At 43.0% G+C, this 288,358-nt stretch overlaps 5 protein-coding genes across 13 annotated transcripts in view; 3 read left to right on the top strand and 2 right to left on the bottom strand.

The window, feature by feature from the left end:
- Window positions 1-27,412: 27,412 nt before the first annotated feature.
- LOC147632429 (cytochrome P450 709B2-like) lies at window positions 27,413-29,417 on the top strand. The gene is made up of 5 exons (XM_086806859.1): window positions 27,413-27,700; window positions 27,787-28,013; window positions 28,109-28,359; window positions 28,485-28,872; window positions 28,952-29,417. Exons 1-5 carry the CDS (start codon window positions 27,418-27,420, stop codon window positions 29,408-29,410), a joined length of 1,608 nt encoding a protein of 535 aa, XP_086662985.1. The 5' UTR covers window positions 27,413-27,417; the 3' UTR covers window positions 29,411-29,417.
- Window positions 29,418-78,046: 48,629 nt separating this feature from the next.
- LOC147632427 (uncharacterized) lies at window positions 78,047-187,983 on the top strand. 7 transcript variants are annotated; one of them, XR_015267195.1, is made up of 6 exons: window positions 78,047-78,270; window positions 78,362-78,471; window positions 116,691-116,825; window positions 117,471-117,580; window positions 146,422-146,476; window positions 146,609-146,925. XR_015267195.1 is itself a non-coding variant. In XM_086807252.1 (4 exons), exons 1-4 carry the CDS (start codon window positions 78,147-78,149, stop codon window positions 146,620-146,622), a joined length of 303 nt encoding a protein of 100 aa, XP_086663378.1. In that variant the 5' UTR covers window positions 78,047-78,146; the 3' UTR covers window positions 146,623-146,925. The 7 variants fall into 7 exon arrangements, 2 of the variants coding, with proteins under 2 accessions (XP_086663378.1, XP_086663376.1); XR_015267197.1 differs by lacking the exons at window positions 146,422-146,476; window positions 146,609-146,925 and adding an exon at window positions 187,055-187,983; XR_015267199.1 differs by lacking the exon at window positions 116,691-116,825 and having other exon boundaries at window positions 78,047-78,232.
- On the bottom strand, window positions 78,551-199,213 carry LOC147632426 (urea-proton symporter DUR3-like). 2 transcript variants are annotated; one of them, XM_086807248.1, is made up of 15 exons: window positions 198,795-199,213; window positions 186,525-186,703; window positions 182,529-182,591; window positions 182,308-182,437; window positions 181,555-181,642; window positions 180,570-180,712; window positions 180,382-180,469; window positions 180,102-180,214; window positions 142,791-142,983; window positions 117,455-117,558; window positions 117,229-117,336; window positions 79,775-79,945; window positions 79,541-79,686; window positions 79,281-79,449; window positions 78,551-78,887 (listed from the first exon to the last, which is right to left on the bottom strand). In XM_086807248.1, the coding sequence occupies exons 1-15, from the start codon at window positions 198,879-198,881 to the stop codon at window positions 78,738-78,740; spliced, it is 1,932 nt and encodes a 643-aa protein (XP_086663374.1). In that variant the 5' UTR covers window positions 198,882-199,213; the 3' UTR covers window positions 78,551-78,737. The 2 variants fall into 2 exon arrangements, with proteins under 2 accessions (XP_086663374.1, XP_086663373.1); XM_086807247.1 differs by lacking the exon at window positions 198,795-199,213 and adding an exon at window positions 196,308-196,473.
- Window positions 107,016-107,714, top strand: LOC147632428 (uncharacterized). Its single transcript, XM_086807249.1, has 2 exons — window positions 107,016-107,321; window positions 107,415-107,714. The coding sequence occupies exons 1-2, from the start codon at window positions 107,019-107,021 to the stop codon at window positions 107,685-107,687; spliced, it is 576 nt and encodes a 191-aa protein (XP_086663375.1). The 5' UTR covers window positions 107,016-107,018; the 3' UTR covers window positions 107,688-107,714.
- Window positions 199,214-287,287: 88,074 nt separating the features above from the next.
- LOC147632425 (Protein kinase superfamily protein) overlaps window positions 287,288-288,358 on the bottom strand; it is a 12,725-nt gene continuing 11,654 nt past the window's right edge. For both annotated transcript variants that reach the window (XM_086807245.1, XM_086807246.1), the window contains exon 8: window positions 287,288-288,083. In XM_086807245.1, coding sequence (XP_086663371.1) covers window positions 287,628-288,083 — 456 coding nt within the window. In that variant the 3' untranslated portion in view covers window positions 287,288-287,627. The remainder of the gene's footprint in view (window positions 288,084-288,358) is intronic.

The following is a 288,358-nucleotide window of genomic DNA, read 5'->3' as shown; positions in this document are numbered from 1 at the left end:
TTGGTCTCCTCCAAAAGTAGGGGGCAACTAGGCTTGTCTCCCTTATTACTACATTTGTGGGGCTCAAAAAGTAGGGAGTGGCCATAAATTAGGGAGGTGGAGTGCAAAAAGTAGGAGGGTGCCATAAAGCAAGGGGGTAGATTCTAAAAAGTAGAGGGCTCCACCAAAACCCTAAAAAATAGGATTTTTCAAGAAAATTCAAAAGCGCATTTTCCCTCTAAAACCCAACCCAAACCATATTATATCAAAAAACTTCTTTTTTCACCTCAGATTTCTCTCCCTACACATTATTCTTCTCTCCAACATCATCCTCTTCACCCCAAACCTCAAATCTTCATAGCTCATTCTCTCTCTCTCTCTCTCTCTCTCTCTATATATATATATATATATATATATATATATTCATAGCTCATTCTCTCTCTACTGTGCAACCTTCTCTCTCTCTCTCTCTCTCTCTCTATATATATATATATATATATATGTATGTATGTATTATGAGTAGATCTTCAACAAATCTCTCTACTGTGAAACCCTCTCTCTCTCTCTCCCTTCCTTCTCTCTATTGTGCTCAGATTTGCAACGTTCTTTATCTCTATCATGTGCGTGTGCACACATTCGAATCTCCTCACACCCACATCTACCTCCCTCTCTCCAACAACCTCTAATCTATACTATGCAATCTTCTTTCTTTCTCTCTCTCTCCCCCCCTAGCAGAACACACTATGGAGGGTAGTGTATCTTTGTTAAGGAGAAGGCCAAGGGACGAGGTTGGGGCTTTGCTCATGCACAATACCAGGGATGAACACAGTGCTTGGGTTGAAAAATAATTTCAAAAGGGAGATTGGGTGTATTTGCAGCCCAGTACCATTGGACCGCCGCCGTCGAGATGTGGTTGAACACCATTGGAAGGGACGTGTACTAGGATTCAAGGAAACAAAGCATGATGGATTGGTGGCCCTAGTGCAACATGTGTACTCGGCATCGGAAATTTCTTTGAGCCCACATCGTCATAGTCCTCGTTCCCTTGCAAATGTATGCTTTCACTTTAGTATGTTAGTGTACATGGTATTTGAATTGTTCTTTTCAACTTTATTTGATAGTTTCCTCATTTCCAGATATTTTTCCGTCCAACATCATTGAGGAGTAGCCTAACAGGAACATTTTATGCCGTACATGCGTATATTGGGGATGGTGTATTCTCTGACAATGCCCCTTCTGGCCTTGTTAGTTAAAAGATTTTCTTCTACACCACCCACAAATGTGTAGTCCCGACACAGGTCAACGGGTTTGATAAGCCTGAAGAAGTCCCCTCTCCTTCCCTCTCTAGTGCTGAATGGCCAATGCCTGATGTTTAGAATATTGTTGCTCTTAAAACAAAGATGGCCAATGATATACATTCTTCTTTGAAGTACACAAAGGCCTTAAGATTGGTTGGTCTTAGCTGGGCATGTCATATGTATGTGTTTGCCCACATGTTTCATGCCATTACTTGCACACAAATGCCAACAATGTACATGTGCAAGGTGGTAGGCTATGAAAAGATTGTCAATTTGCTTGGGAAAGGGTGGGACATTGTGGAGGGGGAAAAGGAGAGAGTTTCAGGTGCAATGTGGTGCATTCCAGTGTCTTCTTTTCGATTCTTGCGAGCTCGTACCACTTTGTATACTCATTTCTATTATGAGCAGTGGATGAGGAAGAAGGGTGCATGGATACCCTTACAAGCTCAAGAGAGGAGGTTGTAGAGCCTATATATCTCTCTATAGGCCTACCTAATGTGGGGGTTGTCAAAGCAATTAAACCTCTGTATTTGCTCACCCCTTTCTAGAGTCACTTATTGTGTTGGGTGTTTGGATAGGTTGGAAGGAGGATGGAAGAAAACACCAAGGTGTCCCCTCGGATTGGGGGCCAGATGATGTCACCTTGGTTCAAAGAATCTAAGCTATGAGTATCCACTGGAACAATTTTGTAATATCCATCCGTCGGGAGTTTTGTATAAAAAAATATTTTCTGAGATACTTCGGTATTTAAAATATGTTGTCTGGTTTCTTGAAGAGGTGGTTTCCTCTTTTTAAAAAATCAATAAATTTTTTTTGGTCCAATGTGAAATGGCCGCTATCTTGTGTAAATAGTACTTTGCAGGCCTTATGTGTCATTTTTTCACTCATTCTCAACAGCATAAGCCACCTCCACTCTCGAGCTTCATAGCACATGAAGTATTCCTCTCTCCAGCTTTTAAGGTGTAAAGATGTAATAACCTCCGCCTCTGTTCTTGAAATTATTCCCCTCTCTGAAATAGAAGAAAGATCTTGTTTTACCCTATCTTGGCATAGAGATAGAAAATTTCTAGAGAGAGATAATCCAAAATTGAGATATCTTTGGATATAAAAATCCTCCTTGTGTCTAAAATGGATTCCCCTGAAACAGAAGTTCAAAATGAACTTTCCAAGGTGCATTAGGAATTAATTGAAAATGTGTATAAGGGACCTTAGCCTAGGGTCTACATTTTCAAAAAAATTAGATTATGGTCCAATTAAGGTTCCAATGGGCCAATTGGATTAATCCAAGTGTTGGGATGAGATAAATCTAAAAGAATAAAAGAAAATACCCAAAAATGAGTAAATGCTTACATAAGATGAAGAGTTGACTAAGTACAAGGTTTATTAGTTAAAAATTATGAGATATTTTGGAATAATGATGCATTTTTGACACCTTAGTAAATAAGGAGAGGAGGAATCTTGAGGTAGGCACCTTTTTCACATGTGTGGAAGGGTTTTTAATTCAAAAAAAATTGTGATATTTTTATCTCTCCTCTCTCCTGGATCAAACCAAATCAAAGAGGGAGCCAAACTGGTCCAAATTGAGTCAAACTGAACTTGGAAAATTATAGAACCCACTTGGACTTAGTTAGTGGCCTCCCTCACCTATAAATAGACCCTTATACTTTTGTAAAAAAATATTGGAGCTATACTATGCCATTATTATATTAAAATAATCATATTTTCTATTATCCCTTAAATGTTTCTCTCTCTTGGGTGGAGCTCTCTCTGTCTTGGGAGCTTGGAGCTCTCTCTCTCTACAACAACTCTTGGAGTTGCTCTTCTCCTCTTGGTGGACCAATTGATTAGTTGGGGGCTTCATTGCTAATAGAGAATCAAGCCAAACTTGGAGGTAAAATCAAATTTTATGGTTTTTTCCAATTTATCTCCTTGACTTTCTTCTTCTCAATCCCTCTCAAGCTCGAGAAGATTTCTAAATAATTGTTTTAATTCAAATCAAGATTTCCCTTAAAGACTTAATGCTTAATTAAGAGAAAGTTAATCTTTATGCTTATTTGTAATGCTTTCTTTAAGTAAATCTCTCTCTCTCTCTCTGAAAGAATAGCCATCTTTATGTCCCTTGAAAAAGGATGATTATTTATAAGTAGTTAAAAACTACTTTGATTGATTCTAAATGAGAAATAGATGATCTTATCAATTTGAAAAAAGAGAAATAATAGAATTAGCTTAATCTAGTGGGATAATCATAATTAAGTTTATGATTATGATTAAAATTATGATTTAAATTCATAGTTTGATTTTAAGCATCAAAGAGGAGCTACTATCATATTTTCATTTACAAGCTTTTATTCTTTAGAAAAAATTGAGAATTATAGTAATAGCAGCTATGGTAAAATTTTTAGAAAATAAGACATATCTTATTTTTATGCATAATGCTAAAAGAGGACTTCTTACCATATTCTAGGATTGGACATCCTATGCAAAAAGAATGATTTTCATCATATTCATGAGAAATAATTTTTTTGTAATTATGCATAATTAATTGATTATGAGAAAATAGTAAATTTTGGTAAATTTATTTTTATACAAAAAGAGGAATTCCCATGATAATTGAGATCCAAGTAATTAATTGGTAAAAGAGAATTTTTTGGTAAATTTATTTTTATGCAAAAAGAGGAATTCCCATGATATTTGAGATCCAAGTAATTAAATGGTAAAAGAGAAATTTTTGGCATAATTCAAATTATGAGTATTTATCAAAAGTAAAAATTTGAGTATTTTTTATTTTTATTGGAAAATATGGGTAGAATTGATTTTTGTAAATCCCATGAATCTTTTATTCAAAAAGAAGAATATTGAAAATATCCATCGAGAAAACTTGGATAATTCTTATTCAAAAAAAAGAGAATCTAGAATCTCTCGAAGGATCGAGGATCCAATGAGTAAACAAAAATTTAGAATTAGTTCTCATTAATGAAGCTTAAGGAATGTAAATGAATGGATATGAATGTGATGTGAGGAGATGTGAGTGGATGAGATGTGATGCGATGTAAATGTGAGTGGATGTGATGAGATGTGATGCGATGTAAATGTGATGAGATGTGGATGGATGTGATGAGATGTGAATGAGATGTGGATGAATGTGATGAGATGTGAATGGATGTGATGAGATGTGAATGGATGTGATGAGATATGGATAGATGTGGATGGAATGAATGTGATGTGATGTGGATAGATGTGGACGTGATGTAATGTGGATGGAATGAATGTGATGTGATAAGGATAGATGTGGATGGAATGTATGTGATGTGATGTGGATGCAATGAATGTGATGGATGTGAATGGGTGTGATGAGATGTGAATGGGTGTGATGAGATGTGAGTGGATGTGAATGGGTGTGATGAGATATTAATGGATGTGATGAGATGTGAGTGGATGTGATGAGATGTGAATGGATGCGATGAGATGTGAATGTGATGTGATGATATCTGAATGGATGCGATGAGATGTGAATGTGATGTGATGATATCTGAATGGATGTGATGTAGGGTGAATATGATATGATGAGATGTAAATGGATGTGAATATGATGTGATAAGACGAAAATGGATGAGATGTGATGTGATGATATCTGAATGGATGTGATGTAGTGTGAATATGATATGATGAGATGTAAATGGATGTGAATATGATGTGATAAGATGAAAATGGATGAGATGTGATGTGAACGGATGTGATAAGCTGTGATGTGAATTGGGGTAGATGTGAATGGATGAGATGTGATGTGAATGGATGTGATGTGGATCGGGGTAGATGTGAATAGATGAGATGTGATGTGGATCGGGGTAGATGTGAATAGATGAGATGTGATGTGAATGGATGTGAATGGATGTGATGTGATGTGATGTGGATCGGGATAGATGTGAATGGATGAGATGTGATGTGAATGGATGTGATGTGATGTGGATATGGGTAGATGTGAATGGATGAGATGTCATGGGAAGTGACGTGATGTGATGAGGATCTGAATAGATATAATTAGATGTGATGAGATGTGATGTGGATGAATGTGAAGTGATGTGGATAGATGTGATGAGATGTAATATGATATGATTGGATGAGAATGGATGAAGGATGATGGGATTAGATATGACTGGATGTGGAATAAGCAAAGTGAATTGATTTAGAAGAATGTGGAATAACGAGAAAGTGAATTGATTTAGAAGAATGTGGAATAACGAGAAATGATGTGGAATAATGTGGAAAGATGAGAGTTTGTTAGAAATTGTATTTATGACCTATTTTTAAATGACTGTTTTATGTCAAGAATGCTGGGGAAGCATTTTGACCATCTTGTGAATGAGGTCATGGTGGAGACCTACGTGATAAAAAGTTGCAACAGCTGACGGAGAGTCAATGGAGGACGTCTCGCATAGCAAGGTCGGCCAAGGTCTTGACCAGCCTTGGTTCGATTTAAATGGTGAGCTTCTGGTATGGTGGATGAGGGGCCAAGAAAGCGACCTATGAGTGAAGCGCTAGGTGACCTGTGAAGAAGGAGCCTAGAGAGTGTTGACCATACGGTGCTTGGCTCTGGGTCGCCCGAAGATACCCAGGAAGATGAAAACAGGAGTTAGAGTTGTTTTCTTAACTCGGGCATGGATTTGGTTGATTGGCCTTGCTGGTCCTCAACGGATGAGTCCATGGCTCTTTTATATGGATCTGTTGGTTGATCTTGCTGATCTTCAAATGAGAGTCCATCTGGATTTTCTTATGTGATTATAATTCAAGCTAGATGTTTTGGAGAATTATGATTAGTGATACTATGGTTTCATTAAAAATTTGTTTACATCTGAATCTGTGAAAAAGGCAATTTCATATTGGGTATGTAAGTGGTGTGACTATCTTGAAGTTTGCTTGAAGCGCCGGCTAGGGGGCCTAAGAACTCTTTTCCCTAGTACCCGAGGCAAAACGTAACCAAATTCCTAAATGGATCCTATCACTACAGTGGTTGGGTGGTTGGCTAACCCATGGGATTGGATGGGGTTAGGCTGGACTGATGGATCCCAAAAAAGAGACTCAATTCTGTTATGTTACGATAGATAAAGTAAATCTTGGATAGTCTTTGTTCTATGGAAAAGAATCAACGGCTGTGCCTCTTGATGAGGAAAAAAGCGTTGGTCTCTATAATCCAAGTGCAAGTCTCTTCCTTGATCTGACCATGTGACTTATGGGTTCGGTCGGATCAGTTTGGTTAGTTAAGGCTCTTGACTACGTTAGAATAAAAATATCATGGAGGAATCGCCTATTTCTATTGGGCGAGGAAAGTTTTTTCGGGTTCAGTTTTGGAAGAACCAAGGGATTAGTCTCTTGTCCGGATATCCATGGGCGAGGCCCCGAGTGAGAGGTTCTGCCTTGTGCAAGAAGTGCTACTTCCGCTGCTGCTAGCACCCCGAAATTTTTTGCGCGAAGGGGACATGGATCTTTCAGCTCTGGTATCAGAGCGAATTGGCTAGCGAATTGGCTAAAGTGGAACAACCAAGAAGCCAGAAATGTCAAAAATTTGTAATTGTGTGATGAAATTCATACAAATTGATATTCAGAATGAAGATTCATAAATTGGAAATCGGGTCTTCAGATGGAAGTATCACAATTGTATGGAATCCCTGACTTGCTCAAGGCCTAGATATGATGGTATTTACCTTATAGCTCCAAGGACCGTGACTACCTGTATATATCGTGGATATATCTATATCTCTTTACTGACAATATATACAAGTAAATCTAAGACCTTGAAATTATAAGCAAGGCCTAGATATGATGGTATTTACCTTATAGCTCCAAGGACCATGACTACTTGTATATATCGTGGGTATATCTATAGCTCTTTACTGACAATATATACAAGTAAATCTAAGACCTTGAAATTATAAGCAAAAATGCTATCCTCCAGAGGATGAATTTGAATGCTGGTTGATATGATTTTTTGAATTCTGGTTGAGAATTGATGAATTGATTTGGATTTTGATTGAAAGATGATGATTTCTGAATTAGAATGGGACGAATCCCAGTGATGATGGTAGTAACTGGAAGATGATCAGCAGATGCATGGATGAGTGCTTGAGCATGCTCAAGGTGAAGGTGGAGTTCCCTTTTGATGACTCTAACATAGGTAACATGGAGGAGAACCTCCTCCCACTCACAAACTTGGTGGAGAAGATAGTGGTGATTACTTTGGAGAAGATAGTGGTGATTACTTTGGAGACAGCCAGGAATGCAGAGCAGGAAAATGTCATCGAGGAGGAGTTCCAAGCGGCTGCAACAAAGTGTATCCCGTGCAATTGTGCCTTGAACACAACTCCAACACATGATATCGACAAGTCCAAGTCCAACATTGACTTGGAGAGTGAAAGGCTGATGCAAACAAAGATGATAAGCAAGAGAGGCTGCTAGAGATGGACAGTTTTGCTATGTGGGGTGGGGGAACACGATCTACTATAGATCTATATCTAGCTCTTGCCCACTACATATCGGACACCTCCCACCCAATGACTTTTGGATTATTCATAAAGAATTCACACCCAATGCCAACTTCCCTCTTTTTGCATTAAAGACCTTCGCAAAGCACCTCTGTGTGGCCACTATTGGCCGGTCGGTCAGTTTTGTAATCCTAGTTAAAAGGTCTCATGACCACTTTTGGGAGTGACTATAGAGGCAAGGTACTTGCCCAATTAGGAATTGACAAGTCACTTGGCCATGACTCACCTCGAGAAATTGCCACTACTATTCTAACCGGTGAAGCGATGAACCTCACTTGTAATAAAGAGTATTCCCAAATCCCACATGTAAATTTTTATCAATACAATGTAGAAAGATGTTATTAAGTATATGTGTTTGATTTGTAAGGTGAAAATATTTGTCATTTAATTTTAGTTGGTTTTCAAGTGAAATAAACGTGTTTTCCCTTGACAACATGGGTAGAAATAAACGTTCAATTTTTAGGGAAAAAACTACAAAAATTTTTAGGAGGGCCAGAGGGGTGCAAAAATGGCCTGCACGAGGCCCCCGTACACAGCATTTTCACACCCCTCTCGCCATCATGATTTTGATAGCTTTATGCCCTCCACTAGAATGAGAATAAATTCTTTAGCCCCTAATTAATCATATAAAATGGTGGACATTTAGTAATATATATTTTCTTTATTTTGGAAGAAGTGGCCAAGGCCACCTTTGGTTTGGTAATCAGTGAGCATTGAAAAAGATATTGAGAACCAAATGAAGATGTATTGCAATCTACAAGAGCAATGCCATCCCTTTTGATCTCTAATTTACCTTAATTTTATAAAGGAAATCAAAGAATTATATGCATTTTGATTTTGAAGTTTTAAAAGTAATCATGTCTTATATTTACATCATATCCCTTCCGTTGCATTCTTCACTTTCAAAAAAGATCACTTAAGGAGACCAACTTCATAATGTATTGAGTTGTCAATAGAGCATCTCAATTCCATGATATTTAAATTAGGGATTTCAAACCTCCTTTGAAAATGGTGATATTTAAATAAGGGATTTCAAGTGAAATAAACTTGTTTTCCCTTGACTACATGGCCAGAAATAAACGTTTAAATTTTAGGGAAGAAACTACAAAAAATTTAGAAGGGCGAGAGGGGTGCGAAAATGGCCTGTACGAGCCCCCATACATAGCATTTTCGCAACCCTCTGGGCATCATGATTTTGATAGCTTTACACCCTCCAGTAGAATGAGAATAACTTATTTAGCCCCTAATTAATCACATAAAATAGTGGACATTAAAAAAATACATTGAACAATATATATTTACTTTATTTTGGAAAAAGTGTGGCCAAGGCCACCTTTGGTTTGGTAATTAGTGAGCATGCAAAAAGATATTGATAACCACATGAAGATGTACTGCAATCTACAAGAGCAAGGCCATCCCTTTTTATCTCTAATTTACCTTAATTTTACAAAAGAAATCAAAAATCAATCATGTCTTGTACTTACATCATCTTTCTTCCCTTGCATTCTTCACTTTGGGAAAAGACCATTTAAGGAGACAAACTTCATGATGTATTGGGTTGTATATAGAGCATCTTAACTCCATGATATTTAGATGAGGGATTCTAAACATCCTTTGAAAATAGTGGTAAAGGTGATACCTTGAATTAGCACACTCAACACATGCTGGAAGAGGAAATCACAATTTTGATAGCTTTACGCCCTCCACTAGAATGAGAATAACTTCTTTCTTGCTTATTTATTTTAAGATTTTTTATGTATGCATAGCTTGGCTCCATATCTATCCATCTCAAGTGATGCACAATGAAAATGTTACAAATTTCCATCCTAATGGCAATTTTGATCTACATCCGATTTTAAGGGATTTGAGTTTTAATATGATAAAACCCTTCAAATTTTAGGAAAAAAACTACAAAATTTTTAGGAGGGCCAGAGGGGTGCAAAAATGGCCTGTACGATGCCCCTGTACACAGCATTTTTGCACCCCTTTGGCCATCACGATTTTCCTACTCTTAACCCCATTTGAGCCACCCCATGCCCTTCGCAATGATAGTTTATCCTGAATTGATACATCTTACAAGAAAAACCATGTGGGCCATAAGGGTGCAAAAATGGCCATTGCACGAGGCCTATAGAGGGGCCTTTTTTGCACCCTTTTGGCCCTTTATTATTGAAACGTGATGGAAGATATATTACATGATTAAATCAAATAGACAATAGGAAGATATAATACACATCGAAAATTCATTAATATCAAAAGTTAAGATACATCAAAAATTGAGATGCATCATTGACCACTCCTCATTTTTTGTTCCCCTTTTCTCTGCGAATACGACGGGCCAATTGCATATCCTTTACCATTATGGTGACCCAGTTTGCAGGGATGGTGCACAATTTGGTGTCCTCAAATATATTAACAAGATATGATTCAACGGCTTCTTGCGAGGCCTCAAGGGCAACCAACTACATTCGACATTCCATCTTGTATTCCCATAAAATTTCTTTGCACGTTCATGAGAAAGGTGCCCTCTGGATGAGAAGCTCTACAAACTTCTGGTAGTGCCGTATCTCCAAAGCCCTGTACCCTAAGCGTCTCTTGCAGGTGGGGCCACGAGGAAGACGATCGGCACAGGACATGGTATTGTAGTGGGCGAGGCCTGTAATAGGTCGACTTCCTTCTGTTTATTTTTGGGGCCGGTGCTTCTTCCTCTTGCTCCCCTTGCTGCTCTTGTTGTTGCTCTTGCTCTTGGTATTATGTGTTGACACGTGTGGCAAGATCTTTGCCCCTGTACGGTTGGGTGGTTGGGAATCTCCATGTGTGCCCATGTAGGCTCCTCGTGCTCGATGTCGGTGTCTATTGTGCTGCTATCTTCCATGCCGTAATCCACCAACTTTACCTATTTGCTTGCCCGGGATGAGCTGGCTTGCTCTGTCAATTTTTTCTTGAGATTGCAGTTGTAATGCTCCAAATTCTTGTTTGCGCTGTCCTTCAATCAGGCGTGTCGTTCTTCGGTCATCTTCTTCACTGTTTGCTTTGTCCGCGCCATGGTGAGAAGAGTTGAGGGTAAGGATGGGAATTCTCTCGTTTGGTGTAAGAAATGGGCAAAAATAGAGGTCGACCTTTATTTATACAAGAAAATGCCATCATTGCAATAACCCTAATTTTAAGAGGTCACTCACGCATGCAAACAAATTGTACGCATGCTAAATGCATGGGGCATCATTTGAATAAGCGTTCACTGGAGACTATTGATAAAACCGAGGAAATATTTTATTGGTTTGGAAGGGTGCAAAATTAGCCCCTTTTCAGCAAAATTGCATAGTGAATTTTCGCACCCTTCTGGACACTTATCACAAAGCATCAAAACAGACGAATATGTGGAATACAAAGCATGTCATATTTAAAAAATCAACATCTTGAGACTAGCAAACCCCAACGCCCTCGTGCAGTCGACTTATGGTATGGAGGGGTCATTACATGGCCTCCCGCTCGTCAGCATGGAAAACTGAGCCCTGCTGATGCTACATGCAAAAACAAAATTGTCAATCTGGACGAAAAAGGTTGTGCAAATCCCTAACTTCTAGCTCTTGGGCGCTGAGAGGGCATCCTCATCAGGTTGGATGGGGACCTCGATAGAGAATAAGTACCATGCGAGTTCAGAAGTAGTGATTGTGCCCATGAGGAGTTGAGTGCCTGTGTGCTCTCAAAGTGCTTATACAAAATGGACAAAAAGAGAGAGGGTGCTCATTTATAATGGCCAACATAATCATTACACAAAACCCTAGTTTTTAGAGAAATGTTATGCACCAGAGAAACGGCAACATGAAAGATAACATGGTTCCATATTAGGCAAAAAGAACCATTTACATTCTCAATTATAACACCTAATTGCATTCAATAGATAATATCCCCATAGATTAGCTACACATCAACCCTAGGCCTTATTTAAGTCTATAGGGACCCATACTTTACCAACTCTCCTACGTGTAACCCTCCATGCCGCATGACATGCAGGTCCTCTCCCTGCCCTCCACCTTGCTGTTTTCTGACCCTTACTTTTCATTTTGGCAATTTAGGCCAATTTAGACATTCGAGCCCTCTCCCTTGAAAGGTTTCTTCCAAAGGTATAACGCAATCAAACATTTCTTTGAGATAGTTTGATCGAGTTCTACCACCTCCACGTCTTGTGTTCTTGAAATAAACTCCCCTTTCATAGTAATGGCTTTTCTCCATTCCTTGGGTGCTCCACACGAGATATAGGAATTCATGAAATATGCACCATGAGGGTACAAGATGTGCAGTAGATACCAAACAAAACCACCATTCAGGAAAAGTGCATTAGAAGAATAAATTTGTTTTGCAAAACCTTTAAAAGCATTATATTACCATGTAATGCACAATATTCAATTCACCCCATGTGTGGACCATGGCTTTAATGAACTTTGCAACTCTGCTTGAAATTGTTTGCAATTTTCGTCTATTGTGCTGCTTTGACTCATCAACTGTACTACCTTATTGAAATTTTCTCACTTGCTCACACAAAACAACAATGTTTACATCCAAGCAGTCTGAAGTAGTACAAGCACAAAGGTCTTTCCACAGCTCCCATCTCTTCACAGTAACATTTTCACCTTCCTTGACATGTTGCATGTCTGCATTTCTCTGAATCTTGTCTCGTTTGTTGAAAGGCTTCTGGAGAAACCTTCTCGCCTTACTTCCACTCATACCTTTTGAGCAACCATATGTGAAACTCTAGAGGTCTTTTGGTTAACTCATATCTCCACGTTGCCCCCATGGCAACCAATGTTATTTAAAATCTTCTCGACTCTAGCAATTGGCTTATCCTGTCGAGTTTTACCAGGCATAGTGAACGCATAGTCTATGTGACACTTTAAGAGGCGGTCAAAGATACGCATGAAAGCATGAAAAGTACAAAAGTGAACATTACTAAGAGGGAAAGGAATTATGGGATGCAAAGTACAAAAGTGAACATTACTAAGAGGGAAAGGAATTATGGGGTTCCAACTATTATCCCTTAAGTCCCTATTTGGAGGAGCCAACATAGGTGATGGAAGGACACCACTGTCCCACTCTCCCTTGCAATTTCCTGTTTCCTTGCATTCCTCTTTACCATTGGCTGTCCCCCTGTGTTTCTTCTTGGTTTTTTGTTTCAATCCATGCATGCACCAAGGGCATGGGTGAGTTGTATTTGCACCTTGAGTGCAACCCAACATACACTTTATTGTCTTCAGATCCTTTTGCCAAGATGCCAATCAATGTCAAAGCTCCCTAAACCATCAACATCCACAGCTTCTCACCCCCTATTTGTGACTTTATCACATCACTAACCCAAGGAAACCTCTCAAAGACCCATGACAGCACCTCGTGTGTCTCCTTTTGGGAACCTCAAATGCTCCTAACCACCATGTATCTTTCTTTTATCGAACACTGAACGATGGTTTAGTGTGTGAAATATTGTCATTCCCTTGCTCTTGAAAATCAACTGTGCTCTCTCCCTCATCATCAAGCCCTTCTCCATCTGCAATAGTGGTAGTAGCAGATGGAGACTTAAAGGCTGCTGCCATAGCGTAGTTCATGAGTGTGACACTCATTCTCTCTAGCCTTCTTCCCTTCACAATCTGGCACTCATCCAACTTTAGCACACAAAAGAGACCTTGGAACCTACAAAGCACGGAAATAAAAAAAAATGTTAAGTTGTTCCCTGTAAATGAGCACAGACCTAATGCGTATAAGGTTACTTGTGTTACTTACATCCAGAAGGCAACCCATAGAGCAATATCATTGCCTTTTGTAGCTTTCGCATTTCAACAAAAATGTTGTTGAACTCATTGAATTCGAATGAAACATTACCATATGTAGTCTTCTTCTTTCCCCATGCTACAATGGTAAGTGTATCGTTAATGTGGTAGTAATCCCCAATCCTGCATTTTACATCTTCATTGCTCACTCCCTCTGCTAGACGAACCCTCTTTGGTGGCGGGAAAAGGTTGTGCGTGATACCTTTCTTTTACGAAGGGTGTCTTCTAGAAATTGATGAAGAGCTTTGTAGCCCTTCGTGCTAATGCCTACCTCATCGCATGCATTAACAACATCAACACTGTGCTGATGCTTTGGGAAACCTCTTGTATGATTTCATTGGAAACAGCCATACGTATCTTCTTGCAAAATGGGGATCCCTAATCATTTTAAGAATATGCTCCCTCGTTTGTGAAAGAGCGCAAGAGCTCATTACAATCCCCGATTTGATCAAAACCTGTGGCATCTTGATGAAGGAATACTCTAAAAACCAGCAAAAATACATTGACATTACACAAGTGCACACATGATTTACATTGGAATTTTGAATTGGAAGTTCTAACGAATAAGAAAAAGGAGGCATACCGCACTGCTTTTAAATTCTCCGCTTTTACGAGCCCCCCCCAACAACGACAAGTGTTTCGATGTGTGGTTGAGTGGCCTCTTACACTCTCTAGCTCCAATAGGAGTGCTTTTCATGTGGGAGATGGTCTGTGTAAGCTTTTCCACACACACTGCTCTCTCTTTATTTACACCCTCAAGCTCCTTGATTTACACTTGAGCATGAAGTAGGCCTTGGTGTACACTAGCAAGGTTAACCTGGAGCGTATGCAACTATGATGACAAGTAGAAGACTCTACCAGCGTCAGTTGTTACTAATCTCTTACAGTAGCTGAGCATCCCATTCTCACCATCTCCCACATACTGAATAAATGATGGTAAGTCTTTGAAAATGGCTTTTGACTACGTTAGGGAAAAGTTATCCTGGTGGAATCGCCCGTGCTTTCCGGGCAAAGGAAGTTTTTCTGGGTTCGATTTTGGAAAAACCGATGGATTAGTCTCTTGTCCGGATATCCGTGGGCGAGGCCCCGAGTGTAGGACCCTACCCCGCGCAAGAAGTGCTACTTCCGCTATTAGCACGAAGCGCGGTGGGGACAGGGAGAAACAGACTTTTTGCAACTCCCATATGGCTTCAGAAATAAATTTACTCGGTTAATTTATTATTCGTATACACAAAGTCCTTTTTCCTTGTTGAAGAAATTGTCATCGATTCAAGTTAGGCTTCTTGTACAAAAAAGCCCTTTTTGTAACTTCCATAAACATGAATGCATTTTCTTCAGTTCAAGTTAGGCGTCTTGTACAAAAAGCCCTTTTTCTAATTTCAATCATATATTTAACACATTCTTATGAACAAATTATATGTATTATAGTTTCTTAAATATGTGTGTGTGTGTTTGCAGCTGCATGCTCGTGTATATAAAAAAGGGTATGGTATAGAAACTCACCCTTTTTATTATGAACAAATTATATGCATTATAGTTTCTTTAATATGTGTGTGTGAGTGTGCAGGTGCATGCTCGCATATATTAAAAATGGTATGGTATAGAAGCTCACCCATTTTATTATCTTAGTGTACAAGCTCGCATGTGGTCAGGAGTGCTCGCCTCAATAAGCTCGCCACCAATAAGCTCACCCATTTTATTATCTTAGTGTACAAGCTCGCATATATTAAAAAGGGTATGGTATAGAAGCTCACCCATTTTATTATCTTAGTGTACAAGCTCGCATGTGGTCAGGAGTGCTCGCCTCAATAAGCTCGCCACCACCAAAAACCTTCGTCCCATTTTGGCTCTGTAAGTCTTTTGCAGGCACTTTGTGAAAGTGTTGATTTTGACTTTGTATGCCCAATTTCTAGTTTAAAGTTACGACGATAAAAATTTGGTTGCACAATAGTCTGTGTAAGAGAATATTATATTTTTAGGTTGTTAGTGGATGTATGATCTATATTCAGTTGTTTTTACAGTCTAATAGTCTGTGCAAAGAGCTCGAGATTTATAGGCTATTAGTAGATGTATGTTTTTATAACTATTCCATGTACAATTGCAATATAATAGGAGTATGGTCCCTCTCTATGAGATTGCAAGTTTACTATAAGTTTATAAGTATTAGGAAACACTATTGGTAAGTTGCTAGGTAATCATGTTTGCAATCATGGTGTGAGTGGTTTAGAGATATACAAAAAATCAAAAAGCTAGGGTATATAAAAACACGTGATGATATTATGCACCTCATTATGCATATGGGTAAAGTGTCATTATCTTTGCAAGATGATAAAATGAAGTGCATGGTAGATGTACTTCATGTTCCTAATATTACATACAACCTAGAGATGGTTGAGTAGGGTCTATAAAGTGAGGTTCAATCCCCAAGGTTCTTTATGGAAGACTTAAAAAATCAATGGTGCTTAGTTTGCAAGGGGTAACAAAAATGGCAAGATGTTCACTTTGGATGTTACATGCCTAAGGTGAAGGCAGTTTGTGCATATGGGATAAGTGTCATCGTCTCGTAGATATTAGCATATGGCACAAGCACATTGGTTATGTGAATGTACAGTACATGCCTAAGATGAAGGTTATTTTTGTGCATATGAGACATGTGTCATTGTAGATATTAACATATGGCACAAGTGCATTGGTCATGTGAATATACAACAACAACTGAAATCTATGTAGCCCCAAAATATTGTTACAAGTTTACTAAAGTTTAAGGTCCATGGTATTAAAAAATGTTGACCTATTGAGCTTGACTAGTGTGGACATTGATGACCTGCATTAAGCTTATTTTGGACTCAATTTCGGGCCCTATAATAAATGCCAACTCAGCTTAGAGAGAGATAATCCAAAAACTTTAAAAATTAAGGTGAAATTAATTTTAACATATTTTCTCTCCATTTTCTTAAGATATGACATTTTCATATTCTTAAATACACATAAAATTATAAAATTCTGACAAATCTCAAAGTTTTCAATCCCTTTTTCTGTTCACGTATGTGAAGAATGAGGGGCATTAATGATTTGGCCAATTTTTGATGGCTCTTGTCTTAAAATCTCTCGAAAATGAACTAAGTACATTTCAATAGTATTTTGACCCGCACGTTTTTGCATTTTGCTATTTTGGCGCCTTTCCATTTTTTGCTACTTGGATAAGCAATAAAGAAACCATTTTAAATCTTGAAAAATAAAGAGATGAGTGGAGATTGAAGAAGACCTCCTTATGTATCCATGTAGGTGACAAAAAAAACTCAGAGATATTCAGGAGATGAAGCTAGGAAGTGCTGGCATTAAAAAAAAAGGAATACATGCAATTAAGCAAGCTCTTTTCCATATATTGATAGTTGTTTACTGTAATAATTTTATGAACTTTCATTAGTATTACAAATCATCATGTATATCAATTTTTGCATTTCAATTTGATGTGAGATCACTATTGCACCCTGACAAAGAATCAATGACATAACCTTTTGACACACATATAAGTCTTCTTTTAGATCACCAATGTGCAAAAGCAATGATGAAGAAGATGAAGTATAAGAAGATCTCACAAAGATAGATAGAAGATTTCATCAAAGAGAATCAACACAATCCAGAGGATATCCAAGAAATACTTGATGAGGCGAGTATATCACACAAAGGGTACCGAGTCATCTATAAGACTTTGCAAGAAAAGATGAAGCATTCTCATATGAAGACATCATTACTGCAAAACCCTACTTGAGTAATCAGGATGCGTAAACAAGTAAATGAAGAGGTGTTGTAGGCATTGGGAACCCCATTTCATATTGAAGACACATATGCTGCACCAAAAGGAGATGTGGTCTTCAACAGATACAATAATATTTTCTACGACTTGGAGGCCATACAATCATATGGTGTTCAATTGTTTAAAGTTACTCCTGAAGAGTGTGAGGGTGTCGTCAAATTTGTGATAAAGCTTGATGAGTGTCAAATAATGAAGGATAAAATTTTAGAAAGGGTTACCACCATCACATTGATGAACATGGCACTTGATCCATCTATTAAAAAGGATGATCCCAGATGGTTTAGTGTTCAATCCAAAAATAATATATTCTCTTTGGGATCCTTAGAGGTAAAATTTATTAGAGATCAGTTTGTGTAAATGAATTAGCTAATGCAAGCACTACATGTGGCATACTGATGTTTTTTTTATGTGTTGTAGGTGGACTCAGAGGATTTTGATATTCTAGATTGGGTCTTTCATAAGACATCTATACCCAAGATCATCAACGAGAAATGACAAAATCTTGAATGTGGAAGGCTTGGGAAAATATAAGGTGGAGTGGAATATGGGAGGTGATCTCAAAACTTTGAAATGTATGTACAATGTGTCAAAGGGTGCCAATTCAAAAATATATTGTAGGTGTAGTGAAAAAGTGTTAAATAAAAGGTATTAGAAGAAGGAACCAAATAGGCACTTGAAAGACCCAAACTTCAAGCAAGTTCTCGATATTCCATTGTCGAGAGTCCACATTTGTATAATGCATGCTCTCTGTAGAATCATTGAAAAAATCTTGTTTTTGTATAAATATTTTGCAAAGGTTGAATCAAAAAGCATTAGAGAAAGTTCTATCAGACATTGGTTTTCATGTCGGACATGTAAAGATTGAACAAGATGAAAAAAAGTCTAAGGATAGGGAGGATGTACCTAAGAAACCTTCCATTGTAGGTGTTAAAAGAAATAATGTTTTTATCTCCACAAACACCAGAGGATAACCTTCCATTGGAGGTGTTAAAGCTTGGTCGTAGAAGAAGAAGACTCCGATATTGTAAACCATAAAATACCCACAATGGAAGTGTGTTCACAATGTAGTAGTAGACCATGCAGAAAATGGTCAAGCAAGAACACGTAAATCCAACGGGTGGGCATGTTTAGACATTATGTTTAAATTTTGTGACAAGAAAGTGTGGATGAAGAACCATGAGACCTTTCAAACAACGCTAAATGAGTTCAAGACATCCATGATTGATGCATGGATGGATTAACACATCCATGATTGATGCATGGATGGATCAACACATCATTCACTACATAATATCAGATTGATTATGCATTTAACTTGTTTTTAAAATGTACGTCAAGCAATATGATAAGCTATACATATTTTTCATTTTGCAACACATTGTCTACAATCATAGTCTTTGATTTGCAAAGCAATATGGTAGTTTATCAATATGGTCAACCCAAGGAATGGAGAAAACACATTATCAATGCTTGGATGTTTCAAACATACAAGACATGGTGGAGGAAGAGAAAAAGCTAATAGTTTAGAGGAACTACATTAGTGGACATACAGGAAACTTGTACACTGAGTGAAAAAGAAGGAGCAATTCAAAGTATCCAAAATTAGTCAAGCAGTGAGACTATTGAATAAAGAAAGAAAGAAAGATATATGGAGGAGATCTAATACAAGTCTTAAGCATGCAAAATGGTGAGGCACAAAACAAAGACATGGAAAGATTTGGATACCAATAGATCCTTGATTAACATTTCAGCCTTTAGAAGCGATTTGAAAGAGTACATTATTATAGAGATATGATTTTACTGATTCTGTAGAATACCATCCTCAGGTGCATGAAGCCTTGACCTTTTTGCATATGGCTCTGCAACTACAAAATTGGAGGAACCCTTGGTCTTCTAAATTTGAGAAGCTCCCTTTTTCCATAATCACTAGGATCCCTAATCTCGCATGTCAATCCATATGTAGTATAGGCTAGGTAATAATTACTTCTAGTGCAAACACTCCGAGGCCTTGGCCAAAGATCCACACTGCTTTTCCAAAAGCATCATTTTGTCTTAATTCCATCTGATTGGCTCATCAAAATCACCAAAAACAAATAATTTAGTTTATTTTTTACAAGAAATAATGCCATGTAAAACACCTTAAAGCCTATGAAACAAGCCTTTAAAAAAAGCAACCTCTCTTGAATGCCCATGTAGAGTTGTTCATTCATGATGAGGGGAGGATCCTAGGATTGACAAATGTTAATAATTTTAACTAATAACACTTCACATTTTCAAAACAGTCCATGGTTATGGACCATGTAGCACCTTTGATTGCGCATGGTTTTAATTTTGAAGCTTATTAGGGTCAGCAATGTGCTTGATCCAGTCCACATGATATGTCCACAACAAACAACTTTATGAAATAATATTTCTATGACTAGGCAAAGAAGATGACCATTTTGCTACTTGTGTGAAGATGCATTTAGTGGTGGATAGCACATTGCACAAATATTGATCTACACTATGCCTAAAGTGTGCGAGAATTGTTTTGTGATGATAGTTCTAATACTAAAATTGAGAATTTCTGTAGTAATTCAGGGTGTAGCAAGAAGGCCTCAAACCCAAGCTAAGCAAATAGCCTAACCACTCCACTTAAATGCCCATGGTTGAGTCAGGAATAAATTTTAGGGTCATACTTGAAGCAATTTGTTTGTATGTTGCCACATGGAATCACACTCCCATGTCTAGGAAAGTGTGCAATTTTTTTTTCTTGCAACTAGTGAGAGTGTGCAATAGATTATAAGGTACATGTGGTGTGTAAATGGGCTAGAGTGCGCTTATATAAATAACCATTATAGTATGTGCTCCATTATGGCTTAAATGTGCACCCCCTATTGACAACTCTACATTTTGTGCTTAGGTGAGAGCATCCAAAATAAGTCTTAGATCTCATCTTGCATGTAATCCCATGGATTACTAGACTATGGCTAGGAGGTGATTCCATATATCTGAAAAAAAAGTGTTTTGAAAAAAAGTTTTCCCAAGCACCCTAGGGTGCAATAGCAAAGAGCATGGTGGTGGAGATCTCTTATTGCAAATGAAGAGAGCTCGAGGACGATCATAAAAACCTAGAAAAACAAAATACATAAGAGGATACATAAGTAATACATGCATACATGGTTACATTTTAGAAATCATTGATATAAAATTATAGATTCGTAGTATAAGACTATGAAAAAGAGTTATGCATAGAGTCTTCTATGTAAGACTCTTACGCATAATGATGTCGCGAGTGGAGAGTGCACGGGAGAGTAGGAGACGAGAGTCAACAATGTGTGGGTGTGAAGAATGGATGATGGGCACACCACAACCCATGAGTTTTATTCATGTGTTAGAGTTAGGGTGGAACCGGTTCAACGAACCGGGGTTTCACATTGTATACAAACTACAAATGTTACATAGGGCCTTTACACCCCAACAACCTCCCACTTAAAGGCAATATGCCCGTAGGAGAGTGAGAAAAAAAAATACAGTAAGTATACAATGATATACAAGACCAACACAAATCTGTAAATGGCCTCATCCAACACCCATGAGTGATCTGCAGTGTGCAAACCGCTCGGCATGTAAACTCTTCGTCTCAGAAGATCTGCAGGATTATCATCCGTGTAAATCTTGACAAGCTGAAGCAACTTGTTATCAATCACCTCACAGATAAAGTGGTACTTCACATCAATATGCTTCGTCTTTGCATGGAAAACAGGATTTCGTGCCAGTTGGATGGCACTCTGACTGTCACAATGCAAGAACGGAACATCACCAGGGAATCCCAAATCTGCCCACAAGCCGAGCAAGCCATAAGGCCTCCTTGCAAGCCTCAGCAGCTGCAACATACTCTGCCTCAGTGTAGTAGACAAGGCAATGCATCCCTGTGCACGAGATATCCATGAAATTGCACCACCTGTAAACGTGAAAACATAACCGGTAGTAGACTTCCGGTTATCTGGATGACCTGCATAGTCTGAGTCTGTGTACCCATGAACAATGGCATCATGCTTACCAAAGCAAATGCACATCTCCTTCGTACCCTTCAGGTATCTCATGACACCTTTCACTGCATCCCAATGTTTCTTCCCAGGGTTTGCCATATATCTGCTAATGACTCCCACTGCAAAGGCAATGTCGGGCCGTGTAGCAACCATGGCATACATGAGACTACCGCAAGCTGAAGCATAAGGTATCTTGGCCATCTCTGCCCTCTCAGAATCACTCTGCGGGCTGTCCTTAGCACTGAGTTTCACGTGTGGAGGCAACGGAGTAGAAATAGTCTTTCCCCCCTCCATATGAAACCTATGTAAGACCTTGCCAATGTATTCCTCTTGAGACAAATAAAGCAAATGCTGATTTCTGTCCCGAGTAATACACATACCTAAAATGTGGCTGGCATGTCCCAAATCCTTCATGTCGAAGGTCTGATGCAAAACCTTTTTTAAGACATCCATCTCCTTGAGAGATTTACCGGCAACAATAAGCATATCATCAACATATAAAATGAGAATTAGCAAACTACCATCTGATACCCTCTTGGTGTACAAGCAGTGATCTGTGTCACTTCGCCTGAAGCCTTGGGATTTCATGAAAGCATCAAATTTATGATACCATTCCCTTGGTGCCTGTTTCAAACCATAAAGGCTCTTCTTGAGCTTACACACAAGATCCTCTTTCCCCTTTACTGCAAAACCCTCAGGCTGCTGCATGTATATCTCCTCATGGAGATCACCGTGAAGAAAAGCAGTCTTCACGTCCATCTGGACCAATTCCATGTTCTCATGTGCAACCAAGGCTAAGACAGTCCTCAAGGTAGTCATCTTAACCACAGGAGAAAAGATCTCATCAAAGTCAACACCATATTCCTGCTTAAAGCCTTTGGCAACCAGTCTGGCTTTATATCTCGGCCTAGCATTTGGTATCTCTTTGAGCCTGTAAACCCATTTGCATGGCAATACTTTTTTACCATTAGGCATTGGCACCAAATCCCAAGTTCCATTTTTCTTCAGAGAATCCATCTCTGACTTCATGGCAAGCTCCCACTTGAGCTTATCATGCCTCTGCATTGCTTCCTTGAAGCATGTAGGTTCACCACTATCCGTAAGCATGACATAATCAGCCCCTGGGACAAACCTATCAGGTGGTCTTGTGATCCTAGTGGACCTCCGAACCCTATGTTCTTGACCTCCTGCTGGCTGTTCAGCCTGCATATCATCATCATTTGGCATGTGTCCTTCAAGGTACGGTTGTAAGATAATGTCAGGAAGCTCCTCAAGCAGTGGCATAACATTTGGGAAATCGTTTCCCTCTTCCTGCTGGTCATCAAGACCATCATTTGCAGTATGATTTCCTGATTTTGGGGCTGTTCTTGCTGCGGTACAGCCCTCTCATTTTGCTGTCCAGGATGTGCATCTTCATCATATACAACCCTTCTGCCTTCTGGAGCATTCATGGGCTGTTTGTGCATGTTATTTTCATCAAAGATCACATCATTGCTGCGTATGACTTTCCTTTGTGCGGGATCCCAAAGTCTATATCCCATCTCCCCATCATCACCATATCCTAGGAATACACACTTATGAGACTTAGGCTCGAGTTTGTTGCGCAAATCCTTGCGGATATGTACGTACGCTATGCAACCAAAGACTCGCAGATGCTTATAAGAAGGAGGCTTTCCACTCCATATCTCTTCTGGCACCTTATTATATTAGGCGATCTGTTGATGAGGTGAATGGCCGTTTGCATGGCCTCTGCCCAAAATCCATGGGATAGTGCAGCATGTGACAACATTGACCGAACCTTTTCCTGAATGGTTCGATTCATACGCTCTGCAGTTCCATTTTGAGGTGGGTTATAAGGAGCAGTGATCTCTCTTTTAATACCCTTGGAGTCACAAAATGCATCAAACTCCTTCGACACGTACTCCCCTCCATTGTCAGAATGCAGGCATTTGAGTGTCTTACCCGTTTGGTTCTCAACCAAGGCAAGCCACTTCTTAAATTTCGTGAAGGTATCACTCTTTGAACGAAGAGGACTGGCCCACACTTTACGTGTGGCATCATCAATGAATATAACAAAATACTTTGCTCCCCCAAGTGATAGATTTGGCATTTCACATGTGTCTGTATGCACAAGCTCTAACTGTGAGCTTTTCTTACCCAAACCCCTCTTATGAGGACACATATTCTGTTTACCATAAATGCAGTGCTCACAATTTTTCAAATCTGAAAATTTAAGAGACGGGATGTAACCAAGACGAGACAACTCTTCCATTCCTTTGACACTCATGTGTCCAAGCTGGCTATGCCACAATGAAACCTTTGGCAGCTCGGCAACAGAAGCATTACTAGATACAACAATTTTTCCAGCAACTAATGGATAGAGAGTGTCCATCTTAGGACCCCTAGCAACAACCATGGAGCCCTTTACTATCTTCCACTTCTGAGCACCAAAGGTGGTGTGATATCCCATATCATCAAGCTGTCCCGTACTAATGAGATTCTTCTTAAGTTCAGGGACGTAGCGAACATCATGAAGCATGAAAGCTGAACCATCACAGAGTTGCAATTTAACATCACCCATTCCCTCTATGAGGCATGCATGATTATCTCCCAAATACACATATTGAGGCTTCCGAACACGGTACTTGCTGAAGCTGTCCTTAAAAGGAGTAACATGGAAAGAAGCCCCTGAATCAATCAGCCATGTGTTAAGATCTGAGAGACATCCCGCATGTAGAGAGTGTGCACTGATAGTAGAGGTAAAAAGAAGATCTGAAGAGCAGTGGCTGCCATCAGACACATAATTCAGCTCCTCTATCTTGACACAAGACTTTTTAGAATGAGGCACAATGGCCTTCGAATCATCACTTGCATCTGCCTTTTGCTTGCCCTCTTTCTTTTCTGCTTTCAACTTCCAACATTGTTTTTTAAGATGTCCCTTTTTGCCACAATGATTGCATTCAACATCCTTTTTGGAGCGGGACTTGATCCTACCATTTCTGTCCTGACTCTTGCCTCTATTCTTGGTTCGGCCACGTGCTTGCAATGCATTCCCTTTCCCATTTGAGTTGTTCTTTCGATTCATATCTTCCTGCAGGATGGCACCCTCCACATCTGCCACATTTAAGAGAGGATTGGAGTTGCTTGTGGCTGTCCTGAAAGTGTCCCAAGATTCTGGCAATGAACCTAAGAGAATTACAGCCTGTACCTCCTCATCTAGTTTCAGCCCTTGTGCAAGCACTTGGCTGAAGATGCTTTTAAACTCATTTATGTGTGCACTGACTGATGTTCCCTCTTTCATCTCGAGGCTTCTAAGCTTCTTGAGCCAATAAACCTTGCCTGTGGCACTCTTTTGAGAGTAAGTGTTCTCTAACCGCTGCTACATTGCCCATGCATTGGGCATATCTTGTATCCCAGGAAGAAGAGAATCCACAACTGATAGCATGAGTGTGGAACGCGTAAGCTCATCACCGTTGAGCCACTGCTCATCACTAATGGCAGAGGGCTTGACACCCTTTTCCCTTAGGGAGATGCTGACTCTTCTGCAACAAAACATTGTACACCTGGGTCCTCCAGATGTCGTAGTTCTTAGCACCCCTCAAGCTTCCGAATGTGGAGCAAAGATGAGCTCTCTCCTGGTGAAGCCATATCAGCAAATAGAACCAAGAAATAAAGTGTATGACTCCCTGCAAAGCACTTAGAAGTGCTCAGCAAAGTATCTCCAAAGCGCGAAAACACTCCCAGATAAACAACACCTCCCACTTGCTGCAAAAACGGTACAGCAAACTTTAATGACACTTATAGCACTCGAAATGCGGTACAGCAGTAGGAAAGCTCCACCAAAACTGTTCAGAAACAGTAAATGTCTGTTTTACTCAGAAAATGGCACGATTTCCCCAACTTAAAGTGCTCAATTAGTGACCAAAAGGCATGTAACAGTCCCCCAAACTGTGGCAAACAATTCAGAACTGCAAATAGGCAAAAGCCCCTTGATTTGAACACTTTTGACGAGGATTTATGGCATGTACTTCCTGCTGCAGTTTGTCCAATGCACAATAACACCTCTGTCTTCAAAAGCCCCTTGATTAGAGCTCAATTTCTGAACATGTGAGGCATGTATGGCATCCAATAGCTTCCTCCTAAATGCATATGCATCCAAGAGAGTATGCCACACATAAAGCTCAATACGCACTTGTCATATCTAAACAAGTGCACCACATATACCATACATGCTAATCAGTGTTCTCTGCAAGAACGTGATGCAAACCAAGAGCTTATCAACACTTGCACTACCGCAAGGACATCACAAATGGCATACATACATCAATTGCATCATAACCGCGCACATACATGGCATTCAATTACATCCCCAAAAGCATGCATCCTGTGAGGATTTGACTTGTGAGCGAAAATTTGCAGATCTGTAATTTTGAAATATCTCCCAAACTGTTCAGAACTTGCAGATGCGCGTGAGAAACAAAAATGTGCAGAACGACGTTTCCAGTAACTCTACGTGGACAGAATTCTGAAAAATTTGCTAATAAGGACTAAAAACGTGCTGAATCGTAGCTCCTGCACATACACTTTCTTTTTCCTGTACTCTTGCTATGGTCTGAGAATCAACACACAAAGTGTGGGCAATCCTGCAAGCAAATAATGGGCAGATCTGGGCTCCAAAAATCTTGCTAAACATGCCCTCGAAACATACTGCAAGAAGTACCTGCTGCAATGTAGATATGTTGCCAAATGCCCTCCAATCTCAACCACAAAGGGAGCAATGAGAGGGAAATCGAGGGGCAACCAAGGAGCACACAAAAGCTCCAAAAATCTCCTGCAAAATAGCTCCGAATCAGCCCCAATAGGCTGTCCACAAAAAAAACCACACACTGCCGCAACAAAACCTGTTGAAATCTCTACTGTGTGCACTCCAATGAAGCACAAAACCAAGTGCAATGGAGAAGCAAAGCTCCGCTGAATATCCTCCTCAAATCACGGCGGCTGAAAATCAGCCCACAACACTCATGAAGAAGGCCTCTTCACCGTCGGCAACCGCTAGCTCTGACACCAGTTGATGTCGCGAGTGGAGAGTGGACGGGAGAGTAGGAGATGAGAGTCAACAATGTGTGGGTGTGAAGAATGGATGATGGGCACACCACAACCCATGAGTTTTATTCATGTGTTAGAGTTAGGGTAGAACCGGTTCAACGAACCGGTTTCACATTGTATACAAACTACAAATGTTACATAGGGCCTTTACACCCCAACACATAAGACTATAGAAAAGACTATGCATAGAATCTATGCATAAACTCTTATACTCTTATCCATAGGCTCTATGCATAAGCTCATATACTCTTATGCATAAGATTATGCATAATCTCTGACACTCTTATGCATAAGATTATGTATAAACTCTTATGCACAAGGTTATGCGATAGTATTATGCATAGACTCTTCGAGGAGACCAATGCAATGATCAACATATGGACATATGAATTACTTGTTAATGAATGAAAATTAGAAGGTATGTTTATAATAATAATCATTAATCGTGTTGTATAACTCAATGCATTTGTTTTATTATCTTATGTGGCACATTGCATACAGCATCCTTTTATAGCTGGTGGTGTTTGAGGATGATTTTCATGGGCGTGTTATTGGCAAACAAGCGAGAGGGCTTGGAAAGGACTCAGGACTAGGAGAATACATGGACCGATTAAGATTTCGAAAGGTTGTTATATTCCACAAAAAATTCTAAAAGGACAATGTATAATTTCCTTTGTTTGCCATCAAAACATTATCTAGATACAAAATTACGTGAATTTCTAAATAACTCGTGGTGGGTAGCATGTGAAGCGCGGGTAGGTTGTTGGTCAATTGAGGTGAGGAGTCGGTATAAAACCTCGTCGCATTCGATGAACGCAACACAAAGGCAGCATGGATCTCAACTCCGCTTCGATTTCGTGGACGCTGTGCGCTTTGAGCGTCTCCTCCCTCCTCCTCTCCCTCTTCAAGCACTTCTTCTGGGACCCCTCCGCCCTCTCGCGGAGGCTCCGAGGCGGCCGCCTCGCCGTCCTCCCCTTCCGCCCGCTCGTGGGCAGTGTCCCCCAGCTCAAGCGCCTCCGCGACCAAGCCTCCTCCCTTATCCTCGACTCCCCATCCAACCATGACATCGCTCCCCTCGTTCTACCCTTCTACACACACGTCTCCTCCCAAATCGGTACCTTACATCGCTGCTTGCTTTGTGCCCTTTGGCTTAAGCTGATATTTGATTTTTTGACGGCTTAGCTGCTTGTTTTACGCTAGGTTTGCCTTTCGTGTATTGGTGGGGAACCCAGCCCAGACTCGTGCTCTCTAATCCGGACGACATTAAACAAATCCTATCGAGCCGATTCAAGGATTATAAGAGATCAAAATTCACACTTAAGTTCCTTAGCAGACTACTTGGCGTTGGTTTGCTCACTTCGGAGGGCGAGGATTGGCACAACCAGCGGAGCATTCTTCGCCATGCCTTCTTCCCTGAAAAGCTCAAGGTTTTGTTTTCCATAGAAGTGCGTTTTGGGAACAATTAGAGCTGTATTGCTGAGGAATGATGGAATTAAGTGCGTTAAAATGATGATATTGGCAGGGGATGGTCGAGGCGATGTCCGCAAGCGCCATGGAGATGACGCGTTCTTGGGAGAGGATTGTGAGAGAGGAGAAGGGGCAGGCAGAGGTGGACGTCGCCCACGACATCAAGGATACCATGGCGGACATAATTGCCCGGACGTCGTTTGGAAGCAGCTACGAGGAGGGCAAGGCCGTGTTCGAGAAGCAGGTGCAGCTGGTGCAGCTAACTGTGAAGGACGTGGTGGCCAATACGACGGTTCCAGGCTACAAGTAGGTTCCCAGCTCAATTCATCGCTAATGGCAAGCTGCAGCTTTCCGCGCTCAACAGACCGGCAATGGCGCCGCGAGCCTTCCCAGGTAAATTCATCTCTAATGGCGAGCTTCCGCCGTTGCAGGTACATTCCCACGCCGACGAATCTGCAGTGCTGGAGGCTGGAGAGGAGCATAGAGAGGGACCTCCGACAGATCGTGGAGGCCAGGCGAGCGTTGTGGTCCGCCAAGGGCGGGCTCAACAACTTCTACGGTGAGGATTTGCTGGGGCTCATTTTGGCCAGCGAGGAGCAGATCGATGCCAGAAGAATGCGGCTCACCACCACGCAGGTGGTGGACGAGTGCAAGACCTTCTTCTTTGCAGGCCACGAGACTACTTCTCACCTGCTGGCGTGGACGATGGTGCTACTGGGCCACTACATGGAGTGGCAGGAGCGAGCGCGCGTGGAAGTGCTAGAGCAGCTGGGCGGTGGCAAGCCGCCAAACGCCGAAGATCTGGCCAAGCTCAAAATCGTAAGAAAAATCCTAGCTGCTGTGATCCTTTTTTCAAATTTTTGCTCGACGTGTTAACTGTGTCGTGATTTTCGTGCAGCTGGGCATGATTTTGCACGAGTCCCTGCGCCTCTACCCGCCCGTCCCCGAGCTGGGCCCCCGCGTTGCGGCCTCGCGCGAGCGCGTGAGCTTGCAGCTCGCCAGCCTCAATGGCCTGCCCGTGCCCCAAGGCATGTCGTTTGCCATTCCGGTGCTGCTTTTGCACCGGGACAAGGCGCTGTGGGGCGATGATGCCGATGAGTTCCGGCCGGAGCGTTTCAGCGAGGGCGCCACCAGGGCTTGCAAGCATCCCTGCGCCTATCTCCCCTTCGCTTTCGGGCCGCGCACCTGCATTGGGCAGAACTTCGCCTTGATGGAGGCCAAGGTTGTGATGGCCACCATTCTCAAGCGCTTCCGCTTCCGCCTGTCGCCAAACTACAAGCACGCCCCATTAACAGCCCTTACAGTGAGGCCTAGATATGGAGTGCCTGTGATCTTGGAAGCTCTCGACATCATTTGACCTGGCTACGATGACAGATGACTTTTAGTGTTAATGAATGTTATGGAACCATAAGGAGAGCACTCCACTTTGCATTTCCTTATCTATTTATTGGAAACGATTCTTGGTTTTGTGGGGTCATAACGTGTGTGATTGTCATGAAACAATTGAACACAATAAAACGAGCCTCATGAAATATGCAGACAAAGAAGGATGACGAGTAGAGAGACAGAAACTTGGTGATCTCTGGTCGTGTTCTGGGTCCGAGTTCCCGCTCGGGACTAGGAAAATCCAGTACAAAACTGAAAACAGAGAATACATGCTGAATGTTGCACACAAAGACCTGTAGCTCGTGTCGAAGAGGACGACGAGCCAGTCGTTTTGAGTACTAGAACTTCGAAAACGGACACCGTATGAAGGAGATATGACAAAAAACATACAAGCTGTAGTAGAAAACGGTATCACCCAAATGGCGCCTACCCAAAAACTTGTATTAATTCAATGGCGACACGCGACGGGATTACAATGGGGATCACAAGAGTGATGAGAGAAAAGACTTATGGGTATCCGAGGCGCAGGATCCCTTGCCTGGACAAGCCGTCTTGTATCTAAATGAAGGTAGGAGAGGTCGGGCTAGGCCACATTACTCCACCTCAAGGTACTCCCATAGGTTCGGGGTATGAAAGGTCCACTCGACCTTGCCTTGCTTTTACTTGTCCCAGAGGTCTCTCCTCGAGTTTCATTAGAAGAGTTATCATTCTTGTTCTCAGGCTTGGCACCATTCCATCCTCCTGTTCCTGTTGCACTATTTTTGCTTTGCCACTTCCTGCTCTCAGTGTCAGATAGCCGTTCCGCCATTGTGAGTGCCGCCTCATAATTTTTAGGCTCCTGCTTCTCGATCTCTCTATGGGTCCAGTCACGCAATCCAAACAGGAACCCATGTAATCTATCTGGAGAATGCATATCTATGATCTGCAGCATAAGTTGCCTATATTTGTTGATATATTCCCGCAGTTTTCCATCTGCATGTTTGAGGTTACGCCATTCATCGCGTACCCTGAAAACTTCATTCCGTGGTACAAAATACTCGACCATGTCCTTGGTAAAGTCACCCCATCTTGTCCACAGCCTTTTTGCCTCACCTGCCAAAAACCATATGTATGCATCCCCTGATGGCAGTCGCGCGACGCCACACGGATCCAGTGTTTATGAGCCACTTTGTTCAAGGTGAGATAATCCTCTGTCTCTCGAATCCACCTTGTCACCACCAGTGAATCTCTTTGCCGAGTATACTTCTCCGGGGGTAACGGTTTGTACTTTCCGTACCCCTCATGTGATGACTCTGAGTCCCCCCTGTCGTTCCATCTCCTGTGGTGACATCTGGGAGGGGACCTCGACCTCATTTGTCTTGGCGAAGATCGGCTGCCATCCTTCTTGTGTAGTTGTTCGACTAAGGAGGCCAATATGTCTTCCAGCCGATTCAGTCTATCGTCTTGGTGATCTTGCCAACTCGGGCCTGGATCCCTTGGGTCATCCATTTGGTATTGTTGAGTATCAAGTGCTCTTGACTCGAGACGTGTGTTGTGCCGTTCACGTCGAATCCACGCTGTTACTTCGGTATCAAGCCCTGTCTCTCTTTCTTGCCTTGCTTCTTCCTCAAATCTCGCGGCTTCTTCCGCGTCCAAGTGGCCACCTTCCGTGGTCTTCCCCTTTGGCATATGTATTGATCAAACTCACCGCGATGCGGCATTTCCTGCTCAAAGCTTTATATGAAAAAGGTCTAAATTTCAATTTGAAGCAATTGTGAGTAAGCACTTTTCTTATTATAAGGACCACTTGGAAATCTCCAACTTCTTTTGGTCGTGCCCTTCCAAGGGGGTATCATTCAAGGCAATCACTATTACAGGCGGGCCGAATTTCGATGTCTTTTTTGACAGAAATGAACAGGAAAAAAAAACCCGAAAACGTCAAAATGCACATGCAAATAACCATTGGTATAGAATCATCGAAATATTTGTCAAAAAAATTGTCCAAAAATCTATCCAAAAAAGCGTTACAAAAGACGTCAAAAGTAAACGTTATCAACGATGATTGTATTACAAAATATTGATGAATGTTTCGACGCTTTTTTCGATAGGTATTTTGACTGCTATATCAATGGATGTAGGTATAAAATTTTTTTGGCATAATGGTGCATCCAATTGTAGACCTACTGGATCCACCACTATGGCAGCAATGAAGAGTACCCACATCAATTGTGCTCAGATTTCACAAAACATGTATTTTTATTACTTAAACCAATTTACATAGTGTCTTTTATTTAAGATTACAATATATGCTCACACAATTAAAGTTGACAAAAATTCAAGTACTTAAAGCTTTTGCTCCTATACATAGTGCCTTGCGAGCAAGGTCGAATGCAATCGGTGGACTTGGGGTTTAGCATTGATTCTTGCGAACACAAAAAATGGGAAATGGCAAGTGATGAAAAGTTTAGGATGGGTGTAAAGTATAGAGTGCTTACCATATTGACCACATCTGTCCAGTTGACGTTGACACCTGACACCCTCTCACTCAAGTTGCTCGAGGAGGGCATATGTGATGTGCTTTAAGGCATTCCTCTCATGTGTATCATTTGTTGTTGCGCATCCCACCACTCTTTGTTGGAAGCTAATCATAAATACTTGCTTGCACAAAAAATGTACATTATGCCAACAAAAGAGAGAAAGATTACTATTAATACTATTAATAGTAATCATAAATACTCTTTGTTGGAAGCTAATCATAAATACTTGCTTGCACAAAAAATGTACATTATGCCAACAAAAGAGAGAAAGATTACTATTAATACTTACAAAGGACATGTGGAAAGCATCCCAACCACCACTCCCAAGATGGGAGCTCTCCATCTGCTTCACTAATGCATGCTCCTACTACTTATATATGTGGGGGTTTGCGTTGTATCCCAAATCTCTTGGTGATAATACCAAGGCTTTTCCCCCCTAACTTCACCCTGCATGTAACGTCACTGTACGAGTGCGTTGAGTCCCAAATCTCTTGGTGATAATACCAAGGCTTTTCTCCCCCTACCTTCACCTTGTATGGAACGTCACTGCACCAAGTGCTTCATGATATCCACCATGTGGTCTTTGATCAACCTGGGATGGACCTCTTCTCACTGCCTCTGTTGGGGCTGGCCTATAGTCACTCCTAATTTGGTTGACAATGTGGTTCTTCTTTGCTTGTTCTAGTTTATGTCATGTATTCATAAAGTTGTGGGCGAAAACTATATGGAATAAATCATGAATGCGAGTCTTCATCTCGTTGAGGACTACATTTCCCTCCACTCCTCGGTATTGGTTACAAGCCAGATTGGGGGTAGAGGGGTTAGTGTCGAAGCATCAGAATGAGTGTGAGCATGGTATCCCCTCACAACTAAAAATGGGTGGGTGCTCGCACACAGAGGGATAGAAGCGTCTATGTGCGACCACCATTGCAATAACTCAATGAGTGATCCCATTTTCTACTACGACTGGAATTAGTCAAGTGAGTCATGGGCGGGGTTCCTATGACGAGGGGCAAAGATCTTGCCATGCATCAACACATAATAGCAAGAGCAGCAAGGGGAGTAGCAGGAGCAAGAGCAAGAGCAACAACAAGAGTAGCAAGGGGAGCAAGAGGGAGAAGCACCGGCCCCAAAAATAAACAGAAGGAAGTTGACCTATTACAGGCCTTGCCCGCTACAACCATGTCCTGTCGATCGTCTTCCTCGTGGCCCCACCTGCAAGAGACGCTTAGGGTACAAGGCTTTCCAGGAGATGTGCCACTACCAGAAGTTCGTAGAGCTTCTCATCTGGAGGGCACCTTTCTCATGAACGTGCAAAGAAATTTTATGGGAATACAAGATGGAACGTTGAATTCAATCGGTTGCCCTTGAGGCCTTGCAGGAAGCCGTTGAAGCATATCTTGTTAATATATTTGAGGACACCAAATTGCGCACCATCCATGCAAAGCGGGTCACCATAATGGTAAAGCATATGCAATTGGCCCACCGTATTCGCGGCGGAGAAAAAGGGAACGAAAAATGAGGAGTGGTCAATGATGTATCTCAATTTTTGATGTATCTCAATTTTTGATGTATCTTAACTTTTGATATTAATGAATTTTCGATGTGTATTATATCTTCCTATTGTCTATTTGATTTAATCATGTAATATATCTTCCATCACGTTTCAATAAAGGGCCAGAAGGGTGCAAAACAGGCCCCTCCGGGCCCCGTGCAATGGCCATTTTTGCACCCTTATGGCCCACATGGTTTTTCTTGTAAGATGTATCAATTCATGATAAACTATCATTGCGAAGGGCATGGGGTGGCTCAAATAGGGTTAAGAGTAGGAAAATTGTGATGGCCAGAGGGGTGCAAAAATGCTATGTACATGGGCATCGTACAGGCCATTTTCGCACCACTCGCCCTCCTAAAAATTTTGTAGTTTTTTTCCTAAAATTTGAAGGTTTTTATCAATATTAAAACTCAAATCCCTTAAAATCAGACATAGCTCATAGTACCCGGTAATATAATCACATAAGAAAATTGAGATGGACTCTCATTTGAAGATTAGTAAGATCAACCAACACATCCGTATAAAAGAGCCATGGACTCATCCGTTGAGGACTAGCAAGGCCAATCAACCAGATCCATGCCCGAGTTCAGAAAACAACTCTAACTCCTGGTTCCATTTTCTTCCCCGATGTATGGTGGGTATCTTCGGCGACCCAGAGCCCGGCACCGTATGGTCAGCACCCTCTAGGCTCCTTCGCACGTCACCTAGCGCTTCACTCATAGGCCACTTCCTTGGTCCCTCATCCACTACTGTACTACCGGAAGCTCACCATTTAAATCGAACCAAGGCTGATCAAGACCTTGGCCACGACCTTGCTACGCGAGACGTCCTCCGTTGACTCTCTCCGTCAAGTAGAGCAGCTATTGTAACTTTATCACTTAAGTCTCCACGACCTCATTCACAAGATGGTCAAAATGCTTCCCTAGCATTCTTGACATAAAACAGTCATTTAAAAATAGGTCATAAATACAGTTTCTAACGAACTCTCATCTTTCCACATTGTTCCACATCATTCCTCGTTATTCCACATTCTTCTAAATCAATTCACTTTGCTTATTCCACATCCAGTCATATATATTCCATCATTCTTCATCCATTCTCATCCAATCATATCATATTACATCTCATCACATCTATCCACATCACTTCACATTCATCCACATCACATCTCATCACATCTACATCTATTCAGATCCTCATCACATCACGTCACATCTCATCCATTCACATCTACCCATATCCACATCACATCTCATCCATTCATATCTACCCATATCCACATCACATCTCATCCATTCACATCTACCCCGATCCACATCACATCCATTCACATCACATCTCATATATTCACATCTACCCCGATCCACATCACATCCATTCACATCTACCCCGATTCACATCATAGCTCATCACATCCGTCCACATCACATCTTATCCATTCACGTCTCATCACATCATATTCACATCCATTTACATCTCATCGTATCATATTCACATCACATCACATCCATTCAGATATCATCACATCACATTCACATCTCATCACATCCATTCACATCTCATCACATCCACTCACATCTCATCACATCCATTAATATCTCATCACACCCATTCACATCCATCACACCTATTCACATCCATCACATTCATTGCATCCACATCACATCACATACATTCCATCCACATCTATCCTTATCACATCACATTCATTCCATCCACATTATAGCACGTCCACATCTATCCACATCACATCTCATTCATTCCATCCACATTACATAACATCCACAAATTTCCATATCTCATCACATCCATTCACATCTCATCACATTCATTCACATCCATCCATTGATTCACATTCACATCTATCCACATCCATTCATTCATTCATATTCACATTTATTCACATCCATCCATTCATTCACATGCACATCTATCCACATCCATCCATTCATTCACATTCACATCTATCCACATCCATCCATTCATTCACATGCACATCTATCACTTCACATCTCATTCTCATCCATTTACATCACATCACACCCATTCACATCTCATCACATCCACATCCATTCACATCTCATCACATCCACATCCATTTACATCGCATCACATCTCATCCACATCTCATCACATCCACTCACATCTCCTCACATCAAATTCACGTCCATTCATTTACATTCCTTAAGCTTCATTAATGAGAACTAATTCTAAATTTTTGTTTACTCATTGGATCCTCGATCCTTCCAAGGATTCTAGATTCTCTTTTTCTGAATAAGAATTATCCAAGTTTTCTCGATGGATATTTTCATATTCTTTCTCAAATTTCTCAAGTAAGATATATTTAATATTCTTCTTCTTGAATAAAAGATTCATGGGATTTACAAAAATCAATTCTACCCATATTTTCCAATAAAAATAAAAATACTCAAAATTCCACTTTTGATAAATGCTCATAATTTGAATTATGCCAAAAATTCCTCTTTATCCAGACAAGAGACTAATCCCTTGGTTCTTCCAAAACTGAACCCGAAAAAACTTCCCTCGCTCAGCAGACATAGGTGATTCCTCCAGGATATTTTTATTCTAACGTAGTCAAGAGCCTTAACTAACCAAACTGATCCGATCGAACCCGTAAGTCACATGGTCAGATCAAGGAAGAGACTTGCACTTGGATCATAGAGACCAACGCTTTCTTCCTCATCAAGAGGCACAGCCGTTGATTCTTTTCCATAGAACAAAGACTATCCAAGATTTACTTCATTTATCGTAACATAACAGAATTGAGTCTCTTTTTTGGGATCCATCAGTCCAGCCTAACCCCATCCAAATTTCCAATCCCATGGGTTAGCCAACCGCCCAACCACTGTAGTGATAGGATCCATTTAGGAATTTGGTTATGTTTTGCCCCGGGTACCAGGGAAAAGAGTTCTCAGGCCCCCCTAGCCGGCGCTTCAAGCAAACTTCAAGATAGTCACACCACTTACACGCCTAATATGAAATTGCCTTTTTCACAGATTCAGATGTCTTAAAACAATCTTTTAATGAAACTATAGTATCACTGATCATAATCCTCCAAAATATCCAGCCTGAATTCTAATTTCCAAACAATCATTCCTTCATCGGTGTACCTATGGCATCATTGGCAACCAGAACGCTCACCACCTGTTCACTCAGAGGCCTTTTCAATAGTTCCTAGCTCATAGTACCTGGCAATATAATCACATAAGAAAATCCACACGGACTCTCCTTTGAAGATCAGCAAGATCAGCCAATAGATCCATATAAAAGAGCCATGGACTCATCCGTTGAGGACCAGCAAGGCCAATCAACCAGATCCATGCCCGAGTTCAGAAAATAACTCTAACTCTTGGTTCCATTTTCTTCCTCGACGCACGCGTGGGTATCTTCGGGCGACATGCCTTCGTCCAATAGCTAGTGATGTAGCATCACCAAGTTGATATCATTGTTGTAGCATCGTATGGTCATCAGCACCCTCTAGGCTCCTTCCTCACAGGTCACCTAGCGCTTCACTCATAAGTCGCTTCCTTGGCCTCTCATCCACCGTACCGGAAGCTCACCATTTAAATGGAACCGAGGCTGGTCAAGACCTCGGCCGACGACCTTGCTACATGAGACGTCCTCCGTTGACTCTCCGTCAGCTATTGCAACTTTATCACTTAGGTCTCTACGACTTCATTCACAAGGTGGTCAAAATGCTTTCCTAGCATTCTTGACATAAAACACTAATTTAAAAATAAGTCATAAATACAATTTCTAATGAACTCTCATCTTTCCACATTGTTCCACATCATTTCTCGTTATTCCACATTCTTCTAAATAAATTCACTTTGCTTATTCCACATCCAGTCATATCTATTCCCATCATCCTTCATCCATTCTCATCCAATCATATCATATTACATCTCATCACATCTATCCACATCACTTCACATTCATCCACATCACATCTCATCACATCTAATTACATCTATTAAGATCCTCATCACATCACGTCACTTCCCATCACATCTCATCCATTCACATCTACCCATATCCACATCACATCACATCACATCCATTCACATCACATCTCATCCATTCACATCTACCCCGATCCACATCACATCACATCAAATCCCATCTACCCCGATCCACATCACATCTCATCCATTCACATCTACCTCGATTCACATCATAGCTCATCACATCTGTTCACATCACATCTCATCCATTCACATCTTATCACATCATATTCACATCCACTTATACCTCATTATATCATATTCACACCACATCACATCCATTCAGATATCATCACATCACATTCACATCTCATCGCATCCATTCAGATATCATCACATCACATTCACATCCATTCAAATATCACATCACATTCACATCCATTCACATCTCATCACATCCATTCACATCTCATCACATCCATTAATATCTCATCACACCCATTCACATCTCATCACATCCATTAATATCTTATCACACCCATTCACATCTCATCACACCCATTCACATCCATCACACCCATTCACATCCATCACATTCATTGCATCCACATCACATCACATACATTCCATCCACATCTATCCTCATCACATCACATTCATTCCATCCACATTACATCACGTCCACATCTATCCACATCACATCTCATTCATTCCATCCACATTACATCACATCTACATCTATCCATATCTCATCACATCCATCCATTGATTCACATTCACATCTATCCATTCACATCTTGTCACATTCATCCACATCCATCCATTGATTCACATTCACATCTATCCACATACATCCCTTCATTCATATTCACATCTATTCACATCCATCCATTCATTCACGTGCACATCCATCCATTCATTCACATTCACATCTATCCACATCCATCCATTCATTCACATCAATGCACATATATCACTTCACATCTTATTCTCATCCATTTACATCACATCACACCCATTCACATCTCATCACATTCACATCTCATCCATTCACATCTCATTCTCATCCATTTACATCTCATCACATTCACACCTCATTCTCTTCCATTTACATCACATCACACCCATTCACATCTCATCCATTCACATCTCATCACATTCACATTCACATCCACATCCATTTACATCGCATCATATCCACATCCACATCCATTTATATCGCATCATATCCACATCCACATCCATTTATATCGCATCACATCTCATCACATCCACTCACATATCCTCACATCCATTCATTTACATTCCTCCTTAAGCTTCATTAATGAGAACTGATTGGATCCTCGATCCTTTGAGGGATTCTAGATTCTCTTTTTCTGAATAAGAATTATCCAAGTTTTCTCGATGGATATTTTCATATTCTTTCTTAAATTTCTCAAGTAAGATATATTCAATATTCTTCTTTTTGAATAAAAGATTCATGGGATTTACAAAAATCAATTCTACCCATATTTTCTAATAAAAATAAAAAATACTCAAAATTTCACTTTTGATAAATACTCATAATTTGGCAAAGATTTATCTTTTACCATTTAATTACTTGGATCTCAAATATCATGGGAATTCCTCTTTTTGCATAAAAATAAATTTACCAAAAATTTCTCTTTTACCAATTAATTATCATGGGAATTCCTCTTTTTGTATAAAAATCAATTTACCAAAATTTACTATTTTCTCATTATCAATTAATTATGCATAATTACAAAAAAAATTGTTTCTCATGAATATGATGAAAATCATTCTTTTTGCATAGGATGTCCAATCCTAGCATATGGTAAGAAGTCCTCTTTTAACATTATGCATAAAAATAAGATATGTATTATTTTCTAAAAATTTTGCCATAGCTTCGCTTCTGCTATCACTATAATTCTCAATTTTTCTAAAGAATAAAAGCTTGTAATGAAAATATGATAGTAGCTCCTCTTTGATACTTAAAATCAAACTATGAATTTAAATCATAATTTTAACCATAATCATAAACTTAATTATGATTATCCCACTAGATTAAGCTAATTCTATTATTTCTCTTTTTCCAAATTGATAAGATAATCTATTTCTCATTTAGAATCAATCAAAGTAGTTTTTAACTACTTATAAATAATCATCCTTTTTCAAGGGATTTAGCCATAAATATGGCTATTCTTTTAGAGAGAGAAATTTACTTAAAGAAAGCATTACAAATAAGTATAAAGATTAACTTTCTCTTAATTAAGCATTAAGACTTTAAGAAAAATCTTGATTTTAATTAAAACAATTATTTAAAAATCTTCTCGAGCTTGAGAGAGGTTGAGAAGAAGAAAGTCATTGAGATAAATTGGAAAAAACCATAAAATTTGATTTTACCTCCAAGTTTGGCTTGATTCTCTATTAGCAGTGAAGCCCCCGACCAATCAATTGGTCCACCAAGAGGAGAAGAGCAACTCCAAGAGTTGTTGTAGAGAGAGAGAGCTCCAAGCTCCCAAGAGAGAGAAACATTTAAGGAATAATAGAAAATATGATTATTTTAATATAATAATGGCATAGTATAGCTCCAATATTTTTTTACAAAAGTCTAAGGGTCTATTTATAGGTGAGGGAGGCCACTAACCAAGTCCAACTGGGTTCTATAATTTTTTAAGTTCAGTTTGACTCAATTTGGACCAGTTTGGCTCCCTCTTTGATTTGGTTTGATCTAGGAGAGAGGAGAGATAAAAATATCACAATTTTTTTGAATTGAAAACCCTTCCACACATGTGAAAAAAGAACCTACCTCAAGATTCTCCCTCTCCTTTACCAAGGTGTCAAAAATGCATCATTATTCCAAAATATCTCATTTTTTTAGTAATATCTCATAATTTTTAACTAATAAACCTTGTACTCAGTCAACTCTTCATCTTATGTGAGCATTTACTCATTTTTGGGTATTTTCTTTTATTCTTTTGGATTTATCTCATCCCAACACTTGGATTAATCCAATTGGCCCATTGGAACCTTAATTGGACCATAATCTAAAAATTTCTGAAAATGTAGACCCTTAGGCTAAGGTCCCTTATACACATTTTTAATTAATTCCTAATGCACCTTGGAAAGTTTATTTTGAACTTTTGTTTCAGGGGAATCCATTTTAGACACTAGGAGGATTTTTATATCCAAAGATATCTCAATTTTGGATTATCTCTCTCTAGACATTTTCTGTCTCTAGGCCAAAATAGGGTAAAACAAGATCTTTCTTCTATTTCAGAGAGGGGAATAATTTCAAGAATAGAAGCGGAGGTTCTTACATCTTTACACATTAAAAACTGGAGGGAGGAATACTTCATGTGCTATGAAGCTCGAGAGTGGAGGTGGCTTGTGCTGTTGAGAATGAGTGAAAAAAATGACACATAAGGCCTGCAAAGTACTATTTACACAAGATAGCGACCATTTCACACTGGACCAAAAAAAAATTATTGATTTCTTAAAAGACGAAACCACCTCTTCAAGAAACCGGACAACATATTTTAAATACCGAAGTATCTCAGAAAATATTTTTTTATACAAAACTCCGGTGGAGGGATATTACAAAATTGTTCCAGTGGATACTCATAGCTTAGATCTTTGAACCAAGGTGACGTCGTCTGGCCCCCAATCCAAGGACCCCTTGGTGTTTGCTTCCATCCTCCTTCCAACCTATCCAAACACCCAACACAATAAGTGACTCTAGAAAGGGGTGAGCAAATACATAGGTTTAAATGTCAAACAATCCTTACCTTCCTAGCTTGCACATTGAAGCAAGCATTATTGATTCCCTCGAATCCCAAAATACGTAGGTGATCATAGACGTTCAAAAGGCACCAATTCTTACTTTATCTGACAATCTCTACCCCCACATTAGGAGGCCTATAGAGAGATATATAGGCTCTACAACCTCCTCTTGAGCTTGTAAGGGTATCCATGCACCCTTTTTCCTCATCCACCCACTGCTCATAACACAAACGAGTACACAAAGTGGTACGAGCTCGCAAGAATCGAAAGAAGACACTGGAATGCACTACATTGCAGTGAAATTCTCTCCTTTGTGCTCCCCCTCCACAATGTCCCACCCTTGCCCAAGCAAATTAACAATCTCTTCATAGCCTACCACCTTGCACATGTACATTGTTGGCATTCGTGTGCAAGTAATGGCATGAAACATGTAGGCAAACACATGCACATGGCATGCCCAGCTAAGACCAACCAATCTTAAGGCCTTTGTGTACTTCAAAGAAGAATGTATATCATTGGACATCTTTGTTTTAAGAGTAACAATATTCTAAACATCAAGTATTGGCCATTCAGCACTAGAGAGGGAAGGAGAGGGGACTTCTTCAAGCTTATCAGACCCGTTGACCTGTGTCGGGACTACACATTTGTGGGTGTAGAAGAAAATCTTTCGACTAGCAAGGTCAGAAGGGGCATTGTCAGAGAATACACCATTCCCCAACGTACGCATGTACGGCATAGAATGTTCCTGTTAGGCTCCTTATTATGGGCTACTCATCAATGATTTTGTATGGAAAAATATCTGGAAATGAGGAAACTATCAAATAAAGTTGAAAAGAACAGTTCGAATACCATGTACACTAACATACCAAAGTGAAAGAATACATTTGTAAGGGAACTATCAAATAAAGTTGAAAAGAACAGTTCAAATACCATGTACACTAACATACCAAAGTGAAAGCATACATTTACAAGGGAACGAGGACTATGATGATGTGGGCTCAAAGAAATTTCCGATGCCAAGTACACATGTTGCACTAGGGCCACCAATCCCCATCATGCCTTGTCTCCTTGAATCCTAGTAGACGTCCCTTCCAATGGTGCTCAACCACATCTCGATGACGGGAGCAAACTCGTGCGGTCCAGTGGTACTAGGCTCCCTTTTGAAATTATTTTTCAACCCAAGCACCGTGTTCATCCTTGGTATTGTGCATGAGCAAAGCCCCAACCTCGTCCCTTGGCCTTCTCCTCAACAAGGATACACTACCCTCCATAGTGTGTTCTGCTAGAAAGGTTTTAGGGGGGGGGGGGGGAGAGAGAGAGAGAGAGAGAGAGAGAGAGAGAGAGAGAGAGAGAGGGTCTTGAAATTGAATGACTTAGATTAAATAGACCTTAAAATTGGTTTCAGGCATGGAGTTTATCCCAATTTTGACTCCTTACATGGAGAAATTGGATTAAAAATAATTATTTGGGGTAGAATTTGCAAACCATATTAATTTTTATGTTTTATAGGTTTTTGGCATTTTTGTATTAATGCTAATAACATGGATTAACTTGGTTTAATCCTCCTATAATTTGGGCAATTACTTGTTAGCTTTTTGTCTAGCTGCATTTAATGCATGCAAGCTTTTAGGCCCCAAGTCAAAGAGGGAATCTTGGAAAAATCCAAAAAATCATAACCACTCTGAGAGACTGAAATCGAGTAGGCACTATCTCTAAGCTAGTGTAAAAAATCTGGCAAACAATTTTGCCAATGATGATATCAAAGCATACATTCTCCATGTTAAATACAAGAACCCAATGAATCTCAACTTCACCATCAAGAAAGCATCAAAAAATATCATCATAGAAGCAACTTTTTATAACTCCATATTAGCCAGAGATTCATTGCTAGAAATAAAAATCCCCTGTTGTGGAACACCTTAACACCCACTACATTTGTCCTCAGTACACTCTATGCATAAATAGTCTACGAGGTTTTTAAAGGACCAATTCACGGACAAACAACCAAAAACCAAAACTTGCATCCTGACAGCACTTGGAATAGCTCCATCTTAGCCTTAGAGTAGCCTGATGCATGAAGGAATGAGTCCATGCATCTAAATTTAGCACCTGTAGAAACACAAAGTACATGTGTTTACAAGGTACATAAGTAAGGTGTTTGCTCTCTTGCTTTTGAAGGTCCTCATAAGTGCAATGAGGGAGCTCTGAAATCATGACTGAATAGTTCACACCCTTGCTTCGTAACCCCTCTATGCTAAAATAAAATATGTGTGATTCATTACACAAGATGATTGCTTCCCGAACCACTTCACTCGATAGATTTTTACCCTTTTCAAATTTTCCATTGAACTCCTTTGTCAGCTTCCCCCTCCATCGAACTATCTTGTTGTTTGTATATTTAGGATGTACACTTATGACTAACCTTGGAGTGGTGTGGTGATCTCTCTGTTGATTAGAGGTTGAGCTTCCTCTCTCCAAAACAAAACCACTTGCATGGAGATGTTCAATCTCAATGATAATGAGGTTTGTCCCGGTGGCAACTGGCCAAACGCCAAGAGCCAGACCATGAGTCCCCAAGACCTTGGACGTATCCACAACTCATGTGCTAGTGGACTTGTAGAACCATATAAAAGTCTCAACTGCACCACCAGCTACAAGAACACCCTCATCTATGGATTTCCCACTAGAAGGATTGATCAATTTCCCATACCTCATTTTGCTCACTGGCAATAATCCAAAAAACGTGACCATGCTATGTGGTTCAGTTCTTCAAATAGTCCACATGGTCTTGTTGACTTCTGCCTCCACAACATCCATATTGAATGGTATTTGTGGAACATGTGGTCATTGTCAAGAACAATACTTGGAGTATTTAACACTTGCCGCTTACCTCGCACACTACATTGTTCCCTATGAACATGCTGTATCTCAGGAGAATTAAGGCCCACCTCTTCGATTGTTGAATTATCAAAATCAGCAAGCTTTTTACCGAAATATGTGGCAGCCTCCCTACATCAAAACTTGTCTCATATGCCCTCCAGTTTGCGGACCAATTCCCAAGTGCCTTCCTGTAAAAGGACTGCATCATAGTTCGCTTTGTGCAAAATTGCCAAGGACAAGTCTGCACCAGCAGCTTCATTACAAGGAAATGTGATTCTTGAATCCCACACTTTCTCTCATGCTAGAGTGCTTTGCCTCAGCCAAATTTGTTGTTGCCGTAATCATTTTGCATAAGAAACCATGACCCCTAATGGAAGGCCCTAACATCCCACCATGCTAGCCAAGTTTCTAAGCTAGGAATCTCTCCCTTCACAACATGATTATTTCGCCAAAACTTTTGCAATTCTTGCTTGCAGTGTTCAGCGAAAATCTCTGTGGGGGCTTCTTTCCATTCTTTGCACAACATCTTGTGGTCCTCTTGAGAGGATGCATACATACATTCCTTTGTATGATTGAGCATGCTCTGCTTCCATTGGAAAACACAAAGATCTCTCCTTACCCTGCATGATCTTTTTAGCACCGCCATTATACACAGAGACTGCCCAGCTAACCAATTAGCACTAGCCTCGTCAGCCACCACAAACCCTCGAAACTCTAGAGTTCCAAAGCCACACTTCTTAACCACTGCATTCAGCATATTCCAAAACTCAATCTGGGCATTTCTATCCTCCACCTTGAACTCACATGTGGCAATTGTCAATAACTCAGGAATGAAAGGGTCATACACATGGGAACCCATTGTAGACCAGAGCCTCAAACTCGATGCACATGGTCGAATTGAATCCACATCTCATGGAGATTGCCACCGGTATGCATTCTATTCATAAGGTCCAAGCCACTCCGTGGTCCCATAGTGGACATTTTAAATACATGCGGTTGGTTTGAGGTCTCTAGTTGATTAGGAAACAAAATGTTGTGAATAAATGGATGTCTACATTCTAAATACATGCGGTTGGTTTGAGGTCTCTAGTTGATTAGGAAACAAAATGTGAATAAATGGATGTCTACATCTATTTTTTAGATCCAACACTACATCCAATCCCTTTGAACTAACCAAACTTTCTCTCTTTGCATCCTCCACACACTTTGGGGAATCATCACTTCCAAAAGCTCTTTAAGTTCTTAGTCTCCAAACTCAGCAGTATTTGTAACCCCATCACCTAACAACATTTCCATAACAATGTCCTAGGCCACGCTAGCCCCTAAATGTTTTGGAGTACCAAAAGGATTGAATTGTGCATGCATTGTTGTTGGAAACATGGATCCCCCCACTTCCCGGGAGGTCACCCATCCCAGTTGTGTTCCTATGCAAACGCGCTCAACTGAGGTGTTCCACAAATTGGTCTAGCTATCTAGACCCCAAAACCTTAAGGTGTAGGTGACCTCCGGTAATCCAATTTGTAGAAACCTCAACTTGCCAATATTCAAACCCAGTCTCACCACATGAGCTAGTTCTCTCTAGAAGTGTGGATTGCATCTCCAACACCCCCCCTCAAGCCACACTTTGGTTGAGGTCTTAGCTTCCAACATCACAACCTGGGCTTTGGTACCATGTTGGGAACATGGATCCTCCCACTTCCCGAGAGATCACCCATCCCAGTTGTGTTCCTACGCAAGCGCGCTTAACTGAGGGGTTCCACAAATTGGTCTAGCCATCCAGACCCCAAAACCTTAAGGTGCTAGGTGACCTCTGGTAGACCAATTTGTAGAAACCTCAACCTGCCAAGATTCAAACCCAGTCTCACCACATGAGCACCTCTCTCTAGAAATGTGGATTGCATCTCCAACATTGCAATCTTGTCCTCTCTTTTTTTTTTTGCCTAAATAAACCTGCTTCATAAGGGTGTTCATGAAAACCCAAATGAATCACATCTTGTAGTTGAGAAATGGTCAATAGGTATGTAGTAGTATAAAACTATTGGACATGTCCCAATACACTCAGGCATTTGACCACAATGTTTGCAAGATAGACTTCCATATTTAGGACCAACAATTCCTACTGGGCATGTTCTTTTAAGTCTTCCTTTCCACTATGTCAAGTTAGCGCTCATCATTCTTGCCAGGTATGGGCAATCAAGATTCATACATCGCAAATGACTAGCACATCTGCTAAGTCGGACGGCACCAGCAAAACAATTTGATGATGAGCAAGTAATGTATTCTGTCCAAACATGTCCATCGTGCTTTCAAGTAACCTGAAAACCAAAAATTAAAACCGCAAAAAGTAAATATTTAAAATATAAATTTAAAAGTTTAAAGTTTACAAATTTTAAAAAGAAAAAAAGAAAAGTAGTTTTCCCCAAACGCGAAAGATATATATACATGGAAATTTTCTAAAAAGTGTATACACAAACTCGTCTATTAAATATAGGTTTTAGGCCATTGCAATCATTTTGGTGTAATCTATATAAGACCCAATTAAATACATTTTTCCATAGTTAAGGGACCCACCTTAACTATAGGAAACCAAAAAAGTGCATTATTTCTTTTCGTAGTAGCGTCTAGTAGCACTTAAAACCCACTTCGGACATACATTGGCAAAATAATAATAATAATTTATTTATTTATTTAAAAATCTAAAATAAAAAATAAAAATAGCCTAAAACATCCTCCTAGCCCTAAAATAGCCTAAAACATCCTCCTAGCCCTAAAATAGCCTGCAATGATATGCAATTGTGATCTCGGTGCATTTTAGAGGCAGTTGAGAGGAAACTGTGTCGATGACCCAATCAGGATCTTATCAACCCACCTTTGTTTCGGGGCCCTCTTTAGAAACCAGATTCAATGTGTTATAGGACCTGACACTCTTAACACGTAGTGACACTTCCTTTGATCTTGAATCAATAAAAGTCATGTTGTACCAAGGGGGATAAAATCCCACTCAAACAATAAATTCTAGACCACTAACTTGATAGGTCGCATGACCAATTACTTCAGGGTTCAAGGAATTCCAAACAACAAGCGAAATTTTTTGAGCAAACCTAAAAAAATTGAGTGGAACTTTCCAAAACATACCAAAAATGAGAACTACTAATATATTGAAGATGTTACCATTTTATTTCATAAAACATTGGAGTCCAAAACAAAGAAGTCCTAAACCTTGTCACAATGCTTTTCACCCAACACTGTCGCATATAATAAGGACACCATGGTAAAATATATTTAATCACAGTAGGAAAATTCCATTCCACAAAACGCCAAAGTCCAAAATAGAAGATATAGTAACCTTACCACCATGCTTTCCACCGATCATTGCTACATAGCAAAATCTACGTGACTACAGTAGCCAAATTCCATATCAACTCCATCATGTAGATAGATTGCATGATGGAGTTGATAGATAGCCAAATTCCATATCAACTCCATCATGCAGATAGATTGCATCTTCTCCCACTAAGGGCCTAGTACAATTCAACCTTGGTAAGGGTTGCCTGGTGCATGAACCCATGGGTAAGCAAATCCAACCCCAAAACCTGTAAGAATACATAGTACATATGTTTACAAGGCACATAAGTTAAGCGCTTGCTCTCTCTCCTCTGAAAGTCCTCACAAGTATATCGAGGAAAATCTAAAATTGTCACATAATAATTCACACCCTTTGAAATGGACCCATCTGTACTAACATAGAAGACATGGGACTCATTTCCTACTATGATTGTCTCTCGAATAACCTATGCATTCATGGTTCTTCCCTTCTCTATTCTATCATGAAACTCCTTTGTCAACTTTGATCTCCACTTGACAATTTTGCCATCTCTATACTTTGGGTGAAAACCACTTGGTGCTCTGCTTCCACTTCCTATGACTTGGGTAGCTTTAGGGGTCCCTTCCCCACCAAGCTTCACAAAACCATTAGCTTGTAAGAATTACACTTCATGCAGTAGCAAACATGTCCCTTCTTCAATAAGCCACACACCTGGTGTTGGAGCCAGTGATCCAACTACAAGATCTTGAACTTCCCAAGCATGTGTGTATTTGAAGTGTTGAAAAACTAGATGTAACCTTCCACCACCTTGGTAGGGCGAGATCCAGATGCAGGGTACTTTCGACAACCCTAAAAGCATGGTGTAGCCACTCCCTTACCACCCTCACCTGCACCCTTACTAATGTATCACCCACATCTATCACTCTGCCTTGCCAACTTACCAAAACAAGTATGTCCCCAATCATGCGCTCATCATTTAAGCAACATTGCCCTTCCTCATAAGGGTGATTATGATAACCAAGGTGTATCACACATCTACTAGTGCATTCACGATCCCTTGGAATGCAATAATATATCACTACTACACATGTTGAAACACACTTTGGCATTTGACCATAATGTGTACATGCATGTTTCCAAAATCTACAGTTATCAATCCTTCTAGACAACTTCAACACAAACAACCTTTCCATTGTGTTTCATTATTAAACTTTAACTTGGAGTAGTAAGGGCAGTCAATATTCACACAATGCAAATGACCAGAGCATCTACTAAAGCGCACAACTGCAACACAACAATCACTACTGCTGCATGTAACATACTGTGTCCATAAGTGACCATCATTTTTTTTGTTCCATACCATCCATCACACTAATGCTTGCTTTAGCCTCCCTAATTACACCACTAGTCATTAATTAGATATTTTTTAAATCAAAATTTCCTCTTCTCTAATGTAGGCAGCTTTACCCCTGGCTAATGTTTTGCTTGCTACTCCTTATCTAGATAACCTTCCTAACTATTAAAAGAGTAAGGTCATGTAAAAGGGTAGAAGAAGGGTGTGTGTGTGAATGGACTTATGGTCCACTAGCTCACCTATTTAAAGGCAAAGCTAGAAGGCATTTTGTAGTGTGCAAAGGCCAAGTTGTATGCATAAGCAACTTAATAAACAAGACTAAGGTCATGTAAAAGGGTAGGAGAAGGGTGTGTGTGTGAATGGACTTATGGTCCACTAGCTCACCTATTTAAAGGCAAAGCTAGAAGGCATTTTGTAGTGTGCAAAGTAAGGTGTACCCATTGCAAAAAGGTAGGTCATTTTGCAAATAATTGTTGGATCAAATATCCCAACAAGATGAAATGTAACAAGTGTAAACAAATGGGACATATCACTTCTAAATGTCCAAGAGTCAGAGGCTAACTTAACCTCTAACTCCACTGAGCACTTGTTTTAAATCTCAATGTAACAACACCTATATTCCTAACCTTGTATGCCTAATGTTATAAAGGCAACCTATGTCCAATACCACCTATTCCAATTCTTTCATAGTTGGTATTGAGGGGGATATTAAAAGACTAAGGTCATGTAAAAGGGTAGGAGAAGGGTGTGTGTGTGAATGGACTTATGGTCCACTAGCTCACCTATTTATTGGCAAAGCTAGAAGGTATTTTGTAGTGTGCAAAGGCCAAGTTGTATGCATAAGCAACTTAATAAACAAGTTTATTTCTTGTATTTTTGGGTCTTATCTCCTCCACTCACTTTGATCTAGCATTAGCACCACTAATTTCAACACCAACATCATTGCTAAGCCACCCCTCAAAGGGTTCAACGCAATTCAAAGAAGCGTAGGAAGCTGACAGTAGACTCAACTTTGTAGATTTAGAGTTTTTTAACAAAATCAACACCTACCCTAATAGTTGAGCCAATCCCTCTTGGGTTTTGTTAATTGAGCCTATGTGTTACCCTCAGCCCAAATCACAAGCACTTCCAACAAGTGGAGGAGACACAACAAGAAGCTTCTCAGTCGCCCCTTCTCCACAAAAATTAGTGCCTAGAGCACGTTTTTTAATAAATCCTTTAAGGTGCCTAATCTCCATCATAAGGGAACTCCAGAGTTGAGTTTTGGTAAAGCATTATTCAAGCCATTAGTGAGATTCAGGCATTTCTCTCAAATGTGTAAGATTTATATTTTCTTAATAGTGTCATTAGCACTAATTATAGTGCTTAATCATCTATTTGGGGGTTCAAACCTAACATTGGGGACTTGCTCTAGCATTGATTTGGTGCTTGAAAATCATCCCCCAAATCTACCCTGTTTCCATCTCATACTAGTGGGTTTCCCTCATAATCAAGAATTTATGATCTTGTATGCATCATGAAAATCATTGATCATGCTCAACATAAAGAATGTAGGAATTCTTCAACAACATCATCCACAATATGTGCAATACCTTTTAGATAAATCTTTCTTTCAATGTTTTGCTTCCTTCAAGGAGGAGACAAGGAATGCACTAATAAGTTCTTCAATCATTGATGCTGAGACCACCACATGGTCTATATCCTATGCTTTATTCATGGAGCTATCAAATCTTTCAGCATTGATGCTTGTCCCCCCAAGGCATATGTGTTTGTTGGCATCGACATTCACATCTTCATCGAACACATTTACATCCAGCCAGGTGCTCTGCCTTGGCTAATGAGTCTAAAAGGATGATCCAAGCTTCCATTGCTTGGAAACGTCATCGTAAAAGAATCTACACTGGCATCAAAGGGGATTCTTCCTCCATTTTTAGTTCAATTTATGTTTTCAAGCAAGGGTTCTCTGCCTGGGTAGTCTCCCAAAATTTGAATATTTTGGATATCATCTTGTTGAGACCAGTAGGGCATGTCCACCTGTAATCACCCCTCTATTGTAAGTGAAATGTAATCATAACTAGATTTCTAGCATCTGTCTCATCATAACCGGCATTGTAAACCTAATCGGAGTAAGACCTATGGACACCAACATGGTCATCATAACCAGAATTGTAAACAGTAAAACTAGAGCTCGCATTGTCATCATAGGAGCCATGGATATTTTGTTGAGGGAGGGTGTTGAAAACAATACTCCAAATTATTTCATGTGACATTCGGGATAAGGGCATATAGTCGAAGGGTCTTTTTAGCTGCACTAGATCTTCATAGACTATGGTTTGTAGCATCTTTAGAAGCATATTCTAGGCACCTACTTGTAGTGGAGGAGGATCTTATGTGAGCTCAAATCTAAGATTTTGGGTGCTCTCTTCAATAACTTATTAGGGTTTTTTTAAGGGTTAATCATGCCCTAAACACTTGTACTCCAATCTATATAAGAGGCTCACAGCTAATGGAAGACTATATCTCACTCACTTTACTATCATCTTGCTATTATTATAATTCTCTTTTCCTTAATCTTATGTGAACTCAAATCTAGGATTTTGGGTGCTCTCTTCAATAACTTATTAGGGTTTTTTTAAGGGTTAATCATACCCTAAACACTTGTACTCCAACCTATATAAGAGGCTCACCTCTAATGGAAGACTATATCTCACTTACTTTACTATCATCTTGCTATCATTATAATTCTCTTTTCCTTAATCTTATGTGATTAACTTAAGCTCTTATTAATTAGCTTTATGTTGCCTTCATCACTCATGAGCTTCATCATCATGTTTGATCCACCATGATTTCCAACACTTTTTGACTACTACGACTTGTGCTAGGATGTTGCAAAATGTGGATACACTAGTGTACAAAAGGTCTCTACATATACACACCAAGGCAAACTATGTTAACTATAACAAGGAATTCTCTATGCAGGGATGCAAGGCATAGAGGCCTCTTATGCATTCTCTGTGCATAGAGGCCTCTTATGCATTCTCTGTGCATAGATGCATAGAGGCATGTTATGCATTACCTATGCATTCTCTAAGGATTACACATATATTTATAAAGGCCTCTTGCATGGGCATAGAGGCCTCTTATGCATTCTCTAAGGATTACACATATATTTATAAAGGCCTCTTGCATGGGCATAGAGACCTCTTATGCATTCTCTATGCATAGATGCATAGAGGTATTTTATGCATAGATGCATGGAGATCTGTTATGCTTTCTCTATTCATTATTATGAGGATTTATTTATAGATATTATTATATATTAATGGTAATTAATGTGGGAATAAATATTGTTAACCTATGGCAGACATTGAGACGTATTACTTTTTACGTCATATAATTATTTTACGTATTCTGAGTCATGGGCCGGCGGGCTTGTCGGCACCACATGTAAAGGGTAAGGGGATTGGGTGACCGCTGATGAGAGGCACACCTCGAATTTCATCAGGATAAGGGTTAGGATCGGCCGACCATGTATGGGTGCCCATGTGTGAACGGCCAGGTCACATATAAAAGTCAAATGTAACCTAAAACCTCTCATTCTCTGAGTGTTGATGAATACAAGGAGTGTTCTTGCTTCATCTTCTCCATCTCCTTGTCCAGCGTGCGTGTGTGTGTGTGTGTGTGTGTGTGTGAGAGAGAGAGAGAGAGAGAGAGAGAGAGAGAGAGATAGAGAGAGAGTGTGTAGCGATCAAGCATTGCGTGGCGGCACGACGGCGAGGCGGTAGAGCGGCAGCGGACGGCTCCTTCTTCATCGTGGCGCGAGAATCCTTCACGAGACGACAACAGTCTGAACGGTGAGTGACATACCATTTCTCCTTGTTTTGAGCTTGCTAGTTTCCTGGTTGTGTCCTTGCAGCCATTCGTGGCTCGCACGGTGCTTGGCAAGTCCCAAGCTCCGACACGTGCGGCAAGAGCACACATTTTTGGTGCCGCTATCACCAAGCTTCAGATGCAACTCGGGCTGCTGTTTGAAGTTTATTTTATCCTGTAGGAAAGGCAAAGAGAGGCGTGTTTGTGTGTATGCTGCTGTGTGCAGGTTTGTGTGGAGCTCTGTGTGTGTTTGCTACTGTTCTTCAGTCATTTTTTAGTTCTATTTTCTTTCTTTTTCGCACATTTCAGTTCTGTGTGTTAGCTGTTAGTGTGCTTGCGCGCGTGTAGATAGAGGGTAGAAGAGCTGCGCGTTGTGTTGTTGTGTTGGCAGCCACCGCAGAGGGCACCGCGACGGCAGCAGCGGCGCGGCAAGCGGCCAGCCCTAGGTGCACATGAGCTAAAATATTATCCTTAAGATTATTTTTTTTATAAAAATATTTTTTTAAGTTAAAAAATTAAAAATAAAAATAAAAATAAAAAAATTAAATCAACCCAACCCGCGTGGAAAGAAATTTTTTATTGAAAAAAAATTTGAAAAAGAAAAAACCCCCAATCGACCCCCGACCTCGGTCTTTTGATATATATATATATATATATAGGAGAGTGAGCCTCCACCATAGCTTTCTCTCAAGTGAAAGCTTAAGGGGAGTGAAGCTCTATATATAGTCTACCCCCCCAAGGAGTGGAGTGGGCATGTAGGACAAAGCCTCACCTTTCCCCCCACAAGCACCCTTGGGCTTTCTAATTTAAGCCTCACACCTAGGCACAAATAGAGTGTTCTGAGGGCCACGGGAGCTCCGGATAGGTGAACACTGTGTTGTAAAGCATGCTAGGACCCCTTGAACGATACACTCGTCTTGAGCTATCACACGCCTTACTCCAATTTTGACCATAAGTAAGGGGATAAAAACGGGTTGAAAACAAGATAAAAACAAGTAAAAACAAGGTGCAAAACACCTGAGAAACCACTTGTGTGGGCTTCAAGGGTAGTTACCAACGCCCGTAGGATACCCACATCACATGCATTTATGCTCTGGTCGGGTGCTAGAGTCTGAGCAACTAGAAAGCATTTCAGTTTACGCAGGCTCACACCATCCCTCCACGTTAGCATCTTGGCCTTCAGTTGGAACCCAAGGAAGTATAACCCAAGATCCACGAATAGCGGCTAGTGACTCATCCTCTGACTCTGAAATCATGGAAGGGCATCCTACCCAGAACTCTGAGGAAGCAAGCCAAAACGTGCCGGTTTGGGCCCAACAACCCGGATCTAGCATGTTTAGTCATCTAATAGAGACTTTTAGTAGAGCTACATGCTCTGAACTTGTGACGACAAGTGAAGTAAACGAAGGAGGTGGGGAAGTAGATTCGCCATTCACATCTCATGTAGACCTTGCCCTCCCAAAGAGTATCCATGTGGATATTCTACCCACTTCATGTAATGAAGGCCCTATTGAGCTACCACCTTCTGACGATCTTCCTAAAGTAGAGGCTCCTAGAAGTCAAACCACAAGAAGTGACATTGCATCCACTTCGAGAGAACCTTTTGGCATGCCAAGTTTAAATGGGATATTTCTCAATGAAAATTGGGAATATGACCTACACACGGAAACTCTGACTGACCTATACACGGGTTACACATACCATGTAGGTTGGTTAGAAGTCATACGATCTACATCTAGTGCCACCAATCTATAGATGAACAACAACAAATGATATGTGAAGTTATCCATAGAATTATCCAATTCGAGAGACAGAATAGGGGAGTGAACCTAGTTTCAACTGGCCCTGTGAGATTTTTGGACACGGGCAAGGCTAAACAACCAACCCTGTCACAATTGGAGACTCCCTCGGTGAGTCCCGTAGATCCTTCGTATGTTGTTTCGCCTGGAGTCTCAATGCAGGTTGAGCCCACGAGCAGTTGTACTCAGTCAACTCTTCATCTTATGTGAGCATTTACTCATTTTTTGGTATTTTCTTTTATGCTTTGGATTTATCTCATCCCAACACTTGGATTAATCCAATTGGCCCATTGGAACCTTAATTGGATAATCCAAAATTTTTTGAAAATGTAGACCCTTAGGCTAAGGTCCCTTATACACATTTTCAATTAATTCCTAATGCACCTTGGAAATTTCATTTTGAACTTCTGTTTCAGGGGTAGACACTAGGAGGATTTTTATATCTAAAGATATCTCAATTTTGGATTATCTCTCTCTAGACATTTTCTCTCTCGAGGCCAAAACAGGGTAAAACAAGATCTTTCTTCTATTTTAGAGAGGGGAATAATTTCAAGAACAGAAGGGCAAGTTCTTTTACCTTTACTCCTCAAAAGTTGGAGAGAGGAATCTTACATCCTACCCCACTTAAAAAACACGAGATGTCCTCATCTCGCAGCAGGAGGATAAACTCTTTCACCTTTAGATCCAATTAATTCTGGGGTTCCTTATAGTCTGGTCAACCCACACAGAATCCTGGGATAAAGATCCCTTCTACATAAGAACATACAGAACTCATTATTAGAGAACAATTCATTCAGAACATATCATTCATATCCTTAACACAATAATGGTACATCATATCGAAAATTCTATCTGAACATTCCCCACGAAAATTCTATCTAAACATTCTCCACGAAAATTTCAATTATGCAAGTTCTCAATCTGTCATTCCTTAATTAGATCCACTGGGTCAAAGGTCAAACAGCAGCAATCTGTCAGCATAATCCAATAATATCATAGTTATTTGCTAAAGTCATAATCGTCATTCTAGTTACTAACATCATCACTGGGATTCATCCCATTCATCCTTCCTCATTGTGGCTTTGTTCAACTTATCTTCTTTCAACCCGAATTCAGAAATCATTATCTTTAAATCAGAATCCAAATCAATTAATCAATTCTCAACCAGAATTCAAAAATCATTTCAACCAGCATTCGAATTCATCATATGGATAGCATTTTTTCTTATAATTTCAAGGTCTTAGATTTACTCGTATATATTGTCAGTAAGAGCTGCAGTTATACCCACGGTATATACGGGTAGTTATGGTCCTTGGAGTTATAAGGTAAATACTATCATATCTATGCCTCAAGCAAGTCAGGGATTCCACACAATTGCGGTACTTCCATCTAAAGACCCAATTTCTAATTTATGAATCTTTATCTTTGAATTTGTATGAATTTCATCACACAATTACAATCTTTTACTGGTACTTCATACATTTTTGACATTTCTGGCTTCTCGGTTGTTCCACTTTAGCCAATTCGCTCTGATACCAGCTGAAAGATCCCTGCCTCCTCCGCGCAATGAATTCAAGGGTGCTAACAACGGAAGTAGCATTTCTTGCGCAGGGCAGAGCCTCTCACTCAAGGCCTCGCCCACGGATATCCAGACAAGAGACTAATCCCTCAGATCTAACCGAACCCGGAAAACTTCCCTCACCCACAACAGACAGGTGATTCCTCCAAGATAATTTTATTCTAACGTAGTCAAGGTCATCTCACTAACCAAACTGATCTAACTGAACCCGTAAGTCTCATGGTTAGATCAAGGAAAAGACTTGCACTTGGATCATAGAGTCCAACGCTTTTTTCCTCATCATCAAGAGGCACAACCGTTGATTCTTTTCCATAGAACAAGGGTTATCCGAGATTTACTTTAATTATCGTAACTTAACAGAATTGAGTCTCATTTTAGGGATCCATCAGTCCAGCCTAACCCCATCCAATCCCATGGGTTAGCCAACCGCCCAACCACTATAGTGATAGGATCCATTTAGAAATTTGGTTATGTTTTGTCTCGACTACCAGGGAAAAGAATTCCCAGGCCCCCTAGCTGGTGCTTCAAGCAAACTTCAACACACCCAATATGAAATTGCCTGTTTCACAGATTCAGCTGTCTTTAAAACAATCTTTTAATGAAACTATAGTATCACTGATCATAATCCTCCAAAATATCTAGCTTGAATTCTAATTTCCAATCATTCCTTCATCGGTGTACCTATGGCATCATTGCAAACAGAACGCTCACCACTTGTTCACTCAGGGGTCTTTTCAATAGTTCCTAGCTCATAGTACCCGGCAATATAATCACATAAGAAAACCTAGCTCCGTTGAGATCACCAAGATCAACCAACAAATCCATATAAAAGAGCCATGGACTCATCCATTGAGGACCATCAAGGACAATCAACCAGATCCATGTCCGAGTTCAGAAAACAACTATAACTCCTTGTTCCATTTTCTTCCTCGACGCATGCGTGGGTATCTTTGGCGACCCAGAGCCTGAGCACTGTATGGTCAGCACCCTCTAGGCTCCTTCGCAGGTCACCTAGCGCTTCACTCATAGGAATATCAAAGTTCATCACACCCACTCACATCTATCACACCCATTCACATCCATCACACCCATTCACATTTATCACCCATTCACGTCCATCACATTCATTGCATCCACATCACATCACATACACTCCATCCACATCTATCCTTATCACATCACATTCATTCCATCCATATCACATCACATCCATATCCATCCACATTACATCACATCCACATCTATCCATATCTCATCACATCCATTCACATCTCATCACATTCATCCACATCCATCCATTCATTCACATTCACATCTATCCACATCCTTCCATTCATTCACATGCACATCTATCACTTCACATCTCATTCTCATCCATTTACATCATATCACACCCATTTACATATCATCACATCTCATCACATTCACATCCACATCCATTTACATTGCATCACATCTCATCACATCCACTCACATCTCCTCACATCACATTCCCATCTTATCACATCACATTCACATCTTATCACATTCACATCCACATCCATTTACATCTTATCACATCCACATCCATTTACATCGCATTACATCTTATACACATCTCATTATATCCACTCACATCTCCTCACATCACATTCACATCTTATCACATCACATTCACATCCACATCCATTTACATCGCATCACATCTCATCACATCCACTCACATCTTCTCACATCGCATTCACATCTTATCACATTCACATCCACATCCATTTACATCGCATCACATCTTATCACATCCACTCACATCACATTTACATCTTATCACATCCACTCACATCACATTCACATCTTATCACATCACATTCACATCTTATCACATTCACATCCACATCCATTTACATCACATCACATCCACTCACATCTCCTCACATCACATTCACATCTTATCACATCACATTCATTTACATTCCTTAAGCTTTATTAATGAGAACTAATTTTAAACTTCCATTTACTCAGTGGATCCTCGATCTTTCCAGGAATTTTAGATTTTATTTTTTTAAATCTCGATGGATATTTTCATATTCTTTCTCAAATTTTTTGAGTGAAATATATTCAATATTCTTCTTTTGAGTAAAAGATTCATGGGATTTACAAAAATCAATTCTATCCATATTTCCCAATAAAATTAATAATGCTCAAAATTTTACTTTTGATAAATACTCATAATTTGAATCATGCAAAAAATTCCTCTTTTACCATTTAATTTCTTGGATCTCAATTATCATGGGAATTCCTCTTTTTGCATAAAATAAATTTATGAAAAAATTCTCTTTTACTATTTAATTACTTGAATCTCAAATATCATGGGAATTCTTCTTTTTGTATAAAAATAAATTTACCACAATTTACTCTTTTCTCATAATCAATTAATTATGCATAATTAAAAAAATTATTTCTCATGAATATGGTGAAAATCATTCTTTTTGCATAGGATTTCCAATCCTAGAATATGGTAGGAAGTCCTCTTTTAGCATTATGCATAAAAATAAGATATGTATTATTTTCTAAAAATTTTACCATAGCTTACTGATAATTCTCAAATTTTTCTAAAGAATAAAAACTTGTAATGGAAATATGATAGTAGTTCATCTTTTATGCTTAAAATCAAATTATAAATTTAAATCATAATTTTAACCATAATCATAAACTTAATTATGATTACCTCACTAGATTAAGCTCATTCCATTATTTCTCTTTTTTCAAATTGATAGGATAATCTATTTCTCATTTAGAATCAATCAAACTAGTTTTTAACTACTTATAAATAATCCAAAAGAAATAACCATTATTTTATTAACACAAAATCATAAAAATATCATTTTCTTAATCTCTAGCTTATCAAGCCTAGAGTTTAGCTTTGAATTAAGAGACTATCATTGAGAAGCATCCTTTTTCAAAGGATTTAGCCATAAAGATGGCTATTCTTTTAGAGAGAGATATTTACTTAAAGAAAGCATTACAAATAAGCATAAAGATTAACTTTCTCTTAATTAAGCATGAAGACTTTAAGGAAAAGCTTGATTTGAAATAAAATAATTATTTAGAGAGCTTCTCAAGCTTGAGAGGGGTTGAGAAGAAGAAAGTCATTGAGATAAATTGGAAAAAATCATAAAATTTAATTTTACCTCCAAGTTTGGCTTGATTCTCTATTAGCACAGTGAAGCCCCCGACCAATCAATTGGTCCACCAGGAGGAGAAGAGCAACTCCAAGAGTTGTTGTAGAGAGAGAGAGCTCCAAACTCCCAAGAGAGAGAAAAATTTAAGGGATAATAGAAAATATGATTATTTTAATATAATACTGGCATGGTATAGCTTCAATATTTTTTTACAAAAGACTAAGGGTCTATTTATAGGTGAGGGAGGCCATTAACCAAGTCCAACTGGGATCTAGAATTTTCCAGGTTCAGATTGACTCAATTTGGACCAGTTCAACTCCCATCTTGATTTGGTTTGATCCAGGAGAGAGGAGAGATAAAAATATCACGATTTTTTTTTATTAAAAGCCCTTCCACACATGTGAAATAGGCACCTACCTCAAGAGTCCCCCTTTCCTTACCAAGGTGTTAAAAATGCATCATTATTCTAAAATATCTCATTTTTTAGTAATATCTCATAATTTTTAATTGATAAGCCTTGTACTCAGTCAACTCCATCTTATGTGAGCATTTACTCATTTTTGGATATTTTTTTAATTCTTTGGATTTATCTCATCCCAACACTTGGATTAATCCAATTGGCCCATTGGAGCCTTAATTGGACCATAATCCAAAAATTTTTGAAAATGTAGACCCTTAGGATTTATCTCATCCCAACACTTGGATTAATCCAATGGGCCAATTGGATTAATCCAATTGGCCCATTGGAGCCTTAATTGGACCATAATCTAAAATTTTTTGAAAATGTAGACCCTTAGGCTAAGGTCCCTTATACACATTTTCAATTAATTCTTAATGCACCTTGGAAATTTCATTTTGAACTTCTGTTTCAGGGGAATCCATTTTAGACACTAGGAGGATTTTTATATCCAAAGATATCTCAATTTTAGATTATCTCTCTCTAGATATTTTCTCTCTCTAGGCCAAAACAGGGTAAAACAAGATCTTTCTCCTATTTCAGAGAGGGGAATAATTTCAAGAATAGAATAGGAGGTTCTTATACCTTTACTCCTCAAAAGCTAGAGGGAGGAATCTTACATGTAAAGAATGCCTTCTTGCATGGTGATTTGCAAAACAAGAAGAAGTATACATGATGGAGCCACCAACGTTATGAAAGTGATGCACACCCAAATTTTGTGTGCAGGTTTCGCAAAGCCTTGTATGGCTTGAAGCAGGCACCTAGAACATGGTCAAACAAGATTGGGGACTATCTTGTTACCATTGGATTTCAGATATCCAATGCTAATTTTTCACTTTATGTGAAAAATATAGATAGAGGGATCATGCTATTAGTCACATCTATGTGAATGACTTGATTATCACTAGTGATAGTGATGCTAACATACATGATGTCTCAGGAGACTTTTAAAGCAAAAGTTTGAGATGAAGGATTTGGGTGAGCTGCGGTATTTCTTGGACATAGAGGTGGTGAGATCACCTCATGGCATTTTGTTATTGTAGAGGCAGTATGGTTTGGATATGTTGTCCAAGTATGGTATGACAAGCTATAAGCCTATTTTAGTGCTATTGGAGCAGAATACAAAGCTTTCCACAGATAGAGGTGAGCTTTTAGAGGACCCCACTACATACAGGTGCATAGTGGGTAGCTTGATCTCCATGACCATTACTAGGCCAGACTTTGAGCTATGTTGTTGGACTTGTGAGTCAGTTGATGTAGGCCTCTAGAAAGCCACACTTGGATGCAGCAAGATGGATTATGGGGGTACATAAAGTCCACAGTTGATTATGGACTTTTCTATGTGGCTGATATAGAGATATAGCTACATGGGTACACATGCCGATTGGGCTGGTAGTGTTGCAAACAGGAGATCTACCAGTGGTTTTATGTTCTCATTTGGGAGTGATGTTGTGCATTGGAGAAGTAAGAAGATGCCAAGAGTTGCCTTGTTGAGTACAGAGACAGATTACAGGGGTGCTACTATGGCAGCTTGTGAGGTATCTTGGTTTCAAAAGCTACTTGGTGATATGGGTGAGCCCATGGATAAGGAAGTTATCATTTATTGTGACAACATGAGTAGCATACAGTTGTCCAGTAACCCAATATACTATGCTAGAATGAATCACATTAAGGTGCACTATCACTTTGTGAGAGAGAAGGTTATAGCAAGTGATGTAGATCTTGGAGTTAAGCTCGAGGAGGTGTTGAGATATCGAGCTCAACTAGTGCTATTGGCGAACATTGATGAGCCGCTTGGGTGATAGCTTCCGCACTTATACCACTTGCATGGTTGGTAAGATTATGGTTGATATGCTGCCAGTGGATGACATGCTATATGACAGCCACTTTGGAGTACTAGAGTTATGGTATAGTTATAGCACCAGCTCATATAGTACTTTCCCTTTATGTATGTACTCTTATCTTTTAGTTATATGGTTGTAGAGAGGAGGAGAAGATAGAAGAAAATTCAGCCAGTTGTCTCTCTCTTGTCTCTTGCACTCTCTTATGTGTGTGTGTTTGCTTGCAAGGAACTCAAGCTCTCCCCTACATTCTATTTAATTAGGTGGTAATCAAAGTTTGTAAGTAATAATATTATTTAATCTTTACTTCTTTCTACAATTTAGTTCTTTGTATGTAAAGACCTTACTTCTATTATTGTGTTTTCTGAAATGGTATCAGACCTTAGTTTGCACTATTCTTGATTTATATGAGTTATGGGAAACCGTAATTGGGTTGATGCAAAGCTAGGCCCTACTCCGGATCCAAGAGATCCATTATAAGCCATACCGTTAAATCCTTCTCTCCCTTTGGCATGGAGGCGAAGAGATACAAATACATTACGTGTCATCATCACCAGCATCCATGATTTAGTGGTGACCCTGATTATTCAGCATAATGCCGCATCTTCTAAAGCATGGTAAGTTCCTAAGAACCAATATGTGATGAGGAATCAGACAAGGATACAAAACCTTAAGAACTAGCTTCCATTTGGTGGTCCTGCCCGGTCTCTCTTCAGATCCTCCCCAGGGGATAGAGAGAGAGGTATGCTCTCAAGCAATGGAGCAAGTATCGGCCCTGCTATTGGAGAGTCGCTGACGGCCCGCCTCCGAGCCATTAGCGACTACCAGAGCTGAGCATCCAGCCAACGACCAAAGCTGAGCATCCAGCCAACTACCAAAGCTGAGCGTCGTCGCATGCGCCAGGCTAGCAGCATATAGGAGGATTCAGTTTTGTCAGAGAATCGTTTCGAGCATTTATCACAGCACCAACCCATTGGAGATGGGCCCCCTCCAACTGTCACTGAAGAGGGTCCCTCCGGTTTGGCAGCTGATTCCCCGTCGAGATTCCTTCTCCAGTTCTCAGTTTCTAGTGAGGCTAGCTGGCCCCATTGAACCCCCAACGAGGCCCCCCTAGTAGCCTCCCTCCTTGATGGATCACTCCCAGCCACTTCCTTCTCCTTCCTCTCCGCCTCCCCACCCCCCTTCACCTCCTCCCTCCCTCCTCCTCCTCCTCCTCCCCAAACCTCGCCTCCAAATTTTCCCGCAACAGTTCCTCTGCCCCATCCTCTTCCTCTAAGCCCACGCTCCCCCACCCCTCGGCCTCTCTAGAGCACTCCCGCTGCACTCCAGCATCACTCGACCTGGAGCAAAGGCAGTCGGCGAGCTCGGTTCACCACTTGATCCATAGGGGACCCCTAGAGGTAGGATAGGCATGCGAGCTCTAGGATTCCAGACAGCCTTATTCAGGACCCCAAGATCTGTAGTAGGATAGAGCAAACTTGGGCGAGATTGGATTTTATTTCAGGCTCTACTGCATGCACCTTTGATGCGGGCCTTGGTGAGATCAATAGTTTTTTACAAGGGGCAGCTCAGCGCAGATTGGAGGGATTTCATAAGCAATAGAGGAGTCTAAGGAGGGGTCTTGCTTCTCTTCGGCTTCACGAGAGTTCTCGCGATAGCCCTTGGATTGAGAGTTAGCTTGCTGCCGCCTGCTTGTTGTCGCCCATACGGAGATTAGATCCATTGAGGAGAGGAGGGTGGAGTACAGATACCATGCTAGAGCTTCCTTTTGGACCCATAGAGTCACAGGAGACTTCTTTGAGATACCATGTCCCCATAGGAGGAGAGATAGTATTCGCAGATTGCATGGCCAAGATGGAGCCATTCTTTTTTACCCCCCATGTGAGAGCCATCACCATTGATTTTTTCCGATCTCTCCTCACACGAGTGCCCCATTATTCCCACAGGTGATGGACATGCACGAGAGGGTCTAGCGGCACACGAGAGAGGTGGTTCCCCTCGCTCTTTGGTCCTTCTTACTATCTCCCTTCACTGCAAAGGAGTTGGCAAAGGCATTGACTACTCTTCTTAGGAGCAAATGCGCGAGGGCAGACGGGCTTCTAGATTCTTTCTTTCTTCACGCTGTTATAGAAGTTTTTTTAGTGTGGTTTTCTGACATATGTACATATAGATGCATGTTCATATAGCATTGGGATGCCAAATACCTAACGCACTGAGGATGGCAAGAACCATTTTTGTACATAGATAGAAGGCATCCTAGGAGATGAGGAGGTTCTCCCAGCCAAGTTTTAAAAAGATACCTTTGTTGTTAACACCCTTGTGAGTCTGTATGGCAGTTGTTGGTACACTATCGAATCAGATTGTGTGTTCAGTGGGTTGTCTCGGCATGATGTAGTGTCGTGAAATGTACTGATCTCAGCAATGCAATGTCATTGGAAAGTGGCAAGTTACTACATGATGCTGATGCTTGCAAGATAGGCTTTGATGCATATATGTTTGTTGAAAACGGTGCAAGACTATAACCATTGTAAGGTTACATCAATGGCATGATGCTGGCAACAGCATGGGGAACACATTGTGAAGCACCACCAGAGTTATGTTCATCAATGATCATGGTTGGGCTTCCTAAAAAATCCGAGAGCTCATGAGCTTATGCAGAAGAGCAGGAGTGGATCAGGTCTGTGTGGTTGGCGCACATGCAATTGGAAGTGTTTTTCACCAATATCAGAATGGGCTAAGCCAAGGGTGTGCATGGGTTGGAACCCAAGGTTATAATGCATAGGTGGCAATAACCAACACTATTAAGTTTTCTTAAGGAATTAAAGGGTGGCGGATGTTTGAAGCGTGAACCGAAGAAGATTTCAACTCGAGGAGGCGGGCGTGTGGTTGCCAAACATGGAGCAAAGATCCTAGAGTTTCCCGATTCCTCCAAAGAAGTTTTCAAGGCTCTGGCAATTTAAAATGAGAGTGCGCAGGCTGCAATGAGGCGAGAGGGTGAAGGTTCTTTCTGAGGCCGAGGTTGGCAATTCTTTTAGGAAAGGCATGCTTCCTACTCCCCACTAGTGGGTCTGGGCTCTGCATCTTGCCATTAGAACCGGATTTGGCAATCTGAGCTTCACATACGCTGAGCTAACAGTCTGTCTGACCAACCTTGGGGGGAAACTCTGCTAGTTTTTATCCAAGGAGTTGGTGAGTGGTGAGACTAGGAGAAGTGGCCGTGTTTCCCTCTCAAGCTATGCACACTCTGTTCTGCGCTTATTCTGATAAAATACTCTATGCAAGCAATCACTGCTGATCACGAGTGATGGTGATTTTGGTCGTTAATCCAATGATTTTGTAGCTGCGCATGGAATCTCTGGTCTTTGAGATGAGGAAGTCGACCTCGTTTGCTTTGAGGGGTGTGACCAAGGCATTCAGCATGCGCAGGATCTACATGTCCTAAACTACACTTATTTTGAGCACCTAGGCGGCGTAGTTCTTACTTTTCAAAGGTGTCTGCTATGCTTTTGTTCTTGTGTGAGGATAAGCAAGTGTTGGCTATTTTTATCTAAGAAGTAATGGGCGCGGGGAAGAGACAAAGGTGTTGACTGCCCCTTGGTTCACATGAAGGGCATCAATCTTGTTATTGTTTGATCTACATGAGGCGGGTTCCAACGCGGCTATCTTCAACACTCTACTTCACATTCAATCAATGATGGAGAACCTTTTGGAGGAATTAATGTGTGTGAGCCCAAGGGGCCTTTGTGTTACAAGTTCTTTTGAAGTTGTGAGTGAGGTGGGAATGTAGATTTAGTGTGTGGGTGTGTGTGTGTGTGTCTGTTGATGTGTGTGTGTGTGTCTGTTGAAGTTGTGAGTGAGGTGGGAATGTAGATTTAGTGTGTGGGTGTGTGTGTGTGTGTCTGTTGATGTGCCCAGACCCCCTTGTGTGCACAAGGATACCATTCACATGCTAATCTCTCATTCTCTCTCTTTTCTTAATTGATCTATTGATTAAGGCTGTTGAGCCTATGTAATCAAGGTTTTTACCCATATATATCATCTACCAATGGAGTTGTGAGGTATAGAAGTTGATGTACCCTTTTCCCTCTCTTCTCTTGGTGTGAATGTGTATTTTGGGCTGTGTTCTTAGCATCTAGATGGTTGGACGAGGGTAGAGAGTTGTTTGAACTGCTAATTGTGAGGATCTTGAGATTGTGAGTGTGTAAGTTTCCCTTTTCCAACTTAGTAAAAGTTGGTGGTGCCCCTGTTTTGCTCTTTGAGTGTGTTCCGACATGTGTAGGTGGATGTTGCTATATAGGACAGCCCTTTTCCTTTCGCCCCATAGTGCCAATGGGACCTCATTGGAAGGTGGCCTTCGCACTGCCTTCAATAAGATTATGTCCATAGGTCCCATGCCAGAGAGGCCTTCAGAGGGTTTGATACACTTGATTCCTAAGGAGGGTGATTGACAGATTGGAAATCCGACAGTGGAGACCCATCACCCTCTTCTTGGGACCGCCTACAAGATCTTGGCCACGTCCATCAGCCAAAGACTTCAGCCTTTCCTCCCTGACTTGATCCATGACACTCATACAGGTTTTTTTCAAGATCGAAGTATTCTAGACATCTTCACCTTCTGGGAGGCGATTGCGTCGGCCAGGATGCAGGGCAGGACCTCATAGTGCTACTCCTAGATTTTGAGAAAGCTTATGATAGGGTGGATTGGAGCTTTCTAAAGGGCACAACGATGAGCTAGATGGGGTTTCCCATGGACTGAATCCATGAGGTTTCAAGACTTTACTTAGCCTCTCACAGTGAGGTTCTCATTCAGGGAGCTCGTGGGCGACATATTCCCCCTTTCCCACTCGGTCATGCAGGGCTATCCTCTGGCACCTTACCTTTTCCTATTCGTCGCCAAGGCCGTGAGCAATTTTCTCTCAACCCATGAGAAGGGGCTTTCGGGATTATGTCTCCCCCTCCGTATACAGGAGGAGCTGTTGGACTCAGAGTTTGCAGAGATGACACAATAGCTTACCTTTTAGGAGATGTGGGGAATCTCTAGAGATTCGTTGAGGTGCTTGAGATCTTTTTTTGTACATCAGAAGCACAAATTGGCTGGCACAAGTCGTGCGGTGTGTGGGTAGGCTCTTGTTAGATCTCCGTAGCGCCGCTACCGGTGCTACTACAGGAGGGGACGGCCTCTGGCTCACCAATGTTAGATCTTCGTAGCGCCGCTTATTACGGGTGCTACTACAGGAGGGGACGGCCTCTGGCTCGCCACCCAGCTGCAAAGGAAGAATGAGGATTGCCCCTCATCCCCCAAGCTATACTATATAGTGTGGGCCTGCCGTCCACACTAGCCTGGCCGCCCATGACTCTGCATGGGCGTCCTCTCCCACACTGAACCCCGGATGGCCACGTCCTCGGCGCTCTGGCCGAGGCGTTGATGCTAAAGCCACGTCTGGCCATCCGGTCTGCCCCGTCGGTCATCACAGGCATTACACCCTACATGACATTACTCCCCCCTTAAGAGGAGTTTTCGTCCTCGAAAACAAACTGGGGAAACCTCTTGGAAATTGCATTACAGCATTCCCTAGTAGCTGCCTCCTCATCCCTGTCTGTCCATTTAACAAGTACCTCCTGGTACACTTTATGTCGGGTTTGTCTGTCATCTCACGATACCCTAGAATCTTTTCAGGTTCATGTGGTATCTTTGGTGGCTCTATCAAGTCCACCAAAATCCCTGGAGAAACTGCGTTCTCTAACCCGTGAACTGATTTCTTCAGTTTACTGACATGGAAGACAGGATGGACTTGAGAACTCTCCGGTAACTCAAGTTTATATGCTATGTCCCCAATCTTCTTAAGGATTTTTAAAGGACCACAATATCTCACTTTCTCGTTTTCATGGTTTCTGACTGCTCAAGAACCTTGAGGAATACAAAGTCACCTTCTGCAAAGGTCACCTTTCTACATCCTTTATCCGCATAAGTTTTAGCGTGATCCTGAGCGCTACGAATGCTCTCACGTGCGGCTTTGAGCATATCATTCATATCTTCAAGGAAATCCTTGACAGATTGAATCTTCTCCTTTTCTAGGCCTACAGCCATCGGAGATCTCGACTGGAATCCATACATTAACATGAATGGTGTACATCCAGTCTCGCTGTGTTTGGAGCTGTTATAGGCAAACTCCAATAAGGGCAAGTACTCTTCACAATTAGATTGCTTCTTATTAACTAAGAACGCAACGTATCCTCTAGAATTTGGTTAACTCTTTCAGTTTGACCATCAGACTCCGGATGATCTACCGTACTCATACTCAAAGTAGTATCCAACTTTTTGAAGACTTCCCTCCAAAAATGACTGTTGAACTTTCTATCTCTATCCGACACTATATTTGCGGGCAGGCCATATAGCTTGTAGAGATGTTAAAGAGTTTTGCCAACTCTGGCATTTTAACAGTTTTCTTCGTGGGGCAATAAACTTTGCCATTTTAGTTAACTTGCCCACTACCACCCACACCGGGTCATTCCCTCGACTCGTCTTAGGTAAACCGGTAATGAAATCCATGGAAATGCTTTCCCATTTCCCCTGAGGAATCTCCAGCGGATGGAGTAGTCCTCCAACCTTAAGACGTTTGTGTTTATTGACCTGGCACTTATTGCATTTCAACACATAAATCTGGACGTCCTTAAACAAACTAGGCCAATAAAACTATCTTTTTACTAGTGGATAGGTCTTCTGAATCCCGAGATGACCCGCACTTGGACTATCATGACTTTCTTTAAGAATTTGGGCCCGAAAGTCACCAATAGTTGGTACACATACTCTACCCTTGTAGAGTAAGTACCCGTTGTCAATGGAGTAATTAGCATATTTCTCCCCCCGACAAAGTTTATCACTCCCCTTTGAAGCCGTGGCAGTCAAAGGTGATGAAGGACCTACGTCAGAGCTCTCCGACTCCAAACTATACCCAAAAGACATGGCTAGTCTCTCCGGACTAACTCTCGCTTCCCTTCCCGTTGCACCTTCGGCCAGTCTCTCCGGACTAGCAATCCGTGCCAACGAGGGAGGTGGTCGCGTCTGTGAAGAAGTGCGTACGCGTACAGCGCACCAGACCTCTCTAAAAGATGGATCGTGCTCACATAAACCACGTAGTGACTTCAAGAAATTGTTCTTGAAGACTGTGAAACTAAGTTCATTAATCTGTGTGACATGCGACTAAGTGCATCTGCCACCACGTTATACTTACCTTTCTGGTAACGTATCTGAAGGTCAAACTCCTGTAGAATCTCCGCCTACCATCGAGCTTTTCTACCCTTCAGTTCACTTTAACTTGAAAGCCATTTCAGACTTTCATGGTCCATCCGGACCTCAAAAGGAGCACCATATAAACAGTGTCTCCACTTTTTCAATGCATGAACTATCGCTAGTAACTCTCGCTCGTAAGCCGAGTAGTTACGCTGCGCACGATCTAACTTTTTACTCTCAAATGCAATTGGGTGTCCCCTTTGCATAAGTACGGCCCCAATGGCCTCATCACTAGCGTCTGTTTCCAAGATAAACGGCTCATTTGGATCGACAATAGTCAAAACAAGTGTAGCTGCTACTACGACCACCTTGAGCTTATCAAAGCTCTTCTGTTGGGCTTCCCCCCAACTAATGTTTTTAGTTTTTGACCTTAACTGGATAGTCAACGGGACTGCAATCTTCGCAGTCCTTCACATACTGTCGATAGAACCCCGACATGCCAAGAAAAATTTGCAATTCCTTGAGATTCTTTGGCGCTGGCCATTTAAGAATAGCCTCTACTTTTTCTAGCTCCATCCGCGTACCATCGGCGGATATAATATGGCCAAGGTAGTGAATTTTTGTTTCAAAAAAAATCACATTTGTTCTTCTTTGCAAATAGTTTGTGCTCTCGCAACAACTCGAACACTAGACGCAAATGCTCTATGTGTTCTTTCTGTGTCTTACTGTACACAAGAATATCATCTAGGAAAACTACTACAAATTTTCCTAGATATAGACGTAAAATGTTGTCCATCAGCGTCATAAACGTTGCTGGAGCATTGGTTAGCCCAAATGGCATAACCAAAAACTCAAAATGCCCGAAATGGGTCCTAAATGCTGGCTTCGCAACATCTTGTGCTTTAATTCTAACCTGATGATACCCTGATCTTAGGTCTACTTTTGTAAAGTATCTCGATCCATAGAGTTGATCAAACAACTCATCCATGTGTGGCATCAGATACTTGTTCTTAATCGTTATCTAATTAAGAGCCCTATAGTCTATGCACATCCGCATAGATCCGTCTTTCTTCTTTACCAGAAGAATAGGCGATGCCCACGGACTTGAACTAGTCCGAATAAAGCCTTTGTTCAAATATTCCATCAATTGTTCTTCCACCGCCTGTGCCTCAGAGTGGCTTAACCTATAAGCAGGTTTGCTTATAGGTTTTGATCCTGGCATAACTTCGATGCCATGGTTTACTTCTCTAGATGGTGGTAAGCCATCTGGCAAATCATCAGGAAAAGCATTCTGAAATTCCTCTAATAAATTCATTAAAGTATCTATGTACTTTTTCTTTAATGTCTCTTTCGCCTTGGATTTTTTCTTGTTTGAATCGCATGCATGCCAAACAGGGTTTTCAAACAGTGGGTCTCGTCCAAGGCTATTTTGTTTTCCTTGTTTGTTTACGCAAACATCATCTACAGTTTCATCTACGGAAACATAATTTAAAAGAGGGTAACAAGCATATACCTCTGCTATCTGGCCTCTGCGAACCGCTGTGCACACAACTCCATGGAGGAAATAAGTGGTGTGCCGGGACAGTACGGTCGCCCTGCAAGGTAATGACTCTACCTCCATGCTCAAAACATAGCGTATTATGTAGGTAACTCCGACTAGGGCCCAAGCCATACAGCCACTCCCTGCCTAGATAAACGTCTGCTCTGGCTAAGTGCATGACGTGAAAGTCAAGCGGAGCCTCGTAGTCCTGCATAGATAATGGGATCCCTAATACTACGGTATTCCATACCGTTTTGTCATACCCGTTGGCTAGGCCAACAGTATACTCATGATCGCTCTGGGTCTCAGTCAACCCCAACTTCTTGACTAACGAGTAGTTCAAGAAGTTGTGGCTAGCTCCATCATCGATAAAAACTGTGACTCTACGGCCACCTATGGTGCCATACATGCGCACCATGTCATGCGGACCTACAGTAGGCTGCCACATCGCTGGTGTCACCGAACAAGCATGATGCTCATCACAATGACACATTGTCACCTCTTTGAACTCTACGGAACTGAGAAGGAGTCTTTGCTGTATGCAACTGCCTAGAGGATTTACCATCTCTTTTGGGCTCATTGCTGCTCGTGCTGGCTTTAAGCTTTGGACACTTAGCCTTCGTGTGCCCTACATCGTTGTTGTAATGAAAGCAACGATTTTCCTTTCGTGCTTTAATATACTGCTCTTTCTTTTGGACTTCACTGTCTCTCTTATTCCTCGATGGTCGTGGTTTTTTAGACCAATGACCACCCTGGTCCTCCCTGGTCTATCCTATCCCCCTGCTTATCACTGCGGAAGGCGCCTGACCTCCTCTTCTCACTACCCTCGGCCCTGCTTGAACCACCACGCGCACTACGACGCTTGATGTCATCAAATATTTGCGCATACTTAATTGCCTCTGCTAAGTCTTTAGGCTGTAAGGGCTCTACGTACTCAAGGTAATCATCTTTGAGGCCTCTTTTAAAGCCTTGCAATGTCTGGAATGCATCGATCCCCTTTAGCTTGAGTACTATCTCCCTATAGTCTGAGATGTACTGAGTCAGGGATTTGTTCTCCATCGAGCACTTGTCCCATAACTCCTAGCTTCTCTCCGTGTCATTAACAAGCAAAAACTCTTTTTGAAACATCGTTTCAAACTCCGTCCAAGTGGCAGGACGAGTTGTCAAACTCATCCACCACTTGTACGCTTTGCCGGCGGCGGTTAATGAGAGGCTAGCCTCTATGGGCTACGGGCTGCACCCGGCTAGGCTGTTGTCGCAGCGCGTGCAAGTCTGACCACTTTGCTAGAAACATGTTGACCGAGTCCTTGTTTCTCTCCTTCTCCTCGCCACCAAAACTAGGCAGTTCATGTCATCTGGCTCATCGGCCAGAAAGGGGTTATCTACTACTGCGACCGCTGCTGCGGGCTCATTGGGTCCTACGGTGGGGTCAACAGACGAGGAGGGCGCTGGCGGATCACGCGTGATCGACGAGTGCACTCTGGACCGGGCGTATACGGCCTGACAATTCGGTCGGGGTCAAACCCGCGCGACCGAGGACAGCGACCGAGGACAAGGGACCTGAAAACCCTAGAGAAGTAGAAGGCGGTGGGGACACACTACGCCTAGCAGACATATTTTAATTCTTGCACAAATAAAAATGCGAGAACTCGAAAATTACAAAAAACGCTAATAAAATGAGCAATGGAGAGAGAATAGTCACCCCCCTTACGATCGCCTGCGACTATCGTCGACTGCCAATTTGTGTTGTGCTGCGAGCCTCTACAAGCGTCGCTACTCCGGGATGCTCCGATCCGAGAGAAAGGTGCCTGCAACTCATTAAAAAATTAATTGACAGTTATCATGCGAACAATCGCTTGGAGCCATAAAAGGCGGCGGTCATCAACTCTCGTGTGTTCCTCTCTGCGGGAACAGCTTCACCGAAACATATGTCCCAAATACGAATACCATCCCGCTGTGGGAACCAGCCCCTAGTGCCATGTATAATTTCCCCCCCCCCCAAAAAAATATATGCGAGGACAGCCCCTTACTGTAAATTTTCCTCCCCACGCGGGAACCTGTGCGGGAACCGCCCTAGTGTTGGATTTTATTTTTTATTTTTTTTTCCAATCCTGCATCCGGCTCTGGGCTGCCACTCTGGCGCTGGTAATCGTTGCTCCGTTCCCGTCCTGACACGCAGTCCCCCCACTACAGGGAATGGCAGACAACCTCACCCTCCGGCAAGGTGCCAATACCTCCACTCCAGGCTTGGAGATGGACGCGCCACAAGATGTGCGAGCAACCGGTCCTGCGCACAGCGGCGCCACGCGTCCGATCCCAGCCCACGTCCCTCCACTCACGTGGATCGAAGGCACTACTGCACCCGGTTGGGCTGCCCCGCCGCCGCGCCAGCGCTGGTCGCCTAGGGGCTGACCACCGGCGCGCTAGCCTGGCTGGCCGCCTGTGGGCTGGCCGTCGACTGCGCTGGTCGTCTTCCCCCTCACACACAATGGACTGAAATACAATAACACAGACGACTATTCTCCAACCATCTTCGCCCTGGGGTGACTGGCCGTCTTCCCCCCACACACAGTGGGCTATTACACAGTCGACCTCTTCTCCCACAGAGAATTAAACACAAAATCGACAAGCTCCAAAGCAAAAAACACAAAAATTGCTTACCTGCAATGGAGAGCTTGGGTGTGTGCAAGGGGGAGAGAGAGAGAGAGAGAAAGAGAGAGAGAGAGAGAGAGAGAGAGAGAGAGAGAGAGAGAGAGAGAGAGAGAGAGAGAGAGAGAGAGAGAGAGAGAGAGGAGAATAGAGAGAAAATAGAGGAAACCCTTCCTTTTCCAGCTATGGCCAACTTCTTCTGCGTACACGACTTCTTGCTGTAGAAGATGATGAAGACCTTTGGGATAAGGTTATTCCCCCAATTTTGATTGAGAGCCAATCATTAAACGGCTGGGCCCGCTTCGCATGCCACTCATGATCCGACACCAAGCTCTGATACCAATGTTAGATCTCCGTAGCACCGCTACGGGTGCTACTACAGGAGGGGACGGCCTCTGGCTCACCACCCAGTTGCAGAGGAAGAATGCGGATTGCCCCTCATCCCCCAGGCTATATAGTGTGTGGCCCGCCCATGACTCCGCATGGGCGTCCTCTCCCACTGAACCCCAGATGGCCACATCCTCGGCGCTCCGACCGAAGGCGTTGATGCTAAAGCCCCGTCTGGCCATCCGGTTTGCTGTCGGTCAGGCGTTACAACCTACGTGACAGCTCTACACCTACCCCGACTTGGTGCCCAGTCACGGATTTCTAGTGGATCCCGAGAGGCACTCCAATTCACTATCTCGGATGCCAAGTAGGCGTCAACATCTCTCCGGAGCAGCAGCTCGCTCCTCTTCTTCTGAACATTTGGAAGAAGCTTTTATATTGGAGTTCTCTAAGGCTCTCCCTAGCTGGTAGATTGATGATGGCAAACCAGGTCCTTCTTGCCACCATGTGGTATATCACTTCTTTTGCTAGGCCTTCTCTCGACACGAGCATGTATTGTCCAGGTCGTTTGATCTAGAACTTGTTATAGGCGGGTAGACGAGAGGCCTTCCCGGGCCAAGGTGGCATAGAGAGTGATCATTTAGCCCATAGTGAAGAGGGGGGCTAGGCATCATTGACCCTGCTATTCAAAACCGTGCCCTACTGGGCAAGCTCATTGTTGTTAAAGGAATCCTTCCTGGTGGCAAGCCTTGGAAGGACTTCCTCTTGGCCCGGATTTCAGCCCGAACTGTGGGTCTAGGGAGCCCTTGGCCCCAAAGTACCAAATGGATCTTCACAGAGATACCCTCGAATTTAGCCCAGCTTTTGAGGATAGATTTGCAACCAGTTTACTTCGAGCTTGGGATCAGGCCGGCCCTTAGGCAGATAGCTCTGGTAGCCTCAAAGTAACGTCTTCGACGACCATTGGTCTGGAACCCCCTGATTCGTTTACTCAGTGGCCATATGTTGGGGCCCAACCTCATGTATCATGGGACGCGTTGAGCATAGGACCTACCACGTCCCTTGGAGATTGGCTTGCACACAGGCAATTCCCAAGGGGGTGTGTGGTCAGTAAAGTACGCAGCACTGGATGCTAGGGGTCACTGGGATATATAATGGTTGGACGGTTAAACATGGTATGCCAAGCTATGTTTGTTTGAGCTATTTTTCAAGTTCTTATTCTTCTCACGTTTTTTGCATGGAGGTCTGGCATTTTATTGAACTCTTCTTGAAAATCTACACATCACTATTTATTTATATTCTTTAATGTAACTCTTCTTGAAAATATACACCACTATTTATTAAATTCTAATCTCTTTCACATATCAATCTATTCTTGAAAATATACACATCACCATTTATTGAATTCTCACACATCAATCTATTCTTGTATTCTGTTTTTCTTTATTGCATGAGCCATGGTTAGTTCCTTCTTTATTCCACACTCTCGGCAATAGGCCTTGGACATAAATTTATCTAATCCATTATATTCTCAATGTTTTAACCTCATTTCCTATCTTAGTTTTTTAATGTTTTATTGCATGAGCCATGGTTATTTTCTTTATTACATGCACCGTGGTTAGTTTCCTCCACACTGAATTCTTTGGACATACCCATTCTATTCTCAATGTTTTTACCTTGTTTTCTATGTTATTTTCAATAAGTGTAAGCTATTGTTTATTTTTCCAAAAGTTTTTGCCACTTGATGAAGTGGCTATTAGGAAAATTGGAGCTTCATGTGTATGTCTGCCTTGTGTGTGTACCATGCATGATATTCTTCTGGCAATCCATGGAGCGGATAAGGGCATTGGTTTACTCACTTTTTCTATTGGGTCCCATGGAAGATTAGAGGGATTCGAGCCCCCCTTCGAGGATTTCAATGTCTGCACCTTACAAAGGGTAAGGGTGATTGGATTTCAAGCATGGGAGTGGCACATAGACCCCCCACCGGCCAAGGTGGCCAGGGAGAGATTCTGGTGGTTATGATATGGGAGAGCCAACCTCCCACACGCCTCTAGTGGGACCCGAGAGAGTGGACTTAACACGATCATGCTGATCAGGAGGAGACACTGGATGCCCCCCCTTTTTTGCATATATAACGCAGGATTCAGATTTCAAAGATTGATGGCACCTTGGCAACAATAGTACATTGGCAATCACAGGGCCTCTCTCTGCGTTTCCTCTCATATTTTGGAAGAGGATTTGGAACAATTTTTGGCCTCGAAAGATCACCCTCTTTCTCTGGCTAATGGCACACAGGAGCTTGGCAGTTGGCACATGGTTGGCCATTGGAGGTCAACCAGCAGCTTGCACAGGAGCTTGGCGGTTGGCCATTGGAGGTCAACCAGCAGCTTGCACAAGTTGTGGCCATCCTCAAGAGTCTCAACGACATTGTCTTTGGGATTGCCCGAAGGCTCTGCAAGTTTGGCAGAGCAGATTCTCCGCATCTTCACTCACGATGAATAAGGCCTCGACCCAGGTGATTTCTTGGGGACCGTCAGCTTGTGCCATAGAGGCCGAGGTTGTCAGGGCTTATAAGGAGGATGGTGGGGGGCTTGCCCTTCAAGTTTCTCACCTCCACATTTCGACAGTACCAGTTCACAGCCCCATTAACTGACCACCACTGCAGACTAGGTTCATGTCAGAGATGGGAGATTTGTAGTAGCATTGCAACATGCCATATATGGCAAGCTAGATGCAACAAAGCCATCAAGGATACCCACACTCCACCTGCGGAGTCCATATCCTCCGCGGTCAGTGGAAGAAGTTACAAGGAGGCTTTGACCACATGCAGAAGCGACGAGAAGCTTTCTTGAGACTCTGGAGGCTTGGCCCTTTTCTCGCGATAGAGGAGGTGATCCCACTTGGCATTACAGACCACCTATGTGGTTATTCCCCTCCCCCCGTCCCCTTGTATGAGATAGCCTTCTCCTCCTAGAGTGACCACCCGGAGGGAAGTGCATCTTTCTCCACCCTTTTGATTATTTTATCCCCGCCCTATACATGAGGCGAGGTTGTATCTAGCCCTTCATGGTTGTATTTGGCCCATCGTGGCTATTTTTCATTAACTAATAGAAGGATCTTTTCTCGAAGAAAAAAAAGTTTGAAAAGACAAACCTTGGGCTCATACATTTCTATTTGGAGATTGAGGTCTAATAAGAGTCGGATGGAATCTTCATTTCTCAGATAAAGTATGCAAGGAAATTTTAAAAATTTTGAAGGCATTTAACATGGCTGAGTGTGGTTATACCCATGGCGGTTGATGCGAAGCTGTCTATGGGAGATGCTTCTCATTGTGGATATGAAGGAGTACAGAAAGTTGGAGAGTTTTGTGTAATACACAACCTAACACCAGCTTTGATGTTGGTTTCCTTAGTAGTAGATTCGCAAATCAACCTCGAGAGAACCATTGTGCTAGAAGATAGGGATGCAACTAATTTAAGAACATCAAAGGTACCATTGGATATAGCATTACTTTTTTCTTACTGTGTTGGAACTACATTCTAATTATTGTTTTCTTATTGAATCTAGAATTATATCTTGGATGAAGAAGAAGCAACCTACAATGGCAATTTCTTCTATAAAGGCTAAGTACAAGACAACATGCTTTACTTTATGTTAAGCAGTCTAGTTGAGAAAGATTTTAGGAGACATGGATGTTGCTCAAAAGAAAGTAAAAATATTGTTGTGCAATAATCAGAGTTGCATAGCAATTGCTAAGAACATGATGTTTCATACTCACACAAACCACATTAAGATATAGTATCATTATGTGTGAGTTTATCATGGATGGAGAGATGGAGCTTGTTCTATTGTCCAACAACAGAGAATTGTGCAAATATTCTCACAATCGCTCTTAGGAGAGATTTGCTAGAGCGCCATCTTCATCGACTCGATGTTGGACCAAAGAGATATTTCACCTACGAGTGGACATTAAGAAGGGGTGTTGGAAAAGCATTTGTTCAATGCTCCGTTCTTGTGTTGTTACAACGGATGATGAATGTGCCCTATTTTGTAAGGCCCCCTACATGAGGAGTAGCAGTTGTGGTGAGCACTCACACATGGCAATTCTCAGTTTAGACATTGGATGGTGGCCAAATGTGGACTATGGTTAGGAGTTGGCTTATGTAGACTTAGCACTCTACCAAGTAGAATGCATGCTTGTGTAGAGTATGTGACTACATTTGTGAGCATTGAACATGGCAAACCAAGATACACTATTCTTGGGTTATGGGATCCATTTGAGGGTCCAGTCGATCTCATATGGCATGGAAGCGACACTCCAAAGTCCCAATGAAACTTTTTGTATTCTAATACAAGTCCACTCGGATGATATAGTGGGTTGGCCTACATATGGCCGACCTATGTCCATGCCAACCCTGGGCACTATATGTAGACTAGTTTAACAGCCTTTGTATATCATTGAGTTCATTGTGTTCAAGTACACTCTTATAAGCAAGCCATCTTCCGTCCAGAGTTTGTCTAGATCACCATCAAAGCTCGTTACTCAAAGCTAGTGAGTGGACAACCATTACTTTTTGTAATCCAAGTTTGTACTCTCCTACAATGCAATGCTATTGAGTTTTCTCGCACTGAGCACAAGAATGCGTATCGGAGAGGATACAAGGATAAATAACAAAGAGCCCAAAAATTTCAAGAGTCCCACCGATCGTACCAAATTTTTAGTGTACATGAGCTGTTTAGCTGTTTGGCACACCAAGGAGGGGATGGTTCTTTGTGGACAATATGTGTTCGAGAGTCACGACAAGGAGATGATGCACACAAGCTTTCTCACTCAATGAATAATATTATAAACAAGATGATAAAAGACATAGAAGAATGCACAATACTCCATTAACCTCTCGAGAGCCAGCAGGTGTCAGGGCTCTTCTTCGCACACAGGGAGGTTCCCCATCTCCTACTCGGTTCGCTAGCCCCCTTTCTCTTCCTCTTTGTGGTGGAGGTCTTGAGCTACATCACTTCTTGTTGGGTCTTTTTTGCGGTCGTGCATTGGCCAAGTTCAATAAGTCTCATTTGCAACTTCTTGTGAGCAGGGGGTGACAACAAGGTGGACAGGGCCACGGTAGCTTGGGAGTCATCGTCCACCCCACACACAAAGGCGTGGAAAGACGTGTACCTTCATCACCTGGGAAATTATAGCATGGTTTGCTTTATCTTTAAGTTATCTTTTCAAAAAAGATTGAGAAATATTGTCTTAAATGTTTGGTAGCTTAAGACGAATGCATAAGAACAAGCACATCATCTTTACAGCGAAATTTAACTGTTATATCACATGTTTTTTTTAAAAAAAAACAATAATGCCATCCCAAAGGATGCAAGAACCAGTCCTGTGGAAGGCAATAAATGTGTTCATGCGTTGAAAAATGTGTCCATCCATTCAATGAATTTGATTTGAATCAATCATGATTCCTACCCTTTTTGTGATCTTTTACCAAACAGAAGTATCTTCAAGACATCACAGATGACTTGCCGCGATTCCAGCAAGGGCAAGAAAGTGCATATAGCTGTGGCAAGTAGTGCCCAGATTATAGAGATCACTACCCAAAGGCCAAAGTAGCTCTGAAATAATCATTGCAGACAAGTCAGTAAAAAGGAAGTTGATGAATGTTGTTATATGTCCTATATTTACCAGATTTCTCTGTGGGCGGGTGTGTAGTTAGGGAATCTAGAGAGCGAAGGCCAGTTCTTGAGGAAGAGTTAACTTTTAGAGGACACCCAAATTATAAATTTATGCCTTTGGGCATCCCCTTACATTGGCAAACTCAAGCATTGACCTAAGAGCTCTAGATTTCCTCAGTACAGACATCCCCATAGGGAAATCCTGTGTATACAGGACATGTAACAACTTCAAAGTTGATAGGCTAAGGAAAGGGTGCCATAGTTGTTCCTTGAAAGCCTTCTTTATTGTGCCTGATTGTACGCAGTAGTAGAGAAAATAGAGAACCGGTTTACCTCAGAAAATACACCAGCAGGCACTGTCAAAACAGGCCATAAAACAACCAGCAGCACAGTCAAACCTATAGCTATTGCCGAAGAACGACGGAAAGATACATCCATCTCGATACTTTCGTCAGTTAGTGAAGTTTCCAGGGCCACATCCATTATCTGTATTTCTTTAAATCTAAACGACAAAAATTTGTTAAGAGAGCTACAAGCAAGCAACCCCCAAAGTCTGGGGAATGAAGCAAGAAGCAAACACAGAGATCACCAACCTCTCATAACTGTTTGTCCTGTCTGGAAATAATAAGGTCCAACTAGTGCAAATTATACCAGAAGCCACAATTGAGACTACACTTCCAGTTAAAGTGGGTCCGAGCTTCTGAAGTGTGTCACTAATCGTCAACTTGTGGTATGCAATCTGCCTCAATCCCACATACAATTCTAGTCAGTGTGACTATCAGAGTAGATTGTATTGACCATATCATAGTTTATTGCAAGTAGTGTACCTTTGTATGGAGAAGCCAAGCAGTGATTGCACAAATCTGCCCACCAATCGCACTACTTATTGCCGCCCCTTTAGGAACAGCTGGCCACATAAGCATGAATGTGAGTGGGGGGACTGTGGACGAAACCATTAGACCCATCACCAGAAATAGAAAGTTTACATCGATGCCAACCTGGAATGACAGAATAAGTCAGTACAAGTCCTTAAGTTGGAAATTTTCAAAGATGCAGGCTGGACAAAATAGGCTGATTATTGATTATACTAATGTAAATGCATGCATACGTCTAGGATAATAGAGAGCAAAGATAGCTTGGCAAACTGCCATTCTTTTTGCACAAAAGGGGTCTGGGGTATAATCTTGACATGGTCTTATGAGAGCAAGCTCAAGGTCAGAGGTATGCTATTTGGATATCCTCCTTAGAAGGCATTTTTTCATCATTGCTTGTAGACATGTAAATGTGACACAGGTCATAGTTGGCTGGGCCTTTTTCCAGATTATTTAACAGCATTTGGAAAGTGTGGGGGAGAGCACCTGCCTTGTTGGATTGGTACCTGTTAGAATTTTGTGCATCTCTTTGTGTTGTGGGAACATGGCCTTTTATTGGCCCACATGTATTTTTCTCAAATTTATAGGTCGTGGGCTGATTGATGCCAGTCAGCCAGCTTCATAGCCTCCTTTACAAAGGCCTCCTCTCATCACTTGTTATTATTCAATCCTGAAGCACACATTGTAGCGCCCATTTGCTGGCTATTACCATTGTAAGCCTTTTGCTAATCAATCAAGGTGATATTGTCTGCAATCGCTCTCTCTCTCTCTCTCTCTCCCTTCCTTTGTCTATGCTTCCGCCTGTGCATACTCCAACATGGTATCAATAATCAAACGTCTAGGTACCTGGCCACCATCATCTGCATTTTGATCCCCTCCTCCCTCCTGCGTTTCTGGAAGCAAGTCGGTGGCTGTATTTCTCTTCTGCAGCTGTGTTTTCTTCCTTGATTGCCTCTTCACATCAGCGTTTTTTTTTCTCCCCATGGTGCTCTTGCCTCATGCAACCCCTGCAAGGCGACAAGCTGCGTTTTTCTTTTCTAAGCATTTTCTGCAGTAGCTAGTGGTGTGGTGGCTGTTCTCACAGTCAGGTCAGTGGGTGGAGGTGTTTTCTTGATTGATCCTCGTACCTTGTTCCGTTGGAAAGTGCTTGAGACAAGTCTTGGACTGCTGGGATTTGCGTTTTTTCTTTTTTGTAGTGTTCATTGTTGCTGTGGATATGGCTCCCTCCTGTACAAACAAGGAGGACAAGATGGATGGAACCAGCTATGCTCGTTGAAAGCTGAATCTATGGCTCTGGTTTATTTATAAGGATCTATGGGAGATTGTTCAAGGCAGTGAGAAGAAGCCCAAGCATCCTCAAAACTCAAGGCATTGGACCCAGGTTTAGGACGATGAATTCCTTGCAGAATTACAAGACTGGGAGTATCGTACTATCGTGATTCGAAAGCGCACTCGGTGCTTGTGTGGACCGTCATGAAGGTCGTCTCACCGGCAAACTCTTGCCAGTGCACATCAAGTTTGGTCCAAGTTGGAGGATCTCTATGCTCGAGATTCCTCGACGAGGACAGTTACTCTCCAAGGGCAACTCTACAGTCTGGTATTTTCTGCTCGCAGTTCGATTCAATCGTTTTTAATGAAGGCCAAAGTTATCCATAACCAGTTACTCGCAATGGGTGCTCCCTTGTCCTTCAATCAGTTGGCTGCAGATATCCTCACGAAGCTTCCTTCGGAGTACGATGTGGTTTCTTGGGCTTTGCGGTGCCAGGTCACAGAAAGCAAGTTGGGATTTTGATGACCTTAGCTCCCTTCTCTTGGAAGAAGAGTCCGTCCTCGTTTCACAGGGTAAGCTCAAGATGTCTCTTAATGGTCAGGATCAAGCACTTGCTATAGTGCAGAAGAAAGGTCAGAGCCAGTGTTACTCTTGTAGGAAGAAAGGTCACTTGACAAAGGATTGTTTGTCCAAGAAGACGGACAAAGCCAAGGTCAAGGACAAGTCTTCCTCAAAGAAGAAAGGCAAGGACAAGGACCAAGACAGTGACTCCGATTCTTCTTCTTCCAGTGCTCCCAAGGCCCTACCGGCTCAGGAGGACGGTGTGCTTCTCTAGCCATAAGGATAGGTTTCCCCCACGTGCTTCTAACTAGAGGAGGCTCGTGGGTGGGAGAGGGGGCTGTTAGCAGCTCCATTTTTTGGTGCATGGTAACTGTGAGTCAGAATTCGAAGCATGGAAAATCTAGCAAGACAAGGTCTGCTTTGGTAGCTATGGATTGATTTCGTTTTAGATTCATTGCCTGGTCTAGCAAAGATTATGGATTGGATGTGTCACGTGCACCCGGCACTAGGGCACACAATGACACACTAGCATGATCATCAGTGCAGCACGGAAGCAGCACCTTTTTAAGGAATATTTGTCGTATGCCATGACCCCATTGTGAGCCCTCAGTCCAGGGACAGTCAGGCACGAGCTATGTACGTCAGTCTTTGAGCCTTAGAGGTCAGTCAAGTGTCAGTCCTCTTTAACCCACTTGGAGAATTCATCATACAGGTACATGTAGATGTTAGCCATAGCGATGCATGATTGGACATTTTTTAGGCTCATTGCATGTAGAAGGGGCCAGCACCAAGGCAGCCCCAATTGTGGGCTAGCCTTGCAAGGGGTAGCCAACCCCTAGCCATACAATTAGGCCAGTCGGCAGCCCTTTGGTGGGCTTGGGCAACTGCCGGCCAGGCAAGATAGCCAGTCGGCCAGCAACCTGCCAACCAGCTGTACTGTCCGACCAGCAGCCAACTAGGCATTTAATGCCAATCATGGGAATTCTACAAGCTGACAGCCTCCTGAGGCAACCGACTGCATCCCTGAAGCCATATAAATACAGGCGCTTCAGTCCCCATCAGATATTTAGGTAATTCAGTAAAAGTGCAGAAGCATAACAACATCCAGTCGACTCCAGGCAACAAGGAAGCTCCTCTTCACATTCAGCCAGCATATGTGCAGTCCTACAGCTATCTAGACTTGCATCAGTGACTAGAAGAGTCTTTAGCAGAGCCTCGGATTAGATAGATACTCAGTCGACGTATGGTCTTTCTCGTCCTTGTGTTGGGCATTCATATCGCTTGTTTACTCCAGCATTGTACAAAATTCTCCAAAGAATAATATAAGCAAATACTAGGCGGGGCCCTTCAGTGGGTATTTGGGACCCAATACTGTGTCGTCTTCTACATTCTGATTCTCTTCTCTCTCTCTCTACTCTCTAAATTGGATGCTAAAGATTCTCACCACATAAAGGTATAAAGAAGGCCCTGTTGTTCGTTATCACGATCAAGCTCAGTGTATGTAACAGGATGTGTTCCAAGTTCATTGTCTCAGGTTTTGGGACATAATGTGTTCACAATCCACTGTTGGGGGATTATGGGCATGGTATCTCTGAGAGCTCATCATTCTATATAGTTGGAGTTCACTGCACATTGGTGTGGGACTTCGGAGCCAAGCAGATTTCTTTGCTGTTCAAGGTGGCATTTTGTTTCGAGGAGTCCGGTTGGCAGGTGCTCTTTCCGAGGTGTACCCGGTACTGCGCAATACTTGAGTGTCCATGGTTTCATCTTCATCAACTTATCTTCTTTAGACTTTTGCACACTATGAGCTGCATAGGGGGTGTTAGAATTTCGTGCATCTCTTTGTGTTGTGGGAACATGGCCTTTTATCGGCAAACATGTATTTTTCTCATGTTTATAGGTCGTGGGCTGATTGATGCCAATCAACCAACTTCATGGCCTCCTCTCATCACTTGTTATTATTCAATCCTCAAGCACACATTGTAGCACCCATTTGCTGGCTACCACCATTGTAAGCCTTTTGCTGATCAATCAAGGACCGCCCATAACCAGACAGTATTTTATGATACCTCAGAGGAGATGTTGAGGGAGCTTGATGTTAGGGATATGGGCCTATCTAGACTCTCACAGGATGAGGAACATAAAGTGTATGGGCGGTATTTGATAGACATGGGGACTGCACATGGATTGGCCATCCTGAATGGCCTACAGAGATTCCCGACAACGGGCGGTTTCACTAGCTTTCCACATCGGCATGGTGCTAGTACAGTGGACTATGTTATGGCTCAGCCCAGTCTCATTCCCTCTTTTCAAGATTTTATGGTAGGCACTTGGCCGGTTGGAATAGCAGTGGATCATGCTATCTTGTCCTTCACTCTCACATTTCAGTTCAGCATCGCTCCATTGGGACACGTCTCCACACACACTCGTTATACCTTTACGAGGGAGACTGACACCGTGTACACGGATGAGATATACAGACGCTTATGTGTCGAGGAGCCGGGACGGCCATGAGATGAGCTCACTTAGATATTGATAGAGACACTTCATGCTGCAGCATCAAAGGCATACCCCATAGTCAGCCTACACGGAGACGATCTGGGAACATGCCCCAGAACAGCTAGTATGATGAGGAGTGCAGAGAGATGAGGATCAGATTACAGAGAGAGGTGCTCATGGGTGTTGCCACTCACAAACAGTCACGGATTACCTTCCGGCACCTAGTGCGATAGAAGAAGAGGGCTTATCTTGCTCAGTTAGAGAGCGCATGCTTTCTGGGACAACTCCTGGCTGCTGGGCATGCTGCGCAGAGGTGTGGGACTGCCCCTACACCTGGCCTGACCTGCTGGGTAGGGTTTCAAACCCTGTCGGCTGCCTGTCCAGCAGCCCTAGGGCTGGCCGACAGCCATTCCAGCCCATGCCTTGGCTGGTGGGCAAAGCTTGGGCCCTCCTGGCCCCTTGGGGGTGGTTCTATACCTCCCCCATGCCCACACTACAAGTGCAAGTGCAAATCTTCGCACTGGGGTAGCCCTATGGGCTGGCCCCATCTCTACATGCAAACCTACATGCCTACAGATGTCTGGCATCCAGTTGCAAACCAGATACACAGAACATCTGACATCATTCCATGTCACGTGCATCCCGCACTTGGATGCCACGTAGACATTTCTGTACAGAAGGTGCAGGACCTGGGATGGTGAACTGGTCCCATGTGAGCCCAGTCCGGGACGAGTCAGCCAGGGATCCATCTCAGTCGTCCGAGGTCAGGTGTGCAATGTCCTGCACAAGAAGCAGTGCCAGTCCGCGCTGTGAGTCTCCCTCTGGAATGATGTCAGATGTTCTGTGTATCTGGTTTGCAACTGGATGCCAGGCCTCTGTAGGCATGTAGGTTTGCATGTAGAGATGGGGCCAGCCCATAGGGCTACCCCAGTGCAAGGATTTGCATTTTGCATATTTAGTCTGGGCATGGGGGAGGTGTAGAACCACCCCCAAGGGGCCAGGAGGGCCCAAGATTTGCCCACCAGCCAAGGCATGGGTTGGAGGGGCTGTCGGCCAGCTGTACTACTGCTGGACAGGCAGCCGTCTGGGTCCAAAGCCCTAAACAGCAGGCAGCCAGATGTAGGGGCAGTCCCCACACCCATGCGTAGCATGCCCAGCAGCCAGGGTGCTGCCCAGAAGCATGCGCAGAATGGCCAGATTATTGCCTAAGTGTGAAAGCAGCAGTTACTAAAGTGTGAAAGTATTTTATTAAAATACCTAGTCGTGAGGCTGTCCTGAAGCCAGCCGACTGCATGAAGGGAGGGGTATAAAAGCCCAGCCAAGATCTCATTGAATCGATCTCATAATTCACCAAGAGCTCCAAGCAACCAAGGGCCAGGACAGCCAAGAACATTGCTAAAGCAAAGGGGTGAAGGACTGAAGGTCAAGGGCAGGTTTTCCAGCCAAGAAAAGGTCAAGTACTTTGTATTTGTTTTCAGATTTACATCATTCTAATAAAGCAAATACACCATCCGTGGTGGGGGATCTACAGAGGGTAATTGGGACCCAATACTGTGTCCGTCTCCATCTCCCCCTTCTCTCTCTATTTTCTGCACATCGTCTTTCAGTTTTGTGCGTTAATTCCGTCGCGAAAAGAGTGCTGTTTTCTGAGTTTTGAAGTACCGATCCTTCTCCGAAGCTTCCGCATATTACAGTGGTATCAGAGCTCACTTCAAGGACAAAGATTCAGCAAAGAAAACCAGAAAATTTTTCGCTCGTGTGGTTGGTTTTTAGACGCCGGTGGACTACCCCTTTCGGAGTGACTCCTGTCCCTCGAAGGACGGTTGGTTTTTAGCCTCCGGAAGCCTCCGGAAGTCTCCCACACAGATAGTGGATGGTCAAATTGCGTTCCGGAAAGGAACTGCATTTTCCCGCTATGGCGAACTTCGGCGACGAGAGAGAACGAGAACCATGGGACCAGAGTGCACCCGGCAGCCCAGCTAGGGCACCCGGCTTGAGTGTACAAGACATGTTCCAGCAGATGATGCGAGCAATCGCAGACCAGACAACCAAGTTGGATGAGCAGAAGGCGCGGATTTTGGCTCTGGAGGAGCGTTCTCGCTCTCCAGCGTCGCGTTTTCCATCTCCTCCTCCCTCTCCTTCCGTATCCCAGATACCAGATCCTCGTCACAGAGACCCTCTCGCAGGGTCACAGCCGCAGCCAAGCTCCTTGCTTGAGATGCAGATGCGCGCATTGGAAATTCGAAAACGCGAAGACGACGCCATGCGACGAGTGGAACACGAGCGTTACCTCCGAGCTTTGGACGCCAGATTGACACCGGCGGCGCCCTCGAATCATTTTCCCGAGAAAATGAATTTGAGTAAGTATAATGGTAAACTCGATCCCACTACTCTGTATTCATGGTTACATCAATTTGAAGCTTACTTTGCCGCAGTTAGGAAATCAGATATTGACAAAGTGATCTTAGCCAGTTGGTACCTGGAAGGTGAGGCCATTCCTTGGTGGACTCAGTGGGCTCATGCCCACACCAGATCAGGTATGGCAGCTTATGGGTGGGACGAGTTCGTCCGTGACCTTAAGCAGCGGTTTTTACCGCCCCACTACCTTGAGCGACTCGAAGACGAGTTCAGGGGTGCGCGTCAGAATGCGCAACCAGTCCTTTAGTTTGCCAATAGAATTTCGACCTTGTGTCTACAATTAGGCTTATCTGATGCGGACAAGAAAGGGCAGTTTTTGTATGGCCTGGACACGCAAATCCAATGGGAGGTGCGTATGTTTAGGCCAGCCACCTTTGAGGACGCACTCTCGCTTGCGCAGAGTGCAGAGATGAAACACAATGGTGGCAAGCCCAAGACTTCCCAGCCGGCTTCTCCCAAGGCTAACGCCTCGGGGGGCAAAAGCCAGACCCAGACGGGGTCTTCCCCAGGACAGAGCCCGGGAGCCTCTGGCTCCAAGAACTCGAACAATGCGTCTAAGCTTACTCCAGACCAGAAAGCGGAGGCAGGCAAGACAGGTGGCAAGTTGAGTGCTGAGGAGCTTTCTCAGTACAGGAAGGAGGGTAGATGTTACTTTTGTCACACAAAAGGACATACTTCTCGGGATTGCCCGAAGAAGCCTCCAAAGGCCGCCGCCGCCTCCACAGCTTCCGTGGTGAGCACAGCTCCCACACAGACCCCAGTGGCTACCCCTAGTTCTTCAACCCCCGGTGCTTCAATTGGAGCAATTATTAGCCGGGAGCTCGAAGATAAGCAGAAGGGCGCCCATGACCAGGAGTATGAGCGCAACGAATTGCTCAAGTCCTTTGGCTACATAGGTGGCCAGAGAGTCGTCGTCTTGTTTGACAGCGGCAGCACGGAGGATGTGATCACGGAAGAGGCCGCTAGGCGTGCCCGTTTCGAGCTAACTCCGGTGGACAAACAAGTTGAGGGTTTTAGCACAGGTATGACAACGAGCGTCAAGTATGAAGCTCTAGGTGCTAAATTAGTGATTCAGGGCATAGAGTTTGTGCGTGACTTTATGGTTGCCCCTCTTGTAGGAGCAGACATAATTTTGGGTATCCAGTGGTTTCACAAGTTTCTTCCTGATGTCAAGTGGGACAAGCACACGTTCCAGATTGATCGGAATGTGTCAAACACCCCGGTGACCATTAAATGTGAGCCAGGTATTCCAAACTTTCCGCTCATAAGCCACTTGCAGGCTAAGCGAGCAGTCAGGAAAGGTGCACAGTGTGCGATGATTTACATCCAGACAGCCCAGACGGTGGCCAGTGCTTCCGAGAAGTACTCGGTTCTCCATGAAAAGTTCCAGAAGATTTTTCTTCGGGATAGTCTCCCTCCCCAGCTCCCCCCGTCCAGACCGGAGGATCACAAGATTGACCTCCTCCCAGGCTCGGAACCCCCGAGCAAGTTTCCGTATCGCCTTTCTAAGGCAATGGAATCGGAGTTGGACGGCCAACTCCAAGAATTGTTGCAAGCTGGCTTCATCCGCCCCAGCGTGTCGCCATTTGCAGCACCGATCTTATTTGTCAAGAAGAAAGATGGGTCTTCTCGGTTGTGTGTCGATTATCGTGCACTCAACAAGCTGACTATCAAGAGCAGATTCCCGATGCCTCGAATTGACTATATTCTCGAGAGGCTGAATGGAGCTAAGGTGTTCTCTAAATGGGATTTAAAGAGTGGGTACCACCAGGTTCGGATTGTTGAGGGGGACATCCCCAAGACAGCTTTCCGTACAGAACGGGCCCACTATGAATTTGTGGTCATGCCATTTGGTTTGACGAACGCCCCAGCTACATTTAACCGCATGATGATGCGTATTTTCCGGGAGTTGATTGGAGTGTGTGTGTTCATATTTCTGGACGACATACTCATATTTTCAGCTACAGTTGAGCAGCATGACATTGATGTGGAGAAAGTCCTTAAGTTGCTGGAAAGCAACGAGCTCTATGTCAATGAAAAGAAGTCAGAATTTTATTTGTTCCAGGTACATTATTTGGGATATATAATCAGTGCCGAAGGCATTCGACTTGATCCGGCTAAAGTGGCCGAGATTGTTAACTGGGAAGTACCTCAGACTGCTTATGACATTAGATCATTTGTGGGTATATGCCAGGCATATTCCACCCACATTGATAAGTTTTCTGAGCTCTCGACAGACCTCACCGATCTGCTAAAGGGAGTGAAAACAAGGAGGCAAAAGATACGAATGACTCCACGAGCGTTGGAGGCATTCCAGAACCTCAAGGTGGCTTTGTCAGAAGCACCTTGTCTAGCCCTTGCCTCGTGGGACGAACCATTTCAGGTGATCACCGATGCGAGTAACATCGCAATTGGAGGTGTATTGCAACAGAATGGTCATCCAGTAGCTTACATGTCTCGTAAGTTACTGCCCGCCGAAAAGAATTACTCAGTCTATGATCGTGAACTCCTAGCAGTCATTCAGGCCTTGAAACATTGGAAACATTTCCTGTATGGCCGTGACTTCGAGGTCCGCACTGACCATCAGGCATTGCGCTGGATTCAGACGATGCCAAGTGCACAGTGGAGTGATCGACAACACCGCTGGAGTCAGATATTCCAGCAGTTCGGTGGCATGATTGAGTACCTTCCAGGAAAGGCCAATCCAGTGGCCGATGCTTTGAGCAGGAAGGGACAAGTATCTGCGATTCAGACCACTAGACTTGACCTTGTTGGTACTGGACTAGAAAACATGAAGCACACGTACGCGGATTCCGAGGAATTCGGTACTCAGTGGGAACAGGCATTGGATGCCACAGGACCATGCCATTTTCTGATACGCGATGGTTGGCTTTACTACAAAGGCTGACTGTGTGTCATGAAATCATTCCGGGCAGCTCTTCTCCATGATGCCCATGACGCCATTACAGGTGGTCATAGGGGCATGAATTCGACTCTGGAGAAATTAGAACGGCAATACTATTGGCCAAAGATGAGGCGTGATGTGTTTACATATGTACAACGCTGTGACATTTGTCAAAAGGTGAAAGCTCCTCGTGGAAAGAAGATAGGGTTGTTACAGCCTTTGCCAATTCCCGAGGGTCCTTTCCAAGACATTTCCATGGACTTTGTCACAAATCTGCCTCCCAGTCCGAGTAAGCGTAATACACAATGTTTGACTATTGTTGACAGGTTCAGCAAATTTGTGATGCTTATTCCTTGCAGGGCCAATGTGACCGCCGAGGATGTTGCCCGGCTATTTATTCGGCATTGGTACCCGATTGGTGGGATTCCTAGGACCATAGTGTTAGACCGAGATGCCAAGTTTACCAGTCATTTTTGGAGGGCATTGTTTGATAATTTTGGTACTAAGTTGAATTTTTCCAGTGCATTCCACCCACAAACAGATGGCCAGACAGAGATATACAACCAGTTGGCCTTTGATGTGCTGAAGTGTTATGTCCACGATCAGCAAGGTAAGTGGGAATCGTTTTTGCCTTTAGTTCAAGCTGTTTTGAATGACTCTTTTTCTTCAGCTATTGGCAGGACTCCATATGAGGCAGCGTTTGGAAGGCCTTTCCAGTCGTTGTTAACCAGGACTTCGTCTTCAGTACCTGAGGCGAACAGAGTGACGGAGTCTTACCAGGAGATCCTAGAGTCCGTTAAAGACAGATTGGCTAAAGCGCAAGAGGCCTACACTCGACAGGCCAATAAAGACCGAAGGGACGAAGTTTTCGGAAGGAGATTGGGTATATCTTCGGATTATGAAGCAAAGATTGAAGCAGGTGGGCAAGCGATGCCCAAAGTTGTCTTTCAGGAGCTTCGGACCATTCCCCATCCGGAAAAAGATTAATGAGGTGTCTATGCAGTTAAAGCTACCTCCGAGTTGGACTATGCACGATGTATTTCATGTCAGTTGGTTGAAGCCATATGCAGGTCCACCCCCTTCAGAGGTCAAAGACGAAGCGGAACCAGACATCATTGATGAAGCAGAAGTAATGGTTCCAGAACAGATCCTTCTGCACCGTTTCAAGCATGGCTCAGGCCGAAGACTACGACAGTTTCTCACAAAGTTTCAAGACCGAGGAACTCATGAAGTGGTATGGCTCGACAAAGAATTTTTCGAAGACTATCCGGCTTTATTGACGGATTATTTGGAGGCTATGTAGCTTCCGTCAAGTTAAGCAGAAGGGGATGTCACGTGCATCCCGCACTTGGATGCCACGTAGACATTTCTGTACAGAAGGTGCAGGACCTGGGATGGTGAACTGGTCCCATGTGAGCCCAGTCCGGGACGAGTCAGCCAGGGATCCATCTCAGTCGTCCGAGGTCAGGTGTGCAATGTCCTGCACAAGAAGCAGTGCCAGTCCGCGCTGTGAGTCTCCCTCTGGAATGATGTCAGATGTTCTGTGTATCTGGTTTGCAACTGGATGCCAGGCCTCTGTAGGCATGTAGGTTTGCATGTAGAGATGGGGCCAGCCCATAGGGCTACCCCAGTGCAAGGATTTGCATTTTGCATATTTAGTCTGGGCATGGGGGAGGTGTAGAACCACCCCCAAGGGGCCAGGAGGGCCCAAGATTTGCCCACCAGCCAAGGCATGGGTTGGAGGGGCTGTCGGCCAGCTGTACTACTGCTGGACAGGCAGCCGTCTGGGTCCAAAGCCCTAAACAGCAGGCGGCCAGATGTAGGGGCAGTCCCCACACCCATGCGTAGCATGCCCAGCAGCCAGGGTGCTGCCCAGAAGCATGCGCAGAATGGCCAGATTATTGCCTAAGTGTGAAAGCAGCAGTTACTAAAGTGTGAAAGTATTTTATTAAAATACCTAGTCGTGAGGCTGTCCTGAAGCCAGCCGACTGCATGAAGGGAGGGGTATAAAAGCCCAGCCAAGATCTCATTGAATCGATCTCATAATTCACCAAGAGCTCCAAGCAACCAAGGGCCAGGACAGCCAAGAACATTGCTAAAGCAAAGGGGTGAAGGACTGAAGGTCAAGGGCAGGTTTTCCAGCCAAGAAAAGGTCAAGTACTTTGTATTTGTTTTCAGATTTACATCATTCTAATAAAGCAAATACACCATCCGTGGTGGGGGCCCTACAGAGGGTAATTGGGACCCAATACTGTGTCCGTCTCCATCTCCCCCTTCTCTCTGAATTTTTTGCACATCGTCTTTCAGTTTTGTGCGTTAATTCCGTCGCGAAAAGAGTGCTGTTTTCTGAGTTTTGAAGTACCGATCCTTCTCCGAAGCTTTCGCATATTACATTCCAGAGGGAGACTCACAGCGCGGACTGGCACTGCTTCATGTGCAGGACAGTGCACACCTGACCTTGGACTCATGTGCAGGGCAATGCACACCTGACCTCGGACGATTGAGATGGATCCCTGGCTGACTCGTCCCGGACTGGGCTCACATGGGACCAGTTCACCATCCCAGGTCCTGCACCTTCTGTACAGAAATGTCTACGTGGCATCCAAGTGCGGGATGCACGTGACATCCCCTTCTGCTTAACTTGACGGAAGCTGCATAGCCTCCAAATAATCCGTCAATAATGTCGGATAGTCTTCGAAAAATTCTTTGTTGAGCCATACCGCTTCATGAGTTCCTCGGTCCTGAAACTTTGTGAGAAACTGTCCTAGTCTTCGGCCTGAGCCATGCTTGAAACGGTGCAGAAGGATCTGTTCTGGAACCATTACTTCTGCTTCATCAATTATGTCTGGTTCCGCTTCGTCTTTGACCTCTGAAGGGGGTGGACCTGCATATGGCTTTAACCAACTGACATGAAATACATCGTGCATAGTCCAACTCCGAGGTAGCTTTAACTGCATAGACACCTCATTAATCTTTTTCCGGATGGGAAATGGTCCGAAGCTCCTGAAAGACAACTTAGGGCATCGCTTGCCCACCTGCTTCAATCTTTGCTTCATAATCCGAAGATACACCCAATCCCCTTCCGAAAACTTCATGTCCCTTCGGTCTTTATTGGCCTGTCGGGTGTAGGCCTCTTGTGCTTTTAGCCAATCTGTCTTTAACGGACTCTAGGATCTCCTGGTAAGACTCCGTCACTCTGTTCGCCTCCGGTACTGAAGACGAAGTCCTGGTTAACAACGACTGGAAAGGCCTTCCAAACGCTACCTCATATGGAGTCCTGCCAATAGCTGAAGAAAAAGAGTCATTCAAAACAGCTTGAACTAAAGGCAAAAACGATTCCCACTTACCTTGCTGATCGTGGACATAACACTTCAGCACATCAAAGGCCAACTGGTTGTATATCTCTGTCTGGCCATCTGTCTGTGGGTGGAATACACTGGAAAAATTCAACTTAGTACCAAAATTATCAAACAATGCCCTCCAAAAATGACTGGTAAACTTGGCATCTCGGTCTGACACTATGGTCCTAGGAATCCCACCAATCGGGTACCAATGCCGAATGAATAGCTGGGCAACATCCTCGGCGGTCACATTGGCCCTGCAAGGAATAAGCATAACAAATTTGCTGAACCTATCAACAATAGTTAAACACTGCGTATTACGCTTACTCGGACTGGGAGGCAGATTTGTGACAAAGTCCATCGAAATGTCCTGGAAAGGACCCTCAGGAATTGGCGAAGGCTGTAACAACCCTATCTTCTTTCCACGAGGAGCTTTCACCTTTTGACAAATGTCACAACGTTGTACATATGTAAACACATCACGCCTCATCTTTGGCCAGTAGTATTGCCGTTCTAATTTCTCCAGAGTCGAATTCATGCCCCTATGACCACCTGTAATGGCGTCATGGGCATCATGGAGAAGAGCTGCCCGGAATGATTTCATGACACATAGTCGGCCTTTGTAGAAAAGCCAACCATCACGTGGCATCCAATGCCTGGTCCCACTGTGTACCGAATTCCTCGGAATCCGCGCACGTGTGCTTCATGTCTTCTAGTCCTGTACCAACAAGGTCAAGTCTAGTGGTCTGAATCGCAGATACTTGTCCCTTCCTGCTCAAAGCATCGGCCACTGGATTGGCCTTTCCTGGAAGGTACTCAATCATACCACCGAACTGCTGGAATATCTGACTCCAGCGGTGTTGTCGATCACTCCACTGTGCACTTGGCATCGTCTGAATCCAGCGCAATGCCTGATGGTCAGTGCGAACCTCGAAGTCACGGCCATACAGGAAATGTTTCCAATGTTTCAAGGCCTGTATAACTGCTAGGAGTTCACGATCATAGACTGAGTAGTTCTTCTCGGCGGGCAGTAACTTACGAGACATGTAAGCTACTGGATGACCATTCTGTTGCAATACACCTCCAATTGCGATGTTACTCGCATCAGTGATCACCTGAAACGGTTCGTCCCACGAGGCAAGGGCTAAACAAGGCGCTTCTGATAAAGCCACCTTGAGGTTCTGGAATGCCTCCAACGCTCGTGGAGTCACTCGAATCTTTTGCCTCCTTGTTTTCACTCCCTTTAGCAGATCGGTGAGGTCTGCCGAGAGATCAGAAAACTTGTCAATGTGGGTGGAATATGCCTGGCATATACCCACAAATGATCTAATGTCATAAGCAGTCTGAGGTACTTCCCAGTTAACAATCTCGGCCACTTTAGCCGGATCAAGTCGAATGCCTTCAGCACTCATTATATATCCCAAGTAATGTACCTGGAACAGATAAAATTCTGACTTCTTTTCATTGACATAGAGCTCGTTGCTTTCCAGCAACTTAAGGACTTTCTCCACATCAATGTCATGCTGCTCAACTGTAGCTGAAAATATGAGTATGTTGTCCAGGAATATGAACACACACACTCCAATCAACTCCCGGAAAATACGCATCATCATGCGGTTAAATGTAGCTGGGGCGTTCGTCAAACCAAATGGCATGACCACAAATTCATAGTGGGCCCGTTCTGTACGGAAAGCTGTCTTGGGGATGTCCCCCTCAACAATCCGAACCTGGTGGTACCCACTCTTTAAATCCAGTTTGGAGAACACCTTAGCTCCATTCAGCCTCTCGAGAATATAGTCAATTCGAGGCATCGGGAATCTGCTCTTGATAGTCAGCTTGTTGAGTGCACGATAATCGACACACAACCGAGAAGACCCATCTTTCTTCTTGACAAATAAGATCGGTGCTGCAAATGGCGACACGCTGGGGCGGATGAAGCCAGCTTGCAACAATTCTTGGAGTTGGCCGTCCAACTCCGATTCCATTGCCTTAGAAAGGCGATACGGAAACTTGCTCGGGGGTTCCGAGCCTGGGAGGAGGTCAATCTTGTGATCCTCCGGTCTGGACGGGGGGAGCTGGGGAGGGAGACTATCCCGAAGAAAAATCTTCTGGAACTTTTCATGGAGAACCGAGTACTTCTCGGAAGCACTGGCCACCGTCTGGGCTGTCTGGATGTAAATCATCGCACACTGTGCACCTTTCCTGACTGCTCGCTTAGCCTGCAAGTGGCTTATGAGCGGAAAGTTTGGAATACCTGGCTCACATTTAATGGTCACCGGGGTGTTTGACACATTCCGATCAATCTGGAACGTGTGCTTGTCCCACTTGACATCAGGAAGAAACTTGTGAAACCACTGGATACCCAAAATTATGTCTGCTCCTACAAGAGGGGCAACCATAAAGTCACGCACAAACTCTATGCCCTGAATTACTAACTTAGCACCTAGAGCTTCATACTCGACGCTCGTTGTCATACCTGTGCTAAAACCCTCAACTTGTTTGTCTAGCTCGAAACGGGCACGCCTAGCGGCCTCTTCCGTGATCACATCCTCCGTGCTGCCGCTGTCAAACAAGACAACGACTCTCTGGCCACCTATGTAGCCAAAGGACTTGAGCAATTCGTTGCGCTCATACTCCTGGTCATGGGCGCCCTTCTGCTTATCTTCGAGCTCCCGGCTAATAATTGCTCCAACTGAAGCACCGGGGGTTGAAGAACTAGGGGTAGCCACTGGGGTCTGTGTGGGAGCTGTGCTCACCACGGAAGCTGTGGAGGCGGCGGCGGCCTTTGGAGGCTTCTTCGGGCAATCCCGAGAAGTATGTCCTTTTGTGTGACAAAAGTAACATCTACCCTCCTTCCTGTACTGAGAAAGCTCCTCAGCACTCAACTTGCCACCTGTCTTGCCTGCCTCCGCTTTCTGGTCTGGAGTAAGCTTAGACGCATTGTTCGAGTTCTTGGAGCCAGAGGCTCCCGGGCTCTGTCCTGGGAAAGACCCCGTCTGGGTCTGGCTTTTGCCCCCCGAGGCGTTAGCCTTGGGAGAAGCCGGCTGGGAAGTCTTGGGCTTGCCACCATTGTGTTTCATCTCTGCACTCTGCGCAAGCGAGAGTGCGTCCTCAAAGGTGGCTGGCCTAAACATACGCACCTCCCATTGGATTTGCGTGTCCAGGCCATACAAAAACTGCCCTTTCTTGTCCGCATCAGATAAGCCTAATTGCAGACACAAGGTCGAAATTCTATTGGCAAACTAAAGGACTGGTTGCGCATTCTGACGCGCACCCCTGAACTCGTCTTCGAGTCGCTCAAGGTAGTGGGGCGGTAAAAACCGCTGCTTAAGGTCACGGACGAACTCGTCCCACCCATAAGCTGCCATACCTGATCTGGTGTGGGCATGAGCCCACTGAGTCCACCAACGAATGGCCTCACCTTCCAGGTACCAACTGGCTAAGATCACTTTGTCAATATCTGATTTCCTGACTGCGGCAAAGTAAGCTTCAAATTGATGTAACCATGAATACAGAGTAGTGGGATCGAGTTTACCATTATACTTACTGAAATTCATTTTCTCGGGAAAATGATTCGAGGGCGCCGCCGGTGTCAATCTGGCGTCCAAAGCTCCGAGGTAACGCTCGTGTTCCACTCGTCGCATGGCGTCGTCTTCTCGTTGTCGAATCTCCAATGCACGCATCTGCATCTCAAGCAAGGAGCTTGGCTGCGGCTGTGACCCCGCGAGAGGGTCCCTGTGACGAGGATCTGGTATCTGGGATACGGAAGGAGAGGGAGGAGGAGATGGAAAACGCGACGCTGGAGAGCGAGAACGCTCCTCCAGAGCCAAAATCCACGCCTTCTGCTCATCCAACTTGGTTGTCTGGTCTACGATTGCTCGCATCATCTGCTGGAACATGTCTGTGACACTCAAGCCGGGTGCCCTAGCTGGGCTGCCTGGTGCACTCTGGTCCCATGGTTCTGGTTCTCTCTCGTCGCCGAAACTCGCCATAGCGGGAAAATGCAATTCCTTTCCGGAACGCAATGTGACCATCCACTATCTGTGTGGGAGACTTCCGGAGGCTTCCAGAGGCTAAAAACCAACCGTCCTTCGAGGGACAGGAGTCACTCCGAAAGGGGTAGTCCACCGGCGTCTAAAAACCAACCACACGAGCAAAAAAATTTTCTGGTTTTCTTTGCTGAATCTTTGTCCTTGAAGTAAGCTCTGATACCACTGTAATATGCGGAAGCTTCGGAGAAGGATCGGTACTTCAAAACTCAAAAATCAGCACTCTTTTCGCGACGGAATTAACGCACAAACTGAAAGACGATGTGCAGAAAATAGAGAGAGAAGGGCAAGATGGAGAGGACACAGTATTGGGTCCCAATTACCCTCTGTAGGGCCCCCACCACGGATGGTGTATTTGCTTTATTAGAATGATGTAAATCTGAAAACAAATACAAAGTACTTGACCTTTTCTTGGCTGGAAAACCTGCCCTTGACCTTCAGTCCTTCACCCCTTTGCTTTAGCAAGTTCTTGGCTGTCCTGGCCCTTGTTTGCTTGGAGCACTTGGTGAATTATGAGATGGATTCATGGATTATGGGCTGGAGTATTTATACTCCACATAGCATCCAGTCGGCCAGTTAATAAAAGCTCCACGACTGGGTATTTTCCAATAAAGTGTTTTCACACTATATACCATGCTGTCCAGCCTGCGCATGCTTTCTGGGACAGCTCCTGGCTGCTGGGCATGCTGCGCAGAGGTGTGGGACTGCCCCTACACCTGGCCTGACCTGCTGGGTAGGGTTTCAAACCCTGTCGGCTGCCTGTCCAGCAGCCCTAGGGCTGGCCGACAGCCCTTCCAGCCCATGCCTTGGCTGGTGGGCAAAGCTTGGGCCCTCCTGGCCCCTTGGGGGTGGTTCTACACCTCCCCCATGCCCACACTACAAGTGCAAGTGCAAATCTTCGCACTGGGGTAGCCCTATGGGCTGGCCCCATCTCTACATGCAAACCTACATGCCTACAGATGTCTGGCATCCAGTTGCAAACCAGATACACAGAACATCTGACATCATTCCAGAGGGAGACTCACAGCGCGGACTGGCACTGCTTCATGTGCAGGACAGGGCACACCTGACCTTGGACTCATGTGCAGGACAATGCACACCTGACCTCGGACGACTGAGATGGATCCCTGGCTGACTCGTCCCGGACTGGGCTCACATGGGACCAGTTCACCATCATAGGTCCTGCACCTTCTGTACATAAATGTCTACGTGGCATCCAAGTGCGGGATGCACGTGACAGCTCAGTTAGAGAGGGATTTGTATCAGTTATTTATGAGTCAGGACTCAGGCGAGGCATGGAGACTATTCCATGAGCATTCACCATCACAAGCCATTACCTCCACAGAGATTTGGGGTGAGTATGCAGCATCCCTGTACACAGCACCAGGACAACCGCCCCTGCCAGACCCATCGGAGCCATGCCCAGAGACGTGTGCTTTCTTTACTGCTGAGATGGTAAGGAAAGCTATTGACAGGATGAGGACTGGGAGAGCATATGATCATGATGGTTTGGTAGCAGAGCACTTTATTCATGCCAGAGATATGCTTGCAGAGCTTATTGCTATGATGTTTAACCGAGCCATGTGTGAGGGTTTTCCTGAGACTTGGAATATGTCCACGATTGTGCCTATCTTCAAGTCAGGAGGTTAGTACCCACCTTTACATATGGTCAAGAGACAGTGGAGTATACAGATGCATATACTTACCTTGGTGTGGTTTTTAGTGGCCCACTATTTTCCTTGAGGAGAGCAGCGGAGACCAGATTGACCAGAGCTTATGCAGCATTGGGGAGACTAGAGAGGATGTGTTCGCAGGTTCAGTTTCAGGAACCTCGAACAAAGCTCTGGCTCTTTGACACTTTGGTCACTTCAGCCATGCTGTATGGAGTGGAGATACGGGGACCCTCAATGGATCACCACAGCCGAGCTGGTAGCACTGATGGATGGAGATGTATGGAGAGGCCCTTGGTTTCTATGATTTCCTGGATGATTAGGGCCAAGGCCTCCGTACCACATGATATTATCCATGCAGAGATGGCTGCCCCCCCATTGGTAGTAGAGATCAGTCTCCTATATACATAGCACTTGGGCTCTCCCTAGAGACAGATATGCTCGCTTAGCCCTGGAGTCTTCACGACAGTTGGCATCACAGGGAGACGGATCATGTTGGTATGCACAGATGACAGCTTGGTTCCAACTGCATGGCTTTAGTATGGACAGGCTACCTCCATTTCAGTACTCCCTGGATGCACCCTACCTCTCTCTCACACGAGCAGAGATTACCAGACTTATCAGGCAGGACTTGACTCAGCTGGACACGAGGAGGACATGGATACAACCGACACACGAGCTTGGTACGAAGATGGCTTTCTATAGAGATCATCTTCTCCAGCTCACGGAGGATGGGTTTGTGATTAGACCCAGCTACATGGATACTCATCTTTCTCATGGGGTACGGTGTGCTATTGGTCAGATGCGCACATCCTCACACTACGGCCTGTTCAGAGAGGGTTTCGGACCACTTTCTAGAGTCATGAGATACCAGGATCAAAGATGCCTCGGATTATACTTGCTGGAGCTGCGTAGACATAGAGAGGGTCTCTTGAGAGGGAGGGGATCAGAGAGGGAGAGACACCTACAGAGGCAGATTACAGACTTCTTTCAACTAGATATTGAGCAGTCAGGCCAGTAGGCATTGCAGCTAGCCCCAGAGTATAGCCGCACCAGAGGTGCAGTGATTGATCGGGCTATAGAGCTGGGGCGGTCCAGGCGCCCCAAGATGAGAGGCCCATCCCAACACCGACAGAGACTACAACAGAGGATCAGGACCATACTAGCACGGCATGGGAGACATCCAGTCAAAGTACTCACCATGGAGGACATTGAGGATATCCGCCATCGACCGATGAGAGACATCTTTGGATAGTGATATATATGATGCTTACCTTTGTTGCTGGAGTTTTCCTTCCCAGATGTTATCCATTAGGAGCTCCTAGTACCTTACTTTTCCTTTTAGTTGTTGTTCCAGTTTCAGTTAGTTGTTTAGTTGTTTTAGCTTTTCTTACACAGACATTGTATCAGATCCACCAATTGTTGTCACCTTTTTGGTCTCATAGGTCATTTTGGCCTTTTGAGGACGTTAATATATCATTTCATTTCTCTCTCTCTCTCTCTCTCTCTCTCTCTCTCTCTCTCTCTCTCTATAAAAAAACAGGAAACAAGAACTCAAAGTATACGAAGCAAGGAAACAAGGAAAATGGGCAGTCTACCGTAGAGGTAGAGCTGTTATTGCAGATTTCAGGACAACCAAACATGGTAGTATAGCTGCTAGAGAAATCCTTCATGTTATCTAGGATTCTCCTACGGTCATGTAGGGAATTTGAACTATTTTTAGTTTTATCTCTATTTTCATTTTGTTGCCCCCGAAGTGGAATGTAATCACATGGATGTATCTGATTAGTCCTATAGGTCAGATGTGGCCTCTAAAGGACGTTAATATAGTTTTCTTTTCTTTCTTTCTTTTCTTTCTCTCTCTTGGTCTATGCTTCCGCCTATGCATATACCTAGATGAATCCAGGAACATGCCCAAATTATTCTTATAAGAAAGTGCAATTTATAATCTCATGGTAGTCATCCACAAGAAAATAAACCATCAACTCCATCATGCACAGTATAGACTAGATACTACGACATCCCAACTAACGTCATCAGTGCCCAATAGTGGGTGTAGAACTTGGTATTAATATATGCTCCCACACACACTCCACGTGCGCGCACGCGCTCACACACACACACACACACAGACAAGAGCATACATTTATACAAAGGTCTGTGTACCGAGTTTCTGTCGGAGCTCCGAAGATAGAGGGTAGACTCAGCCATAATAAAGCCTAGCACTAAGCATCATAACAAATAGAAAGAATTATGACAACAAAAAGGTAGTTGATAGGGCATTTGCACCACTAAAGATAGAAAGAATTAACACAACATCAACTGGCTGCAACTTGGACGAAAACGTCACAATGTGAAATTTGCATGTCTGCTAATAGTACCTTCCGCCTATGCATACTCCAACAGTACCTTCCACCTATCATGTGCAATGACTTTGATCACAGATGATAGTCGAGATGGGACCCTAGGCGGGTAAATCGGCCAGTTGTACATATGGCTCTCTACTCATGAATAGGTTATTCTAACCTTTGGCTTGAGAGGAGCTACTCCACAGAATCTCTCAGAGGACTATAATCAAACTTTTTTTTTTTCCAGGAAAAAGATCCTTCAATTAGTTAAAGAAAAACAGCCACAAAGGGCTAGATACAACCACCACGGGCTACATACAAACTCGCCTCATTTAAGAGCAGGAGTCAAATGATCATGAGGGGAAGAGACACTTCTCCTCCAACTAGCCGCTCTATGAGGAGAAGGCTATCTCATACAGGGGGAGGGGGTGGGAACAATCACACAAGTGGACTGTAGTGCCAAATTGGGTCTCCTCCTCGATCTGTGAGGAAAGGGCCGAGCCTCCAAAGTCGCAAGAAAGCTTCCCGCTGCTTCCGCATGCAGTCTGAACCTCCCTGTAACTTCCCCCACTGACCGCGGAGGGTGTGAATGATATCAAGCCATATGCTCCTGATGGTCTCCGTTGGTGGAGTGTGGGTACCCTTGATGGCCTCACTGCATCTAGCATGCCAAATGTACCAAGCTGCTATGCTACTGCAAATCTCCCATCTTTGACATGAGCCTGGATGATTAATCTCGTCTCTCTCTCACTCCCTCCCGAGTCCGGGGTCCCTCTCCCTCTCTCTCTCTCTCTCTTTCCTCCTTTGGAGTATGCTCTAAGCTCAACACGCAAGCGAGCCCTCATCCTACAGTTTGCAGGAGAGACGGAGAGGGTCACCTTCATGAGGAAGAGGGTCATACTACGGGGTTTAGAGGGAGCTCCTATTTTCTTGGATGATGATCTCACGAGGATGCAGCTTGAGCATAGGAGAACTTGCATGCCACGAGTCTTACACGCGAGGAGAGAAGGCAAGAAGGCCTTCTATCGGGATGGTCGGGTCATCATTGATGGCCGGCCCATGGATTAGCGGTTTGGGGCCTATGGGACACAGACCAGGCCACTGACAGAGATACACATAGCAGTATGGAACTGTAATGGTTCACTATGGATGCAGCCGGATGCTACAGTGGCCAGGATTAGGAGGGCTGACATGCTTCCCACATGGGGGTCATACACGGACCGGAGGCACGGTGGTAGACTACATTATGGGGTCTTTGGAGGCATCACAGCTTGTCACCTCATTCTCCATTCCACCTCGTCCTATTGGGGCAGATCATACATACTTGGCATTTTCACTAGCTGGATCACCAGTATCACCAGCCCCCCACATACCGACGCCACACACTACCATCTACTTCACACATGACATGGCAGACATATACACTGGCAGAGTAGAGGATGGGCTCCTACTCGTGGATCCCCTGGCATCTATGGATACCATTACAGCCCAGCTGGCATCACTCCTACACACGGCTGCATTACAGAGCTTCCCACATCGTGTACACTCAGGAGAGCCTGCGAGACCTGGGACTATGCCCTAGAACAGATGGTATGATGACGAGTGCAGAGCCCTATACTCACGGCTCCGCATACAGAGAGCCTTGGGAGCCATCACAGAGCAGGAGTCGAGGAGAGAGATGAGGAGACTTACTCGCCGCAAAAGGCGGGCCTTCGCAGAGATACAGGAGCTAGAGATCTTTCATTTCTTCATGAGTAGAGATAGCCCTGTCTCATGGCGGCACTTCAGAGAGCCCCAGACCCCGACACCTATTGCAGACCCACAGACATGGCACACATATGCAGAGGGTCTATACCATGCCCCACAGCAGCCACCTATACCTCAGCCCACAGGAGCCTCGACCTACCACAGCTAGCTTCTTTACCCACCCGATGGTATAGGAAGCTATCCGCCTACAGCATGGACGGGCCGCCGACCATATGGGCCTGCAGGGTGAGCATCTCATATATGCAGTAGATTCTTTAGCTCCTTTTCTTGCACACCTGTTTAACAGGGCACTAGCAGAGGGTTTGCCTGCGGAGTGGACGATGCACACCATTGTGCCGATTCACAAAACAGGGGATATGCTCGATCCGAGCAACTACAGGACGGTTATGGTTGGCCACGTGCTGGCCAAACTCTATGGTGCAGTGTTGGAGCAAGAGCTTAGCTTATATGCTGAGCGAGCAAGTTTACGCTCATCAGGGCAGGCAGGCTTCAGGAGAGCTTTCTCTACCACTAACCATGTATTCACTTTGAGATGTATGATTGATCAGGCCAAAGTGAGAAAGAGAAAGCTCTTTTGCTGCTTTGTGGATTTCCGCAGGGCATTTGACACAGTACCACGAGAGAGGCTCTTTCAGCGCCTGCAGTCTCTTGGCATACCAGCAGATATGACATGGGGCATCTATGCATTATATGAGCAGGTTTTTGGGCGAGTCAGATGTCCAGGAGGTATGTCCGAGACTATTGCTAGCACCATTGGTGTGAAGCAAGGATGCCCACTTTCCCCCACGCTATTTGGGTTATACATTGATGAGGTGGCTGACTTCATTACACGGGGAGGCGGAGATAGAGTTGATTTAGCAGGTACCTCAGTACATATTATGCTCTATGCTGATGATATTGTATTAGTGTCTGAGTCTCGAGGTGGTCTACAGCAGCATCTACATGCACTCGATGATTTTTGCACACAGAGGGGTCTTACTGTGAACCTTGGGAAAACCAAGGTTATGGTCTTTCATACATCGAGACAGGGCAGGAGTCAGCTGACATTCACTCTCGTAGGATGCCAGGTGGAGGTGGTGACATCATACGTGTACCTAGGGGTTACCTTCTCTGCAGCAGCCACACGCTTCACCATGGGTTCAGCAGCTAGAGCTAGATTGACACGGGGATATGCAGCATTCGCTATGCTAGAGAGACAGTGCCACCAGGCGCATTTTCAGGAGCCCCGGACGAAGGGGTCGCTATTTGACACATTAGTCACACCGGCATCGATGTATGGAGCAGCAGTATGGGCGCCAGGCCTTGCTACCCACTGGTGGACACAGATAGAGAGCCCACAGGCCCTCATGATGGCACGCATGATACGTAGCAAACCGTCAGTACCTCATGACATTATCCGAGCAGAGTTTGCTGCGCCTCCTATGATGGTAGAGGCCATATTTCAGACTATATGCTTGCTAGACAGATTCAGAGAGATGCCACAGGACAAATTATCATACAGAGCTTTTGAGGCATCTAGTTGGCTGAGGGAGGAGACAGAGGATCATGGTATGCACAGGTCACACATTGGTTCTCACAGCATGGCCTAGACATGGATCATCTACCACCATTCCAGTATGACAGGGATGCACCACATATCCGTCTCTCTCATAGTGAGAGGAACAGAGTATTGAGACAGGATCTATGGCAGCTCTATACACGAGAGACATGGATATCGCCTACACAGCCTCTTCCACCGAAGATGCTATACTACAGAGATCACTTCATGAGTATCACTGATGATGGATTTATAGAGAGGCCTAGATACATGGAGGGCTTCTTACCACACGGCTCCCGAGTGGCTATTGGTCAGCTCAGAGTTTCATCACACCGATTGGAGATTGAGACTGGCAGAGCAACACGGATCCCTCGAGAGGAGAGGGTATGCAGATTGTGCAGAGAGGAGGTGGAGAGTGAGGAGCATTATGTATGCAGATGCAGAGCATATACAACAATCAGAGAGAGATATCCCATTTTATTCAGAGAGCCACATTCCCTACGCCAGATCTTTGAGGCAGCAGACCAGCGCATACTGGGGAGATACATTCTAGACATACAGCGCCACAGAGAGACATTATTACAGGCTCCGACAGCTCCAGAGGGGGGGCGACAGACAGATTACTACATTTTTTCAGAGATCCATCCCCCTCCCAGCCCCTACACGGTAGGGAATTACTCTCCAGAGAGCAGAGACACTTAGAGCCCGCAGGAGACAGAGGACACCTGGCTTTCGGACACCACGCCTATACCAGAGAGAGATGACAGAGATCAGAGCTCAGTTTCACAGAGAGGGTGCGGAGCGACTGGCTCGCTTCAGAGCACACCCAGGCATGTTCTTCAGGGAGCTGTGGACACCCCCTTCACTGATGTATACCATTTTATACCCCCAGTATGGTACAGGATGGAGCTAGCTAGGTTGCATATCATGATTGTATACTCCATGCATATAGCTTTGCATTCTCCTAGTAGTAGAGCTCCATCCCCTGCACACCCAGATTCAGCTTTTTTGTTCAGTACTTTTTCATTTTGTTGGGATGACAGAGGATACCCCATACAGGTACTCCGATTTGTCTCATAGGCCGAGTTCGGTCTTTTGGAAGACATTAATAAAATCTTTCTTTCTTTCTTCCTTTGGAGTATGTACTATGCTCTAAGCTCTCTCTCTCTCTCTTTCTTTGTGTCACAGAGCTTCCAGGATCCAATATGCCGAAGCCATGCAACCCCTACTGGCAGGAGCACACCAATGTCATCGGTGTTATTAATACGCCGACCCAAGCTCGTTCTGGCACGCGTAGATGGCAGTGCAAGTATTGCAACTTTGAGCTCACGAGCACAATTTCTCGTGTCGTGATACACTTGACAGGTATTGGCACCACCGGCAATTGTGGTGGGTGCAAGCAGGTGCCGCAGGATATCAGAGACAAGCTCATTGCTGAGAATTCATCAACAACAAAGGGTTCAAAGAAGGTAAGGGGCAGCCAGCACACTCAAGATGCACTTCATGATGTGCTTGTGGGGGAGATGGGTGATTCTTCCACACAGGATATCCAGCCTACAGGGGGCAGAAAGAGGGCCATTGTCATGCAGGAGGGTGATGAGGATGATGATGCACATGTGCTGAGACAGAGTACTTTGCCTTCACGTGTGTCATCTCTTTCGTGGGTGAAAGAGAGACAAAAAGTGGCTGAGATGGAGATTGCTTGCACTCTTGTGGAGTGCAACATCTCCTTCAATGTACTGAGGACTGATCAATGGAAGAGAATGGTGAGGGCCATAGCAGAGGTTGGCCACACAGACTCGTGGTCGGGGGTGGAGTATAACAAAATGCGTACCACGATGCTTGAAGAGCAGAAAGCCTTGATAGACAAGGCATTGGTACCTGTCAAGGCAGGATGGCAGTCTTTTGGGTGCACCATCATATCTGATGGCTGGAGTGATATGCGTAGATGACACATTATTAATATTTTGGTGTCCTCATGTCTTGGCACATACTTCTTGCGGGCTGTGGATGCAAGAAAGGCAGGAGAATCCATCAGTGCTGAGTTTATTTATCACCACATCAGACAGGCAATTTTGGATGTTGGGCTAGAGAATGTGGTCCAAGTGGTGACAGACAATGCTTCAAATTGCAAGCGTATGGGTGAATTGGTCGAGGCAGAGTTTCCTCGCATTGCTTGGACTCCTTGTGCTGCAGATTGCTTGGACCTGCTGATGGAGGATATTGGAAAGTTGCCATGGGTGCAACCTGATGTTGCAGATGCCATGAAGATTACTACATTTTTCCGAAAAAAACATCAGGCTTTGGCCATCTTCAGGAGCCATAGTGCACTTGATATGGTGCGACCCTCGAAGACCAGGTTTTCTTATATGTTTCTGGTCTTGCAGAGGCTTTTTAGATTGCGGGACCCACTACTACAGACTGTGGTGGACCCGAAATGGAGGTTTATGCACCATGCGCAGACAGAGGCCACTAGATACATTCAGTGGAAAGTGCTGGACGAGGCCTTTTGGACAGAGGTACAGAGCTTGACGGTGGCATTGCAGCCTATCCATGTCCTCCTCCGAATCACAGATATGGAGGGCTCTACTCTTGGACTGGTCTATCATCTCTTCATGGAGATGAAGCGCCATATTGCCGCCTGTACGACATTGACGGAGTCTCAGTGAGTGTACACTTGGATATTGTTCTTGGCTGATTATATTAATATTAAATAATATGCACATTGCAACAATATGTTTAAAGTTATATTATATAATGACTGTTGGAATGTTGGCTTGTCAATTTGTAGCCGGGGTGACATCCTGGCTATTGTAGAGCGGCGATGGACATTTATGAGCCGTCTCATTCATGGGATGGCTGCATTGCTTCATCCCTTCCATAAGAAGCCAGAGCTGTTTAGTGAGAGCACTCTGCTCACGCAGAAAGACCAGTACATCAACATAATGTACGACGAGGATGAGCAACTTGAGGTTGATGCAAAGATGGTGAGTTTTATGAACAATCTAGGACCATCCTTTGCTAGAGCAGTGGTTTTGAGAGAGGAGGCGATGAAATTTCCTCTCACGTGGTGGCAGAGCTATGGAAGACAAGGTCTTCCAAAGCTGACTCATCTTGCTCTCCGAATCCTCTCGCAGGTACTCTTGACTCTTTCACAATTGCATCCATCTTTAAAGTTTAATTCATTAAGGGTTTTGACTCCAAAATCGTATCGTGATTCGTGATCGTAGGATTGTTCTGCTGGTGCTTGTGAGCGCAATTGGAGCGCCTACTCCTTGGTTCACACGAAGATCCGCAATCGACTTAGTACCACTCAGCTCGATCGATTAGTGTATTGCCGAGCTAACATGAAGCTCGTGCGAGATTATCATGCTTTGGGGGCACCCAAGCAGATATATTTGACTGTCGTACGTCTTTTGACACATTTCAATATAATTAAGTCATTTCTTGTGGTTCTGACTTGTCGGATTTTGCTTTTCCACAGGCAGATCCGACCCGTGTGAAGATGATGCCAACCTCTACTGAGGACGATGATGGCACAGAAGCGGTAAAGCTGTTTACGCCCTTATAGGATGCCACACTTCCACACATGCATATAAACACACCAGAACACCAGACCCAAGTTGCATGAACAAGATTTATATTTTCGAACAGATCCTTAACTTTACAGAATTGTATATTTCAAACACCAGCCCCAATGCTAATCAACAGAAAGCAACACCCCTGGCCTGAAACTCCAGGAGATAGAAATCCACAAAAACCACACACACACCCTCTCTCTCTCGCGCTCTATGCTGATCCTCTGCCAGCCACTTCCTCACTTCCTCTTGCAGCTTATCTGCAGTGCTTCCGGCCCCACCAGCCTCTGCACATCCCTTGTCCCTTGCTCACCAGCAGCCCAGCTTCCTCCAACAGCTTCACCTACGCGGCCCTCTTTGCCTCTGTATAGGCCTCCACATCCGGCTTCACCTAGCCCAAGCACTGTAGCTTCTGCGCATCCAGCTGCACCTTCTATGCTGCCAACACCTCAAAGGCTGCCTTTACCCGTCATCACCACCCTTTGCCTTCTAGCCACTGCAGCGCCTTCCTTGAAGAAGTCTCCCTCTCTGTCTACAAGGCGGCCACACTCTGTCCTTGCTGACCGCCGGCGACCCTACGGACACCTCCGTTCTCTGCACTTGCGCCAGTCAGCTGCGCATCACCTCAACGGCGGCCTCTGCTCTCCCACGCGTCTGCTAGCTTCAGCTGCAGCCACCAAAGGCGGCCTCCCCACAGGTCCCTCACCACGCCACACCACCTCAGCACTTAAGGGCCTTCTCCTCTTGCACCTGCAGCCTGCATCACCTCAACGGCGCTAGAGGGAGGGCTATTAAACCGACTCACCTTTTGTCTGCGCCAGCATCTCTAGCTGCTCCAGTCTTCGCCAGCTCCCGTCTCTTTCCCACAGGCGGCACCCTTCACTCAAGTCTTCGCTCTGTCCACTCAGTATCTCCCGGCTGCGCCTAGCCACACAAAACCAAAGGCCCACCAAGGGTTGCGCCCCTCTGCACTTCGCCTGCAGCCTCCACGCTGTCCTTCGCCACAACAGCTTCACCCACGCTGGCCCTGTCTGCTGCGTTGTGTCTGTCTCTCACAAGGCAAGTCCCTCTTTTTCAAAACGGCCACCTTCAGCTATTTGCCAACCTTCCAAAGGCAGTGCTGGCAGCTGCGCTGGCTGTAAGGGAAACAGCCATGTGGCCCTTAAAGAGTTGGCCACGTTAATTATTATTATATTTTGTTTAAAGCCCAATGTGATGGCCACACTCTGTGCTTTCACACCAATGTCCAAGGCAATACTGTCCCTTCAACCTTAAATGCCCATGCTTCATGGCTCTAATACAACCCACGAACCAACACCAATACTTGGGGACGTGTACACATATTCAGACGACCGAGCAACTGATATCATCTCCAGCGGACCTCCAGTAGACCACGTCCGGACAGGCCTGTACATGCTCACATCAAAACCATTTACTCTGTACACCTGGCAATGCTCTCAAAAGCAAAACCTTCACACACGCCATGCATACGTATGTACACATTATCAGCCTCTATTTTTGTCCACACATATTTAGCAACCCCCTACTTCTGCTGAGACATTCATGTCCAGCAGCTGTACAAACATGGACGAAATATTCAGATCTTCTTCTGTACTCTCCACAACCTCCTGACATGCATCATAAGCTTCCTGATCTTCTTCTTTCACGGCTAACATCAATCGAGCAAAATATTTCTTCAGTCGTAAACCATTCACTCTCCTTTTATGCTTCTTTCCATTCAAATCAGCAAGCTGATAACTCCCATTATCAAATTTTCTCTCAATTTTATACGGACCTTCCCACTTTGTCTGGAATGCAGTATGAAAAGTACTATCCAGCTTGCTATTATATCTGAGAACCAGATCACCCTCTTCAATTTCTTTCTACTCCACCTTCTTATTCTCTCTCTCTTGTCTCTTCAATTGCATAGCCACATAATGATCAAATGCTAGCTCTCTGTCCAACTGGACTATTTGCAAGGCCAGTAATCTTTCTCTGTAACAATTAATAGGCTCATGCCCTTCTTCAACCAGGAACTTCAAAGCTGGAATTTCCACATCAATAGGCATGAGTGCTTCTTTCCCATAAACTAAATGAAAGGGTGAGAATTGTGTACCAGATTTTACTGCAACCCTGTATGCCCATAATACACGATTCATCTCTATATCCCAATTCTTGATATGGCCTTCTGTCATTTTGGTTATCATCAGCTTAAATTCACCATTGAATCTTTCATTCAAGCCATTGCATTGAGGGTGATAAGAAGTGGAGTACTTGTGGTTGATATTCAATCTTCTGCATAAATGGTCAACTACCTCTCCTCGAAATTCAGGACCATTATCTGATAATATCTCCAGAGGAATACCAAATCTGCAGCATATATGTTCATACACAAAATCAGCCACCTCTTTACTATCCACTCTCTTCACTGCCTTCACTTCTGCCCATTTTGATAGGTAATCCACCGCAGTAAGCACATAACACTTTCCTCTGGCTGTCCTGGGAAGTGGTCCAACTGCATCCACTCCCCATCTTTCAAAAATGTCATATACCAGCATGATATTTCTCGGCTCCATTTTTAAGATTCTCTTCCCCATTCTCTGGCACTCATGGCAAGACCTGCACCAGTGCTGAATATTCTTCTGGATGGAAGGCCATACATAACCCTCCAGTAATATCTTTTGCAAGGTGATCTTAAATGCATAATGACCCCCACATGCTCCCTCATGATTTGAAGATAGAATATAATAAATTTCTTCCCTCCAGGGAATTCTTCTTAATACCTGATCAGCTCCTTGCATGTATAATTCATCCCCAATCATGACATAATGCTTACTTTTCTTGATAAAATGATACTTTTGGCCTTTTTTGAGCTCTTCAGGCAAGCGACCTGAGAGTAAGTAACCCACCACTCTGGACAGGTATTCCCTCCCTCTGTATAATGGCTCTTCGATTTTTGCAATTACTGGATCCTGATTAATTGCCTCCTGAGCCAACTCATGTGCCATATGATTTTCCTCCCGCCGCACATGTTGAATACTCCATGCTGTAAATTGATGTAGCAGCCTTCTAACATTAGCCAGACATTCTTTTAATCTCGGATTCTTTGCTCGCCAGCTACCCAAGACCTGCTTTACTACTAATAGAGAATCTCCCTTTATGATTAGCTTTTGAATTTTCTGTTTTAAAGCAGCCTGCAACCCTTGAAACAATGCTGTAACCAAATGGTACTACTCGGTAACAGAAGCAACCCCACGGTGTAATGATAGTGGTTTTAGCCTGGTCTTCCTTAGCAATTGAGATCTGAAAATACCCAAAGAAGCCATCGCATACACTATACCTCTCATATCCAGCTACCCTGTCCAAAATATCATCAATAAACGGCAGAGGATAGTGATTGCTTTTTGTTGCAGCATTCAGAGGCTTGTAATCAATACAGACTCTCCACCCACCTGTATGCTTTGGAGTAAAGACCACTGGATTTGCCCAATCTGAGTGATCTACTGGATAAATTAACCCTGCTTTTAACAACTTACTCAACTCCTCTCTTAATACAGGCAATAGCTCTCTATTTATCCTCCTCAGTTTCTGAAACACTGGCCTCACACCCTCTTTCAATACTATAGGCATTGGTTCACATTTGAATCCTCGGATCTCTTCATATGAAGTAATGAACAAATGAGGGAATTTATGTATCACCTTCATATACTCTTCTTTCTCCACTGGCTGCAATCTAGAATTCAGTATGCCCTGTAACAACTTCTCTTTCTCTGTACTGGGTGATGGAGGCTGCATCAGACTGTCCATATCTTCACGTCTGCTCTCTTCTTCCTCTCTTAACTCCTCTTTAGCTTGCATCACATGCTCATTTTCTTCCTTCATTATAAATGATACCCGACTCTCATCATCAGAAGTAGAACTCTCTTCTTCAGTTTCACTATCTGTATACTCATCAGCACTTGTTTCTTCAGGCTCACTCTTCATTTCCCGCTTACTACTCATATTGAACTTCCTGGCTCTTCCTCTCTTATTATGTACTGTTATAGTCCCTCTTCTCCAATTTTGGATGGCACCCACCTGTCTGAGCCAAGGTCTACCCAAAATCAGTGGATAAGCTCCCAAACCAGCCGGCATAATATGGCAATTTATGTTGCAAACCACACCAAAAGCAGTCACTGGCACTTCTGTACATATACCTAGACACTTCACTTTTGCATGATTTGCCAAACGGAGTCTAAAATCGGAACTAGCATTCAGCTTTAACCCCAATCTCTCCATATAGGACTGAGTCATTACACTGATTTGTGCACCGCCATCAACATATGCTTCTCCAACACTCACACTTCCACACCAAGCATCAACTGATGGACAAATATCAGGAAGGTCTTCCACAGACATCAGCTCCATTTCGCCTTGTGTGGGCTCCTGCTCATTTACTTTCCTCGGATTTGCCAACTTCTTCCACTCTCTCTTAAGCTTCGGACACAATCCAAGCAATTGGGCAAAAGTTATATTGGCTACCCTTCCCTTTAAATCTCCCATCAATGTATACTCCTCTTGACCTTGACCAATATGCAAATCTGAAGTTTTATAATGTCTTCTTGGCTTCCTCTTCTTCTCTGGTTGAGGGCTTATATCAAATTGGACATGTTTACCTTTCTTAGAAGATGGTTCAGGTTCTGCCATTGTACTTCTTGTCCTCTTTGCCACAGGCATAATCTCTGGAATGGCCTCTACTCCTATCAGGCTGAGAGCTGGTCCCTTTCCTTTATCCTCCCATTTAACTCCACTGGTAGAGGGTTGATTTGGATCTTTTACTTCAACACTATGATCCCCCGATCTATCATTAGTCCTCTGCATCACAGGATACATTCCACCACCTGCTCTGGGCGGTTTGTCACATTGTGGGCTAATATGTCCCCGCTCCCCACAGTTCCAGCATTGGACATTGCTTAAATAGTAGCCCCGTCCTCTCCTTGTTCCTCCCATATTCCCTTCACCTGTTGACATATTGTCTCTTTTATTATTTGGTGCACCTCGGCTTCTTCCCTTTCCACCTGCTTCCATCCAATTCAAACTTAGAGACTTCATGAGCTCCACTGCATCATGTATGTCCCTCTTCAAAGTGTCCTCCTGTTCAGGAACAACAGCAGCTTCCCTTTCAGGATGTATACTCTCAATCTCTGGCATCTTCATAAACTTCTTCGGCTCTTCCTGTATTCCCATCTGCCTCAGACGCTTCCCCTTCCACTCCTTCTCTCGAGCTACTCTGACGGCCTCCTCAAAGCTATCCAGGTTCTTCAGCTCCACCTTCAGACGGAGGGTTGGCTCCAGACCAGTCACAAACCGGTCTCTCTTTATCATCTGCGGGGGTACTTCAGGAATCAAAGCTTCACCAAGGAAATCCTCTTCATGGGTGATATCCTGTTGTAAAGAGAGGCCAAATGCTGCCATATACCTCTAGCCAACGTCATATGCTTTACATGATTGATTACCTGCGGTGTGCAGTTGAGAAAGATAAACGAACGGACCCTGGCATTGACACGATCCCACATCTGTGTTTGAGCCTCCCGGTCCTTTCGGATCGACGGTAACTCCCCTTCCTCTACTTCCGACTGTGGAACCCCAACAACGACAAAATCAGCGAGGTCGTAAGACTCCAGAACAGATTCCATCATAACCTTCCATATGCCGTAGTTGTTCCCGTCCAACTAACGGTCCACCGGGAACGTGGGGAGTGTCGGGATCTTCACATGCCTCTCGGCCATCTCAAACAGATCTACCATTGCGGGGATGTACACTGAAAAGGGTGGGTGGCTGGGAACAAAGAAGAACTAACGCCTGCAAGTGGCTGTCCAGCAAATCAGCCCGCCGTCCTCTTGCTTCTCCTCTTCCCGAACAGTCCCGTACGGTCCACCAATCAGCAACACAACAGTCCCCCTCTTGCTCACACAAATCCTAGGCTTTGATACCATGTCAGAATACGCACCGGAGATGTTGACCAGATCTGGGAACACGAGCAAAACGCAGTGCAGAAAATCACAGCACAAGAGAGAGAGACATAGAGGCGTGTAACTCTGCTCTATATACACAAGAAGATCCCGAGAATGATACAAAAATGACAAGAGGCTCGGAGCCATTTTATATGGCCCCCCAACAGCAGTCGGCTTGCTGTAGGGCAGCCGACAGGACACATAAAATCCCCACGACTGGAAATACTCAGTCGGCCAGTAGCAGAGGGGGTCAGCCAGCATCAGGAAAGTCCACGACCCATGCAAATCAGTCGGCCACCTCTAGAGACTCCACAAATGCAGTCGGCCAGGTTCAAGGTCCTCCTGCCACTAAAAGTCTGCCTCCCATGCCACAGAAAAATAGGGAAAAATACGGAGAGTGGGGAAAAATGAGAAAACACCTCATAAGGGCGGGCACACCCACAACAAAGGCCCTGGTGTATAAATATAGACAGGAGATGACTTCTAACATAGCTACCCCCTGGTGAGGGTCAACATGAGAATTGGGGGCAGGAACCACCAGAGGTGGTCTCCTGGACTATCGTCGAGTGCAAGCTCTCACTAAATGACCCATCTATCTGCAAATGAAGCATTGGCTTGCAAGGCCAGAATACTCCATGCGTTGTTGTATGGGGTCGCCTTGGAGGCTAGGAATAGATATATAATGCGGTACAGACGCCGGCGAGGCTACACAGATGCGTAGGGATGGAATCCCCGCTGCCCTTGCGAGGGCCAAGGCAACGGTTGGGGTGGGGGTGGGGGGGGACTCTATCACTCTCCCAATGGCACCACCAATCACCAAGAGAAGAGGAAGGTACTCCTTCCTAAGGCTTGGGAAGCAAAGTGTCACTAGGAAGCCTGAAACGCCAGTCAATGGGTCAGACGCTGGATTGAAGACATGCTGCCACCGTGCAAAGAAGACCTGCGCCATACGCAATGCACGGGGACTCAGCTGCATGACTCGCTCTGACGCCGATGGCAAGTCGAACTCCACCTGGCAGTGTCGGTGCCCCCCAGAGGGTGAATATTAGTGATCTTTGTTGCAGGTTCGCCGATGAGGTTGGCCTGCAAAAGATCCATGAGCTGTCCATGCACAGGGCGGCTGCCAACAATTTTGCAGACCAGGGTGGAGGCCTCAAGTGAGGCAACAATCGTGGCAAGAACTTGTAGATCCGCAACAATCATGGCAAGAACTTGTAGATCCACTTCAAAGAAGGTAATGCAAGCAACAATAGCTTCGGTCGGGAATGACAGAGCGGCTGCCATGGAGTCCTCCTGAGGGTGAAGACTAGAAAAGGCCAAAGCTTGCCAAAAAAGGTGAAGACCCCAAAAAGAAAGCACCAACCTGCGCAGAAGGAGAGAAAGGAGAGGGACGGGGAATGAAAAGGAGGATTGAAAGAATGAAAAAGAGAGGGGGGAGGGGGGGGATGTTCTGAAACAAGAAAAAGAAGAAGAAGGGGAAAACGGGGGCAGACATCGAAGTGGGGGAGGGGGGGGGGGGTGCAACAATGGGCGCAATGAGAAGAGGGGCAGGCAGGCCAACAGATCAACGAAGGGGGGGGGGGGGGGGGGGCAGCAATGGGCGCAACGAGAAGAGGGACAGGCGGGCCAACAGATCGACAAAAGGGGGGGGGGGGAGCGGGCGGGTGCTTGCGCGACTCAAGGACACTATCATTTGACTCATAGTTCTCACGGTACGAAAATACGATATTGTACGATACCCTACGGGAATTTTTGGTAAGACATGAAATTTTGGGATACCGTATGATAAAATACGGTTGTTTTTTTTTACACTTGCATACTATGGAGCTTCAAGCTTGAATGTGAGGGAAGGTTGGGGGGAAGGAGTCCACAGTGCTTGAGGAACCAGAACATGGAGATGTGTCTCTCCATGTTGGATCTCCCAATTGTCTCCAAAAAAGAGCCTACATGGGTAATGCGATACCAAAGGTCTCCCAATGTAGTGTTTATGACTAAGGGACCATCCTTGCACAGATACGGGCAGTACATCTAGGGTGATAGTTTTAGGAACTCCTCTGTACATCAAAATGGCCCTGTCCAAATCTTCTCCCTCGTACATAACTTGAGGATCTGACTATCTAGCCTACCTATACTAGGGATCTCCAAGTGATGTAGCACGATTCTCTCCTCATCCTTCCAATCAAGTGTACACTACCAGTCTACCTTGCCAGATTTCTTGGGTCTATCAGCAGCCCCATATGGAATGCTGAGTGGACACGAAAGTTGCGAAGTATTGCGGGCATTTGGGATCTTCGTTGAGCAAGATTTCTATTTTTGTTGAGCATTTGGGGTTTTTTTCTCAATGTGGAAAAAAAATGTACGGTACGATATCGTACGGAACCATGCTGCACGAACCGTACGGCACAAATAGGTTCGCATCGGTACAAGAAACATAATCAAACTTTGCCGGGCACAGGTGGCAATTTCTCCCTCAATTGACATCTTAGCCATTCCAAAAGATGAGATAATTTCGTACATATTGGGCATTTGATTCTTCTCTTACCGGTCGATAGAAGAGTATCCTATGTAAATTGCGAAACAGTGGTATTGATCTCCTGCTGACAGTTACAGCTTTCAGACTACATGCAGGATTTGTCTTTCCCATCACCTTGGCCTTGATACAACCCACATGTTTCACACCTCCTCATTTGAAGGGAGACACAATTTGGAAGATTATGGCCAGCATAGTCCCATGGCATGTTTAAAAGGTGAGATATCTACGTGCCAGGGTTGGCGTACATCCTCTTGAAAAATGCCTTGCTTGTTTTGGGAAGATTTCATTCACATTCATTTTGGAATGAGATTCACAAAGATTTACATGTTGCAGGACTGCAGAGCTCAATTACTAGCCATCTGCACTCATGATTCTTCTTAACTTGGGCTGCTTGGCTTGCAGCAACAGAACAACATATCATATTGACTGATGAGACAAATGGTGGTCATAAACAGCTGTTACTTGACAACTCACCTATCCAACCACAGGCTGATCAACTCCAAACCTCCCAAAAGCAAAAGAGATTCAAGTGGGATGGTATGTTTGCTCCATACCATAACTTGCCTAGCATAAATGTCCAACCATACTTGCAGTACTTGCAACTCGTTTGACAGCCTCAATCCCTAACTATTGACAGCTCGCCTACTTGATCATGCAGATACCCTTGACATACTTAGACGCACTTTGCCTTAGTTAGCCAATTCAAGTTGACCTTAACTCTTCCATCACCTCTAGGTCTGGTGGATATAGCTTTTCTTTAGTCAATAGCTGACCCCACTTCATCCTAGCCTCTATTGAAAATCACAGGCTATTCCATAGTCACTCTACAGTGAGGATGCAACACACTTTGCCTCTTGTGACAGGGATCATTCAAATCATTTCCATGCAAACACTTTGCTTAGTAAAAGGAAAAAGAAATATGCTCTGTTTTTTAACCAACCTTGTAGATAAAGCATGAAAATATTCCCATTGCAAGCCCTATACTCACAACTGCAACTCGAGAGATGTATAACAACTCGTTGCCTGTTGCTTGAGGCCTGAAATAGGTCTGCACACATCATGGAAGTGTGCACAATATATGTCATTTGGTTTGAATTTAAATACAATGTGATTCCTCTCTCATTAAGTTGAGCTTGTGTTTTGAATGAAGATTAAGGCCCTCTAACCTTGTATATGTCATAGGTAAAGAGTGAGCTCATTGCTATGAACTCAGCGGATCCTGCAGATGTTACTGCCATGAAAACGATTGATAGTATAAGAATCACTCCTCCTGCAAGAAACAAGAAAAGGAGGTGTGTTTATCTTACTAAAAAATTCTTAACATTTCAATATATAGCCTATTGAAGAGCTAGAATTTGCTATCGAATCAAATGGTGTACAATGGTTTTACTTTCCGTAGGTATTACTTAGAAAGATCAATTGCGACCCTCCTTGTGCAATATATATAGCATTTCAATATATAGCCTATTGAAGAGCTAGAATTTGCTGTCGCATCAAATGGTGTACAATGGTTTTACTTTCTGTAGGTATTACTTAGAAAGATCAATTGTGACCCTCCTTGCCATATGCCATGCTCTTGTCTTTCCACTCTAACTCATTTGCTCTATTCCAAGAACCTTCATGGACATCCCTTATTTGAGAGCTTTGCATTTCCACCAAACTAGTGCTTAGTTAAAAGTCCAAAAATTTCACACCGAGTTATTACAAAATGTTTACAAAGGAATCGAAATGTCACCCGCAACCCTAACACCATAGATAGAGACCTGTGGAGCCGCAATCTACCTTGGGGCTATGTTATGTACGTGGAGCTAATCCTCAGATTAGCGGGCCTAATCCAACAGGGTAAGGGGCCCTGGGATTAGGAGATAGCAAGCAGATACATATAGTGGGCTAAAGTTCAAAAATTAATAACCTAGGCTATTGGCTATCTATAGCAGGTTAGCTATTTATAGCAAGAGTTATCACTATATAAGTGATGGCTTGGGCTATTATTTGGTGGTCAGGTTGTGTGGTGCACTTCTGATGGGTTTGTGCCTAGACTAGAGTTTCTATCCTTGCCGTGGACATGGTAGATTACAAATAGTCTTGCCAAGGACCCCTACAGGCAAGCACTGGTGGTATGGGACACTAATGGTGACTAGCATGTATCTCTGGAGTGGAACCTTAGCCCCTCAGCTCATGGGTGGATCTAAGTATGATCTTACGGTTGGGTGGTGAGTTTGCATGCACCCTTTTCTCTAATCCTTTGTTGGACTATGTTTAGGAGATCTTGGTTAGACAAGCCTGGGAAGCCTCTTACACTTGGTAGTAGAGCCACCTAAACACAGAGTCTACAATGGTTTGCACGTCTTTCATGGTTTAACTTGCGGCGGCGGATTCCCACGTGTGTCTCTCTCTGCACCACAGTTAATTTTCTCTCGTCCGATGTATGCTTACTAGGGATACTGCCAGGTACATGTATGTGGATTTTGCAAGACAAGGAGGAAACATGAGTCTCAAGCATATAGGGGATGTGCAAAAAATCTAGGAACTCTTGTTCATTCTGATTCAACTCTCTGAGGGTTGTTTTGTTAGGTTATGATATCCTTGAGACATGTGGGCAAGGGTAGTAATGGCCTAAGAATGCAACTGGTGGTTGTAAAGAGCCTGTGCACAACAAACAACAAGGTTGTTGGCATAACACTAATGGATCTGTGCCTGAACCAGAGTTTCTGCTCTTGCCATGGACATGGTAGATCACAGATAGTCTTGCCAAGGGCCCATGTCAACAGGCACTGGTGGTATGGGACGCCACTGTTGACTGGCATGTATCTGCGGAGTGAAACCTTAGCCCCTGGCTCAGGGTGGATCGAACTACTGATCCTACAGTTAGGTGGTGAGCTTGCGTGAACCCCTTTTATTTGGTTTCTCTAATCTTGTGTTGGATTGTGTTCTTGGTTAGATAGGCCTGGGAGGCCCCTTGCACTACACATCCTATTTGATAGTGGTAGCACTCAATTTCATTAATGCCAAATTGGCACAAAAATTGGGAGTGGAGACGTAGCCAAGTGATCATGTCTACCATGTGAACTTGGCACCGGGGCATGAACAGATCTAGGACAGATGTGTGACCCAGTTACCTATATCTATCCAGAGTTATTCGGACAAACTAGTTTTTTTATTGATGAATCTAGATAGGGTAGACATTATTATAGGTAAAGAATGCCTTCATAACCCTGATGTCCATGTAAACTGGAAGGATCATACATTGTCTTTTTTATCGGAAGATGCTCCAATTTGTCTCAAGTGTGATTTTGGAGTCCCACCCTCTACTCTTGTAAACTCTACAGAACTTCATAATATTATACAAAGTTCGTATTTTGATTATTAAGTGTTTCAATGTGTTCTTGATCCTCTTTCATCTGATGTCACGTTTGATTTTAAATCGAGTGATTTAGATGTTTGAGAGACACGCGAGTTAGAAAACATCAAAGCAAAGTAAACTGGAAGGATCATACATTGTCTTTTTTACTGAAAGATGCTCCAGTTTTTCCCAAGGGTGATCTTGGAGTCCCACTCTCTACTCTTGTAAACTCTGCAAAACTTCATAATATTATACAAAGTTTGTATTTTGGTTATTAAGTGTTTCGATGTGTTCTTGATCCTCTTTTATCTGAAGTTACTTCTAATTTTAAATCAAGTGAGTTAGATGCTTGGGATACACGTGAGTTAGAAAACATTAAAGCAGAGTTAGCTGATGGTTTTCTCGTGGACTTACCTTAAGTCGGTCAGTTGACCATAGGATTAAGTTGATTCCAAGGTCTCAACCTTTGAGTATTGCACCTGACACGATGCGCCAGCTAGAAGAGGATGAGATTTCCCGATAATTGTCAATAGGTCTAGATAGGGAGCTCCATTATTACTGAACAGAGCTCAGGGATGTCCCCAAAACAGCCCTAAATCTGCCCCGCAAAAGTCCCCTGTTGTACAGCCAGTTCTGAGGGTGAGAAAGAGACACACAAGCTGCTGTACGGCCTGTATATGGGCGACCAGTAGAGAAAGAAAGGAGCATTGCTGTACGGCCAGTTTGAGGGCGTGCGAGAGAGAGAGAATCTGCTACCGGCCTGTACTGTGTGTGAGAGAAAGAAAGAGAGCAGCTCACCCCCCTCTTCAACGCCTCAGCCTAGCCCCCCTTTTTCTGGAGTCGGCCAGCTGTAAAAGGGGTCGCCCATATACAGGTCGTACAACAGCTTTTGTGTCTCTTTCTCACCCTCAGAACTGGCTGTACAACAGTAGACTATTGCGGGGCAGATTTGGGGCTGTTTCTGGGACTGATTTGGCACACTGTCTGGGGCTATCTTGGAGCCACCATGGACTGATTTATGGGGAAAATCTGGTCTGAACTGACGGCTGAAGATTAAGCTCTTTGGGCTTGTGAAGAGGGCTTATAATGTGTCTCATAAGTTTTGTGGAAAGCTTCACTGGAAACATGGAAAATCTAGTGCTAAAAGCACCCTCACCTTGGGTTTCTTGTAACAGCTTCTGATTAATAAAGAAGTTACCTATGGCGGCCGGCCATTCCAACTCAGTGTGTTGTCCACCTTTTGTGGCTTTCTGTTGTGATACTTTGTGTGTGTACTTGAAGTGTTTCAAGCCCGCCTTGGTTACAATGGTATCAGACCATAGGCTTCGTTGGAAACAGAGGCTTCCTTCCAACAATGAGGAAGAGAAAGGATCAGAAGTGGGTACCACACTTACTAACATTGCTATTAAGCATGGCCAACCTATTCACTTATTGAAAAGAGCATGAGTAGTAGACAACTTAATCTAAGGATTGACAAAATTTATCTTGGAAGTATGAAGTTGGCTTTATGTGCCCGTGTTTAGCACTTTCCATATGGATATTATGAATTATATAATCAAGCTTACAGCCAAGCTATATCAAGATATATCTCATGATATCTTATGGATATGGCAAGGATATATTTCTTTTGGCCTCATGGCGAACCCAGCAAAGAAAAGCTACGTATACTTTGAGTTTTGGAAAGTTGGTGGTTTTTTTGGCAATTTATTGCAAGTTTTTTTGGACACTTAACCCTTGTATGCCCGTACAAGGAGAATTGTGTGTTGTTTTCCTTGAACTATTTCAGGTAAACACTGTTAATGGTTGAAAAGCCTGGTTTATATGGTTTTGATATGGATATGTCCAAGGACTATGGACTAAATTTATGGCACATCCTTTGCTCAAGGCTTTATACATATATGATGGTTTGGCACATCTATATGGTTACCATTGGCTAAGTGATTCTTGGGCTCTATGCTTCAATGGTTTCATATATATATATATATAGTTTTATGGCTCCCTTTATTGGGATATGATGGATTTATGCAACATGATATTTTATGGACCAAGGATTTTCTCTAGATTTATCTCACCGTTCGAAATGCCTGTAAACTGTGTAGCAAAAATGTTTATGGAGCACAAGGATATATATGCCTGTGAGTCATTCTTATCTTATGTTACACACTTGAGTCCACCTCTCCTCCAAGGTGTGTGATCAGAGTACCAACACGGTGTGCAAGTGGTAAAGTGGACATGACGCGTTGGCAAGGACTTAAGTCTTGGCAAGGGACTCGTGTCTACGCCAAGGGTCATGTGGACTAACACCTAGTTGGCAGGGGACTTATGTCTACGCCAAGTGTCAGTAGAATGGAATCTAGTATGCTCGGGACTTGATGTCTGCACTCAAACCCAGTAGACGTTCAACATCCATGTGCACGATCAATTGGTCTTCTATTTCTTGGTATGGTGTTTGCATGTGTAAGCATGGACGCCAGTGGAGAGTAGTATGCATTTGATGTGACACTGGGCATTGGGGAATGAGAGGTTGCTCCTTCGAGTTGGTGGATATAACACCAAAACTTATTTTGTTTGGACATACTCTTGGAGCATAAATAGAGAGAGATGGGTTAGGGTTGCACACAGACAGGAACACACAGAGAATGTACAGCAGCAAGAACACTCTCAAGAGAGAGATGGTGATGGATGCTCACACAAAGAAGATAGCATACAATGTGTGGAGCTTGGGGGTTGACTCCACAATATCAAAATACAATAAATGAGTGGTGTCTTTTCACACCTAATATCCAAGAGGAAAAACCCAAAGCCCATGTTCACATGTGGCACTACTCATAGCATATATGCCAATAAATCCCCCCTGTAGTGGCAATGTGAACCTGTACAAGGTCCAACAGATCACTCTCTGTAGGAGTGTAAGCCTAAAGCTTTGCGGAAAGCTTCAAACTTCTCTCGAGGCAACGCCTTCATGAACAGATCTGCAACATTGTCCTGTGTAGAGCAGCAAGATAATGAGATCTCCCCTCCATGAATCATCTCCCTGACATAGTGATAATGAATCTCTATGTGCTTAGTACGTGCATGAAACACCGGGTTTCGTGCCACGGCTACAACACTCTAACTGTCAGTGATGAGTATGGTGGTGGGTGTCTGCTAAAACTCACAAAGATCAGTCATCAATCTCCTCAGCCATACACACTCTACTGTGGCTATAAAGGCTGCCTTGTACTCAACCTCACAAGTAAATGTGGCAACAATGGGCTGCTTTTTGCTCAACCATGATATGCATGAATGCCCCAAAAAGAAACAATTCCCATTGGTGGATTGGCGTGCCAGCCCAGTCAGAATCATTGTAAGCATGTAACCATAGTCACAAGAAACGTTTCGAGGTTTTTTTCGTTTCGAGGTTCGCGGTTTTGTTTCGAAAAGTTTCGTCCCTCGGCTAAGAAACCGCGAGGTTTCGAAAAATCAATAATTTCATAAAGTATTAAATACTTAAAGAACTTATAGTAGTCATCTAAAAACATAGTGTAATGATGAAAAAATGGTCTCTTCTCACACATCTCGGGGAACCATCCTTCTAAAGAGTTCCCACATGTGGCCTTGACAAAGACAGTGAGGCATGATGGCAATTTTGCTTGATTAGATGCCACAAGTGGTTCAATCAAGGACTCTTAAGAAATTGAAGAAGAGAAGGTAGAAATTGGGAAAGATTTTAGACATTGAAGGAAGAAAAAGGGGAAAGAAGAGAGGAGAAGAAGAGAAAAGGAAAAGAAGAGCAAGGGAGAAGAAGACGAGAGAAGAAGAGAAAGGAAGAAGAGGAGAATGAAGGAAGGAGGAGTAGAGGTGAAAGAAGTGGCAGAAGATGGAAAAGGGAAGGAGGGAGGCAAGAGAAGAAGAGGGAAGGAAGGTGATGAGAAGGATATGGAAGAAAAACAAAAAGTTAAAAAATCCCAAAAAAATCAGGGGAAAAAAATACATAACCTAAAATTTCAACGAAATTGTTCTGGAGAGGTTTCGAGGTTTTTAAAAACTGTTTCGAAGTTTCGAGGTTTCGAAAGCTAGAAACAGGTTTTTTTTGTTACTATGCATGTAACTGCAAGCTGCCCCCCTAGGATATACCAACGCAAGATCCAAGCAACCCTGAAGATAGTGGAAGATCCGCTTCACTGCTCGCCAATGCTTTCTACCTAGGTTGTGTATAAATTTGCTACACTGGGAAACCCCAAACTGAATATCCGGACGGGTGTTGCGTAAGTATATGAGGCAACCAATGGTGTAGAATATTAGTTGAGTAGTGAGCTGTGAGCTTCCCCTGCGCCTGCCTGCTTGCCATCGCCTTCGCCCCCCCCCCCCCCCACCCCCGTGCCCAACCCTCGCCCCCCTACCCGTTTTGCCTCCCCCCCCCCCCCCCCCCCCCCTCTTTCTCCATTGGCGTCGGTAGAGCCCTCAGCTCATGGGCAGTTTTTTACTTTCGGCAAGTTTCGGCCTCTTCTAGTCTTCGCCCCCAAGAAGACTCCATGGCAGCCGCTCCGTCTCCCCCAACCGAGGCCGCCGTTACTTGCCTTTCGTTTTTTGAAGCGGACCTGCAGCTTCTCGCTATGATTGTCGCATCCCTAGAGCCCTCCACTCAAGTATATGCAAGATTGTCGGTAGCCGCTCCGCACGTGGCCAACTCGGAGATCTTCTTTAGGCTAGCCTCCTTGGTGCGCCCGCAAAGATCGCATATATTTTATCCTCTGGGGCGCTGCTACTACTAGGTTGAGTTTGACTCACCAACGACGTCTGATCTTGTCATGCAGCTGAGTCCCGTTGCACTGCGTACGGCCCATGCCTTCTTTGCACAGTGGCAGCACAGCTTCGACCCAGCATCCGACCCATTAGCTAGAGTTTCAGGCTTTCCCGTGACAATCTACTTTCCAAGCCTCAGGAAGGAATTATTCCTTCCTCTTCTCCCAGTGATTAGTGGTGCCATCGGGAGAGTGATGGAATCCCCCCCCCCCACCGCTGCCTCGACCCTCGCACGAGTAGCCAAGATTCCATCTCTCCGCATCTGTGTTGCCTCGCCGGATCCTGTGCCTCACATGATATCTATTCCCAGCCCTTAGGGTGACCCCATTATGCAGCGAGTGGAGTATTCCGGCCTTCCAGGCCATTGATTCATTTGCAGACAAATGGGTCATCTGGCCAGAGCTTGCCCTCGACGTCAGACTAGGAGACAACCCCCAATGGTTCCCCCTTCTACTTCCCACTCAGATCCCCACCAGGGGGCCGAGGGAGGAGCAGGTTCCCAGGTCGCGGAGCACCAAGTTCCGACCATGGATGATCCATCGGCCGGAGAGTGGCGGAGAGTTCGCCCCGGTCGCCAGCCAAGCACCAGAGCTAATGAATACCTCTCAGCAGCATCCCTCTCCAGCCTCTCCGCCTTCCCGCCCCTTCCCCCACCCCCCCACCCCGCGCGCACGGCGCGCCTCTCCACAGCATTCCCGTTGGCCTCCTGCAGCCCCTGATCCAAAGAGGAGACAGTCGGCGAGTTCCGCTCGTCGCCTGATTCATCGCTTCTCAGAACCGATGGAGATGACCATTGCAGCCTCACGAGTGAGGGCTCTCCCACCTGAGTCTCCAAGCGGCCCCCCCCCAAGATCTTGGGGCAGCCTATGGATTATAGTTTCTTCCGGTGTCTTCCGACGGAAGGGACAGACAGGTTCGAGGAGACCATAGCCCCTATTCAGGAATGTAGGGTCTGAAGTGGTCTTCCACCACTTCAGACCCTCTACACAAGAGAATGGCGCGATGATCTTCTCTTTCCCCTTGAGCGCAGCCCACGAGATAGAGTGGAATCCACAGTCGATGGCAACAACCATTCAGGATCAGGTAGTTGAGCTATCGCATCATCTTCAGGATCTCCGCATCACTGACGTTCTTACTCATCTATGGCCTCTGGCCAAGATGGAGCTTGGTGGATCAGCCCATAGAGACCGGGGAGGGGAGATGCTGACCTCCAGCCTGGAGGTGTTGCTTTTTGTGTTCATGCATACCTATCGCAGTACCTCTCCCCCTCTTCTTACAGATATCTCCATTGTGATCGATGGAGCACGGAGTATGCATACTCGTGGCTCGGGCAGAGTGGCAGTACGTGGAGGGAGGATCCACGCCCACTTGGCACGACTTCGCACCAAGACAGATTGTGACTATTCCCGTCTAAGCCCGCGCCCAAGACTCTTCGAGTGGAGGGCAGTTCCGGTGGTTCCGCCTCACACAAAGATTGATATGAGGATTGTCTCATGGAACATTCAGGGTTTAGGGGGGCCTCAATGCTTTCAGGGATGAGACGTCCTTAGAGGAGAGCTGCAGCGAGCTATGGTGGGGGGACCTATCGACATTCTTTTCCTCCAGGAGCATCATCTTACTGAGGGGCGTACCCGCTGCTGCGGGAAGACTCTACCAGGCAGGAGTCATACTTTTTGGTCTCCATCCTTCGGCCCTTCAGGGACGCAAGGAGGAGTGTCTCTCTCTATCAGTGAGAAGCTTCTGCCGTCTGTGACAGGATCGGGAATCATAGTTCCAAGACGTGCTCAGTGGGTTACCATTCTAATTGGAGAGGATAGTGTTGGCTTCCACAACATTTATGCCCCGAATGTGGCTGTAGGTAGAGCTATCTTTTGGAGCACTATCCAACAAGCCCTTCCCCAAGCTGATTTTTGGTGCACGGGATGTGACTTCAACATGATAGAGGCAGCAGAGGACAGACTTGGAGGTGGCATGGTCACAATCTCATGAGTGGAGTACTCTGCATGGGAGGAGATGATACTGATTCTGAGGGGATAGGACCCTTGGCATCTTCCAGAGTTTGGGCGTAGCCCTGGGAGTCACGAGTCTTAACTTCTCTCGATCGGATAGACAGAGCACTGGCCCCAACCTCTCTCAGCTAGAGAGGTTTTATGTCGATGAGTGGGCTTGCAACTGTGGAGGCAAGGTTGTATTCTGGTAGGCACTACATTTTCAAATCATGCCCCAATTATTATGTCCCTAGAGAACCCATGGAGGCATGACAGACATGCGAGCTCCAGGATTCCAGACAACCTCATTCAGGACCCCGAGATTTGTAGCCAGATTGAGCAGATATGGGCAGGACTAGACTTTTCCTCGGGCTCTGCAACGTGCACTTTGGATGATGGCCTTGGGGAGATCAATATTTTCTTACAAGAGGCATCCCAGAGCAGATTGGAGGGAATTCGGGAGCAGGAGAGGAGTCTCAGGAGGTGCCTAGCCTCTTTACAGCATCTTCAAGAGAGTTCTCTAGACAGCCTGTGGATTGAGAGTCAGATCCTTGCCGCCCACACGGAGATTCACTACATTGAGGAGAGGAGGGTGGAGTATAGGCCAGGGCTTCATTCTGGACTCAGGTCGGTGACATAGTTACTGGAGACTTCTCTGAGATAGCCAGCCCACACAGGAGGAGAGACGGTATTCGCAGGCTGTGTGGCCAGGATGGAGCTATTGTTTCTGACCCCCCGCATGTGAGAGCCCTCGCCATGGATTTCTTCCGATCTCTTCTCACTAGTGCCCCATTAACCCCCCAGGTGATGGATGCGCGTGCGAGAGTCGAGAGGCACATGAGAGAGGTGGTTCCCCACTCCCTCCGGTCTGATGCACGACAGAAAATCTCTTTCGCCCTCTGCAAATCTCTAGAAATTCCCAACATCTCCAACAAGGTAGGCAGTTGTGCCGTCTGCAAACTCTGAGTCCAGCAGCTCCTCCTGCGTGCGGAGGGGAAGGCGCAATCCTTGAAGTCAGGTCTCTTGGGCGGAGAGAAAACTACTCATGGCCTCGGTGACAAATAGAAAGAGGTACGGTGCCAAAGAACAGCCCTGTCGAACCGAGCGGGAAAGCGGGGATGTGTTGCCTCGGGCTCCTTGAGTGAGAGCTTGGCTGTGAGATGTTGAATAAAGTCCTAAGACTCAACGAATCCACTCCATGGGGAAATCCCATCGGGCTCATAGTGCCCTCCAGAAAGCTCCAATCCACCTTGTCATAAGCTTTCTCAAAGTCTAGGAGTAGCATAATGAGGTCTTGCTGCCGCATCCCAGCTGAAGCTGTCGCCTCCCAAAAGGTAAAGATGCTATCCAGAATGCTTCGATCCTGAACAAAACCAGTCTGAGTGTCGTGGATCAAGTCTGGGAGAGAAGGCTGAAGTCGCCTGTTGATGGCCTTGGCCAAAATCTTATAGGTCGTCCCTAGAAGGGTGATTGGTCTCCACTGTCGGATCTCCAATCTATCACCACCGTCCTTGGGAATCAAATGTATCAAGCCCTCTATGAGCCTCTCTGGCGAGGTGCCACTAGAACCAGCACCACCCACATGCTCGTGTGCTATGAGTTGGCTCTCTCGAAGGACTCTCTGGTATGCATGGTAGCTATGAGCATAATCTCATTTAAGGCAGCACAAAGGCCACCTTCCATGAGGTCCCAATGGCGAAGAAAGAAGGAATCAGGAAGCCCATCTGCGCCCAGGCATTTGCCCCTGGGTGACGCCGTCACTGTCTCCGCCAACTCCTTTGAAGTGAAAGGGGTCAATAGGAGCACAGATCAATTGGCACAAGTCGTGTGGTTTTTGGGTAGGCTCAGCACCCACCCCGACTTGGCGACCAGTTGAGGCTTTCCAGTGGATCCCGAGGGGCACTCCAGTCTGATACCTCAGTTGCCAGGTTGGCATTGATATCTCTCCCGAGCAACAGCTCGCTCCGCTTCTTCTGAGTATTCAGAAGAAGCTTTTATATTGGAGCTTGGCGAGGCTATCCCTACCAAGTAGAGCGGTGGTGGCGAACCAGGTATTGCTTGCCACCATGTGGTACATCACCTTGTGTTGAGCCTTTTCTCGGGCTTGTATTGTCCAGGTACAACGTTTGATCCGGAACTTCTTGTGGGCCAGAAGTGATGGGAGACCAGCCAAGGCCAAGGTGGTATGGAGAGTGATCATTCAGCCACATAGCAGAGGGGGGCTTGGTCTCATCGATCCAGCTATACAAAGCCCAGCCCTGCTGAGCAAGTTGATTGTCAGAGGACTCCTGAGTCCTACCTGATGGTGAACCTTGGAAGGATTTCCTCTTGGCCCGGATTTCAGCCCGCACTTCGAGCCTTGGAGGCCCGTGGCTGCAGAGTACTAGATGGATGCTCATAGAGATGCAAGCCCGCGGTTTTAGTCCTGCCTTTGAGGACAAATTTGTAGCCACTCTACTTCGTGCTTGGGATCATCTCAGGCCAGCCCTCAAACAGATTGTTCCAGTGCCCTCAGAGGAGCGGCTTCGGCAGCCTTTGATCTAGAACCCCCTGGTCCGTTTACCCAATGGCCACATGCTAGGGGCCCGACCACACATCCTAGGGCACCTTGACCATGGGACCAGCTAGGTCTCTGGGAGATTGGATTGCACACAGGCAGTTACCTTAGGAGGAGCACGAGAGAGGCCTGACAGGGATATGGTAGAGACAGGCTCAACATCGACATCGACTCAGCTATTCCTCAGGAGTGGCTGACTCTATTCCAGTCCCAACCCCCCAGTGTGGCTAGGCGTGTTCACCAGACATGATATCCTCGTGGCGGTCCATGGAGCAGATGAGGATAGTGGTCTGCTCACTTTTTCTATTGGATTACATGGCAGACTAGAGAGATCAGAGCACCCCTTGGAGGATTTCAGAGGCTGCACCTTGCAAAGGGTGAGGGTGATTGGTTTTCGGGCATGGGCATGGCACATAGATCTAGCACCGGCCAAGGTGGCCAAGGAGAGACTTTGGCGGTTATGGATTGTTGTGTCAACCTCTCACGCGGTTGCAGTGGGACCCAGGAGAGTGGACTTGGCATGATCCCACAAATCGGATGGAGACTCTGGATGCCCCTTTCCTTGCATATACAGCACGGCTCGACCGCAGGATCCAGATGCCAGAGAGAGATGGCACAACGGTAGCAGCAGCACACTGGCAGTCTCAAGGCCTACCACAACGCTTCCTTTCAGATTTATGGAAGAGGCTTTGGGACAGCTTTCAGCCGAGGAATATACTCTCTTCCTTTGGCTGATGGCGCACACGAGTCTGGCGGTTTGTACTTGGCTGGCGGTTGGCAGTCCGTCCGCAGCTTACCGAGGTGCGGCCACCCCTAGGAGTCTCAACGACATTGCCTTTGGGATTTCTTGAAGGCTTAGTAGATTTGGCAGCGGCTATGGACACGACATCGACCCGGATCATCACTTGGGGTACTGTCGCTCGGGCCACCGAGGCTAGAGTGGTCAAGACCTATGAGGACGATGGGAGAGGACTTGCCTTTCAGGACTCCCACCATGGTATTGCAGTAGTACCAGTCATAGACCCACCGGCAGGTTTCTGGCGACCAGGCTCATGCGAACGATGGGAGATTTGCAGTAGCATAGCAGCTTGGCACATCTGGCGTGCTAGATGTAGCGAGGCCATCGAGGGTATACCCACACTCCGCCGGCTGAGACAATCAGTTGCATATGGCTCGATATCCTTCACACCCTCCGCGGTCAATGGGGACACATAAATCCCAACATCTATCTGCACAAATTGTATGCCCAAATAATAATGCAACAATCCCAAATCTGTCATCTCAAATGACGTTTGCAATTCAGCCTTGAATGCTGAAATTTTATCCATATCATTTCCAATTAGCAACATACGATCCACATAGAGAATGAGCATGATCAAAGTGCCATGATCCTCTTTCACATAGAGGATGCTCTCCGTTGGACTATTGCGAAATCCCTACGTGGTCAAATAAGTATGTATCTTCTCATACCAAGCTCGGGGAGCTTGTTTGAGACCATAAAGTGCTTTTCGAAGCTTGCATACTATGTTTTCATGACCATACATCACAAAATCAATGGGCTGATTTACATACAGTTCTTCATGCAAGTCCCCATTGAGAAAAGCTGATTTTATGCCCAACTGATGCACTTTCCATCCATGATGGGCAACCAATGCAACAACGCATCTAACTGTGACCATACGAGAAGGAGGTGCAAAAGTCTCATCATAATCAATGCCCTTTTTCTGGGCATAACCTTTCGCCACTAGCCTGGCCTTGTACCTGTCAATGGTACCATTAGACTTTCTTTTCAACTTGTATACCCACTTTGTGTCATTGGGCTGATTGCCTCCAGGCAAGTTTACCAAATTCCATGTGATGTTTTTATAGATAGATCATAGAATCCATCTCATTTTGCATGGCTTGCATCCAATGCTCATCCTCATGAGCCTCTTCAAATGAATCTGGCTCATCTGCATCACAAAGTGTACTCATGCAAGCAACATCTGCATGTTCTCTTGCATTACGTGAACCAGCCCGAGTCCTACTACCAAGTGGAGCTGAAAGTTTGCTCTCCTGTAAAGTACGAAGCAACCAACGAGGCACAACTCTAGCCTCTTCTACTGCTGTCCACTCTTGCTCCACTGCTTCCTCCATATTTTGAGGTGTAATGAGCTCATTCACGGGCTGCTTTTGAGCACCCAAATACTGTCCATTAGGCAAAGTTGATGGCTGATCTGTTGAGCCATCAATTCCCAATGGGTGAAGTCCCTCAAACATGTTAAGTGGGCCCGTAGGTGGCTGTCCAAAAAATTGTGCCACAAAATGCTGAAAACATGCAAATACATCAGATTTTACCTTGAAGGGATACACCCAAGAAAATATAGAGTAGTCATCGATAAAGTTTACAAAGTATAGATGCTTACCACTAGATGGTGTCCACAGAGGACCACACACATCAATGTGCACAAGCTGTAATTTCTGGACAGCCCTTGTCGATCCATCTTTTGGCAATGCATTTCTGTGCATCTTACCCAATATGCATCCTTCACATACATGTTTTGGTAGTAGCCCTACATGAGGCATATTGTGTACCATTTTATCCCTTTGCAATAGCATCAAACTGCCATAATTCACATGCCAGAACCTGGCATGCCACAATTCTGCCTCCTGCATGGCAAGTGTAAGAGTGGTAACCACATGAGCATTATGCTCTCTCCTGTCAAACCTGTCAAGTTGATATAACCCGTGGTACAATGTGCCAGAAGTGACCAATGCATAGCCACCTTCAAGGTCTTTCACTATGCATCTGTCGTCCTCAAAGTTCATTGCATATCCTCTTTTAGCAAAAGAGGAGACGGATAGCAAGTTCTTCTTAATCCCTGGCACATACAATACATCTCGAAGACATAAGTCTGCACCATCTGCTGTTGTGAGGATCACCTCACCAACACCCTGAACTGGATAATAAGAATTGTTTGCACATGTTACCTGCTTGCCCTCAGGGGCAGCCATAAGCTTCTTAAACAAATCCCACTGTGAGGTAATGTGTTTAGAAGCACCACTATCAAAGTACCATGTGTGAGAGACGTATGATCCAATGATGCAACATAACCATAGTCGTCACGGTATGAAAATACGATACCGTACAAGAATTTACGGTACGATATGAAAATTTGGGATACCGTACGATAAAATACGGTTCTTTTATTAAAGAATACCTACAAACATAGACATTTTCAATTTGGAAGGATAGAGTCTAGAGAAGTTGTTTCAAACCAAAATTTCATTAAAAACAAGTTTGAAGTGACAAACAAAAGTACATAAAGCATAGAGGTGCGATACGATCATGCGCGCTAGGCGCGAGTACAAAAAAGTGAGTACAAAAAGAGAGCCAAGGCCCAAGGAGAGACTAGACAAAGGCATCACTATCAGAGCTCTCACTGACATCATCCTCATGAGAAGAGGACATATCAGTGGCCTCGCCGAAGTTGCCATCGCTAAGAAGGTTGCCCTCATCATCGAACTCGGGCTCTCTAAGCTCATGTGAGAAGCCAAAGGGAGCATCCTCATTTGGAGCGAGTGTGGAGCTACCCGAACCACACCACACATAGGTATGCACTATGTCCCTAGAAGCACCACGAATCGTGCATCCACGGCTTCCTACTTGATTTCCTCTGCCACTACCTCCACGCCCACGACGAGTGCAAGTAGGTCGTCAATCAAACGACTCGAGCTCTCGATAGATCTCTGCATAGATCCTCTCCTCCTCTTCATCTTGCACTTTGTTAACACTCTCAAGAGTGCCCCCTGTGAGCTTGAATGCATCCACATTCACCTACATTGTACAATGATCAAGTGACAAGCAATGTATTAGAATTTAGTTTCAAATTTCAATAAACACTGAAGTTTGAAATTTGAATGCTTACAACTTATAACTTATAAGTTGTAACTTATACCTATCTCGCCAATTCCATCCTTTGCATTGCGCGCACCATGCGCAAGTTAGCGCGGCAATACACTAGCCGCTATTGTTGCGTGCTCAAGTGATTGCGTAACTTTGTGTGTACAAGTGAGGAGGAACCCCAGTTCCTCTCACATGCACCCGAAGAGTAATCCTGAGCTAGGTTTCTCAAAGCCACCTTTTGGAGGCTTAAGAGCGCATACCCAAATGTCTCCCACCAAAAGAGGGGCTTCACAAGGGATTCCCTCTTCCAACAGGTAGTAGATGCAAACGCAGCTCCTCCCTTTTGGTCATTGTAGCTTATGAGCTCCTCAAGAAACTTCCCATGGCGATCCTCCAACAATGCTTTGGACAAGTAAGCATCTCGAGCTTCAAGTAGCTCCACGTTGGTGAAGAGGGCGGGTGATTTGTAAGCCAGATGCAATAATGCGGCAAGACCATGGATAGGTCTTCGCATCCACTTCCATCTCTTCTCCACAATGGCCAACATACCATCACGCTTCTCCTCGTCGATGGAAGGAGAAGCGCGCAACTCTGCTATGGCCTCTCTCATGAAGTGAACGAGAAGGCCCATGGTGGCTCCCTCCATGTCGGTCATCCGCAATACCCTATAGAAGGGCATGACCACAATAACAATAGTGCGGACCGACTGCCAAAACTACTCCTTTAGGCAAAGCCGTTGCAACGGCTTTGGCCTCCGCCAATTCTCGCTCATCCCACTCATTCCACATTGTGGAGACCACTGTCTGGCAAAGGGAGGATTTCACATCGTGGAGGCGCTCCAAGAGGAGCCACATGTAGGCGAAGCATGTAGATGAAGGCTTCTTCAATTCCAACTTGCTATGTTCGCGGAACATGGCAAGCACCTTCACCTTTGTGGTGAAGAAGGTGACAAAAGAGAGCTTCGGTCATTACTTCCTTCATCCACACTAACTTGCCCATATCCTCTATGAGCCAGTCAATGCAATGGGAGGCACAAGGCGTCCATACTATGGAGGGATAGTCTTCCTCCAACAATTTCCCCATCCGACGGCAATTTGAAACGTTGTCGGTACCTTTTGGGCAAGTTGATATTTAGTGGCCTTCTTCCTAGTGCGGCGAGCCCTTTTCCTGGCTAGGATCTCCGCCCACACGCCGAGCCCCAGAGTACAAGATGGATGATGTGGCCTTATGGCTTTAGCCCTACATTCGAGGATAGATTTGCAGCCAGTCTCTTGCGTGCTTGGGATCATCTCAAGCCGGCCCTTCAACAGTCTGCTCTTGTTGCATCTAAGGAGCGTCTCTGTCAGCATCTAATCTAGAATCCCCTGGACCATTTGCCCGGTGGTCACATGCTGGGGGAGCATGTGGCTTACGTTCAAACAGTTGCCCCCAGAGGCCCAAGAGAGGATCACTCGGATTCGCGGTAGGGACATACTTAGACTCGACATCGACACTTCCATCCCTCCGGAGTGGTTGGTCTCGATCCTAGACGACCCCTTTTCCAACCCCGCCTGCAATGGTTGGGAGTGTTCACTAGGCATGGCATACCATTGGCAATCCATGGTGTGGATGAGAGCTCTGCCTTACTCACCTTCTCTATTGGACCTCATTGCAGACTTGAGAGAAAGAAAGAAAGAAAGAAAGATTTTATTAACGTCTTCCAAAAGACCGAACTCGGCCTATGAGACAAATCGGAGTACCTGGATGGGGTATCCTCTGTCATCCCAACAAAATGAAAAAGTACTGAACTAAAAAGCTGAATCTGGGTGTGCAATAAGTACAATGAGTGGTGAAGGGGGTGGAGCTCTACTACTAGGAGAATGCAAAGCTATATGCATGGAGTTTACAATCATGATATGCAACCTAGCTAGCTCCATCCTATACCATACTGGGGGATTTCAGGGGACGCACCTTGCAAACGGTGAGGGTGATTGGTTTCCATGTGCATCAGTGGCACATAGACCCTCCACCAACCACGGTAGGTAGAGAGAGATTCTGGCGTTTGTGGATTTGGGAGGGCCGTCCTCTCACGTGCCTCTAGTGGGACCTGGGGGAGTGAACATGGCATGATTCAAATGACAGGGAGGAGACTCCTAGTACCCCTTTTTTGCCTACACTAGACGGTTGGGCCGTAGGATCTAGATGCCAGAGGTTGACGACACTCAAACAGCAGCAAGACACTGGCAGTCCCAGGGCCTCCCTCCTCAATTTCTCTCAGATTTCTGCATGATGCTATGGGATAGTTTCTGACTGCAAAAGATCACTCGCAGTTTGTTCAAGGTGTGGCCATCCCCAAGAGTCCCAACGTCGTTGTCTTTGGGATCGCCCAAAGGCTCAGCAAGTTTGGCAATGGATTCTTTGTCTTCACTATGGACCAAGCCCCCTCCCACACTGTTACGTGGGACAGTTGCTTGGGCCACTGAGGCCAAGGCCGTCGTGTCATATGAGGAGGAGGGTGGGGGACAAGCCCTCCAAGTCTCTCACCTTCATATTCTTACAGCGCCAGGCCCAACTCTATCTATTGGTCATTGGACTCCGGGTTCTAGAGATGGGAGATTTGCAACAGTATTGTTGAATGGCATATCTAGAGGGCTCAATGCAGCGAAGCCATTAAAGGCACCCTCACCCCGATAGCAAAGTCCATTCGGAGCATCTGGCTTGATACCATTCATATCCTCCGTGGACAGTGGGGGAAGCTTCAAGGTGGTTTAGACCGTATGTGGAAGCACCGGGAGGCCTTTTGAGGATCTGGCTGTTAGAATGCACAACGGAAATGAAGACAACTGCTATAGAGAGCAAGACACAGGTGAAAGAGAGAGAAGCTGTGTAACTCTACTATATACACCAATAAAATCCCAGAAATACACAAAATGGAGTGTGGGGACCAGGGGCCATTTTATATGGCCCCTGGCTGCTCGTCGGCCAACCCATAATCAGCTGATAGGAGCCCTGACTGCCCACGACCAGCAAACTGCTCAGTCGGCCAGAAGAAAAGTAGTCGACCAACACTGATGAACAATCGGGCAGCACCAGAACAGTCGGCCAGCAAAGACACAGTCGACCAGCATCTAGGGGCGGCCGACAGCCCATCCACGCCTCCAAAAAAATAGGAAAAAATATACGGAGAGTGAGGAAAAATGGGAAGACACTAAAACGGGCAGGCACACCCACAACAGAGGCCCTGACATAGTGTACAGATAGGAGATGACTGCTAACACCCCCTCTCAGCTCCTGGATGTGGAACCAACCCCAGTGAGCTGGAGTGCCGCCAAAGCATAGCCTGAGGTAGAGACTTCGTGAAGAGGTCCGCCGCATTATCCTCCGTCGAACAATAAAGAAGCAAGGTGTCACCAGCCAAGATCTTCTCACGAACAAAGTGATATTGTATCTCTATGTGCTTGGTCCGGGCATGGAAGATTCGGTTCCGAGCAATAGCGATACAGCTCCGGTTATCGCAGTGGATGACCATGGGTTCCTTCTATGGAAACCCAATCTCGCCAAGCAACCTCCGCAGCCACACAACCTCGCAAGCAGCACCAAAAGCAGCCCCGTACTCTACCTCTGTAGACGACAAGTCAATAGTTGGCTGCCTCTTGCTGCTCCATGAAACAACTCCTGAGCCGAGGGAAAAACTGTAGCCTGATGTTGATCTCCTCGTGTCTGGATCTCCTCCCCAATCTGAGTCACTCCAACCTTGGAGTCAAACTCGGTCCTTCATTTCACCTCCAATGGCGTAGAAGAGTCCACGATCCTTCGTACCCTGCAGATACCGCAAGATCCACAATCCTACCTCCCAATGAGACTTCAATGGCATCTGCATAAACAAGCTCAACAACCCCACAGGAAAGCCCAAGTCCAATCTGGTGTGAAGCAACCAGATCAATGAACCAACCAGCTTGTAGTAGAGAGAGGCATCAACTGGCTCACAAGGATCATTAACTATAAGTTTTGTATTTGGGTCCATCGGGGACGTGATAGGCTTGCAGTTCTCCATCCCAAAGGCCTCAAGCAACTCATGGACATACCGCTGCTGAGAGACAAAGAACCCCCTTTGGGTTTGCCAGATCTCCAATCCCAAGAAGAAGTGGAGTAAGCCTAAATCGGTCATCTCAAACTCCTTTGACAAGACAGCCTTCGTCACTGCAATGTGCTCCACATGACCGTCAGTGAGAATGAGGTCATCCACATAAAGGATGATCAACGTGACCATGCTGCGTTCCCGAAAGAGATATAAGTTTGGATCTGCAACCGATCTCTAAAATCCAGTCCGCATAAAGAAAGACTCAATCTTCTGATTCCAAGCCCTGGGAACCTGCTTAAGACCATACAAGGCCTTTCACAACCTGTAAACCATCCCCTTTGATCCTGGAACCTCAAAGCCTGGAGGTTGCTCAACATACACCTCCTCCTCCAGGTCACCATTAAGGAACGCAAATTTCACATCCATCTAAAATACGGGCCACCGCTGAGAAGAAGCAAGGGCAAGAACGGTTTGAATCGTGGTCATCCTTTCTATCGGTGCAAAGGTATCCTCATAGTTGATGCTAGGCCGCTGAGCATAACCCTTAGCCACAAGTCTGGCTTTGTGTTTGTCCACCAACCCATCAGACGTATACTTGGTCTTAAAGACCCACTTGACACCAATGATAGACCGTTTCGATGGGCCTCAGAACCAACTCCCAAGTTTTATTCTTCTCTATGGCATCCAGTTCCACCTGCATGGCTTTCCTCCAAGTATCCTGTGCAAGTGCTTCCTTGACGGAAGTGGGCTCTTTGTCCCGCATGATATGGGACATCAAAGCATAGTTTACGTGTAAAACCTCCGTTGAATGACTTTTATCACGAACTCTATGCGATCTTTAAGGTCCGTCCTTTGTGGTCCATTCGGAGGCAAGCTCTGTAACGCCTGACTCCCGAAGGGTGTCTACCAACCACCTAGGTATTGGAACAGAACGCGAAGCCTCCTACTGCTGCGGGGACTCATCTCCAACCGCACGCTCAACCTCCTTAACTAACTGAGGTTGTCCAGCTGGAACAATCGACTCGGAATCATTATCAAAATCATCTGGGTCTCCAAGAAGTGGCGGCTCATCAACAGTGGAAACTGGAACATGCTCATCAAAAACCACATCTCTGCTGACGACAACCTCGTTCCTCTCTGGGTCATACAACCTGTATCCCTTGAAAAGAGAGTTATATCCCACAAAGACAAGCTTTTGGGACTTTGAGTCAAGCTTCCTGCTCTGCTTCTTTGGAATGTGCACATATGCATCACTCCCAAACACACGGAAATGGGAGACACCTGGTTTCCTTCCAAAATACGCCTCAAAGGGAGTCATGTTCGGTACTGAAGTTGTCGGAGAACGGTTGAGGATATGGATAGTCGTAGCCACAACCTCTCCCAAAAGTGGACGAGGAGGATCACGATGCTCCAGCATCATCCTCGCCATCTCCACCACAGTCCTATTCTTACGCTCAACTACTCCATTCTCTGAAGGCGAACCTGTATTGGCCAGCTCCCGCATGATGCCATGTTTGGCACAAAACCGCACGAATGCATTGGAAAAAAACTCTCCTCCTTTGTCAGCCCTAAGAGTCTTTATCTGCAAGCCAGACTCTTTCTCCACCATCCTTGAACTGAGCAAAAGCTTGGTCCTTCTGTGAAAGACAAATAAACCCATGTGAATCTGCTACAAGCATCAACAAGCCGCATGAAATACAAAGAACCTCCCAAGGATGGGGTCTGCATAGGTCCACACAAGTCAGTGTGTACCAACTCCAAAGGTTTCGAAGCCCGCCTGGAAGCCTGCTTCGGAAAAGATTCCCTATGTTGCTTACCACGAATGCAAGAACTACAGCGTCCCTACTTGCTGCCAACATTTGGCAAGCCAACCACCATCTGGTCCCGAAAAGCTCGCCGCAACGTATCCACATTCAAGTGGCCAAACCGAAACAAGTCACCAATCTGAGAGCCTATCAATGAGGAGAGTGCTGAGAGTTTGTATATACCATTCTCCACTCCGCCTTCCCAAACAACCTGGCCAGTCTCTCAGTCCCGTAGAGCAACAGAATGCTCCTCAAACTCCACCCGGAAGCCAGTCTTGCAAACCTCATGCACTGACAACAGATGAAAACCAAGTACGGGGACGTAAAGAACACGAGAGGAATGCTTCCCCCCTCTGCCATCGGGAATGATCTCCATCCGGCCCTCACTGTTAATCGGTATGGTGGAATTGTCGCCAATGAAAATGCGACCTACTGCCGTTTAGGATCTTGAAAGAAGTCACGGGAAGGAGTCATGTGCCTAGAAGCACCACTATCAAGAATCCATTCCCGAGTATCCTTGGCGGTGAAGCCAACTACCTCCTCCCTCGAAGAAGATGAAGCATCGGTGTCCAAAATCTCCAAGTGCACAAAGGCTAGAGTCTTTGCAACTGCAATTGAAGAATCAGCACTCTTCCAGTCCACTTAGGACACTTCCTCCAATAGTGGCCTTTCTCGCCACAATCATTACAGGTCCTCTCGGCCTTCAGTTTCTCACAGTCTGAATCGGGCTTCTTCTCATAAGACTTCTCCAATGAAGACTTCCCCCTTTGCGTGTTGTTGTTACAGCCTTTCAACCGCTGGCCAATCAAGGCCTCAGAACCTCCGCCCTGTGGAGGCTTCGTAAATCGCTCTTCCTGGTCCAAGACCATTGGCACAAGCTCCTCCCATGTGATGGTGTTGAGCCTGCCACTCGTGATCAAAGAGGAGTAAAATGCTGAGAGGACAAATGGGACAACAACGTGATGGCCATATCCTCTGATGATATCTCTTTCCTAGCTTGGAGAACCTCCTGCCGAAGAGCCTGCAACTTGTTGATGTGCTCCCGCTGTTAGACATATATATTAATAATGTCCGGTCTAGGCCTAATTGCCTCGGACTAAATTAATATATATGTCTAACAGGCACACCACAGAAATGTCCTAGTGCGGCAGAATTTTTGGCAAGAATGCAAGATACTCTAGCATTGGCTAAAACTAAGCTTCAGCAAGCAGCTGAAAGAGCTAAGTTTTATGCTGATAAGAAAAGATCTCCTCGATCTTTTGAAAAGGGAGAAAAAGTTTTTCTTCAAGTATCATTAAACTCTACATCTTTATTTACTGGAAAGTGTCCTAAGCTTTCGCCTAGATTTAATGTTAAGACATATATATTAATTTAGTCCGAGGCAACTAGGCCCTTGCCCGTGCACACACTAATAATGTCCGGTCTAGGCCTAATTACCTCAGACTAAATTAATATATATGTCTAACACCCGCATCGTCGAAAACTTTGCAAGATTTATCACCCGCATCTGAACTTCCATGGAAATCCTGTTCATGGGTGATACCCCGTTGTACAGAGAAGCCAAATGCTGCCAAATCCCTCTAGCCAGCGTCATATGCTTTATGTGATTGATCACCTATGGTGTGCAATTTAGGAAGATGAAAGAACGGACGCAGGCATTAACACGATCCCATAACTGTGCCTGTGCCTCCCGTTCCTTTCGTATAGAGGGTAACTCTCTATCTTCCAACTCCGGCCGTGGAACCCCAACAACAATGAAATCAGCCAAGTCATAAGACTCCAAAACAAACTCCATCATTACCTTCCTTATGCCGTAGTTGTTCCCGTCCAACTATCGGTCCACCGGGAACGTGGAGAGTGTTGGGATCTTCAGGTGCTGCTCAGCCATCTCAAGCAAATCTGCCATCTCAAGGGTTCACAAGGTCTTGTGAAGGGAGGGTGGGTGGGAAAAAAGAAGAAGAGGCTGCAAATAATATTCAAGATGGCTGTCCAACGGTGATGGCTGCCTTCTACTCGATCTCCAAGTCCCGTACAGCCTAAACAGTCTCCAATCAGCACCACAAATCAACAAATTCTCAACGTCCCACTGTCTGCAAGCTTCAAGCCACCTGGGGCTCTGATACCATGTCAGAATGCACAACGGAAATGAAAACAATTGCTATAGAGAGCAAGACACAGATGAAAGAGCGAGAGAAGCTATGTAACTCTACTATATGCACCAATAAAATCCCGGAAATACACATAATGGAGTGTGGGGGCAAGGGGCCATTTTATATGGCCCCTGGCTGCTGGTCGACCAGCCCATAATCAGCCGACAGTAGCCCTGGCTGCCCACAACCAGCAAAATGCTCAGTCGGCCAGCACTGAGGGACAGTCGGGCAGCAAAGACACAGTCGGCCAGCATCGGGGGCAGCTGACAACCCATCCACTTCTCCAAAAAAATAGGAAAAAATATACGGAGAGTGGAAAAATGGGAAGACACTAAAACGGGCAGGCACACCCACAACAGAGGCCCTGACATAATAGTGTACAGACAGGAGATGATTGCTAACATTGGTGTCATGGTCCCTTTCTCACAAACAGTGGTGGTCAGCCCATTTGGCACTATAGACCACCTGTGTGGTGAGCCCACTTGGCACTGATAATGGTGGTGAGGCCACTTGACACTACAAACCACCTCTAGGGTTGTTTCCCCCTCCCCCCATTGTATGAGATAGCCTTCTCCTCCTAGAGCAGCCAGCCAGAAGAGAAGAGCATCCTCCCCCCCTTTTATGTTTCGTTCTTGACTCTTGCTCCCCATGTGAAGCCAAGTTTGTACTTAGCCATTTTTGTTCTTGGTAACTAATAGAAGGATCTTTTTCGAGAGGGGGGGGGGGGGGGGGGGGGAAGAACAAGAAAAAATTTCTATTACTTTTGACGAGAGGGGACAATTTTGGGAATACAAAACCACCTACATTATAGGTATACTATATGCAGTGATGACATGGGGGAAACATTTTGCCTTCATCACACATGACCCATCCTTGACCTTTTTGACCTTGATGCCATCATCAATTACATGGCTGGTTAAAACCATGACTAAGGTCAATGAGACAAAATATTCAACACCCTCACATAATGTCTAATTACTACAAGACTAGGCCTAAAAACTATAAAGATCATTAGTTAGACAAGATTTCAGCATAAAACCATAGCAACTTATAGACAACAACAATGAAATGAATGACTAGAACATGACTAAGGACATGGACAAGGAATTTTACCCTCCATGAGGGCCTTCAAGTAGATCTTCTCGTACTTGCTAGCTGGCATGCCTTTGATGTCTCGCTTGGATATCATTCTAGAGATACATGAAAAATCAGCCCCCATCTGCTTGACTGATTGGTGACGTGACAAGGTAACATGAGCTTCAACATGCAGGCACCAAGCAGTCATCGACCAACGGCAGTACAATACAGGACAAGAAAACGGGGCGTAAAACAGCCGGTGATTTGGGGAGGGGGAGCGATGGAAGCACAACCCCTCCCCAGCAAGATCGCCACAAATCAGCTAGATCTGTAGCTGAAATAAATGCCCAGCAAAGAGAGAACGAAACAAGAACAAGAAACAAGAATTCTAATCATTGCCTTCAAGAGTGGGGAACACCCCTTTTATACAAAATGCACCAACATGCAGGCACCAAGCAGTCATCGACCAACGGCAGTACAATACAGGACAAGAAAACGGGGCGTAAAACAGCCGGTGATTTGGGGAGGGGGAGCGATGGAAGCACAACCCCTCCCCAGCAAGATCGCCACAAATCAGCTAGATCTGTAGCTGAAATAAATGCCCAGCAAAGAGAGAACGAAACAAGAACAAGAAACAAGAATTCTAATCATTGCCTTCAAGAGTGGGGAACACCCCTTTTATACAAAATGCACCAAGTCATTTATAATCCCTTTATGTATGGCATAACTTATATCTCCTGCTTTTACATTGAATAATCCAAATTTCAACCAAATCCATAACAACAGAGAGTTGACCCTTAGTAACAGTGTTTTTCACGACTTGCTCTATTCAAGAAGAAAGTTGAAGATACCTTTCCCCAAAACAAACAGTGCAGCAGCAACAGGAACCAGCCCCTGATTTGCTTCAGCCGTTGTGACAGGAAGATCTGCTGCCAGTACTGCCAGGCCTAAAGATGTTGACAATGCAAATGGTATTGGTATCCACAACAATCCACCCAGGATATAGGCTTGAAAAGCAGCCTTCGGCTTTGCTGCAATTGCACTCTGCATATCATGTTAATGCTGAACATGAGCAACATTAAGCAATAAACATCTCATGTCACCAAATAGAAAGGAACACTGTGACGTCCTTTGACTTTCGTGCACTTAAACTCATAATATATAGCAACAAGCTTTGCACCAGCCCAAGATAAGGACCAACTGCAAAACCTTACATAAAATTCAGCGCATAATCTGTTAAAGAGAGTCGAGACATAGGAGGTAGGATTTACTGTGAAAAATCATTTTGGAATTCAGTCCTCCCTTTCCTTCCTGCCCCTTAATTGTCACTGTTTCACGAACATGGCAATGGGGTCATGGGCGAGGAAGGGTGCTTGGAAAAAAAGAGAAGCCAAAAAAAGGCACAAATTTCAAGGTCAAGAAGATGCTAAGTTTAAGATCTAGCATGTCTTAATAGAAGAGGATATTTTCTACTCAAATCTTCTAAGAGACAGCATGACACCTATTCTTTTGCACTTAAGAGTGTAACCTTTTGAAGGTTATTCCTGAGGAGAGTAGATAGAGGTGGCTCTTGCTGCTGCCATCTAGTAGATAGTTCATGGCTAGTAACACTAGGATTGCTAGTGAGGTGGATTTCCTTTTCTAAAAAAAGATCCATCTACTAGTAGAAAAAACAACACGTCTGTAGAGATGACATACTCGGAACCCTCCTAGGGTTAAGACAACCTGCACAAATCTGGCGTCAATGACCACCGCGATAGAGTTTGGTTAGCAACTCACCCCCCAGCCATAGGTTCCCAGTCCACAACCAGCCTCGTACCTGAGGTCTAGATTGCCATGAGTCAACCTCACCGAGACAAGAAGCCTTGGTGTCCCATACCACCAAGACGCGATAGAGTTTGGTTAGCAACTCACCCCCCAGCCATAGGTTCCCAGTCCACAACCAGCCCCGTACCTGAGGTCTCGATTGCCATGAGTCTAACCTCACTGAGACAAAGCCTTGGTGTCCCATACCACCAAGACGTATGCCTGCCTAGAGCTACTTGTGGCCCTGAGGTCCCATGCACCTCACAGATGTCTTTGCCTTGGGTTTCTCCACTATAATGATAACTGAGCTCTAGATACTCTTTTATAGACCAGCCCTGCCAATTATTAACACTCAACACTATACTTAGGATTTTTGCCTTTTTGGCCATTAGTCTACTTTTAACGTGACCCAAGGCCAATCTAGACCTCATCCTTGCTAGCCCTAGCCTCTTGCCCAGAGTCCTATCGACCCCTAAGCCTCATTTTATACCCCTTCAATTGTATTCATGTCCTCATGAATCCCAGTGGGAGAGAATCTATTACGCGTAAGTTCGACCTTGAATTCAATATTCCACCATAGCATCCACATAAGTTCTCAAGCCCTTACCTTGACTAGGACTCAACTAGTGGAATATTGCTATTAAATCCAGCATCGGTGGACTGTTCCAAGTACATCTGGAACCACGAAATATTCGTGAGGTAAAGTGCTTACCAATCCAATTCCATTTTACCATAAATGTTGGCCTGTTGGCCTAAACTTGATCTCAAAAGAGGTACTCCGTTTGTGGATAGGTGTGGCGAACACGATCCATCTAGTGGTCAGAGCCACAGGAAGGAATGCATGCCAAAATGCAAGCAAGCGTAAAATCCTTTCACGGCTCTCCCCTTGTCTGTAGATCGTAGAGAATAAGCTTGCCAAGTAGCTCTAAATTGCTGTATTGATGATGCCCAGCCCCCTTTTGAGGAGAAGTTTGACAGTGACTCTCCAGGCCACCCAGTCTGCTTTTGACGGTCAATGCCTGCCCACAAGAAGTTGCCAATGAGGGATTGGAACTAACCAATGCATGATCGGGACAATGCCCAACAAGATGCAAGATACCACATGGTGGCCGATAGAACCTGATTGGCCACTACCACATGGGCCGCCAATGCCAGTCTCACCGAGCTTAAATTAAGAATCTTCCTCCGAATGGTCGGGAGAAGAGGAGCAATCATCTACTCTAGGATGATGTCAATGCCCACCTGACATCTAAGATACCAAGCCATGGTGCATCTATGTGTCACCAATCTCCTAGATTATGACATGTGCTTACATATTAAACTTGGATTAGGGTTTCATGAACGGCTTCTATGATTGTCATGTGCACAGTGTGTATCTACCGTGTGCTACACGCACACAAGACTAGCTTTGAGGTTTGGAGAAGCTTGGAGCTAGGCAGGCTGATTGGCGAGCTGAGTTAGGGATAGACCAACGGGCGGGCACCCAAGTATGGACGGGCGGGCGCCCAAGTGTGGACGCCTGATGACCGGCCAAGAGCCTATAAAAGGGTGGCCAAGGTTAGTCATTAGTCATATAGAGTCTCGCGAGATTTGTGAGAGCTCTATGGTCTTGGAGCCTGGATCTAGTACAGTCGTGCACCTGCTTTACGCAGCCGACGCCGGCAGCGATCTCGAGGCCCGCGAGGGTAGCTTCGTGGCAGTATGGGACGTCGCGAGGAGGAGATTGGTCGGTACGTCAACCTAGTTAGCTCAGCTCGTGGCTGACAGCCAAGACTGTGGGCTTGCCCACGGCTGTCATGGTTGGGAGGCGAGTCAGGCCCCCTTGTTGTTTGTTTGTTTGCAGGTTTCGAGTCTCGTACCAGGAGCGTTCCACGAGGAGATCCGGTGGGATTTGACGGTGGTATCAGAGCATGCCTCGTGAACGAGCAAGGCGGTAGGTAGAGAAGATGAGGTCGAAGAAAGGTATGTGTTCAAAAAGCTTGCTGTTTTTCTGTGCATACTGCTGTTTTTCAGATTCAGTATGTTGTTTTTTCATCATAGAAACCCGTGATGATAGTGATTGTGGTCTAGAAAGGGTTGTTTGCTTTGCAAAGAAGAGGAAAGATGTTTTTGAACTGTGTAAACAGTTTCAGGTGAGAGAAAACAAAAAAATAAGCACGTTTGCTTTTGGCTGCACGAAAGAGAGAGAGAGAGAGAGCGAGCGAGAGAAGCGATTGCTGGCCATGCAAGGTCGGGTACTGCTGGTCGTGTACTACTGGGTACTATTGTACTGGTTGTAGGCGCACGCATAATGTCGGCCAGGCCTACGTAGGCAGTCGGCCAAGCCTACGCAGGCAGGCGCCCAGGCCTACGCAGGCAAGCGCCTAGGCTAGGCCGGCAGGCGCCCAGGCCTACGCCGCCTTGTGGCCAGGCCTACGCAGGCAAGCTAGCGCAGACCACCAGGCAGACCTGCATGAAGGGGCGCCGACAGCACGTAAGTCGACAGCAGAAGGCTGGCGAAGGCAGCCCGGTGGATGGCGTCAGCAACGCAGGCAACGCTGGCAGCCGGCGACGTTAAGCCAGGAGGGAAGAGAGAAAAAAAAAACAGAGAAAGCACTCGCCGATTTGGGCTTGCTTTCGTTTTTTTTTAGTTTTTTTTTTAATAGTTTAAAAGCGGTGTTGTTTGTTTGTTTGCAGGTTTCGAGTCTCGTACCAGGAGCGTTCCACGAGGAGATCTATGGGGATTTAACAGGTACGTCAGTTACTGTACTTTCTCATGTTCTGATCACTTCTCCGAGTTTATGGAGAAGTGAATGGCCATAAAATTCACATTCTTCTAGACCCTGGTAGCTCACACAACTTTGTTAACTACAAACTTGTGCAGAAATTGAGTCTTAATACGACACCCAGCGATCATACTTATGAGGTACGCCTACCTGCGGGAAGGCAAGTATGGGATCGAAAGATGGAGATGCTTCCAATCCAGATTCAGGACTACAAAGATACTCTGGAATGCTATGTTATGCACCTAGAAAATGTAGACTTGTTATTAGAGATTGAGTGGTTTAAGACTCTTCAAGTCCAGATAGATTAGTCTAGTCATATTTTTTCTTTTCAGCATAGGGACATCCAGTATAGTATTTTAGGTGATTGTATTCATCCCTCTCAGGGACCTCTTGTAAATACAGTTGATTTTGGAAATATAATGGATTCTTCTTTGTATACCACTTTCCATTGTATATTGATTCCACTTTCTTCATTTCTCATCTCTTGTGTGTTTAAAAGCAAAGAATTACAGAAGATACTTGATTCGTTTCAAGATGTATTTCCTAAGAAACTGCCATCGGGTTTACCACCTGAACGGGCCGTAGGTCATCGTATTGACCTGATCCCTGGTGCTCATCCTGTCGTATTCCACCTTACAGGATGAGCCAAGCTCAGGAAGATGAGTTGGCTAAACAACTCGAAGATTATTTGAGGATGGACCAGATCCGTCCAAGTAAATCACCTTGGGGTGCACCTGTGTTGCTTAGGAGAAAGAAGGACAACACCTGGAGAATGTGTATAGATTACAAGAGATTGAACAAGCTGACCATTAAGAACCGTTATCCTCCTCCTATGACCTGATTGACCGGTTAGCAGGAGCGAAATATTTCACGAAGATAGCTTTACGTACTGGCTATCTCCAGATACGTATTCATGAAAGGCATGTCGAAAGAACCGCCTTTCAGACTAGGTATGGCCATTACGAGTTTCCTCGTATTACCTTTTGGGTTAACCAATGCTCCAGCCACTTTCCAGCAAATGATGAACGATCTTTTTCGTGAACATTTGGGAAAATTTGTGGTTGTGTTCCTGGATGATATTTTGATCTATAGTCGTACTCTTGAGGATCATGTTAGACACCTCACGATTGTCTTATCTATTTTAAGATAGAATCGACTATATGCTAAGTTAAGTAAATGTGAGTTTTTTATGACAGACATCATTTACTTGGGACACAAGATCACTAGAGATGGATTGAGCATTAACTATGACCCAGTTCAGAGGGTTCTGGACTGGCCTATACCGCGAACAGTGAAACAACTTCGTTCTTTTCTCGGTTTTGTTGTTTTTCTTCCGAAATCTGTGCGGGGGTACTCTCAGCTCACACTACCGATGACCGACTTATTGAAAGGTCGTGGACGTAAGTCAAATCAGCGTATCACTTGGAATAACGATTTGGATATGGGCTTCAGACTTTTGAAAGATAAAGTCAAGGAAGCACCTATCTTAGCATTACCCGATCCTAGTCGGCCTTATGTTCTTGAAATTGATGCCAGTGACTGCCATCGGGGCTGCTCTATTTCAAGATGGTAGACCGGTTGCTTTTGAAAGTAAAAAGCTAGACGACACTCAATCTCGTTGGCCAACCCTTGAGAAAGAGCTTTATGCTGTGATTCATGCTCTCAAGGTTTGGAGACATTATTTATACGGCTCCAAATTTGTGGTATTGACTGATCATCAGTCAATCAAGTATGTGTGTGATGCGGATGATTTGAGAGGAAGGAAAGCTCGTTGGACTGAGTTAATGCAAGATTTTGGTTTTGAGATCCGTTATCGGAAAGGGTCCATGAATAGTGTTGCAGATGCGCCCGACGCCCCTTCTGCTGGACACCCTAGGGTACACAGGACACTATCGTTAGTGAAACACACTTTTTATTGGCGAAAGATGAAAGGGTATGTAGAAGATTATGTTCTCAAGTGTCAAATTTATCAGGCAAATAAAGCTAAACACTTTAGACAGGCTGGGTTGTTGCATCCTTTGCAAATCCCAGGTAATAAAAGGGAAAGTATTTTCATGGATTTTATTACCGGATTGCCAAGAACACATCAAGGCCACGCTTCTATTTGGGTTGTGATAGATCGCTTGACAAAAATGGCTAGATTTTTACCTACCCGGAAGACTATTACAGCTACGCAATTAGCACGGCAATTTATCGAGCAATTGTTTAGACTGTACGGGTTACCGCAGGACATAGTCAGTGATAGGGACTCTAAGTTTATGAGTGATTTTCGGAAACTTGTTTTTGAGAAGTTGGAAACAACTTTGAATTTGAGTTTCCTCAGATCATTCTCAATCTGATGGCCAGACTGAAAGAGTGAATCAGATTTTGGAAGATATGCTTCGAGCATATGTATCCAAAAGACAGAGTTCATGGGAGGATTATCTTCCTATGTTAGAATTTGCATATAACAGTACTTAGCATACGAGTACAGGTTTTAGTCCTTTCATGCTTATGTATGGTTTTCAACCTAGATCACCTGTTACAGTGGGATTCTTAGGACTTTAGCATGATGTAGCACGTAATTTTTTGTAAGATATGCAAGAAATGTTACAAGTTGCGAAGGAATCTATTAGAAGTGCTCAAGACCGAGACAGATTTTATTCTAATAGACATCGTTCACCCAGAGAGTTCTCTGAAGAAACGATGGTGTATTTGCGAGTTCCAAAAGATTTCGAGACTTTTTAAGGACAGGTCGATCTCTGAAATTATCCCCTAGATACTATGGACCATTTCGTTTTACACGAAGGATTGGTTCAGTTGCATATGAATTGGATTTGCCTTCTCATGTGAAAGTTCATCCTGTATTTCATGTCCTTAGACTTAAGGAAGTACTGGGTGGAACAGACCAATTAGTTACTCCTCAAGAAATCATAGATGTCGAGGACATGACATTTGTTCCGCGCACGAACGTGAAAAGATTCTTGGATTTCGTGAAAGAAGATTGCGTAATACGCTTATCACGGAATACAAGATTAAGTGGAAGGATCGTGTTGAGGAGGACGCTACATGGGAGACATTGAATACTCTTCAGAGAGATTAACCTGGCTTTTTAGTGAGCTCAGGAGTGAGCTCTTAGAGGAAGGGGAGTATGTCATGTGCACAGTGTGTATCTACCGTGTGCTACACGCACACAAGACTAGCTTTGAGGTTTGGGGAAGCTTGGAGCTAGGCAGGCTGATTGGCGAGCTAAGTTATGGATAGACTAACGGGCGGGCACCCAAGTATGGACGGGCGGGCAGCCAAGTGTGGACGCCCGATAACCGACCAAGAGCCTATAAAAGGGTGGCCAAGGTTAGGATGCTCCCTCCTCTCCCTCCTTAGGTGGTCAGATCTGCGTTTTTTCAGCAGGTGGACAGATCTGCATTTTTTTTCTCAGGTTGTTGCTGGTTGTCTGCCTCTTCCAGACGCTTCTCCATTGCAGCCCCATGGTTATCCTCTACAGGTTTTGACTCCTGCGTTTTCCCCTTCACCTGTTTTCTGCTCTGTTTTCAGGGCAGCAACACCAAGAGTGCTGCGTTTTTCTACAGTAGATTTGCAGCGTTTTTCAGCATCTACCCCCCCTATAGTGCTGGCCGCCTATTTTGTGCAGGACAGCAGCAGCCTACATGCTGCGTTTTTTCGCCTAAAGGTTTTCTAATGCTGATTTGCTGATCTGAGGCTTGGGTGTACCTATTTCTTCTGCGTTTCCAGAATTTTTTCTTTCTACTGCCCCGAATACCTCTGCGTTTTCAGATTTGCAGCCATGGTTGCTATGTTTTTCTTGACTGATTTCTGCTGGTAGCTCTACCTTCACTTGGGCTTCATCCGTTGGACCCGAAGGTACCTTCTCTTCAACGTTTTTCCTCATAGGATATATGGACACTGGCTAGCCTGAATTTTCAGGTTTGTAGCCCTTGTTTTGCTGCGTTTTCTTCTCCAGTTGACACAGATCACTTGTAGAGGGGGTGTTTTGTTTGGATTGTGGCTTTGGAGGCAGTTTGGTACTTGAGGAGGATACTGAATTTCTGATTTCAATCAGTGTTTTACTGATTTTGGAGCATCTATACCTGTGTTTTGTTCATGTTCCTTGCCTTCTGTTGGCGGTGGAGTGCTGTTTTTTGCTGGATAGCAGTGTTTTTGGCTGCGTTTTGCTTCCCATAGGAGTTTTCTACACTTAGAGGGGGCCCATCTCCAGCTACTTCCCTTGAGGATCAGTTTCGAGAGCTGTTTGTTTCTGTGGAGACTTTCTGTGACGAGTTTACAGATTTTGGAGAAGAGCAGTGATCTTTTCAGAGATCCTGAGCAAAGTTTATTTTGTCCGAGCATGTGTTCTTTGCGGTGTTTGCAGAACAAGGAGGGTGTTTTGCCTGTGAGGTGTGATCCTTTCACATGGATCAATCTGATTCTACTTATGGAACAATCCTCTGCTCTCAGTGATGCTCTCGAGGACTTTGTTCCACTGCAGTTTATATTCTTGCTTCCCTTCCTCACTGTGAGGTGTAATCCTTTCACATGGATCAATCTGATTCTACTTATGGAACAATCCTCTGCTCTCAAAGATGCTCTCGAGGACTTTGTTCCACTGCAGTTTATATTCTTGCTTCCCTTCCTCATTGTGAGGAGTCTACCTCTACCTCTCTTTGTGATGCTTCTGAGGATGCCCCTCCCCCTGCCAATTCTGCAAGTTTGTTGTTTTGGAGGATGGTTTTTTGGACCCAATGGGATGTTTTGGATCTGTGGATGCTAACCGTGCCTGGGACACAGTGGTACTTCCGGAGTTTTTTGGATTTGGATCAAAATCAGTTTGGGCTTGTACCAATCCAACGACATCTTTTTTCAGAGAGGGATGTGGAGTCCTTTCATCTGGCGATGCCCACCTTAGTGGAGTGTGCTTATGTACAACATTGGGCAACTCATGGTATGGAGTTTGGGCAGATGGATCCCATTTTTTCTACAATGTCTTTACATCTTGCGATGCTGATCTTTTCAAAGGATGCTTTTGCACAACATTTGGCTACTCTTGGTATAGAGTTGGAGCCGATTGACTGTATTTCTTTTGAGGGTTCCAGTGAGGAGCAGTTTGCTTCTCCCAAGATTGATTATATACAGGATCTGATCTTGGTTGGTTATGAGGTTTTTCATACCTTCTCTAGGCTGGATTTACGACATTCGACTTCGGGGAGTGTTCTTACACTTGGGTTTGGAACCATTATTTGGAGCAGCACGTCGCGACCTACGTGGTTGTTTTCTTCCAAAGGAGCGGTGTACCTAGCAGCTTGTTCTATTGCTTTTGTAGCTAAGTTGCTGAGGAGATTGCTTGTTTTCTTGGTACCTGTTTCTGCAATCTTTCATCTTTGATCGAGGACGGCGTCTCTGGCTTCTTGGAGTTCACTCAGCATCCGGTGCTGAGAGGGGGTGTTAGACATCATCCCCTTCTTGCTGGCTTCCTGTTTGGTGTCCTATTTTAGCCTCTAGGACTGACCATGTTAGCTAGAAGGGCTGGTCACCCCTCACATATGTTTTCCCATATTTTTTCCCATTTTATGGAGCCTTGGGCTTTTTCCCTAGTCGCGGAGGACCTTTTTTCCTAGTCGGATGCCTTCATATGGGCATATATATAGCTCGCTTGTCTCCCTCATTCTTCACTGCTTGCTTAGCATTGTTTGCTGTAGTCCCTCACATACGAGGTTTTCTCCCCTCTTGCTCGGGACATGTATTCCTTTGGATGATGATATTGAGAGCAGGTTCTCACCTGTGTTTCCTCTCCATCTCTCTCTCTCTCTCTCTCTCTCTCTCTCTCTCTCTCTCTCTCTCTCCTTCTCTCTCCTGTGTTTCCACTTTCCCTTCTTCCGCTGCACATTCTATCAGCGATCAGGCAACTCACCTTGATGAGATTCCAAGTGATGAAAACCATGGTCCAAGTGGAACAACAGGTTCTACTCGTATACGTGGCTCGTCATGTATAGGTGGTTCAATGAGTACAACACGTACTTGTGGTGCTGATGTTGGTCCAGCTCCTGCTCTGGACCAAGCTACATGGGATGGAAGAGATGCGTAGGCTCATGCAATGATTTCTCTTTTTGTGAAGAAGTCCATTATCCCACACACACACTCTTGTGAAAATGCCGAGCAGGCATGGGATGCACTTGGATCTTTGTACTATGTACGCAATGAGGCTAAGGCAGCCTATTTGAGAAGGTAACTAGAGTCAAAGCATATGAATGAGAGATTCAATGGATGCTTACTTAACAAAGATCAAGGATTTAAGAGAGCAATCGGCCAGCCTTGATGAGGCTTATCCAGATAGTACACTTGTGCCTACATTCTTGAATGCATTGCCTGATTCCTATCAGAGTTGTGCCTCGACAATCAGGCTCTTGATGAAGGGTAATCCAAACACCTTGATGAGGCTTATCCAAGCAGGTATGAGATGCACTTGCATCTTTGATTTAAGAGAGAAATTGGCCAGCCTTGATGAGGCTTATCCAGATAGTACACTTGTGCCCGCAGTCTTGAATGCGTTGCCTGACTCCTATTCATAGTAACAAAAAAACCTATTTCTAGCTTTCAAAACCTTGAAACCTCAAAACGTCAAAACGTTTTTAAAAAACCTCGAAACCTCTCCGGTACGGCAATTTCGCCCAAATTTCAGGTTTAGTTTTTTTTTCCCCCCTCGATTTTTCTGCGATTTTTTTTCTTTTGTTTTTCTTCCATATTCTCCTCATCACCTTCCTCCCTCTTCTTCTCTTGCCTCCCTCCTTCCCTTTTTCATCTTCTGCTACTTCTTTCACCTCTACTCCTCCTTCCTTCATTCTCTTCTTCTCTCCTCTTCATCTTCCTTTCTCTTTTTCTCTCCTCTTCTTCTCCCTTGCTCTTCTTCTCCTCTCTTCTTTCCCCTTTTTCTTCATACATCATCTTTCAATGTCTTAAATCTTTTCCAATTTCTACCTTCTCTTCTTCAATTGCTTAAGAGTCCTTGATTTAACCATTTGTGGCATCTAATCACGCAAAATTGCCATAATGCCTCACCAAAATAAGGACGGTTTCCCAAGATGTGTGAGAAGACACCATTTTTTCATCATTACGCTATGTTTTCATATGGCTACTATAAGTTCTTTAGGTAACCTTGCGGTTTCTTAGCCGAGGGACGAAACCTTTCGAAACAAAACCCCAAAAACCTCGAAATGTTTCTTGTGACTACGCTCCTATTAGAGTTGTGCCTCAACCATAAGGCTCTTGATGAAGGGTAATCCAAATGCCCTTAATTTTGATGAGTTGGTCTCTATGCTCTTGCAAGAAGAGCTATCAAGGTAGAATAGAAATGTCATGCGCATTGGGGATCGAGCTTATATCACAAGCGAGGCAAGGATAAGGCCTACTCACAGGGATTTCCAAGGTTGATTCTGCCTAGTCCTCTAGCAAGGAGGCCAAGAAGGGCGGTGAAAAGAAGAAGAGGAGTAACTGCAACTACTGCAGGAAGCTTGGGCACTATATCAATGAGTACCAAAGCGGCTAGAAAAAGAAAAAAAGAAAGCTGCGGAATGTCAGTGACTAATGCCTCACAGCACCAAGTGTTGAGAAGAAAGATGCTGCAAAATTATGCACATGACAAGCGGTCTTTCGTGGTGCAGTGCAACTATGATCCATCAGTGGATGTATGCATGTCAGTATCTTACTCTGATGTTTGGAAACGGATGGTTTTTCGATGATGCTAGCAAGCACATCACATCACAACGTAAGCTATTCACTACACTTGGGACTGCTCCCCAAGTGGTAGTGTGACGTGCAAATAACTCTTCATATCCAGTAAAAGGTGTTGGCCAACTTACCGCCGCTGCCAACGGTGGTACAATTACACTCAACGATGTACTTAATGTACTAGGCATCAAGAAGAACTTCTTGTCAATTTCGGTCATTACTACTACGACAGGCCTAATTAGTGGTCAAATTTATGGATGACAGGTGTATTGTGCATGACAGAAATGATGGTGATGTATTGTTGCTTCCGGTACACTACTCCAAGCATACCTAGGTGTATCCTTTTAAGGATAAAGATAAGATATTTATGTGCTTCAAACACTTCTTGTCAATGGCTAAAAATGTGTCCCATTAGAAGCTTGGTACATTACGTGCAGACAAAGGTGGAGAGTATATGTCAAAGGATTTTGCTGCATTTATGGTTGAAAGAGGCATAAAACATCAATGCACAATGCCTTACACACCTCAGCAAAATGGTGTGGCTGATTGGAAGAACACGACTCTCATGGAGATGGCACAATGCATGGTCAAGGACAAGGATTTTGTTGAGATATGTACCTCAACTAGTGCTACGGCGGACATTGATAACCCGCCTGGGTGATAGCTTCCGCATCTACACCACTAGCATGGTTGGTGAGATTATGGGTGATATACGGCCAGTGGGATGACAGGCTGTGTGACAATTATTTTGGATTACTAGAGACTGGCATAGTTATAGCGCCAGCTCATTTAGTCAGGTTCACGTTATGGACCGACCCTCTTATGTTATAGTAGTTGAGTACTAACCCATAGTGTGTACTCTTATCTTTAAGTTATGTTGGTTGAGTAGAGAAGAAGAAGATCGAAGAAAATTCAACTATCCATCTCTCTCGTGTCTTGCTCTCTCTTGTGTGTGTGTGTGTGTTTGCTTGCTAGGGTTTGAAGCTCTCCCTCTCTCCCACATTCTCTTTATGGTATCAGAGCCTAGTTCGTGTGAGAGCTAAGGAGGCAAGCAAGAGGCAAGAACAAGCAAGGAAGGAAGCGATACTACACGGGTAAGAACACCATCATCTCTTTCCCCTTCTTGGTTTAGGTAGAACACCCCCTCAGTAGCTCTGGGAGCTACACATCTCTAATTGAGGAGCTATCTTCGCGGGAGCGGAGCTACAAAGTAGGTATGTAGTTCTATTGGACAGAGTTTTTTCGGCCAGATTCGCGTTTCGGACGCGTTACGGGTCCCGTTTCGTTACACTAAGATATTTTCGACAGTTTTCTGGAAGTTCTGGTAGAGAACTGTTTCTGCTCAAAATCTAGTTATTGCAGTGCAGCAGTGCATTTTGAAAGTGCAGACAAGGTTCGTACATGTATTGTTGATACTGGGTGTATATACATGTATTATTGATACTGGGTGTATATACATGTACTCTGGTCACATTTGGTGACACACAGGCTGTGCTGAAGTACCGTTGTTACAGCAGTTACATGAAATATTGCTGTATTACAAGTTGCATATAGAAGTTGTCTGTTTGCAGGTTATTTGATTGCTACAGGAAAACATGTTTGACGGAATTAATCAAATTGTTAGTGAGAAGCTGAATAAGAATAACTTCCATGCCTGGAAGTTCAGAATGACCAATTTCCTAATCGGTAAAGGATTTTGGGATTATGTAGAAGGAGACAATGAGGAGTCTCCAGAGTTATCTGAGGAGAATGCCACTCTTGCAGATATAAAGGCATTTAAGGATTGGAATCAGGGTGCAAGAAAAGTCATGTACTAGCTTTTAATTAGTGTCACAGACACTATGATAGGACATATACAAGATGCAAACACTTCAGCAGACATATACAAGATGCAAACACTTCAGCAGACACTATGACTATCATAGTGTCACAGACACTATGATAGGACATATACAAAATGCAAACACTTCAGCAGTTGCATGGCAGAATCTTGTTCAGATGTTCCAGACTAACACAAAGGCAAGGAAGTTGCAGTTAAAGCAAGAGTTGCATACTGTGGAAAAGAAAAGCATGTCCATCAATGAATATGTCTTAAAGACCAAGGGCATTGTTGAATCCCTTGGGTCTATCAATGTATCAGTGGAGGATGATGATTTGGTGAGTGTTTGTTTGAATGGGCTTGGCAAAGAGTACAAGCCATTCAAGACCTCCATTGCAGTTAGAGAGAATATTTCCAACTTTCGAGACTTGATATCTATGTTGATCATAGAAGAAAAGGCTTTAGGTGAGGATTCTTCTTCACAAAGCAAGAACACATCGGAACAAGCCTTCTACTCTAATTCAGGTAGAGGCCGTAGACGAGACGAAGGTGGTGGTCGACAAGTAAATCAAAATTCTGGACAACAACAATCCAATGATTCACAACAGCAATCATACACAAGTGGAAGAGGTCAGTCTATAGGCAGGGGGAGCCAAAGAGGCCGAGGTGGTTGGCAAAGAAATAAAAATGCAAATAGCATAGAGTGTTATTAATGTGGCAAACCAGGACACATGGCAAAGGACTGCTACAAAAAGCAGAATGACATTAAAAGTAGGAAGTTACAACAAGGCAACTATGCATCATCTAGCAAACAAGGAGGTGATGACAGAAGTGAGAAGTTGTTTGTGATGCAGCACATGCTTAGTTTCATAACACGAGATGTGTCAGGATCTCAAGATATATGGTATGTGGATTCTGGCGCCACTAACCACATAACCAGTCATGCTGAGTGGTTTAGAGATATGCAAAAAATGAAAAAACCAGGTTATGTAGAAACAGGTGATGATACTACGTATCCCATTGTGCATGTTGGTAAAGTGCCATTGTCTATGCAGGATGACAAAATAAAGTACTTGGCTGATGTACTTCATGTTCCGAATATTACAAAGAATCTGGTTTCTGTTAGACAGATGGTTGAGCAAGGTCTGCAAGTGAGGTTTGATCCTGAAGGATGTTTTGTAGAAGACTTCAAAAATAAGTATCGCTTGGTTGCAAAGGATAACAAAAATGACAGGATGTTTATTTTGGATGTGAACATGACTGAGATAAAGGCAACCATGTCTGCGCATGGAACAGGTGTCATTGCAGATATTGACACATGGCAGAAGCGCTTTGATCATGTGAATATACAGCGACTGAAGTCTATGCAGACCCAAAATATTGTTGCAGGTTTGCCAAAGTTTAAGATTTACGGTATGCGTAAGGTATGTGAAGCATGCCAACTTAGTTAGCAGGCCAAACATGCTTTTCCACATGAAAAGCATGTCAGTGCAAGGCCATTGGATGTCATACCTTCAGATGTATGGGGACCGACCAAGACTGCAACAATTGCAGATTGCAAGTACTATGTTACATTCATTGATGACCACAGTAAGAAAGTGTGGGTTTATTTCATGAAAGAGAAAAGTGAGGTATTTGCTCACTTTCAGAGAAGGAAAAAAGCATGCAAATAAAATCCCTAAGATCAGATGGTGGGGGAGAATATTTCTCCAATGAGTTCAGCTATTTCCTGAGAAAGCAAGAAATCAAGAGGCAGTTTACGTGCAGGTATACTTTGCAACAGAATGGTGTTGCAGAATGGAAAAACGGGCTCATTGCAGAAGTAGCACGTACCTTGATGGTTGAAAAGAATATGCCACATTACTTTTGGACAAAAGCAGTAGAAACTGCTGTGTACATTATAAACGGAACACCCACTGCAGCTGTTCATGGTATGACTCGTAAACAAAAGTTTACAGGCATAAGACCGGATGTGTCTCACTTGAAAGTGTTTGGGTGTATTGCATATGTACATGTTCCTGATGAAGTGAGAACAAAGTTGGATCCAAAGGCAGAGAAATGCATCTTTATCGGTTATGCTATGGAGCAAAAAGGTTATAGATGCTATAACCCTACCACTCGTGAGATGCGAGTAAGCAGAGATGTTGTCTTCGATGAGACGAGTAGCTGGTATGCCCCAGTAGTGAAGGCAACAGAAGATATAGATGTAAGAAGTGTTGATGTTGCACCACATGTAAAGCAGCAATCACAGGTGCTGAGTGGACCTGGGGAGTCCTCGAGCAGTGGATCCAATGTTAGCCCATGGTCAGGCAGGTTGAGAAATGATGCAGGTACACATGTATCAGGAAAAGGAAAAGAATACGTAGATCAACCTTTTGTGCCTAATCTGTCAACACGTCACTCATATGTGGATGGTGACTCTAGTGGCTCTGAGCAAAGCCTTGATGAGGAGCTTGGCATTCCATCTATGGTTACTCCTGGTGTAAGGAGAATCAGGGTTAATTTGAGGACACCTAGCAGTGATCCAGGTGTACGCAGGTCTATGAGGGTTAGATATCCTGTTGACAGGTTGAGATATGATGGATATACAGCACATCGTTATGCTTACATGGTAAAAGCAATACACGAGGTTGAGCCCACTTGCTTTGAGTAGGCAATTGGAAATAAGAAATGGAAAGATGCCACGGATAAGGAGATGGCAGCATTGGATGCAAATGCAACATGGGAGTTAGTGCCTTTGCCTAAGGAAAAGAAGACAATTGGATGTAAGTGGGTGTATAAAGTCAAGCACAATGCTGATGGTTCAGTGAGCAGGTACAAGGCAAGATTGGTTGCCAAGGGCTATGCGCATACTTATGGCATAGACTATGAGGAGACATTCAACCCGGTTGCAAGAATGGCAACGGTGAGAGCTGTCATTGCTATGGCTGCAGCGAAGGTTTGGTCTTTACATCAAATGGATGTAAAGAATGCTTTCTTGCATGGTGATTTGCAAGAAGAAGTGTATATGATGCAACCACTTGGTTATGAGAGTGATGCACATCTAGATTTTGTGTACAGGTTACGCAAAGCCTTGTATGGCTTGAAGCAGGCACCCAAGAGCATGGTCAAATAAGATCGGGGAGTATCTTGTTACCATTGGATTTCAGATATCCAACAATTGATTATAGACTTTTCTATGAGGCTGGTACAGAGATACAGTTGCATGGGTACACAGATGGCTGGTAGTATTACAGACACGAGATCTACTAGTGGTTTTATGTTCTCATTTGGGAGTGCTGCTGTGAGTTGGAGCAATAAGAAGCAACCAACAGTTGCCTTGTCGAGTACAGAGGCAGAGCAGCTTGTGAGGTAGCTTGGTTTCAGAAGCTACTTGGTGACATGGGAGAGCTTGTGGATAGGACAGTTGTCATATATTGTGACAACATGAGCAACATACAGTAACTCAGTATATCATGCTAGAACGAAGCACATTGAGGTGCATTATCACTTTGTGAGGGAGAAGGTTTTAGCAGGAGATGTAGATCTGGTATATATCAGCACAGAGGATCAAGTGGCTGACATCTTCACGAAGGCATTGGACACAGAGAAGCTTCACAAGTTTAGGAGCTTACTTGGAGTGCAATGTGTGGAGTTGAGCTCGAGGGGGAGTGTTGAGGTATCGACCTCAACTAGTGCTACGGCAGACATTGATAACCCGCCTGGGTGATAGCTTCCGCATCTACACCACTGGCATGGTTGGTGAGATTATGAGTGATATGTGGCCACTGGGATGACAAGCTGTGTGACAGCCATTTTGGATTACTAGAGACTGGCATAGTTTTAGCGCCAGCTCATTTAGTCGCGTTCACATTATGGACCAACCCTTGTATGTTGTAGCAGTTGAGTACTAACCCATATAGTGTGTACTCTTATCTTTAAGTTATGTTGGTTGAGTAGAGAAGAAGAAGATAGAAGAAAATTCAGCTATCCATCTCTCTCGTGTCTTGCTCTCTCTTGTGTGTGTGTGTGTGCTTGCTATCCATCTCTCTCGTGTCTTGCTCTCTCTTGTGTGTGTGTGTGTGCTTGCTATCCATCTCTCTCGTGTCTTGCTCTCTCTTGTGTGTGTGTGTGTGTGTGTATGTGTTTGCTTGTTAGGCGTTGAAGTTCTCCCTTTCCCCCACAATCTCTTTAGATTTGTCTCATGGTTTTTGGTTGGAGTGTTATGTGTACTAAATATGTACTCAACAGATGCCGAACAAAGCCTTGCAGTCTATCACGCCTTATGAGGCCTGGAACGGAAGGAAGCCCTCATTGGCTCACATGCAAGTTTTTGGTTGTCTAGCTTATGCTCTTGTGTCTAAGCAAAGATGATATAAGCTCAAGGATAAGGCCGTTTTTGTGGAAAACTCAGTTCAGCCCATGCTCACATGTAAAAAACAACAAGATGTAGGCTCACAAGATCTGTTTGATAAACTCTTGACTTTGTTCAATTCGGGACAACCTTTTGGTACAGGCCCTGATGTGGATCAAATTTCAGCCTTTAAAGCTGAGTTACATGGTACATTTGAGATGTCAAATTTGGGTCCGTTGCACTATTATTTGCGCATTCAATCTAATTTTATTTTTCCGGGAAAGAGACTTCTATTAAGTATGAAAATTTTTGCAAAAAGGGAGATTTCATACTAAGCAAGGGGAAAAGCTCAACCAATCGGGTGCCTTGTGCTGCCAGCAATGCCCCATATGAGAGAGAGTGAAAAAAATGCCATGATCCCATTCTCTCATAAATTGGCCACATTTTCTCTCTACGGCCCTCGAAGATCCCTGAATCCTAGCCCAAGTGGCCATGAGCGCATCGATAATATCACACCAGATCTTGCAAATGCACTAGGTATCATAAACCAAAGTGCCTTAGGTGCACCTAGCCTTCCAGATGTGCCCGGATTTGATCCTAGCAATGATCTCCCACGCACTGTCCAACCTTTGTGCTAGAGATACGTAACCTGACTCTGGCTTGTGACACCGCCGACCGACTCCTAAGATAACGCGCATGATCATATCTCTGTCTTTAATAGCACCAAAAGAAAAGTAGGCATCTCTCCTCATCTTCCAAAAAGGTGTGCTATTGTAGTCCAGATCCTCTCTGCCTCCCTGTACTCCCATAAGCAAGGTAAACTGTCTCGAAAGCTCCTGCACATCTCAGACAAGCTGGCTAGCGCCAATGACCGATCTCTGCTAAGTCCACAATGTAGAGAAAGCCAAATAAAAGTGAAAATCTTTGTTTCCCTATACGAGTGCCACCCTCTCTCCCAAAAAGCTTCCTGAATGTCAAGGGTGATCCCATGAGCCTCCCAATGCAGTCTCGAAGTAGAGACTCTATGGATTTGTCCCAGAACCAAGTGTTTGGCATTCCGCACAATGTAGCTGAAGAAGGGCAGGCTTTTCATGGGATCAAAAGCATCACTCCACACCCACTCAGTGTGAGTATCTGATAGGACACCCATCATATAATCAGAGGCTCCAAGAGTCCGTAATCATCCCTTGAGTTGTTGGATCAATATAGATGTGCTTTCCTGCCCTGCCCACCACTCTCACTGGCCGGACCACCAGACCCTCAATGATATACCGCTCAAGACTTCTCTCCAAGAGCCATCTATCCTGCTCAAGACTTCTCTCCAAGAGCCATCTATGCTAAATGGAGTAGAAGACCGGTACATCATCCTCACCCAAAGTGGTAAGGCACATGACCTGAATAGGTACCCCTGTTCCTAAGAATACCCCAAACTGTAAGTGATGAGGTTCTTCCACCAAGTTCCCCATGATCCAATGGTTAGGTATGGCTGCATTCATCTGCGTAATCCTCTGACTAGTGTCTCTCAAGTGCTGGGTGCAAAGCATTCTCTAATCCTCTGTGAGACTCATGAGCCTCTTCCAATCCAACACCGAGGGGAGAAGAGTCACCCACGCAACCCATTGGATATGCTGAAAGAAAGTGAAGCAAATAGAAAACACAAGTGTAGGCCCAAGTACAAGACCTGTAAATGCTGGAAACTGATGTTTATTGCTGAAAACTGAGCACGAGGGAAGCCCGTAGGTGTTGTACAATGGTAAGAAGCAGAAGCAACTGCTAATGACCTCAAGTGGATGCAGAATAATGAGATGGAATGAGGGGAATGGAGGACAACCCTTATATACTCCCCATGAGAGCTAGGGATGTGGTGTTCTTCTTCGTCAAGTGTTCGTAGATCCTTTTTAGTCTTATATGCTTTACAGGACATTGATCAACCAAAGGATCCCTCGGACCAAGCTTCAGCTACTTTTGGAGTTCTTACTTCAGCGTGCTGGTATTGGACTGACCCTCTGGTGCTGAAGAGAAGGTGTTGGAATATATCATCTCCATATGGTCTACATCATCATTTTCATGCTTGTACTGGCCATTTATGAGGCCTTGCATATGCATATTTTTTTTTTTTTTTCCCGAGAAAAGATCCTTTCATTAGTTATGTAAAAAACGCCCGGAGGGCTACAAAAGAGATCTCTCCTGCTCCTACCAGAGAGAAGAGCAGTGAATACATCATGGCAGCCCGGGAGACTCTCCCTAGGTGCTGCAAAATACAAGCATCAGCCTAAAGGACTGAGCGGCTAAATCATACAATGGGGGGGGGAAAGAGCCAAACAGGTGGCCTGTAGTGCCAACGGGGGGATCCCGTGTGTAGGGTATAGAACGGGCCGCAGCGCCAAGTGGTATGAAAGGCCTGGCGCCGTAAGATCGCCTCATCCGAGTCTCCCCGGATGCGGTCGTACTGTCCTCGCAGGGTGTGGATCAACTCCTGCCAAATCCCCCGAACAGTCTCTGCTGGTGGCTCCAATCTCCCCTCAAAGGCCGTGAAGCACCGGGCCCTCCAGGTGAACCAGATGGTGAGGCTGCTGAGGAGCTCCCATCGTAAATCCCTCTCCTGTGTCCAGCTGGCGGACGAGAAATCCGGTGCCGGAACCAGGCGAGGCTGGCCCCTAATAAATCTGATGGCCTGACTGCCCTGCTCCATCTCATAGCCCATAGCAGGCCCTGACGAAGTCGACCAAGCAGCGGCACCCCACGTAAACATACCCTCTGGAGAGAGGGGGGCCAGAATACGCAGCATCCGCAGCCAAATCTGCTGTGCCTGAGGGCAGTCCCACAGGCAATGTCTCTGTGTCTCCATAGGGTGGCCGCATCGGACGCAGGCCGCCGGAAGACCGCTGTAAACAAGCCAAGTGCCAACTGCTGAGCCCCTGTGGGCGACCAGCCACTGAAAAGCCGAGATCCTGCGGGCCTGTCGACTAGCCCAGAGCCGAGCCCAGAAATCCTCCAGGAACTCCTGTGATAGTCCCTGCAATCGCCAATGCCCCGCTGCCGCTGGAGACACCGTCCTCCTCGCCGTCAAGATATGCCGTCCCAGCCTAACAGTATACTGGAAAAATGTGATCTCTGTGGCCTCAAGGGATGCATAAGGATCATGCCACTCGTACTCTCCGGGGTCCCACTGCAGCCGGGCCAAGGGGCGCGCTGCATATGCCCAGATGCGCCAATCCGGGAGCACGTCCGCAGGGTCGGGGTCAATATGCCACTTCCGAGAAGCGGCAGCCACTACCCGAATCCTCTGAAAGGTGCACTCTGCAACCAAAGGCGACTCCACCTCCACTCTCTGGAGTCTGCCCTCATCCTGAATCTCATAATAGAGGCATCTGCCATCCTCAGTGCTAGCTCTGACAGCAATCAGGATCTCCAACTGTGTAAAGGCTCCCATCCACCGTGGGGCCACTGGCTCGAGAGGTGTGAACCACTCCTCTGAAAGTGCCTCCTGAATATCATCCCTCATAATCAATCCCCCTCTGAAGTGACTCAGCCTCTCCACCTGGGTCTCCTCTGGTAGACTGCAGAAAGCCTGCCAGTCTCCAAAACTACGAGCTGGGCCTGCCGCTAAAGGTCCCCAGGCTAGACGAGGCCGAGAACCCAGCATATGACCCTGCTCTGTACGAACCGCTGGGCTCCAGATGAGCGGCTGCCTGGCCCGCTCCTCAACACAAGAAGGAGGCCGCTGAGAGAGCCCCGGTCTCAACAGCTCCCAAGCTCGCAGGATACTCAAAGCAAATCTGTCCTCCCATCCTCTACTGAGGCCTGTCCTCCTCATCTCTATGAAGATCCAGCGAATCTCTGGTGCCCAAGTACCCCCTGCAGGAGGCGCCCGGGCCTGCAGTCGCTGCAAGAGGAGCTCTTTCCAAGGCTCAGCGCCTGGAAGCAACCCCCGAACAATAAGCTTCCCCAATAAGGCTCTACTCTGATCGACTGGATCTATAATGCCCAAACCGCCCTGAGCCAGCGGAAGTGTAATAACTGCCCATGCAACCTTTGCCCGAGCTGGCTGACCGTCCCGCCCAGACCACAGAAAGTTCCTGATCAGCCTCTGTACCTGGCTGATGCAAGAGCTCGAGAAAATCCAGCAAGACGTAATGTACCACATAGTCGCTAACAGCACCTGATTTGCCACCACCACCCTACCAGCCAAGGATAGTCGAGCTGTACTCCAATACAATAGCTTCTTCCGAATGCTCAGAAGAAGCGGGGCAATCTGCTGCTCAGGTGACAAATCGAGGCCGATCTGGCATCCCAAATACCGCACTGCTGTGCCGGGAGGAATCCATCTAAAACCGGGGTCCGGACTCCATGCCGGAGTGGGAGCACTACTGATCCAAAAGGCCACTGTCTTGCGCCAATTGATCAATGCTCCCGAAGCTGCACTAAAAACCTGGAGCGACTGCTCTGCCCGAATAAGATTGGCCTCTTGGCCATGCAAAAATAAGCCCGTGTCGTCTGCAAACTCAGCATCAAGCAAATCCTCCCCCCGGACTGGGAGCTGAAGTCCTCTCAAACCAACCTCCTCTGCCGACAAATACATACTCATAGCCTCCGCAAAGAAGAGAAAAAGGAAAGGAGCGAGAGGACACCCCTGACGGACTGATCTGGTCAGCTCAAAACTCGGCCCCCGACCTCCTGCAATCAGCACCTGGCTGCGAGTTGTGGAATACAAAGCTGCCACCCCTCTGATCCATCCTGGCTCAAAGCCCAGGCGTAGCATAGTGCCCTCTAAGAATCCCCAATCGACTCTATCGTATGCCTTCTCAAAATCGAGAAGCATCACGACCAAGTCCTCACCAAGAAACCTGGCTCGGGCCGTCGCCTCCCAGAAAGTAAAGATGTTGTCAAGGATACTGCGCTCCTTGACAAATCCGGTCTGAGTAGCATGAATCAACTCCCCCAGGAAGGGCTGGATCCTCAAACTCAAGGCCTTTGCCAAGACCTTGTAGACAGTATTGAGGATCGTAATAGGCCTCCAATGCCGAATATCATCTGATACTCCTTCCCCCTTGGGGATAAGATAGATCAAGCCCTCTGAAAAGCTCTGCGGCATCATCCCAGTGTCCAAAACATGCTGAAAGCCCCTGCGGAGGCCTGGCCCCAAAAGGTCCCAGTAGCGCATAAAGAAGGCCGGCGTCAGTCCGTCCTCCCCTGGGCAACTATGTCGCGGTAGGACCCTCAAGGCCTCGGCAAGCTCAGTCTCTGACAGAGGCGCACCTAAAACTGTGCGCATATGGTCTGTGACCCTCCTCTGCACATGGGCCCACACAGTCTGTCTGCATACATCCCGATCCTCAGTGGCTGGCTCCGCTGAAAGCAAGTCACTATAAAAAGCTGTGGCAATGTCTCTGATCTCCCCGAGCTCAGTAGCTATCGATCCATCCGGTCTACCAAGCTGGCGAACCCCTGCTCGCGCATGACGGGGTCCAGTGATCTCAAAAAACTCCCCAGTCACTCTATCACCAAGCTGCGTCCACTGAGAGGCCTGACGACGATAGTAAAACTCATGTCTCTGCTCCTCTGCCTCTCTAACCTCCTGGCGGGCCTGGCTCAGCTGGAACGCCACCCACTCACATGCTGGCTGCTGCTCCTGAAGTCGCTGTAGCGAAGCAAGGCTACGTCTCAGCCGTTGCTCCCGCTCTCGAATCTCTCCCAGTCGTGTCAAAGCTGCAGCGTGCAGAAAAGAGCTAAGATCAATGAGTCCCTGGGCACACTGGCCCGCTGCATCCTGGTCAGAGCACTGACTATCCTGCCAGATCCTCTCAATGTCCTCAGCGAGACTGGGGTCTGCAAGTACCCGCTCTGGGATCCTCAACTGCAAGCTGGGCTCCCGAGTCCCCTCCTCCAAAGTCAATATAACTGGCGCATGATCTGAAAATGAGGTGCCAGCAAGAATGCCGACGGAGCCCCCTCGCTCCCCCAACCAATCGCCCACATAAAAGCGATCAATCCGAGATAGATTAGTCCCTCCCTGTCGGCGATCCGACCGAGAGAAACTAAGACTGTCCTGAGACCGGGAGAAAGCCCCATGCTGCCATGCATCAGTGATCCTCAGTGACATGCAAAACCGGTCCCAAGCTGCAAGCTCCGTGCCGTGCACTGTAACATGACTGCCTCCCACCCTATCTGCCGGGTCCTCAAGCATGTTGAAGTCTCCCCCAACACACCAATGTGCGGCCTCTGGCAATGCATCTGTAACCTGAGTCCAAAACTCTGCTCTGGCACTAGCATGATTGGGCGCATAGATGTTGAGCACACCCAATAGCTCATCATGCATCCTCAGAATGACATACTGTGCTCTGCCAGGCACAATGATCCCTCGATCCACAATGGCCTGCCGCCATGCATCTGCAATAACCATGCATACTCCTCCCTGTCCACCCAAAGGACCAAACCCTGCAGACCAGAAAGTGTCCCATCTACCAGGCATCACCGAACCATATCTCCGGATCCTGCTCTCACCCAAGTGGTGCTCCTGCATCATCAGAATGTCTATGCTGCCACCAACCAGGCATCTCTGTAGCTCCTGCCTCAAGCAGCCTCGATAACGTATAAAGTGTGCTCCGCCAAGGCCCTGAACATTCCATGAGATGATCCTCATGGATGTCCTACTGAGGTGGATGCTGTCTCAGCCGTGCGGCGAGCCTTCGCAAGCGGCTTGGATGGAGAGTAGTCCCCATCCGAACGGCTGCGAGTCTGCCCACCCGGTGTACTGCAAGAATCCCGGATCAGGCGCCAATGGCTGTGACCCATGGCGACTGCCTCCTGCTCTGACATAGTAACCTCGTGTATACTCACATATCCTGGGTCGCGTGCCAAATCTGCAACTATGCGCACGACCAAATGCCGAATCCCGGATGTATCCACACTCCCGGGATCCAAGAAAAAATGAGCCAACTCCCAAAGTCGGCCTATCACATCTGTAACCTCCAAATCGCTCATGTGATGAGAAAACTCAACTGCCTGAGTCTTCAACGTGCTGAGAGCGAGCTCTAGAGTCCACTCCCGGTCACAAGGTCCACAAAGAGGGAATGAGAAGGCCACCGCTGAGTCTAGTGCCTCCTCCCCGCGGGCCGGAGGTATCACTACATGCACTCGGATGGGTGCTGGCTCATGGGGGCCCTCGGCTCCAAAAAGCCGTGTAAAGGTATAATCAAACGCCTCCGAGCGCTGACGAATGCCGAGGCGACTCAGCCGACTGCGGATAGATGAAATCCGTGAAGCCCTAATCGGCATAGGTCTCCTCTGTGATGCTCGAGCGAGGTCAGTGCTCAGCGCCCTCCGGACTGCAGGTGAGCGCCAGGGAACTGCCAGGACCTCCCGGGAAGGCGAGGCGGGCGGAGGGGGAGGAGGGGGAGGAGAGGGAGGAGGAGAGGGAGCCGCTGCCGAGACCGGAGCGGGGGCGGGAGGAGGCGATGGTGGACGCGAGGCGGTGGGAGGGGGTGGGTGTGGGGGAGGTGAAGGAGGGGGAGCTGGCATCTCCTGGTCCTCGGTCGCTGCAGGGGTCTCCTCCTGAAGGGGAGCAAATCTGTTCCTCACGGGAACCCAGTGAGGCTGAGGCTGTGGCTGCTGCTGCAGCGGTACCTGGGCGCGCTGCTGAGGCTGTCTCCCTCGACGGCGCCCCTGTCCTGGCTGCCACTCCGAGGTCTCTGTGGCCTGAGCAGGTGTCCCTGAGGCAGCCTGCCGGGCCGAATCTGCGGGCGGGCCATCCGTGGCCTGCTGCTGTGGTGAGGGCCGAGGTCTCCTGCGAGGGCAGGCCTTGGCCAAATGGCCGACCTGCCTACAAATGAAGCACTGGTTCGGGAGCCCCGAGAACTCCACTCTCTGATCTATCCACCCCCCCCCTATCCTAGGTAGCTGAATGACCTTAGGAAGGGAGGAGATGTCAGATACCAACACTCTGACCGAAGGTAACCCAGCTGCTCTGGCCACCACTGAAGCTGCTGAGGGGCCCGTCTCAAGAACCGAGCCCACCAAAGCTCCGAGCCTGGGGAGGAGCGGAAGATACTCCCGGCGGAGACCAGGGAAACAAACTGTAATATGGAAGAGGCGCTCTCCCTGCTCCGCCGCTGCTGGGTCAAATCCATGCTGCCAAGGCCTGAAGAAAGCCCGAGCACCCCTGATATCCAGAGGACTCATGGCAAGGACCTTGGCAACGCTCTGGGCGGCCTCGAACTCGATCTGATAATGTCCCCGGCCCAAGAGCTGTACATCCAGGATCTTGCCCACATCTGCAAGAAGGCGGGCCTGAAGAAGATCCCTGATCTCCCCTCTGCTGGGGCGAGTGCCGACTATACGGCAGATGGTGGAGTGAGCCTGAAGGCGCTCCACCTCTGCGGTGAGGCTCGCTTCCTCTTCCGGCGAAAGAGAAAGCCTGATGGGGATGACCTCGGGGGCGGGCGAGGGGGCTGCAGAAGAGTCCCTCTGAGGCGAGGCGGGAGGAGTCTCCATCAGAGTCTGAAGCTCAAGCGAAGGCGAGGCGAAAGCGGAAAACCCCTGCAAGAAGCGGGCTGCACACCAAGAGGCGGAAGGACGGGTGACGATAAGGAAAAAAAACAAAAAACCCCTAAGGGAAGAAACAGCACGACAGAGGAGGGAAGGGGGGGCGGAAATCGGAGGAGAGGCCCAGAGGGGGGGAAGGCGGCGACAACGCGAGAGGGAAGGGGGGGGGCGCGCTGCTGAAAGGCGGCGAGAATGAAGAAGCGAAGAGGCGGGGGGGGGGGGGGGGGGGGGGGGGGGGGGGGGCGGAATGGCGGCAGCAGGGAGGGAGGGCGAAAGGCGGCAGCGGGGAGGGGGGCGACCTGGCGAAGAGGGGGGGTGGAGGCGCAGAAGCGCTGAAGGAGGGGGGGGCGGCGCAGCAGCGAGGAAGGGGGGGGGGCGCAGTGGCGAGCAGAGGGGACAAACGGGGGGCAGAGGCGAGAAGGGGCGCGAGGAGGGGGGGGATCGAAGGTGCGCAGAGCAGGGGGGGGGGGCGGGAGCTTCAGCGAGCGAGCAGTTCTAGGTTCATCAACTCTATCATGCATAGCGTGGACTGCATATGCATATTTATTTAGGCAGAGAAGGAGAAGCCATGAGAGCTTCTCTTGGTGTGACTTGGACAAGTCATGGATCTCATGAGAAGGCCAATCATGGACACATCCAAAGCAGGTGATGTAGAAGCAGCACCGAGATCAATCCAGAAGTTCTCAGGAAAGGGAACCACTGATAGCTCCAAGGAAAATGGTACCTCCTCTGTATCTGCAAACAAGTATCGGTACCGTAGTAGACTCCTCTGAAGACTCAATCTCACCACGTGAGCTGGTTCTCTCTAGAAGTGTGGATTGCATCTCCAACACCCCCTCAAGCCACACTTTGGTTGAGGTCTTAGCTTCCAACATCACAACCTGGGCTCTGATACCAATTGTTGGGAGACACACACTCACACACAACAATGCTTCCTGTAAATTAGGGTTAGGTGCAGGGAGAAGAAGCTCACATAGAAGAGAGAGAGAGAGAGAGGGAGCTAAACACAAAATGTGTGGTGATCACAAAATGCAAGTCAACCCTTGCATGTGAGTCACATCCATATGATATATAAGTACAAAAGTTATATGGATAGAGTGTTCTTTCACACTTGATATCCAAGGGAAAAAACCATTTGGGAAAAAGTGCCCTTGGTTAAGCCATGTTCACATGTAGCACTACCATAAGTGAGCTTATGCCTACAAATCCCCCCTTAGTGAAGGTGTGAACCTATACAAGGTAGCAGATCACTCTTTGTATGAGAGTAAACCCAAAGCTTTGCGAAAAGCTTCAAACTTCTCTTGAGGTAAAGCCTTTGTGAATAGATCTGCAACATTATCCTGTGTAGGGCAGTAAGACAAACTAATCTCCCTTGCATGCAACCTCTCTCTGACATATTGATAATGAATCTCAATGTGCTTGGTATGTGCATGAAATACGGGATTTCATGCCACAGCCATAGCACTCTGGCTATCAGTAAGAATGGTGGTGGGTGTCTGTTGACACTTACGAAGATCAGCCAATAATCTCCTCAACCATACACAATCTACTATAGCTATGAAGACTGCCCTGTACCCAGCTTCGCAAGTAGATGTGGCAACAGTGGGTTGCTTTTTGCTCAACCAAGATATGCATGAACTGCTAGTCCCTATTATGAGCATGTCATCTACATACAAGATAACTCCGGTTTTCTTCACATACAATGTGCTTTCAACTCGACTGTTCACATAACCTTGGCTGGGTAGATGAGCATGTATTTTATCATACCAAGCTCTTGGAGCTTGCTTTAACCCATACAATGCTTTGTGTAACCTACATACTTCATGTTCCTCACCAGGAACTACAAAACCAATGGGCTGATTTACATATACTTCCTCGTGTAAATCCCCATTTAAGAATGCAGTTTTGATGTCGAGTTGATGCACTTTCCATCCTTTATGTGCAACCAATGCAATCACTGATCTTATTGTAGTCATTCTCGAAGTAGGAGCAAAAGTCTCCTCATAATCTATTCCCTTTTCTGAGAGTAGCCTTTAGCCACAAGTCTTACTTTGTACCTGTCAATAGTACCATTAGACTTCCTTTTGACTTGTACACCCACTTTGTCCCAATGACATTCTTGCCTTTCGGCACGTCCACAAGATCCCAAGTATTGTTCTCATAGTCACATGGGACGTGAAATGGGGACGGGGAACGGGGACGGAAAAGATTAAGAATGGCCATTCCCTGTGACTATAGAGTGACATGGGATGGGAATGGGAACGGGAAGATGCTGCCATCCCCAACGTTCCCAAGTCTAAAAATGCCCATTCCCTGTGACCATGATTGTTCTTCATGATAGAAGAGATTTCATCCTGCATGGCTTGCACCCATTGCGCATTCTCATGTGCTTCTTCATAAGAAGAAGGCTCTTCTAAATCAAAGAGACCACCCATGGCTAATGCAGACTCCCCATGATGCATATTCAATGCATGGCTGGAACTAGCCCTTGTTCTCTACCTGTCAATGGAGCTGCAAGTTTGCTATCTTGCAAAGTTTTCAGCAACCATCTTGGCACGGACTTGGCTGTGTCTATGGCTGTTTGCTCTTCCCTGACAAGATCTTCAACTTCTTCCATAGAAGGGGGCTGAATTGCTGGCTGTTCCACATGTTCTACATGAGGATTTTCTTGTGTAGGGGTTGGCTGATATGAATCCCCCCTAATTACAATGGGTAATAGTCCATCAAACATGTCCTGTATGCTTGTATCATGACTTTTATACAAGCTATGCATGGGCTGTACTGAATTTTCAGCAAATACCACATCTCTACTGACAAAAATCGTGCGTGTTGTTGGATTATAAAGACGGTATCCTTTGCTCTCATTGCTATAGCCCACAAAAATGCATTTCATTGCTTTATCATCTAGCTTTGTTCGGAGTTGTTCTGGCACATGTGCATATGCCAAACACCCAAATGTACGCATATAATCCACTTTTGGCTCTCGGCTATACCACGCCTCAAATGCTGTTATGGTTTTCAAAGCCTTTGTTGGACACCTGTTCAACACGTGAGTTGCACACATTATAGCTTCCATCCAAAAATTGTGAGGCAACTTTTGTGCTTTCACCATGCATCTTGCCATCTCCATGAGAGATCTGTTTTTCCTCTCAGCTACACCATTCTGCTGTGGTGTATAAGGCACAGAACATCGGTGTTTGATGCCCTTTTGAAGCATATAATCCTTGAATGCATTTGACATGTATTCTCCACCTCTATCTGAGCGGAGTGTTTGGACTTTACATCCACACATATTTTCAGCCATTGCTACAAAGTGACATTTGCCCTTCTTTTTAGGCTTGTTTGCATCCCCCATGCTTAAAGCTCTTTGCTTTACCCTTATCCTTGGCTGTAAATGCCTTGTCTCCACCACGGTTGCTAGATAGGTTTGCTCTTGTTTGCTCTTCCTGCAAGAGTAAACCCACCAGCTCTTCAAAAGTGATGGGATCACCACCTCCTCTCATAGAGAGGTTGAGAGAGGTGCGAAAGCCCAAGTAGCAAGGTTGTAAAGAATGAAGAGTGTTGGTGACCAGCTGTCTGTCTCGGATAACCTCATCAATGTTGAGCAATTGTTCCTGCAAATCTTTCACTTTAGTGAGATGATCTCACATGGAGTCACCCTCATCCATAGAAAGACGATCCGATTGCCTCTTCAAGTAGGCAACTCTTGCCTCATTGCGTACCTGATACAATGCTCCCAATGTGTCCCATGCAAGCTTCGATGTCTTGCAAGACCGAGTGTGTGGAATACTAGACCTTTTCACTGAAAGGACTAAAAAAGACATGGCATGTGCATCCCTAGAGGCCCATCTCTTCTGCTCTTGTGTGGGAGCAAGTTCTACCTCAGGAGCTCTTTGAGCACCTCCCCTTTGAGGCATTACTGGCTGTATGGTAAGTGGGCGTGTGTCATCACCACACACGATGCCCCAAAGCCCTTTGGCTACTAGCAAATTACAGATCAGGAAACTCCAGAGGGAGTAGTTTGATCCATCCAACTTGTCCTCCTGGGTGAGCACACCAAATACATCTGTAGCATTTTGAGCCATGTCGACAAAATACACCTGCAGGCAAACCAAGCACCAATGTGCACTGCCAGGCAACCAAATGTCATGTGCAAATTTTTGCCTGCAACCTGAAGCAAGTATAAACCTGTACCAAATTGTCCAATTACACACAATGTGTATACATATGTGATTGTAATCCCCAATTACATGCTCCAAACTGAAAAGCCCCAACTTTATGCACTGCAATTGCTTCAATGTGCAGTCAATTGCCCAATTTTCACAAAAGCCCCAAATTTCTACAACTAGAAGAGGCTTAATTTGCTGATTTTGAACTTAATTTCAAAAACCCCCAAATTCCAACCAAAGCAACATGTTCAATTTTTGGCAATTTTGCATCAAATTGAGAAGTCTACTTATGGTGCATCCTGCAATTTTTCATGCAAAGGGGAATTTTGCCAAACCCCAAAAATTCTCTGAACTTCCAAGATCATTCATGGGAGGTGGGCGATGGCTGCAGTTATCGGGATCTTCGTCGGGCAAGCGTGGAGTGGTGTGCCATGGTTCGAAGAAGGAGCAGCGCCCGAGCTGTTGCTCGTTTCTCATGCCTGGGCTGGTGACTGACGGCGAGATGTTCTACACAACTAAAGTGGTGGTCATGAGCTGATGCTGGAGGCCGGCGACTGGAACGGAGCGAAGGCAAGGGACGGACAAATCTGCAACCGTTGACGGGGAACGAGCAGGGCTACGCTCTAGCCGCCTCACGTGCTTTGAGCGCCGCTGTCGAGCGGGGCGACGGTGGAGCTCTCCCCACTAGCTCCGCCCCTTTGGGAGGCTGAATCGGGCGGCAAGAGCGCTGACTGGCGGCGGACGTCGACGGAGGCTGCCAGACGGACAGGACTGTCGGACGAACTGTAACAACAGAATAGGCCGCCGGACGGACTGCAGCGTCGACGGACAGACTCAGGCGACGAAAAAACGCAGGGTTTCGAAGCAACACAGCACCAGAAACTGTATGGGTAGAGGGTGCAACCTAGCTCTGATACCAAGTTGGAAACATGGATCCTCCCACTTCCTGGGAGGTCACCCATCCGGGTTGTGCTCCTGCGCAAGCGCGCTTAACTTAGGTGTTCCACAAATTGATCTAGCCATCCAGACCTCAAAACCTTAAGGTGTTAGGGAACCTTCGGTAATCCAATTTGTAGAAACCTCAATTTGCCAAGATTCAAACCCAGTCTCACCACGTGAGCTGGTTCTCTCTAGAAGTGTGGATTGCATCGCCAACACCTCCCACACCCCAAAAAAATGAGAAAAAATACATGAAAAGTGAGGAAAAATGGGTGGGCACACCCACAACAAAGGCCCTAGTGTAATGTATAGACATGAGCTGATTGCTAGCACCCCCTCTCAGCTCCTGGATGTGGAACCAACTCCAGTGAGCTAGAGTGCTACCGGACCATAGTCTAAGATAGAGACTTCGTGAAGAGGTCCGCCACATTGTCCACTGTCGAACAATAAACAAACAAGATGTCACCAGCCAAAATCTTCTCACGAACAAAGTGATATTGTATCTCTATGTGCTTGGTCCGGGCATGGAAGACTGGGTTCCGAGCAATAGTGATACAGCTCTGGTTATCGCACTGGATGATCATGGGCTCCTTCTGTGGAAACCCAATCTCACCAAGCAACCTCGCAAGCAGCACCACAAGTAGCCCGGTACTCTACCTCTGTCGATGACAAGGTAATAGTTGGTTGTCTCTTGCTGCTCCATGATATAGCTCCTGAGCCGAGGGTAAATCCGTAACCTGATGTAGATCTCCTCCCCAATCTGAGTCACTCCAGCCTTGGAGCCCGACTCGGTCCTTCGTTTCTCCTCCAGTATCGTAGAAGAGCCCAAGATCCTTCGCACCCTGCAGATACCGCAAGATCCGCAATCCTGTTTCCCAATGAGACTTCAAAGGCGTCTGCATGAACGAGCTCAACAACCCCATAGGAAAGTGTTAGACGTCATCTCCTGTCTTTATCAGACACCAGGGCCTCTGTTGTGGGTGTGCCCGCCCTTTGTAGGTGTTTTATCATTTTTCCTCACTCCTCGTATTTTTTTCCCATTTTCCCTATTTTTCCAGGGTATGGGAGGCAGTATTGGTATGTCGGCTGTACCAAATGCTGGCTGACTGGTCACAAGCAGTCCCAGATTCTCTCAGCAGCAGCTGGCCGACTCCACACGTGTGAGGCCGACCCTGAGAAGCTGGCCAACTGGTGATATTCACTGGTCGTGGGCATTTTTTGTCCCATCGACTGTCCCTACAGAGAGGCATCAACCGGCTCACAAGGATCATTCACTATAAGCTTCATGTTTGGGTCCATTGGTGACGTGATAGGCTTGTAGTTTTCCATCCAAAAGGCCTCAAGCAACTCATGAACATACCATTGATTGCTGAGATACAAAGAACCCCCTCTGGGTCTGCCACATCTCCAAGCCCAAGAAGAAGTGGAGTAAAGCCTAAGTCGGTCATCTCAAACTCCTTTGACAAGGCAACCTTCGTCACTGCAATGTGCTCCACATGACCACCAGTGAGAATGAGGTCATCCACATAAAGGATGATCAACGTGACCAAACCGCATTCCCGAAAGCGATACAAGTTAGGATTTACAACTGATCTCTGAAATCCAATCCGTAGAAAGAAGGAATCAATCTTCTGATTCCAAGCCCTGGGAGCCTGCTTAAGACCATACAAGGCCTTTCGCAACCTGTAAACCATCCCCTTTGATCTTGGAACCTCAAAGCCTAGAGGCTGCTCAACGTACACCTCCTCCTGCAAGTCACCATAAAGGAATGCAAATTTGACATCCATCTGATATACGGGCCATTGCTTGTAAGAGCTCCGCTGAATGACTTTTGTCACGAACTCTATGCGATCTGCGAGGTCCGTCCTCTATGGCCCACTCGAAGGGAAGCTCCATAACACCTGACTCCTGAAGGGTGTCTAACAACCACCTAGGTACTCGAACAGAACGTGGAGCCTCCTACTGCTGCGGGGACTCATTTCCAACTGCGGGCTCAACCTCTACAACTGACTGAGGCTGTCCAGTTGGAACAATAGACTGAGAATCATCATCAGACTCATCTGGGTCTCCAAGAAGTGGCGGCTCATCGACAGTGGAAGCTGGAACATGCTCATCAAAAACAACATCTCTATTGACAACAACCTTGTTCCATTCCGGGTCATACAACCTGTATCCTTTGAAAAGAGAGTTATATCCCACAAATACAAGCTTCTGGGACTTCGAGTCAAGCTTCCCCCTCTGCTTCTTTGGAATGTGAACATAGGCATCATACACGAAAATGGGAGACATCTGGTTTCCTGCCAAAATAAGCCTCAAAGGGAGTCATCTTTGGTACTAAAGTCGTCGAAGATCGGTTGAGGATATGGACAACCGTAGCCACAGTCTCTCCCCAAAGTGGACGAGGAATATCACGATGCTCCAACATTGTCCTCGTTATCTCCACCACAGTCCGGTTCTTTCACTCTAACTACTCCATTCTCTCTACAGGCGAACCTGTATTGGCCAGCTCCCGCGCTTGATGCCATGTTCTACACAAAACCGCACAAACGCATTAGAAGAAAACTCTCCTCCTTTGTCAGCCCGAAGAGTCTTTATCTGCATCCAGACTCTTTCTCCACCATCACATGCCACTGCTTGAACCGAGCAAAAGCTTGGTCCGTCTAGGAAAGGAAATAAACCCATGTGAATCTGCTACAATCATCAACAAGCAGCATAAAATACAAAGAACCTCCCAAGGATGGGGTCTCCATAAGTCCACACAAGTCAGTGTGTACCCATGTGAATCTGCTACAATCATCAAGCAGCAGCATAAAATACAAAGAACCTCCCAAGGATGGGGTCTGCATAAGTCCACACAAGTCAGTGTGTACCAACTCCAAAGGTTTCGAAGCCCACCTAGAAGCGTGCTTCGGAAAAGATTCCATGTGCTGCTTACCACATATGCAAGAACTATGAGTCCTTGCGTGCTACCAACATCTGACAAGCCATCCACCATCTGGTCCCGAAAAGCCCGCCGCAACGCATCCACATTCAAGTGGCCAAACCGAAAGTGCCACAAGTCACCGATCTGAGTGCCTGTCAGAGAGGAGAGTGCTGGGAGTTTGTAGATACCGTTCTCCACTCCGCCTTCCCAAACAACCTGGCCTGTTTCTCTGTCTCGTAGAGCAAAAGAATGCTCCTCAAACTCCACCCGGAAGCCAGTCTTGCAAACCTCATGCACTAACAATAGATGAAAACCAAGTGCGGAGACGTAAAGAACACGAGAGTATTGCTTCCCCCCTCTGCCATCAGGAATTATTTTCATCTTGCCCTCACTATGAATCAGTATAGTGGAATTGTCGCCAATGAAAATGCGACCAGACTGCCATTTAAGATCCTGTAAGAACTCACGGGAAGGAGTCATGTGCCTGGAAGCACCACTATCAAGAATCCACTCCCGAGTATCCCTCGTGGTGAAGCCAACTGCATATATAGCCCTTGGCTTACTTTTGATTGACTCTAAGCCAATTCAAACCTCATCCTTGCTAGCCCTTAGCCCTATGGGGGGTTCTACTGGCCCTTGCACCTTGCTATTCCCTAACCCTAACCAAGGGTTAGCTTATCTCTTAACTGTGGGTTAATCTAGCCTTGGTTAACACTGGTCCAAGGCCTGGTTTGGGGCCTAACGATCTATATGTGCGTGCACAACTCAAGGACCCTAATAAGGGAGTCTGGATCGTGCCATCTGTTGGTGGTGCCACCAGGGGTCTCATAATTTCTTCGCCGGCTCTAGCCCTTTCTCTAGAGTCCCTTGATGTGCCCCCCAACCCAAACCAACTGCGGATTATGGGACATCCAATGGATTACACCTTCTTCAAGTGTCTGCTGGTCAAGGCACTTTCCTTTGCCAATGTTGTAGAGCCTCCATCCACAATTGTATAGTTCTTCAACATTCCCAACCCATTGGAGTATGACATGGGCACCGCCATCTTCTTCTCCCCGTGTGGCACCGGGTAGATGGGTCAATGACTCAGTTGAGGCCATGATCCACAACCGAACCATCTTCTTCTTCAAGTTTGTTGGGAACGTTTACATCACACAGTACACGGATGTCATCTGCAAGGCTTGGCCCATCACCTTCACCACCAAAAGAGGGGTCTACAAATACCCTCGTTCCAATGACGACCACTCCATGGAGACCCAAAACAGGGTGGGGGCCTAGTCAATTTACCTCTTGCACGGTGCATCACCTCCCGCTTAGAGTGCCTTTGCTTTTGTGCCGAGAGCCACTTATTCTCCGCCTTCCACTTAGAGTGCCTTTGCTTCTGTGCCAACAGCCACTATTCTCCATCAAATCCAGCCGTGAAGGTCTCCCGGGCTGCAAGGAAATTGTGCAGGGCCTGCAACCTCTTTCGTTAGCCATGAAGAGCTTCTCATGGAATGTTCACGGCCTTGGAGGTGCATGTTGCATCGCCAATATGATGATAGTGTGGGAGGGGCTTTAGTGAGCTCCAATTGGGAGTGGCATTGATATTATTTTCCTTTAGGAACATCATCTTGCTGCAGGCCCCACTCGCCACTGTGGTAAGATTCTCCTCAATCACAGTGGTCCCCAGAGACGGGCTTCCTCACGAGGGAGGTGTCTCCATCTCCATCAGTAGCCAGCTGCTTTCTCAGGTGGTGGACTTTGGCACCATTGTCCCGGATAGAACATAGTGGGTGATCTTATCGGTTGGGGAGTTCCGTGTTGGTCTCCTCAACATATGCCGAGTTCAAAAACCCACAACCGCACCAAGTTCTAAATAGAGGTGAGACAAGGCCTTCCGCAGGTGGATGCATGGTTCATGGGCAGAGACTTCAACGTGATTGAGACCACCGAGGATTGCTGAGGTGGTAGCACAGACTCCACAGTCTGGAGGCAGGAGCGTGCCATGTGCTAGCACATCAAGGAGATCTGGGAGTTCTTTGCTTTCATCTGTGGTTCCGCCGCTGCTTCCCTTGGGACACCATCATCATGCCTGAACATCAGGGGGCTTTAGGCATCATTGAAATGGAGAGCAAAGCTTTGTTTTGTAAGCTAATTGTGTGAGGTCTTCAACCTAGAGGGGAGCCTTCAAAGACATGGCAGGTTGTACTCCTAAGCTAGGTAAACCGTAAATGCCATGAGACCAATGTTCATGTAATTAACTTTCATGGCCGATACCGACCCATCCTCGTTGAAGGCAGGTTGTACTCCTAAGCTAGGTAAACCGTAAATGCCACGAGACCAATGTTATGGTAATTAACTTTCATGGCCGATACTGACCCATCCCCTTCGGCTCTAAGGGAATTTTTGTTGGCAACTTTGACTTGGGAGGATAGACCCTTGGCCAGGTTACAGTGGAGCCCCCGGAGCAGAACTGGAGAGACCCTTAAGCACATCCCATCTTCTTTGCTTACTCCAAACACTTTTCTCTAAAGTACTCACTCGATCTTCTGGGAGCGGTTGCTTGGGCGATGGAGACACATTGACAACCCCCACAAATCACCATTAGAAGGATAGCACGGGCGTGGCACTACGACTGGAGTTTTAGCAGACCTCAGCCATCACAGGTACTTGATACTCTCTGTGTCTTGATTATGCCAAGGGATTACCATTGGGAGCTGAATAGTAGCCTTACATCCAACTTTTAAAAGCCACGTAAAAGCATTGAACAAAGAGCTATTGAGCAGGGACTGGTTGATAGACCTAGTCAACCCTTCGGTTCAATTAGTTGGAAGGACCTTGGTGGGTGCTACGTGATGTGCCAAAGGTTTTTGATGCTAGAATCAATTCCCCATACCTCAGGATGAGCTTAAAGCAAGGCTGTACCTTGGGGATCTAAGGTTACAAGGTGAGAGAGCAGTATGTCGTTTGACTTGTACTTTGCCAATGGTGAGTTGTCTAAAACAGAGACCATATAATTTTTATGTGGCAATTTCTCTTGATTAAGAAAATAATCATAATGTCTGGGAAATATTTCAGAACAATCATGTGCCACTCTTATCAATCATAACTTGGTATTCAAATGAGCTAACCAAAGACCATAACAACTGCTAAGAAAGATTGCCTGCCAGTAGGATTGATCTGCCCACATGTTTCCAAAAGAGGCAATGAAGTTCAGCACTGCAAACTCTAGGCCCCCTCTGCTTAGAATCGTCAGATAGCTGCCGTCCTTATTCCCTGCAATGAAGACATCTAGTGTATTATTAACATGGTACAAAAGGTTTTGATGAGAAACGCCACCACAAAACACACCAAGTTGATTGTCTCTGAACTAGCCACAGTGATTCAAAGAAAATCATTTCAATTCAGCAAAATGAAGCAAGGCTTGACTTGAGAGTAGTTGCCTTCAACTGGTGCAAAACGGGCGTACGTTCCAAGGTTCCTCCAGACCTTGCCGATGCTTCCCAATGGATAGATACTAGAGGAATAAACCTTACAATCAGATCATAAGAATTTTAGTTGTGCACTATCAGCTCTCTGCTTGCATTTCGTATTCAAAATACAAGAAATACTGCGGTCTAGTGATCATAACCTTAAAGACGAATAAATTCAGGGTAATAAAGATGATAACAGTGTGCAGGTAGGATGATGTAAAAGTAGCCTTCAACCCCCCCATAACTGTGTAGATCACAACGCTAAATGGGACCAACAACAAAGCTGCATAGATGTTCATGCCTGAAATACAAAATTGTGGCTTTAGCTTGAATAACCCATATGATTATGTGATTACTCTTCGACCTGCTTGTTTGCAAAAACCTAGAGAGTTTATGAATACAGAAAATGCCTTAGCACCAAAACTGACATTTGCAACTTTAAGCTGGTGATAATGTGCTTACGCTTGACCTGATTGCTTTTGAAAACCTAGAAATCATATGAATACAGAAAACGCTGATGTGGAGGCGCAGTTATTCCTAGCCGTGAGTTCAACGAAACATGTAGTTAGTGTCTATTGCAAGCAACCTACAGGAGTGGACTTTCATATCATGTTGGCCTCTTGCAGCCTGTGTGTTAGGGTTACTGGATGAGGACAACTTGTGGAGAGGCATTATCAATATAGAGGCTGGGAGATATTAGCCTCTTAGTTGAACACTTGATGAGGACAGTATTTGTGGAGCCCAGAAACACCACCTTACAGGTCAAAGCCATGCATGACAAATTACATTTCCATTTTTAACCTTTCGTCTAGCTTTTATCCTACCCACTACTTGCTAGAGTCCTCTTTAAATCTCTATCCAATCATTGTGCACCCATAAAATATCTATTTGCACAGTTATTGGCTTGTCGACCTTAGTCCTTTAAAATTGTGGACTCCTCAGTAGCATCAGAATCCCTCATCCATGCTCAGACATAGTGAGAACCTCCACAGGTCATTCTAAGCATTACGTAACTTTAAAAACTTTACAATGGAAATAGAGCATTAAGCCCAATAATTTTTGTAACTAGCACATCTTTGACCTATAATTTATGAAGAATATTCATCACAATAGACAAGATGGGTTGACTAGCATAAAACCCACCTGTAGCCGCAATCAGTGCATCCCCTGCGCCAATGAATAAAATAGCGCATACAAACAAGTTGTTTAAATAACAAAGGTACAAAAACACCTGCATATTTTTTAGAAATCAATGCACTAATTAGAACCTGCTGTCACAAGCTAAACATATATTCAACTCTCTAAAAGGCTTTTAAAATCAATATTCGGTAAGCAACCTTTCCCTAATTGTGAAAGCTTCCGTTGCCAGTTCATTTATCCTTTCTTTAGCAATAATAAAATTAAACTTTTCCATTCATGTAGCATTGTGATACTTCTCTAGATTCCTTGGGAAGATCATAAAATGGATCCTATGTTAAATCAATCCTCCACTCTCATCAATGTGTGCCCGGATATTGGGTTGTTCATGTTTGTAGAGGACCCCCTCTCATATGAGAAAAGCTCTCAATACCATGTGCCTCTCAGCTGTCCTTGCTTTCATTCTCAAGCCAAATCCTCACCATACAATTGGCCATTTGTCTACCCATCTCTTATTCATATTGCCCCTTCTGTGCTGGCCATCTCTTTCTCCAAGCTGCATGTTAAACTAGGCTGACCACTTTCAGTCTACTATAAGCATCTTAATGTAGCTGTCATGTCATCAGTAACTGTTTAATCCTGATTGAGATTAAATCCACACTGATCTTTGAAAAATGCGATGAAGCTTAGAAATTTGGAATATTCAGTGAACAGATTTTGAAGTGTATTTTGGGGCAAGAGAAGTCTTATGTATAGTACAAGGTTGGCTGTATGGCCCCAACGACACCGAACGAGCTCCAAAACTGTGTGAGCCTTCGGTGCCCTTCTTTTGATCTCCATGGCAACCATGCCAAACAGTAATATTTGGACAGCTGAACTTGTTGCATACCTGCACCACAGATAACATGGTTTTTTTCTTCAAAAGGTAAGTCCAGCTTGAATTGTCTTCAGTAAAAGGACAGTTTATTTTAAGGTCTTACCAAAAGGATCCACTTATCCCATATGTAAAAGTCTCATTGGCCGATTGCAGTAAAGTTGAGACCCTGCACGCAATCGATTTGACTTCTCATTGCTAGTAGTAAGGTTTTAGTAAAGTGTCAAATTGATTATTAAACAAGCCACTTTATCAGCATAATTGATAAATGAGTGGCTACCGCTGTAAGCACCAAACCCAATGGGATGAATCTCTGCATCAATTAAGGTTACTGTGCGTCTATTTTTTTCACTCTTCATTACATCTCAACCATATGAGAGATCGTCTCACCCAACTAATGCCTGCAAAGGAACATCTATGCAGAATCCCACTTCAAAATGTTTTTGGCCTCTATTAAGGTCACAGAACATACAAGAATGAAAAGTAGTTGACAATAAACTTCTCAGGAAGTACAAGCATAACTGCTCAAGAAGGTGGTAGTGCACAAGTACTCATGAAGGCATACCGTTTGGCCTCTGCCAAACGGTGAGACCCTACACTGCTCCAAAAAGAAGCGAGTGTGTAAACAAGAGTAAAACCATATGATAGGAGGTTCCTGCTCATGAAAAGCATGAATGCCCTTAATGGCCTCGGTGCATCTGGATCTCCAAATCTTCCAAGAAGGCACACTCCCAATAATGATGTGATCTGAACGGAGCAAGGAGAAGCTAGTTAATCACCACCACATGGACAACTAGGGAAAGACATGAGATGTTTTAATACATAAGCTTCTCATGAATGTTTGCATGAACTCAAGCACCCTGCTGCTCAACCAATACTCAGTTATTACATCCACTCCTAAGATTCTTGACCAAATTGCCTCTAGGGATCCACTTAACGACCACATGTGCCCCTATGCTGAAAATGAGGGTTTGTTTACTAGGAGAGTACTTGTATGAGCAGAGCCATGCAGAATAAAATTAGCTTACAATAGCCTTAATATTCTGCTAAACTCTAACCATAGGGTGCCCTTGGATGCAGATTTGTGACAAATCCATACTGATGTATTTGAAAATCTTCTCTGGAATATCAAATCTCCAAAAGCATCGACCACTGCCAAGTCTTGCCATGACATACCTTCATCTTTTGACACATAAGACCACCAACATAGGCCAGAAGCCTTTGACTATGTTCTAGCATGGAATTTGGAATTCTTAAAGGAGGAGACCTGTTTCTCTTTTCTTTCAGATATTCTTGCATGGTGGGCTTCCAGTTAAGCATTGGAGAGCAGTGCTTGGTTCAGACCCATCATGCCATAGAAGCTCAGCTGCTATAGAGTCAGTTCAGCAGTGCATTTGGAGTTGCAGAGACTTACAGAAGATTTGGTGTTCGGTTGCCCCGCTGACACATTACCAGCTTTAGGACTGACATGGTGTTGGAGTATGCACAGGTGGAAGCATAGACAGGAAAAGAGAGAGAAAGCAAAGGAGACAAAGCTTGTTGACAAGATCACCTTTTATTATAGCATGAAGCTTTTACAATGGCAATACCCAACAAGGGAGCAATACAATGTGCTTGGATTGGATTGGATAACAAGTGATAATGGGGAGGCCCCTTTTATAGTGATGCAAGGAAGCTGGCCAACAGCCTCACGACCCATAAAGGAAGGAAAAAAGCATAAATACCTAGTACATGGGCACACGCCAAATACACAGAGATACACAATATTCTAACACCCCCGCTGCAGCTCATAGAGTGCAAGAGTTTGAAGAAGATAAGCTGATGAAGATGCAACCATGGACCCTCCAATACTGCAGATACCGGAATCACCTTGGAGAGAGCACCCGCCAACCGGTTTCCTCGAAACACTATGCCACCACGAATAGCAAAGAACTTTACTTGGCTCCGAATTCCCACACCAATGAACTCCAAGAATAGAATGATTAGCTACCAGACACCACGCCCATTATCCCCCAACAGTGAACTGTGAACACATCACGTCCCAAAACCTCAAACAATGAACTCGGAACTCAGAACAGATCCTGTCCATAGTCTGTGCTACACCATAGCTGACTTGTCTTGCCAAATTTTTAATGCTTGGAACTCCGACTCATGATTCCCATGCACCAGAAAATGGAGCTGCTACCAGCCCCCACTCCCGCCCACAAGCCTCCTCTAGCTGGAAGCACATGGGGGAAACTGAATGTAGACTAGAAAAGAACACCATCTTGGTCCTCCCGAGCCGGATCCTAAGGGTGGTGATAAGACTAACATTGTCCAATGGAGGCCTATCACATTGCTTGGGACCACATACAAAATTCTTGCCAAGGCATTGAGCATGAGATTGCAGCCAGTGTTACATATAGTCATTCATGAAATACACACACAATGGATTCCTCCAAGGAAGAAGCATCTTTGATATCATCTCTTCCGTTTGGGAGGCGGTAGTGTGGGCCAAGGCAAGTATTCAGCCCTTGGCAATCTTCTTCATTTTGAGAAAGCCTATGACAGAGTGGATTGGGATTTCTTACAGGGTATTCTCACACGAATGGGATTTTCTCAAGATTGGTTCACAGGTGCCTCTTGCCTTTATCGAGATGCTCACAACACTATGCTTGCTTGTGGAGGTTAAGGTGAGCACTTCCAAATCTCTCGCTCCATATGGCAGGGCTGCCCCTTAGCACCTCTTAGCTCCCCTATTGTATCTAATTGCTGCAAAATCTTTGAGCACTTTCCTTTTCTCCTCTGCCGGAGTATCTAGATTGAGGATTGCCACTGCACACAGAGGAGGATCCTTAAGACTCTGAGTTGGCAGACGATACAACGGTGTTTCTTGAGGCATCTTATTCATGTCTTTGCTCATTTCACACTGCCTTGGAAGAGTTATGTGTCGCAGCATGGACCTTTATAAATTGGCATAAGTCTATCCGATTTTGGGTCGATGACCTTGAGAGGGTTGATTGGGGCACACATGTTGGCTTCACATGGATGGAGAGAGATGCCAAGTCGGAATATTCAATAGACATCACCTACCCCCCATGCCCCTGTGCTCATGAGCATAAAGAAAAGCTGCTTCAGTGGAGCTCCAAGAAGCTCGATCTTGCATCTAGAGCCTTGGTGGTAAACCAAGTGTTGCTTGCCACACCTTGGTATGTCACTTGTTGTTGCTGTTATGACCATAGATGCATTACACTGTTGCAGAGGGTGATCTACGTCTTATGGAGAGGACTTGACGTGCCCTAGGTGTTGCTTGCCACATCTTGGTATGTCACTTCTTGATAGTCTTATGACTGTAGATGCATTGTACAGTTGCGGAGGGTGATCCACAACTTCTTGTGATCAGGACTTGATGGCACATCAGATACCAAGGCCAGAGTTGCTTGGGTAACTATTATCCTTCCCAAGCACGAAGGGGGGTTGAACATCATTGATCCAGAGATCCGGTGCAAATCTCTACTTTGCAAGTTGGTTGTTAGAACGTTACTGAACCCGGAAGGATTTCTTCATGTTCCATATTCTTAGATGTGCCCCTGAGAGCACACATTTTATTTTCTTTGAGGCAAATTACCGCCCCCCATCCTCCCTACCACTCCCCACCATTGGTTTGCTTCCATCATCCAGGCTTGGAGCAGTATGTGGACATTTTTACGTCATTTCTTCACATATACAGCTGTAGGCAATTTTCACTCTCCCCGACCAATTATGGCAGCGTCACTTCTTTTCGGCATAATTTTTTATGAGGCTTTTTAGGACTTTATCCTGGATATGTTTGTAATTTGGTCATATTTAGTAGACGTTCATTTTCTTGCCCCCCAAAAAAAAAGTGACCTGAGAAAAACATCATTATGCATATTGGCTCTGTTTTAGATTAAGGTAGTGATCACAAGCATGGCAAGAAGAAGCTAAAGACAATGTTGCAGTTATGTGCTAGGAGAGACTTCGAGGATTTCTTGCTGCTTCTAGTAATGGATAATCCAGTTAAATCTCATGTTGATTAAGAAATGAGGAACGTGAGCATATATAGATTGACTTTGAGTATTTTAATAGAAAGAAATATCTTTACCATGTCCAATGGCTTACAACATCCACAGCCACAAGGCCTGTTTTGATTGATCGTCCAGCTGTGTTGAATTCTTCTGAATCATTCTTTGCACCAGCATATCTTTTATCCAAGAAGGAGATCAATATCGTCAATGCAGCAAAAAAGGCACCATATCCAAGTATAATTGCATAACCTACGCTCTGCAAAATAAAATTAAAGAGTTTTAAACGCCCTCTATTAGATGAAGACATCTTGCATATCTATCAATTCCAGTGCTACCACAGTAATTCCCACATAGAAGAGCGAAGATTATCCAAAGCAAAGATGTATATGATAGACTATCTAAATAAAGACCTGCTATATCAAATCCTAGAACTTCAAAATTTTTGGGTTCAGCTTTGCTTTGGTTATCAGCATTAATTTATGGTATTTGACTGATCTCAAGAGCTTTCCAGACTTTGGTGTGAAGATTAGTAGCTTTGACAGGTGATTTACATAGAGTGAGCTCGAAATGTTGCTTATCTAATGTTATAACTCTCAGTCTATCCCAGATTGTGAGGGAGAAGCTAGACAAGAACAACTTCCAAGCATGGATATTCAGGATATTGACATGGCCTATTTCAAGTGCACACAAGGGAATTCCAATCAAACTGGCTGCTCACAAGCCTCAGCTCAAATGTCGTTAAGGATAGTAAGTGGCTATGAGGTGCATCTGCATTAGGGATGTGAGAGAGATGTTTCAACTGAAAAGCTTACACTAAATTGTGAATGTGAAGAAGAATATCATCCTTACTCTTTCAATAACAACAAAAGCAGAGAAACATCAAATACCATCAAAGCTTTCCATACAGATGGTGTAAAGATTACTTTACGTTATCTTGTGATTGTATAGAAGAGGCTGGTAGCGAGAAGGCACCTTCATCATGTTCAATTTTCTTCTCAACATCGTGATTCCTTTAAAACATCAGCTACTCTCCTACAAGTCAAAAGTATTTTTGCATGCTCTCCCTTGTACTATATTTGCCACCTCCAACAAGAACCTCTCATTCAGAAGCCTACCCTTTGGTCTGGGAGCTCCTAATTGGGGCGCAATGGGCTTTTTGCTGCCTACTCAGGGCCTTTACGGACTATCCCCACCCAGAAAAAAGCTGCCACTCTGACTAAGTCCTTCCATGGGTGGGGAATGACACAGAATGAGCGAGGGCTCAGCGATTCTTCACTTCCACCTCTGCCATTACCTACCCACTGCAGGGAGTCTATCCACTCCCCACAGACGGCCTAGAAAGCCTGACCTTTTCTGCCCCCCTCATCCCCATGAAGCCGAAGGTCTCAAATTACATGCTTGCAAAGACCTAAGGAACCTGTTGACGAGTTTTCTGGGCAAGGCTGTTGACATTTAAGTGCCATCAAGCTTCCCAATTCAAGATGATCCTAGCCAGAGCCTTGGCAGTCCGTCACACTCTGCTTTAACTAGTGCTGATATGTATTTGATGAGAAAGTCAGACAGATGATCTCTAGAATCACTTTCCAAAATCTAGGCCAATGATTTTTTGCAAGAGACTCTATGGATTCTAGGGAATAGAAGATTGCATGGAAGGTTGGATTGTCTGTGACCTTAAAAGAAGTACTTGTATTCCAAATTCAAATAAATATCGATGTTCTTCACTTGCTTGTCATAAAAATCTGGGTTATGGGATGTAGATAGCAGGAGTGCACGCCCCGCACCCCCCCCCCCGCCCCGCCCACCCACCTCCCTACAGCATTCACTGCTTGCCACCGCCCACCTGGCTCTCTCACTTGCCTTTTTTATCCCTCCCCTCCAGCACCCCTCACAGATGGCCAAGCTATTGTATACTCTATTAGTGTTGTGAGAAAATTGCTCAATGTACAACCTTGCCAAAGTGGTTAAAGGCTCCAAATTGAAAAGAGAAACTATAGAAGTCTACTATAGAATTGTTTCACGAGCAACCCAAGTCAATCCTGGAAACTATGTCTGCAGGATAATCACCAGGTGAACTGATGGGAAGACTCTTGCCACTAATTTGCTGCTAGTCCAGTGCTGCTCACGGAGGTGGAGAGGGGCCAGAGAGGTGTGGGCTGAAGCTCAATGTAGAAGAAATTGTTAGAATATGCAGCGGAAATGATAACCAAACTTGGGTAGACAAGAGCAACAAGAAACACAGAGAGATAGGTGTGTAAACTCTTCTCTATACACAAGATCCCGAGAAAACTGAATGAGGAAGTGGTGGGGGCAAGGGGCCTATTTATATGCCCCTGGGAGAGCAGTCGGCCAGCACTACAAGTCCACGACTGCATAAATGCAGTCGGCCAGCAGAAAAATGCCCACGACTCTGTGAATGCAGTCGGCCAGCAGTCCAGAAGCCTACGCATCACCTGTGTGCAGTCGGCCAGCCACAGGACTGCTGTTGGGACAGTCGGCCAGCCCTGGAGTGCTCCTGCCACCCTCTGGCAACCCTCCCCACCACTAGGAAAAATGGAAAAAAATAGGGAAAAATACGGGGAGTGTGGCAAAATGATAAAACACCTTATACAGGGCGGGCACACCCACAACAGAGGCCCTGGTGTATAAATATAGACAGGAGATGACTTCTAACACCCCCTCTCAGCTCCTGGCTGTGAAACCAACCCAAGGGAGCTGGAGTGCCGCCTGAGCGTAGCCTGAGGTAGAGACTTCGTGAAGAGGTCCCCCGCATTGTCCTCCGTCGAACAATAAAGTAGCAAGATGTCACCAGCCAAGATCTTCTCACGTACAAAGTGATACTGTATCTCTATATGCTTGGTCCGGGCATGGAAAACCGGGTTCCGAGCAATAGCTATACAACTCTGGTTATCGCACAGGATGACTGTGGGCTCCCTCTGTGGAAACCCAATCTCGCCTAGCAGCCTCCGCAGCCATACAACTTTACAGGCAGCACCACAAGCAACCCGATACTCTGCCTCTGTCGAAGAAAGGGCAATAGTTGGCTGCCTCTTGCTGCTCCAAGAAACTGCTCCTGAGCCGAGGGTAAAACTGTATCCTGAAGTAGATCTCCTCGTGTTTGGATCTCCTCCCCAATCTGAGTCACTCCAACCTTGGAGCTTGACTCCATTCCCTCCTGTGTAAAAGAGTCCCAGATTCTTTGTACTCTGCAGATACCGCAAGATCCGCAATCCTGCGTCCCAATGAGACTTCAATGGCGTCTGCATAAAAGAGCTCAACAGCCCCACGGAGAAGCTCAAGTCCAATCTGGTGTTCAGCAACCAGATCAATGAACCAACCAACTTCCGGTACTGCGAGGCATCAACTGGCTCACAAGGATCTGTAATAGTTAACTTTGTGTTCGGGTCCATCGGCGAGGTAATAGGCTTGCAGTTCTCCATCCCAAAGTCCTCAAGCAACTCATGAACATACCGCTGCTGAGAGACGAAAAACCCCCTCTGGGTCTGCCAGATCTCCAATCCCAAAAAAAAATGGAGTAGGCCTAAGTCGGTCATCTCAAACTCCTTTGACAAGACAGCCTTCGTCACTCCAATGTGCTCCACATGACCGCCGGTGAGAATGAGATCATCCACATAAAGGATGATAAGCGTGACCATGCCGCGTTCCCGAAAGAGATACAGGTTCGGATCTGCAATCGATCTCTGAAATCCAGTCCGAATAAAGAAGGAATCAATCTTCTGATTCCAAGCCCTGGGAGCCTGCTTAAGACCATACAAGGCCTTACGTAACCTGTAAACCATTCCTTTCGATCCTGGAACAATAAAGCCTGGAGGCTGCTCAACGTACACCTCCTCCTGCAGGTCACCATTAAGGAACACAGATTTTACATCCATTTGATACATGGGCCACCTCTAAGAAGAAGCAAGGGCAAGAATGGTCCGAATCGTGGACATCCGCGCTGTCGGTGCAAAGGTATCCTCGTAGTCGATGCCTGGCCGCTAAGCATAACCTTTAGCCAGAAGTCTGGCTTTGTGTTTGTCCACCGACCCATCAGACGCATATTTGGTCTTAAAGACCCATTTGACACCAATGACAGACCGCTTCGACGGCCTCGGTACCAACTCCCAAGTGTTGTTCTTCTCGATGGCATCAAGTTCCACCTACATGGCTTTCCTCCAAGTATCCTGTGAAAGGGCTTCCTTTACGGAAGTGGACTCTTTATCCCGCATGATACGAGACATCAAAGCATAGTTCACCTGAAGAAGCTCCGTTGTGTTGCTTTTATCTCGGACTCGATGTGATCTTCGAGGGCCGTCCTCTGTGGTCCACTCGGAGGGTAGCTCCGTGACACCTGACTCCCGAAGGGTGTCTAACAACCACCTAGGTACTCGAACAGATCGTGGAGCCTCCTGTGGTCGCAGGGGCTCTACTCCAGCTGCGGGCTCAACCTCCTGTGATGACTGAGGTGGATCAACTGGAATGATAGACTGGGAATCATCATCAGACTCCTCTGGATCTCCAAGAAGTGGCGGCTCCTCGACAATGGATGCTGGAACATGCTCGTCAAAGACCACATCCCAGCTGACAACAATCTCATTCCTATCTGGATCATACAACCTGTATCCCTTGGAAAGAGAGTTATACCCCACAAATACCAGCTTGCAGGACTTGGAGTCAAGCTTCCCCCTCTGCTTCTTCGGAATATGTACATACGCATCACTCCCAAAGACACGGAAGTGCGAGACATCGGGTTTCCTGCCAAAATATGCCTCAAATGGAGTCATATGGGGCACTGAAGTCGTCAGAGATCGGTTAATGGTATGGACAGCCGTTGCCGCAGCCTCACCCCAAAGTGGACGAGGAAGATCACAATGCTCCAGCATGGTCCTCGCCATCTCCACCACAGTCCTGTTCTTGCGTTCAACAACTCCATTCTCCGAAGGCGATCCGGTATTGGCCAATTCCCTTTTGATGCCATGATCTGCACAAAATCTGAAAAATACAGTCGAGGAGAATTCACCTCCTTTATCAGCCCTGAGAGTCTTAACCTGATATCCAGACTCTTTCTCCACCATCACGTGCCAATTCTTGAACCGAGCAAAAGCCTGGTCCTTCTGGGAAAGAAAGTAGACCCACGTGAATATGGTACAATCATCAACAAGCAGCATAAAATAGAGAGATCCTCCCAAAGATGGTATCTGTTGAGGTCCACACAAGTCAGTGTGAATCAACTCCAATGGTTTCGAAGCCCGCCTGGAAGCCTGCTTCGGAAAGGATTCCCTGTGCTGCTTACCACGTATGCAAGAACTGCAACGTCCTTGCCTACTACCAACATCTGGCAAGCCAACCACCATCTGGTCCCGGAAGGCGCGCCTCAAAGCATCCACATTTAAGTGGCCAAAACGAAAGTGCCACAAATCTCCGACCTGAGACCCTGTCAAAGTGGAGAGTGCAGAGAGCTTGTAGATACCATTCTCCACACCGCCTTCCCAAACAACCTGGCCAGTCTCACGGTCCCTTAGAGCAACTGAATGCTCCTCAAATTTCACCCGAAAGCCAGTCTTGCATACCTCATGCACTGACAGAAGATGAAAACCCAGAGCAGGGACATAAAGAACACGGGAAGCATGCTTGCCCCCTTGCCGTCGGGAATAATCTCCATCCGGCCCTCACTACGTATCGGAATAGTGGAGTTATCGCCAATAAAGATGCGACCTGACTGCCGTTTCAGATCCAGAAAGAAGTCACGGGATGGAGTCATGTGCCTGGAGCACCACTGTCAAGAATCCATTCCCGGGTATCCTTCGCGGTGAAGCCAACTGCCTCCTCGCTCGAAGATGATGAAGCATCGGAGTCCACCATCTCTAAGTGCACAAATGCCGGAGTCTTTGTAGCTGAGGCTGAGGAATCAGCACTCTTCCCTGTCCGCTTAGGGCACTTCCTCCAATAGTGGCCTTTCTCGCCACAATCATTACAAGATCTTTCGACCTTCAGCTTCTGTCGTTCTGAATCAGGCTGCTTCTCAGAAGACTTCTCCAGTGAAGCCTTCCCTTTGCCCTTGTTGTTATTCCGGCCTTTCGACCGTTGGCCAGTTAAGGCCTCCGAACCTCCGCTGTGAGGAGGGTTCGTGAAACGTTCCTCCTGGTCCAAGACCATTGGCACAAGCTCCTCCCAGGTTATGGTGCTGAGCCTGCCACTCGTAATGAACGAGGAATAGAAAGCAGAATACTGACCAGGCAAGTGGGACAGCAAGGCGATGGCCATGTCTTCAGATGATATCTCTTTCCCAGCTTGTAGGACTTCCTGCTGAAGGGCTTGCAGCTTGTTAATGTGTTCCCGCATCGTCGAGGACTTTGCAGGGTTCATAACCTGCATCTGCACTTCCAAGGAGATCCGTTTCATGGGTGATACCCTGTTATACAAAGAAGCCAAGTGCTCCCATATGCCTCTCGCCAGCGTCATGTGCTTCACATGATTGATCACTTGTGGTGTGCAGTTGAGGAAAATAAATGACCGGACCCTGGCGTTGACACGATCCCACATGTGTGCCTGTGCCTCGTGGTCCTTCCTCGTCGACAGTAACTCCCCTTCCTCAGCTTCCGGCCGTGGAACTCCAATGATGATAAAATCAGCAAGGTCATATGACTCCAGCACCGACTCCATCATGACCATCCAGATGCCGTAATTAGACCCGTCCAGCTACCGATCCACTGGGAACGTGGGGAGAGTCGGAATCTTCACGTGCTTCTCAGCCATCTCTAGTAAATTTGCCATCGCGGAGAGTAACCTGAAAGGGTGGGTGGGTGGGAAAAAAAAAATATGTAAACCTGCAAGTGGCTGTCCAGCACCTTAGCCCGCCTTCCTCTTGCACCTTCTCTTCCCGTACAGCCCAAAACGGTCCACCAATCAGCAGCCTAACGCTCCCCCTCTTGCTCATAAAAACTCCCAAGATCTATCTCGAGCCTAAGGCTCTGATACCATGTTAGAATATGCAGCGAAAATGATAACCAAACTTGGGTAGACAAGAGCAAGTAGACTGCAGAAAATAAACAGCACAAGAAACACAGAGAGATAGGTGTGTAAACTCTTCTCTATACACAAGATCCCGAGAAAACTGAATGAGGAAGTGGTGGGGGCAAGGGGCCTATTTATATGCCCCTGGGAGAGCAGTCGGCCAGCACTGTACAAGTCCACGACTGCATAAATGCAGTCGGCCAGCAGAAAAATGCCCACAACTGTGTGAATGCAGTCGGCCAGCAGTCTAGAGGCCTACGCATCACCTGTGTGCAGTCGGCCAGCCAGTCGGCCTGTTATTACAGGACTACTGTTGGGACAGTAGGCCAGCCCTGGAGTGCTCCTGCCACCCTCTGGCAACCCTCCCCACCACTAGGAAAAATGGGAAAAAATAGAAAAAAATACGGGGAGTGTGGAAAAATGATAAAACACCTTATACAGGGCGGGCACACCCACAACAGAGGCCCTGGTGTATAAATATAGACAGGAGATGACTTCTAACAGAAATGAGGAGGTTAAGGAAAGCTTCTTATAGTCCTGTGTTTGCAAGTTGGCTTGCTTAAAAGCTGATCCAGCTGCTAATGGCATGCTTAATTATGATTAATTTTTACAAGTTCCAAGACTGGACCTTAATGCTTTGCTTGCCTATTTACACCTGCTTCCCTGCCTGGGGGCGCCTTGCTTGGACACTACCCTGTCCCACCTATCATACTGCCCATATTAAAACCTTCCTAAGGCAGCCAGTCCATGGAGGAGGCTGTTCAAGACAAGAACTGTGCTAGTCTTCAGACTTGGATCATGTCTGGAGAGAGGTCTGTCATGTTCTTTTCTACTTAATTTGTTGGAGTTTATCTTGGAAAATCTGGTACTTGGTGACCAATTACTAAGTGCCCATAGAGCTTTGTAAACTTCTCTTTAGGAATATAATTGCCAAAAAGGGCACGAGGGGGGGGGGGTGCACTGGCCCATCTTCTTGTCATACGCTCATACTCAGCACACATATACACGTGATTTTTCTTGCATCCATGCCATCTTTCATTGTGTAGTTAATTAACTGGATGATTGATATCTCTTGGGGCATGCTCCCATTACACTATGATAATCAGTGGTAGACCATCAATGAAGTAGATTGAGAGTTTGATGTATATTCTAGCCTTGATTCAGCCTTGGTGGCACCTGTGCAATTTCTTTTTTTTTAGTTCTTTCCTCTAAGACAAAGGCATGCACAAGGTCACGTGGCCCGCTGTTTTCTGACTAACACAAGGCCATGTGACTTCTGCGAACAAATAAGTACATGGAGATGCTGCATAGACTTTTCTACTCTTGGTACCTGTGGCATTTTTGTACTGCTTGAGATTGTTGAGAGAATATCTAATGCACAGCCTTGCATTTCCGAGAGTAGATCTACTCGGCAGCCTTGCGTTTACAGCAACAGTCTGGCCAAGTAAGCAAGAGCTAAGCCAGACAAGGCATAAAGAGCAGGCTCGATGGAGCAATCAATACAAGAAAATGGGAGTAGTCAGTTGACTTTCCTGGCCAGCCAGCAATAGACTGAACAAGCCAAGTTGCCAAGTTGGCCCACCATTGTGTCTATAAGTTGACCCTTGTTTAAGCACTTCATGCAATTGCATCAGCGGTTCTCCTGGATCATCACTCGTAAATATATGATGCCTGCGCCAATGAGGTGATAACTCAAGTGGTGAAGGTGTTTGCCTAGGACCAGGTGCTTCCTCGGTGGCATCGCCCGTGGGCAAATAATTAACCGCCCACGGGCAGTGGAAAATCAGTATATATATATACTTGTCAGCCTCTAGTGTATTCGACGTATCGAAGGGTTGCCAAAATTCCATCCTACATGTATGTGTACCTGCAGGAGATTGACATTTATACTTCTAAGAACATGTATGTGTATTTGACTTATCGAAGCGTTACCAAAATTCCATCCTACATGTATGTGTACTTCTAAGAACATGTAGAAGGTGATTCCCCTGTGGCATTTCTCAGCAGTTTCAGTCCTTTATGGCTGTACCACTTTATATAGCCATAAAAAGCATTCAAGTAGAGTTGTGTGAAAGTGTAATCGTAGATCTATCTAATTCAAGAAGCCTCATATATGAGCATGGTCTCCATGACCCTTTCTAGAGAAGATGTCGTATGATCATGGTCTCCGTGACCCAGTCTAAGGCAGTAGTAATATATGATGTCATAGTTGTGGATGTTGGTGGAAGACTTGATAGCCATTCATATGGACCAAATGAAGTGTGAAAAAGGTGAAAGCAGGGCAGCCCAGTAATGAAAGCAGGGAGCTGACTTAAGAAAGTTTGCAGGCAAAACAGACCGTTTGGCAGACAAGGATCTTCACCAAATGGCATACATAATCCCATGCATGGCTTTGGAAATTCTCAATACCTACCACTCATAACATTTTCTTGCATGATAGACCATCAAAGGTATTCCTCTAATGAACTTTGCATTTGCAAGGCTCAATGCATCATGTCCGCAGCATATAGTAGGTGAATGGTTGAGTTCTTGAGCAGGGGGTCTTTGGTCCAATCCAGACTTGCCGCAGCGGATGGACACCCGGTCATACTTCGGGCTCTGGACTCTTCCTGGTCCTTGTGGGTTGAGCTTGGAGAGGAGCAACATCCTCAGCTGATTAGCAGGACCTCTACTTTGGGAGGGAGGGAGGGAGAGAGAGGGGAGGGGAGGTGGGGTAGGTTTGTAAAGGGGTGCGAGGAAGGACTCGATGCATCATTAAACAGAAAATTCCCTGGACTCAGAAAGGCAATGGATTTGAGACATTTGAGAGGCAAAAGTAGTGAAATAAAGATTATTTTTGAAAAATGTACCGCGGAGAATACAGTCTGGCCATTGAAAAAGCTGGTCTTGTTGTCGTACTGGTGCAAACCAAACAGGTTGGGGCCTCCGACAGTCATGATGGTGTTGAAGGATGTTCGGCGATCAGCAGGAGAAGAAGTTCGTGTAGGAGGATGCTCACATTGCGCTTTTAACATGTGTCGAGCACGTGTGTGTGTGTGTGAGAAAGAGAGAGAGCGCGCACATGTGTGTGTGTGTGTGAGAGAGAGAGAGAGAGAGAGAGAGAGAGAGAGAGCGCACGTGTGTGTGAGTGAGAGAGAGCGCGCACGTGTGTGTGTGAGAGAGAGAGAGAGAGAGAGAGAGCGCATGACGAGACCGTCCAGTGGCGCGTGCAACGTTCGACAGTCAACTCTTCCTCCTCCAAGGTCCCACAAGTGACCTCTCTAAAAGTGGAATATATACTATATTATTTTTTTTATTTATTTTTTTAATAAAAAGCGGGGATTTTGAATTAGAAAAAGAAAAGGGACTGACGATTACATAGCAAATACGGGCTGTGCCCTTTTAAAAAGAACCATACTGATCTAGGGGTTACATGATTACAAGGGCATGCACACATGGGTATACAGAACAGTTGCAAGCTCTCGGGGGCCTATTGGGGTGTGCAGCGTTATTATTATTCTCTATTCTCTATTGATTAATTAATTACGATAATTTTTTTCTCAACCTAGAGTTTCGCCTTTTTTTTTCAAGGTCCTTGGATTTGCCCCATTTGCCTTTTTCTTCTTGATAGGACCCATCTTGGATGGATAGAGCCTAGCCGTAAGGTGTTGAAGTTGTTGTGACGGATGCACGGAAGCATACACGCACACGAGCACAAAAGATCCCAAATATAAAAAAAGGATGTTCTTTCCAATCAATCAAAATAAAGGTATGACTTATAATGAGGATACTCAAGAGAATATCTAGATTTTAATTACAATTTACCGTTTTGGTCTCTTGAAAATTAAAATAATGCCAAATTTCAATCAGGATCTTTGAATTTTAGCCTTTAAAAATACACTACAAACCGAGTTTTTCAAGCAATATGCAACCACTTCAAGAGGAATATATTCTCCAACCTCCTAACTTTTCCATTTAATGAGGTGGGGGAGACAGCGCCACGGTAAGGGCTCTTGCCCTACACCACGAGGGCTTGGGTTCAATACCCACCAATGGAGTCTGTCCATTTCAGCACTAATATAAAAATAAAATAAATAAAAAATATCCTCTCAAGGAAAAAAAAACTTTTCCATTTAATTGATACCTAAGATGCACGTGTTGACATATATTCTTGCTTTTTATGTTTGTCCTCCTCCCTTAGAACTTGGATCTTCTTTTTGGCTCTTTCTACAAAGTTGGATTGGAGGTGGACCAAAGTTTCCCCAAAAAAAAAAAAATCCCAAAACCTTGCTTTTTTTATTTCTTCTTTTTAATACAAAGGCAATGTGAATGCAAAGCTGATAGATTGACAATTAAATTTTATTTCCAACTTTTGCTTGCGCTTTATTGCCCATATAGTCTCCCTTGTGAGATTGACGTATAGCTTTTGGCCCTTTGTTTACTTTTCAACATATGTTGTTTTGCTTGTAACCTTTATAGACAGCTTTTTCTATTGTCCACCATTCTTCCCCATTTATGTACATGTTTTTTACATCAATTATGCATCATACAAAAGTGCATTAGTTATCATACTAAATGATGTTCCATCGATGGAGCAATCAATACAAGAAAATGGGAGTAGTCAGTTGACTTTGCTGGCCAGCCAGCAATAGACTGACAAGCCAAGTTGGCTCACCATTGTGTCTATAAGATGACCCTTGTGTGGTGAAGGTGTTTGCCTAGGACCACATGGTTCTTCGGCGGCATCGCCTATGGGCAGATAATTAAACACCCACGAGCGTTTAATATATATATATAATTAAATCAGTAATTACTTCTAAGAACATGTATGTGTATTCGACTTATCGAAGGGTTGCCAAAATCATGTATGTGTACTTCTAAGAACATGCAGAAGGTGATTCCCCTGTGGCATTCCTCAGCAGTTTCAGTCCTTTATGACTGTACCACTTTATATAGCCATAAAAAGCATTCAAGTAGAATTATATGAAAGTGTAATCGTAGATCTATCTAATTCAAGAAGCCCCAGACACAAAGGCAAGGAGCAACAGCAGGGAAAGATTATCTAGATGATATCTTTGTTACAACAAGACAACTATTAAGTTTACACTGCAAAGAGATCAAGATATTCTTGGGGAGCAGGCAAAACAGACCGTTTAGCAGACAAGGATCTTCACCAAAATGGCATATGCTGCAAACAGACCGTTTAGCAGACAAGGATCTTCACCAAAATGGCATACATAATCCCATGAATGCATCATTAAACAGAAAATTCCCTGGACTCAGAGAGGCAATGGATTTGAGACATTTGAGAAGCAAAAGAATTCAGTGAAATAAAGATTATTTTTGAAAAAATGTACCGGCGAGAAAACAGTCTGGCCATTGAAGAAGCTGGTCTTGTTGTCGTACTGGTGCAAACCGAACAGGTTGGGGCCTCCGACAGTCATGATGATGTTCGGCGATCAGCAGGAGAAGAGGTTCGTGTAGGAGGATGCTCACAATGCGCTTAATAGAAATACTTCATCTGGGAAGAAGAAGAAGAAGAAGCAGCAGCAGCAGCAGCAGGAGGTCGTCTTGAAAGGGGAGGGCTTTGGAGGGCGTCTTTATTTATAAGCGAAGAGGAGAAGCAAACTGTGTCGCGCACGTGTGTGTTTGTGTGTGTGGGAGAGAGAGAGAGAGACGGAGAAGTAAACTGTGTCGCGCACGTGTGCGTGTGCTTAATAGAAATACTTCATCTGGGAAGAAGCAGCAGCAGCAGCAGCAGCTGCTCGTCGTCTTGAAAGGGAAGGGTTTGGGAGGGCGTCTTTATTTATAAGCGAAGAGGAGAAGCAAACTGTGTCGCGCACGTGTGTGTTTGTGTGTGTATATAGAGAGAGAGACGGAGACGGAGACGGAGACGGAGACGGAGCCAGAGCCAGAGCCAGAGCCAGAGCCGCTTAACGTCGAGTCTCGACTTTATTTTTTTAGTTTTTATTTTTGGAGCCGGGTCAGAGACGAACCGTCGACTTTATTGTGCATGCGTACGTGTGTGTCGGCAGTCGAGACTTGTCCTCGTGACACCTCCTAAAGCGGAATATATACTTGCTAATTATTATTATTATTCTATATTACAACTATTAATTAATTACGATCATTTCTTTCTCAACCTTACACTTTCGCCTTTTTTTTTTCAAGGTCCAAGATATACGCAATTTTTTTTTTAAGGTCCTTTTTTTTTTCAAGGTCCAAAGATACACGTTGTCCTTGGTTTTTCCTCCCCATTTCTCTTTTGCTTCCCGAGATCTTGGATGGAAGTCCTAAGATGCAAGTGTTAACATATATTCTTGCTTTTTATGTTTGTCCTCCTCCCTTAGAACTTGGATCTTCTTTTTGGCTCTTTTTACAAACTTGGATTGGAGGTGGACCAAAGTTTCCAAAAAAAAAAAAACCTTTTTTTCCCCAAAACCTTTTTGATCTTCTTCTTTTTAAATGCAAGCTATTAGATTGACAATTGAATTTTATTTCCAACTTTTGCTTGCTTTTTCGTGTCCAAATAGTTTTCCTTGTGAGATTGACGTATAGCTTTGTTTGGCCCTTTCTTGACTTTTTAACATTTGTTGTTTTGCTTTTAACCTTTATCGATAGCTTTTTCTATTGTCCTCCATTCTTCCCCTTTACATTATGGTGAGATTTATGTACATGTTTTTTACATCAATCGTGCATCATGCAAAAGTGCATTAGTTTTCATACTAAACGATGTTCATTGCTACACAAACTTTTCTTGCTTTTTCTTAACCATAGGGTTTTCCTCACGAGAAATTTATGCATGGCATTTTTTTTAATGTCTGCCTTAATAAATGTTATCATTCATATTCACTTTAACTAGATTCTCTCTCTCTCTCTCTCTCTCTCTCTCTCTCTCTCTCTCTCTCTCTCTCTCTCTCTCACACACACACACACACACACACATTTGAGTTGCTTTTAATAGTTTTCCTTCCAAAAAGCAGTTGTGAACAAGTCGAATTTCTAAATCTATTTGGGGTTGGTGCTTTTTCATATTCTCCTTTTGTTGCTATTTTATTATATGTTGATTATACTATGATGATTTCTTCTTCATTAGGAATGGCTTCAAAAGTAATTGCACTAAATGCTTTCAATGAGCTAAGAGAAGGATATGTAGTTGAATCAATGTGATGACCTTTGCTGCTTTCTCAATTCACATACAAAGGGAGAGCGAGTCGCGCACATATGTGATGACCTCTGGTGCTTGCATCAAATTCACATACAAAGGGAGACCCACACACATATGCAAGGGTTGCTTTATCTTTAGAGTAAGTAGGCACCAATTTATACCCACTCACATAGGTAAGGGATGTCATGTCCCATGACTTTATCTTTCTTAAAATGGCTAGTAAAGAGGCTCCTATCTTATGGATCCTCCTTATGAAATTACACCTTTTTTGCTTAACTTTATGCACAAGAAAGTCTTAAATGTGAATATACCTTTGCCGGGTTACTTGTTGAAATATAAATGGACAATAATAGTGAAATATCGTGTACCAATCAAGATGGCTTTTCCATGATAAGCCTTCTATTTATACCCAAACCCTAGCAAATGCTTTTCAATTTCTTTGAGCCTCATAGTTTGGAAGTCTTAACCATGGTAGAATAGATCAAGGTCGGTATAGAGCATTGTTATGAATGCAATTACTATGGCTCAAACCATGCATGAGATTGGTTTGGACAAGATTTTATATGGATCATAGACTATTTTTAGTCAATTGGCATAAAAGTTTTCTTTGTTTGTTTTGGAGAAGGCCTTATTAAAGGTAAATTTTGGCAACGCTTTGCAAACATGTTCAATGCATCAGGATCTTCAAGCTTACCAAGTTTGAACTTAAAAGGAATAACAAAAGAAGGTTGTGCATGAGGTAGGCCAATGTGGATACGATAAAAATTCCAGAGTATCAACAAGAAGTTTGTACTACTACAATGGAAGAGTTGATGTGTGCACCAAATCGATATATTCTTTCATAGATATAGTCTACATATTATAAACATCATGTGTATGCAATACTAGCCATTTCTTTGACCATATCAGACTGATCAAAGATCAACAACAAGATAGTTTAGGCTATGAAAAAGTGTAATTTTATGCACACATGGGCATTTTCTTTTCGATGTTTGTTAAAAAGGGGGCCTTCCTAGCCTCTATTTTCTACACAATCACATGTAGGTAGAAATTTATCTCTAGTTGGTGTGTATCAAACTTATAGCAAATCTAGCATAGTTAGAGGTGTTTTCAGATTGGTCAAAGTCCTCCCCCCCCCCCCCCCCCCCGCAAAGATTAGCAAAAGTGGACATAAAAAGCTAAAAATTTCTAAGTGAGCTGTGTAGAAGGCCTTATGCTCAATTAGTTTATAGCATGCTTTTACAAGAGTCTTCTTCAAATAGTGTTTCAGTCTTCTATCAATTTATGTCCAATTCTGACTAAGGATAACCAAATAATAGTTTGAGTAGTGGAAGTTCCAGGGCCTAGTTGCTCAGTAAGGCAATTTGTTTTCCACGCATGCTTTAAAAAAAGGCCTGTAAGGGTCTATTTCCTACATGGTCTCATAAAAGGTCCCCTAATATATCCAAACTTCATGCCTATCAAACCTCCAATATTTTTGACAACATATTTATTATTTTTTGAAGGCTAAAATTAGCCTCTTAACAAAAGTTTTGTGAACCTTGACTCCGAAACCTAAAAGTTTACCCAATAGCTCCAGAAAAGTTGAGTATACCATCAAATTATAGTATGATGGTACGAAAACCTTCTAGTAGTTATATATGGCTCACAAGTATACGTATTCTAGATGAATTTTGATAAGTCCAAACTAACCAACCACACCACCTAGAACTAGTTAGGGGATATGCTATGGTAAAAGTTACGAAATTTGGCTCCAAGGAAGATTTTTATTTTCTATGCTACCTGATGAAAAGAAGGCCCTAGAGACCTCTATATTGAGTGCATGGCCTTCTACATATGTTAGCAAACATCCATACTTGATGCATATCAAACCTCCCCTAATTCCTTCATCATATGCAATGCTTTCAGGCAAGTAGAAGTAGCCTACCAAACAAAGGCATACTACTCTTGACTCAAAAATCCTAAATTGAGTGCTAGTTTTGTGAAGAAATCCTTCTACTAATCCTTTTTCAATGAGGATTTGATGACATGTTTTTTTAGCCAGTATTCACCCTTGTATCAAGTATGGACCAAAATTGGGATTTGTAAACTATCCAGCATGCACCTGGTAGGGTAGGAAGCTAGTTTCTGAGATAAATTAGTAGAGGACCATATGAATTTCCATGCCTAGTAAAATCTCATCCACTCATCAAAACCTCACATGTTTACGTACATTTGTTGAGTGATGCCCAAAGATGATGATTGCTTTCTATGCCTAAAGAAAAAGCACCATTCCTCTACTCTAATGCAACCAAGTTAACATAGAGATAATAACAAGTGTGTGTAAATTTAACATATCAAACCTCGACCTAATCTGATATCATGTGGAATATTTTATGAACTCTCAAAAAGACCCGTGGACAAAGGTTTTTCAATAAATTAACTAGCAAAAGCACTCAGATTTTTATGTTTAGCCCGAAAGAGTTGCATGGATGTCAACAGATGGTCCATACACTTGCACAACTATTAATCTATATGCAATTCACTATGGTACCAAGTCTGGATGCACTAGACATGAAAAACAAGGTCATAACATATTTTTGGGACAATTTTTATAGAGGACAATTTTTATAGAGGACACATTTTAAAAGAACCTAGGCAAATTGCTCCATACTTAGTTAAAAAGTCCCCCTCCCATGCTTAGATTCAAGTGTGGGGTTTCACATAGTGCTTTGTGGATGTGTAGACTTGCCTCATATCAACCCCCCCCCTCAAACTGACATGGTTTACACCAACTTCAGACCATTAGAAATTATCTCCAGTCATAACTTTTGTTAACCCTGCCTTGGAAACCTATAAGTTTTCCCAACTGGTAAAAATAAGGGCTATATAACATCAAAATTGCATATGGATTTGCACAGTGATTTTCCCTATCAAGATTCACATGTTCAAAAAAATTGGTCTACAACTTAAGTCGCTTGCTATTTATCTATAACAAAAAGCCATATTTTGTCCTCTTGAGAAAACCATATGCAACTCACTTGACCATAAACAAGACCAATTGAGATTGGCAAGTTTAAAACACACTCCTGAACAGAATACTTGCCCATTTTTCCAAAATAGGATGCAGAGACTAGTTTGTCAAAACCCAACCCCAAGGAAGAAGATAGTTTCTCCACACTTATTTTTGGGTGAGTTACTCAAGTCTAATACTACTAAGATTTTGAACAAATCAAGGTCTAGAAATGCACAAAGTTTCACTCCGATAGACACCAACTAACAGAAGCCTAATTTAGCTGCCAAATGAGTAATGAGTAAATTAATCATGGATGAATGAGATTACTTATTGATTTAATGCTTAATCCAAGGTCCCCAATGCATCTGATAACTCTTGCACCCTTAGAACTTTTACATATATTGAACATGTGTTAGAAAGAATAGCTGCAAAGAAGCTTATAGCTTGTTAGATGGCTTCTTTGGCTATAACCAAGTGTTTATCGAGTGAGTTTTATAATTTGTTTTTTTGTGTTAGGGTATTGCTCCACATCTTTTGTGATTATTGGTCGCCTTTCTAGGGCCATTTGTTTAGGGATTGTTTGTATAGGGATGCTCTCTCGACTCAACCCTGTTGACCCTATTTCTATTGTCCCTTAATCAAAACCATCTTGGATTAGGACCATTTACTCATCCTTGCCTACCCTTTTTGTTCATCTTTTTTAGAGGTAGAAATTGATGACTAGTGATTGCACGTCTACCTTGTCTTTTTTCATATAGTGGGTCTGGGCACGTGTTAGCACATTTAATAGTACTACAATACGTCTAAATTTACACTAATCAAGCATAGGCTTGTTGCCAAGGATCAGTGGAAGTTGTTGCTTCCCCGCTAGTTTTATATGGACAACCCTTAATTAGATATCCACTCCACACTTTGTACATGTAAACACTAGAGTTATTTTTTATAATCAAGCATAGGCTTGTTGCCAAGGATCAGTGGAAGTTGTTGCTTCCCCGCTAGTTTTATATGGACAACCCTTAATTAGATATCCACTCCACACTTTGTACATGTAAACACTAGAGTTATTTTTATAATTGTGGAGCTTGATGTTTGCTGAGAAGGGGCACTCAATTTGTGTGAGCACTTTACTACCCTATATGAGATCCTCGACAATGAAAACTTGTATTTGGGGCCTCTGAGTTGTTGCATTCATGTCTCTCCCCTTCCATTGGATAGAGGTTTGAAACACGAGCACTCCCGTTGCTCCTTGTATAACATAAAAATCAAGCACAATATCCTACGGCTCCTTTATAATAGTCATGGTTAAGTTTAGACTCACGTGGATATTCACTTTCTTTCAGCGGTTCTTCGCCTATAACTTGAATGGTCAGGGTAATCTTTGGTGGAGATGGTTGTGGTGGCAGGACATGTGGTGGTAAGCATACATCAAGGACCTTATAAATTCTGTGTGTATTCTTGTCCTGTGTAGTTGTAGGTCTAGTATTACCATTTTAGGGGGTTTGTGTTGCTAACAGAGCTAGGGTTAGTCTAGATATTAGTACTTTTTCTAGCTAGAGTTAGTCATCTATCTAGGTCCAGTATTACCATTTTAGGGGGTTAATGGTTAATCTAGTTATCGATACTTATGCGAGCGAGGATGAGCACCATATCTGCACATGGATGTTTCATAATTTCCAAGGCGCCTATAATGTGCACATAGAGCGATGTTCTTGGTTGCACATGCGGCATTTAATGATTATGTTTGTATATTGAACACTATACTAGCTCCCTACCTGGATAAAGGTGTGCATTATTAGGAGGCACCTATTTTGGCTTAACCTTTTCAAGAATTACTAATGTTAGTTCATCGATAGTCATATTTTTTACATGTGTGTCCCTAGTATCTGAGTCATGACCACTTGACACTCGGGTGCAGCTGAAGATGAAGTGCTGTTTTCCTCAAGATGGGGTAATTCTAACAAGTTGTCTTCAAATTATATGGCCAATTTTCAATGCACATCCAATGTGGCACGTTCTAATAAGAGCAGGTAATCATGTACTATAGGATCTCATACTCCCTTACAGAAGCATGGCAATAGCCATTTATCGGTGAGACTCTCTCGAAGCTTACACTCAAATTTCAAGTGCTTAAGACGAGAGACATAATGCCTCATGGACTTATGCTCTTGCTTCTTCATGGTGTGTGTAGTAGGGAGTGCCTTAATTAAGCTCAAGATTGAGTTAACAATAAACAAATTAAGCTTACACTGAGAGTGTAAGTGCTTAAGATGAGAGACATAATCCCTCATTGACTTATGCTCTTGCTACGTGATGGTGTGTGTAAAAGTGACTGTCTTAGTTAAGCCCAAACTGGGGCTATCAATAGACAAGTTCTCGCATTATAATCTTATACATGTCATTTAAACATTAATATTTTACTTTCATTGTCCATTTATCTTTCAACGACAAGTAACCCAACAAAGGTACATTCACATTTAAGACTTTGTTATGAGTGAGAAAGGTCTAATTTCATAAGGAGGATCCATAAGATAGCCTCATCTAGCAACTAGATAACAAGTGGTGGATAATTGCCCAATCCCAATAAACAAGTTCTCTCATTATAATCTTACACATATCATTTAAACCTTTTACTTATAATAAACATGTTTACAAAGATATCCAAAATCTTTTTATAAAATAAAATTTTTCAAAGAAAGAAAAAATGACTAAGAATGTTCTCATACTTTTGTACAAAGTTATGAATTTATTAATAAAGATATCATGCTTAGATGATTATATTTTTGTATGAAGTTTCATTAATAGTTATGAGTAATAAATTTTAAAGGTAAAGATAAAAATTTCAAATATTGATTGCCTCACTGTTGTAAATCATTTAAGTATCCAACTTGCTTTGTCAATAAAAGATCTTCACACCTCCAATACTATTTAAAGAAATAAGTGAGTAAACAAGATAAATATGTGATTTCACAAAAGGGAAAAAATGTTTAACTTTTTATTGAAATTAAATTGGTAATTACCATAGGTAAATTTATATATAACAAATTATTGATGATTTCATTTTTATAAGAGAATACAACATGTGCCATATCAAGGGCACATGAAGAAGAATGTTTTACAAGACAAAATGTGAACTCAAATTGTAAGAGTAGAAAAAATGAAGAACATTACTATGTTTTTGATGTGTTTGAATACAATAGATGACTAAGCCCCACATCGATGCACTCTAGTGAAGGAAGCTTTGATGGATGATCTTGAATTCTCAAAACAAAGATTTCATGCTAGAAAAAGCTACTCTATAATTCATAATGAAGGTGAAAAATATAATGTGGATGCTCTAAATAGTTTTTAAAAAGTGCATTCAATCTTGGGAGTCCTTTGAGACTATTGTGTCAACTACATCAATATTACCATTAGCTAACGTCAATGAGTCACAAAGAGTCTATTATCCTAGTATAGCTTCCAAGACCATCAAAGGTGCATGTTGAAGCTCCCAAAACTTGAGGGTATGTTACTATGGGGTAACCCACTAATTACGTGTATGAATCCATATAGAGATATTGGTCCATAAAAGTTGCAGCCTACTTGGCACTCTATCAAACCCTCCTTAACATTATGCATGTGGGCATGTGGTATATGTTTACTTGTGTATGTGAACAAAGAAAGAAAGAAAAAAACAAAAGATCCAAGCTGTAGGCTACTTGGCACTCTATCAAACCCTCCTAACATTCTGCATGTGGGCATGTGGATACCAAGTATATGTTTACTTATGTATGTGAAGAAAGAAAGAAAGAAGAAAACAAAAGATCCAAGAGTCTATGATGAGAAGATGAAAGAAAGAATGAAAGGAAAACAAAAGACTTTATGTATATATTTACTTATGTGTGTAAAGAAAGAAAGAAAGAAGAAAACAAAAGACCCAAGAGTTTATGAGACTAAATTGAGCACGTGTGATCCATGGATAACTAGTGAACATGGAAAAAAGAGCTTCCAAAAGAAAAAGGAACCACATACTACATAGACCTATATGTACAATGATAAAAACCACATACTACATAGACCTATATGTACAATGATAAAAACCATAGCTCATGTAGTGTCATCTTCTTGAGTGGAACATAAATCAAAAATGTCCACCATGTGAAGAGAGAGAGAGAGAGAGAGAGAGAGAGAGAGAGAGAGAGAGAGAGAGAGAGAGAGAGAGAGAGAGAGATTTACGTTATGTTAAAATAAAGATAAAAGATTATTACAGGGTGAGTGAAATAAGTCTACCAAAAAGAAAAAAAGAGCCATGTTGAATATGTTTTTTAACCTCTTCCTCTTACAGTAGAAATTTATTTAAAGGATATACAAAACACAAGTAAAAGATTAAATTTTAATAAAATGACATTTTTCTTCTGAAGTGCATACACATATAACACAACCATGAGCACAACCAAGTATAATAATTTTCACTCAAAACTTTAAACTTATAAACACTACAACCTACCTACCTCTAGGTTATAAAGTTCACCATTGCAAATCTTTATAATGTGAATCCCAAATAAGGTAGTAAATTCTACCATTGAAAATCTTTATAATGTGAGTAAGAATAACTATTATCATAAAAGTTGCAAGAATGAATGTCATTGGGGTACTGAAAACAGCTCAATGATAAAGCTTAAACTCCAGAAGTAGGTGACCTCTAAGTTCAATACTCACCATTATCTTCACACCATAATAAGGGGATACGATTAAATAAATGAAGCAAAAAAATAAAAAATAAAAAGAATGATTGTACTTAATATATATTAGGCTAAGGGGTGTGATTAAAGAAATAAAGTGAGAAATGATTGTTCTGCACCCATGTGCCAATGCAGCACTGCTCCCACCCATGCACAATCTGCCCCTTTTATACACCCCTACCACAAACCTAGAGAAAGAGGAGAGGAGATCGTTTTAGAGAATATTAGAGTAGATACAAGAGACTACCAAGTGGTAAGGGGAATGCCTATGTAGATTATGCTATTGAATCTCTTAGTGTCACTTTGAGTAATGTTCCTCTCTCTCTCTCTCTCTCTCTCTCTCTCTCTCTCTCTCTCTCTCTCTCTCTCTCTCTCTCTCTCTCTCTCTCTCTCTCTCTATCTATCTATCTATCTATATATATATATGTGTGTGTGTGTGTGTGTGTGTGTGTGTGTGTGTGTTTCATGTGCATCTGTTGAGGCTATGCACCCTCTCGCTGCTTGCCCCGCTACACCTGCACTCCCCAAATCCGGGTTAAGGTTAGCATTTGAGAAGAGTCAAAATCCACCCCCATAGCCTCGAATTGAACTCCCATTGTTAATTTACAGCTCCTTACTTCTTTTTCTTTCTTTTCCTTTAGAAAAAACACTTTTTATCTAAATTTTCTTACACAACAATTTCTCAACTTTGCTAATCCCATTAAGTAAAATCTCTCTCTCTCTCTCTCTCTCTCTCTCTCTCTCTCTCTCTCTCTCTCTCTCTCTCTCTCTCTCTCTCTCTCTCTCTCTCTCTCAAAATGCAACCATTCAAAGCATTTGGAGCAAAAAAATAATTATTTTGTTGTTTTCTTTTTTCTTCTAAATTTTCACCCCCCCTCTCAGAACTGGTTACACTCTTTTGCCCCCTTTTTCCTGTATATCGACTTGACTGATTATTTTATTTTATTTTCAAAAAAAAATCATAATCAAAGGTTGAACTTTGATCCCTCCATGGAGGAAAGGACCCCATTAAATCCATAGCGAAGGAAGGCCACATGAGACCCTTGGGACGTGTGTATATTTACATGTAGTATTGCATTATGTATTTAGCCTTTCTTATTATGCATTTAAGTTTGTCTCTTTTAGTTATATGCATTATAATATACACTTGAAAAAAATCAAAATATATAGTTTGCAAATTATATGCTTATGTTATAAAATAATAATAATATAAAGAAAAAATATCTTATTTAATTTGTGCTTAGTTATAAGATATGATATAAAGTAATGAAATAAAGATAAATACTTATAACATTAGTACATTATTCTAAAGTAGCACTTCAATTTTATTACTCTTTTCTAAGTAGCTAGGTCTTTTTGATTGGCATTGTATGTGCACATGCAAGAAAAAACAACTATGTAGGGCATTCAGAAAGATTAACAAAAGGTGTTGTTTTCATGGTGAATCTATTATGGCTTTTGCCACTATGATCCTTGGTTGATTTTTATATCTCTTAGACTTCCCGTTAGCTTATTTTTTTATAATCCTTCCACATGATGACCAAGGTAATAATAGTGTCATTTAAATTGCTTTAGATACTCATTTGGGCCTTATAATCCTTTCACATGATGACCAAGGTAATAATAGTCTCATTTGAATTGCTTTAGGTGCTCATGTGGGCCTTATAATCCACTCACAAGTTGTCCTTTAAAGATCTCCTTCTCCTTCTAAGCCTTAGTGTAGCTTGTTGATGTGGGAATGGTGCTACTAATCTGGAAATAATGATCCATACTCAAATTAAGCACGTATCATGAAGTGTACCAAACCTAACTAATTCATGAAGACTTGTACCATGAAGTTTACCAAACCTAACTAATCCATCTATAACCATAGGCCTCTAGCAATCATTATTAAACCAAAACGTGATAGAGTGTTGAAAGCTCTCAACCCTAGATTCTGCTCACAAAGGGGGAATTATGTCCATATAATTCTCTGTTTGTGTTAGGAAGTAGATTATCTTAACTTCTTTATCTCTGATGGGATTACAAACAAAGTCATACTGAATAAAGATATCTATACAATTCTCCATTGTTGTATAGTAGACTATATCAACCCCTCCATATATAATCAGATCACACACAAAATAACTAGAATTCAATCGACTTTTAGGCAAGCATAAAATACATGAGATTTTATTATCACCATGTAATTATAATTATCATAATGAACTATATCAACCATGCTTGCATTGCTTCCATGTCACCACCATCCCCCCTAAAATTTCCTCATTCATACTACCTTTGGCTATCAGTAGATTTTCATCATGAAGCTCCAGAGTGAGTAGTTAGGCCCATCATACCGATCTTTAGAGATCATAAAACCACCAAATCTAGGTGCTCTCCGCAACTTCCTCACAGTACAGGATTTCCTAAAGCTTGATATGGTGTAAGGAATAGTGAAGTCTCCCTTGGAGCTCTTGGGAAAGTAAGGGAAGGTAAGACATACGAAAGTGTGCTCACAAGGCACTAGGATAAGATGGGATGTAAGATGTGATCCCCAAATTATATGAGAAAACACGATGTATACTTGAGTTAGTAGAGAAAATCTCTGGGAAATGTGCAGAAGAACATGAGTGCCTAGAGTTTGCACATATACTAGAGTGCCTATGGATGCTTCAAAAGTACCACTTCTTAATCCCCTTTGACAAAAATCCTCAATTTTGTGCTAACCAAAGTTTGTTTAAAAAAAATAACCTTGAATGAGCCTGAATTCTCCTCCTCCCTAAACGATCCTTCTCTCTAAATGTTCCTCCTACCTAAATGATCCTCCTTCTCTCGAGACGACTCTTCTGACGTGGCCAACTCTCTACACCATGCAAACACTGTGCACATGTTACTGATGCTTATTGCTATGTTGTAACCACATGGCTACTGATGTGGCATAAACCATCACGTGTGACCCCACTAGGTGGGAGCAGAGAGCAGGCTATGCCAACAACTATAGCAAGCAAGGACGAGAAAAGTTGGTGACTGCAAGTGGTGGCACATGCCTGAAGGCAGTCCGAGTGGTTATGTCAGACTCATTGGCAAGGATCCATGGGATAATTCTTCCCTATTTTGAACTTTATTTTCAAGGATTGGTTACCCTTACGTATATAAATGTGATTGGTTTTTGAATCGTAAACTAATTGTAAGGCCTTTCAAGGATCATGGTATATGACCCTCAGCTCTGAAAATCCATCACCATGAATGTGTGGTGGAAGATTAGGCCCAAGGAAGGTTGACCACACACAGAAAGAGAGTACAAATAGAGTGGAGCTCTTAACAGAGATGACTAACAAGGGGTTAATAAGATGATTAAGGAATTAGTGAGGAATTAGGGATTTAAACCAATCATGGACTATATCATTTGATTATTAGATTTGATCCTTTTGATATAAGAGATAACCTTTACAAGGTGCATGCATATGCCGCCACCACACTTGCCACATCTCACATCAAGATACCAAGCATCCCTATAACGTGTCACCTACATACATCATAATCCTTCTAAGGGATTGTTCCCATGTACAAGAGAATCCATACACTAGCAGTTGTTCACACATGCTACAAGCACTTTATTTAAATAGCTTAAATACATATATTATGATAATTTACATAACCACCCAATACTATGTTTGTGCGCTCTTGCCGCACGTGTCAAAGCTAGGGACTTGCCAAGCACCGTGTGCGAGCCACGAATGGCTGCAAGCACACAACCAGGAAACCAGCAAGCTCAAAACAGGGAGCAATGGTGTGTCACTCACCGCTTAGACCGCCGTCTCGTGAACAATTCTTGCACCGCCGCGATGAAGAAGGAGCCGCCGCCGCCGCTCTATCGCCTCGCCGCCACGCAATGCTCGATCGCCGCCGTGCCGCCACGCAATGCTCGATCGCTACACACACACACACACACGCATGTTGGAGAAGGAGATGGAGAAGATGAAGCAAGAACACTCCTTGTATTCAACACAGAGAATGAGAGGTTTTACGTTACATTTGACTTTTATATGTGACCTGGCCGTTCACACATGGGCGCCCATACATGGCCGGTCGATACTAATCCTTATCCTGATGAAATTTGAGGTGCGCCTCATCGGCGATCACCCAATCCCCTTACCCTTTACATGTGGTGCCGACAAGCCCGGCCCGTGACTCAGAATACGTAAAATAATTATATGACGTAAAAAGTAATACGTCTCAATGTCCGCCATAGGTTAACATGCCCCCCTTCTTGATGTAGATTCCGTCCTCGAAAGCTATGGTATGGTAAGCTCAAAAGGGTTTGTTGTGGGGTAGATTGTATCTGCAAAATAGGGAAGTAGAGTGAAAGCATGCTTGGTCTTCAAAAGATATAGAGTGTATCAAAAATAAAATCAAGCATTTTAGACCAACACAATGGAAGTATGCCATGAGAACCTAGTTTAAGAGGTCACATTAAGGAGCTAGCATAGCAAATTAACAGGAGTTTAAAACTATTGAAAGTAATTCAAGAGTTAGCAAGGTGCCGAAGGTTAATCAAGGTCTATAATTGGCCTAAGTCAAAAAAAATTACCAAGCTTAATAAATAAACAAATGACCACAATGTGTCTATTCTAAGAACAAGCTAATCCCAAGAGCCTAAGGACACAAGAAACATCAAAGTCATAGGAGTCTTTTGCCTTTATTTCTTTTATGCACGTGATAATTTTTACAAACAATGGCGACCTCCCTAAAGCAAAACTAGCATCGACCCTGGTGCCATGTTTACCACAAGGCCTTCTCCGAGAATCTACTAGCTCACCTTAGGCAAGACTACCCCCTACCAACCGAGGGCATCAGTCTGGAGTGGAATACTCCTCGCCTACCAAGTGTCAATAGGGCGATAGGCCGACATGAAAGCACATAACAGACATACATTGCCATTTTTTGTAGGCCTTTCTTTTTATTTTTTATTTATCTATTTGGATTTTTGCTTCCAAATTATCATGCGTTCTTACATCCTTTCGACAAAGGGGTAGAAGCTATGTCTTAGAGGTCAACACACACGGCCAGGTTGTTCAAGCATTAAGATGGTTTTAACCCTGGACCTAAGACAACCATATTCCAAGGTTAACTAAAGACATCATGCATTCCCAAGAATATCTAAAATAAGGTTAAACTCAATTAATGATTTACACTAACACCTTATGCAACTTCAAAAACTTAGTGCTTGACAAATTCCATGTGGTCATGCATTATAGTTCATGCAATTAATTGAACAGTAAAAATGAAAGAGAGTGGGCATGGAAGAATTACACCTGTATTTTGGAGATCTCATTGATTCGATGTGAGAAATGCCCGTAATTTGATGTAGATATCCATGTATGAACATTGCGGCAGTCCCAGGACTATGAACATTGATTCGATGTGAGAAATGCCCGTAATTTGATGTAGATATCCATGTATGAACATTGCGGCAGTCCCAGGACTATGAAAGCTGTACAATTAACTAACAAGCACTATACTTTGAGAGGCACATCAGTGGGAAAAAATAAGGACTCGTTTATTAAGGACACAAAACTAGAAACAACTTGAAAACACTAACCTACCTACCAATCACCACACTAATACAGAGGATCAAGGTAAGAGGATGTCGTAGAGTTCTGGCTGTAGCCCTAAGGCTAAGCCTCTATTCACATCATCTAAATATGAGTCTCATCTGTCCATTCATCTCGTCAGATATATCTTCTTCGTCCTCCCATCCACATAGACTCGTCAAGAATGTAGCTATGCGAGGATAGTCATCCTATGGAAAAGTAAAGACTTGGGCTATTGGGGATACATCCTCTATGGAGTAGGGGTCAGTCGTGGTCAATAGGCAAATTAGCCATTCTAATTCCTTAACATTTCCCTCGCTGGCTTACTAGTACATCTATATGACCCAATTCGGTTTTAATTACAGGATAGCACCTATGAAATATCTGAGAAAGGTACAGATGATACCTCTCACCAAAGGTGGGAGTGGATGAAGTGTGTGATGCTCGTGCATCTGCCATAGCTGCAAACACAGATATAGCATCAGTAGGTTCATGAAGACAGGTCAATCTTGTTTCTAATTGTGAGCGGATAACTCTCCTCTTAATGCGCTCTTGCTCTTTTTACTATTTTTTTTCTTTTTTGTGTATGAACCTATATATATACATTCCCTCGAATTTGGGAGTTACATGGTCAGGGGAGAAGGTTAGGGAGGAAGCAATAGAATGTCGAACGTGAGTACATGCCCCCCCCTTCTATGGGTAGATCATTTTTTTGCAATGATGTTGTAGCCCCTTGGAACCAATTTGTCCAGTGGGTTATAGGTGGTGATGTGGGCAGACAGCTTTTTATGACCCTTGTGGCCACATCAAGTTGCAGAGATGGTAGTATACGCTCTCATGAATGAACGGAGGATATGGCTTCCGACGATACATTTACAAGGGGAGACATAGACTCATTGGTTTCTTGGTGGGTATTGACAAGGGTAGGTATAAAGCGTGCAGAAACTTCTATATCAACGTGTGAATGGCATGAGGAGCTAGAAGCTTCCTATGACTCCCCCCTTCCTTTAGGTGGTATCGATCGATATCGTTTGGGAATCCAAACTAGCTCTAGAAGAAGTGGCGTGGAGTACTCCGTTACCTTTATGTGATGTGATGTGGATGCAATGAATGTGATGGATGTGAATGGGTGATAGATGTGAATGGGTGTGATGGATGTGAGTGGATGATAGATGTGAATGGGTGATAGATGTGAATGGGTGTGATGGATGTGAGTGGGTGTGATGGATGTGAATGGGTGATAGATGTGAATGGGTGTGATGGATGTGAATGGGTGATAGATGTGAATGGGTGTGATGGATGTGAGTGGGTGTGATGAGATGTGATTTGGTGTGATGGATGTGAGTGGATGTGATAAGACGTGAATGGATGAGATGTGAGTGGATGTGATGAGATGTGAATGGATGAGATGTGATGTGGATGGATGTGATGTGATGAGATATGGATCTAAATGAATATAAATAGATGTGATGTAATGTGAATGGATGGATAAGATGTAAGGTGGATGAGATGTAAGGTGGATGAATGTGATGTGATGTGGATCTAGGTAGATGTGAATGGATGAGATGTGATGTGAATGGATGTGATGTGGATCGGGGTAGATGTGAATGGATGAGATGTGGATATGGGTAGATGTGAATGGATGAGATGTGGAGATGTGATGAGGATGGATGTGACATGATGTGATGAGGATAGATGTGGATATGGGTAGATGTGAATGGATGAGATGTGATGAGGATGGATGTGACGTGATGTGATGAGGATAGATGTGGATAGATGTGATGAGATGTAATATGATGTGATTGGATGAGAATGGATGAAGACGATAGGAATACATATGATTGGATGTGGAATAAGCAATGTGAATCGATTTAGAAGAATGTGGAATAACGAGAAATGATGTGGAACAATGTGGAAAGATGAGAGTTCGTTACAAACTGTATTTATGACTTGTTTTTAAATGACTCTTTTATGTAAGGAATGCTGGGAAAGCATTTTGACCATCTTGTGGATGAGGTCGTGGAGACCTAAGTGATAAAGTTGCAACAGCAGCTGAGACGGAGAGTCAACGGAGGACATCTCGTGTAGCAAGGTCGGCCGAGGTCTTGACCAGCCTCGGTTCAATTTAAATGGTGAGCTTTCGGTACAGTGGATGAGGGACCAGACGCTCGCGGCACAGCCTGCCAAGGTCTTGACCAGCCTCGTTATGGGTTAAAATGGTGCACATCCAGTACGATGGGCGAGGAACGCCGAAGTGGTGCCTAAGTGAAGTGCTAGGACACCTAAGTAGGATCCTAGAGGGTTCTAACTAGGTGATGTACGGGCTCGCAGTTGCTAGGATACCCATGCGTACGTCGAGAAAGATATGAATGAATTGGAAGGAATTACTTTTGTGAACTAAATTTTGATATTCCTATGAGTGAAGCGCTAGGTGACCTGCGACGACGAAGGAGCCTAGAGGGTGCTGACCATACAGTGCTCAGGCTCTGGGTCACCAAAGATACCACGCGTGCATCGAGGAAGAAAATGGAACAAGGAGTTAAAGTTGTTTTCTGAACTCGGGCATGGATCTGGTTGATTGTCCTTGCTGGTCCTCAATGGATGAGTCCATGGCTCTTTTATATGGATTTGTTGGTTGATCTTGGTGATCTCGACGGAGAGTCCATCTGGGTTTTCTTATGTGATTATATTGCCGAGTACTATGAGCTAGGAACTATTGAAAAGGCCCCTGAGTGAACAAGTGGTTTGCCAATGATGCCATAGGTACACCGATAAAGGAATGATTGGAAATTAGAATTCAAGCTAGATATTTTGGAGGATTATGATCAGTGATACTCTATGGTTTCATTAAAAGATTGTTTTAAAGACAATCTTGAAACAGGCAATTTCGTATTGGGTGTGTTGAAGTTTGCTTGAAGCACCAGCTAGGGGGCCTGGGAACTCTTTTTCCTGGTAGTCGAGACAAAACATAACCAAATTTCTAAATGGATCCTATCACTACAGTGGTTGGGTGGTTGGCTAAGCCATGGGATTGGATGGGGTTAGGCTGGACTAATGGATCCCTAAAATGAGACTCAATTCTGTTAAGTTACGATAGTTAAAGTAAATCTCGGATAACCCTTGTTCTATGGAAAAGAATCAATGGTTGTGCCTCTTGATGATGAGGAAAAAAGCGTTGGACTCTATGATCCAAGTGCAAGTCTTTTCCTTGATCTAACCATGAGACTTACGGGTTCAGTTGGATCAGTTTGGTTAGTGAGATGACCTTGACTACGTTATAATAAAATTATCTCAGAGGAATCACCTGTCTGTTGTGGGTGAGGGAAGTTTTCCCGGTTCGGTTTTGGAAGATCCGAGGGATTAGTCTCTTGTCCAGATATCCGTGTGGACGAGGCCTCGAGTGAGAGGCTCTGCCCTGCACAAGAAATGCTACTTCCATTGTTAGCACCCTTGAATTCATTGCGCGGAGGAGACAGAGATCTTTCAGCTGGTATCAGAGCGAATTGGCTAAAGTGGAACAATCAAGAAGCCAGAAATGTCAAAAATGTATGAAGTACCAATAAAAGATTGTAATTGTGTGATAAAATTCATACAAATTTAAAGATAAAGATTCATAAATTAGAAATTGTGTCGTCAGATGGAAGTACCGCAATTGTGTGGAATCCCTGACTTGCTTGAGGCCTAGATATGATAGTATTTACCTTATAACTCCAAGGACCATAACTACCCGTATATACTGTATGACTGCAGCTCTTACTGACAATATATACGAGTAAATCTAAGACCTTGAAATTATAAGAAAAAATGCTATCCATATGATGAATTCGAATGCTGGTTGATAAGATTTTTGAATTCTGGTTGAGAATTGATTAATTGATTTGGATTCTGATTTAAAGATGATGATTTCTGAATTCGGGTTGAAAGAAGATAAGTTGGACAAAGCCACAATGAGGATGAATGGGATGAATCCCAGTGATGATGTTAGTAACTAGAATGACGATTATGACTTTAGCAAATCACTATGATATTAGTGGATTATGCTGACAGATTGTTACTGTTTGACCTTTGACCCAGTGGATCTAATTAAGGGATGACAGATTGTTGCTGTTTGACCTTTGACCCAGTGGATCTAATTAAGGGATGATAGATTGAGAACTTGCATAGTTGAAATTTTCGTGGAGAATGTTCAGATAGAATTTTCGTGGGGAATGTTCAGATAGAATTTTTGGTATGATGGACCATTATTGTGTTAAGGATAAGAATGATATGTTCTGAATGAATTGTTCTCTAATAATGAGTTCTGTATGTTCTTATGTAGAAGGGATCTTTATCCCAAGATTCTGTGTGGGTTGACCAGACTATAAGGAACCCCAAAATCAATTGGATCTAAAGGTGAAAGAGTTTATCCTCCTACTGCGAGATGAGAACATCTCGTGTTTTTTAAGTGGAGTAGGATGTAAGATTCCTCTCTCTAACTTTTGAGGAGTAAAGGTAAAAGAACCTCCCCTTCTGTTCTTGAAATTATTCCCCTCTCTGAAATAGAAGAAAGACCTTGTTTTACCCTATTTTGGCCTCGAGAGAGAAAATGTCTAGAGAGAGATAATCCAAAATTGAGATATCTTTAGATATAAAAATCCTCCTAGTGTCTACTCCTGAAATAGAAGTTCAAAATAAAATTTCCAAGGTGCATTAGGAATTAATTGAAAATGTGTATAAGGGACCTTAGCCTAAGGGTCTTAGTCTAAGGGTCTACATTTTCAGAAATTTTTGGATTATCCAATTAAGGTTCCAATGGGCCAATTGGATTAATCCAAGTGTTGGAATGAGATAAATCCAAAGAATAAAAGAAAATACCAAAAAATGAGTAAATGCTCACATAAGATGAAGAGTTGACTGAGTACAAGATTTATTAGTTAAAAATTATGAGATATTACTAAAAAAATGAGATATTTTGGAATAATGATGCATTTTTGACACCTTGGTAAGGAGAGGGGGACTCTTGAGGTAGGCGTCTATTTCACATGTGTGGAAGAGTTTTTAATTCATAAAAATCGTGATATATCTCTCCTCTCTCCTCGATCAAACCAAATAAAAAAGAGAGCCGAACTAGTCTCAATCTTGTCCAAATTGAGTCAAACTGAACTTGAAAATTTTTAGAACCCAGTTGGACTTGGTTAATGGCCTCCCTCACCTATAAATAGACCCTTAGTCTTTTGTAAAAAAATATTGGAGCTATACCATGCCAGTATTATATTAAAATAATCATATTTTCTATTATCCCTTAAATTTTTCTCTCTTGGGAGCTTGGAGCTCTTTCTCTCTCTACAACAACTCTTGGAGTTGCTCTTCTCCTCTTGGTGGACCAATTGATTGGTCGAGGGCTTCACTGCTAATAGAGAATTAAGCCAAACTTGGAGGTAAAATCAAATTTTATGGTTTTTTTCAATTTATCTCAATGACTTTCTTCTTCTCAACCCCTCTCAAGCTTGAGAAACTTTCTAAATAATTGTTTTAATTCAAATAAAGCTTTCCCTTAAAGTCTTCATGCTTAATTAAGAGAAAGTTAATCTTTATGCTTATTTGTAATGCTTTCTTTAAGTAAATCTCTCTCTCTAAAAGAATAGCCATCTTTATGGCTAAATCCTTTGAAAAAGGATGCTTCTCAATGATAGTCTCTTAATTCAAAGCTAAACTCTAGGCTTGATAAGCTAGAGATTAAGAAAATGATATTTTTATGATTTTGTGTTGACAAAATAATGGCGATTTCTTTTAGATTATTTATAAGTAGTTAAAAACTAGTTTGATTGATTCTAAATGAAAAATAAATTATCCTATCAATTTGGAAAAAGAGAAATAATGAAATGAGCTTAATCTAGTAGGATAATCATAATTAAGTTTATGATTATAGTTAAAATTATGATTTAAATTCATAATTTGATTTTAAGCATAAAAGAGGACCTACTATCATATTTCCATTACAAGTTTTTATTCTTTAGAAAAATTTAAGAAATATTGAAAAATATGGGTAGAATTGATTTTTGTAAATCCCATGAATCTTTTACTCAAAAAGAAGAATATTGAATATATTTCACTGGAGAAATTTGAGAAAGAATATGAAAATATCCATCGAGAAAACTTGGATAATTCTTATTCAAAAAAAGAGAATCTAGAATCCTTGAAAGGATCGAGGATCCAATGAGTAAACGGAAGTTTAGAATTAGTTCTCATTAACGAAGCTTAAGGAATATAAATGACTGTGATTTGATAAGATGTGAATGTGATGTGAGGAGATGTGAGTGGATATGATGTGATGTAAATGGATTTGGATGTGAATGTGAATGTGAATGTGATAAGATGTGAATGTGATGTGAGTGGATGTGATAAGATGTGAATGTGATGTGAGTGGATGTGATAAGATGTTAATGTGATGTGAGGAGATGTGAGTGGATGTGATGAGATGTGATGCGATGTAAATGGATGTGGATGTGAATGTGATAAGATGTGAATGTGATTTGATAAGATGTGAATAGGATGTGAGTGGATGTGATGCGATGTAAATGGATGTGGATGTGAATGTGATAAGATGTGAATGTGATGTGAATGGATGTGATGAGATATAGATAGATATGGATGTCGTGTAATGTGAATGGAATGAAAAAGATGTGATGTGGATAGATGTGGATATGATGTGATATGGATGGAATGAATGTGATGTGATAAGGATAGATGTGGATGGAATGTATGTGATGTGATGTGGATGAAATGAATGTGATGGATATGAATGGGTGTGATGGATGTGAATGGGTGTGATGAGATGTGTTGAGATGTGAATGGATGTGAGTGGATGTGAGTGGATGTGAGTAAGGTGGATGAATGTGATGTGATGTGGATCTAGGTAGATGTGAATGGTGGATGAGATGTGATGTGAATGGATGTGATGTGGATCGGGGTAGATGTGATGTGATGTGGATATGGGTAGATGTGAATGGACGAGATGTGATGAGGATGAATGTGACGTGATGTGATGAGGATAGATGTGATGAGATATAATATGATGTGATTGGATGAAGACGATAGGAATACATATGATTGGATGTGGAATAAGCAATGTGAATTGATGTAGAAGAATGTGGAATAACGAGAAATGATGTGAAACAATGTGGAAAGATGAGAGTTTGTTAGAAACTGTATTTATGACCTGTTTTTAAATGACTGTTTTATGTCAAGAATGCTGGGGAAGCATTTTGACCATCTTGTGGATGAGGTCTAGAGACCTAAGTAATAAAGTTGCAACAACTGACGAAGAGTCAACGGAGGACGTCTCGTGTAGCAAGGTCGATCGAGGTCTTGACCAGCCTCTCGGTTTGATTTAAATGGTGAGCTTTCGGTACGGTGGCCAAGGAAGCGGCCTATGAGTGAAGCGCTAGGTGACCTACGAAGGTGCTGACCATACGGTGCTCGGGCTCTTGGTCTCCGAAGATACCCATGCGTGCGTCGAGGAAGAAAATGGAACAAGGAGTTAAAGTTGTTTTTTGAACTCTCAATGGAGAGTCCATTTGGATTTTCTTATGTGATTATATTGCCGGGTACTATGAGCTAGGAACAATTGAAAAAGCCCCTGATGAGTGAATAGGTGGTGAGCGTTCTGGTTGTCGATGATGCCATAGGTACACCGGTGAAGGAATGATTGGAAATTAGAATTCAAGCTAGATATTTTGGAGGATTATGATCAGTGATACTATGGTTTCATTAAAAGATTTTTTTTAAAGACAGCTGAATCTGTGAAACAGGCAATTTCATATTGGGTGTGTAAGTGGTGTGACTATCTTGAAGTTTGCTTGAAGCACCGGCTAGGGGGCCTGGGAACTCTTTTCCCTGGGCCTGGGAACTCTTTTCCCTGGTACCTGGGACAAAACATAACCGAATTTCTAAATGGATCCTATCACTACAGTGGTTGGGGGGTTGGCTAGACTGATGGATCCCTAAAATGAGACAATTCTTTTAAGTTACGATAGTTGAAGTAAATCTCGGATAACCCTTGTTCTATGGAAAGAATCAACGGTTGTGCCTCTTGATGAGAAAAAAAGTGTTGGACTCTATGATCCAAGTGCAAGTCTTTTCCTTGATCTGACCATGAGACTTACGGGTCCAGTTGGATCAGTTTGGTTAGTGATGACCTTGACTACGTTAGAAGAAAATTATCTTCGAGGAATCGCCTATGTCTGTTGGGCGAGGGAAGTTTTCCGGGCTCGGTTTTGGAAGATCCGAGGGATTAGTCTCTTTTCCGGATATCCTTGGGTAAGGCCTCGAGTGAGAGGCTTTGCCCTGCGCAAGAAATGCTACTTCCGTTGCTAGCACCCCTGAATCCGTTGCTAGCATCCCTGAATTCGTTGCGCAGATTGCATCTTTCTAATGATGACCTTTTACGATAAGCTTTGCTCTTCATTTTTTGCAGTCAAGTTTCTAGATTTGCTAGGGTTATCAATCAATGTAGCCTTCCACATCTCCACATTCAACCATATTACAAGCAGCAAAATGATAAGTCTCTTCTATTTGAACAGGTGTATTCAAAACTTGCTCTTTGTATGTAGATCTTTTGTAATTTTTTACTTTCATTGTTCAACTGAAGAATATTTGTATTACACTTGGATTGGTCCATTTCTCTCAATTACTATGTAAATGAATACTAATGCTAGCATTTTCTCTTAAAAAGAGTCTTAGTCTTCCTATTTTGCATCCAAAATAAGGTATGCCAAAGGAGTATGCCAAGTACTCCACTCTATCTTTATTGAGCCTTGTTTAGCCATATTCTAACTCTCTAGGCAATTTGTGAGTGAAAGGATAGTTGTTACAATACATAGATAAATAAATTAATTAATTAAGAAAAATAAAAGAAAATAGAAGACCAAGAAGAGAGCCATTGCCATGTAAGATCTTGGTAAGTCTTTGGGACACCAACAATGGTACTTTAGACCAATGCCTTGATTTCTCATGGGGTGGAACTTTGTGTTTTTTCTCCCCTCAAAAACCATCGCCCGTAAAGAGGTTCTTAATGGTTCTTAGATCCTCTTAGCAAAGGTGTTTGGGCCATTTCTTTGGTCTCCATGGGGTGGTGGCTTATCTCTATTTATTGCGAAAAAAAAGAAGCACAAAAAATTAAATTCTTATAAAACAAAAGAGACTTTTTCTATATAAATATCACGAGAAATTTTGCTTATAGCGTTAGCATCTTACTTTAGATGGCTTATATGCATCATTGTGTTTTGAGACTGTGGATTCATAACCATAGGCATACTTTTGCACTAAGTTCATGTTGGATAGAAGACTTTTACTCATTTATAAATTAAATCTGCATTAATTTTCATCTTTATAGCATCTTTGGGAAGTTTGACCAATCTTATCTCCATTGTATAATGATTATATCGTGATGAATGTTTTGTTTTGCTAAATCTTTCTTGTTTCCCCAAAATACCTTACTTGTTATTTTTGTTGTTCTGCACGTAATGCTAAGCTTCATGTGCTTCCCTCATGCAACATTGACTTGTCTTCATCAACATCTTCCGAGGGCGAAATCTACATTAAGAAGGGGGGCATGTTAAACCGTTGCTAGAGACATCCACAACGTCAATGTTAGCTACCTTACCATCTTCAACAATTTTGGCCAAAGGAACTAGAAATGCCAGATTTCATTGGAAGATGCTTATATTATATTATTTTGCATGTGAGATCATCACTTGTCTTTTAAAGGCATACCACAGGATCTTAGGTGGAGAGTAATAGTTGTGGATTAAGTGTTTGCACAAGCTAGAGTGGTGAAATGAGCCCTAGGAGCTAATGTTAAGAGTGTAAACCTTAGAAGCCACACATGTAAAAGGTAAACTGTAACTCTTACCACTCATTCTTTTAATATGCATAATCTAATTGAGTGTTCTTTTCCTCTCCTCCCTTGCTTATCTCTTTTTTGCATTGAGCTCTTGTGTGCTCCATTGTGTGTGTGTGTGTGTGTGTGTGTGTGTGTGTGAGAGAGAGAGAGAGAGAGAGAGAGAGAGAGGGGGGGGGGGTTAAGCTTCTATTAGAGCAAGACAACAACATGTGTGTGTGTGTGTGTGTGTGAGAGAGAGAGAGAGAGAGAGAGAGAGAGAGAGAGAGAGGGTTAAGCTTCTATTAGAGTAAGACAAGAATAGTAGGTGATGGCAGTGGAGTGGAGCATTTAAGTGCACTATGAACACTACCTATCAGCAGAATCCCAGGTGACTTGTGTTCACGAGGTGAGTGACACACCCCGACCGTGCATTTGTGTACTAGGCTAGGACTTGTTTGTTTCTTAGTTGAGCTATTGTGCTCCCAACAAGTGTGGAAGCGCAAAGCCCCATGACAACTGGTTGCACCCTGCACCCTTCCCATGGTGCTAAAGTATACTCTTTATGCATGCATAAAGAGAGAGATTTATGCATGCTCTAGTCGGGGAACTTTTTCTCTTACTCTAGGAGGTTTTTTCCCCCCTTGCATATGTACACCCTCTTATCTACTCATTTTGGGGTGTGTACATATCTTTTGTATCTGGCACACATTTGTTCATTCTAATCTAGTGAGTTTGTGTGCTCTCAAGCTTCTCTATCTTGTGTGTGTGCATTGTTGTAGCCCTAACCCTAATTCCAAGAATTGGTATCAGAGCTAGCTTCCTTGACACTTGATCTAGTAGTCTGCCTCCCTCCTCACGACCCTGTTTTTTTGTCTCCAAATGTGATACCCTCTTAGGAGAAGAAGGTATATACTGTATACAAAGTATATAATTTTTCGGGGTCCATGGTGCAATTCGCGCACATTTTGGGCACTGTAAGGTTTCTACAGCAGACGTTCTAGAAAGAGGCGTCATTTTGGATTGGTTCTGCTCGATTTCGGGTGTTTGGCCTGTGTAGCGACAAAGATTTGTTGTGCAGTAGCATCTACAATGCCTTCAACAACATCGACCATCATACTTTCACCAGTAACACTCTATTCTCTACTGTGTGTTATTTTTCATACACTTTACAGGTGATTCAGTCAGTTTGGCAGCCATCATCTAGGGTTGCATTCAATGAATACTGAGTACTTGCAGTGTGTTGAAAGATTTTGCATTTGGTAGAAAGTCATGGCTCACATGTTGAAAGATTCAATATGTTGTTTGCTGGTTGGCTAAGGACAAACTTGATGGGACTAACTACCCATTGTGGTCCTATATAATGAGGCATGTACTGGTTGCTATAAAGGCCTTTGAAATGTGGTCAGTAGTAGTGAAACTCGTCTTGTTTCATAACACCAGTGCAACCAGGTGCTGCAGCAGTACATCTGAAGTAGAATTTAATACAGATGTGGCTCCTTCACATGCACCACCAGTACCTCCCACTGCTACTCAAACGAGATGGGATGGAAGAGATGCCATAGGCACATGCATTGCTTGCGCTTTCTGTGAAGCGAAGCATTATTCCTCATATTCGGTCATGTAAGACTTCAAAATAGGCATGGGATGCACTTGCTACATTATACCAGGTGTGCAATGAAGCACGTGTTGCATATCTCCGCAAACAGTTGGAGTTTGAGCACATGAATAAGGGAGACTCAATGGATAGCTTCTTGACCAAGATCAAAGATTTTAAGGAGTAGCTTGCTAGTGTGGATGAGATATATCCTGATAGTACATTGGTGCCCACAGTTCTCAATGCATTGCTGGATTATTATTAGAGTTTTGCCTCTACCCTTAAATCCAAATGCCCTTACATTTGATAAGTTGGTTCCACTACTCTTGCAAGAAGAGCAGTCTAGGTAAAACAGATCTGTTATGCGAGTTGGTGACCAAGCTTTTTTTGTGCCAATCAGAAAGGCAAAGGTATAGCTTCTTCGCATGGTGGCTATAAGCCAAAATAAAAATCCTGAGGTAAGGATGCAGAGAAAGAAGGTGATAAGCCTAAAAAGAAGGGCAAGTGTCACTATTGCAGGAAACCGGGGCACTACATAAATGAGTGCAAGAAAAGGCTAGAGAAGGAGAAAAAGAAAGAATCGGGCATGGCTGTTGACTGATGCATCTGCACCAAGTGCAGTGAAAAAGGAATCTACAAGTTTTTCTTAAAATGATTGGGCATGGACTGTACATTGCAATTATGACCCTTCTGTTCACGATGCATGCATGTCAGTGACATAATTAGATGCTTGGTACTTTAACAGTGGTACTAGTAAGCACATTATTTCACAAAAAAAAATTTGTTCTCATCTCTGGAATTTGTCCCAAGTGCAAGAACCGTCACATGTGCAAATGGTTCCTCATATCCTGTCAAAGGAGTTGGTAGAGTTGTGCTCACTACTGCAAATGGGGACGCATTTACTCTTTCTAAAGTTTTATATGTGCCAGGTATTAAGAAGAACTTGCTGTCAGCTTTAGCCATTGGTACGAAGTGGGTTTACAAGTTAACATATGGTAGCATTGATCGCTACAAGGCCAGACTTGTTGCAAAGGGGTATGCCCAGCAAAAGGGCATTGATTATGATGAGACCTTTGCACCCAAATCTCGTATGACTACCATTAGGTGTCTCATTACTTTGGCAGCACATCATGGGTGGAATGTACATCAGTTGGACATTAAAAATGCATTCTTGAATTTTTATTTACATGAAAAGGTGTATGTATCGCAACCTCCCGATTTTGTTGTGATAAAGGAGATAAGTCTAAAGTATGTAGGTTGAAAAAGGCTCTTTATGGCCTTAAACAGGCGCCTAAAGCATGGTATGAGAAGATTCATGCATACTTGGTTGCAAATTATTTTTGCAACAGTCCAAGAAAGAGTACCCTCTATGTGAAGAGGAGTAAGGACACATTTTTGGTCATCGTTCTATATGTTAATGACGTGCTGCTCATCAACGGGACCCAATATAGATCAGATTTCAGCCTTTAAGGCTGATTTGTAGTCATCGTTTGAGATGTCAGATTTGGGGCTGTTGCATTACTATTTGGGGATTCAGTTTATGAAGCGCAATGATAGCATTGTTATGCTATAGTCTAAATATATACAAAAGCTATTGAAGAGGTTTAATCTTGAAGACTGTAAACCTATGGCTACACCTATGGAGACAGGTACTTGACTTAGTCTTCACAAGATGCAAAAGACTCTTTTGATGCTATTTTGTATTAGCAAGCTATTGGATCCCTTCTTTATGTATGCATTATGAGGCCAAATAGATAGTATGCGGTCTCACAATTGAACAGATTTATGCATAGCCCAGGTACGAAGCATGGGCAGGCTGTTAAGTGGGTTTTTTGCTATTTATAAGGCACTCAGTATTTTGGATTGTTTTATCCAAAAGGGGGTGAGTCACAGCTGCATGCTTTTAGTGATTCAGAGTGGGTGCTGGATGTTATGACACACGAGTATCCACTAGTGGATTTTGCTTTCGCCTTGGTGATTCATGTATATCATGGCTTAGCAAGAAGCAACCTACAGTGGCCACTTCCAGCTATGTGAAGCTGAGTACAGGGTAGCCTTTACATCTACAGTTGAGTGTGTGTGGCTTAGACATCTTATGGCTGATTTAGGTATTGACAGTCATCTAGCACTACGATTTTCACTGACAGCCAGAGCGCATTAGAAGTTTTGAGGAATCCAGTGTTTCATGCTCGTACTAAGTACATTGAGGTGCGTTACCACTATGTCAGGAAAAAACTCTCTACAACAACAGAGGATCAGCTTGGTCTTTGTGCCTACACATGACAACATGACATATTTATTCACAAAGGCTCTTCCTCATGAAAAGTTTGAAGCTTTTCGTAAAGCTTTGGGCTTACTGACTTTTTAGGATTGATCGGCCATACCCTGTACATGTTCACATCATCACTCCAGGGGGGATTTGTAGCATTATATGGTAGTGATGTGTGTGAACACACTTAGGACCGCCGAGATAATTTTCCCCTCACTAGGAGGTTTTTTCCCCCGTACATATGTACACCCTCTTCTCTACTCATTTTGGGGTGTGTACTTATTTTTTGTATCCAGCACACATTTGTTCATTCTAATCTAGCGAGTTTGTGTGCTCTCAAGCTTCTCTATCTTGTGTGTGTATATTTTTGCAACCCTAACCCTAATTCCAATAGAGCATGCAGTCTATGCATGCATACTCTAGGCATAGAGCATGCATACTCTACTATTGGTATCATGATTGTATCATTTTCTTGAATTGTAGGTCTCTGGACTTTTTTAAGCCATCTCTTCTCAATGACTAGAGGTAAGCTTTATGCATGCTCTATGCTCTATGTTTTTACAATTTATGCTTTTCTTGTTTACACCCTTGGGTGTTGGGGTTTATGATTAGAGAGAGAGATAGTATGATTTATACATGTATAAAGCATAGTCTTTATGCATTCTTAGAGCATGCATACTATATGCATGCATAAAGAGAGCGAGCTTTATGCATCCATACTCTATGCATGCATAAAGAGAGAAAGTTGTATGAATGCTCTATGCTCCATACTCTAATGGTTTATGCATGCGTAGAGTATAGAGCATAGAGCATGCCTAAATATTGCTCTCTTTATGCATGCACTCTATGCATGCATAAAGAGAGCAAGCTTATGCATGCACTCTATGCATGCATAAACCATGCTCTCTTTATTCATGCATATAGTATAGAGCATCTCTATGATCTATAATCTATACATGCATAAACCATGCTCTCTTTATGCATGAATAGAGTATAGAGCATAGAGCATGCATACTTTATACATGTATACCCTCTACGCATGCATACTCTAGCATTGGTCTCATGATTGCATCATTTTTCTTGTATTGCAGATCTCTCACCGTTTTGAGCCATTGGCTCTTTTCAACAACGACTCGAGGTAAACTTTATGCATGCTCTATGCTCTATGTTTTTTCTATTTATGCTTTTCTTGTTTGCATCTTTGGGTGCTGTGTTTTATGATTAGATAGAGAGAGTATGCTTAGAGCATGATCTATGCATGTATATGCATAGTTAGTGCATGCATACTCTATGCATGCATAAAGAGAGTGAGCTTTATGCATGAATAAAGAGAGCGAGCCTTATGCATACATAGAGAATAAAGAGAGCGAGCTTTATGCATGCATACTTTATGTAAACAAGATCTACGCATGCACAGAGCATAGAGCATGCATACTCTTTATGCTCATGGTTGCATCATTTTCTTGCATGCATACTCTAGCATTGGTATCATGATTGTATCATTTTATTGTATTGTAGGTCTCTTGCCTTTTTTGAGCCGTTAGCTCTTCTCAATGAACTCAACGTAAGCTTTTTTTCTATTTATTCTTTTCTTGTTTGCACCCTTGGTTGCTAGGGTTTAGGATTAGAGAGAGAGAGAATGCTCTATGCATGCATAAGGCATACTCTTTTATGCATGCTTAGAGCATGCTTATTGCATAAAGAGAGCAACCTTTATGCATGCTTTATGCTTTATACTCTATGCATAAAGAGAGCAACCTTTATGCATGCTTTATGCTTTATACTCTATGCATATGATTAGAGCATGCTTAGAGCTCTAAGGATGCATGCTTTAAGCCTTTATGCATGATCTTTATGTAGCCTTAGAGCATGCATACTCTTCTATGCATGCATAAGGCATACTCTTTATGCATGCTTAGAGCATGCTTATTGCATAAAGAGAGCAACCTTTATGCATGCTTTATGCTTTATACTCTATGCATATGATTAGAGCATGCTTAGAGCTCCAAGGATGCATGCTTTAAGCCTTTATGCAGGATCTTTATGTAGCCTTAGAGCATGTATACTCTTCATGCATGCATACTCTTTATTCATGCATAGTTTTTATGCATGGAGTTAGAGTATGCACACTCTTTATGCTCTATGCTCTATGTTTTTATGCATGCTTTGTTAATATATAGAGCTCAACTAGTGCTGCGGATATTAATGATCTGCTTGGGTAATAGCTTCCGCACTTATGCCACTTGCATAGTTGGTAATATTATGGTTGAATGTGGGATGATAGGTTGTGTGACAACCACTTTGGAGTACTAGAGTTATGGCATAGTTATAGCACCAACTCATGTAGTCAAGTTTACACTATGGACCAACTATTATATGTTACTGTAGGAGAATACTTTCGCTTATAGCATGTACTCTCGTTTTTTTAGTTATATGGTTGTAGAGAAGAGAAGAACATAGAAGAATTTTGAGCCATCCACCTCTCTTGTGTGTCTTGCTCTCTCTTGTGTGTGTGTGTTTGCTTGCTCTCTCTTGTGTATTTGTGTGTGTTTTTGTTATTGGAGCTCCCGTTTATGTGAGAGCTAAGGAGACAAGCGAGATGTAAGAAAAAAGCAAGAAAGGAAGTGGTACATGGGTAAGAGCATCATCATCCCTTTCCCTTCTTGTTTAGGTATGGCACCCCTGTGGGAGCTAGGCATCTCTGATATTAAGGAGCTCTCTTTGTAGGCTTAGAGGTGCCTATAATGTGTTCAATACTTTGTACTTAATGTTTACGACCAAAATCACATTTCAGGAGTGTTTCGGTCTCCGTTCGATCTATTTTTGATAGTTCCAGGAAGTTCCAATAGAGAACTATCTTCGCTCGAAATCTGGTTATTGTAGTGCAAGAGTGCATTTTGGACACAGTGCTTGCACATGTATTGCTAATCTTGGGTGTATGTACATGTACTGTGGTTACATTTGGTGACATACATGTGCTGAAGTATTACTGCAAGCAAAAGATACTACTATGTTACACGTTGCATATAGAAATTACTTTTTTGTAAGTGGAATCAATCAAATTGTCAGTGAGAAGATGGGCAAGAATAACTTCCATGCTTGGAAGTTCAGAATGAGATCAATTTTCTGATGGATAATGGATTTTGGAAATATGTCAAAGGAGACAATGTGAGGAGCCTCCAGAGTTGCCTGAATAGAATGTCACTTTAGTAGATGTAAAGGCATTCAAGGATTGGAACTAGGGTGCAAGAAAGTCATGTATTGGCTTTCAATCATGATGTCATAGACACAATAATAGGATACATATAGGATGCCAACACTCCAGCAGTAGTTGCATGGTAGAACCTAATGCAGATGTTCTAGACCAACACAAAGGCAAGGAAACTGTAGCTAAAAAAGGAGCTGCATACTATGGAGAAGAAAAGAATCCCTATCAATGAGTATGCTTCAAAGATCAATGGCATTTTTTAATCCCTTAGATCTATAAATGTATCAGTGGAAGATGACGATTTAGTGAGCATTTGTCTAAATGGGCTTGGCAAAGAGTACAAACCATTCAAGACCTCCATTGCATTCAAAGATAATGTTTCCAACTTTCGAGACTTAGTGTCTATATTGAGGAATCTTTTTCACAAAGCAAGAACACATTAGAACAAGCCTTCTACTCCAATTAAGATAGATGTAGAGGTAGATATCATGGTGGAGGCCAAGGTTGTGGCACATAGAAACCAAAAATATGGACAACAATAGTCCAATGATTCACAGCAACAGTAATCATACACAAGTGGAAGAGGCTAGTTTAAAGGAAGAGGGAGCCAGAAGGTCCGAGGTGGCAAACCAGGGCACATGGTAAAGGACTGCTTTAAAAAGAATATTGACATTAAAAGTGGAAAGTTGTAGCAAGGTAAATATGCATTATCAAGTAAACCGGGTGGTGATAATTAGTTGTTTTGTGATGTAGCACATGCTCAGTTCCACAACAAGAGTTGTGTTAGGATCTAAAGATATATGGTATATGGATTCTGGCACCTCTAACCACATGACCAGTTATAGTGAGTGGTTTAGAGACATGCAAAAAATGAAAAAACTATGTTATGTAGAAACAGGTGATGATATTGCACATCCCATTGTGCATGTTGGTAAAGTGCCATTGTCTATGCATGATGGCAAAATGAAGTGCTTGCTTCATGTTCCAAATATTATAAAGAACCTAGTTTTTGTTGGATAAATGGTTGAGGAGGGTCTGTAAGTGAGGTTTAATCCTGAAGGATGTTTTGTGGAAGACTTCAAAAATCAATGTTGCTTGGTTACAAAGAGTAAAAAAGTGGTAGGATGTTTACTTTGGATGTGAACATGCCTGAGGTAAAGACTGCCATGTTTGCACATGGAATAGGTTCATTTTAGCAGATATTGGCATATGGCACAAGCGCATCGGTCATGTGAATATACATCGGCTAAAGTCTATGTAGGCCCAAAATATTGTTGCAGGGTTGCCAAAGTTTAAGGTTGATGGTATGCATAAGCATGCCAACTTGGTAAGATAAAAATGATTTTCCACATGAAAAGCATATAAGTGCAAGGCTATTAGATGTTATGCATTCAGATGTCTGGGGACTAACCAAGATTGTAACAATTGTAGGTTGTAATTACATTCATTGAAGATCACACTAGGAAAGTGTGGGTTTATTTCATTAAGAAGAAAAGTGTGGGTTTATTTCATGAAGAAGAAAAGTGAGGTGTTTTCTTACTTTCAGAGATTTAAAGTCTTGGTCAAGAAGAAAAAAGGCATATAAATAAAATTGATGAGATCAAATGGTGGGGGAGAGTATTTCTCTAATGAGTTCAATGATTTCTTGAGAAAGCACGGAATCAAGAGACAGTTTACATGTAGGTATACTCTACAACAAAATGGCAACCTTTTGTGCCTGATCTATCAACAAGTCACTCATAGGTGGATGGTGACTCTAGTGGCTCATAGTAGAGCCTTGATGAGAAGCTTGGCATTCTATATGTGGTTACTCCTAGTGTAAGGGAACCAGGGTTGTTTTGAGGACACCTAGTGATCTGGGCATATGTAGGTCTACGAGGGTTAGGTACCTTGTTGTTGACAAGCTGAGATATGATAGATATACATCCCATCATTATGCTTTCATGGTTAAAGCAATACATGAGTTGGAGCCCACTTGTTTTTTGAGCAGGTTCTTGGAAATAAAAAATGAAAGGATGCCATAAATAAGGAGATAGCAGCATTGGATGCAAATGCAACATGGGAGTTAGTGCCTTTGCCTAAGGAAAAGAAGGTAATTGGATGTAAGTGGGTGTATAAGGTCAAGCATAATGCAGATGGATTAATAAGAAGGTATAAGGCAAGATTGGTTGCCATGGGTTATGCACAAACCTATAACATTGACTATGAGGAGACATTTAGCCTGGTTGTAAGAATGGCAACCGTGAGAGTTATCATTGATATTAATGTCAGCAAAGGGTTGGTCTTTACATCCAATGGATGTAAAGAATACCTTCTTGCATGGTGATTTGCAAGAATAAGTATACACGATACAGCCACCAGGTTATGAGAGTAATGCACACCGAGATTTTATGTGTAGGCTACGTAAAGCCCTATATAGCTTGAACCAGGCCCCTAGAGCATGGTCAAACAAGATTAAGGAGTATCTATTGGATTTCAGATTGATTTTTCACTTTATGTGAAAAAGACAGATAGAGGGATCATGTTAATAGTCATTTATGTGGATGACTTGATTATCACTGGTGATAGTGATGCTAACATACATGATGTAAGGAGGCTTTTGAAGTAGAAGTTTGAGATGAAGATTTGGGTGAGCTATGGTATTTCTTGGGCATAGAGGTGGTGATATCACCTCATGACATTTTGTTATTACAAACGCAATATGGGTTGGACATGTTGTCCAAGTATAGTATAACATTAGGATGTAAGCCTATTTCAGTGCCATTGGAATAGAATACAAAGCTTTCCATAGATACAGCTGAGATTTTGGAGGACCCCACTACCTATGTACATGCGCATAGTGGGTAGTTTGATCTACATGACCATTACTAGGCCAAACTTGAGCTATGCTATTGGAATTGTGAGTCAGTTTATGTAGGCCCCTAGGAAGCCACACTTAGCTATGGCTAGATGGATTCTTAGGTATATAAAATCCATAATTAATTATGGACTTTTCTATGAGGCTGGTGTACAGAGCTACAACTACATGGATACATAGATACTGATTAGGTTGATAGTGTTGCAGACAAGAGGTCTACGAGTGGCTTTATGTTTTCATTTAGGATTACTTTTTTGAGTTGGAGCAGTAAGAAGGAGAAGCTCCATAGGTTTAGGAGCTCACTTGGAGTGCAATGTGTGGAGTTGAGCTTGAGGGGGAGTGTGGAGATATCGAGCTCAACTAGTACTACAGACATTGATGATCCACTTGGGTGATATCTTTCGCACTTATGCCACTAGCATGGTTGGTGAGATTATGGTTGATATGCCACTAGTGGATGGCAGGCTATGTTACAACCACTTTGGAGTACTAGAGTTATGGCATAGTTATAGCACAAACTCATGTAGTCAAGTTCACACTATGGACTGACCATTGTATGTTTTTGTAGGAGAGTACTTTCCCTTATAGTATGTACTCTTTATCTTTTTAGTTATATGGTTGTAGAGAAGAGGAGAAGATAGAAGAGAATTCAGCCACCCATCATCTCTTGTGTGACTTGCTCTCTCTTGTGTGTGTGTGTGTGTGTGTGTGTGTGTGTGTGTGTGTGTGTGTGTGTTTGCTTGCGAGAGGAACTCAAGCTCGCCCTCTCCCCCACATTCTCTTTATGCTCTATGCACTATGTTTTTGCTATTTATGCTTTTCTTTTTTGCAACCTTGGGTGCTAGTGTTTAGGATTAGAGAGAGAAAGCATGCTTATGATCTATGCATGCATAAAGTATACTCTATGCATGCATAAGCCATGCTCTCTTTATGCATAAACCATGCTCTATGCATGCATAAACTATGCTCTATGCATGTATAGGGCTTACATACTCTATGCATACATACATCATGCATACTCTTTATGCATGTTTAGAGCATGCATATTCATGATCTCTTTATGTATGCATAAAGCAAAAAGTATGCATACTTTATAAATCATGCATAAATCATAGAGCATATATAAAGTATGCATGCTATGTATTTATAGAGTATAGAGCATGCATCCATGATTATCTCATAGCTTATAAGCATAAAGTATATATGGCTCATATGCATAAAGTATATACGACTCATAAAGTCCTCCTACACATTCTATTGAGACTACTCTATGCACTGCTCAGGGTATCACTCCTACATGCACTTTGGGTTTCATTCCTAGAGATATTCTAGGTTTCACTCCGGTAGGTACTCCTTTTGCTCGCACTCCCTTTACTCCTCATTCTCTAGCATCAGGGTCCCTATACTCCTATAAATGCTATAATGATGGGTCCATCATTAGGTGGTAGGATACTGATGTATATACATCAGCTTTATAATAGTGTACACTTCCGCTCTACGACATCCTCATGAAGTGGCACGACCAACCAAATAAAAAAATAATTACATTCTTGAGCAGCTTGAGCAGCTTCATAAAGAGTTCAAAGTTCCAACCCTCTCTGAGTAATTTAATAACAAGTGGATACTCAAGAGAATGTGAGATATTATAAGCCATTGAAGGTCTAAGATGAAAGATATAATAAAGGAAGGAAAGAGTAAGCCCCCGTATCTTGACATTGAAGACTAGAGAAAGGTTAAGGCAAAGGTTTGTACACCCCCAATACATAAAAGCAACAACGAGAGGCTGCTAAAACACACCTCGAAGGTTCAAGGACTTCTCACCTTAGTGTTGGTGGCACCAGGTGCTTTTGCTCTTACGAAGTATGTGCTTTTGCACATACTTCGTAAGTTTTCATCTCTTTCTTTTTGCAATATACTTAATAATGTATGTATGAATTGTTGAATATTCTTCCTTTGTTGTGTGTAAAGAGAAGCAATGGGCCATGGTTATACTCAAGAAGAGTATGACTTCGTGTGGTCTCATGAAACTACATCCTTATTTGACAAGATGGAGTGGGAAGGACATGAGCTCAATTGGGCCCACATCATCCAATTATGTAAGTATATAATATCATCAACCATATAACTTTCTGTTTTTCAAATTTTACGCATAAACTATGTTTAAATTTGATTATCTTTTTTACATCTTTGTCTTTTTTATGTCAAATTGTCCTGATAAAACTTCTCAAGGGGTTCACTTAAAAATATGTAAGTCTACTACGTGCGATCATTAGGAGGGGGTTTTAATTAAGATTTTGAGAAAAATTTACAAAAATCTACTTATTACATAAGGGGGTTTCAAATGGCATTTTGAAAAAAAACTCGTAAGTTTATAAAGAAAAGGGGTCATTTTATTAAGTCAAAATTCACAGAAAAGGGTATTTTTAATACCCTTTTGTGAATGTATGTTGTATGTAGGTTTTCCTAAAAGTACACCCTTGTGAGTAGAACTTATGGTTTTATTCATGCAGTAGGGACCTCTGGAGGAGCCATGAGAAGCAAGAGGAGACGTTGATGTGATCATGATAAGTAGCTCTTACATAGGCCTTTTGTTTATACATGCTTATATTTTTTGTAAGAGCTATGTTTGTAAACTTTGTAAGAGTGCTAGCTTCCCTCAAATTTTTTTTATAAGACTTCTTTCAAAATTCCCAAAGTATCAAGATTTTCTCAAATTTCCTAACACAGTGTTTGGAATTTTATGCTACTTGTGAGGTTTCTTAAAGTCAAAATGAGTTACAAAATCTTGAATATGGATATTTGTACACTTTTCAGTTTTCCAAATTTTATGCATAAATTGGATTATCTTTTCTATATTTATCTTTAATGTCTTTATATTTAAAGTGATTGGCAAGGTAATATGGGTAGAATGGGATAGGTTGTGGCAAACTACCCCAATACGTCCATTCTATCCAAAAGAAATTTATACTAGTGTTAGTATTTATGTTGGTATTTACATCGATAATATACACATTGGTAAAGATGCAGATCCAATAACTATTCCGATGGTGATACGATGGTCTAGCAAGCACATAGCCTCAGTGTACTCATCAGTAAAGATGCCAGTCTGATAACTATTTGGATGTTGATATGACAGTATTAGGTTGAACTCTTGTAGTGCTTTGTATGACTCTCCACAAGTTTTAGCCCAACAATGCCATCATGTGCTTGCTCCATTCCTTGCATTAGTGAGGATGAAGGGTTAAGTACCAGGTGACTCAAAAGCCACATTGCCATTGTAAATTTGTGGAATCTCATTCAATTTTTCAATAAGTGTGCAGGCTAATAACATTTTATGAAGAACACCTGCATGAGATTCCATAGAGAGTAAGTATTTTACCACACTCTTCTGATAGGGTATCTCTATATATGCTTTAGAGAATGTAGGAGATTTTTTGTGAGATCAATAATTGGTTACGTTGGTGTGCATAGTGATGGTTCTTAATTGACTCCCCTACTAATGGAATCACAAAGTATTCTGATGTTATATCCTTATCAAAGATATAATGGAGTTTTTCATGACATGAAACAGGCTTGGAGTGTTTCACGATGTGAAATAGCCCTGAAGTGTTTCACGACATGAAACAGCCCTCGTTCCCTCATGCAATTGTTGATAACCTAGGGAGTCCTATATGCTGAAACATTCCACAACAAGGAATACACATTTAGAGGAGTAGAACTAAGCATGTGAAACATATGAACTTGTTTCACACGGTGTGAGAAATGGGATAGGCATAGGCATCAGTGTGAATGCTTAACCATTTACCTTGTACCCATTAACAATTGAAGTGATTACCTTGGTATCTAGGTACTTTTTGTAGCCCTCCTTATTTCTTATTGGCCATGGGAACCAAGTTGGTACTTTGGAGTAGTGGGTATGTGTTGTTGTAGATGCTTTAGTTCTGTGTTAGAACTCCTTAGTTTCTCTTCCACCTAGTGGAGAAGTACATTTTCTGAATCTTTGTGAACCAGTTGTGTTACTTGTGCTTGTGGGTTCACTTCATTTTCATAAATTTGGTTCTACTTGATCTTTTTCTAAGGTGACATTGGTGGTGTTTCACTCCCTTGTTTACTTGGGTGACTGGCTTTTTCCTCCATATACCAATTTTGGTGCTACCTTGGCATTCATATATCTGGCCCTTGATTCTGCTTGTGCATATGGCTCTCTTTTGTTCTGTTGGGGGTAAATTCTCCACTAGATCTTGTGTTGGTTTTTGGTATCCATACTTGTGTTGTTCCTTGATAGTAGCCCTGCATTGCTAGTAAGTCTTTCCTTACCGACCTCTTTTGAATGCCATGTGGTATTCAAGCATGCTTGGGTTCGTGCTTTCTCTCCTTGGCTTGATGCTCGTGGCTCTTGCATGTAGCTTTGTGTCTTTGCCTTGATACCCATGAGGTTTTGTCACTATCATAGTATCCTTGGGCTTGAAGCTGGGATTTGGAAACCCATTGTTGCCTGATTGGATACATTCCTTGCCTTTTCTGTGGTCCTCTCAAATGACGATGCTAGTTTGAGGTGGATGCATGTTCTATTGATTCTTTTTTTTTGCTTAGCATTGGTGGCTCCATGTCACATGTAGCTGCCCATGTTCTATTGATTCTTTTTTTTTTTTGCTTAGCATTGGTGGCTCCATGTCACATGTAGCTGCCCGCTTTCGCTTATTCAAGGAACTCCATAATGGGATGGTGATGGTGTCATTGCCATCGCTGAATTTTACTACCCGTTTGTCCCATTGGGGATGTGACAGTTGCTCGCACAAATCCAGGATCATCTCCTCTTCCATGGTTTTGGTAGGCATAATAAATACCTTTCCAACCAAAGGATTATTTCTAATAGAGATGTTAATATTTAAAAATCCCATTGTTTGCGCGTAACTGATAAATGCACATTGTAAACCTTTGCACTAGTTGCCTCTAGCTGGGGTTTGTTTAGAGCTACCCATGTTTCATAGGAAATCAAGTTATGACGATCAATGCAATGCTCTTTGTGTGACTACCCTTTGTAGAGACATTTACACTGAGGCAACGTGTTGGCTCAATATCCAGGTCATCCTCTTCAAGCAGGGTGAGTGAAGCCATGTTGACATGTATCGTTCTCCCTTGGAGTCTCTATTTTGCTTTGGCTTCCTTTGGCTTCCTTTGCTTTGGCTTCCTTTGGCTTCCTTTGGCTTGGCTTCCTTTGCTTTGGCTTCCTTTGCCTCGGCTTCCTTTGGCTTTGGCTTCCTTTGCCTCGGCTTCCTCTTGAGCTTGTCTGATTTTTTCCTTAACTAGCTCTTTCTTTTGTTTAAGAAGATACTCTTGTGCAAACATTTCCAAAGGTCCATAATATTTTTTTTAGCTTACTTCCATTAATATATCCCTCCATTTCTACCCCATCTATGGTTTCAATTCAGACTGACCCTTGAGGGGTGATTTCAGACACTCTAAAATGTCCTAACCCTATGCATTTCAGTTTATTTTTCTTGGTGCTTCCAACACTATACATGAGGACAAGGTCCCTTGTCCCTTGTTTCTAGTTCTTTGTGTTTAAGGCTATAGTCAACCAATGTTTTCTCTATAATTTTTTGACCATAAGACCATGCAATGCAATTAGTCGAGTTTCATCGAGTTTTCTAAGTCAATCAACCTCTCCAACTAATGCATTTTCTATAAGCCTTTCTTGTACTACAATACGCTTGCAACAACTAATAATTCCATAGGCATTACCACATCAATGCCATAGGCTAGACGAAAGGGTGTATCCCATTGCTACCTTATATGATGTATGATAGACCCATAGTGCTACAATTAGCTTGTGTTCCCAATCCGTTCGACTGGCTTCTAAGGTCTTGGTCAAGATAGCACACAAAATCTTGTTAGTACTCTCAACTTGGCCATTTGCCTATGGATAATAAGGTGATGATTTTTGATGGATTACAAGGAATCATGTGAGTAATTGTTCAACTCCTCATTGATGAAATGTAAACCCTGATCACTAACTAATTCCAGTGGGCACCCAAATCTAGAAATTATTTGTTCATACAAGAACTTGGCTATAGTTCAAGCATCGGCTTTTTTAGAGGCTCTTGCCTCTAGCCACTTGGTGAAATAATCCATGGCGACGATCACATAACAAGCTTGCGACGACGAATGTGCTGCTGGACTAATGGGTCCAAAAAAATCAATACCCCATTTCTCAAAGGGTTGTCTCACAATTACAGGGGTCAGTGACATTCTTTCCTTCAGTTGCGGAATAGGAAATCATTAACATTCCTTGCATCTTTTCACAAATTCTATGGCATCTCCAAATAACGTAGGCCACCATAGCCCTACTTGAAGCACCTTATGAGCGGTAACTTCTCTAGTAAAATGTCTTCTGGCTATTCCTAAGTGTGCTTCTTCTAAATGAACTCATTTTCTCGCACACATCTCCTGAGGATATCGTCATTGCCTAGCTTGTATATTTCGCCCACAATCAATTGATATGGTGTGGCCAGCTTAATAAGCTGATGCATCTTATCTTTGTTCAAGGGCAGATCTTGTGGAAAACCATGAGCTAGGTACGCGGATATTTCCTCGCTCCACTCAGGCACCATATCAATTTTGTGAAGACATGCATCTGGGAGGTCGTCCATAAATGCATGTTCCCCATTTAGAATTCCAGACATATGGTCTGCCAAAATATGTTATGTTCCTTTTCTCATCGTGACCGTAAAGTCGAATTCCAAGAGTAAAAGCAACCATCATGTGATTCTCCCCGTGGTGCATGGCTTATTCACTAGATATAATAAGGCCTAGTGATCAACAAAGAATACAAACTTATTGGCCAACAAGTAATGTTTGTATTTCTTACTAGCATAAACCATGGCCGACCCTTCATACTCAATTGTGGTGTAGTCTATTTTTGCATCATTTAGTTGTCAACTGGCAAAATAAACTGGGTAATCCAATTTGAATCCCCCAACAAAGAATACAAACTTATTGGCCAACAAGTAATGTTTGTATTTCTTACTAGCATAAACCATGGCCGACCCTTCATGCTCAATTGTGGTGTAGTCTACTTTTGCATCATTTAGTTGTCAACTGGCAAAATAAACTGGGTAATCCAATTTGAATCCCCCAAGTTGTGCCAATATGCATCCTATAGCAAAATTATATGCATAAATGTGTACATGGAATACGAGATTCTAGTTGGGTGGTCGTAAAATTGGTGCACTAGCCAGTGCTTTCTTCAACTTATCATATGCTTCTTGGCATTCTTCAGTCCATTCAAAGACGATGAGTAGTCTATACAATGGCTTGGTAATTTTAGCATAGACTATGATGAAATATCCAATAATACACAACATGTCCCATAAACCACTACACACCCTTATAGTTTGTTGGTGATGGTAATTCCAAGATTAACTTCACTTTTCTCTCATGAGTGGAAATACCATTCTTAGACACAATGTGACCTAAGGTAACACCGTGTTTGACCCAAAACTGACACTTTAAAGGGTCTAAGGATATACGATATAATTAAAACCTCTTAAACACCTTTCTTAAGCAAGCCAAGTGTTCATTCCATTGTGAGTGTGCACAAAGGTCATCATCCTGAATTTGTAGTAGGTCTTCCAAGGCTTGATTCCAAACCTTGCTGAGTCTAGCCTTTGCTGTTTTAATGATTGCCGCTTTAGCATCAAGCGGAAGGCATATGATCTCTTCTTCTTCCTGGGTCTTTTGGGCTTGGATCTTTGTCTAGACAATTGCCAATGTTGTTGTGCTCTCCATCACTTCTTCTTTTAGCCCTTGTATGGCATCGCCCCCCAGACCATGGCTGGCTTTTGAGCTTTCGCTAACTCTTCTTTAAGTTTGTCTACCTGAGCTTTGAGCATGTTTTTCTCACTAGTGAGGTTTTGATCTTCCCTTCACTCAGCTCTTTCTGCTGCTGGACTAAGGCCTTCTCCACCAAAGCAAGATTGTTCTCCATTTCTATGTTATGTTGAGCCATTATATTTTCTTTTCTCTCTAGGTCCCTGGCTTTAGCTATAGCATTTTTGAACAGTCCATGTTGTTGTCGATTCAGGGTGTACATTTGATTGATGGTGCTTTGGGCCTTTGACTCATATTACTCTACAAAATCAAGGGCATGAGATAGGATACTCCGGGCCATGGTCATCATCAGCCCTTTGTTTAGGTGTAGCTGTTTGAGTAGGGAGTTGTGCGTCCAGTTCTCCGGGTAGCTTCGGGCTGTGGCTTGTTGGTCCTTCCTACATCGTCTATGCTAAAGCTACCACCCAAGGCTATAATTCCGGTGAAATGGATAGCTCAACACTTGTGGACAGCTTCCCCTTCTTTCCTCTTTCTCTCTTCCTCCTCCTTCCTTGTCTTTTCTTCTTCCTCCTTTTTCCTTCTCTCTTCTTCTAGCCTTTTCTTCTTTTATGCTTATATGGCTTCCTACTTTTGTGTGTCTTCTAGTTGTCTCTTTCTTTCTTCTTGTGCTTTCTGCTTCTTTACATCATTTGGGTTAGACAGCAGCTCTTCGTCTACTCTGAGAGTTCTCTTCTTGCTGGCCCCCTTTAGAGCAATTTTCTTCCACTCTTCTTCATCATCCACATCATCTTCAAAGGATCTAAAGGTCACTCTGGTGGGCTTCAAGGATCCCCCAACTTCGCAGTGTGATCGTTCCACATAGGATTCTACAGACCTAGCGGCTTGAGCTATGGCTCTTAGGTGTGCATGCACCACTGTTGGCTATTTTTTCTTGGCCCATGTGGCCGCTCTTTTTGCCAAATTCTCCTTGTAGATGGCCACCTAGTTGATCTTTTCTCTTGTGTCTACTACTACTGTATAGTCAAGACCATTACTGATCAAACTGATCCGACTGCACCTATAAAGATACTCGGTCAGATCAAGGAAGAACTTGCACTTGAATCATTGGGATCAATGCTTTTTTCCTCATCAAGAGGCACAGCCGTTGATTCCTATCCATAGAACAATTACTATCTGGGATTTACTTCATCTATCGTAATAACAGAAATTGAGTCTCGATTTACGGATCCATCAGTCCACCTAACCCCATCCGATCCCATGGGTTAGCCAACCGCCCAACCACTGTAGTGATGGGATCCAATTTGGAATTTGGTTAGGTTTTGTCCTGGGTACCAAGGAAAAGAGTTCCAAGGCCCCCTTAGAAGGAAGTTCATGCAAACATAAAACTAGTCACACCACTTACACAGCATCATCAACTAGCTTTAAAACAATCCTTTAATAAAACCATTATGTCACTGATGACAATCCTCAAAGTCTCTGGTTGAATCCTTATTTCCAGTCATTCATTCATCGGTGTACTTATGGCATCATTGGCAACCAGAATGCTCACCACCTGTTCACTCAGGGGCCTTTTCCATAGTTCCTAGCTCATAGTAACCGGCATTATATTCACATAACAGAATGGAATCTGGGTGGAAGATCAGCAAGATCAACCATCAGATCCATATAAAAGAGCCATAGACTCATCTGTTAAGAACCAGCAAGGTCAATCAACCAGATCCATGCCCAGTTTCAGAAAACAACTCTTATTCCTTGTTCCAATATCTTCCACGACGCACGTGTGGGTATCTTCGACGACCCAGAGCCCGAGCACCGTATGGTCAGCACCCTCTAGGATCCTTCGCAGGTGACCTAGCGCTTCATTCATAGGCCGCTTCCTTGGTCCCTCATCCACCGTACCGGAAGCTCACCATTTAAATCGAACCGAGGCTGGTCAAGACCTCGGTCGACCTTGCTACGCGAGACGTCCTCCATTGACTCTCCGTCAGCAGTTGCAACTTTATCAGTTAGGTCTCCATGACTTTAATCCACAAGACGGTCAAAATGCTTCCCCAGCATTCTTGACATAAAACAGTCATTTACAAATAGTCACAAAACACAGTTTCTATATCGAACTCTCGTCTTTCCACATTATCCTTCCTCAATCCACATTACTTATTGCACATTCCATTCAATGTGTACTCAGTCTCATCCATTCCCTCATATCGACGACACATTAATTCACATACACATTCACATTCATTATTCTACATACACATCCATGTTCGTACATCCACATCATATATCCAATCCCATATCTGCATGTATACATCCACATCCACATTCTCATTCACATCCATACATCTACATCTACATGTATACATCCACATCTCCATGTATACATCCACATCCACATTCACATTCACATCCATACATCTACATCTACATGCATACATCCACATCCACATTCACATTCACATCCATACATCTACATCTACATGCATACATCCACTTCTCCATGTATACATCCACATCCACATTCTCATTCACATCCATACATCTACATCTACATGCATACATCCACATTTTCATGTATACATCCACATCCACATTCTCATTCACATCCATACATCTACATCCATACATCTACATCTACATCCATACATCCACATCCACATTCTCATCTACATCCATACATCTACATCTACATGCATACATCCACATTTCCATGTATACATCCACATCTACATTCTCATTCACATCCATACATCTACATCTACATGCATACATCCACATTTCCATGTATACATCCACATCCACATTCACATTCACATCCATACATCTACATTTACATGCATACATCCACATCTCTATGTATACATCCATATCTACTTTCTCATTCACATCCATACATCTACATCTACATGCATACATCCACATTTTCATGTATACATCCACATCTACATTCTCATTCACATCCATACATCTATATCTACATGCATACATCCACATTTTCATGTATACATCCACATTCACATTCACATCCATACATCTACATTTACATGCATACATCCACATCTCCATGTATACATCCATATCTACTTTCTCATTCACATCCATACATCTACATATGCATACATCCATACAGACACATCCACATTCACATCCATGCATACACATCCACATTCACATCCATGCATACATCCATGCATACACATCCACATTCACATCCATGCATCCACATCCACATTCATACATCCATACATACCCATCCACATTCACATCCATACATCCATACTCATGCATCCACATCCACATCCATATTCTCACCCTATCACAACCCATATACATCTTATCCCATCACATACACTTCTTACCTCATCCCATACACATCTTATCACTTCTTAACTCATCTTATCACATCCTAATTCATCTCATACGCATCTTATCACATCTTATCATTTCCCATATCTATTTATAGAATACAAGAGAATTCTCATATTTGATATAAGATTTCTTTACGCATCTATTTATGCATAAATTCCGTTTAAGGATGACTAACATTTTTGAATAAAATCAATCTTTTATGCATCTTCCTATGCATAAATTTATTTTAAATGAGAATGACACTTTGAATTAAAATTCAATCTTTTATGCATCTTCCTATGCATAAATTCAATTTAGATGAGAAAGATACTTTTGAATTAAAAATCAATCTTTTATGCATCTTCCTATGCATAAATTCAATTTAGTAGGAATTACACTTTTAGAATAAAATATTCATCTTTTATGTATACCTCTATGCAAGAAATTCAATTATGCTAAAAGTAACATTTTTATAATAAAATAATCATCTTTTATGCATACCTCTATGCATGAAATTCAATCATGCTAAAAATAACACTTTTATAATAAAATAATCATCTTTTATGCATACCTCTATGCATGAAATTCAATCATGCTAAAAATAACACTTTTATAATAAAATAATCATCTTTTATGCATACCTCTATGCATGAATTTCAATCATGCTAAAAATAACACTTTTATAATAAAATAATCATCTTTTATGCATACCTCTATGCATGAAATTCAATTATGCTAAAGATAACACTTTTATAATAAAATAATCATCGTTTATGCATACCTCTATGCATGAAATTCAATTATGCTAAAAATAACACTTTTATAATAAAATAATCATCGTTTATGCATACCTCTATGCATGAAATTCAATTATGCTAAAAATAATACCTCTATGCATGAAATTCAATTATGCTAAAAATAACACTTTTATAATAAAATAATCATCTTTTATGCATACCTCTATGCATGAAATTTAATTATGCTAAAAATAACACTTTTATAATAAAATAATCATCTTTTATGCATACCTCTATGCATGAAATTCAATTATGCTAAAAATAACACTTTTATAATAAAATAATCATCTTTTATGCATACCTCTATGCATGAAATTCAATTATGCTAAAAATAACACTTTTATAATAAAATAATCATCTTTTATGCATACCTCTATGCATGTCATTCAATTATGCTAAAAATAACACTTTTATAATACAATTATCATCTTTTATGCATACCTCTATGCATGTCATTCAATTATGCTAAAAATAACACTTTTATAATACAATAATCATCTTTTATGCATACCTCTATGCATGAAATTCAATTATGCTAAAAATAACACTTTTATAATAAAATAATTATCTTTTATGCATACCTCTATGCATGAAATTTAATTATGCTAAAAATAATACTTTTATAATAAAATAATCATCTTTTATACATACCTCTATGCATGTCATTCAATTATGCTAAAAATAACACTTTTATAATAAAATAATCATTATTAAAAAAAACTTGACATTAATCAATCAACCATTCACCTAGGATAGAGAATGGTTGGTTTTGTTAGAGAAGAGAGGGGAATGCCTTTTTGTAATGAGGCATAACATTCTTAGAGAAGACATAAAGCATAAAAACCATTTAAATCATAAAAAGAGAATCACCAACTTACTAAAGACCTTGATAGCTTTCCTTTGGCTTGATGGTTTGAGGGTTCAACTCTTGTTTGAACAAGAGTGGCCACCAATCTTTGGAAGAGGAAAATGTCAAGAACTAATGAATTATTAATTAAATTCATAGTTCTTGGCTTGGGTGGAGTAGAGTAACAATGCATTAAAAATTATCCTTTTTCAACAAAGGGGAGGCTTCTATTTATAGAAAAAATTGAGCTCCTAACCAAACAAACTGATTCTAGAATTTTCCAAATCAGTTTGGTCAATTTTTGACCATCTTTAGGTCAGTTGAGCTAACTTTTTGCAACTAGACTTGAAGTAGGAGAGAGGAGAGATAAAATATCATATTATTTATGAGTTTAAAACTCATTCAAGCATGTGAAATATGCACCTCCTTTAATGGACTCCCCTTCCTTACATATGTGTCAAAATGGAATCATTATACCCACAATATCTCATATTTTTAATATCACTCATAGTTTTTTACTAATAAACCTTGTACGTTTTCAACTCTTCATCTTATGTGAGCATTTACTCATTTTTGGATACCCAAAATATCTCATATTTTTGATATTACTCATAGTTTTTTACTAATAAACCTTGTATATTTTCAACTCTTCATCTTATGTGAGCATTTACTCATTTTTGGATACCCAAAATATCTCATATTTTTGATATTACTCATAGTTTCTTATTAATAAACCTTGTACATAGTCAACTCTTCATCTTATGTGAGCATTTACTCATTTTTGGGTATCATCTTTTACAAAATTGGATTTATCTCCTCTCCACACATGGATTGATCTTATTGGCCCATAGGAACCTTAATTGGACCATAATCTAAAAATTTCTGAAAATCTAGACCCTTAGGCTAAGGTCCTTTATACCCATTTCTAATTAATTCCAATTGCACATTGAAAAGTTCTTTTTGAATTTCTGTTTCAGGGGAACTTATTTTAATAAGATGAGATATTTTTCTATCCAAAAATATTCAAAATTTGAATATTCTCTCTCTAGAATATTTTCTCTCTCTATGTCAAAACAGGCAAAGACGAGATCTCTTATAATTCTGAAGAGGGAATTGATTACATGGGAAGATGCTGGATATCTTGAGAGGCTGGGGAGGAATCTTACATTTTCCCTCACTAGGAGGTTTTTCCCGCCATGTGTATATACACCCTCTTATCTACTCATTTTGGGGTGTGTACTTATCTTTTGTATCTAGCACACATTTGTTTTTTCTAATCTAGTGAGTTTGTGTGCTCTCAAGCTTCTTTATCTTGTGTGTGTGCATTGTTGCAATCCTAACCCTAATTCCAACAATTTGTATTAGAGCTAGCTTCCTTGACACTTGATCTAGTAGTATGCCTCCCTCCTCATCACACAGCCCTATTTTTTTGGTCTTCGATTGAGATACCCTCGTAGTAGGGAGAAGAAGGCATATACTGTAGTGCGATGTATACGAAGTATACAAAATTTTTAGGTCCGCACAATTAGGGCACATTTTGGGCACCGTAAGGTTTGCATAGACATTCTTGGAGAGGCATCATTTTGGATTGGTTCTGCTCGATTTTGGGTGTTTGGGCTGTGTATAGCGGGCAAAGATTTGGTGTGCAGCAAAATCTACAGTGTCTTCAACAACATCGACCATTATACTTTCACCAGTAACACTCTATTCTCTACTTTGTGTTATTTTTCATACACTTTGCAGTGATTCAGTCAGTTGGCAACCATTCGAGGTTGCATTCACTGAATACTGGTGGGTTTTCCTTTTGCCTTAGTGATTTATGTATATCACGGCTCAACAAGAAGTAGCCTACAGTGGCCACTTCCAGCTGTGAAGATGAGTACAGGGCAAATTTTACAGCTACAAAGTTGAGTGTGTGTGGCTCAGACGTCTTATTTGCTGATTTGGGTTTTAGATAGCACTACGATTTTTACTGACGGCCAGAGTGCATTAGCAGTTGTGCGAGGAACCCAGTGTTTTATGCTCACACTAAGCACATTGAGATGCATTACCACTATATCAAGGAAAGACTCTCTATAGCAGAGATTGGCTTGGTCTATGTGGTTACACATGACAACATGGCATATTTATTCACGAGGCTCTTCCTCGTGAAAAGTTCAAAGGTTTTCATAAAGCTTTGGGCTTACTACCTTTTCAAGATTGATCAGCCATACCTTGTACATGTTCACATCATCACTCCAAGGGGGGATTGTAGCATTATATGGTAGTGATGTGTGTGAACACATTTAGGACCGTCAGGGCACTTTTTCCCTCACTAGGAGGTTTTCCCCCCCGTGCGTATGTACACCCTCTTATCTACTCATTTTGGGGTGTGTACTTATCTTTTGTATCTGGCACACATTTGTTTATTCTAATCTAGTGAGTTTGTGTGCTCTCAAGCTTCTCTATCTTGTGTGTATGCATTGTTGCAACCCTAACCCTAGTTCTAATAGAACTCAAGAATAGGAAATATCACATGCCCACATGGAACAGGGGGTCATGGCGGATCCTGCACACCTCATAGCAGAGGACAAGTTGTCCTTAAAGATACCAAGGAGATCCTAAAGGAAATAACCAAAGGAGTTAAGGAAGGTAGGAAGCCACACAAACCTAAAAAGATGAGAGGCAGTTTACAGTAATAAGTGGAAGTGGAAACCAAGCACCCGGAAGAGTAGGTTGCCAAGGACATTGCATCATATCAGGCAGCACTGGTAGACCAACAAACATCATTGAAGGTAACCACCACCCTTAACCCCAAATTGGGAATTAAAAGCATAAGCTTCACAGAAAAGTTATCCTTGGAATCCGTGTTTCCAGAATCAGTACTCCCAACACCCCCTCCCAGCCCCGCCACGTTGGTTTTAAAAAACCTGCCACCTTTATATGATCTAGTACTCTTAGATCTGCCTACCTTAGCTAAAATAGGTGTGCCCCAAGACTAGAAGGAACAATAATTGCCACAAGCGAAAGTAGCAAACAAAAAGAAGCATCATCACAACACACCCAGAAACTACTCAGGAAGAACAAGAACAAGTGGCTGACAAATGCAAAAGGAATAAAGAAAGTCCAAGCCCCAGCAAGAGATGAAGAATGGACTCTGAAGATCCTTCTTAGACTATGTGGATATGCCCAGGGATGCAAGTAGATTCCTCGCAGAGAGCATGGAAGGTCTTGACAAGATGCTACAGCTCCAATTTCATGAAGCAGATGGCTCAACCTCTACTGACTCATCTATATGGTCACAAGAACAAAGAGTATGGTGCTGTCACCTCCTCCTCACAACTCATTACTACATGAGAGACACACATAATTATGGAAGCAGATCAAAGACAAAATAGACCAAGTGCAAGCTCTCAAAGACCAATTAGCTGCAAGCTGACACAACAGACAAGGAGGTCATTAGTAAAAGTTTAAAGACTGCCAAAGAACAGGAGGCAAGGCTGACAACCATGGAAGGTCATAATTGGCTACTATTGAGCAAGACAATAGTCATGACAGCCAAGGAGAATGAGGACCTTAAGGCTCAACTAGATCAAGCAAAAGAAAAGCTTTGTAGAAGGAGGTGGCACACACCAAAGAGAAAGAGGTGGAACACACAACATCTGCGGGATGCACACACCACATTCCAAGTCAAAGAAGAGGGGTACACCAGCCAAATCAATGAGCTCAAGGAAGAAATTATTGACTTTGAAAAAAAGGTGATTAGCCTCCAAACAAAATGAGAACAACTGAACAAAGCACATGCAGAAAAACTAAGAGATCTCAATGAGATTATAAGTGCCAAAACAAGGGAAATGGATCAGATGCTGGTAAGCCACCAACATGTTCTCGAGCATGTAAATCAACAACTCCACAATAGCCAAACCTTGGCATAGGAATGCTTATAGAAGTAGAAGAGGCTCAAGCTCAAGCCAACACCCACACGAGTGCTAAACAAGAAGTTGATAAACGATATATAGAACTAGCAGCTGCTCGAGATGCACATGAAGCAGCCATCACCACACTACTCAATGACAAGGACTCTAGAATCCTGGAACTAGAACAAAGTCTCGCAATCCAAGAAAGCCCTCGAAGGAGTGATTAAACCGACGAGCTTTGTCAACTCATTGAGCATGCTTCCGAGATAGGCTCCTTGTCGGTGACTTCTCAGGCCCCTTCTCAAACTCTCACTTTGTTTTTATCTACATTAACACTCTCTCTTCTTCAATATGAAATCAATCTAATAGAAGACCTTAGTTTAGGAGATCTCACCCTCATACATCAAAATACTGAGAGGGATGCTGACCCTACACTGGTAATGGGGATATTAAGGGGTGATGTTATTCTTACTAACCCAGTTGACATATTCTTTTTCAAGTTACACCCCATAATGCTCAACCTTCATAGTTAGTGTTAGGTGTTACAACATTCTATCATCATGGATGATAGTGTCGACAAACTTGACCTGTTCATGCCCAGATGACATGATATCCACACTAGCCAACTATGAGGTTGTCTCACTAAAAGATACATAACATCTAGAGGCAATGCTCACAAATGTTATTTATGATTTTGATCATGAACATATTGAATATCCCATTATAGCACAAGAAGAGATCAAAGAACATGAGTTTATGAAAACGGTGAGACCCCCACAACCTCCACCCACATTAGTGGAGGGTCAAGAGGACACTCAACCTATGTCACTTACCCAGTGTTCACATCCATCTCTAGTAAACTACTAAATCCCTATCCTAGTGTCTCTCCCACTATCAAAACTAAAGGCAAATTGTATATTCTCTCGTTACTCTTTTATCCTTGTTGAATTTCCCACTAACCCTCTCGCCCAAGGAGTTGCTAGAAGCTACTCTATCTCCACCCATGTAGCTCGATGAGGTATATCATCTACCCCCTCGTGACGATTTACAAACTTTTACTTATGAAAATGTTCTGGAGTCTCTATCAGGCAGCTGTAGATTATGAGAGCCTCATACGAGCAGGGAATCCCCTCCTAAAGCCCATATTGATGTTCAAGGTGCTGATGCAGATTACACCCTTTGATCCAACACGGAGAATCTTGCCAGAGGCCTACTCTACCATGGAGTCCAGGTGGCTACCATATGTGCCATATCCTCTCCGAGTCCCAATGCCCAACTTAGAGGAGCTGCTTCGAATGGGAGGTGAAGGCACTTTGTGGGAAAATGTGGCAAGGCACACCAAACTGGCAAACCCTGAGCCCCAATGCCCGACTTAGAGGAGCTCCTACCAATGGGAGCTAAAGACACTTTGTGGGAAAATGTGGCAAGGCACACTAAACTGGCAAACCCAATGCCCAACTTAGAGGAGCTCCTACCAACAATGGGAGGTGAAGGCACTTTGTGGGAAAATGTGGCAAGGCACACCAAATTGGTAAACCCACACTTGGCTGACCTGTTGGAAATCTGCATTGTCACATTTATGATCAATTATTGTTTCCGTAGAGGTGGTGCAAGCAGCATCCAGTCCACATACACGGAGTGGATATACAACAATAGTAACAGATGATACCAACCCCCGCTTTTGGTGGACTTTCGAGTACAGCACGACTGGTGAAAGGAATATCTCACAGTGCCAGAGTATAACTTTCAGTACCAGTGCTTCCCGCCAAGACAAAGAGTGGACCCATTATACATGCAAATCAAATGGTGGCTCACTCCTTTACAATTCCATGAGGAAAAGCAATGGAATTCCCACGTATGCTACAACTTCCCTCATTTCTCACCATTAGCATTTCAAGATATAACTAGTCAAAGAAATTAGATGCCAACATGGATACAAGCATGGCACAAAATACCAGATCCTGACGTAGTGGCAGCCGTAAGATTTTTGAAGCTGATCATAGTTCTTTTATTGATCAACCAAAGGAAAGGTATGATGGATATGATGCAGAATAGTTGTGCTTTAATATGAACCAAGGCTCGATGTGAACAAGGGATGATGCTTTATTATCATCGCCTCAGGTGTTTACCAAGGTACATGCATATCACATTGGAAGATATGGTAGACACCAAGTTCTAGACGTCACACTCAGCATTCAGAGAAGAACCCTTAAAAAGCTTCAATCTTGTCGTAACTTTTATAGATATGAGTTCAACGACTAGGTCTTTCAACCTAGGTAAAATGGTGTAAAATGGTGTGCTTCTGGTACGATGGGCGAGGGCCGACAAAGCGGTCCCTGAGTGAAGTGCCAGGACACCTAAGGAGGATCCTAGAGGGTTCTGACCAGGTGATGCATGGGATCGCGGTGCTTAAGACACCCATGCGTATGTCGTGGAAGATATATATATGTATGATGACGAGAAACTTATTATAATCTATTATTGGATCTCGTTTGCTGACCTGCTGGTCTCAACGGAGAGTCCAGAGTGATACTGTTTTGTGAGAAACAAGGATTGAATGGAAATTTTGAGTTATGACATCTGTAACCAATAATTGTTTGTTAATGGATTGTTTTATAAATTAAAGTTTAAAGAGGAGTGTGTGTGTATCTGTATTCTAAAGCAAAAGTTAAGAGCAAAAGTTAAGAAAGGCATTCAATTATGGGTGGGTGATAATAATAACATTGACCAATAGGAATACGCTTAGAACTCGAATAGTTAAATAATAACCTAAAGACTTCTCAAATGAATAGATTAACGGCTTGCCTGATTCAACTAGGAAAAAAGCGTTGATTCCTTCAAGTTAAGTTTCCCTTCTATCTGGTTTGTTCAGATGAAGGTTAGTTCAGTATCTTGACCTCGTTAGAAAAATTCATTAAGAAATTCAAAATGGTGGAATCGTCCCCGTTATTCGGGCATGGAAAATTTTCTCGATTTTGATTTTCGGGAATGACCATCAGCTTAGTCTCCTGCCCGGACATTCGAGGGCGAGGCCCAAGTGGGAAACCATGCCCCGCGCAAGAGGTAGCTGGTTCCGTTGTGCCAGCAAATCGGGAACCCAGTGCGCGGAGGGGGCAATGGGATCCCACAGTTGGTATCAGAGCGTTATTGTAAATTTACGTAACAGCATCAAAAATTGCCTAAATTTTAAAGTAAATCTGGGAAATAATGTTTTTGTTTTTTGAGATTATGTTGAATGAACTTCAAAAATTGAAAACTCATAAATTGAATTGGAAATTTATAGATGGATACCCCGAATCTATTTGGCATTCGTGAACTCTCCCAGAGTCAGGATATGATAGCCTTTGCATTCGAGCACCTCATCAACTCTGTTCTGACCCGAGTAAGCAGAGTGAGACTCGCACGTCATTTTGAGAGTCTTTAATTTCCTGATCCTCTTGAGCAACGTCGGTATATGTGGTTGTGTGGAGGACGATGTATTAATGTCAATACTAGTCAGCGTCAGAGGCTCAGGCAAAATATTTCCTTAGCCATGATTCTGATAAGGCTAGGGCTTTGTTTAGCATGTACAACTCTTTGATCATTCACCCAGGAACTTCAGAATTTCATGCCGAGTTTTTAGGCTTCTTAGCCGCTTTATCCCTAGAAGTAGAATTACAGCACCTCTTTCTGTAATGAATCGTGTGTACCATGACATGTCTCCTTCGCAATTTCGCTTCTTTATGCGTATACAATTGAGGCAGTGATTTTGGGAGCCGTGATGCTCTATGTATATATCAAAAACTTTTGATAATAAACGATGTTTTGCAAAAAAATTCCAAATTGTTTTCATGATTGTGAATATGGTTAATACAATTATCAGAGTAAATCTTATTTCATGATGTATGATGAAATAATTATCTGTTTAAAGAATAAATTGTAAAAATTAAATAATCATAAATCTGTTGTCAAAGTTAAAATATCGTTTTGTCAGAGTCGTGAGGCGCGCGGCCCGTGCAAGGCAACCGGATCCTCTAACCGATGCCGAAGAGTTAGATCCGGATGTTCGAAAAGCCCTGCACAGATCCCATCCTGGTCCCTTCAAGGGTGAAGGGGAGCAGTTAGGTGAAGTAGTGGAAAAGTGGATTGAGGCAATGGAGGAATACTTTGATGTAACTGGCTACGATGAGAGAAGAAAGATGGCTCCTAAAAGAATTTTTTTTATTATAAAAGTGTTACTTTCATCAATATTGATTTTTTATGCATAAAAGAATTTTTTTTATTATAAAAGTGTTACTTTCATCAAAATTGATTTTTTTAATGCATAAATAGATGCATAAAAGGATTTTTCTTTTATATAAAAGTGTTATTTTCATAGAAGTTGGATTTTATGCATAAATAGATGCATACAAAATTTTTATATCAAAATAAGAGTTCTCTTTAATCCTATGTTTAAATCCCATGAATATTGGAAAATGAATAAGTAAATACTCAATGAAGGAAAATTATACCGTTTCATATTCTCTAGGATGGTAATGAGAAAATTCAGAAAAACTATCGAAGTCGGAATTTTAGATAAATGATTAATTTATTCCTCATAGGAATTTATGACTAGTTTTGAATTCAGTTAAGCAAAATACTCAATGAATGAAATTCAGTAAAGTAGTAATTGAAATATTATCCTTCGAGAAAGATAGTTCAAGGAGAACCTTTCCAGACTCAAACCCTGAATCAGACTATGACCAAGACGTAACTCCTTCGTCACTTTCAAGAAAAGACGATGTGACCAGTTCAGTAATCTACACTCAAATCACCCAACCACCGAATCTGAAACTAAGTTGAGACCTTTGATTTTGATCTGAGGATCAAGAATTCAAGATTCGAGGAATTCTTCTTGGGAATCTATACCTGTGAACTAGAAGTCTTGGGATACGGAATTAAGATATACTCATTGTATTTAAAAGAAAATCAAAACTAAAAACTTGCATAGAAACCCTGTTTTCTTAAAGGATTGTCTTACGCGCCAGAATGCTGGAGGGAGCATTTGGTATATGTGTTTTCTAAGGGAAGTTCGATTGCAACAGCTGGCAGGGAGTGTTCAAGGGATGACTCACGCGGCAAAAACCTGCGCAAGTCTTGACCAGCCTGGGTATGGTGTAAAATGGTGTGCTTCCAGTACGATGGGCCGATGAAGCGGTCCCTGAGTGAAGTGCCAGGACACCTAAGGAGGATCCTGGAGGGTTCTGACTAGGCGATGCACGGGCTCGTGGTGCTTAGGACACCCATGCGTATGTCGTGGAAGATATATATATATGTATAATGGCAAGAAACTTATTGTAATCTGTTACTGGATCTTGCTGCTGACCTGTTGGTCTCAATGGAGAGTCCAGAGTGATACTGTTTTTGTGAGAAACAAGGATTGAATGGAGAGTCCAGAGTGATACTGTTTTTGTGAGAAACAAGGATTGAATGGAAATTTTGAGTTATGACATCTGTAACCAATAATTGTTTGTTAATGGATTGTTTTATAAATTAAAGTTTAAAGAGGAGTGTGTGCGTATCTGTATTCTAAAGCAGAAGTTAAGAAAGGCATTCAATTATGGGTGGGTGAGTACTTGTCTGGTTCTACCAATTCCAATGCTAACCCATGGGCCGGCGGATGGGGTTAGTAGGCTGGAATCATTAGAGTTTTAATAATAAAATTGACCAATAGGAATACGCTTAGAACTCGAATAGTTAAATAATAACCTGAAGACTTCTCAAATGAATAGATCAACGGCTGTGCCTGATTCAATTAGGAAAAAAAGCGTTGATTCCTTCAAGTTAAGTTTGTAATAGTTTCCCTTCTATCTGGTTTATTCAGATGAAGGTTAGTTCAGTATCTTGACCTTGTTAGAAAAATTCATTAAGAAATTCAAAATGTTAGAATCGTCCCCGTTTTCCAGGCATTGGAAATTTTCCCTGTTTCGGTTTTCGAAATGAGCACCAGCTTAGTCTCATGCCCGGAAAACGGGGACCCGAGTGGGAAACCCTACCCCGCGCAAGAGGGAGTTGCTTCCGCTGCCAATCAGGAATCCGGTGTGCGGAGGGGGCAGTGGTATCTCACAGCCACCATACCTATCCACACCATAAATGCCACCATCCCTATCCACCACAACAAATACCAAAGACAACTGCTATCTTGGGGATGGGAGAGCAGAAGTGAAAAATATAACTAAGAAATTGGGAAAAAAATTTATTTGGAACGAATGGATCTTATTGTGAAGACGGTCAATAGACATTGCATCAAGGCCTATATGGGTGTCTTGCATTGATTGAGATTAAATATCTCCTTGATTTATTATCGCCACACCTTTGTGGTTGTGAACATCTTGTGGCAACCGAATTTTTACATCATACTTGGTAGATTTCATGAAGGGAGGCTAAGTAGGTGCACGATTAGTCTTTGGACCAAATCTATTTTCAAAAACAATCCCAAGTTCTAAAGTTAGACCTATAAACATATCTTTGGGAATGAATCACTGACAACAAAGTGAACCACTTAAGTATAAGTGTGTGAGTTTATAAACACCCATACATAAAAGAAGATGAGGACATCATGTCTACATCCTTACATCCCATAGATTTTAGTGCAAATTGGATGCACATGCTCTCTACCATTGATGTACTTTCAAATTAAGGTACAAAGTATTTGGACGTGGATGTAACAAAAAAAATCCCATTGATATCAGTCCTTATGAGACGAGCATCAGGACCATTGTGTGTAATAAAGAATTAAAGTCTTCAAGCTCAAATAGTTTAGACATGAGTGCATAATTGAAAGGAAGATGTCTTAAAAAGATGGTTGAGGCTAAGCATTAACATTCCAAGTGTGACAACTTATTATGAAGGAAACCAAATGGTGATCAATGGTGGGGTTAAGATACATCAAAGGTACTAAGGTTCATGAGGAATTTATCAGTAAAACTGGGGAGAAGAGTTGAAAAAAGTCATTGCCAAAGACAAGATCCAAGAAGTAGCCCCTTTAATAGAGAAATCTAAACCACTTCTCTCCAAGTTTAAGAGGGAAAGAAGAAATAGAGCTTTGGTGGAGGTAAAGAGAGAAGCCAAGAGGGACATGGACCAAAAAAAAGAAGAAAGGAATGATGGGGAAACTTGTGACCAATTCTTGAAAATTTCAAATCCTTTAACACTGACAATAATAGGACCGTCGTTTGCCTTAGAGACTAACACTCCAAGGAAGGGAATAAAAGCATGTCTTATGATTGCTTAACTCTGAAAGAGAAAAAAATTGTGGAACTTCTTAAGGACTTTATTTTCTTAGACGTACATCGATATGGAGACACCATTGGAGTGTAAGAATACACAATAATGGAAGTTGAATCTATTGTTGGAAATAAGGTTGCAGGAATGCACACACATTCACACACAATGGAGAAGCTCAAGGGAGCACACAATGAGATGATAGACAGATAATGAATGTGTGTTGTACAAAGATGATAAGTATACCCAAAAATGGGTATATACTAGCATGTGAAAAGATGCAAGGGAGAAGGGAGCTTGAGCTCTTGCAAGCACACACACACTCTCACACACCCTAGAAGAGAACACACAAGATGAGAGGCTGAAAATTGCTCTTCTTCTTCTTCTTCAACAAAAGAGGTCTACAACAAAAAGATAAAATGACTAACACACATACTAGACTATATACAAGCAGTCCATAATGTGAACACGCTAAAGTGGAGTGGGTAGGTGTGGAGGACTAGTCAATGTAGTATAGCTGTGGAATCTCTGGCAAAGATATGTTGGTGCTAGCTACCAAACCTGCCAGTAATGTAAATGTCGAACAATCACGCAGGCGCCTTGTGAGTGTCAACTTATTTTGAGATTGACATATCAACACTCCCCCTCAAGCTCAACTTCAGCTCATGAACTCCAAGAATATCTCAAAATTTGTGAAGCTTCTTAGCTCCTAAGGCCTTCGTGAAGATGTCAGCGACTTGATCCTATGTGTTGACGTAGGCCAAGTCGATGTCGCCTGCCAAGACTCTCTCCCTGATGAAGTGGTAGTATACCTCAATGTGTTTCATCTGTGCATGGAAAAATGGGTTCCTAGCCAATTGTATACTGCTAAGATTGTCACAATATATGATAACCTTTCCCTCCACATGTAACCCCAAATCAACAAGTTGCTTGAGTAACCAAGCTACCTCACATGCTGCCACCACAACTCCTCTGTACTCTACCTCTATACTTGACAAGGCAACTGTGGGCTACTTCTTACTACTCTATGTCACAGGAGCACTCCCTAATGAAAACATAAATCCACTCATAGATCTCTTGTCTGAGATGCTACCTGCCCAATCTACATTTGTGTACCCATATAGCTCCAATGGTAAACCTGCTGCATAAACAGTGGCCCTCAAATACCAAAGTGTGCATCGCACAACACTGTCAAGATGTGGTTTGTGTGGAACCTGCATAAACTGGCTCTCTAAGTCAACAATGTAACTCAAATTTGGCCTGTTGATCGTGACATAGATCAAGCTCCCCACAATCTTCCTATATATAGTGGGGTCCTCCAACACATAACCTGCATCCACACTAAGCTTTCCATTTTGATCTAATGGCACTGGGATTGGCTTGCAAAACCAATCATCCCATACTTGGACAACAATTCCAATACATACTTGGACAACCAATCATCCCATACTTGGACAACAATTCCAATACATACTTGGACAACCAGTCATCCCATACTTGGACAACAATTCCAATACATACTGTCTCTGTGTGTGATAGCCAAATACCAGCAGGTATGCGAATGACCTTAATGCCCAAAAAGTAGCGCAGATCTCCAAAATCCTTCATGTCAAACTTCCTTTTGAGAGAAGACTTTTCACATGGTCAATCTCTTCCAAGTTGTCACCCCCAAGATCATCTACATAGATGGTGATGATCACAATAGCCTTATCACTCTTACGCACATACAAATAGTGATCTGCATCTACCATATGAAAGCCAATAGTGACAAGATACTTAACAATCTTGTCATGCCATGCTCGTGGAGCTTGCTTCAGCCCATACAAGGCCTTACAAAGCTTACATACATACTCTGGGTGACCTGTATCCTCAAAACCAGGTGGCTGATCCATATACACTTCTTCTTGCAAGTCACCATGCAAGAACACATTTTTTACATCCATCTGATGTAAAAACTAGCCTTTAGCTATAGCCACCGCAATCATAGCTCTCACAGTTACCATCTTTGCAAATGGGACAAATGTCTCCTCATAATCAATCCCATGTGTCTGCGCATATCCTTTGGCTACCAATCTAGCCTTGTACCTATTTATGCTACCATCACTATTATGTTTCACCTTATACACCCACTTACATCCAATAGCTTTCTTGGCACCAAATTGCAAGTCTCATTTCCATACAATGCATCCATCTCCTCATCCATAGCTTTCTCCTAATACACATTTCCAATAGCCTCATCAAAACATGTGGGCTATACAACCTGCATAACTTTTGCCATGTGAGCATAGTGATGTGCCACATAACCATCGTAAGTCAACCTCTACATAGGGTTTTTGACTCTTCCAGATCTTTGTAACTTTTCATTCATGGCTTCCAAAGCCTTCTTTACACCAGGTGTCTTCATTGTTGGAATCCCAAGCTCCTCATTAAGGTTCAAACCACTAGACTCTTCATCAACAAAAGAATACCCTGCAGAAATATCAAGCATACCAAGGGGCTCAACCACTTTCTCTTTGCCTTTTATGTGATGTACCAACTAGATTTCCAGGATTGGTATTATGATGCAGCTTGCCATTCCATGGTCTATCAACAAAACCGTTGCATGAGGACTCTCTTGGTCCACTTAATGACTATGATTGCTGACTTGCATTCTGTGCAACCATATTTCCACTTAATGACTATGATTGTTGACTTGCATTTTGTACAACCACATTTCCACTTACATCAGTGCCAACAACAACATCTTTTTCAGTAGCATACTAGCTACTCATCTCATCAAATATAACATCCTTGCTTACCCTCAATTGACATGTAGCTTACATCAGTAGCATACTAGCTACTCATCTCATCAAATATAACATCCTTGCTTACCCTCAATTGACATGTAGCAAGATTATAACATCTATATCCCTTTTGCTTAAGAGAATACCCAATAAACACACATTTGTTTTCCTTTGGATATAGCTTAGTACGCAACTCTTCTGGCACATACACATATGCAATACATCAAAAAACTTTCAAGTGAGACAAATTAGGTTTCTTGGTGCCAGTAAACTTCTTCTTTGGCATTACATCATGTATGGCTGCAGTAGGAGTCATGTTCATGATATAAATTGTTGTAGACACAGCCTCAACCTAATAGCTATGTGGCATATATTCTTCTCTGCCATCAATGCTCGTGCTATCTCTGCAATGTGCCTATTTTTTCACTCAGTTTCTGCAGAGTGTATCTACATGTAAATTGTCTCTAAATGCCATTCTTTCGAGAAATCAGAGAACTCATTGGAGAAGTATTCTCCCCATCCATCTGACCTTAGTTACTTCACATGCTTTCCTATCTCCTTTTCAGCCATCACTCTAAAATTCTAAAAATGAGTGAAAATTACACTCTTCTCCTTCATGAAATACACCCATACTTTCCTTGTGTGGTATCAATGAATGTTACATAATACCTGCACCACCCATAGACATAGTCTTCGCAAGACCCCATACATCTTAATGCACAACATCTAGTGCATTCCTGCTCACATGCTTTCCTATCTCCTTTTCAGCCATCACTCTAAAATTCTAAAAATGAGTGAAAATTACACTCTTCTCCTTCATGAAATACACCCATACTTTCCTTGTGTGGTATCAATGAATGTTACATAATACCTACACCACCCATAGACATAGTCTTTGCAAGACCCCATACATCTTAATGCACAACATCTAGTACATTCCTGCTCACATTTTTGTCATGTGGAAATACATGCTTTGTCTGTTGACATGCTTCACATACTTTTTGCATACCAACAACCTTAAACTTAGGCAGCCCTGTCGTAATTTCTTTAGTCTGCATAGACTTCATTCTTTGCACATTTTCATGCCCAATTCTTATGCCAAATATATATATCTGCAACAACTCCAGGACCATTTGCAAACATTGCAGCACTCACTTCATGCATATTTACATTCAGTGTAAACATTCTACCCACTCTATTTCATTTTGTTGCAACCAACCAACACTTATCTTTAAAGTCTTCTACATAACAACCATCAAGGTTAAACCGCACCTGCAAACCCTACTTAATCATCTGGCTAACAAAAACCAGATTCTTTGTAATATTTGGAACATGAAGTACATCTGCAAGGTACTTCACCTTACCATCCTGTATAGACAATGGCACATCTCCAACATGGGCAATTGGATGAGCAGTATCATCCCCTGTTTCAACAAAACCTCGTCTTTCAAGACTACTTGTCATGTGGTATGAAGCACATGAATCAATATACCATACGTCATCCTTACATGCTACTACATCATTTCTAAACACATCATTAACTACATGTTGCATAGCAAACAACCTCTCATTTATACTCATTATTTTTGCTAGAGGACGCATAGTTATTTTGCTACACTTTTCCATTTCGCATCTCATTTTGCTTCTTATAGCAATTTGCCTGTTATTTTGCTACACTTTTCCATTTCGCATCTCATTCTGCTTCTTATAGCAATTTGCCTGCACATGTCCAGGCTTACCACAGTAAAAACAGCCTTGTGTATCATAAAAATAGCCTCGTGTATCATTATGCTACCTTTGCCAACTTCCACAACCTCTTTGACTCCCCCTGCCTCTAAACTAGCCTCTTCCACCTGTGTGTTGTTGTTGTAATTCATGGAACTGTTGCTGCTACTATACTGCTATTGCTGAACATGATTTTGATTACCTGTCGGCCAACCACCTTGGCCATGTCCACGATCTCTGAAACATCCCTGCCCCCTCCGCGCAACGAATTCGGGGGGTGCTAGTAACGGAAGTAACACTTCTTACGCAGGACAGAGCCTCTCACTCGGGGTCTCCCCCATGGATATCTGGACAAGAGACTAATCCCTTGGTTTATTCCAAAACCGAACCCAGAAAAACTTCCCTCACCCAAAAAGCACGGGCGATTCCTCTAGGATATTTTTATTCTAACGTAGTCAAGAGGAGCTTTAACTAACCAAACTGATCTGACCGAACCAGTAAATCACATAGTCAAATCAAGGAAGAGACTTGCACTTGGATCATAGAGACCAACACTTTTTTCCTCGTCAAGAGGCACAGCCATTGATTCTTTTCCATAGAGAACAAGGACTATCCGAGATTTACTTCATCTATCGTAACATGATAGAATTGAGTCTCATTTTAGGGATCCATCAGTCCAGCCCACCAACCCCATCCAGTCCCATGGGTTAGCCAACTGTCCAACCACTATAGTGATAGGATCCATTTAGGAATTTGGTTATGTTTTGTCCCAAGTACCAGGGAAAAGAGTTCCTAGGCCCCCTAGCCTGTGCTTCAAGCAAACTTCACGATAGTCACACCACTTACACACCCAATATGAAATTGCCTGTTTCACAGATTCAATTGTCTTTAAAACAATCTTTTAATGAAACCATAGTATCATTGATCATAATCCTTCAAAATATCCATGTTGAATTCTAATTTCCACCAATCATTATTTCATCGTGTACCTATGGCATCATTGGCAACCAAACGCTCACCACCTGTTCACTCATGGGCCTTTTCAATAGTTCCTAGCTCATAGTACCCGGAAATATATTCACTTATAAAAATCCAGATGGACACTCCGTAGATCAGCAAGATCAACCAACAGATCCATATAAAAGAGCCATGGACTCATCCGTTGAGGACCAGCAAGGACAATCAACCAAATCCATGCCTGAGTTCAGAAAACAACTCTAACTCCTTATTCCATTTTCTTCCTCGACGCACGTGTGGGTATCTTCGGTGACCCAAAGCTTGAGCACCGTATGGTCAGCACCCTCTAGGCTCCTTCGCAGGTCACCTAGCACTTCACTCATAGGACACTTCCTTGGTCCCTCATCCAATGTACTGGAAGCTCACCATTTAAATCGAACCAAGACTGGTCAAGACCTCCGACCTTGTTGCTATGTGAGACGTCCTCCTTTGACTCTCCATCAGCTGTTGCAACTTTATCACTTAGGTCTCCACAACCTCATTCACAAGATGGTTAAAATGCTTCCCCAGCATTCTTGAAATAAAACAATCATTTAAAAATAGGTCATAAATACAGTTTCTAACGAACTCTCATCTTTCCACATTGTTCCATATCATTTCTCGTTATTCCACTTTCTTCTACATCAATTCACTTTGCTTAATCCACATTCAATCATATGTATTCCCATCGTCCTTCATCCATTCTCATCCAAGCACATCATATTACATCTCATCACATCTATCCTCATTACATTCAATCATATGTATTCCCATCGTCCTTCATCCATTCTCATCCAAGCACATCATATTACATCTCATCACATCTATCCTCATTACATCTCATCCATTCACATCTACCTATATCCGTCACATCACATCCAAGCACATCATATTACATCTCATCACATCTATCCTCATTACATCTCATCCATTCACATCTACCTATATCCGTCACATCACATCCATTCACATTGCATCTCATCCATTCACATCTATCCCGATTCACATCACATCCATTTCACATCACATCTCATCCATCACATCTATCCTGATTTTCACATCACATCATATCTCATTCATTCACATCTATCCCGATTCACATCACATCACATCTCATTCATTCACATCTATCTCGATTCACATCACATCACGTCACATCTCATTCATTCACATTTATCCCAATTCACATCACATCACATCCATTTCACATCACATCACATCCATTTATATCACATCTCATCCATTCTTACATCACATCCATTCACATCCATTCACATCACATCTATTTACATCACATCCATTTCACATCACATCACATCCATTCACATCACATCTCATCCATTCACATCTATTTACATCACATGACATTCACATCCATTCACATCTATTTACATCACATCACATGTCATCCATTCACATTTCATCGCATCCATTCACATCCATCTCATTCATTACATCCACATCTCATCACATACATCCCATACACATTACATCACGTCCACATTCTCATTCTCATCCATTTACATCACATCACATCCTTTCACATCTATCCTGATTCACATCACATCTTATCACATGCACTCACATCCTATCACATCGCATTCACTTATTCACATCACATCCTTTCACATCTATCCCGATTCACATCACATTACATCACGTCCATATTCTCATTCTCATCCACATCACATCACATCCTTTCACATCTATCCCAATTCACATCACATCTTATCACATCCTATCACATCACATTCACATCTTATTCACATCACAATCACATTTAGTAGCTTTTTCTACTTCGATACCAATGATGGGATTTTTTCTAAATCTCTACCAATTGATTGGCCTAGTTAAAGGTACTTTTTCTCTACGGATATTTTCATATTCTTTCTCAAATTTCTCAAGTGAAATATATTCAATATTCTTCTTTTGAGTAAAAGATTCATGGGATTTACAAAAATCAATTCTAAAGGTACATGTATAACTTCTCCCTACCTTGATGTTGCCCTGTTCTTGTGCTTGTGTAGCCGGACGGCGAAGATGTTAGCAGTAAGGCCCGGAGACGGCCCATGGTATCCCTCATACCATTAGGAGAATGAGGTTTGCCGATTGAGGGAGTAATTGTGACCTCTAAGGGGCGGGAGGATCGAGCGACGAAGCCTAAGGGGGCAACATGCCATCTTAAGTCCTTGCCAGCTACTACCAACGCAATGAGGTGTATGGTCCTGTAGGGTTTTCCCAATCTGTACAAGCTGGAAGGTTGAATTCTAGATCATTGACAGTATAAAGGAAAAGAACAAGAGAGCCGGTTTGGCTTGTATGGAATTGATTCTTGTATAAACTTTATATATATATATATCTTGTCTTTAGCATTATTATACTGTGGAAAGAGGCTGTTTTAACAAACCTTGTTAAAGGGTCCTAATTAAGGAACATGTTTATTTATGTCAAACAGTGTGGTAGGATTAATTAGAAAACAAATTGATGCGTGAGTAGGGTGGAAAGTGGGAGGATGGATGCCCTGATGGCACCATCCTACGGATGGGTGGACCCGATTAGTCGGGTAGCTTTCCAACAGATTAAGTGAAAAGCCCTACCCTAGATAAATAGGTTCTCGGGCAACTCTATTCTAGAAGACTAGGCCCAGCGGGCTGTGCTTTGCATGGATGAGGAAAAAAGTGTTGTCTCTAGGAATCTAGATTAGTAGTTGCCCAAATTATGATCAATTACCCTATGGGTGATTTGATCTTTAGAAGACCACGCTCCCCCTGCTCTGTGGGATAGGACTAGGTCTTACCTACAAATTGTATCCTTGAATCTTTGCATGGTCAATGTGTCGACGAGTAGGAAATTTTCTCCAAGTTAAGACAGTAGACTATCTTAAGTGTTTCCCCTATTTTGGAAGGGGGGGAACCTTACAATAACATTCACAAAATGAAGAGCATTCAATTGTGCAATTGAAGGTTTCTTACTTGAGTAGGCTTGTAATAATGAAGTCACCTCTTTGAAGGCCTTTGCACTTCTATTAAGAATATACATAGCCATGTTAATAGCCTCAGCCTAAAAGGATTTAGGTAAATTCTTGCCCTTAGGCATACTCCTTGCCATCTTAATAATAGGACAATTCTTGCGCTCTGTAACACCATTTTGATATGGAGTGTGAGCAGTAGTGAGCTATCACTTTATGCCTCTTTCTTTGTAGAAACCCAAGAAATTATTTTGAACTGCTTTAATTTTGTTCATGTCATAGTCTTAATCAATGCAAGCAAAAGCTTGAGACTTTTCCTTAAGAAATATACCCAAATCTTCCTATTGTAATCATCTATCAATGTGAAAAAATAGGAACAACCTCTAAATCTTCCTATTGTAATCATCTATCAATGTGAAAAAATAGGAACAACCTCTAAATGTAATTGTACTCATCTTTCCACACAGGGATCAGCATGTACGAGTTGAAGAGGAATCTTAACCCTAAAACTAGCCTCTTTTGAAAAGATTTTTCAATAATGCAAGCTTCACATACATCCGGATTATCCAGAAATCGATGGCAAGTGCTCAACTCGCTTACTTTTTTTCATCTCAAAGAGTCTACATACTGAGATACCCATACCTCTCATGCCAAGGTTTGTTGTTACTTAATTTAGTATGGACTACAAATGTCAAAATTTCCTCCCTTCGAATGCCCTTGCAAACAATGACCTTATCATAGCCATCAAGAATGAATGCACAAATCCAAGTGGACGTGTAAGTCATAGTCCGTGATGGTTTCTTCTCTTCATATATGGAACCCAAAGAAAATTTGAAAGACTTTTTGTAGAACCTTCTCTAGACATAAGTGAAATAGTACCTAAAATGTTTATTAGGCACCTTGCATCATTTCTCACTCTATCATTCAAGGGGAGATGACAACATCCTTCTGGTACATAAGAGCAGTTTCTCTAGTTTTATAATAGTTTAGTCTCACATGTTTTCGAATAATAGAGTGCCAGGGTTTGGAAAATTGTTTTAGGTACATATATTATGGAGCAAGAGAAGGAAAAATTTCCATAAAGGATTTGTGCTTGAAAATGTTTTTCATGAGTTAATGCATAAGGAAATAATAAACGTTTTCATTTCAAATCTTATAATATTGATTAGAGATTTGTTATTCAACTTAGAGCTCAATGATCCAAAGAAGCTTCTAATGGTCACTTTGAATAGAGAGATGAATTTCAATCAACATATGATGAATAGCTGGTTATCAGCCAATTTCTTTGAAACCAACTATTGTCCTCCCTTGAATAGTCCTTATTCTGTTAGGACTCAATGAAGTGAAGGGTGAGAGGGAGATCTTGGCCCCATGATGATTGATTTTTGAAGGCCATAAGGCCCGACCTTGTCGAGCTAGCATGCTACTTTTGGGGGTTGGAAATGGCATAAAATTTGGTCGTTGGATATGTGACTCTAAAGTGATTCTCGAGGGTGGTCTTTACTTGTGCATGAGTGAGGGTTCATCATACTACAGAGTATGCCGGGGTCAAGGAATCATGAATTGTCCCTAATGATTTCTACCATTTTTGACAAATGGATCAAGAAGATCAAAAGGTTTTTCTTACTATAACAATGAAGTCAAATTCTAAAAAAGAAGAAACCAATGCATAATGTAACTAGTTGTAAAAGTTTTGGTTGTTCACAAGGTATAACAATGATTCACGAAGAACCTAAACTTTTTAGCCAAAATCTAATATTGATATTTTTTAAGTATATAAGCTATAGCTAGCTTGTGTAATTCATCTTTGCATCATTCCGTTTGCTAGCTTATGTTTGAGTCATGTGTTCTTTGCATAGAAAGTCTCCCAAAATTTATATTGTGTGTGTTTCCTTTTATAATACTACATTTCCCTTATACCCCATGCGTAGAGCAAGGAGGGGTTGTCTTGATAGAGATTAATATAGTATATAATCTAGTGGTGAAGCTCTTATATCATGCTCAATATGAGAGTTTGTGTGATGACAATAATGTGTTTTTTTGTATCATGTGATTGCAATTTAGATTCCATATCAGTATGACTAGTGAAGGTCTATTAAGCATCACCTCAATCACTCTTGTCATGGGACCTCATGTACTTTTGAAGAATTAATCAAGATCACATACACATCAAGTAACAAAGCATGGACTTGAACCAAATTGACAAGATTAAAGCATAACATAATAACATGAGATAGAGTAAACATCACCATCAACACACTATTGGGTGCAATCTCCCCCCTCATGCAATGTAGCTCCACTTTCATGACATGAATATTTTACGAATTGTATTCAAAATATATCCCACAAGGAGCTAATAATATTTATGTGTACAAAATAGAGCTTTGTTTTTCCACTTTTACAAAAATAACTTAAGCACTAAAGATTGCTCACACACTAAATGTAAAATAACTAAAACTCCTCTAACACGCATGCTAGTAAAATAGCAATGCCACGCATAAGCATGCATAAATAATATGTACAATCATTTGGCACATGGACAACAAAATAACTCATATGAAATAATAAAAATCTGAGATGATATAGACAAGATCCTCCATGTGTGACACATGCAGTGTTCCAATTAATTACTATTATAACAATCAATCCCAATATGAAATGTTGATCGGCACAAACATAACATACACTCATCACTTGTTACACTTTGATGAGAGTATTCTTATACACATCATCTAGCATGGCATGTCTCACCACTTATTACATTTTGATGAGCGTATCACTATACACATCATCTAGTGTGGCATGTCATTTGCATAGACCACTTGTTACGCTTTGACTGTGCAGTTATCTAGCATAGTCTAGTTGTTTCACTTAAACAACACATAGTCGTCCAAGCATGGCAGTACTTCGATAACATACACCCATCAAAGCATGGTCTCAAGCTATACCAATAGCACTAGATAATTAGTATTTAATGTGGGGTCACCCATGATACCAATTTATTAGCATGGCACACTAGCATCTCGGGCATCCCTGTCTAGCCAAAGGGTAAAAATTATGTAACATCCCTCCTGCTTAGTTAAGAAACTGACCTCAGTTGCGTGTTTGCTTATTTCAGCAAAGGAGATCAAAGTCTTATAAAATACAAATTCTAGTATCTTCTCTAATTATGATAAATAGACATTCTATTAAGGAATTCTAGTGTCCCATACCACCAGAAAATATCCCATATAAATCTAGAGATAAGTATGCATTAAGATTCTTCACACAGGATTAATCTTTGTGTCCCATACCACAAGACTTTGGCCAGTTCCTCCCCAAGAAGTTCTACTTTGATGTATAAAAACTCTCCTTGAAATTTATAAAAACTTTTGAATAAATTTTATTGTTTAATAATTATTAAATGAAATGTGGATGTTACCTTAGGAGTCAGAATATTTGTGGTAGTAGGGGTATTCTTCTTCATTGTTTTGTCGATTATATTTATGCCAATTGAAATATTCTTTGATTTTCGTGGAGTATTCTTCTTCATCGTTGTTATCCCAATTGAAATATTCTTATATTCTTTGATTTTCGTAGACAATTCAATGCACTATGTCCAATCTTGTTGCACCTGAAACACTTCTTTGAATCATGTTTATTAGTTTGTTGAGAATCATCGATATCAATACCTATACTATTGCCATTGAGGGGTTTATCAAATAATTTTTGAAAGGTTTTAAATGTTAAGAACTTTGATGTCGAGGTTTGAGGTGTCATTTCTTCCTTTGGAATGCCATTTTTCTTTTCACAATTTAAGGCTAAAGAAATAGCCGAGCTAAGAGAGTGTGATCAAAACGTGTTCACTTTTGATCAAATTATAGGTTTTAAACCTGCTATAAACTTCCTTCTTTGATCCTTGCTACAAACTTTCTCAATTACCTGTATTTGTAACAAGGTTTGCCAAAATCTATCCACATAACAAATATGTTCTCCTTCTCAAGCTGTCTGAAGATGGACCATCGTTGTCTTGCTCTAGTTTTATACTGAGAGGGTAATAAATCCTTTCTGATGAGATTTTGCATTTGTAACAAGGTTTATCAAAATATAGCCACATAAGAAGAGATGTTCTCCTTCTCAAGCTGTCTAAAGATGGACCATCATTGTCTAGCTCTAGTTTTATACTAAAAGGGTAAGAAATCCTTCTTCATGAGCTTATGAAATCTCTTCCAAGATTTAGGTTTGTGCTTGCTGGTTCTAGTCACGCTCCACCATAAAGCTGCATTGTCCAAGTGATTAGTAGCACACTTGATTTTATCTTTCTTAGGAAAATTTCTCCCCCAAAAAGTAATCATCAAGTTGACTAAGCTAAGCAAGTATTATGCATCTTTCTTACCATCAAAATTTTGAAAGGTGAAAGCTCTATGGAGGCTAGTTTTCTTCTCTTTCCTAGACTTCTGAGCTGTAAGAGTAGCTTACATAGTTCTTTGAATTTGGTCACCATCAGAGTCTAAAGATTCACCATTACTAGCACCTCGATGCCTCTTCTTGCAAGAAAACCTATCCTCTAGATCCATTCTCAACTCCTTCTCAACTAGAATCTAGTTTTGGAGTGATTGAATTTTCTCTTGAATGGTTGGGGGTAGAGGATTCATGATGAAAAGATAGATTTAGATAGATGAAAGGTGAAAATTTTTAATGTAGAAATGGAAATTACTGAAATAATGGTAATACTTAGCTTTTATCTACAATTTGTAAGAAGTCGGAAGCTTGCTCACTCAATCTATTGAGAAGAAAAATCCACAAGTGCCAAGATACCATCGAGCAGTAGTATCAAAGCGGGCATGAACTTGCCAAGATACCATCGAGTAGTAGTATCAAAGCGGGCATGAACTTGCCATAAGGAGCGCGAGAGAGACTTGGCCTTTGAATTTTTCAATGACTTGTAATATGAGTGTTGCACAATTTGCTAGAATTTTTCCATTTTGGCTATGAGATTTGATGACGATTTACAAAAACCCTTGCAAAATCTTTTTGAGAGAATGAGGCTTATAGAAATATTAGCTTATAAAGGTTAAGCTTTTAAAAGACTTCTCAAGAACCGCTGGTACTATAACATAGAAAAGAAGAGAAAAAACAATCGCCCGCCGCTAGTCACAATGGAGAGAAGAGAAGGAAAAATTTAAGCTTTGATTCTCTTCTATTAAACTTAGATATTTAATTTGATTAATCTTTATTCAAAAGATTAATGGCCTAGCAGCAATGCGCAACAACCTGTGAGGCTAGAGGAGGAAAAGTTATAGAGATGGAAAAAAAATAAAAGCCCTTGGATATGAAAATCTTCTAGCTTATAGGCATAGAAATTTTGAGATTAGGGTGATGAAGCTCTTGACTTGCTAATTACATCCATACTACTTGATCTTTGAGGGGTTAAAGATTGAGGAAAGTGGTGTTGCAAGAAGAAGGGTGATTTTAGTTTGCTCACGAGTGGCTTATTAATTCTTCAACAAGTACATGCGGTCTCATGACAGTGGTATCAGAGCTATGGATACTTGTACGATAGCATACACTTCGAGGAACAAAGCATAGACTTAAACCAAATTGACAAGATTAAATCATAACATAAAGACATGAGATAGAGTAAACATCACCATCAACACACTATTGGGTGCAATCTCCCTCCTCATGCATGCAACTCCACTTTCACAACATGAGTATTTTGAGAATTGTATTTAAAATATAGTCCACAAGGAGCTAGTAATAGTTGTGCGTACAAAATAGGGCTTTTCTTTTTCACTTTTATATAAAAATAACTCAAGTACTAAAGCTTGTTCACGCACTAAGTGTAAAATAACTCAAGTACTAAAGCTTGTTCACACACTAGGTGTAAAATAACTAAAATTCCACTAACACGTGCTTATAAAATAACAACGCTATGCACAAGTGCACATACATAATATGTACAATCATTTGGCACATGACCAACAAAATAACTCATATGAAATAAGAATAATCTGAGATGATATAGAAAATATCCTTCATGTGCAACACACGCATTGCTCATCACCTATCTCACAAACGTAAACACATTAGTTATTCCAATGAATTGCTATCACAACAATTAATCCCAATATGAAAAGTTGATAGGCACAAACACAACATACACTCACCACTTGTTACACTTCAATTGAGAGTATCATTATACACATCATCTATCATGGCGTGTCTCACCACTTATTACACTTTGATGAGCATATCACTATACACATCATCTAGCAGGGCATGTCATTTGCATAAACCACTTGTTACACTTCAACCATGTGTAGTGTTCTAGCATAGTCCACTTGTTTTGCTTTAACAACACACTTCGTCAAGCATGGCACTACTTGTTACACTTTGATAACATACACCCATCAAGCATGGTCTCAAGCTATAACACTGGGTAACTAGTATTTAATGCGAAGTCCCCCACGATACCAATTCACTAGGATGGCACACTAGCATCATGGTCATCCCCATCGTTTAGCTAAAGGGTGGACATAACAACTCCACAAGGAGTATTTTGGAGTAAGTTGGTGTGAGAACCCTCTTTGGGTGTGAATAGTCCTTATTTGGTTTTGGTCAAAATATAAGGCGGCTTGATGCCTATAAAAGAATGTACTTGGGTGGTTCTAATAGCATTGAGAATCATTTGAGTTGTACAATTGTTTCTCTCTTGTTTGCTATCATAACTCTATCTCGCTCTCGCTCTCCCTCTTACTTTCTCTTTCTCTCTATCTCTGTGCATCAACTAGTCATGGATTAAACCTCTATCTCTCTCTTTACACATGCCCCATCTTGGCACCATGAATGCTAATGTATGTGCACCAACTAGTCATGTGGCTTGAACCTCCATCTCTCTCTTTGCGCATGCTTATACGTTCTTCACTAATATATCCAATTTCATGATCAAGCAACTATGTTGTCTCAGAGTTTATTTGTGTATTGTGTTTTATCTCTATTTTCATGTGTAAACTCAATAAATGTTGGCTAAACACCAATACCTTTAGGATGCAAAAATCAAGACCTTCGGGCTAATATTTTACCACTCATTTATGGTGATGGATTTCTAGAGAAGAATAGGGTCATACACCATGATCCTTGGAAAGGCCTTACATGAGAGAAGCAAGACTGGTTCATAATTACGAATCCAGTTACATTTATATATGTAAGGGTAACCATTTCTCAAAAATAGACTTGAAAACATGGAAGAGTCATCCGATGGGTCAAGGCATTCTCACCAATGAATCTCACACACAATTGGTTAGACGGCTTCAATCGATATCTATAGAGCATACAACACAGAAGCTCACACCACTTCAAATAATATATGTAGAGTTTATAACAAGATATTGGATGAGGAATCTAAGCCCCTCTTGAAGCTTGACAACTTTGAGGATTGGATTCAAGTTTTGGAGTCCATGGATACTCTTCTATAGAAGCTTGGAGTTGGTGGATGATGCCAAAAGAACATCTGTATTCATGTTAAAGGCATTTAAAATAGAAATAATGATGGAACTTGCTCACAATTTCCCCAAAAAGACCATCTAGCTATGTAGGTAGCCTTAATTGACACCAAGGTTAGTCACAATGTCTTGTCTTGGGAGGCATGCAACTTATTAGGCCATCCATCCCTAACACCGTCTGTAGAAGCTATCAGCACCGCAGTAAACAACTCACAATCAATTATCGCTGATTGTTTTGAGTGAGAATTTTACATTAGAACTAAAACTTCATCTTATGAGTTTTATGTGAACCTTGTAGGTACAATGAAAGAGTGCATCATCCATTAATTTCAGCCATTGCATACTTAGTGGGTAAAGAAGAGTGCATCATCATTGGTAAGGGATCAATTGTAGCCCATTGATTGCATAATTAGTAGGTACAAAAGACCGCTACATGAGCTTTCTCACACAGAATGGTTATCTTACCACAAGGACACCCTAGACCCTCCAACACATCCCAATCCTTGTCTACCAATTATAGGACATCACCTCAGGTAACCCCTAACACTCAACACTCCTCTTACCTTGACACATTGACCACCCTTTCAGACTAGTATGGAGATGTAAGAGATGTAAAACCTCATCTTGACAGTGAGACGAGGTTTTACATTGACCACCCCTTCAAACTATTATGGAGATGTAAAAACTTGCTCAGCGGTAGCAAGAGAGAGATAAAGAGCACCCCCCAAATGTCAACCTCATTAACTCTTCAAACTATTATGAAGATGTAAAAACTCATCAGCAGTGATGACAAAGAGCACCTTCCCAAACGTCAACTTCAATAACCCTTCAGGGAGGTAAAAAACCCATGATGCCCAAGAAAAGACTGTTGAGATATCGAGCTCGTCTAGTGAGGCGGTGGACACTGATGACCCGCCTGGGGGATAGGCCCCACACTTACACCACTGGCATGGTTGGTGAGATCTTGGTTGATATGTGGCCAGTGGGATGACAGGCTATGTGACAGCCATTCTAGAGACTGGCATAGTTATAGCGCCAGCTCATTTAGTCGGGTTCACACTATAGAGAACCCGTCTATGTATTGGTTGAGTACCTTTCATATTATGTGTACTCTTATTCTTGTATATGGTGTGTTGAGTGTTGAGTGAAGAAGAAGAAGATTTTCAGCCTCTCACCTTGTGTGTTCTCTATTAGGGTTTTGTGAGTGTGTGTGTGTGCTTGCAAGAGCTCAAGCTCTCTCCCCCCCTGCATCTTTTCATGGTATCAGAGCCTGGTTCGTGCTAAGGGCTGAGCTGCAAGCAAGAGAACCACAGGAAGCGGTACGAGGGTAAGAGCTTCAACTACTCTTCCCTATTTATGTTGGTGACTATACCCTTGTCGGGAGCTCTACGGGAGGCACTGACAACAATCTCTGATTGAGGAGCTTTCTTCGTGGGAGTAAAGCTATAGGGAAACTATTCTATCCTATCGAACTTAGTTTTCTGGGCCGAAAACGCGTTTCGGGTGCGTCTGGACCTGCGTTTTTCAAAAAGCAGGCAATTTCGAGCACTGCGGGTAAGTCATCGATTCTCTGCAGAACTCTGTTTTAAGAACTGCAGGAAGACAGATTGACTGTGCAGACACTGTGGGTGCTGCAAAGAGGTCTACAGTTGCCATTGGGTGTATGTATGCACATTGAAGTCACTGGTTGTGACATTTGAGAGTACTACAGTACCGCTGTGCAGAAAATACAACAGTTTGTGCAGAAAAACCAGAGTGCAGTTTCTGGTAAAATTGTGTGTTTGGCAAGATGTCAAATGATGGGATAACTCAGATTGTGGCTAAGAAGCTTGATAAGAATTTCCATGCTTGGAGGTTCAGGTTGACGAATTTCCTGATGGGAAAAGGCTATTGGGACTACATAAAGGGTGAGCATGAAAAGGCACCGGAGATACCGGATACCGACTGCTGCAGATGTGAAAGAGTTTAAAGACTGGAACCAAGGAGCCAGGAAGGTTATGTATTGGCTCTCCATTAGTATACAGGACACCATGATTGAGCACATTCAGGATGCCAAATCCCCCAAGGAGGTGTGGGACACCTTGGTAAAGCTCTATGAAACAAATACCAAGGCACGTAAGATACAGTTGAAGAATGAACTTCATACTGTAGAGAAAAAGAGCATGTCTGTGAATGACTATGCGCTGAAGATAAAGGGTATTGTGGAATCCCTTGCATCTATTGGTGTGTCAGTAGATGATGATGACAAGGTGGAAGTCTGTCTAGGTGGTCTCGGGCCACAATACAAGACATTCAAGACGTCTATTCAGACTCGGGAAAACATTTCGAACTTTACAGATTTGGTGTCTATGCTGATTATCGAAGAGAAGAGCTTGGGTGAAGACCAACAGTCTTCACAAAGCAAAAACAGTTCCGAGCAACAGGCCTTCTACATGAGTTCAGGAAGAGGACGAGGTAGAGGAGGCTGTGGACGCGGTCAAGGAGGTGGCCGAACAGGTAATCAGAATTATGGCCAGCAGCCAGCAGCAACAACAACAGTCCCAGAATCAACAACAACAACAACATGCAGGTGGAAGAGGCAAATTCAGAGGCAGGGGGAGTCAAAGAGGCCATGGAAATTGGCAAAGGCAATATAATGATGCACGTGAATGCTATTATTATGGTAAGCCTGGACATATGCAGGCAGAATGTTATAAGAAGCAGGCTGACATGCAAAATGGGAAAGTGCAGCAAAACAACTATGCATCCTCAAGCAGAAATAATGAGGATAATGAAAGGTTATTTGTTCTGCAGCATGTCGTGAAAATGAATGCCATGTCTGAAAATGTTGATGCAGCACAAAAAGATAATGTATGGTATGTGGATTTAGGTGCTTCGAACCACACGACAAGTCATGGGGAGTGGTTCAAGGAGATGAAAAACCAAAAGACCAGGTTTTGTGGAAACAGGGGATGACACTGCTCATCCAATTGCCCATGTTGGAGATGTGCCATTGTCTATGCAGGATGGCAAAGTGAAGTACCTTGCAGATGTACTTCATGTACCGAACATAACAAAAAATCTGGTTTCAGTTGGCCAGATGATTGAGCAGGGTTTGCAGGTTCGGTTTAACCCTGATGGTTGTTATGTTGAAAATTTTAAAGACAAGTGCAGGTTGGTTGCAAAAGGCAACAGAGTGGGCAGAATGTTTACATTGAATGTAGACATGCCTGAAATGAGTGCTGCGATGTTTGCAAACGGTTCAGGAATTGTTACAGACACAGACATTTGGCATAAAAGAATTGGACATGTGAATGTGCAGAGATTGAAGTCTATGCAGACTAAACGAATTGTGACAGGGCTGCCAAAATTTAAAGTGGAAGGTATGCAGAAAATATGTGAAGCATGCCAATTTGGGAAGCAAACAAAGCATGTGTTTCCACGTAACAGATATGTGAGCAGAAATGCACTAGATGTTGTGCATTCAGATGTATGGAGTCCTACGAAGACCATATCTATGGGAGGCTGCACGTATTATGTGACTTTCATTGATGACCACACAAGGAAAGTGTGGGTATATTTCATGAAGGAGAAGAGTGAGGTGTTCACTCACTTTCAGAATTTCAGAGTTTTGGTTGAAAAGCAAACAGGGAAATATGTAAAGTGCCTAAGGTCAGATGGAGGGGGAGAGTACTTCTCCAATGAGTTCTCTGAATTTTTGAAGAAGAATGGTATTCGGAGACAGTTTACATGCAGATACACTCCGCAGCAAAATGGTGTTGCTGAGCGAAAAAACAGGCACATTGCTGAGATTGCGCGAGCATTGATGGAAGAGAAGAATATGCCGCATAGCTATTGGGCTGAGGCTGTTTCTACAGCAGTATACATCATGAACAGGACTCCAACTGCAGCCATACATGATGTAACTCCAGAGGAGAGGTTTACTAGCAGAAAACCTGATTTGTCTCATCTGAAAGTCTTTGGATGCATTGCATATGTGCATGTGCCAGATGAGCTGAGAACTAAGCTAGATCCAAAAGCTGAAAAATGTGTGTTTATTGGATACTCCCTTGAGCAAAAGGAATACAGGTGTTATAACCCTGCTACACATGAGTTGAGGGTAAGCAGGGATGTTGTCTTTGATGAGATGAGCAGCTGGTATGCTGCTGAAAAAGAAGCTGTTGGGGCTGATGTGAGTGGAAGTGTGGTTGCACAGAATGCAGGTCAGCAATCACAGTCTAAGTGGACCAGGAGAGTCCTCATCTAGTGGGTCTATTGATAGACCATGGAGTGGCAGGCTGCGTCCTGCAAATGTGATTAGTACATCACGTAAAGGAAAAGAGAAAGTGGTTGAGCCCCTCGGTATGCCTGACATTTCTACAGGGCATTCTCATGTTGATGAAGAGTCTAGTGGCTCAAATATGAGCCTTGATGAGGAGCTTGGGATCCCAGCTATGAGAACACCTGGTGTAAAGAAGGCTATGGAAGCCATGAATGAAAAGCTGCGAAGATCAGGGAGAGTGAAGAACCCTGTGCAGAGATTTACATATGATGTTTATGTGGCACATCACTATGCATATATGGCAAAGGTTGTGCAGGTTGTAGAGCCCACATGCATTGATGAGGCTGTTGGAAATGTGTGTTGGGAGAAAGCTATGGATGAGGAGATGGATGCACTATATGGAAATGAAACTTGGGATTTAGTGCAATTGCCTGAAGGCAAGAAAGCCATTGGATGCAAGTGGGTGTACAAAGTTAAACATAACAGTGATGGAAGCATAAACAGGTACAAGGCTAGATTGGTAGCCAAAGGATATGCACAGACATATGGGATTGATTATGAGGAAACTTTCAGCCCAGTTGCCAAGATGGCAACGGTGAGAGTTGTGATAGCAGTGGCTGCGTCAAAGCAATGGTCTTTACATCAGATGGATATAAAGAATGCATTCTTGCATGGGGATTTGCAAGAAGAGGTGTATATGTTGCAACCACCTAGTTATGAGGATGTGGGTCACCCTGAGCATGTTTGCAGGTTGAAGAAAGCCTTGTATGGCTTAAAGCAAGCACCAAGAGCATGGTCTGACAAGATTTCTGAATATCTTGTCACTATTGGCTTTCATGTAGCCAATGCAGATTTCTCGCTGTATGTAAGACATGGTGATAGAGGGGTTGTGCTTGTTGTCATCTATGTAGATGACTTGATCATTACGGGGGACCATGATGCAGAGATCTTTGATGTAAAGATCTTGCTTAGACAGAAGTTCGAGATGAAGGATCTGGGGGAGCTCAGATATTTATTGGGCATTGAGGTGATTAGGTCACCACATGGTATTGGATTACTGCAGAGACAGTATGGCTTGGACATGTTGTCCAAGTATGGTATGACAGGCTGTAAGCCTATTTCTGTGCCATTGGATCAGAATGGCAAGTTGAGTGCAAATTCAGGAGAGATCTTGGAGGATCCTACTATGTATAGGCGCATAGTAGGAAGCTTGATCTATATGACGATCACCAGACCAGATTTGAGTTATGCTGTTGGGTTGGTGAGTCAATTTATGCAGGTTCCACGGAAACCGCATTTGGATGCAGTGAGACGCATACTGAGGTATGTGAAGTCTACTTTGCATTGTGGACTATTCTATGAGACTGGGACAGAGATATGTGTACATGTGTACATGGGTACACAGATGCTGATTGGGCTGGTAGTATCTCAGATAGGAGATCTACTAGTGGATTCATGTTTTCTTTGGGGAGTGCTGCTGTGACTTGGAGCAGCAAGAAGCAGCCTACGGTTGCTCTATCGAGTACAGAGGCCGAGTACAGAGGAGCTGCTATGGCAGCATGTGAGGTAGCTTGGTTGAGAAAGCTACTTGCAGATTTGGGTCTATTAGTGGATAGACAAGTTGTCATTTTCTGTGACAACATTAGCAGTATACAATTGGCCAGGAACCCAGTCTTTCATGCTCGTACGAAGCACATAGAGGTCCACTACCACTTCGTCAGAGAGAAGGTCTTGGCAGGAGATCTTGACCTTGTTTATGTCAGCACAGAGGATCAGGTAGCTGACATCTTCACCAAAGCATTGGGTACAGAGAAGCTCCGCAGATTCAGGGCTTCACTTGGTGTACATGAGATGGAGTTGAGCTCGAAGGGAGTGTTGAGATATCGAGCTCGTCTAGTGAGGCGGTGGACACTGATGACCCGCCTGGGGGATAGGCCCCACACTTACACCACTGGCATGGTTGGTGAGATCTTGGGTGATATGCGGCCAGTGGGATGACAGGCTGTGTGACAGCCATTCTAGAGACTAGCATAGTTATAGCGCCAGCTCATTTAGTCGGGTTCACACTATAGAGAACCCGTGTATGTATTGGTTGAGTACCTTTCATATTATGTGTACTCTTATTCTTGTATATGGTGTGTTGAGTGTTGAGTGAAGAAGAAGAAGATTTTCAGCCTCTCACCTTGTGTGTTCTCTATTAGGGTTTTGTGAGTGTGTGTGTGTGCTTGCAAGAGCTCAAGCTCTCTTCCCCCCTGCATCTTTTCAAAGACTGAGCTACCCCAGAAGTCTGCCTATGAGGAGAAATATGCCGAGCAAGATTTCTGAGCAAAGGAGGTTTAACCACCACAAATTAAGCCCCACACTGGATCCCTATCAAGGTGTTAGAAGCTTAAGGCTTCTATGAGGGAAACCCTTTTGTCTAGGTCCCAAAATCCTTGAAATTTGCACACCAAAACCTCTAAGATGAAGAGACTCAAGCCATGGCCCCAATACACACACCCAATTCCATCCCACTACATTTCAATAGATCCCACCAACGCTACTAAAAGCTCAAGGCTTCTTTGAAGGGAACCCCTAAAAATGGGTTTCAAGGTTTTTCTCTATCAATGATCACATAATTAAGAAAATTAATCACTTACTACTAACTCGATTGGGAAACATAATCATGACATAATCATCTCATACAAGAACTTAGCCACATTCCACCCGATTATCCTGTAATTCACAAGCTTCCACCCATTTTGTACTATAGTAATCAATAGCCACCAAAATATACTTATTGCCAGTATTGCAAGGGGTTTTCAAGGACCTACAAAATCTAATCTCCGCTTCTAAAAAGGCTTCAAAGGCAAGACTAGATTGTGAGACATTCGATCTCCCATCGTAGGCTAGTCTCAAGACATTACCATACATCACATTCTCTAGCCAACTATCTTTGCGCAACATCAGCCACACCATAATCCTGCCTAGAGCACTTTCTACCCTTTGATGTCTCTTGAAAAATGTCCTCTTGTGATACCTTTTGATGGGCTTCTGACAAGATGGTTGTTGTTCATGTTGGGGAACATACCTTCTTCTCTGAAATGTAATCGATGCCAACAATCACCATGTTCTATTTCATCATACCATGCAATAGATGCACGTAATAGATGCAGCAAATCAGCCAAATATTAGAGGAATTAGCTATGCCAATGGATTTACCCAAGAAACCTGCTAAGCTTCTTTTTGCATTACTTGTTGGGTTGCTTAATGATCTAATGACCCTCCACTTTCTATGGATCAACTGCTAGGCCATCTTTAGACACTATGTGCCCCAAAAGAATTTTGGTGCTAATAACTGCAAAAGCACATTTTGTCTGATTGAGACTCAGTCATTCCTTTCAACACTTTCCAAGCATATAACCTCAAGTGAAGGAGATGTTTTGCTTCCTTCTTGGAAGACATTAAAATCATCTAGGAATACTCTCGTGAATGTAACATGCAACCTGTATGAATGTCAAGTATGAATGTGTAATGCATAGCAAGACCTTCTTTGTACCTTTATGTTAATGAGCATGAAGCAATCGACTTTAACCTTAAGTGAAGGAGATGTTTTGCTTCCTTCTTGGAAGACATTAAAATCATCTAGGAATACTCTCATGAATGTAACATGCAACATGTATGAATGTCAAGTATGAATGTGTAATGCATAGCAAGACCTTCTTTGTACCTTTATGTTAATGAGCATGAAGCAATCGACTTTAACCTTTATTCACAAACATAGAGCTGAAGAGAGAGAGAATATAGAGACGACACCAAATTGGGTTCCAATCTACCCACTTAAGGGCCCCTTCCTGTAAGTAGGATTATTTGCTTTATTGCTTTGGAGAACTTTACAATAAAGGAAACTTACTAAAGATGGTTGACTAAGGAATTCCAAATGCAAAGACAATGTAGACCAAATGTCTACTAGAACCATCAAACGGGTTGGAGACAACTGTGAAGCCACTTCAGAGAGAGGTTGGAGAGCCTTATGCACGCCAGATTTGCTGAGGGAGATGCATTACTGAAGGTTGAATGCTAAAGATAGATTTGGAATACCTTGGACTATAGCACAATGAGTGCTTGGTTGAATTGTTGTATGCACAAGTCCAAATACTCAAGCACACATACTTATGAATTTATCAAAGAATGAGATGATTTATGCAAGGGCTGAGGGGGGCCTTATATCTCATAGGTTGCTAGTCGGTTATGTGGAGTGTTGTCGACCTACTGAAAATGCTAATGACTACAAAAAATCTCATTGCTTTCACACGTGTGATGCATCGGCTCATGCTGTTGGCCGACTAGCTACATATATATTGAATGAAGCTAGCCTATTGAGATAAATCCTTTTCTAGCCCATTTCGTGGCCTGTGGGCTGCCCATATGCTAGGCTACCATGGCTGGCCTTAGCAGTTGGCCAAGAGCCTTGCACGCCCTTGCTATGCAATGCTAGGGTAACCTACATCATGAATTGACAAGTGGGTTGAGTGACACACTCACCTAAGTCTTGGAAAGACATGTGTACCTTGTGCTTAACATTTCCCTCCTAGACCAGGGCTCAATCACGACGTACAATAAATAATCCTAAAAAGGAACTTATTTTGTACAAGTATGGGATTGATGATGAGCCAGTGTGTCACATTGTGCCATAGTGCATGGATGCATGTGGCATTCCCTCCTGCAGAGCTTGGTGGTAGTTGCATGTGACATTCCTCTTGAGTAGCTTGGCGGTAGTGGCATGGCTTCCAATTAGTAGTCCGCCAATATCTATCGGTACTCTTGGAAAAATTCCTTGTCAAGCCGAACGGCCTTAATTAATGAGGTATTAACAGAGGCATAGGCACAGCTAATGTATGAGAGAGATGCAGAAAGATGAGAGAGTTAGGCGAATAGTTTCTTCTAATTTTATTGATTAGTTAATCTCTCAATTACACAAGAGAAGGCAGCTTCATGCTCTGGTAAATCTAGCTAAATTCCTGGCAAAATTTGATAGGCACGACAGATATGAAAAAGGCACTGTCGCTACCAACCTAGTACTATTGACAGAGGGAGTGGCCATTGGAGGTACTTTAGCCATTGCCATGTTGCTGGAAAGGGATGAACAAACAAGGGCTGGCACTATTGTGGCGAAGGAACGCCCACCACCTCCACCTGATGGATGGAGACAAAACTGAAGACGAAGATGTTGTGGGGAAGCTCTATGGAAGGGGGTTAGTGTTCACAGAGAATATTTTTCTTCTCCGATCTTAATACTTGCAATTTTAAAATTTACAAGTTTTCCTTCAATAATTATAAGTTTTTCTACAAAAATATAACTAAAATGCTTCAAATTTTGTCGATCTTTAAAATTGCAAAAATAAAATTTACAAGTGAGATCATAAATTTTGCAAGTGTGTTGTAAGGGTTTGCGGGTTCTGAAGGGGGTGTCAATTGTAAAGCAAAGTGAGCCATGTTGCTACTGCATACTCCAAACTTTTTTATTTGAAGCTTTTTATGCAACCTATGAATACAACAAACTAGCACAATTTGAACCCACAACCTTCAAGAAAACAAAACAATATGTATTGAACTACTCCCGTTTTACAACTAAAAAAGCTTCATATAAATGCATGAGGAAGTTACAATTGGACATGTGTCCATTGATATCTAAGGATGGATGTGCATGTGATATTATGCATGGGTTAAGTTCAGGTGTGAATACTTTGTATATATTATATAAAAGAACCGTTTCACAAAGCTCTCACGTGGCAAGAATTTGGAGGTTCGGGAAGGGAAGAAGGAAGTTTGGGTAGAATCTTAATTTGGAAACCTCAAAATAGTTCAAAAAAAGACGTAGAACTTTTTTATTTCATTAGCTAGCATTAATCATTTTTAGTGACCATAAATACTAGCTTAGGCTTTCAATGAAAAATGATTAGTGCTCTCCAGTGGTAATTAGCACTATTACACTTCTAGCTAATGTTTAAGTTCCATAAAAATGATTAGTGCTCCTCCAAATTGATGGAAGAGGTTGGCAAGCGGCTTTACCTGTGTAGATGAAGGTACCCATTTCCACTGAGATACACAAGAAAACAAGGCCTTACCTTCGCAGAGGCTAGTGAAGAATCCGCTGTCTTCAGCTGGGAGAGCGTCTTGCGGCTTCCTTTTCCGTGCTTGCAAGTGGCCAGCGACTTCGGACTCTGCATACATGGCAATCGCATAGAACTTAATCTGCAGGAAACGGATCTCTGAGCCGTAAATGCCTTCAAAAGCTGCCACTGCATACAAATACAAAGCAATGAAAAAAGATGATCAGAAGAGGAGTGGTGTGTGTGTGTATGTGTGTGTGTGTGTGTGAGAGAGAGAGAGAGAGCAGAGACTGGACGCAGTACTAGCTAAAACAATGTAATGGGGAAGTTGTCGGTGAGGGTTCAGAGCCAGGGGTAGGTTGAAGGATTGTTGGTGAGGTGCCTGGGGAATGAGGGGATGTAGGTGAGAGAGGGGAAGGTTATGGAGTCAAGAGCGGGGTCAGAGAGAATGGGGGTGGGTAAGTTGTAAGAGGGCAGGTCATGGTGTAAACAGGATCAATTGTGGAGTGAAGGTTGATTTGAGGTGATAGAGGGGATGCACATGTATTGACCCCACCATGGCTAGCTTGTATTAGCAAGCCTATAGATAAGCATGTCACACATGGGCATGGCTTCTTGTTGGGCTTGTCCTAGTTGTTATCCCATAGCTTGCATTCCTAATTACATTTTTCATGCCAAATCAACCACACAGTGGAGAAATCCATCCTAAGATCGAACATCGAAGGCACAAGGGAAATGAATGTCGGTGGAAGCCGATATCGAATGCGTGTGCCTCCAAACATCATTAGTCTTTAGCTAAACCCAAGCATCCTTCTCCCAGATCAATATTGCCTAAGATGGGGTATGTCCATAGAAATAGTGAACTGCCAACCCACAGATCCCACATTTTGTCTCCCTTATTGGCAAAGGCTTTGAATACTGACTAAATCAATTGTTGCACCATTCTTGGGCTTCTTGAGGATTGTATATTTCTTTGAAATACGAATGTGCAAGTCAACATTCCTTTTTAGGAGCATTAATGATGTCTTCCAAGGAAGCCATTGGAAGTGTTGGGATTAAAGTGTTCAATGCAGTGTTGGGATTAAAGTGTTCAATGCGTTGGTTCTAGAGAGAACGTGAATGAAAACAAATGTAATGATAGAAAAGATCATTGATACAAAAAGTTGGAATTTAAAAAATGGAGTTTTTGAAAGATTTTAAAAACACGGTATGGTTGGAGTGACCTTAAGGGCATTGAAACGAATGCTTGCACTAGGCACATTAAGGTGCAATATCATTATGTCAAAGACTCTCTGCTATAGGAGAGAATGATACCACATGCATCTTTTATGGCTTCTAGCATTCTCTCAACGCATGTTGTTGCTTCCCTTAGTTACTATGAGTCAAGAATTGTCTTCACCTTAAACTTCCAAAGTAGATAATTTCTTTTTTCCAATGTCAAGATTAGGAAGAAACAACGTTCTTGATTTAACCATTTTGTCATGGTTGAAAGTCATGGGAAAGCATCTCATCCATACAATCTAAGTAAGACCACTACAGGCCCACAGCCACATACTTGGGTGGAATGACTTCCCTGTAACTATTCCCTATATGCTAACCCAAAAACCTCTAGGAATAAACATGATTGTGATACACATACATCATGCAAAAAAGGAGGATTTTTGCACTATTTTCACTATGTTGAGTTGCTAAAGGTGGATGCTCAACAACTAAAGCTCAAATAGTTATATGAAGATTGAATACCAAGTTAGAACTCCTCAGATGCACAACTGTATACTAGTGCTCACAATCTTTGAGTGGTTACCTATAAATGCAGAAACAAGGAGTGTAGGACATGCCATGATTGTCACAATGATGGCAACTTGAAACGCCTACCTTTGTGATTGAGTGCTTGCAAACTAGCCCTCACACATCCTTGAGGTATTTTATGCTAAAAAAAAGGGGGGAACGAAAATTCTGCCCTTAAAAAAGAAGCTTAATTTTGAAAGCTTTTATTGTGGCCTTGAAATATAGTTATAAAGAAATACTTGGACAAGTAAACAAGAAACATAGCATTAATTATGTGCTTTTAATATCAAAAATCAATCATAATATTGCATAATGAGTGCCTTCAATGGTAGCATTGATGTTAAAGACCTTGATCTAGGCTTTGTCATGGACTTTGCTCCGAAGAGATTACTCTTCTAGAGTTGTAGAAAAGTGGTCTGAAAAAAGATCAACTACATAAATAATACAAGGTTCCACTGAAGCAGACACAGCAAGCTGAGAATAGATTTGAATCTTATCAGCTGCTCCAATGTAAGATGTGCCTGGATGCACACAAGTGCATTTTTGCATGACTATGCTCTCCAAGATTGATTTTGAATATGAAAAATAGATCTCTAAGGGTTGGTCTCAAGAGAAAATGCAACATACTCACGTGGGCAATGCAGGTTTGATAAGGCATCAAGCCTACACTGAGAAGGTATGAGTACAGCAAGTACAATCCACACTTTGTTCCCAACTGGTACAAAACATGCTCAAAGGCTTGAAGCCTCCACTCATTTAGGGTAGACAACCCAGAGTGCTCAGTTTTGAGTTGCCAAAAGGACCACATTGCAACAGCAAAACAATACCCACCCATGAAGATTATTAAATAAGAACCAAGAGATGTGGAGAGAGTAAAAAAAGTGGAACACGGTTCACACATCCAACCAAGGGTGAATATGAGTACCACCAAATCATGCATGTGCATAAGCTACAGATGGGATTCTGAAAGCAATTTTCAAGTTGCTTTGGAAGTTTCTTAATTACAAGATCGAAGAGCCCTGTACTTCTACCAAAATGAACACACATTGTAAAACAACAGTACTTTTCTTAACAACATAGCGATGCAACTAAACTAAAGTGAAGCATCCAAAAGACTACAAAGCATAATGAAAGAAACTGTGAAACTTAGTTATCAAGTACCACTCCTTTCTTTGTTAACATTACTGCTTTCCCCTTCTAACAAATTCTCCACTATCTTCCCTTATGTGATGATTATGGGCATTACATATGTTATTGCCAAGCGACCTTGAAGCGTTGTGCATCAAAACATGGCATGCAATCACGTACATGCAAACCCCTGCGCATGCACACGTGCAGGACAAGAGATCCAAATAATAAGTTCCATTAGACATTGTCCTAGTTTCCTTAAATTTCTACAAACCAATGGATCTTAAGAGCTAAGTCTTATTCCACTAAACTTTCAAATTAAATTACCCTTGATTAGCAGATTTCTTAGCATCTCAAAACTGAGGTTCATTGGTCATTGAGGTGTGGTGATAACTTTCATGAGTACAAGCATATGTGAGACAAATCATGAAAGGTTGAATTGCTATGAAAATAAATATACATGGCAGGAACTGGGAGCAGACCTTCCGTAGATAATTTGCCAGGAACATACTTTCTGGCCCATGGCAGCCACCATTCAACAAACTCTGTAAGACTATATAACTGTGGCCTAGTTGTGGTGCTGGAATTTACAATCATACTGTACGGCTCATAAGACCTTGAATATCGCATTAGATGCAAAACACTCATTAGCGTCAACAGTTCTCGCATATAACTCAGTGCTTGGCAGACACAGGCTAAATGACAATGTGGCAGAACGCACACCGTAAACCAAGCTGTGAATGTCCTCTGTTGAATCAAAAACCTGCCCAACCTGATGGTTGACTGTGATTGGCAGGACGAGAAGTTCCTTTGGATGAGTTTACGTCATAGGCAGTTGGGCCACTGATTACACCTTCACCCTGTGGACCTTGTCCCATCCCCTTGGTTGCTGTAAACCCAGCCCCGAGAGCAGCAAAACTATCATGCAGTCCCCAAACATCTCCAGCAGATCTTGTAGCATTTGAGTGTTGACTATTCACACTCGAGGCTCCCGTCTTTGAAACCTCTGATCTTGAGATATCAAACCTTGCACTGCCAAATGTGTCACTTACACTGCTGAAATCTTGATGGAGATCCTTTTTACCATTCGGTACCTGCTTGGAAGCAGCATCACCAAAAGGCCTCCATCCTTGTGGCTCAGAAGAAAAATTCCCTGGGGAGCTTAGGCCCTCTTCCAAGTCCCAGATTGTACCAACTTGTCGTTCCGGTTTCTGCTTGAAAACAGACCAAACTAGTTAGTGTGACCTCAATAAGACTCATAGCCCATAATGGACCAAAACTATGAAGTCTAGACAGACCATCTTACCATGCAGCCATTTTGACAATGTTATCAAGGCCCAATAAAGATCAGCAAGTCACAAGCATCAAAACATTCAAATGTAAAAGACAATTAACACCTAAAATTGACGCGCTCACACTACGCTTGAGCTTCATCTCAAAACACACTTAGTTGCTCAAATTAATCACCATAGAGCTGACAACATCA

This window comes from Cibotium barometz, chromosome 13 (assembly GCF_041138505.1).
Source record: "Cibotium barometz isolate CiBa-2024 chromosome 13, ASM4113850v1, whole genome shotgun sequence".
NCBI classification, from domain to species: Eukaryota; Viridiplantae; Streptophyta; class Polypodiopsida; order Cyatheales; family Cibotiaceae; genus Cibotium; species Cibotium barometz.
This window is presented reverse-complemented; position numbering and strand designations above follow the sequence as displayed.

What these genes read in the sequence shown, in the direction of transcription:
- LOC147632429 (XM_086806859.1), top strand. Translation starts at nt 27,418, where the DNA reads ATGGATCTCAACTCCGCTTCGATTTCGTGGACGCTGTGCGCTTTGAGC. An exon ending in TCTTCCCTGAAAAGCTCAAG is followed by an intron (nt 28,014 to 28,108) that starts GTTTTGTTTTCC and finishes TGATATTGGCAG; the next exon opens with GGGATGGTCGAGGCGATGTC. An exon ending in ACGACGGTTCCAGGCTACAA is followed by an intron (nt 28,360 to 28,484) that starts GTAGGTTCCCAG and finishes CCGCCGTTGCAG; the next exon opens with GTACATTCCCACGCCGACGA.
- LOC147632427 (XM_086807250.1), top strand. Translation starts at nt 78,147, where the DNA reads ATGCACAATACTCCATTAACCTCTCGAGAGCCAGCAGGTGTCAGGGCT. An exon ending in TCTTCCTCTTTGTGGTGGAG is followed by an intron (nt 78,271 to 78,361) that starts GTCTTGAGCTAC and finishes TCTTGTGAGCAG; the next exon opens with GGGGTGACAACAAGGTGGAC. An exon ending in ACCTGGGAAATTATAGCATG is followed by an intron (nt 78,472 to 187,044) that starts GTTTGCTTTATC and finishes TATAACTCTCAG; the next exon opens with TCTATCCCAGATTGTGAGGG.
- LOC147632428 (XM_086807249.1), top strand. Translation starts at nt 107,019, where the DNA reads ATGAGCCGTCTCATTCATGGGATGGCTGCATTGCTTCATCCCTTCCAT. An exon ending in CTCTCCGAATCCTCTCGCAG is followed by an intron (nt 107,322 to 107,414) that starts GTACTCTTGACT and finishes TCGTGATCGTAG; the next exon opens with GATTGTTCTGCTGGTGCTTG.
- LOC147632426 (XM_086807247.1), bottom strand. Translation starts at nt 196,472, where the DNA reads ATGTTAAAAGCGCAATGTGAGCATCCTCCTACACGAACTTCTTCTCCT. An exon ending in ACTGTTTGTTTTGGGGAAAG is followed by an intron (nt 117,559 to 142,790) that starts GTATCTTCAACT and finishes TGTTTCTTGCAG; the next exon opens with GAGGAGTGATTCTTATACTA. An exon ending in CTGCTGGTGTATTTTCTGAG is followed by an intron (nt 78,888 to 79,280) that starts GTAAACCGGTTC and finishes TGATTATTTCAG; the next exon opens with AGCTACTTTGGCCTTTGGGT.